The 288,358-nt window shown below is 41.2% G+C and overlaps 2 protein-coding genes, 2 long non-coding RNA genes and 2 pseudogenes across 4 annotated transcripts; 4 read left to right on the top strand and 2 right to left on the bottom strand.

Moving 5' to 3' along the window:
• Positions 1 to 56,006: 56,006 nt before the first annotated feature.
• On the bottom strand, positions 56,007 to 76,040 carry LOC109261065 (patched domain-containing protein 3-like). Its single transcript, XM_053902907.1, is given in 9 exon segments — positions 56,007 to 56,479; positions 56,718 to 56,756; positions 56,759 to 57,760; positions 60,565 to 60,710; positions 73,972 to 74,090; positions 74,973 to 75,025; positions 75,028 to 75,218; positions 75,220 to 75,734; positions 75,939 to 76,040. Coding segments are annotated over 9 exon segments (2,640 nt in total).
• Positions 76,041 to 78,688: 2,648 nt separating this feature from the next.
• On the top strand, positions 78,689 to 93,305 carry LOC109261069 (uncharacterized). The gene is made up of 2 exons (XR_002077247.2): positions 78,689 to 81,553; positions 92,773 to 93,305. It is a non-coding gene; the product is annotated as an uncharacterized LOC109261069 (long non-coding RNA).
• A 73,125-nt stretch (positions 93,306 to 166,430) lies between these two features.
• ANKRD30B (ankyrin repeat domain 30B) lies at positions 166,431 to 271,085 on the bottom strand. The gene is made up of 19 exons (XM_053902906.1): positions 270,827 to 271,085; positions 266,042 to 266,156; positions 265,708 to 265,881; positions 259,628 to 259,734; positions 246,823 to 246,876; positions 243,403 to 243,475; positions 236,151 to 236,280; positions 235,770 to 235,831; positions 229,708 to 229,874; positions 218,374 to 218,544; positions 216,409 to 216,442; positions 215,704 to 215,839; positions 197,648 to 197,861; positions 195,629 to 195,812; positions 192,966 to 193,556; positions 174,659 to 174,946; positions 173,910 to 174,127; positions 172,441 to 172,669; positions 166,431 to 166,514 (listed from the first exon to the last, which is right to left on the bottom strand). The coding sequence occupies exons 1-19, from the start codon at positions 271,075 to 271,077 to the stop codon at positions 166,431 to 166,433; spliced, it is 3,282 nt and encodes a 1,093-aa protein (XP_053758881.1). The 5' UTR covers positions 271,078 to 271,085.
• Positions 169,632 to 170,875, top strand: LOC109261068 (uncharacterized). The gene is made up of 3 exons (XR_008422203.1): positions 169,632 to 170,180; positions 170,291 to 170,421; positions 170,619 to 170,875. It is a non-coding gene; the product is annotated as an uncharacterized LOC109261068 (long non-coding RNA).
• On the top strand, positions 201,815 to 204,498 carry LOC109261066 (dnaJ homolog subfamily C member 10-like; annotated as a pseudogene).
• LOC109261067 (40S ribosomal protein S15a-like) lies at positions 212,984 to 214,357 on the top strand (annotated as a pseudogene).
• Positions 271,086 to 288,358: the final 17,273 nt, after the last annotated feature.

Genomic DNA, 288,358 nt, shown 5'->3' with positions numbered 1-288,358 from the left:
AGGGAAACGCGGAATCTGAAGCAGGCTCCAGGCTCTGAGCTGTCAGCACAGAGCCCGACGCAGAGCTCAAACTCATGAACTTCGATATCATGACCTGAGCAGAAGTGGTCAGCCAAGTGAGCCACCCAGGTGCCCCTATTTTATTTTATTTGGGAGAGAGAGAGAGAGAGAGCGAGCGCACACACAAGAGTGGGGGAGGGGGGCAGAGGGAGAGAGAGAGAGAATCTTAAGCAAGCTCCGGGCTCGATGCGGAGCCAGATGCAGGGCTCAATCCCATAACCCTGGACTCCTGACCTGAGCAGAAATCAAGAGTCGCATGCTTAACCCATTGAGACACCCAGGCGCCCCTCGGGGCCTACATTTTCATTTGGCACTGGGCCCCACAAATTCTGTCACTGCAAAGTCCCCACCAGGCCACGTCCCCCCTACCCTCAACCCCACCCGCACACTAGTCTCCCTCAGAATGAAATGCAAACTCCTCTCTGGGCCCACAGACCCCGCCAAGCTGGTCCTCGAATCTTTGCTGCCCTCGCCGCCCTCGTCCACTCAGCTCCAGTCACAGTCCCCACCTTTCAGTCGCAGGGTCCTCCCACTGGCTGCTCCTAGGCCTGGAATGTGGCTGCCTGCTCAGAGGGGCCCTCCTGGCCCTCCAGCTACAGCGGCTGTCCCCCACCCGGGTCTTCTGCTCCCCGGCACTCACAGCGGAAGCTAGCTGGCTCCTTATTTACCTGTTCGTGGTCTGTCTCCCCCACCCACACCCTGGCGCTCAGAATGTCAACAGGAGAGCAGGGTCATCTTAAGCCTGTAAGCCTCAGTCATCGGTCACAGGTCGCGGTGGCGCCCCAGCCCCTACCCCCTAGGACAAAGCCTGGCCCGGAGCAGCGCTCCCTAAACAACTGTGGCCTGACGAAGCACCTGGCCTGAGAAGTGATGACAGACTCTGAGTGACAAGTACCCTCTAGTGTGGGGCGGCAGGCCCGGCCAGTGCGAGCCCAACCTGGCAGGGTGTTCTCCCCTGATCCCAGGCCCAGAGAACACCCCCCCCCCCCGCACCCCGCACTCCCCACCTGGATCCTCAGTGCCCCTGAGATCAGCACAGGGTGTCGGGCAGTGCCAGCACCTCCCACCAGGCTCCCCCCTCCCCCAGGGGGACAATGTACAAAGGGCCACTTCAGCACGCAGCTTCAGCTCCATCTCTAGCCCACAGGCCTGAGGTGGGGGAGGGGAGGGGAGGGTGTGCCCCAGCCTTCGTCTGTCCTCATGGAGCCTGCTCTAGCACTGGGCCAGGAGGGTGACAGATTCAAGCTGTAGTGGGGAGAGGCTTTGTTCCAGGAGCTGCGCCTTGAGGCGTGGGGGAGATGCCCTTGCACAGTGAGGGGATGAGACACATCAAAGCACAGGGTCGGCGTGCCGGGACAGAGGGCGGTCCCCATGGACCCAGGCAGCAGGAGTGGAGTGGCGCTCCCCCATGTGGACAGGGCACAGTTGCGAGGTGCAGCCGTGGCACTCAAGAGGCTAAGGTGCCTGCAGGGTTAAGGGAGAGAGAGGAACAGACCCGGCGGGGTCTGGGCCAAGCAGGAGGGCAGAGGCCTGGGCTCAGAGTCCGCTCCCATCCTGCCTGGGACCCTCTGCTGCAAAACCAGCCACAAAGAACTCGCTCAAATAGTGCTTCCTGAAACCTGAGCTGATAACCCGAGATGTGACCATCCACCCAGTCTCCCAGGCCAGGAGCCCTGCAGTCATCCTGAATCTGGTTTCTCGCTGACCTCGCGCTCCCCATCACCAGGCACATCTCTTCCGTGCCCAGGTACTTGTCGTCCCACCTGGCCCCCTGTGCCACTGGCCCACACTGCCTGCGCCAGCATCCACGCTCACCTGGACAACAGCAGCAGCCTTGCCAGGGAAGGGGCTCCTGGCTTGAGCCCCACGAGCCAAGCAAAAGCCACATCTGATGCTGCCCCTCTCAGCTTGGAACACCTGCTCCCAGGATAAAGTCCAAATCCTTCTAGGAGGCTCCAAGTTTCTGTGTAATCTTTCACTCCCTGCCCAGGGAGGCTCAGCTGAACTGCACTTCCCCCAGGCTGAGGAAGGACTGAGCTGCCTCACCCCTGGCTTGCCCCCCAGGGCTCCTCACCCCACACTGGGTGGTGCTGCCCAACTCTCCTGGGCCCCAGCACAGAGCCTGATGCAAAGGAGGCGCTGACCTTGGCCTCTTGAATGAATAAACGACACCCCCTCTCCGCCCCCAAATCCACACACCTGCACCTGCAGTCAGTGCTGCTGGGCTCTCAGAACTGGTCTGGGGTTCGAAAACGTCTAGTCCTGCCTGGGCAAGGCACACCCCGATGAGGTGGCTCATGTACAGGAACTCGACGGGTCCCCCACAATGGGAGGGAAGTGGTGGAGAGTGGAGACACGGGGAAGGACTCCAGCCCTCCAAGCACTCTGAGCAGGATGGCTGATGGTCCGGAGGAGACCCGGCAAGGAAGGAGGGGAAACAGGAAGGGATCTCGGTTCCCCCCTGGGTGCTCAGTGCCTGGCACCATGCCAGGCTGCTGCTGCCTCAAAGGATGGGCTGGAACCCTGGCTCCAACGCCCCCCGCCCCCAACTCTGGAATCCTGCTCTCTTGGAGGCAGAAAAGCAGGGGCTGGTAGCGCCGCCTCACAGGGATCTGGGGAAGTGACCAGGCTGCTCCTGGCCCAGATCCTACAGCTCCAGCTCTCTGGGAGCCCGAGCAAGGTCATCCACCTCCTTCAGGAGAGGTGGCCTGGAGCAGGTGCACCTGGGGAGCCTCCGTGGAGCTGGAACAATGAGTCCTTTCTCTTTTCCCTTCCCAATCCACCTCTGCCCACCCCTGCCTTCGAGGGTCCGCGGCGCCCTCGGCTCAGGACCCGACCGTCTCCACCGGGGGACACTCAAGAAGCCCTCACCAAATGGCACAGGGCACCATGCAGGGCTGTAGGCACCCGGCCCCTGCTCCTTCCTATAGAGCCACCGGTCTGTTCTTGCTCCTCTGATTAGTCTTTTCCCTCTGCTAGATCCCGAGAGCATTCCGGAAAAGGGCCGCAAGTGCCCAAATGTCCCACTGAGTGTGAGAAAGAAGAGAAAGGAACAGCAGTGACCAGACCATCACCACAAGGGGACAGAGTCATTCAGGAGTCAGGTGGCCAGGGTCCAGGCCTTAGCCATGCCACTAGCTTGCCAGGAGAGCCTGAGCACCAGGTGAAGTGCTCCATCTTGTCTCACCGTCACGTGACCATTTCACAGAGGGGCAACCTGAGGTTTGGAGAGGGGACAGGACTTGCCCGAGGTCAGGCAGCAGCGAGCTGTGGGGAGGTCCTGGCTCAGCAGAGACCACGTGCGTGCCACTGCAGCTCACCAATGCTCAAGGCCTCCCCGTTCCTGCCGGACCTCAGTTTCCCCCACTGACCACCGGGGGCACAGACTGGATCTTCCAGCTTCTGGCCGACTTGAGTGTTCCAGGTTCTAGAAGGCCCACATTCTAGGTCTGCTGCTCCATCTTCCTCCTCTAAGTTCCATGATCCCGCTTCTCTGGTCTGGATCACGGGGTTCTACTTTCCAGGTGCTGTGTTCTGGTGCCTGGTCCCCAAGTTCGCCTCTCAGAAAGGTCTGCAGCCCAGGCAGGTTCTCCAGCCAACAAGCTTCATTTTCATTCCCTGTATTCTCTCCCAGCCCCCAGCAGTCGGGGCCCACGGGTCACCACCTGGAGCTCCGGTTCCGTCGGCCCTCGGGGGTGCTTTAGGGCATGAAAATGGCTGGGGAGGCCTGTCCCAGGCCCCAGATCACTGGGCTGAAGGGGATACTGGAGATCATCCTCATAGCTGGGCAGGAACACCCTTCCCCACTCTTCCCCGTGTCTCCAGGACCACGTTTCTGACCACCCCCAGCCCTGCCGGCCTCTGCCCCCACCAGTCCGCACTGCGACAGCCCCCAAGACGGCACTTCCCGAGGACAGAGACCTTGGGTCATTTTTCTTTGGGGTCAGAGCCTGGTACTTCCTTAGTGGGTGTCTGTTAAACACTTGCAGAATGAATTAACCAGGTGTGCCCAGAGTCCCGGCAGGATTACACACTGTCACAGCCTCAAAGACCAGAGTTCACATATGACAGAGATGCTCACGCTGTGTGTGCGTGCAGGTGATGCGCACAAAACACGTGCTCAAAAACACAGACACGTCACACCCTCAAGTCAGCAGATCTGTGCCCCTGGCACCTAGCTTGGGCCCTGGCACTTGGCTGAATAACAGCTGACCGAATGAATGCGTGCTCTGTACTAGGTATATGGGGGAGACGGAGATCGGATCCTCACCCAGGATCAAGGCTCAGCTGTGATTCCAAAGACCATTTGCACGAGGTCGAACTTGACTACATTGTAGGAGGACCCCCTGGAAAGGCACTTCGGGGCCGGAGTTGGTAAGGAAGGCAGTCAACAGTGCTACGCACCCACCTGGGCACCCGGATGGAGGTGAAGCAAATAGCCCTAGGGCCACCTCTGGCTGGGAGGGGCAGAGGACAGCCTGGGGTGGGGTGGGGTGGGGTGGCTTTCCAGGTGGAGGTGGGAAGGCGAGGGCCCTGAGGCCTAACCCACACGACAGGAAGGACAGCAGAGGTTTGAATGGCATTCTGGCTGTGCTACATCCCAGTAGCCCCAGGTCTGGACTCTCGCTGACCCAAATTCCGAGAAAGAGAGACACACGGGCTAAGCTGTCTGCCCCAGGCGCGCCTGTTCTGGGGGATGGGCCCGGGGCCAGGGTCCCTCTGGAAGCCACTCACACATGGTGACCCCAGAGTCTCATGAATGGGGAGCTGGCTGTTCTCAGGGCACCTTTTCTTAGACCTCTCTCCTTTCCATGGTAACTTCATTTTTCTGGTTATAAAGGTTTCACCTACAACCTAGGAAATATGAAAATCACAGCGTAAGAAGGCTAATATCGCCCACCATCCCCGGGGCTAACATTTTGGCCTAAGTTCTCACAGGCTTTTTTTCCCCCCGCGCACCTTCTTGCTGGAATGAGCTATCGATGTGCATTTCCTGCCAGCTTTTGGACAGCAAGCATTTTCTCTAAGGAGCTTTGTCCTCCCCATGGGAAGACCGAGTGCAGACCTGAGCCCTGGGGACTTTGCTCTCCTGGGCTTCTTCCCATCCCCCCCAGACCTGACCTGGATCCTGCAGACAAATGCTCCAGCTGGGGACCGGAGTGGGGGAGGGGTATGGCCACATAGCCTCCTCTTACAAGCCACAAAGGGACTACCAACCACTCCCCAGAGTGCTCTAGGTCAGTCCCAAGCACCTCGGGCCTTCCACGTTCCCTCCGTGAAATGGGCATGTTTGGCTAGCTATCTGGCCTCAAGGCTCCCCAGCCTGGTCTCCTCTGTGGGCTGCAGTGACAGTCGCCTGAACTGGGCTGCACCTTACAGCTGCTTTCCCTGTCCACTCCACTGGCATCTCAGACCAGGCCCTCAGGGTTCTCAGCATCCTGTGGAGCAGCCAGGTGGAAATCCTGGCAGGGCGGATCAGCCTGGCCCTTGGGGTGGGAGTCAGGCAGGGCTTCCTGGAGGGGTCTTAAAGGATGAGCCAGCACCTGCCAGGAGAGGAGGGGAAGGCCACTGCAGACAGAGGGATAGCATCTGCAAAGGCCCGGCGGCGGGGCGGGGCGGGGTGAGGGAGGTGTGTGTGGGGGAAGCCAGCACCTGGATTTCTAGTCTGGGTGCGGTGCTGGTGCATTTTGCCCTCCCCACATGCCAGTGCCTGGAGGCAGACCGCAGAGTCTGTTACATCCCCCACTGGTGGCTACAGGACCACTGCCCCTACTCAGGTGTGGCCCCGAACTTCTGTGACAGCAATAACACGCCAGGCCCCACAGCAGTCCTGGACACCCCCGAGAGGGGTTTGCCTGGGGACCCTTTGGGGCCAGGCTCTGTGGTTTATTGGCTCTGACAGAGGTCATCCCGCACAGACAGAATCCCCCTGACCCATTCCCTGGACCTCTCGGCCGTGGTGGAGGAGCCTCACACCCTCTGCTCTAGTCCTTATGGCAGGTATGACCTTGGACCCGTCACCCACACCCTGTGGGCCTTGGCTCAAAGACTGAAGACTGATCTGGGCTGTTCCAAGGTCCAGATGGGACCAGAGCTGGCTCTGCCTGAACTGACCACAGGGGTCCCCAAACACCTACTATGTGCCAGAGCCCCAACACTGCCTCTTTGTTTCTCTCTCCCGCCAGCGCGGAGGCAGGGATCTCTTCCCACCACCGCCCCTTACAGACACAGAAGGCCCCTGGATGCAGGTTTTCTGACCCTGGGATGTGGGCATAGGTGAAAACGTAGAGCCACACCTCCAAGCCACAGCTGGAATCAACTGAGATAATATGTTACTGCTTCATAAACTGTAGAGTGCAGACTCATTGATTTTTTTTTCACACAACGGGCAAGGCTCTGTTCTGCAGGACCCCCTCCCAGCTGTGTGACCCTACTAAGTCACCTGTGTAGGGCTCAGTTTCTGTTGAACGAAATAAGGATTACATCAGCACCCCCTCCCAGGGCTCCTGAGATACTGAAATGAAATCAAGCAAGAAAGCACCAGCCCCTCACTCCCATCCGAGCCATAAATGAGTTCGGACCATTAATATTCACGGTCCTCAGAGATGGCCCGGAAGGCACCTTCTCCATCTTTTGCCTGAACCGGCCAATCTGCACTGCTTCCGAAAGTGGCTCTCACCTGTCACACGACCCATCACCATTCATTAAGCAGTTAAGAAACAGTCATCAATTGCCTTTTGCATGCTAGGCAAGGTGCCGGCCCCCAGAGAGTGCCTGTGGGCCCAGCCTAGAAGCCCCACCTGTCATGGGCAGCCCTCCCTTGTTCTGCCTTCCCCGGCCACCATCGCTCACCCACCACGATTCCCCCAGGCTGTGTGCCAGGCCCTGGCTAGCAAGAGCGGGGCCACGATCGACCGGTCCAGAGTATTACACAAGCTCTGTGGGGTCTGTGGCCAGCTGGGACCTGTTTCCAGAAGGAAACAGTGGCAGCAGGTGCCTGTATAAAGGCAAATTGGGGCGTGGGGGGTCAGTGTGGTGTGGTGTGTGCAGAGCTGCGTTAGGGTAGCAGGGGGCAGAGGCTGAGAACACAAGTGGGGGCAGGGTCATAGGGATCTGGGTTAAGGGCAAGGGAGTCTCTTAAAGCAGCCTGAACTCCACTGGGCCGGGCAGTGGTTCTGGGAGTCTGCAGGCCTCTGTATCCCCAGGACAACATTTTAAAATCTGCGTTTCCAGCCCCCTCTCCCACAGTGGAATTCTGACTCAGCGGGGTGTGGCAGGGCCTGGGAAATCTGTATTTTCCCCAAGCCACCCAGGTGAGGCTACATGGGGCTTCCAGAGGCAGAGCCCCAGGAGTATGGGGAAGAAGGGAGTGGCAGTCAGGGCCACAAGGAGGGTGGCCTGGAGGCCGGGACACCAGTGACGTGGTTGTCTCGGGCGTCCAGGCTTCAGAGACCATTCCCTTTTGAGTGGCTGAGGGGCCTATCCAAGGGGCCCCTTCGGGCTCTGGGGGTCCTACAGGCTGGGCACAATCCCAGCCCCACCACTTCCCGGTCCTGAGCCCCAGCCCCCAGGCACCCTCAAACTGCCAAATGGGGAGAATAATAGTACCTGCTTCAAGGGAAGTTAGCAGGCATAGCTGGGATGATGCAGACAAAGTGCTTGGCCCAGCGCCCAGCACATAGTAAGTGCTCGATAAATAGCAGCAAATTATTATGACTCAGAGGTCCAGGTGGGGTAGAACAGCCTGGGAAGTCATCCATTATGGGTCTCGGTAAACCAGAATCCTGGAGACTGCCTCTGGCCACCCTCCCTCGCTCAGACCCCCATCTGGGCTGCTGCTTCTGGGAAGTTCCCAGCCTGCTAGGAGAGGGCAAGTGGAGGGCAGACCCCGAGGAGGCCCCAGTGTCAGCGCAGACTCTGGCCACCTGCCTTGGCCCTCACCCTGCCCCTCCCAGGGGATTCCTCCTTCAGCAGAAGCCAAAGTCTAGAGCCAAACCGGCTCTAAATTCAGAAAGCAACGGGGTAATTAGGGTGTGTGAATGATTATTTCCAACTTTGTTTCTCTAGATAAAATGAAAATAAGTGGGCCAACAGGGGAATTTCCACTTGGGTCGGTGCAAGAAAAAGTATTTTGGGACCTCGTTAACTTCCTGGGTTACAGGCAGGGCTGTGGGCCCATGTCTGCCCCGCTCTAGGCCACAGGAGGGTGGTCCACTACCCTTCTACCATGCCTGCTTTCGGCCCCGCCCAAAGCCTCACTTCCCCTGCCCTTCTGGCAGGTGTGGCCAAGCAGGGTCCCTGTGACCATCCCTCCATGGTGTGAGGCTGCCCTCTGGAGGGTCAGTCTCCTCCCACAGGGATGGAAAGGGAGGAGGAATGGGTAAAAGAACAGGGATGCTCCCTGGGGCTGAAAGTCAGTCACTCACTCATTCATTTTCATCCATTCATTCATTCATTCATTTGAGCTCCTATAGGATAGGGAACTCACGGCCTAGTGGAACACGCCACAGCAAACACACTGAAGAAAGAGAAGTGGTGCTCTGCCCAGCCCACAGCAAGGAGCCTCCCTGCACAACGAACAGATGCTCAAGCCGAGAGGCAAAGGATGGGTGGTCTTTAACAAGACAGAGCCTCCATTCCCCCATCTACAAAAGGGATTATCATGGTACCTCTATCACAGGTTGCTGTACAGATGCAATGTTAGCTACTAATATTTTTATGGGCAGGCAGGGTGCACACGAGAGGGGCTGTAAGGCCAGAGAAACAGCAGAAGGGGAGAAGGGTCTGTGGGATTTGGGGTGGAGGAGGCTTTTGAAGGGTGACAGAGTTTCAGGGCACATAGGAAGAGGTGGGTGGAACAGACATTCAGGCAGAGGGAACAGCATAAGCAAGGGAACAGAATCTGACGTTTGAGGCCCGTCTGGACCATTTCTCAGAGCTCTGTCAGGTTAATGCTTGGGATCCAGCTAGGTCATTCTGTGCAGACAGACAGCCCAAACCAGGCCAAGGTCAAGAGGATCCAGAGCAGAAGTGACGCAGGGTCAGAGGTGCAGAGGTTCCCAGGAAGGGAGGACATCGGTCCTCCTTCCCCTCTGCCCTCCATCTCACCACGGGTTACTTATTCAGAGTGGTCTCTTGTCCTGGCCTCAGCCTGTCTGATGCCTCCCTCTCTCAGCTACAGTATGGCCTGGCAGCTCTCCAAGTCTTTGGAGCCTTCTCTCCTTATTCAACCATCATTTATTAAGCACCTGCTGAATGCCTGGGTGCTAAAGCTGGCATGGACCAGCTCCCACTGCGAGATGGTGAAGCTGTTGGTAGCCTCAAATGGGCCTTGTTGGAAGATTTGCACCATGGAAACCTGCCAACGCTGTTGATCAGGTACCTTTTTCTCCCAGAGGGCCTGTTGCCAGCACACCATTGCCCCCTGCCCAAGCAACGGACACAGAAAGGCAGGCCCCCGCCTATAGGGACTCACACACAAAAGGAAGACGATAGCCTACTGGAGCAGGCTGTGTAGTCTTCCAGGAGGCAGGGGTGAACTGGGAGACCCATTCTGGAAAAGGGGGTGTAAATGCCCACTAGAAACTGAACCAAGCTGTTCAAATAGCACTAGTGTGCCTCGTTCCCATTCTAGAGGCAAGGAAACAGAGGCACAGAGAGGCGGAGTCACCAGTGCACGTTCACACAGTGAGAAGTGGCAGAGTTGAGATTTGAACCTGGGCCACTGGAACTGGAGTCCTTGCTTTTCACTTCTGCCCTTGACTGTCCCATGGTGCAATTATTGCAACTCCCAACCCCCCACCCCTCTACCCCCGCCCCCCCCCCCCACACACCCCTAAGCAGCCAGCACAGGGCTACGCAAGACCATGGAGACACGACTGGTTTTGCTGCCCAACTACATTCCATTCTCCTGGGGCTAAGGTCTGTGTCCTCTCCACCCAGCTGCCCATGACAGTGCCCCTCACAGGAAGATATTGTGTTTGTTGGTCTCAGTGTCTGAAGACCCTTCTGAAAGGGAGCCCTGGTCCCCCATGTGCAGGGCTAGGGCTGACTAGGAGGAAGGGGTGCATCGTGCAGCATGGAGAACAAAGAGGCTTTGGCCTTGGGGAACACAGCAGGGTCCGTTGAATGCCATGGCTAAGGTGCCCATGGGGGCACAAGGAGGACCACCCCGCCCCGGCCACCGCCCACTGCTTCTCTCTTCTTCCAGAATAGCATGAGCACACGGACTTGCAGTGCCCCCAGCCCCTGGCTTCCCCGGCTCACATCCAGCCCTCACGGGATCCTCATCGTCACCGGGTAAAGTGAGCCTGGCCCACCAGCTGACATCAACGCCCCCGTTTTCCAGGTACACAAACTGGCACAGCGGCCAAGGATTTCCCGAGGCCTTCTCAGGTGCTGGGCTCCCTACACTCATCACCTTATGCAGACCTCCCCACAACCCTGTGGAGGAGTCCCCCCATTTGACAGATGTGGACACTGAGACTCAGAAAGCGGACTTGCTTGGGGTGGTCCAGCCACCGGCAGATGTGGGCCAAGCAGTCCTGACCACAGCAGGGACCCTGGGCAGACTCCAGAGGGCCTGTTGAGCCAGATGCCAGCACTGCCTGCCCCATCAGTGCCTCGCTGTCCTTGGGAGCTTGCTTGTGCCAGCTCACTGGGATGGCCTGACACCTCACCTCCACCGGGCCCTCCTTCCCTTAGTTCACGTGGGTCACTCCCGTGCCTGACCAGCCCCCCCCACCTTCCACAACTCTCCACCCCGACCAGGCGCTCACATCTCACAGCCTCTGCTCCAGCCATTCCCTCTACCTAGAGTGCCCTTCCCTTCAGTGCTGAGCAAGCCAACTCTTCCAGCAACTTCTCTCTCCTCCCTGGGCTGCCAGAACCTCTTCCAAACTTTCCCAAGACCCTGTGCCTATCTCCTCAGCACCCGGAGGCCTGCATCTTCAGTACCTGTCCTGCCCGGGGAGGTGACCCGCCAGTATCCACAGCTCCCATCAAGGCAGGTCAGGACTGGTGTCCCAGGAGTGGCAAGGAGTGCTATGGGGATGGGGCAGTGCCAGTTCTGGGGGGCCATGGAGGGGTCTCTCTGGGGTAGTATTCCTGCCCACAGGCCTTCTAGGGAGTCTTCCAGAGCCAGGAGAGTCACCTGACCTCCCGCTACCAGGCTACCAGGGCTGGCTGAGACCCACCTCTGCTTCTCGTGGCACCCCAGCTCAGGCGCCACGGTTCCCACTTACACCCAAACACCCCTCCCCACCCCAGCTTCCAGAACTCACTATTTGCAGATATTGATAGCTCCCTCCCCCAGCCAGGTTCCCTTCCCCACCCTGGGCAGTGCAGTGAAAAGTGCCTGAGCCTTGAGACGCCAACCCCCCCCCCCCCCCCCGCCCCAACCCCAATGGAAGGACTAAGGGTGTTCTCCCCATGCCCCTCTGCCTGGTCCCCACAAGCAGCCACATTCCCAGCCTCCGCACCCGTCCTGTTCTGGAACCGCGCCTGAGGCTTGGGTGGTGGGGGGCACAGCGCATAAAGCGCCTTTTGAACCCAGCGCCTTGGGGACACCCCCTGCCCAGGCCGAGGGAGGGGATCCAAGGCATGAGGCTTTGCCCTCTGGGGCCTGGGAAAGGTCCTGGGGGCAACCGGGCTGGGGGAGAGCGCAGTCGGAGCCCAGTAGTCTCCCTGGCATCCCGCCCCCCTCCCTGTCTGGACGTCCCCAAACCCCCGGCCCGGAACTCCCGTCCCCGCCTCTATGGTCAAGCTCAGGGACGGAGGGGGCTGTGCGAGCGGTGACGGCGTGGTGGGGGGGCGGTTGGTGCGCCGCGAGCCCGGAGATGGAGGCGGAGGGCCAGGAGTGAGAGGATGCAGGGGCTGCGGCGCGGGCTCCCCAGGATGCCAGGGTCAACTCACCCATCTCCCACCGCGTCTCAGCAGCGCGGGGCAGCAGCGGCGGCGGCTGGGGCGGCGGCTGGGGCGGCGGCGGCGGCTCCGCGGCCCCCGGCGGTGAGATGCTGGCGTCCGCCGCAGCCTCTCGCCCCATCTCGGGGTCCCGCGGCGGCTTCGGCGGGCTCCCGGCAACGCGGGCGGCGCGGCCCGGCCCGGCCCCTACCTCCGCCCCACACCCCCACCTCCACCCCGTCCCGCGGTTCAGGCAAGGCCGCCTGGCTGCACCCCGGGGCCGCGGCGGGGGGCCGGCGAGCGGAGGGGCGCGGGGTAGGGGCCCCCCGGGAGGCGCGCGTGGGGGGAAAGGGGTGCCGAGGTGAGGCCCGAGCGCGGCGAGCAGAAGTGCAGGCTCCCGCTGGGCTTGGCGTCTCAGGCCCCTGCCCCATCCCCCACCGGATCCCCCTCCACTCCTTTCGCCGCGTTGCGCAGGTCCGGGGGGCGCCTCTGGCCGCAGTCTCTGGCCACAGCTCCGCGCCTCCCGCGTGTGCGATCAAATGTGTGTGTGTGTGTGTGTGTGTGTGTGTGTGTGTGTGTGTGTGTGTGGCGTGTGCCAGGGTCCGCGTGTCTGGTTCTGGTGTGTGCGTGGATGTGTGCGCCCCTGTTCTGCTGTGTGCATGGGACTGTGTGACCTACAGCTCCCGGGAGTGCATGGGCGTGTACATCTGTGGTATGGTGTGTGCCCGGTCTTGGAGGCCCTTCCTGCGTGTACCTGAGCCGGGATTGTGTGCACATGTACGTGACCGCGTGGAGAGGCCTCTGGGGCCTGTATGCGTGCGTGGCTCTGGGCAGCTGTGCTTACGTGTACACCCATCCATGATCGTGTGCAGAGGCCTGGGCTTCTATTGTGGTGCGTGCATGACGCTAGGCCTTTTACCGAGTCTACACACGTCTGTGTCTGTGCAGGTGGCCAGAGTATACCGCCACTGGTCCACGGGCTTTGTCCACCTGTATCCTTCTGACTCCCTCCATCGCTATATATGCCCAGAGTCATCGTGGCCCCGTGACTCCTGGCCCTGGAAGTCCAGGGCGTAAACCTCCCCTTCCCTCGCCCCCCTCAGCGGGCACTAAAACTCCCATGGTCGTCGCTCTACCCACCTCTTGAGTCTCCTCTCCTGCCACCTGGCCACCAGCGGTTCTCCAAGCGCCCACCACTTCACACTCTGGCCCCTCACGATCTTGCTTCGGCCTCCCAGGCGGCCCCCACGCGCTTCCCGCCCTTCTGGAAGTTCCTTCCGCCTCATTCGTTGATTTTATACATTGCTACTCTCCATATGCTAATATCTTGGTGAGGATTTTCTTGTCTCTATTTATGGATAATAATAATGCAAGGAATTTTGAACACTTTAACTTGACTTAACATCGCTCTGCACTTATGTGTGTTGTTGCTTTGTTTTAAATCTGTCTTGGGTCTTTAAAAAATACTCAACATTTTTGTAACTGATATGATACGTCCAATGTTCGTTTCAACTTACCTATATATTTAATTATTTTTTTCCTCTCCTTGCATCTTAGAATTTCTATCTGGGACCATTTTTCTTCTGTTGGTTTATGTACATACTTCAGAATTTTCATGAGTGAGAATGGCCTGGTAATGAATCTCTGTTTAAGAAATGTTTTTATTTCTTCTTACTGTCTATTCATTTTCACTGAATAGACAGTTCTAGGTGGGTAGTTATTTTCTTTGATCATATAGGAAGGGTCATTCCACTGTCCTTTGTCTTTCTCATGCTATTGAGAAAGTAGCTGTCTACCTGTTTCTCCTTTGAACATAATTTATTCCCCACCATGCCCCTTTCCTGCACAATCTTCGGTTACTTTTAGGATTTTAGTTGGGGTTTTTTTTGGTTTTTTTTTTTTTTAGTGTTTACATATTTTTGACAGAGTGAGAGAGAGAGAGAGAGAGCGCGCGCGCGCGCACACAAGTGGGGGAGGGGCAGAGAGAGAGGGAGACACAGAATCTGAAGCAGGCTCCAGGTCCAAGCTGTCAGCGCACAGCCCCGACGTGGGACTCAAACTCACGGATCGCGAGATCATGACCTGAGCCGAAGTCGGATGCTCAACTGACTGAGCCACACTTGTTTTGGGTTTACTGCAGTTATGTTATTATGTGTCTAGGTTTTGATGTCTTATCATTTATCTTAATAAACAATGAATATTTTGTAATTTGAATTCATTTGGCGTTTTGAATCTGTGATTTGGTGTCTCAGATTAAATATATTTAGGCTTTCTTATCTAGCTGCCCTGTTACTTAACGTCTCTCGTGTATCCATGGTTGGTTTTTGTTTTTTTTTTTTTGTCTCTTTCTTATATTCTCAATTATTTCTTCTATTTTCCTTGTTAATTGTCATTTATGCTGTATCCAATCTACTGTCTATGGAAATTTTGGTTGTTGCATCTTTAAAACAGTTTTCTTTGGGTCTTTAAACACATCTAAAGGGGTGCCTGGGTGGCTCACTCAGTTAGGCATCCAACTCTTGATTCCAGCTCAGGTCATGATCTCAGAGTTTGTGGGTTTGAGCCCTGGGTGGGACTCTGGGCTGACTGCATGGAGCCTGCTTGGGATTCTTTTTCTCACTCTCTTTCTGCCTCTCCCCTGCTCATGCTCCCTCTCTCAAAATAAATAAGTAAACTTTATTTAAAAATCTATTCAAATAATATAGTTTTTTACTCTGTGAAGAATATATCTTTTATATCATTTACTGAGGACGTGCTTTTAACAAGATGTAAAGGATAAGGGTAGGGATCACAAGTCAGAAAATGGGAATGACTACACTTTAGCTCCTTTTTTGTTTTTCAGTGTTAAAGTGTACAATGTGATGAATTGATATATGTATACATTCTGAAAGGATTTCCATGAGCTGAGCAATTAATATATTCAATCCATATATATATGTATATATATATATGTGTATATATATACGTATATATATACATATATATACGTATATATATACACATATATATGTATATATTGGTGAAAACACTTAAGTTTTAGTTTGCTAGCAAATTTCAATTATAGGACACAGAATTATCAAGTATAGCTCCCATGGCATACATTAGATCTTCAAACCTTGTTCATGTTATAACAAAAGCTTATCTGCTTCTATCAACCTCTACCCATTTTCCCCACTCTCTAATCCGTGGCAACCAGGGATGTGCATATATATACATACTATGTATGTGTGTGTGTGTGTGTGTGTGTGTGTGTGTGTGTAACATTTACTTTATCCCTCAGTCCATCAATGGAAGCAGGTTTTTTTCCCATACCTTGGCTATTGCAAATAGTGCTGTTGTGAACATGGGAGTGCAGGTATCTCTTTGAAATAATAATTTAATTTCTTTCGGATAAATATACTCAGAAATGGGGCTGATGGGTCATATAGTAGTTCTATATTTTTTTATGAGAGAGAGAGAGAGAGAGGGAGAGAGAGACAGAGAGAGAGAGAGGAGGGGCAGAAGGGGAGAAAGAGAATCTTTAAGCAGGCTCAATGCAAGGCTAGATCCCATGACCCTGAGATCATGTCCTGAGCTGAAATCAAGAGTCGGGTGCTCAAATGACTGAGCCACCCAGGCGCCCCAAGGTGGTTCTATTTTTAATTTCTTGAGGAACCTCCATAGTGTTTTTAGTGGTAGCAGGAGCACTTTACATTCCCACCAACAGCATATGAGTGTTTCCTTCTCTCCTCTTGTTTTTTGGATAATAGACATCCTAACAAGTATAAAGTTGTGTCTCATTCTCTGTTAATCAGCGATGTTGAATACCTTTTCCTGTATGTGTTGGCCATTTTTATGTCTTGGAAAAAGGTCTATTCAGGTCTTTTGACCATCTTTCAATTGAGTTTTCTAGGTAGCTATTGCATTGTATGAGTTCCGTATATGTTTTTAGGTATTAACCCCTTATTGGTTATGGTTTGGAAATATTTTCTCCCCATTTCATAAGTTGCCTTTTGAAAAACGTTTTTTTTGGGCTCAGTTGGTTGGGCATCCAACTTTGGCTCAGGTCATGGTCTCAAGGGTTCGTGGGTTTGAGCCCTGCACTGGGCTCTGCTGACAGCTCAGAGCCTGGAGTCTGCTTCAGATTCTGTCTCCTTCTCTCTCGGCCCCTCTCCTCTCCTGCTTGTGCTCTGCCTCTCTCTCTCTCTCTCTCTCCCTCTCTCTTCAAAAATAAACATTAAAAATAAAATAAAAAGTTTTTATTTTAATGAGCCAGAGTTCACCATAACAAGCGCCTTCCTTAATCCCCATCACCTATTTCACCAATCCCCTCCACCCACCTCTCTTCGGGTAACCATCAGCTCTCTGTAGTTAAGAGTCTGTTTCTTGGTGTCTCTCTCTTTTTTTCCCTTTGCTTATTTGGTTTGTTTCTTAAATTCCAAATATGAGTAAAATCAGAGTATTTGTCTTTCTCTCTTTTACTTAGCCTTATAGTCTCTAGTTTCATCCATGTAATGGCAAGATTTTGCTCTTTTTTGAATGTTTACTTCCCTTGCTCTAGGAGATACATCTCAACAAATGTTGATATGACTGATGTTAGAGAAATTACTGCCTATGTGGTCTTTTATGATTTTGATGGTTTCAGGTCTCACATTGGGCTCTTTAATCTATTTTGAGTTCATTTTTGTGTATAGTTTCAGTAAGTGGCTCAGTTTTATTGTTTTACAATTGGCTGTCCTGTTTTCCCATCACCATGTATTGAAGAGACTATCTTTTCCCCCATTTTATATTCTTGCCTCCTTTGTCATAGATGAGTTGACTTAATAAGTGTATACTTACTTCTGAGCTCTCCTCTGTTCCATTGATCTATTTTTCTTTTTTGTGCCGGCACCATACTGTTGTGTTTATTTCTTTTACTTTTTATATTCTCATTGTTATTTCTTTTTCTTCCTTTTAACTTTAGAGTCTGTCTGCTTTTATTTATTTTTCTTTTTTAGGACCATCTTGTTTTGATCACTACAGCTTTGTAGTATATCTTGAAATCTGGAATGGTGACACCTCCAGCTTTGTTTTTCTTTCTCAAGATTGCTTTAGTTATTTCAGATCCATTGTGATCAAGAAAAAAAGAGAAAGACCCAAATAAATAAAATCAGAAATCGAATAGGACAAGTCACAAAAGACACCACAGTAATACAAAGTAGTATAAGAGAATACCATGAACAATGATATGCCAACAAATTGGACAACCTTCAAGAAATGGATAAATCCCTAGAAACATGTAATCTTCCAAAACTGAATCAGGAAGAAATAGAAACTCATTTCTGATTTTGTTTGTTTGAGTCTTCTTTTGTTTTCTTTTCAGTGCAAAGTTTCCTCAACCCTTTCTTTTAAAAACCAGCTTTTAGTTTTGTTCATCTTTTCTATTGCTTTTCTGGCTTCTCTTTCTTTCTTTCTTTTTTTGTTTGCTGTTTATCTATCTAATCTATTGATCTATCTACCTACCTACCTACCTACCTATCTATCTATCTAAGTATCTAGGCTGAGAGAGAGGGAGAGAATCCCAAGTAGGCATCGCACTGTCAGAGCCCGACATAGGGCTCAGTCTCACGAACCACGAGGACATGATCTGAGATGACATCAAGAGTCAGATGCTTAACCAACTGATCCACCCAGGTGCCCCATCTGCTGTCTTTATTTCTGCTTTGATCTTTATTATTTCCCTTCTTTTCCAGTATTTACTCATTGATTTTATGTCTGGATGACCTATCCTCTGTGGAAAGTAGGGTATTAAAGTCTTCCATTATTGTATTGTTTGTTTTTCTCTTCAGGTCTATTAGTATTTGTTTAATATATGTAGGTGTTCTTCATGTTGGGTGTGTATATATTTGAGTGTTATATCTTCTTAATCAATTGACTCCTGTATCATTGTATAATGACCTTCTTTGCCCTTGTTACTATTTTTGGCTTAAAGTCTATTTTGTCTCATGTAAGTATAGCTACCCCTGCCTGCTTTCTTTTGGTTTCTGCTTGCGTGGAGTATCTTTTTCTATCCCTTCCCTTTTAGACTATGTACATTAAAGCTGAAGTAAATCTCCTGTAGGAAGCATACTTTGGGTCTTATATATACTTATCCATTCAGTCACTCTATGTCTTTTCATGGGAGAAGTTAATGCATTTCTTAAACAAGTTTTATTTGAGATGGGGGGAGAGGGGTAGAGGGAGAAAGAGAGAGACTCTCAAACAGGCTCCATGGCGAGCATGGAGCCCCTGACGTGGGGCTCAATCTCATGGCCCTGGGATCGTGAGCTGAGAGGAAGTCAAGAGTTGGGCATTTAGCCAACGGAGCTGCCCAGGAATCCTTTCAATACATTTTCGCTTAGAGTACTTACTGATACGTAAGGACTTGCTTAAGCCATCTTATTGTTTCCTGGTTGTTTTGTGGTTCCCTTCTACCTTTCTTCCTCTTTTGCTGCCTTCCTTTCTGAACTGATGTTTTTCTTCAGTGCTCTTCTGTTTATTGTGAACCTATTGTAGGTTTTTGCTTTCTGGTTACCATGAGACTTGCACGAAGCATCTTACATATATAACAGTCTATTTCATACTGATGACAATTAAATTTCAATCACATACAGAAACCCTACCCTTTTGCCTCCTCCTTTTATATTCTTGATGTCAAAGTTTACTTCTTTTTATGTTGTATATTCATTAATAAATTATTGTACCTATAGCTGTTTTTGTAAACACTTTGTCCTTTCACCTTTAAACTAGAATTAAGTAGTTAACACACCATCATATTGGAGTAGGAGTATTCTGAATCAGAGTATGTTTGTCTTTACCAGTGTGTTTTATATTTTCATGTGTTTTAATGTTAGTAATAAGCATCCTTTCATTCCAGCGTGAAGGACTCCTCTCAGCATTTCTTACAAGACAGGTCTAGCGGTGGTGAGCTCCCTCAGCTTTTCTTTGTGAGGGAAAGTTTTTATTCTGCCTTCATTTCTGAAGACAACCCTGCCAGTTAAGTCTTCCTGGTTGGCAGTTTCTTTCCTGTAGTACTTTGACTATATCACTGCATTCTCTCCTGGCCTGCAAGCTCTCTGCTCAGAAATCTGCTTTAGCTTTATGGGGTTTACCTGGTATGGGAGTTTTGTTTTGTTTTCTCTCCCATTGCTTTTTAACTTATTTCTTTGACTTTGATTTATTCAGTTTTATTATAATGTGTCTTGGAGAGGATTATTGTGAGTTGAAACTTCGTGGTGATTTATTAGCTTCATAAACTTGGATGTCCAAATCTCTCCCCTGGTTTGGAAAGTTCTTAGCCATTATTTCTCTGAATAAGCTTTTTTATCCCTTTTTCTCTCCTCCTTCTGGGACTCCAATGATACTTACATTGTTTGTTTGTTTGTTTTGGTTTTTTTGGTGGGGCCTTAAGTTTCATAGGTTTTCCTTATTCTTTGCCATTCTTTTTTCCTTTTACTCTCCTTATTTCGATAATTTCTAAAAAAAAAAATTTAATGTTTATATATTACAGAGTGAGACAGAGCACAAGCAGGAGAGGGGCAGGGACAGAGGGAGGCACAGAATCCAAAGCAGGCTCCAGGCTCTGAGTCGTCAGCACAGAGCCCGATGGGGGATCTCACAAACTGCGAGATCATGACCTGAGCCGAAGTGGGACATTTAACTGACTGAGCTACCCAGGCGTACGACGACCGGGTGCGGCTGCGGCGGCGGCGGCGTGCGGCGGCGGTGGCTTGCAGCGTCGAGCGGCGGCAGCGTGCGACGGAGGCGTGCTGCGGCGGAGGTGTGCGGCTGCGGTGTACGGCGGCGTTTGGCGGCGGCGTTTGGCGGCGGTGGCGACGGCTGGCCAGAGGGGCGGGGTGGCTGCGCGTGGCGGCTGCGTGGCGGGGGTCTGATGTCACCGGGCGCTCGCCCCGGCCCCCCGCGGCTGCGGCTGCGGAGCCGGAGAGCGGGCACCAACGCAGTCTGGGCTGAGAAGGCAGCCCGCGCGGCCATGGCCTCTGGAGCCTCGGCTAAGCCGGCGCAGGGCGCGGGAGCGGCGGCCGGGCAGCCCCAGGCCCCCGCCCCCAGCCCTTGGCTGCCCGGCTGCCCCCTCCTCTCGTCCCACAGAGGCGGACACTCCACAGAGGCTGCTGCGCACCGTCCAGAAGGAGGTGGGTGCCGGAGGGGGGGGCGGGGTCTCGATCCTGGGGGAGGGGGCTTTCAAGCCCCCAGGGAAGGGTCTCCGAAGGAGAGGTGGCCGGTGGCGGCGGCGGGGACGGCCATTGCCGGTTTGGGGCTCACCTAGCTGGGTATTTACCTCCCGCGGAACTGGAGGCGGGTGAGTTTGGGGGTTGGAGTATAGGGGGACTCTGGATGTTTTTATGCTGTGTGCAGGGGCGGGTGCAGCGGGAGGGCCCCCCCGGGTGTGGGGCACCCCTGGATATGTCTGGGTCGGACCTCCTCTTGTGGAGGAGCCGGTGGTTGGATCTCAGTAAGGTGAGGCAAGCGCCTGGCGCTGCTGACTGGGCGTATTGGGTGGTGGGGTCTGAATGGAGCTGCAGAAGGAAGACCAAACTTCGGAGGGGAAAGGTTCACTGTGGAAAAATGCCCCTCATCCCAGATCTCCCCTTTCCCGCAAATTCTCAGTGCTTGGAGCCACCCCCAGGAGCCAAGAGACTCCCCCCGCCCCCCATCCCTGAAAGCCCCTGGCAAGTGGGTTACTCCATTTGTGGGCTTGTCCCCTGCTGTTTTGGAGGTGGGTTACACATTCTCTCTCGTGATCTCATGGTTCGTGGTTTTGAGTCCCACATCAGGCTCTGCCCTGACAGCACAGAGCCTGCTTGGGATTCTGTCTCTCTCCCAATTTCTCTGTCCCTCCTCTGCCTCATACACATTCTCTCTCTGTCTCTGTCTCTGTCTCTGTCTCTCTCAATATTAAAATAACTATAAAAATATGTAAAAGGATCTAGTGATTAAAAATTGGGCAATGCATAAATACATGGGCAATATCCACAGAGAGCAGGAAATTATAAGAAACAAATAGAATTGTTAGAAATAAAAACATAACAGATATGAGACTCAGCAGACTTGACACAGCAGAGGAAAAGAAACCAGTGAGCTTGTAGTCAAGTCAATTGAAATTATTAAAATTAAACTAAACGGAAGTGAGGAGGGGTGGAAGGGGGTTAAAAACAAGAGAGAATCTGAGTTCTGTGGGGCAATAACAATAATGACTAAATGTTGTGCATGTAACTGAGTCCCAGAGGGAGAAAAGAGAGAGTAGAATTTGGGAAAAATCTGAAGAAATAATGGTTGAGAAATTTCTTGGATTGATGATACCAACCCACAGATCCAAGAATCTCAGGGGACTCCAAGCAGGATAAACACAAAGAAAATTGCTCCTGGACATATCAGAGTCAAACTGTTAAAAAACAAAGACAAGAGCAGATGTTATGAGTGTTCATGGGGGGGGGGGGGGAAGTTTACTGCTATTATTCATTGAAGTAAATTTTCTGCCCCCTTTTCTCTCTCTTCTGCTGGGAATCCTATAATATGAATGTTATGACTTTTGATGGAGTCACTGAATTTCCTAAGTCTATTGTTGTGTTGCATATTCGTCTTTCTTTCTTTTGTTCAGCATCATTTTTGCCCATTCTTTTATCTTCTTGGCCACTAATTCATTCTTCTGCTTTTTCCAGTCTGCTGTTCATTACATCAAGCTTGTTCCCAGTCTCATTTACTGCATTCTACATCTCTGATTGATTCTTTTTTCATAAAGGTTATTTTTGAGACAGATAGAGACAGCACAAGTTGAGGAGGGGTAGAGAGAGAGGGAGACAGAGAATCCTAAGCAGGCTCCATGCCATCAGCACAGATGGGGCCTGAAATCATGAAATTGTAAGATCATGACCTGAGCTGAAACCAAGAGTTGGACGCTTAACTGACTGAGCCAACAAGGCACCCCAATCTGATTGATTCTTTTTTAACTCTTTTATCTCTGTTGTAAGGGTCTCACTGATGTCTTCCATTCTTTTCTTAGGTTCAGTGAGTATCTTATGGTTGTTGCTTTACATTCTCCATTAGACATGTTAGTTATATGTTTTGCTTAGATCTCTGTCCATGTCCTTTATCTTGTTCTTTCATTTGGGATATATTCCTCTGTCTTGGCATTTTGGCTAACTCTCTACCTTTTTCTCTGGGTTAGCAGCCTTCCATTTTACTTTCTGATGAAATAATGGAAGCCATAACAATCATCACAGTTAATAAAGGTCTGTAGAGAGAAACGTATGAATATCATATACATTCAATACTGTTAGACTCTTTCTTAGGAATGACAGTTGTCATGGCCACAAGAGAGAAATATTGGAGGAAAACTGGTGTTTCATCAACGATAGACAAATTGACAGTTTTCAAAAATCTGGAAGGGGAAATGAATACATACATAAAGGTCACCGAATGTAAAGAAAACTATTTGGAAGGGTGTGGGTTCTTTATGGACAAATATGGTTACGTTTTAGCAAAACTAGAAGAGATGGGATTCATGTATAGTAAACAAAACACAATCTAATGATACTTTTCTTCTAGAAGCCATTGGAAACACGTATCGCACACTGAGATGCATGGGGCTGGTGAAGTGCTTCTATTACGAATTCTAGCTGACATATTTGCAATAGCTCAAGAGCTTACAAAATATTTGCCTTATGATTCTGAGTATGTTAGGTTTCAGGAACGGGAAGCAAGCCAAGATTCTGAGATGAGAGTAGGTGATAAGATAAAGACTGAAATAAAAGACTGTGTCATCTGTATTCATGTGAGGAATTAAACAACTAAGCGAAGAAATCCCAGGTATACGTCTTCAGTACCCACCAATGTGCTGTGAGGCATTTCAGCAACTTATTTTAGCCATAAAAGACCAAAGTGCTGATTATTTTGTGATAGTAATCTTTTCTTATAAAACAATGAGAAATGTGGATGACATTATTCCAGGATTTGTCCTCTCTAGCCTGACAAGTGTCTCTTTGATTGAAGTGCCAAGAATCACATTTCAGATGATACATATTGATGATACAAGCCCATAGGACATGGCAAGTATAGCAGAAGCTGTTATTAAATGTAAGGGGAAGGATTATCCAGAACTCTCTATTGATCAGAGTAGATTATTCACTCCTGAATCCAGGTGTACTCTCCTTGGAAAGGCTTATGATAGCAAACCTCACAAAGGCAAACAGAACTCAGATGTCTAGTCGCTACACCTTGGATCCCTACAGTGTAGTAGAGGTGACAGCTGAGACAGAAAGGCACAAACACATTGCTCAATGATCCGTTGTGGAAGCTGAGACTGATAAAATATGTGTCCACTCAGAAGATTATTTTCCTGTCAGCACCTCCAGCTAATATTTCAGCAATACTTTATATGGGGCTGATGACACAATGGAGAAACATAAATTACTGGTGCTGAACTTTAGTGGTACAGTTACAGCCATAAGCCAGGATGTTAGAGAAGTGAAGATTGGTGATCATATTGCCACCTCTTTTCCTGTTGTGGCATCATCAAAGGTCTAATTCCTGACATCGTGTGTTTTCACAGCAAAAAAGTTTCCAGTTAGAAATGTACCATGTACATCATACTTTATAGTAGCTGGGAAAATTCTCACCCAGATATTACCAAATGCCAACTGTCTCTCCATACTTTAGGTTATGTCCCCACAGCCAGGGTCAGTACTAGCTGATGTGCTGACCTTGGCTGCTAGGGAAGTAGGTTGGAGGTGGGGCGCTCTTCTCTCCCTCTTTGCTCTTCTATGGCAAAAGGTAGAATGCTACCAAGCACTTATTTTTCAGTCACCTCTAGAGAAACTCTAGAGTGTTTCTTCAAAGAAACACTCACTGGCCTTCCATGCTTCTAGATGCTGTCTTCCTATGTGACCAATACCAGTCTGCATTCTACAGCAATTACTGCATAATGGTAACAATCATGCCCAGGTCCACATTCTAAATCTTAGCCATCATGCTAAATAGGCTGCCCTGATAAAAGTCTGCCTGCAAGGATTTCATAAGAACTGAAAGAAAAATCCATGAAGGTCTTCAAGGATTCCATCAGAAACACACAAAAAGTGGCCTGCAATTCTGGACAGTCGTACTGGGAACAATTAGATTATAATATCCATGATTATAGGTTTTGGCAAAGCCAGGCTGGCCATATGGTAGTACCAGATAAATGTAAATGGCTATTTGCTAAGATTTTCCATTAGATAACCCATCATGGTAGGGACAAATTGGCTGTGATACAAAATAAACATTGATGGGGACACTTTTTTTGGTAACATTTATTTATTTTTGAGAGAGAGAGAGAGAGAGACATAGAATCTGACACAGGCTCCAGACTCTGAGCTGTCAGCACACAGCCAGATGCAGGGCTCAGACCCATGAACCATGAGATCAAAACCTGAGCCGAAGTCGGACACGACTGACTGAGCCACCAAGGTGCCCCATGATGGGGACACTTTGTAAGGAGGATAGAGGATATGGACCACTCATGTCACACCTGTAAACCGATACAATTCTGGAAAAGCAGAGAATTGTGAGTCATGGACTCGAACCATGTCTAAGAGACCCCTTGAGCATCTCCAAATGAATTTCCTACAATTTCCTCCTTTTATAGGTGTTGAATATCTGTTAGTAATGCAATATATATTTGGGGGTGGGGAGGAATGTATTGAAACATTCCCCTGTAAAAAGGCCACAGTACTCTCCAAGGGTAAAAAGTATCAGATTTTATGTCCCTTATCTTACATGGGTAATTCTGACTTATCTATCCATTGATAGGAACACATTTTACTGAGATAGTTATTTGCGAATTGTGCAAGGTTTTGCCTCTTACTTAGAAACTTCATTGGCCTTATCATCACTGATTGATTAGAAAAACAAAAGGAACAAATGGAATATTAAAGCCAAACTACCTAAACTTTCACATTTAGCCTCCTCCCCTCAGCAAGTCATGGATTGTTTCCCTATGAGACTGATAATAGTTCTATCCATACTTGGTTTCAATCCTTCACAAGCTGATCTAGGTAAGTATTGTAAAGGACTATACACTCAGTCCTTTCATCAACAGTGACAGATTTATTTTCCTTGCCAGTTATTTGATACATTGTGCATAACCTAAGACAGAGTGATTGGATGTTCTGCAAAAGACACCTGAGAAACACTTTCTATGAAACTTGCTGGAATGATTTCCAGGTACTCTTGGCTTCCATTACAGAAACTAAATCACAATCAATCGATCCTTGGAAACATATTTCTCAACTAAAACAACATCACTCGTCATCTTCAAATGCAATAATTGGAGAGTTATAGCCATTATGGATCCTAAACTTAGGTTCTTAAAAGCACCTCCAGAAGCACACAGTCCTTGGAAGTCAACTACTGACTGAAATATTCTTGGAAGCATATACCTTCCATTCAAGATCATTGCGAACAAGATTCTCCTAGATGAATGGAACCACTGATGGTCACACTCTCCTTGGCATACATTTGCTCTTGATTTTCTTGGCCACAATTTTCCTTTTAATAAGTGTATGATTATCCAAGTCTGTATTAGTTTATTTTTTCTGTTGCCAGTAACTAATTACTTACTTAAGTCTAGGCTTTATTAGAGACACCCTCCAACATAATCCGATCATTTGGCTCTCCCAAGCTATTGCTAGCACAGCACATTTGAAGAATTATTGGATATATCTCCCATGCCAAGTTTTGGAAAACCCAAACAATGGCCAAATCTGCTACTAAAATGATTTTCAATAACAATAACGTATAATCTTAAGAAACGATGGACTTGTATCTTTTGATAACATTAAAGACAGAGTTGCTACAATGATCTTAATGTAGACACCATGGCTCAAATTGATAAAGACTGGCTTAACCATTGTTGGCGGTTTTCTTGGTAGCAGTACTATAAATCAGACATTTGAGACCATGAGTCATTCAAACTAGATGAACAAAAGTTAAAAATATTCATGCCTAGAACTAACTGAGCATAGTATGAAGGTATATTACATCAAAATGACCAACACATAAGTGAAGAAAAATATTCTCACATTAGAAGAAATAGATATAAATATCCTTGTAATGTAACAATGACTTTGTCACAACACTGACACAAAAGATCAACTCCCTAGTGTGCTTCTAGGTTCTCTTTCCTGTGAGAAACCAGACTTGTCAATGCTAATCCAGGGCCAAAACTAGTTGTTCTATATGGAGCTAATAGTTAGACCATTCCAAGTGCATGGCTCCCAACCTCTTGGGAGGACTATCTCTCCTTACAAAGGATGTAAAGGGACAAAATCTTCCCTGGGGGTATAGGCGATAAAAGGAAAAACAGACTCCTGAGCACACTGATTCCATCCATGTAGCTGGGCAACTGGAGAAGTCATCAAATATTTGTCCTTCACGTCAGCAGATCTAATAGACAGTGCAGCTCATGCTCAGAGGCACACCGAATCCGGCTGTCGTCTTTCGCTAAAGATATTATAGATCCTAGTATCAGCTTTAGCGTTCTTTTAAACTGGAAGGTGTCTTTGCCATTGCCAGCACACTTTATCGTACCTGGGTTAACACCACCAGCAAGATGGAACAAGCCACATTTTAAGAAAAAAGAAAGAAAAGGGCAACTTGATACTAAGATAGACTCAGGTAAGTGTGGGATTTGTTTTATTGGCCAGTGCTGGAAAATATTGGGTCATGGTTCTGGAGTATCTTTCAGGTACTTTTTTTTAATACCTTTTTTTTTTTTTTTTCAAATAAAGGAGGCTCCAAGCCCCGCCCGGAGCCCAACGTTGGGCTTGAACTCAGATCAAGAACTGAGCTGAGATCAAGAGTTGGACACTTCACCTACTGAGCCACCCAGGTGCCCCAATACTTTTTTCTTTAATAACACTTTTATATGTCTCATAATCAATATCTGCTGTCCAGAATCTTAAATGTTCATGCACAGACACTATTCTGCCAATGGATCAACAGATGATACGAAGACAAAACAGGATAAAATCATGCTGATTGATTCTCGAACTGAGAACCAGCCCTCTACAAACAAAACCTCACTTCAAGGGGAATCAACAATAGTGATGCAATGTGGACAATTCCTGCAGCTTTGGCTGAGAGGATGTGGATAGGGGATACTAAGGATGAGTGGTTCCTATTCTTTGTTTTCGGCTACGGCAAGAACTAACCACCAGAACTGGTTTGAAACCTGTCTCACTTGATTAATGACAACTTTACATCAATAAGCACATATCTGAGAACTAGCCAATCAGTGGCAGCCCCAGGCTTCTGGAAGCCAGTAAACCCAAACAGATGCACTCCAGTAACTACACTATCACAGATAAAGACCAGCCAATCTCTAAATGCTCTCTCTACAGTCAGTAGATCTTTACACATCCAAAATCCCATTGAAGATCAGCTTTCTGCTTTGCTAAAAGAGACCATTCTTAACTAGGACAGCTCTTTCCCTTGCTTTGCAAGGGATAAATTCATTGGATGCAATGGGAGTGAACCTCTAGCCAAAGTATCTTCAACCTTAATGCTACTGCCTTGAAGAGTTGATGCCTATTATGAGAGATGAAAATACAATGATTAACAGCCTTCTTTGTCTTCCTCTTCTTTGTTCTCCTTTTCTTCCTTTAAAATTTTCTTCATAAGTTTTTTATGTTGATTTATTTTTGAGAGAGAGAGAGAGAGCATGAGGGGGGGAAAGGAAGAGAGAGAGAGAGAGAGAGAGAGAGAGAGAGAGAATCTGAAACAGGCCCCAGGCTATGAGCTGTCAGCACAGAGCCCTACGTGGGGTTAGAACCCATGAACCACACGATGGTGACCTGAGCCAAAGTCAGATGCTTAACTGACCGAGCCACCCCAAACACCCCTAAAATTTTCTTGTGTGTAAAAATTATACCTGCTATTACAAAAAATAAGTTGAGGAATGGAAAGAAGGAAACGAAGGTCAATTGCAAATCACATGCTCATAAAGAACTACTGTCAGTGTTTTGACATCTTTTTACTCTTTTGTATGCAACTGTCTTTATATATATATATATATATATTTATACATATATATATATAATTTATATTTATATAATGTATAAATATTGAATGTATATGATATATATTTTTCTAGCTTTATTGAGGTATAACAGACCAATTATCTACTTAGATTTTTATTGTGAACTTATTTTTTATTATAAATAACTTGTGATGTTTTATGGATGTGTATTAATTTCATTTAACAAATATGTATTGACAATTGGCTTTGTGACTTGTTATGTGAGGTATTGGAAACAGAGGCATGAAGAAGATCAACACGATAAAGGACCTCATGGGTAGAGAGTCTGGCAGGGTTGATATACAATACGTGAGGCACAGGCAACAGGATGATTGCGGATTATAATATCCACTGTGACAAATAAGAAAACAATGTAATGCAACAGAGTAATTAAGGTATGTATACATGCTACTTTCACTAGGAACAACCTGAAGGATGAGAAGAAGACAGCCAGCCTGAGAAAGGGCCAAAGAGCCTGAGAAGTAGTTTTTGAAGTAAATGGAGAAAGTGCAGAGATCTGAGGTAAGAAAGAAGCAGGAAAAAAAAAAATCAGGGGCGGAGCCCAATGTGGAGTTCGAAATCAGGAATCATGAGATCATGACCTGAGTCGAAACCAAGAGTTGGATGCTTAACCTACTGAACCACCCAGGTGCCCACTTTTTTTTTTTAACCCATACATTGAGAATCATTGCCAAGTGTTGGTTCCAGGGATGGGGGCTCTGTACTTGCATACACAGGCATGTTTTTCATCATGCTAGCAGTTGATTTAGTTTGGCCATGTGTTCTTTTTACTTTAAAATGTATCTTTACAGACTTTACCATTGCAGCTGTTTAATGCCTGCTTCAGATTTCTTCTCCTTGTACCACTAATGTTTTACATTGAAAATCATCACAACCCTACCTTGTGGACTTGTTTAGCTAGTGAAGGTGCAACCAGGGCGTGTTCTCTATTCTCTTAAGACTGTCTCTGGAAGACAGTCAAGGCTTTCCTGAACTTCCTGCCTATCTGGTACTTGGAGATAAAAACCAAATAATTGGCCACTTTGCTTTATTTTTGTTTTGCTTATAATTTCAGGGATTCTATGTTAAACTCCATAATTTTATGGGACAAATAGAGGCTGCTAGGCTAGCAGTGATACAGCTGTGAGATCCAGACTCATTCCAATATCTGGAGGCTGCATTTTCTAGACACTTTCTAGAACATGTCAGAATTATAACCATCTCTTTGCTTCTGGAGGTGAGAGCAGGAAGTGTGTCTCTCCCTTGGCTTTATAAAGGCAGTTAGTCAGTTTTCTGATTGTGTAAATAATTACAATTTTTATAGAAAAGTTTTGGAGGTTAAAAAGAAAATAAAAATCATTCATCATGCAATCACTTAAAGACAGGTGTTACCACCATTTTTGTATATTCTGTTTTGGATTGTAGGGTTTCGATGCATATTTTTAAAGCCATTGGGATCATTGTATATAGACAGCTTTGTGTTTAGTTAAGGTTTGAGGGCTTTGGGTTACATAGGAAGTTACAGATATTTCATCCATTTCTGTTTGTGTATCAGGAAGAAAATAATATTCAGACTTGGCTTTTGTAGAGCCAGGCATGAGGATTCATGTCTTTAGAAGTTTGCAGTGGCCTATTGTGTGCGATGTGATTGTGATAATTTTTTTTTCTTCTAACTTCTCATGACCCCTGGCAAACACTTAAAGTCTTGGGCAATGTGAGATTTTGACGCTGGTGAGTCACTGTAATTATGGCCACTTTGACCACAGGGAAGTGGCTATTTATATAGCCCGTGTTACAGATGTTGGTCTTAAGCTAATAGTGGTTGGTCCTGGTACCTAGCAGAGATTGGCTTTAGAATTTGGATTACTACAGTTTTATTCTGAATGATGCTGATGTTTAATAGCCTTACAGGGTCTCTGCAGACAGTGGGCCATTGGCGTCTCAGTAACAAGTGCTTCTGAAGCAAGGGATTCATTCAAAAGGACAAGAGCATCTTGACTGGGGATAATTATTTACTGTTTTTACAAGTTGACTTTCAACCAGGTCTCAAGGCCAAGAATTTAGCGCAACTAAGTTATGTGTGTGAGCCTAAGAACTAACATGTAAGTAAACTTTTTTTTTTATTTTTGAGAGAAGGAGGGAGGGAGGGAGGGAGGGAGAGAGAGAGAGATGGATGGGGAGGGGCAGAGAGAGAGAGGGAGAGAGAATCCCAAGCAAGCTCCATCCTGTCCGTTGTTAGTTCAGAGCCCAATGTAGGACTTGAACCCAACCCCCAAAACTTGAGATCTTGACCTGCGCTGACACCAAGAGCCAGATGCTTACCACCCAGGTGCCCTGAGTCTGCTGCTATTTCTATTTTCACTGTTCCCATCAATAATTGTACCAGGCAAGTAGTGCAAATTTGTATATTTACTTCCTAGTCCTATAAAGTTCAAATGTCTTTCCTATTGAAGTATATTATTAAATTTAAGCATAACTATTTAAATTACTATATCAACTTAGACTAGGAGGTCCTTTATGCTAGCACAAATGCATATCACCCAAATATTATCACTTACGAGGAGATTCCTTTAGAGTCTTCATGGACTGATGTGCCCATGGATGTACCAGATTGCATTTATAATGTGGAGGAAGGTCTGCTTCTGCTTCTCCTGGCACCATTTTGTATTCAAAGTAAGGATGCATATGAGTCAGCTCTTGGCATTTTCCTTCAGTCTGGTATATAAGATGTGGGGCATTTGGGATATTTTGGCTCATGCTCATCTTATCTCTTTGGTCAATCCAAATATTTCTGGGAAGAAGTATTTTAACGCTTCTTACGGCACTGTGTTTTCTGAAGTCAACCTGCACTTTCATGGACTCTTAAAAATCAAATCACATGCTGTTTCTGGTGTTTGGAAGCATCTCTCAAAGACATTTGCTGATTACCATGTTAATGCCTAAAAACTGTTTTAGAGCTTTTTTCTATGAGTGCATTACCTTAGCATTTGGGATTTAGATCTGTCTCCAATTCAAAGATCAAAGTATAATCATGGGAACTATTTTTTCAGGAAATTAGATTTTCCTGGCTGAGATAGCAATGAATCTGATTGTCAAGGAAAATTCTACACATTAACAATATTCTAAAGGAGGAATCAAGAGTCTTTATCTGGGTATTTCAGAACACTGAGGGAAATAATTGTTTAAGGTGGGCCTGATTTTGGCAATGATTGTTTAAAATATTGAAAAAAGGAAGATAAAATTTTTATTTTTACTCCTTTATAACCACAAGATGGCACCATTTTCCCATTTTTTTAAAGTTTGACACTGCTGTTTTTCATTTTTTACATTTTTTTCTAAGATTACAAGCTGTTGGGTGATGTTTGGTTATAACTTTCCCTCAAATATGGGCTCATAGATTATAAGACTTAGAGTTCCTGCATTAAATAAGAATTTGTAGGTAGAATAAGATTTGTAATTTTCATTGCTTGCAACAAAGCTTCAATGTGGAGGGAGTGACTAATGAATAAGGTGGAACACTGCAGTAATTTTGCTCACAAATGTTAAATTACAGAGTAAGTTTCAAACTTAAAGCCTCATATTGGCAATTTTATTAGCATTTTCTCATACAAACTCATATCTATGACTACAAACCAGCCACTAAAAAGCAATAAATACTAGAAATCTATTTACATGCTTCAGGATCTGGCTATATGTCTTGTCTTTGTTACCATAATTCTAATGCATTTAAGAGTTTGGATGGCCAAGACCAATAATCAAAGTATATTGCATCTAATTGCTTCCTGCTAGCTTTTGTAGATTATCCAATAAATAAAATTGGGATTTCTCAAAACACCTACAAAATAGATTTGGGCTAAACATTCCACAATCACATTTTCTATGATGTTGCTTTTAAAGCAACTTGGAAGTTGTGACATCCTTGTTAGACTCTAAGCCCTGGCGACCTTGGATAGGGCCCAGAAGATGGTGAGAAGGCATTGACAAAGCAGGTATGTTATAATTGTTTTCCACATTAGTTTACAAGTGTTAGAACTGTTCCAAAGGACATAAAGCAGAAATGAAATTTTCTCATTCAACTGAAAAGTCCACAGATAACCTGGCTTCCAGGACAGTTGGATTCTGGGCTCAATATCATTAGGGCTTGACATCCAGCCCCTCCATGCCTCTTCTCTGCCTTGCACTGGGCTGGCTTTATATGCGAGCTTCCCCGTCATGGCCACTGGGACTTAGAGTCTCCCTCTTCATGGCAAAATGACTACATCAGTTCTAGACTCAGATGAGTTCAAGATTTAAGCCTAGCGGGAACACAAGACCCTTTACTGAGAGATCTGGGAATCACACATATGCCCACCCAAGAACCAAGCTCCATGGGTAGGGGAATGTGGATCTGAGACATATGGTCCACCAGTGGAGCAGTGGTAGAACCCACCCAGAGTACGTGGACTAGATTGAGGGAGGAGTAATCCCCAGACTGAAATAGGGGGCTGTTATGAAAATGGGTGCGGTGACAGGATCTTACTCTTGAACCGTCTTACACGGCCCTGAGCCTAAGGTAAAGCAGTACTGGATGCAGAGGAGATCTCTATGCTTCTGAATATATTTTGTGGAGGTATCAGTTACCTAGACTTCTGCATACCTGTGTGTCCCCAAACTTGCTTACTTCCTGCCAAAAAAAACCCTCACCTTTCCAGAATACCATTCTGTGTTTGGTATAATTTAAGTGCTAGATATTACCTCCTGGACTTTTAATGCTTTAATTCAAAAAATGACCAATAATATTGAGTACTTCTGTGCATGCCTGTATGACTTATTATGTTGTAAACTTATTATGTGGAATGTGTTTTATCCATCTCTGTGACTGATGTTAGCTCTCAATATATGTCAGTAAAATGAATGAAGGAATAATAAAGATTTAAAACTTAAGGGAGATGGGACCAGCAATTTGTGCTTTTCAGAGCTTGGAAACATCTGCCTCTTCTGACAAAGAATCCCTAATCTTCCTGCCTAATTATAGATCTTCAAATATTATAGCGTGTGGTGGTTAAGGCCAATACTGTAGCCCATATGTAAAAGTCACTACTGAAGTATTGTTTTGGTGCTTGTCAAATTGTATTTCCTTATCTGGGCCATGTTAATCCTTCTTAGTTATTTTGTTCATTCTTTAGAGGTAGTTGAGGACCATATTAGCTATTTACTACACTCTCAAAATAATTTGGGGCAGAACAGTATGTGTTCTCTGAGTTTTCTTTTTTTTTCTGGATCAGAGGATGAACTAATAGCTTGTGCCAGAGAAAGAGAAAGGGCTGCATAGGTGAAATGTGACTACGTGCGATTACTGTCAATTGTGGGTATTGAATGGTCCAGTCCTGGTAAAGAGAGGAGAGGGAGTGAAGTGTGGTTGGTTCCATTTAAGTAAGGTTAGATTAGTGAGAAAGTGTCCGAACGTATCTAATTGAGAATAATAAATAATATCAGATATGGTCTATAATTTACTCAAAAGGTTTAGAGAGGAGATAATGTTGCCCAAATATATACAAGGGCCATGTCATTTTTAAATTATATTTTCCTTAGTATACAAATGCTATGATCCACTTAAGTGTGTGCATAATGAGAATTCACAAATGCTGTCAAGGCAAATGCTACGATGGTGTATGGAAGCCTCTTTGGTTATAGGGGTGGAATATACATGGCTGGAATTGCAGTGGGAGGGAAAGGAGTGTCTCTGGGCGTTTGCAAGTGAACGGGCATTGAGTAACCTAATTTGGGTTATGTGAGGAGAAGTCAGATACAAAGTGATCTTGGCCAGGGTTCCCTGTCTGGCCCAAGGGTACGAGTTGGCTGAGAATACAGGCAGGATGAGAAAGACAGTAAGAATGTCAGCTGTGCTTAGAGTTAAGCTCTTCTAGCAATGCTATTTGTAAGTGAGAGGCATACTGAAGGTGTTTGAGGAAGGAGAAGGAAGAGATCTCAGCTCCGACCTGACTCTGTTAACATATTCTGGTTTAGCATATCATCCTGGGCCTACAGAAGACAAAGGAAGGGATCCCAGTGGGGAACCAGCTATCTTCCCGTTCTAAATGCTGTTGTAAAGTTGTTGTCTAGCTCTAGTTCTGGGAACTTCCTCTCCTCTCCCTCCCTTTACCACGTGTTTTCCTCCTCTTCGTCAGTCTGATCCCTTTTTGTTGTAAGTAATAGAAGCCCAGTGCAAACTATCTTAAGCAAAAGTGAATGTTATCAACTCATGAGACTTAAAAGTTCAGGACTTGAATGACTTCAAACAGTTCCATATAGATGCTCCACTGTTGGCTCTGTTTTTCTTTGTATTGTCCTCATCCTCCTCCACATCTGTCCATGTTCCAGGAAAGCTTGCCCCAGCAGCACTAGATTTTCATGATATTCACAGCCCTCAAACCAGAAGCCATTAGTCTCTCTCCTGGTATTCCTATAAAGGACCCTCATTGATTGATCTGGGTTATGTGTCCACTTGACTGGCAGCTGTGTAAGAATTATATGGACCATATAAGGTGCAATTACCAACAGAAAAGGTTTATGGGCAGATTTTAAATGTAACCCGTGTCCACTAGATCTTCCTAGGAAAGTATCAAGACTATAGCATGGCCCCAGGCCAATGTTCCCAATGCAGTAGGAACTACATTACTAAATGCAGTGAAAATGCACAGCTTATAATTATGGTTGAGGACTAGATCTAAGTCTGGAGATCTTCATCTTAGGAGGAAAGTCTCATGGAGAGAATTACGTGACCTGTTATTACTCTCCAGTATTTCCTGTTCCTTTTAGCCGTTTACCTCTATGGGTGAGCCTAATGGTGGGCAGGTTGAATTCAGAAAAATTTCTGGACTCAGAGCCTCCTAACCTAAAATCGATAGCTCTCCCTCTCCTTCTCCCTTTCTCTGTCTCTCCCTCCATACCTCTTCCACCCAGTCACCAAATGTGACTGGATTTCCTTTGACCCACTGTATATGGTACTTGCTCAGAAGCCTGGAATGGAGGCATTCAACAGAAATCTTCAGTCTAAAATCTTTGTGCTCAAAGTGGGGCCTGGGGATGCTGCCTTGGACTGATGTGTGGTCATATAATTGTGCTGATAACAAAAGCTCTAGATATAGCTACTAGTGTTGACTTCCTTCAAGTTCCATCTCACAAAGTATAATGAGTGTTCTGTAGTGAGTGCCTGGGAGGATGGCTCTCACCATATCTGGAGATGAATATGTGAAGAGGAGAGTTCTTCTGGGTAAAAGATTCCTGGTGCCAGGTGTTGGAAGCTTCTGTAGAGCTCAACAGCATAATGCAAAGATTAATTATATACTCGTATATTTTAGGCTTTCCAAGTCTATTTTATAAAAGCTCAACCCACTATATTAACATAATGACTGTGCTTTTCTTGTGGAAATCTTGGAAACAGACTAATAATACATTTTTCCACCTACTATGAAAACTAGGTCGCTTTAGTTCTGAGAGAATCGAATCTGGGTTATTGCAAGTCTCACACTGACATTTTCTACGCTATTTTGGACAGCATCCTCAGAATATTTAACATCTACTTTGACAGCAAAACGGTGGAAAGAAAGGTTCCGATTGATTGGTTATGAACCAAAAAGCAGAAGAAGAAGCCTGGCTTTTAAACACAATTTTTTAGCCTGTAAATCCCCTTATGGGTCTTAAGGAAATGAGACAGAGCGTATTCCATTAACCTCACCTCCAGAGTCAGAAGGGATGGCATTTTACCCTCTGACCACAACCGCCCATTATTCCAGATCACATGGTCATCACTTTCCAGCACTTTGAACTTCACTGGCTCTGACAAGTTCCTCACGCTCTATTCCTCCCAGTGCACCAGCCTCTCCTTTTACCATTCCAAACTTCGATTTCTCTCTTGTCAGTGGCCAGTCCCCCCACTTGTATTTTGGATTCCATCTTCCTGTTTTTTTCTCCAGTTCTTTATGGTATTGATAACTCCTTCTCTATCTTGTAACGTCAGTCTCTACTCACTGAATCCTCCTGGTAGCATTTAAATATGTTAAAGACTCCCTCATTAAAATAACTATATTTGGTTCTCATACACCGTTCGAGCTATCCTTCTGTATCTCTCTCCTCCACACTCAAACTCCTTCAGAGATGATTTGAAGTCACGGCATCCATTTTCTCACCTTCCACGTACTGCCCAATCCATTCCCATTTAGCCTCTGTCTCAACAGAAGTATTCTCAACACTTGTTGCTGAAGTCACCAGTTTTTAGATTCCACATATAAGTGAGATCATGCAGTATTTGTCTTTCTCTGACTTATTTCACTTAGCATAGTGTCCTCAAGTCTCATCTGTCATGGCAGAGGGAAAGGTTTGTTCCTTTTTATGGCTGAATAATTTTCCATTTTATACTTATCCCACATTTTCTTCATCCACTCATCCATTAATGGGTAGTTAGGTTGTTTCCATATCTCAGCTGTTATAAATAATGCTTCAATGAACAAGGGGGTGCATCTATCTTTTCAAATTACTGTTCTTGTTTTCTTCAGATAAATACCCAGAAGTGGAATTACTGGGTCATATGGTAGTTCTATTTTTAATTTTTAATTTTATTTTAATGCGGAATGCCAAATGCATACTGTTTTCCACAGCGACTGCACCAATGTACATTCCCACCAACAGTACACAGGGGTTCCCTTTTCTCCACATCTTCCCCAACATTTGTTATCTTTTGTCTTCTTGTTCGTAGCCATTCTAACAGATGTGAGATGATAGGTTTCTCACTGTGGCTTTGACTTGCATTTCCCTAGTGATGAGTGGTGTTGAACTTCTTTTCATGTACCTGTTGGTCATCTGTATGTCTTCTTTGGAAAAATGTCTGTTCAGTGCCTCTGTTCATTTTAAAATCAGATTATTTCTTGTTTTGTTTTATTATTGAGTTATATGAGATGTTTACGTATTTTGGATGTCCCCCCTGACTGCCCCAAGTCCTATTTGTACGTTCTCTTTTCACTGACTGGTACCACCGATCATTGAATGTGCTAGCTTATCTCTCATCCTATGTATCACTGAATTCTGAAATTTTTACCTCCTGAAAATCTTTTGAATTCTTCTGTCAGTTTCTACCCTAATCTGAGGGAGTACCTTTTTTTTTTTATGTGGTGTATTACCTTGACCTTAAAAGTGGCCTTCTTGCATGCCATCTGACCTTTACCCTGGCAGAATAACCCTTTCAAATATAAATCTGATTATACCACTCCTTAGATAAGACATTTCAGAAATTCCCCTGCACAACCTCTCTAGCCAGTGTCTCTCTTGACACAGAGCCTTCTCACATGCTGTTCCTTCTTTCTGGGTCACTCTTCTACCCCAACACTGCTTACCAAGGTGGCTTCTCTCTACCCACAATACAGGCTTAAGCTTCACCTCCTTGAGTCTGCCTTCCTGGACCTCACTGCATCTCTCTTTCTTGGCCCTTATCACCGACAATTTGACATTTGTTTTTATTACTGTTGTTAGCCAGTAATGCCTGTCTTCCCTACTGGACTCCAGCTCCACGAGGTCGTGCTTTAGGTCTGTTTTTGCCAATTATTATTACTGTAGTCCCAAACAAGAGAATATAAAAGGAGCTCAGTATTTATTAGATGAAAGATGGCTTATGTTACTTTACAACATATTTTTTCTATCTAAAAGAAAGCTGCGTGTCATTATTGTTTAGTTTGGGCTGTTTTGAGTGTCATTGTGAAATGACCAACAGAAATTTTGATGGGCAAACATGAAAGGGAGTGTAGCCGGCTATTGTGAATGTTCTTTTAGAGGAGGTTGTGGATATAGTAGCACAATTTCTCAAGTATCGATTGTTGCTTCCACTTTCTTTCCTCTATAGCCAAAGGAAAAAACATACTAAATGGAATAAGTTTATTTAGGACACTTTCAGATGAAGTCTCACACTATTCCTGGGATGGGCTACCATTATGGGATAGTTAACATGATCTAAGATCGGCTATGGATACGAGCAGTTGGTTTTCTTCCCTACACATTAGGAAACATGTTGAAGTTTCAAGGAGTGTTACTGGAAAAAAATCTTGTTGTTTGCCTACCTAAAAGTCATTCCTACCTTTTCTCTTGATGTAGAGCCTTTATTGCATTGCAGTGTGTGGTCCTAACTCATGTGACTTGAGAAGGATCATACTATCCACGTCCCGGGGAATAAATTCTAATTGATCTAAGCCAGTTCTTGTGATCCAATTTTGCTGGCCAGTTATTGAATCGGATGTGGGCATGCCACTGCATTTGTGCCCAGTGAGATGTGAGAAGTCTTCGGTTCTTGGAGGAAAGGCTCTTCACTCGTTATAAGAGGCACACGGATAAGCAGTCGCTTTCCTTCTCAATGCAGTTGTGTCTGAATGTGTTCCTGAGAAGGCTGCAGCCAGCTTGTGACATGAGAACTAGTCTGCGGACGAGAGGCATACCAAGTATGGCAGAGAGGAAAGATAGAAACACTGGGCCGCAGGCTAGTCCTCCTCACAGGTGTGACTGGGTAGACACACATTTTGCTGGACATGCACACACATAAAATCACATGTTTGTATATGTAAAGCACCGAACTTGGTAAAGCAGCTTGTGCTTCAGTTTCCTTCTGCTGCGTGCGTATATGTACAAACTGTCCCCATCATGGAACAGAATCTAATAGTGCTGGGCTTCGGGAATAAAAGTGAAAATTAACCATTTTCATCAATTTCATTTACAGGTGAAAGAAAAATTGTGGAATGCCAAATGCTGAAACATTTCCCAGCCTGTCATGGTCTCTCCACTTTTAAGAACTTGGAGATGACATTGGTGGGGAGCCTGGGCGGTTCATTCGGTTAAGCATCTGACCCTTGATTGTGGCTCAGGTCATGATCTCACGGTTTTGTGAGATGGAGCTCCACGTCGGGCTCTGCGCTGGCAGTGCAGAGTCTGCTTGGAATTCTCTCTCTGCCTCTCTCTCTGTCCCTCCCTGCCCCTTAACCCCCTCCCCCGCAGCATGCCTGCTAGTTGTGCGTGCACTCTCTCCCTCCCTCTCTCTCAAAGTAAAGAAATAAACTTTAGAAAAAAATGAAGGAAAAAAAGAGAACTTTGAAGTTACATTGGGCCCACTTGGATAATCCAGGTTACTGTCCTTATTTTAAGGTCATCTGATTAGCAATCTTCATTCCATCTGCCACCTTAATTCCCTTTTTGTACATAACATAACAAACATATGGGCAAGTTCTGGGGATTAGGACATAGACCTATTTGGGTGTCACTCACATCCTTGCCATCTTAAAGATTTCTTCCGTTTTGAGTTTATTAAAAAATATATCCATTTGATTAACATTTGAGCACTTGTTATAGAAATGTAAACGAGACAGGGTCCCTGCATTTAAGGAGGTGATCATTTAGTGATTGCTTTCTCAGAAAATGTTATAATTCTTAGCATTGGATTTAATGATAAGAGAGGAATTATTCTAAAAAGCCTGGATGTTCTGTTCCAGATATTCTAGGTGTATGTATGTGTATGTATGGTTTTCATTTTATAGCAAAGTAACTGGAAGTGTACCGAGGTAAAGCTCCTCTTATCCAGGTGCACAGCTGGAGAGAAATGGAGACAGTATGTGAGCTGTGATTTTCTTGCTTGTCCAGTGGTTTTTCCTCTATATCAGTGAATGCTTTATGCATGAAGAATCCAGGTCTTGTTTTTGTTTTACAATCACTTACAGGCACGTAAAACAAAATAGGAGTGGGGCTTTTCCTGTTCTCACAGAATTTCAGCTGGGAACAGTAGGTGATTGAATCTTTACTGCATCCATAAAGTTCAGTGGCTGTCATTTCCAACAGTCTAAAGAGCATAAAGATTTCTCAAGTCTTCTTTGACATGCCTTGGAAATACATACATATGAGTGTATATGACTATGTGAGTGGCCTCTTCTTCTCTTGGTGGAGAGACTAGTGCATGACTTTTGTCTTAAGAATTTCTATAGCAGAAGAAAAAAGAATTCTAAAGGCAGGACTTTGCCAGGAGTTATCTGTTAAAAAGGTAAAGAGGAAGGGCAGCAGAAAAACATACCATTTGGGAAGGAAGGATATGCAATTTCATGGATCAGTAGCTATTGCACAGAGGAGCTACCCTTGAGTGTGCTAGACAGGTCCCTCTCTGGAGGGCAGGGGACCTCAGTAGGAGTTTGTGTGGAGTGAACCACAAAAGGGATTTTAAAAGAAGCCAGCTGGAAGAGTATCTGTGTTGGGGGATACAAACACCCCACCAATGAGATCTAAGGGAAAGCTGACAATTAATGTGATTTTGCCCCTTCTTGGAGCCAGCAGCAGGATGGGGGTGGGGGAGGAGCAGAGGAGAGAAGAAAGACCAGACACAACCCTCTACCCCACTGCCCTCCCCAATTTCAGTGCCAGCATTTTCTTTTGTCTTCATGACCAACTTTGTGCTAAATGGTCCTCTAAAGGACAACTTTGCATTTTAAATGCATTGTATTTCAAACTCAGGTCTGTGGGTTTCTAAGTCTAAATTAGGCTCAAATTGTACCTTAGAGGTCAGGCTCCTGCCTTAGAAACTTTGTTATTCACGTGATTCCTCACTTCTTCATGATATTACTTTCAGTATAATAATTTGTATTTAAAAGGCTATATCCATTAGCATTTAAAAAAAACACAAGATGTCACATCCATAGTTTGAAATAAATAACCCTGACTTGGGGAGGCTCGTACCTTGACACGAGTATGTCAAGATCTGTGTCTCATAATTGTGAATAGACATAGCATGATCCTACACTTTGGGTTTTGTCATTTTGCTTTGGGGATTTGTTGCAGAGCTGGTCTCTGATCTTTAGGAAATAAAACGAGGTGTCACAGTAGATAAAACAATTTCTTCTCTTAGTGATGGGCACTGTTTCTGTCTACAGTGGCATTGGTCTGTTGAGATCCATGGCTGGAAATGGCCAGGAGAGGGGGTGATAAAGGGAGGAAAGCCCTTACGATCACCCTTATGTAGGATGACTACCTCTGCTCTTTTCAAAAGGCACAGACAGGGCTATCATCTTTGCATTTCTGAACAGGTACATGCAAATCTGGGATCTCTAAACTTCATTTGTAAGAGTAGCTAGGCAACTGCTTTCCCAGCACAACAGATCCCAGAATGAATGTAAAGTAATATACAGTACAACATATCCTAAGTTGAGCTTGGATCTTACATACGCACACTTTTATGCTGCCAACCATCAGTGATTTGAAGATTCTTCCTTTGGTCAGATGAGGATGCCTTGGCCAAACTGAGGTAAGTAGCCATTGTTGATTAGAGACTTTCAAAATCACCTATTCCTTCTAATGAATGGCAATGAGGACAAAGTGAGGAAAACACAGCATGTGATAAGGAGAGATTTACCCCAGAAAACCAATCTGCTGAAAAGTTTTTGGTCTCAAAACGCTATTACAGGAGTGAATCAACTGGAAGCAGAATTCGTATGAAGAAATAATGAAGCCTTTTCTCAGGGAACGGACAAAGTATTTCTCAACATTCCTGAAGTCACCTGAAACTGTCTGCATTTCACCATGTTTCAGCAAGAAAATAAGAAAGAGCTGTGGGGACAGTGGCCTGTTTTGCACATATTTGTCTGTGTGAGGATGAGAGAAGCCATCAGTTGTGTGGAAAATCTGTAAATGTTATTACAAAGGGTATTGAAATTATAGATTATATTTATTCATTACTGGTGAAGGAACTGGGTGACGCACTAGCTTTTTATTCATTTTATTACTAACAAATTGTTGGCAAAAGGCATCAATAATGTATTTCCTTTTAAGCACCAGAGAGAGTATTGAAATAAAAGGAAGTTGTTTATTTTTAAAGGTACCAAATTTCCTTTCCAGAAATATTATGAGCTTCATTTGAAATAGTATTGATAATGGAGGAAATGAACTATATTTCTTGGTCAGCAGTCTGAAAAATTCCTAAAACCTTGTCCCGTCTTTGACTCTTGAACCCAGCAGCAGTAGTGTGCTCACAGAATTTCCATTAGAGTTGATGAAAGATACAGGTGCGCTTTTAGAGGGAACGATAACTGGTGGCCTGTTATATAAATAACATTGTAAAAGACTGCTTTAGAGATATAAGCAGTATGTGTAGAAGACAAAAACTGAGAAAAAAGTCTGTGTTTGTCTGTGTAGGTGTATATTTGTATGATTTCATTAGTTGTCTAGCTCAGAGATTACCTATTGAGAAAATAATCGTGGGGAAAATAGCTCAATACAAAGAGAAAAATGGAAAGTAAAACCTTAAAGGATTAATATATTTGGGAATCTGGTTTGCAATCCCGTGTGTGTGTGTGTGTGTGTGTGTGTGAAAGAGAGAGAGAGAGAGAGAGAAAATAATGCTGCTACCTCTCTTGGTAACATCTATTCAAAAACTACGCATACCTACTAAGGGTGTTTTAGGCTCAACCAGCTCTATGCCAAATATCTGTTTCTTCAATAAATGACCTAAAAAAAAACCTCAATAGCTCTATCATGGCTTGCAATTGATTCTTGGCTCAAGATTTTGTTGGCTTTAGGTTTTTATTGATGAGTTGTGTGTTTTTCCTATTAACATTTCTTTTATGATTTCCGTAGCAGTTTAACACCTGGAATATAGTTTTTATTTTGGAGGAGGAAAACTTATTTATTTCATTTTATTAATTTTTTTCAAGATCTTTTAACATCATGACCTTAATGATTTTCCCCATTATTTTCTTGATGACAGTTATTATTTGAATGAATTGACTGTCATATGGGCTCCACCGACCTGAAACTTTAAGTGTGTGTTTTATTTTGTTGGACCAACATTAGAACAGAGGATGAAAAAAAATTGTACCATTCTGAACCCCTTAAGAAAGGCTCTGGACATTTGACATGTCTGTACAAAACATAATCTCCTATTTTGCCTGAAAGCATATATCAGTGCTTTTTCGCTATATTTCTGTCTTGCTAGATACTGAATTTTGTATATCTCTGAAGTCAGTCTACCTCCACATGCTTTGTTGTGTCTGATATGCTGATTTTCCACAAAAGTTTAGGGGACAGATATTGCACTGGACTTGAGAAAAATGTACCTTTGTTTGGATTTTGTTGTGTCACATTATGGCATTCCCTTTTCTCTTCTACTTTCAAAAAGGTAGTCGTCCATAAAACAAATGTAACAATTCCTGCATTTACTAGAGTATTCTACACACCAGAGTGTGTTGAAGATCTTGAGGGCTTGGCTGGAGTGTCCAGTGAGTGAAGAATTTTGTTATGGCAAAATAATGAGGTGTGGGCTTTTTATTATGGAGTCCCCCTGGAATGTCAGTTCTATTTGATTGTTTTTCTACTTACTTAAAACCTTAGAGTGAACTCTTAAATCTAATAAATTCTGCTAAAATAAAGTACATACTTTATAATTCAAAATCAGTTTTCTTGTTGATATCCAGAAAGTTGATGCTGATCCCAAGCCATCTTAGAAAAAGGAATAAAACAATAATCATGATTGATACTATGTAGGAGTACTGCACTTACTTTACCTAAATTTACTTTCCAGGTTAATGTATGTTAATATACTTATAAGAATCAGCCTAGTTTGGTCATATACCACTGTGGCAATTTCCTGCCCCGCCCACCAACACATGTGTATGCATGCGTGGACACTAACTTGTGGGTGCAAGTACACACAAATTCTTCTTTAGTGATGAGGTCTCACGTTATTTTGCTGGACTTCATGGTAATTGCTGTGAGGTTTCTCCATGATGATGATCACCTCCTAACTTCCTATCTTGTGTGTTTTCTTCCTCAGCCACTAGTACGTAAATTCCATGGGGCTAGCGACTTCTGTTTATTTCGTACCTTGCTTACAGTCTGTGCCCAGAGGAGTGTGTGCCACAATGCAAATGCTCAAAAAGTACTTGTGAAGTGAGAGAACTGATGGCACACTTTTAACACCAGAATGGAGGCTTATTATTACTGTTGTCAAAAAGAAAGAAGTGTTAACATCCACCTCTTTTCTACCCTCCCTCTTTTCGTAGGGTAATCTGTGAGACTGTTCTTCCTATCAGGACCAAAATGGCTAACAAGAAATGTGGTTTTAATGGCTGTTCCTGGATTCTGACTCCATTTGCCAATCCGTGCCCTGCCTTTTGAAGAAATTCTGGGCTGAAGGATTGTGTCTCAAGGCATCATCCAGGAAGTGTGAAGATGATGAGACCTACAGTAATTCCAGTGTGTGATTCAGGTCAGATGCCCTCGAGAAAATCTTGAACTTTAGAATTCTTAAAGCCTTTTTGTTTTCATAGAACATCATATATCCTTTTCAATTATTTATGCAAAAGAGGAAAAGAATGCTAATATTCTCTATTGATATTAGAAAAACAGTAAAATCATTTTAAACCTACAATTTCCAGGAATATCAGCTCTTCTCTGCACAGCATCAGATAATAAGTATTTTATTACATGGTATTTTCAAGGTATGTGTATATATATATGTATATATATACACACACACACACACACACACACATAAAACAATAACAGATATCATTTATGAATTTAATATCAAATCAAAATAATTATAAATGCTTATATGTTCTTCATTATAAGTATAGCTGTGTTGTGATTTATTCTCTCTCTTTTTAGATACTCTCAGCTGATACCTAAATTTTTTTTAAAATTTTTTAAATGTTTATTTACTTTTGAGACAGAGAGAAAGAGAGAGAGAGAGTGCATGAGTGGCAGAGGAGCAAAGAGAGAGAGATACACAGAATCTGAGGCAGGCTCCAGGCTCTGAGCTGTCAGCACAGAGCTCAATGCGGGGCTCAAACCCATGAAATCATGACCTAACCTAAAGTCAAACGCTCAATGAACTGAGCCACCCAGGCGCCCCTATTTTTTTTTTTTTAATTTTTAAGTAACCTCTGCACCCAATTGGGACTTGAACTCACAACCTGAATCAACTGATCATATGCTTTACCAAGCATGGTAAAGTGCCAGTCAAGTGCCCCTGTAGTTTTTTTATATGGTCAACAAATTCTTTAACTTTAGGCGGTATGACCATGTACTTTGACGAACACTAACTAACAAAGTTATACTTATATCACCCCCAAGATCTTTCTCCATAAAGAAAAGGAAAAAAGTAGGGTGGGGGAGGCAAGAATAGAGGTTGAGAGTCATACTGTTTTGCAGATTTGCAGCATAAAAGGATATTATTTACAGTGGTGACTTATTCTTTGAAATTTGAAGACAAAAATGTTATATGGAAGAACTTTTCTGAACTTTCCAGGCAATTGGCATAGTATATACATCAGTCTCTCTTGCAATTTCCTTGGAAACCTATTTGTTAAAGCAGAGTCCTTCTGTTGTTATTTTAGAAGGTGTAAGAGCCAATCAAGGGGATTATAAGATCTTTTTTTAAAATATTACATTGTTATTAATTTATCAAGAGAGAGTAAAGGGATTTCCCAGATATGTTGAAGTCCTATATTACTTCAAAGCTTACTTCAAGGAGACGAACTAGAGTGAGCCCAAACTGGAAACTTTGATAGCAAAATGAATGACATAAATAGGAAAAAGAATAGGAGGCTTCTATTTCCAGCTCCAATGAGATAATTGAGAGAAAGATGGTCTTCTTATTCTAAATGGTGGGACAAAATGTGTTGAGCCACTGTTTTCAGAAATTGGACAACAAACAGTGGAGAACTGTGATCTCTGGAAAAAAAGAACAATGAGGTGAAGCATAGAACCATTCTGACCTTCTTCTTGGAGACATTTCCCAGACTGCAGCTCAGGAAGGAGAAACTAGGCAAAGCACAGCATTTTCTCTAAGCTGAGGAGACCAAGCTGAATTAAGGGGGAATGAGGTGGCCGGAAGATGTGAAGCTGAGTGCCAGAGAGGAGGAAACTATGGAAATAAAGTACTTCAGAAATGTGCACAGGGTTCCCTTCAGTTTGTCTTTAAATACTCAGTCATAGATTTGGAGGAGGAACTTCCATGCAGTCAGGCAAAGCCTGTCTGGAGTCCTTTATTAAATACTTAATCACACATGCATGGGATAAAACTCCATGAGCAAAACAGAATTAGAGAAATATATGCCAAAAAGTTGCCAGAGCTCATTCAGAGCTGGGAGATGTTTAAGTTTTGACCAGTCAGACTGCAGAGTCCCCATTGACCACTTGGGGCTTTCAGTAGGAATTCCAGAGAGTTTTGCCTAATACTATGGCACAACTAGCCCTGGACTAAAGACTACTCTAGACTTGCCGTAACAAGGCTTAAAAACAAGTCTTGAAAGGATCAACCTGGTATAAATTACTTCCTGTCAGATCAAAGTCCAGTAGTATTTAAAGGAAGCCAAAAAATCTAGTACTCAACATATATACACTCCCAAGGTCCAGCATCCAATAAAAAATTGCTAGGCATGCAAAGAAGGAAAATATGACCCATAGCTATGGTAAAAATCAACAAATAGTAAATAGTAGCCAGAATCAATGATGGCTCTCAAGTATCATCACCTCCTGATATTCACACTCTTTAGTCTCCTTGCACATTGAGTTAGAATTAGTTGTTACAGCCAGTAGGGTGCATTAGAGGTGCTCTTGTGTGACATTCTAGGCTAGCACAATTGGATCCCTTGTTCTGGGAGAAGCCAGATGCTACATCACAAGCAGCCCTGTGATGAGGGCCACATGTAGAGGAACTGAGGCCTCTCCCAAATAGGCAGCCCAACTTGCCAGCCACATGAGTTAGCCACCTTGAATTTCCAGTCAAGCCTTCAGATATACATGTCCCCAGATGACCTCTGACTAAATCTCATGAGAACTGCAAGATAGTATATCTAATCAAAGCCATTCCCCAATTCCTTAACCACAGAAAATATGAAAGACAATAAATGTGATTATGTTTTATGCCACTAAGTTTGGGGGTAATTTGTTAGGGGATAATAGGGGACTAGTATAGACATTGGTACTGCTAGTATAACAGAACCCAAACAATGTAGAGGTAACTTTGGGACTGAGCAAGTAGGGAAAAACTAGAACATCTTTTTTAAAAAAACTTTCATTAATATTACAAAAAAATTTTTTTAAGTTTATTTGTTTTGAGAGAGAAAGTGAGCAGGGGAGGGACAGAGAGAGAGAGAGGGAGGGAGAGAGAATCCCAAGCAGGTTCTGCACTGTCACCACAGAGCCCAATGTGGGGCTTTAACCCACAAACCATAAGATCATGACCTAAGCTGAAATCAAGAATTGGACACTTAACCGACTGAGCCACCCAGGCGCCTCATAAGCTAGAACGTGTTAAGGAGACTTTTAGTGAAAGGCAAAAGGCCTTGGAATTGCTATCATCAACCCTGTGGCCCTCAAGGAGGTTGCCACAGAGGCCATAAGGTAAGTGAGAAGAATATTATTGGAGACTGGTGAAAAGAAAATCCCTGCTCTGTGGTGGCAAAAAATTGAGAGGCACTGTTCCATGGGGTATCATGAAAACTAGAAAAGACACTGACTGGATGATTAAACTAAGAATCTTTTTTTTTTTTAACTTTTTAAAATGTTTTATTTTTGAGAGAGTGAGTGGGAGTGGGGGAGGGACAGAGAGAGACAGGGACAGAAGATCTGAAGCAGACTCTGTGCTGACAGCAGCAAGCCCATGCAGGGCTTGAGCTCACGAACTGAGAGATCATGACCTGAGCAGAAGTTGGACACTCAACTGACTAAGCCAGCCAGGTGCCCCAAACTAAGAATCCTCTTGAGCAGATTGTTGAAGGTGCGGTTTATTGCACAATGTAAAGTAAAGAGAGAGAGAGAGAGAAGTTGTTAAACACGAGAAACTGTAGGTTTGAAGGTTCTTCAAACAGCATCTTCAAATAGCTAACAATGCTAATATTAAGAAATGGCTCCAGGAAAAGATCAAATCCAAGGAACTGTTATGGAAGAATGGTCTAAAGATGAAACCAGGCATGCAGGGGAGGGATGTCATCAAGATGGCAACACAGATCGTTCCCAATTTCAGTCACCATTTGAAAATCCCACAGCATGGGGGTAGGGTTGAAGCACCCCCCTACAACACAGAGACTGAAAAGGATCACATTAGCAGGGTAAGAGGAGCAGCTATGCTCAGATTGCACAGGCTAGCACAGCACTGCACTGAGAGGCACCTCACCCCAACCCGGACCTACAGTTTTTCCACTGGGGAAAAAAGAACCCAAGCTGAACATCCAGCTCTCCCAGCACCGTGGAATGCTTTCTGGGAGGCCCACGTGGGTCTTAATCTCATAAGGATCATAGGGAAAATCTGTGAGGCTTGATCCCTGGGGATCATATTGAGATGGAGGAGTGGGGGTGGGGTTTACAGCAACCAGTGTTCAGAGCTTGGCTGACAGCATTCTTCCCTGGAGGAGCAACCAAGTAGAGATGGTAGCCAGGGGCTCTGACCATCTGCTGAGATGAGCTGGTGGCCCAGTCTGGTTGGGGATTTAGGTCCACAGCAAATAAGCCATACACATCTTGGAGCCTGTTCAATACTCATGCCTTGGCAGGGAATCCGGCTCAAAGCCCTGCCTAATATTCCCACCTGCCAGAACAGGAAGCCTAACCAGGTTACCGGGGAAGCTGCACAGACAATCCTACAGCCCCATATATACATAGTAGGAGTTGCACAGAGAGCCCAGCCAGTGGTTTTGCCAACCTACAGAGCTGAGTCACTTGTCTGTCGGGTCAGGAAACTTGGTGGGGAGTGCTTCCTGATTCCAATACCCATCCAGTCATACCAGTCTTGGAGAGCCTGTTCTACCACTACACCCAGGCAAGGAAGTTAATTCAAAGCCTGTGTACTGCAGATTATAGCCCAGTCCCACATCACTAGGACACCTAATCAGAGAACCTTGAGAAGCTGTGTAACCCCTCCTACATTGTGCTCCAGGCCAGGAGCCAGCTTAGCAAGGTGGAGAGGAGAAGGATATGTGGTTGGAGAGGCCTGGAAATTTTTTAAATGGTTTATCCTAGTAATTTTAACAGCTTTTTAAAAATATTTATTTATTTATTTATTTATTTATTTATTTATTTATTTTTAAATGTTTATTTTGAGAGAGAGTGAGCAGGGGAGGGGCAGAGAGAGAGAGAGAGAGAGAGAGGGTGAGAGAGAATCCTGAGCAGGCTTCACATGGAGCCCAACACAGGGCTTGATCCCACAACGGTGAGATCACCTGAGCAGAAATCAAGGGTTGGAAGCTTAAACAACTGAGCCACCCAGGCTACCCTGCTGGTTTTATTTTTAAATTATTGCTTAGAATCATCATATTTCCTCTTTGGGTGAACTATCATCTTTTATTTTTTAAAAAAGCATAGGCTTTGTTATTTATTTTTTTAAGTTTATTTATTTTGAGAGAGAGAGAGAGATAGAGAGCAGGCAGGGGAGGGGCAGAGAGAGAGGGAGACAGAGAATCCCAAGCAGGTTCCAGGCCATGAGTGCACTGGAGCTCACAAACTGTGAGATCATGACCCGAGTCGAAACCAAGAGTTGTAAGGTTAACTGACCGACCCACCTAGGTGCTCCTGGGTGAACTATCACCTTATGTGTTTTTCTGGTTTACCTTTGGGGCTGTTGGGTTTTCTTCTTCATTTATGGGAACCATTCATATATTAAAGAAGTGATCACTTTTACCTGTGGTTTGAGTCATGAGCTCTTCCCTCCACCTACTTACCCCTGCCAACTTGCTGGTTACCTTGGTGTATGTTTCTAGGTGAATTAATTAATGTTTTGGTTTCATGAGTTCTACATTTTGTGTCATAATACAAAGACTTTTCCCTTTGATTATAATTATCTACTTAAAAAAATTTTAATAACCATCTGGAATTTGTTTTAGTATAATGTAAGAGGTTAAGAATCAATGACATTGAGTGCTTGCTGTCAACCAAAACTTGTGCTATCTTTCTATGATAAGGAATGGCAGTTGAAACATGGCTGCCCAATTTAACGACTGCATTTTCTAGTCCCTTTGACCTACATGTGTAGACATGTAGTCTGTAATCAACTACAGAATATAAGTGGAGGTGATGTGTGTCACCTACAGGTCAAGACCTTTAAGAGGCTCTCTGTTCCATCTGCCATCTAGACACACAACAGAGGAGTCTATTTAAATTGTGACACCATATGTTGGCAGGAATCTGGGTCCCTGAACCACCATGATCAGGATAGCTACTCACTGATGAGGAACATCCACTGTGACTGGTACATGAGTGACAAATATACTTCCACTGGGATAAGCCACTAAAGTGTTGGAACCTATTATTAAAGTGGTTAGTATGGCTTTACCAATAAGGCATCCAATGAAGAGATAGCTGACCCTGACCGCTCATGTCTGAGCTCACTTTGTTTTATTCAGTGAGTACTCTGCCAACTTCCAGTGAAAGGGAAGTGTTAGTTACACAGCATTTGTAAAGGCTCTGGAAGGGAGGTAGTTTAACTTTCAGAGTTAACTACATGTTAAAGTGAGAATTCTATTTATTGCTCCTGTGTCATCCACATCACTAGACCATACGTGGCAGAATCTGAAAGCAAAAAGCAGAGGTATATCAAACCAATCCAGGCTTATTTTAATTGAACTGTTAGTGTTAATACTTCATTTAAAATAAGACATCCAAATTTAAATTAGGTGGCATACCAAGACAACAGTGGAAAACCAGTTTTTGGCTGCTGGAGATAGAGTTAACAATCACATAGGCAAATTAATAATGACCTATACTCAGCAAAATAGGTTTCATTTGTAAATGTGAATGGATAACCAAAGATTACATCTGAGGAATACATGCAGAAGGAACAAGGTGAGCTGATAAAATATGTAAAGTAAATGAACGACAAATAGTTGGTGATTAAGCTGAGGTTGAATTTAAAAATATTCAAGCATGACAGTATGTACTTTTTCCTCTCAGCTGTCCACCATCAGCCAGATGTTACAAATGTTTGACTCTTTGAAAAACTACTTTGAAAATCAATCTAGCGCCCTACAACGGTGTTGAACTAGTTTGTGAGTGAGTCCACCATTTGTTCTTGTTGCAATTTGTTCAAAATTCGTTGTGAATCTTTAATTAAATGTTCAATGAAGGGAACACCAAAGAAACTTAAAGTTTTGAAGCCTTTAGCAAACTGGAATTATTGGAAACGAAGTGTGTGAATAGGAAGCCATTGAATTTATCACTACAAAAATAAGGAAGGAAAGGAACAAATCAAACAAGGAGAGCTCAGACAGTGTACCTGATTTAATTTTGCAATTTTATAATTGTACATTGTAATTTCTTAAGTTGGGAAAAGAATTTTTTGATGATCTTCAATTTTGGAGAAAAATTTACATTCTGTAATGAATGGAATTAAATGGAAAAGACTTATTATTTTACAACATCTCCAACTGGTTTGCCAAACATTCAAGATAATCAGAAATAGAGACATCTTATTTGATGAATGTTTTGTAATAAAATATTTGTCAAAGAATGGCAATCTCAATGAAATAAAAAAGGACAGTAACGATGAACATATATTGACTGAAATATTCCAATATTTCCATACACAAAGGCATAATCAATAACCTTCACATAGCAGAATTTTTCTGAGCTTACCAGGAATCTCACCATATGTAGAAAGACTATTTTTTCAATACAATATGGGCTACAGAGAAAAGTCTGTTGAAGGTGTCAACAAATTTATTAGTGATGAAGTGCAAACTTGAAGAACATTACATTATTATGTACCAACTAAAAATAACAAGAACGTATTTGTAATTAGAGTCCCAGAAGGAGAAGGGACAATGTGACAGAGAAACATTTGAAGAAATAAAGGCTAAAGTATTTCCAAATATGGAAAACATCAAGCTACAGGTCTTAAAAACTCAAGATACCCAAGAAGGCTGAATAGGAAAAACATTACACACAACCACATCATAGTAAAATTGCTGAAAAACAACAATAAAGGAAAAATCTTAAAAACAGCTAGTGAAAAAAGACATATTCCATATGAACAATGTAACAATGGAAGCTGAATTCTAATCAAGAAGACAATACAATGACATTTTTTTAAATTTTTTTTTTTAACATTTATTTATTTTTGAGACAGAGAGAGACAGAGCATGAACAGGGGAGGGTCAGAGAGAGAGAGAGACACACACAGAATCTGAAACGGGCTCTGGGCTCTGAGCTGTCAGCACAGAGCCCGACTCGGGGCTCGAACTCACGGACCGCGAGATCATGACCTGAGCCGAAGTCGGACGCTTAACCGACTGAGCCACCCAGGTGCCTCTACAATGACATTTTTAAAGTGCTGAAGAAACCCTGAAATTCTATATCCAGTTAAAGAATTCTTAAAAAAAAAAAAAAAAAAAAAAACTAAAGAGAAAGCAAAGGCATTGTTTGTTCCATGACCAAAGAAGAAATCACAAAAGAAATGGAAACTTATCTTGAAAAGAAATGTTGAAAAACACCTATCCTATAAAAATTTGTGCATACAGTTAAAATGGTAGTTACAAAGAAATTTATAGTATTAAATGTTTTCTTAAATATTTCAAATCAGTGATTTAACTTACTACCTTTAAGAGCTGGAAAATTAAGAGAAAATTAAACTTAAAGTAGAAAACAAGGAGGAACATGGGGCTCCTGGCTGGCTCAGTTGGTAGAGCATGCAACTTTTGATCTTGGGATCAAGAATTCAAGTGCAGCATAGGGCAAGGAGCTTACTTTAAAATAAATAAATAAATAAGGAAACCAGAGGAGAACAAAAAGAAGAAGCCAATGAAGTAGCAAACAAAGATAAAGATAATAGAGGAAATCAATAAAGCCAAAAGATGGTTCTTGGAAAAATTTAATAAAATTGAGAATCCCTCTATCAAGAAACAGAAGGTGGGGGGCGCCCTGGGTGGCTTAGTTGGTTGAGCATCCTGATTTTGGCTCAGGTCATGATCCTGGGGTCGTGGAATGGAGCCCTACTTTGGGTTCCATGTTGAATGCGGAGTGTGGGGCCTGCTTAGGATTCTCTCTCTCTTTCCCTCTGCTCCTCTCCCCTGCTCACTCTCTCTCTCTCTCTCTAAATAAAAATAATTTAAAAAAAAGAAATAGAAGGGATATAATACAAATTAGCAGTATCAAGAGTTACACAGGGGACATCACTAGAGACATTAAAATGATAATAAGAAAATAATCATTTGGCCACTTAATAAAAAGTGGTCATTAAAACATACCAAAACTGATCCAAGAAGAAAACATCTGAATGCCCTTATATTTGTTAAAGAAAGTAAATTTTATTTTATTTACTTATTAGAAATTTTTTAAATGTTTTATTTATTTTTGAGAGAGAGAAAAAGAAAGAGAGAGATAGAGTGTGAGTGGGGGATGGGCAGGGAGAGAGGGAGACACAGAATCTGAAGCAGGCTTCAGGCTCCTAGCTGTCAACACAGAGTCCCACGTGGGGCTCGAACTCACAAACCATGAGATCATGACCTGAGGCCGAAGTCAGACCCTTAACAGACTGAGCCACCCAGCCACCCCCAAAAAAGTAAATTTTAAATAAGAAACTTTTCTAGGAAAACTCTGTGCCCAGATGATTTCACTGGTGAATTCTACCAAACATTTAAGTAAGAAATTGTACCAACCATATGTCATATATTTCAGAAAATAGAAGAGGAATATTTTCCAGCTCATTTCCTGAAGGCAGCATAACCCTGATATCAAAACCTGAGGAAGACATTACAAGAAAAGGGAATTGTAGACCAATATCCCTCATGATCATAGGAACAAATATCACTGACAACATATGAACAACACAAAGACAGCAACATATGAAAATAATAATATGCCATGACCAAATGTAAGTCAACTTAGGAATGCAAAATGGTGTAATATTAAAAATTCATTCAACATAAATTGCCACCTTCACAGATTAAAATTAAAAAATGACATGATAATCTTCACAGATGGACAAAAATTATTTGACAAAATTCAATACCTATTCATGGTAAAACATCTCAGCAAACTAGGACTAGAAAGGACCTTCCTCAAACTGATAGAAATAACTATGAAATATCTCCAGGTAGTCATCATATTTAGTGATGAAATGTTGAACATTTCCTGTAGAGTTGGGAACAAGGCAGTGAGATGTGGCCTTTAGAATGTTTTCCCACCTTTTACTGGATGTTTTAAGCAGTAAGCCAAGTAAGAGAGAAAGATTATATTGGAAGAAATAAAATGGCCTTTCTGTGACCTTTACATAATTGCACAGATAAAAACTACAGAAACTACAAAGATCCACACAAACTAATAAATGAACCTAAGGAGGTTACACATATAAGGTACAAAAATCCATTACATACAAAACTCCATTGTATTTTTATGTAGTAGTAAAAGCAAAATGGAAAAGGAATTTATTTACAATGCCATAAAGATAAAAATATTTGGAAGTAAATCTACCTAAATCTGTAAGATATTCCTGAGAGAAATTAAAGAAGACATAAATAAATGGAGAGATAACCATGTTCACAGATTAGAATATTGCAAATGGCTAAGATACCTGTTTTCCCCAAATTGATCTGTAGATTCACCATAACCCAATCATGAACCCAGAAGGCTTTCTGGTAAATTGACAAGTGATTCTAAAATGAGTATCTAAATGGGAAGAACCTAGAATAGCCAAAGCAATCTGGAAAAGAAAAATGCTGGATAAATTGTACAACCTGACTTCAAGAATTAATATAAAACTTCAGTAATCAAGGCACTGTGGCATTGGCTTTAGAACAGAGAAACAGATCAATGCACAGAAACAGAGCCACACACAAATTGTCAATTGATTCTTTGACAGAGGTCCCAAATTAATCCTGTGCTGAAAATGTAGTCTTTTTACTAATGATGCTGGGACAACTGGATGGATAATTATTATGGGAACATAATGAATTTTATCCACACTTCTCAACAAATATAGATCTATGGATCATAGACCCAAATGTAAAATTAAACTATTAGCCTTGAGAAGAAAACATGGATGGATTTTTTTGTGATCTTAGAATAGGCAAAGACTTCTTAGGGAGGACACAGAAAACACTAGCCAAAAAAAAATATAAATTTGATTTCAAAACTTCAAAAACTTCAGTTTGTCAAAATACACCATTAAGAAAAGGCATACAAAGCCCCACACTGGGAGGATTAATAATAAGTTGTACTTTTACATAATAATGATATAGGAAGTATAATGAAATTAATATTCCATTTATATTATAATATATAAAATACTTGAATTCCAGGCATAAACTTCTAACAATGAAACAAAAGGAAAAAATAACTGGAGAGTTATACCTTATGCTTGATTGTATAGACTATAATAAAGATGATAACACTTCCTAATTTAGTGAAGATATTTTATTTATTTTTTTTTTAATGTTTATTCATTTTTGAGAGAGAGAGAGAGACACAGCAGAGACAGAGCATGAGCAGGGGAGGGGCAGAGAGCGAGGGAGACACAGAATCTGAAACAGGCTCCAGGCTCTGAGCTGTCAGCACAGAGCCCAACGCGGGGCTTGAACTCATGGACCACGAGATCATGGCCTGAGCCAAAGTCGGATGCTTAATCGAATGAGCCACCCAGGGGCCCCTAGTAAAGATATTTTAATGTAAGACTAATTAATTTTTCTCAGGATATTTTAAGTAACATTTTTATTTATTTTTATTTTTTTCAATATATGGAGTTTATTGTCAAATTGGTTTCCATACAACACCCAGTGCTCATCCCAAAAGGTGCCCTCCTCAATACCCATCACCCACCCTCCCCTCCCTCCTACCCCCCATCAACCCTCAGTTTTAAGTACCATTTTTAAATGGGATTTCCAAGCCAAGGAAACATGCCTTTGTTTTTAGTTTATTGACTATTTCAAGTAGTGTGATTTTACCAGATTGGATTGTGGCAAGCAGGAATTCTATAATTGGTCTTTGATTTGTTAGTGGATATTCAAATAAACCTTCAAAAAAAGGTTAAGAATACTGGAATAAAAATTAGGCCATGAGCAGCCCCAAATACCATAACAAGAAACATAATCTTAAAAAATGTCCTGAAGATGTATGCTTTAGCTGAAGATAAAACACCCACCCCTATTACTGTTGAAACTGTACTTTGTAACACTGGGTAGCCTAGCAGATACAATGCCTCAATTATTTTTTGGTTTACTGAGGGCTTAGACCTGGAAAAAAATGCGTAAGAAATGTGTGCAGAAAAATCGAAAGAAAACCCTATACAAATGACAAGATTAATCATGGATATGGAATCAAGATTGACATTCCAGAATACCATGAACCCTATTACTCCCACAATCACAGAAGCAATAGCAAAAGTTACCCACAAGGAACACAGTGGATGAGGAATGAACAATAAGGAAACAATGAACATAGCTGAGGATGCAACAATGACATTTCGAACAGTGTTTTTTTTTAAATTTTTTTTAACATTTATTTATTTTTGAGACTGAGAGAGACAGAGCATGAACAGGGGAGGGTCAGAGAGAGGGAGACACAGAATCTGAAACAGGCTCCAGGCTCTGAGCTGTCAGCACAGAGCCCGATGCAGGGCTCGAACTCACATCCCTCACGGACCACGAGATCATGACCTGAGCTGAAGTCAGCCGCTTAACCGACTGAGCCACCCAGGCACCCCGAACAGTGTTTTCTAGTATTGCAGTGTAATGATCAAAATATGTGAATGCCGGCTGTACACCATTAGGGGAATTTCACACTTTTCGGCTATGCTTCGTAACTGGAATAACATCATCTTCTTATTGGTTGAAGAAGAAACGCTGATGGTCTGAATGAAGCCCCGGGAAGCAATGATTTCATGTGAAGATGAAATATTAATATCATACATAAAAAGTGTAAAATTTGTTTAAAAACTGGGCAAACTGTTTATGAAAGTATTCTTATCATTTACATCTTGCCCGCTATTTTCCATATATTGCACATACTCTCGTAACCAAAACTCTGTAACATTTTTATCTACATAGTCACTGTTTTCCAAATCTGCCAGACATTTTTCCAGTTTTTGCCTAGCATCTTTATCCCAGTAGTCAAGAGTTTCAGTAACAATAACCATAACCCTGGGGCCATAATCCGAAAAATAGTCTTCTTCTACGTTAAAAAATGGTGTGATGTAGGAATCGTCACTTGCCAAATTTTGAAGGTCTAACCCTTCCTGCACTTGGAAACACCCATATATACTACTAATGATGTACAAAATGTATAGAAGCACTACAAAAAACTTGGACTCAGTGCTTGTGAGAAAAGGGCCAAAATAGTCTCTGAAGAACAAATTCATTGGATGGACATCAGTTTCTTGTTCATCTGGGAGAGAATCACATGGGACACAGCAGGACTTTTTAAATGAAGAACACTTTTGGTCAGGAGTTTCTGGCTTTTTCAACCAGCGTGGACAGACTACTTCTCTTTTACCATCCAGGGCCATAAATGCTCCAAAACAGGTGATGTTATAAAAATAACAAAAGAGCAGGGTTGTTCCTGTATAAGTGCAAAAGTATTGTACGGACCCAAAAGAGGTCATAATCCCTGTATAGAAGGCCAGGACGTTGGTGATAGTGGTGGTTGTAATGGACACTGCCACTTTGGAATAGACACTGGACAGCCGCTGTTTGATGTTATCCATGAGGCTGGTCTTCTGCCAGGCAGAAATCATTATAAACATGTCATCAACCCCAACACGTGTTAAAAAAACAAAGAAACAATTTGCATACATATTAATATCTATGAAAAATTAAACACATAAACTCGAACCATCTTCTTTTTCCATCTCTTAGATCTTATTTGTCTTGCCTGATCTGTGCTTTGATACTACTGCTTTCTCTGTCACTTTTCTCTGGTTGCTTCTGAATCCACAACAGAATCCACCACTTCCTCTGTAATAACTCTGTGCTTTATTCATACTCTTATTATTTGTACATAGCACAGGATACTCTACTCCTACTCTTCATTTAGGGTGTTGTAATGATGAGTCAGGAAACATGTTGTAGGTGTTAGTCGAAGCAGGATTAGCATTGTATCTTTGATTCTACTGGATGACTTGAAAGACCATTTTCTCTCATAAACCATCTTAATGAATGCACAAACACACGAAGCCAACATTCTGTTGCTTAAAATATAAACTGGACTTATCTATTCTACAGTTAGCATCTAACCAGCAATGTTTGCACCTCTCTCAAGATTTCTACTAGAGTTGACACTACTTTCACTCATGTATACCTTTGTTCCCATGTATATTGATGCAAACTCAATAAAATAAATAAGGAAATAAACTGCAATAAAATGCTGATCTAATTTCAATTTGGGGGGATCTTGTGCATGGGTTACATGGGAGGGTACTGGGAATTGCAACTTTGCCTCTGATGTTTTACAGGTATGATCAAGAAGATAGAAGAATCTGTATTGACACAAGTCTAAACATTCTGTCATAAACTGCATCCTGACATCCCATGGCTTACCAGCTTTGAGGATTTCACTTGGGCTCAGCAGCACAAAAGGGAAGAATCAGAAGTACTAGGGACCAAGAATGAACTCTTGATATGTATTAGGTATTGAAAAACTAGTTTTATGATTTATAGAAACTTATTCAGAAATTTTCCTTGAACATTTCTTGCTTGAGTTGCTTAAATCTCACACACACACACACACACACACACTCCTATGTACACACGGACTATTCAGTGCTGGTTTATATTAAATCAATTATATACACTTTAACTATAGTTGTTTATGGCTGTGGGGAATACTGAGTGGCTAAGCGTGGGTGCGTACTAGGTAGGTGTGTCCTGAAGAGTTAGAGTAAATAAGTTTACATCCAGCAAACAGCTTTTCCACTGTCTCCCCATGGAAACCAAATACTATTCCTTCTAAGTTCCTTATTTTCTAAAATGTAGAATGGATAAAGAATATGTGGTTTATATATACAGTGGAATACTACTTGGCAATGAGAACAAATGAAATCTGGCCATTTGCAGCAACGTGGATGGAACTGGAGGGTATTATGCGAAGTGAAGTAAGTCACGCAGAGAAGGACAGATACCATATGTTTTCACTCATATGTGCATCCTGAGTAACTTCACAGAAGACCACGGGGGAGGGGGGAGGGGAAAAAAGTTACAGAGAGGGAGGGAGGCAAACCATAAGAGACTCTTAAATACTGAGAACAAACTGAAGTTTGATGGGGGGGTGGGGAGAGGGGAAAGCAGGTGATGAGCATTGAGGAGAGCACCTGTTGGAATGAGCACGGGGTGTTGTATGGAAACCAATTTGACAATAAATTATATTTAACAAAAAATAAATAATTCGTATCTCTTCAAATTAAAAAAAATATAATATAAACACCTTTGTTTTTCATGCTTATTGTCAAATAAATTCTGGAAGTACAAGAAAATGCAGACAAAAAGTGTAAACAACAGTAATTCCACCCTGCATTTTTATGTATATCCATCGAGAATTTGCTCGATACAAATATGCACATATAACTGTATCTCTCTATTTCAAACACCTGGTTTCAATACCAGCATTTTTCATTTAACATTATATATCTACCTCCTTTTGAAGACTGGATATGATTCAAAAGTATTAATATGCTGTGTTTGAGTTGACCAATCCCATGTTGATATGGAATTAAGTTTTCAAAACTTTTCCGTTCTAAATAATGCCGAAGTGAACATACTCGTTCTGCTCTTTGAGTACTTGTCTAATTGTTAAGACAAATTTCTAAAAATGGAATTGCTAAGCCAAAGATATTTGCTGTTTGATGTTTAAATCTTTTGATTTGCTGCAAAATTGGATTTAAAAAAGTGTGTAAGGGGCGCCTGGGTGGCTCAGTCGGTTGAGCACCGGCTTCAGCTCAGGTCACGATCTCATGGTCCATGAGTTCAAGCCCCGCGTCGGGCTCTGTGCTGACAGCTCAGAGCCTGGAGCCTGTTTCGGATTCTGTGTCTCCCTCTCTCTCTGACCCTCTGCCATTCATGCTCTGTCTCTCTCTGTCTCAAAAATAAATAAACGTTAAAGAAAATTTAATAATAAAAAAAAGTGTGTAACAATTTATAATTTTCTCCCAGCAGAATGAGTATTCATTTATATACAACCTTCCTCATATCTTCAATCTTGCTAGTATTTATTAATTTAATAAGAAGACAAGGTATCTCACTTTTGGTTTAATTTGCATCCATTCATTAATTGAGAAGTCAAATTATTTTTTCCCTCTACTTCCAGTGAGGGATGTGTGTGTGTGTGTTTGTGTGTATGTGTGAACTGCCCGTTCATGTCTCTTGTCTGTGTTTTTCCATTTGGGGTACTAGATTTTTCTGCCTCTAAACACACACACTTCAATTTGATTTTCTTCTCTCCTGTCACCTCATTTTGGATCTGTGGAGCCACCTGAATATAATTATTTTGCTTAATCTAACATAAATTCCTTCCCTTATCTACCCCATACCCCCATATATACAATGTGTAGCTTCACATTTGGTTTTACTCACCTAGAATAAGAAATGGTGAATTTGTAACTATGATCACAAATGGCACCCCAATGTACAACATCAGGCCAAAGCCGCTCACCACTGCCAAGGCAGCAGAAATCACTCCCAAGGTTGCAGCCCACATTTTGTTTCATACACGGTCACACCTGTACATTTGGAGGGAAAAATCATGGAATTTGTGGTGGTAGCTTCCACACTGAAATTCGATCAGGTTATAACATTCTCTACTTGGACATCTGTTCAGAAAGCTCTTGGGCAATAATTCCCATACCTGTCTGCTGAAGACCTTTAATTCCCAGGCACTGTCCCAGACCAAGTGGGAAGAAGGGCGGAGGGAACAGAAAAGCTGTGAATCAGTACTTTTACCAAACTTCCTGAGCAATTCTTCTGCAGCTGGGCAAGTACAAATTCACTCACCACCAGTTCAGAGCCATAAAGATATACCAAATACTTCAGATGGTTAATTACACCCTGATCTTCAAAGGGTGTAAATGGAATACAACAGCAAAGGGAGGGCAAGCTCTAGCAGAGAAAGTATCCATATTTAGTGCTCTTTTCACCCACCCTTGACTCCAAGTAGCCATAGATGCAATTCTAAACAGCTCTTGTATTTCAAAGCCAGTTCAATATGTATTGTGATTAACAAAATGTATGAAAGTCTCCTCCTAAAACGTTTTCAGGATTCTTGTCTACTGGTGAAGAGGGCTCTAGGAAAGTTGCTAGTAATTACAAAAGAATTAGAAATGTAGTCCATTAAAAAAAAAAGTTTACTTATGGGGCGCCTGGGTGGCTCAGTCAAACAACTGACTTTGGCTCAGGTCATGATCTCATGGTTTGTGGGTTTGAGCCCCATGTTCAGCTCTGTGCTGATGGTTTGGACCTGGGAGCCTGCTTTGGACTTGTCTCCTCTCTCTGTGCCCCTCCCCTGTTCATATTCTCTCTCTCTCTCTCTCTCTCTCTCAAATAAATAAATGTTTAAAAAATGTTGTTTACTTATTTATTTTTGAGAGAGAGCACAAGTGGGGGAGAGGCAGAGAGAGAGAGAGAGAGACTACCAAGCAGGCTCCACACTACCAGTGCAGAGCCTGATGTGGGGCTTGAACCCACAAACAATGAGATTATAACCTGAGCCAAAGTCAGACACTTAACCATCTGAGCCACCCAGGCGCCCCTCTAGTCCATTTTTAATAACACAGCCTGTGCCTTTTTCTTTGCTGGACCAAGAAAAATGGGAATATATAGGCAGCATTTTAAAGTATGGATTCAGCACTTTGCCTACCCAATAACCACAATATTACATTTGAAAATATTGACAACCACCTCTGGTTTTATATTTTGCTTTTTTGTTAACTGCTTCAAAACAAATGACTGATACTTGTCTCTAGATATTTTTAGGAGGAGAGAGAAACTAAGTTTGGATGGAAGACTAGGAGAGTCAACTATGGAAATAGAAGCACTGATTCTAATACAGCAACATGACCATGACCTTTAGGCAAGACAACAGTAAAATAGCTAAACTTTCTTATTTTGCAAAAAAATTTCTACACCATGGTTTTATTTATTTATTTTTTTCAACACACCAGCGCTATGAGTTAAACTCAGGGCCCCAAACCAACCACATGTGCAAAATTCCAGAGCAAAAGTAAAATTCCTTGTTAGGATAAAATTTGATTATAATGAATACTTTCTTAAAACAACAATGTTGGTTTATAGCAGTTTGAAATAAGAAAGTAACAAAGATGAACTTTGAAATCAGAAAGATGAATGAGTTACATATGACATTCCATCTTTCAAGTTTCTGGATTTTTTGGTATAAAATTTTCAGATGATGTAAGGGAGGGAGTGAAGTATATTATTGCCTATAGTGACTTTATTGACTACGTGCTGAGTTGACCTTGTCTAAATGATCTTTCCTTTAATGTGCAATAGACAATGGAAGGAAAGATCTTAAGATGGAACACTGTAGGAGTTTGGTGAATACATTTGCAGATATTCCGGTCTCCAAGAAAGTTATTTTTTTTTTTAAGTTCATTTCTCTTGAGAGAGAGAGAGGCTGACAGAGAGAAACAGAGAGAGAGAATGGCAAGCAGGCTCCACACTGTCAGTGCAGAACACGAAGTGGGGCTCAAACCCATGAACCACGAGATCATGACCTGAGCCGAAGCCTAGAGTCAAGATGCTTAGCTGACAGAGCCACCCAGGCACCCCTGAGGAGGATTTTGTTTTAAGCAGTTTATCAGAATGACCTAGGGAAGTCTTAGAACTTTAGATCTCCTGGAACCTGGCTATGCAGATCCTGATTCAGTAGGTTGGTAGGGAAGCTGTAGAATCTTTATGTCTAAAACTTTCCCCATATGACTCCAGTGCAGGCAGCAAGATGGCCAACCTTCTGAATTTTTTATTTACCTGACAGGGAAGGGCTAAATTAGAACTTATTGTTCTTAGACAACAATCTATATGTTTGGTAAGAGATCCACATCTTCCTTCAAAGGTAATGATTTTTCTCATAAGTAAACAACAGTTTACAGTGTATTTGAGAAGGGAAAGATTTTCAAGCTTGTTTCAGAAACGGATCTAATATTTGGTGTAAATGTTGTCATGTCCAAAATGTGAGACAATTTTGAAGGAGACAAGAAGATCAATATACCACTACTTGCTGTAGAATGAGGTTCAGGCCAGAGCATATACTTGAAAAAGTTTGTTCATATGACTTCACAATCAGACAATAAATACGGAACCCTAAAATAGGTGCAAATAAGGGTTCTGTGTGAGGTAAATGCATATGTGCAAGGATAACCTTCATATGTAAGTGTAAATGAGGCAGGATGGGCAATGTCTTAGGGACTGTCTAGGAGGCTGTTGTCCAGACCAGAGATAAGAGATTCTCAGTGATAACAGAGAGGTAGGAGTGGGAGATGTCCTAGGAATTCACAAACACACTCAAAGGAGAATTGGTTTTATTTTAAAGCCTAGAAAAGGCATGTATTGAAGCATCGTGGCAGCAGCTGTGCCTTAAGGATTTCCCTCCTCCCTTTCTTTTTCTCCTTGGACATGCTCCAACTAACTTAGCAAGATGGGAAGCAGGAAGAGAAGGGATAGAAGAGGGCTGGCGAACCAACAGAATGGGGGAAGATATTTGCAAATGACATATAACATAAAGGCTTATTATCCAAAATCTATAAAGAACTTACCAAACTCAACACCTGAAATAATCCAGTGAAGAAATAACCAGAAGACATGATTAGACCAAAGAAGGCATCCAGATGGCCAACAGACACATGAAAAGATACTCAACGTCACTCATCATCAGGGAAATACAAATCAAAATCACAGTGAGATACCACCTCACACCAGAGTGGCTAAAATTAACAACTCAGGAAACAACAGATGCTGGCAAGGATGTGGAGAAATGGGAACCCTCTTGCACTGTGGTGGGAATGCAAACCCTCTTGCACTGTGGGTGGGAATGCACAACTGGTGCAGCTGCTCTGGAAAACAATGTATCCAAAGGATACGGGAGTGCTGATTCATGGGGGCACATGAACCCCAATGTTTATAGCAGTGCTATCAACAATATCCAAAATACAGAAAGAGCCCAAATGTCCATCAACTGATGAATGGATAAAGAAGATGTGGTTTATGGGGCGCCTGTGTGGCTCAGTCGGTTAAGCGGCCGACTTCGGCTCAGGTCATGATCTCGCAGTCCGTGAGTCCGAGCCCCGCGTCGGGCTCTGTGCTGACAGCTCAGAGGCTGCAGCTTGTTTCAGATTCTCTGTCTCCCTCTCTCTCTGACCCTCCCCCATTCATGCTCTGTCTCTCTCTGTCTCAAAAATAAATAAATAAAAGGTTAAAAAATTACAAAAAAAACAAGAAGATGTGGTTTATATATACAATGGAACACTACTTCGAAATGAGAAAGAATGAAATATTGCCATTTGCAACTACATGGATGGAACTAGAGGGTATTATGCTAAGCAAAATTAGTCAGAGAAAGACAAATATCATGTGACTTCACTCATATGAGGACTTTAATATACAAAACAGATGAACATAAGGGAAGGGAAGCAAAAATAATACAAAAACAGGGAAAGGGACAAAACATAAGAGACTCTTAAATATGGAGAACAAACAGACGGTTACTGTTGTAGGAGGAGTTGTGGGAGGGGGGATGGGCTAAATGGGTAAGAGCATTAAAAAATCTACTTCTGAAATCACTGTTGCACTATATGCTAACTAACTTGGATGTAAATTTTCAAAAATAAATTAAATTTTAAAAATTTAAAAAAGAAGATGTGGTTTATATATACAATGAAATACTACTTGGCAATGAGAAAGAATGAAATCTTGCCATTTGCAACAACATGGATAGAACTGGAGGGTATTATGCTAAGTGAAATAAGTCAGTCAGAGAAAGACAGATATCATATGTTTTCACTCATATGTCGAATCTGAGAAACTTAACAGACGTCCATGAGGGAAGGGAAGGGTAAAAAATCATTTCAAACAGAGAGGGAGGCAAACCATAAGAGACTCTTAAGTACAGAGAACTGAGGCTTGATTTGGGGGGGTGAGGTGAGGTGAAAATTGGTAATGGGCATTGAGGAGGGCACTTGTTGGGATGAGCACTGGGTGTTATATGTCAGCGAAGAATCACAGGAATCTACCCTGAAACCAAGAGCACACTGTGTCCACTGTATGTTAGCTAACTTGACAATAAATTATATTCAGGAAAAAAAAAAGAAGAAGAGAACTGGTAAGCTCCTTTACCCCCATTAAGGGCTATCCCATGCAGCGTGCTCTAGCAAAGGGTGCTGAAGGGCACCTTAACTTTAAATCAAGTTACCAATTTTGTTTATTACATGGACATGGACATGGACATTTTAACTCTGACTGGAGGATTTTGTCCTACCTGCTAATGACCACAAAAGTCACATAGCCTGTCTGAGCTTTCATGGGGCAGAGGAAGATCTTGCTCTTACCCACAAAACTTAAAGGGAAAAAAGGGAGACAAAAATAAAGTTGCATTATCTTTATACCTCATGAGTCCTATATGTTTCATATGATGGTTACATAAACATAAAGTCTTCAAAGACAAATAAATATAAATAATTTTCTAGGGGTGTCTGGCTGGCTCAGTTGGTTAAGCATCCAACTCTTAGTTTTGGCTCAGGTCACGATCTCCTGGTTTGTGAGTTCAAGCCCTGTGTCGGGCTCTGCTCTGACAGCGCAGAGCCTGCTTGGGATTCTTTCTCTCCCTCTCTCTCTCTGCCTCTCCTCTGCTCACTGAACCATGCTCTCTCTTTCAAATTAAATATTTAAAAAATCATTTTCTAATTGCCTTCAGTATAAGATTTTCTGTACTACTGTCCATAATTATTAGTAAAGATAAGCAAGAATTGATATAAATGTGTATCTTCAGAACCAACTACCTAGTAGGAAAGTTTTGTCAAGCCAATTGTTGGTACCTTGGAGATTCCACACTAGGTTAACATTATTTTTATACTCTAATGACTTTAACAAGACTGAATTTGGTCTTTTTTTCCTTCCCATCCTTCCTCCCCTATTTTCTCCCTCCCTCCCTCTCACCCTTCCTTCTTAGTTTTTTGATTTTGTTTGTTTTCTAGGGAATGTGGTCTTTCTTTCCAAAATAACAAAGTTGCGAGGCAGTTTATTAACTCTAACGAGATACCCATCATGGTTAACTCCCTCTACCTACTGGGGCCTTATGTTTCTCTACCTTAAAATCTAGAGAGTTGAATTATATCATCTGTTCCCAAACCTACCTATAAAGGAGAATCAATTAAAGACATTTTTGAAATATAGATTTTCAGACTGAAACCCCAGAGACTTGATTCAATAGGTGGCTCCAGAATAAGTAGGTGTAGAGTCCTCTCTGGAACTCTGCTGTGAGAATCACTAAATTAATATATTCTATGGGGTTACTTCTACAACTAAATACTGGTGTTTGCTGATATGTTCAATATTTTAGCTTTCTGATTACAAGAGCTCAAACTAATCCTAATGCCTAGATAACAATTTTTAAGTGCTTAACAAGGTAAACCCCACATCCGAACAATGGGGACACCCAAGTCAATTAAATTAGAGATTAATTTTTTATATAGTTAAAAGTACTAGTTCAAATTTATACAGAAATAAGGACTTGTTTAATACTATCAGCATATCTGCTTCCAAATGGAACAATTACTCACAATTGGCTCAATATGTAAAGTAAAAAACATATGCCAAATCAAACAAAACTGGCCATAATTTCTTTATTTGTTTTTACTATTCCATCTGATTGCACACTATTGCTAATGGGGGGTGGGGAGAAAAGAAAGTTTAAAAAATAAGAGTTTAGTGCTGGATATCAGCAAAACATGGCATAGGAATTTCCCAAGTCTCATCCCGACAAAGAAATATAGAAAAACGGGCATATATTTTCAGAATTCTGTGAACTCTGGAAAGCAGTCAAAAGCTTACAGCAACTAAGCAAGCGCTAAATGAAAGAAAATCAGGGGAGTACTTCAAAATAGTAGGAATGTTTTGTAGTGATTTTACATGCCCTGTCTCCCTCTCCAGTGTGATAGTAGTCTTAAAGTGGCAGTGATCATAATGTGACAGATGTGTTAAAGTGGCCCCAGTCCCAAACTGTCCCTAAGACAGCAGGGATCTTAAAGTGGTAACAGCTCATGTTACCATGATGGAGCCATTTCCCTGTTTTTGGAGGAAGCAGAGCAGAGATTATTCCTAAAATATTTTATATGTCTGTTCTAACCTATTTGGGGGCTACCTGAAGGACTGATGCAAGGCACTCCTCTGTTTTGTCTAACTCAAAACTCAGGTTGAGAAAGCTGGAAACCCCACAAGTTGAATTAACAAACCTCATGTGCATAGAGCAAAAGATTATAGCTCAAAAATACAAAAGACTGCCTATGGAAAAAGATGAGGAGCATTTCTCTGGGAATTTAGGATATTAAAAAGCACTCAGTTATACTGGGGAATTTAGAAAATTACCCAGGGCAAGATGTATGCTCAGAAAAGACCTAAGAAGACCCTAAGCTTTCACCTAGGGCTGATCCCTACAGTGTAAGCCTTGGTAAGTGTTGGAGGTTCCAGGCACAGAACCATTTTGCAAACACTGGGAGAGCTCCTGGTATCCAAGGAAATCTATGTCAAAACACTAGCTAAGGTACAGAAACTTCAGTGACCACAAAAAACAATAATTACAGTCTTTCAATAATAGTTTCGGAAAATCACAAAGAAAATGGACCACTAATCTTAAATAAACACATAGGAAAACAACAGAAAACCCTGGGGAAGGTGGAATCTGATTTCCAGTTAGCCAAATGTCCAGTTTTCTACACAACCACCACCACCACCAATAACAAATCACAAGGTATATAAAGATAGAGGAGAGTGTGGTTCAAAATATGTGTGAAACAAAATAAATAGACAGAAATCATCCTTGAGGAAAGACAGAGCTAGGACTTACTAGACAAAGACTATAAACGCTTTTCTAAATATGCTTACAGAACTAAAGAAGAGCTCTGACAAGGAAATAAGAAAAACAATGTATGAGCAAAATAATATAAAGAGGTAGAAATTTTTTAAAGGAACCAAACAGAAATTCTGGAACTGAAAAATACAATAACTGAAATGACAGAACACAAACCCAAAAACACTAGATGCATTCAACAGCAGGTCTAATAGGCAGAAGAATCAGTGAACTGAAAATAGGACAATTGAAATGTATGGAGTCTAAGAGACACAAAGAAAAAAGGATGAAGAAAAGTGAGAAGAACCTCAGAGATCTGTGGGTCTACCAGCCAGTAGATCAACATACACATTATGGGAGTTCCAGGAGAGAGAGAAAAGGAGGCAGGAAGAATATTTAAAGAAATAATGGCTGAAAACTTCCCAAATTTGGTAGAAGATATGAAGCTTAATGAAGTTCAAATAGGATGAACTCAAAAAGACCCAGACTGAGAACATGATAATCAAATCATTGAAAGCCAAAGGCAAAGAGAGTCTTGGAAGCACTGAGAGAGGAGAAACTCACCAAATATAAGGGACCCTTAATAAGTGTAAAAGCTGATTGCTTATTAGAAACCATGGAGGCAAGGAGACAATGGGATATTTGTAGTGCTTAAAGAAAAAAAAACATCAACTAAAATTCTGTATTCATCAAAACTGTCCTTCAAAAATGAAGGAGAAATTAAGACGTTCCAGATAAACAAGAGCTAAGCGGGCTTGTTAATTAGACCTGCCCTATATGAGATGGTAAAAGGAATCCTTCTGGCTGAATAGAAAGAACAATAAAAAGTAATGCTAAGTCATATGAGGAAACATAGGTCTTGGTCAAGTATAACAGCAAGTATTATTATATTTTTGGTTTATAATCCTACATTTTATTACCTACAGAATTTAGAACATAAAAATAATTATAACTCTGTTATTGGGCATAGAGTGTACAAAGACATAATTTGTGACAACAACAACATAAAGAGTGGGGGACAGAGGTGTATAGAAGCAGCACATTTGTGTGTTTTTGAAGTTAAGTTGGTATCAGTTTAATGTAGATTGTTTTAAACTTAGAATTATATGAATCTCCATGGTAACCATAAAGAAAATCTCACAAAATCATTGTAAAAGGAAATGAGAAGAGAATCAAACAACTCATTAGAAAAATAGAAACTAAACATAGAAAAAGGGATAATGGATGAAGTGAGGGACAAAAAAACTGTATGATACACAGAATACAAATAGCAAAATAGCAGAAGTCCTTCCTTGTCAGAAGTTATTTTAAATGTAAATGGATTAAACTCTTGAATAAAAGGGTAGAAATTGACAGAATGGATAAAATAACATGATTCAACTATATGCTGTCTACAAGAGACTCATTATAGATCCAAAGACATAAATAGATTGAAAGCTAAAGGATGGAGAAAGATATTCCATATAAATATAACCAAAGGAGGGCAGGATTGAATATACTTCTATAAGACGAAATAGATTTTATTTTAAAAACTGTTAAAAGAGACAAAGAAGGGCATTTTATATTGATAAAAAGAACAATTCATCAAGAAGATTCATCTACAAACATACATGCACTGCCAATAGAGACCCAAAAATGAAACAAATATTAACAGACTTGTAGACAGAAATAGATGGAGAATTCAATATGCCACTTTCAATAATGTATAAGACATCTAGGCCAATAATCTATAAGGAAACAGAAGAAATGGACAACACTAAATAAATTAGACCTTACAGAGATATATACAACACTCAACCCAATGATAGAAGAATATACATTATTCTCAAGTGAACATGAAACATTCTCTGGAATAGATCATATGTTAGGTCACAAAACAAGTCTGAAAATGTAAAAATATTGAAATTACCCAATGTATCTTTTTAACCAACAATGGAATGAAGCTACAAATCAATAATAGAGGGAAAACTGGATAATTCAAAATGTATGGAAATTAAGCAACTCACTATCAAATAACCAATGGGTCAAAGAATAAATCACAAGGGAAATTAGAAAATACTTAGCAACAAATGAAAATAAAGACACAGCAAAATATAACTTACAGGATATAGCAACACCAGTGCTCATTGGTAAATTTATACTACATTAAAAAAGAAAAAAAAAGGTCTTCAATCACCTTACGGTACTAGACATATCGCAGAAATAGAAACAAAATAAAACAAAACAAAACCCAAAGCTAACAAGGAAGGAAATGAAAAGATTAGAATAGAGATATATGCAATTGAGACTAGAAAAACAATGGAGAGAACCAACAAAGCCAAAAATTGATTATTTAAAAAGATTAACAAATTGATAAACTCTTATCTAGAGTGACAAAGAAAAAAGAAGACAGAAATAACTAAATCAGATATGAAATTGAAGACATTACTACTAACCTTAGAGAAATATGAAGGATTATAAAAGAACACTATACGGTTGTCTGGGTGGCTCAGTTGGTTGAGCTCCGACTTTGTCTCAGGTCATGATCTCACGATTGATGGTTTTGAGCCCTGCATGGGGCTCACTGCTATCAGTGCAGAGCCCACTTTGGATCCTCTGCCCCCACTCCCTGCCACCTCTCTCCCTCTCGTGCACTCTCTCTCAAAAATAAATAAACATTAAAAAAATAAAGAATACTATAAACAACTTATGCCAACAAACTATATGAAATGCACAAATTTCTAGAAACACATAAATGACCTAAACTGACTCAAGATGAAATAGAAAATCTCAACAGACATTGAATAAGTAAAAAGACTGAATCAGTAATCAAAAACCACCCAAAAACAAAAGTCCAAGACCAGATGGCTTCACTGGTAAATTTTACTAAATATGTAAAGAAGAAGTAACACCGATCCTTCTCAAGTCCTTCCAAAAAGTTGAAAAGGAAGAAACACTCTCTAACTCATTCTATGAGACCAACATTACACTGATACCAATCCCAGACAAAGATTACAAGAAGAAAACTATAGATCAATATCTTATAAATGTAGATTCAAATGTCCTTAATAATATTCTGCAAACCCAATTCAATAGCACGTTAAAAAGATTATACATCATTACCAACTAGGATTTATCCCAGGAATGCAAGACTGGTTCAACATGGGAAAAATCAATCAAGTGACATATCACACTAATAGAACAAAGGATAAAATCTACATGATCATCTCAATATATGCAAAAAAGGCATTTGACAAAATCCAACACCCAATTATGATTAAAAAAAAACAAACCTCAAAAACAAGGAATAGAAAGGAACTTCCTCAAAATGATAGGGACCATTATAAGAACTGAATATCTAACAATATAATCCAAAGTGAAAGCTGAAAGATTTCCCTTCAAAATCAGGAACAAGATAAAGATGCCCACTTTCACCAATGACACTTGACATTGAAGTGGAAGTGCTTTCCAGAGGAATTAAATAAGAAATGGAAATAAAAGGAATCCAAATTGGAAATGAAGAAGTATAACTATCCCTTTTCACAGATTACATGATTCTATATATGAAAATTCCCAAGAAACCACAATAAAACTAATAGAGATAATAAACAAATTGAGCACAGCTGCAGGATACAAGATCAACACACAAATACCAGTTGTGTTTCTATATACGTGCAATGAACAATCCAAAAATGAAATGAAAAAAGCAATTCCATTTAGTGTCTAAAAGAATAAAATATTTAGAAATAAATTTAACCAAGGAGGTGAAAGACGGAAAGCTACAAAAATCTAGTGAAAGAAACTAAAGAAGACCTAAGTTAATGGAAATGCAACCTTAGTTCACAGGGAGGAAGACAGTATTGTTAAAATGTTAATCTCACTTAAAACAACCTACAGATTCAACACAATCTTTATCAAAATTTCAGTGACCTTCCCCCCACCCCAGAAATGGAAAAGTCAACCCTCAAATTCATATGGAATTGCAAGGAGTCCTAGATATCCAAAATAATCATGAAAAAGACGATAAAAATTGGAGGGCTGAGATTTCCAGATTTCAAAACTCATAACAAAGCCACAAGAATCAAAACATTGTGGTACTGGCACATCAACAGACATGTAGGCTCATGGCATATAATTTAGAGTCCAGAAATAAACCCACACATCTACAACCAATTGATTGTTTACAAGGATGCCAAGTCCAATCAACTGGGAAAGAATAGTCTGTTCATCACATGGGACTTGGAAAACTGGATTTCCAGCAATCAACATGGAAGCATGGATTTCCACATGGATTTCCATGCACAAGAATGAAGTTAAACCCCTACTCACCTACATATAAAGGGCTAAAACCATAAAACTCTTAGAAGGAAACACAGGGCAAATGTGCATGACATTGAACTTGTCAATGGATTCTTAGATATAAGTATAAGTAGCAAAAGAAAAAAATAAGATAAAGTGGATTTCATCAAAATTAAAAACTCTTGTGCATTAAAGACATTATCAAGAAAGTGAAGAGACAATACACAGAGTGGGAGAAAATATTTATAAATCATATATCTGATAAAGGTTTAATATTTAAAACATACAAAATACTGAGGTGTCTGGGTGGTTCAGTCAGTTGACTTCAGCTTCAGCTCAGGTCATGATCTCATGGTTTGTGGGTTCACGCCCCGCATCAGGCTCTGTGCTGGCAGCGTGGAGCCTGATTGGGATTCTCTCTCTCTCCTCTCTTTCTGACCCTCCCCCATTCATACTTCTTCTCTCTCGAAATAAAAAAAAATAAATAAACTTAAAACCAAATATACAAAGTACTCACCAACAATAGGACTCAAAAACAAAAAGACAACCAAATTAAAAAATGGGCAAAGGACTTGCATAGACATTTCTCCAAAGATGTACATATGGCCAATAAACACATGAAAAGATACTTAAGATCATTAGTAATTAGGGAAATGTAAATCAAACCACACTTTGTCACTATTAAGTTGACTATTATCAATAAAACAAAAAACAAGTGTTGGTGAGGATGCGGAGAAATTGGAACCTTTATACGTTGCTGGTAGGATTTGGCGGTTCTTCAAAGAACTAAACATAGAATTATCACTCCACCCACCAATTCCATTCCCAGGTATATACTGAAAATAATTGAAAACAGGAGCTCAAGAAAATATTTGTACATCAATGTTCATTGCAGCAGTATTCACAAAAGCCAAAAAGTGGAAACATTCCAAGTGCCCATCAACAGTTAAGTGTATAAAAAAACAGTGCTGTATGTATACGGTGAAATACCAGTCATAAAAATGAATGAAGTTTTGATACATGCTAGGATATAGAGGAACCTTGAAAACATTATGCCAAGTGAAATAAGCCAGTCACAAAAGTACAAATATTGTGTGATTCCACTTGTATGAAATCTCTAGAATAAGCAAATTCATAGAGATAGAAAGTAGATGAAGGTTAGCCGGGACAGGGGGGAGGCCATGGAGAGTTACTGCCTAAGTGTTATACAGTTTCTGTTTGGGGAGATGGAAAGATTTAGAAACAGACAGTTGTAGGGCGCCTGAGTGGCTCATTAAGCGTCCGACTTTGGCTCAGGTCATGATCTCCCGGTTTGTGGGTTTGAGCCCCGCGGCAGGCTATGTGCTGACAGCTCAGAGCCTGGAGCCTGCTTCCAATTCTGTCTCCTTCTCTCTCCGCCCCTCCCTCACTTGTGCTCTGTCTCTCTCTGTCTATCAAAAATAAATAAACGTAGAAACATAAAAATGAAAAAAAAAAGATAGTTGTGATGGTTGCACAACAGTGTGAATGTAATTAATGCCACTGAAATATACACTTAAAAATGATTAGAATGGCATATTTTATATCAGTTATATGTATTTGGCCACCCAAAAATATCTGTTAAAAAGAATTAAGAAACAATGAAACCATTTTACCTGTAGCATATGATTGCAAATAATATGATTAGAAGGTATGCCAAGTGAAACAAAGGGATCACTGTCATCAAAGTTGCTTCAAGTTCCAGTTGTGTAGAAATTGATGTAAAGTAGACCACCTGCCACAAAAGTTTAGTCAAGTAAATAACTTTTCATTCCAATATTTGTGTGAGTTACAAACACTATTGAAACACTATAGCTTACTGATTGAAACATGTTAAGATTAAGTAAAAGATCAAAATATGTGAATTGTGATTTTAGAATAAAGATTAACATAGGTGTGCTTCTTCCCACAAATCTGTGGCACGCTTTCCAAAGTTTCTTTCAGAAACCCAAGGTTTAAACCTCCTGAATACACAAAATCTGAGATCTACCTAAGATTGTGAAACAATTCATAATTACAGAAATTGTGGCTTTTTCTAACATTTTAGTAGGTCGTTGTCTTTTACTATTTTAATTTCATCGATATTTCAGAAGGATCTGGTATTTTTCCAATAGTTGTCTCACTTTGACCAGGCTTATTCACAACTATTAGTTACAGAATAGCTAGCATGTGCCTGGCACTAGGCTATATAACTTACTTGGTAAACAGTGAGCTAATTCTCTTTTCAATAATACCATGGAACTTCTTAAAAGTTTGTTGCTTTTATTCAAATGAACCCCAAACACATTTCAGAGGGTTCCCCCGAAGAGCAAAGACTTTAAGGATTTTAAAGTAATTTGACTGGAAAACCTGATGATCAATGTCTGCACTGAGCAGACCTACCTTAAGGATGTAGGATTTGTGTTTTCCACCAGAATATTATTAAGGATTTATGCTGTGTGGCATCCTTTGGTGTGTGAGATTAAGGAAGTTGGATTAAGTGCCAAACAGAGTAGAGCACTCCCAGCTGCAAGTCAAGGACTCCAACAAATAATCCAGGAGTGCTACTACTTGGAAAACGTGTTCTTACCCCTCCCACCTTCTCCTGGTCTCCCTATAAAACTCAGCCACCAGATACCTGGATCCTCTTTGAGGCCAGACTCTTTTCAATGTTGCTAAATTGGTTCAGAAATGGGTCAACCATTTCTTACCACGTTCGTTGTCCTCTCCATCCTCAGTTTTCAGGTAGTAGAGCAGCCTCACGGCTTTGGCTTCCAGGAGTAACTGGTTCATTCCCATCCTCTCACCTAAGAAGGTTCCTCCAATGGTGCCAGCCAGGTAGATGGGCTGACCGGTGTGGTTGTAGATTGGGAAAGTGACATTTCAGGTCGAGGTCCCTGTTCATCTGCCAGGCATACAGGAGTGGGTTGGAAGGCACGCAGAGACCCTGGTGCTTGGCACACACCTGATTGTAGTGGATCTGGGTTCCGTTTTCCCCCCTCGCATACAGATCCTGGATCACGTCATCCACTTTACTAACTTCTGATAAGATTGCTGGTTCTAGCAGGGAGGTGGTGTTGGAGACCGTTAGAATACAAGCGAAATTGACCTCGGTGCTCTTCCTGGAGATGGAGAAGCGGTAAGAGTTGTTGGCGGTGAAGCGTTCCTGCACAAAGCGCCGCTCAGCCTTGGCTGGGCTCCCTATTGGGGTGTACTCCTTGAGGTTTTCTTCTACATCCTTGGGCAGGTAAATCAAACCGGTGCCCAGAGTGGCCGTCAGCACCATGGGCACCAGCAGGAAGATCCAGGGGTGCGCGCCCACTTCGCATCCCAGCCTTCGGAAGAGGCAGGAGAGAGGCGCCTCCAGGCAGTCGGTGTGGCAACGGGGTCCCTCGGACACCTAGTTTTCCGACGGTGATGCGGGCAGCGAGGAATCCCCCCTCACTGACACCAGATGTGAATGGGGCGCCCCAGCGGGCTCTGGCAACTGCCCCGAAGCCCAGGTCATCTCGGGTTCCTGTCTTCCACCGAAGAACTGCTCTGACTCGTGCTTAGAGGCCGGGAGCGGCTCTGAGCCCGGCCCTGCCTTGGGTTGACCCCTCGCCTCCGACCTGGGCTCCGGCTCCTCCGCTGGGGGCTCCCACTCCGCCGGCGCCTCCGCCTCTGGCCAGGCCTCTGGCGCCACCTTGCAGGGATGAAGGCTCATTTCCGGGAAGGAAAGGCCAGGGTCTCAAACGTGACAGATTAGAAAGCAGCCAGTGGACCGAGCGCCTGTCTCCGCCCCACACGACGGTTTCCTGGAGAAATTCTGCGGAAGTCTGTTTGAGTTCTGGCGGCTCGCGCCCGGATCCCGGAGGCTTCCGTTGGGGAGCAGGTGTTTTGACTCATAGCCCATCCAGCCCCAAATTTGTCTGTGGTGTGCCTGATGCTCCCAGGAAGTTAGTACACAAACACTACTTAACGGTAAGATGCGTGCCTCTTCTACAAGACTTACACACACACACACACACACACACACACACACACACACACACACACGTGGTGTCACCTTTCCGGGGAGCATCCAGTAACACAGTTCTCGGGTAAGGTGAACCTCGTACCCCTGGTTTAGTGATTCTTTTTGCTAACTACAAACGTAACATATATTCTTCTTGTAAAAAGTTAGAAGTAAATAAGTGGGCTGAAAAGTGGGTATTTATCTTGGATCTATTCCACCCGCAGTTCCCAGGATGGAGGGACCCCTGTGTTCATGTCACCGTTTTTACTAAAACCTTTACCCACCTTTTAACATGCACGCAACTGAGAGGCAGGTCTTCAGCGGTTCTTAAGAATTATGAAAATTGCTTGCCATGTTTTTCATGGTTGGTAGTCACCTAATATTATTGTGATTGTGTTTTTATGTGGGTAGGTCTAGCGTTTTAATGGAATCTCCAGATTGTAAGCGTACCAAGTCCAAGAGTTTAAGAAAGATATCTTTAACAGTATTTTCAAGGAGAAAGAAATAGGAGATTTTGTTAAGTTGCCTCTCCAGAAAGTCATTGTTTAAGACCGACCTTATTAAAATAACCACAAGATGGCACCCGTTTTCTATTTTCAAAGTTATGGTAAAGGAAACTGAAGATTCCTTCTCTCTTTCGTCTGTGTTTCCAAGTCCTAATTATAGCTACATCTTGAGTTCATCGCTGGTGTGCTATAAAGCTAGTGGCTTCTGTATCACATTTAAAGTCTGTAGATAGAGGAACTGACCTGAGAATTCCATTTGTTGAACCATGTCTACATTATGGAGAGAATGGCTCAGCTGTTCTCCTAAACATTTAAGAGGAAATGGTAGGGTGAAGGTGTTCACAAGTACTCTATAATGTACACATCCAAACACAGGGCCTCTTCCTGCCCATCTTTATAAAGTATTTCTCTAGCACAACATCAGTGTGTGTTTTTCACCTCAAAACACAAGTACATTTCTACAATTTCTCCTAAATCAGGCACTGTGAAGTGCGAATAAATTCTATAGTAAAATATGTACCCTGGGATTTGATTTTATCTAGTTTCTTAATTATAGATTATTGATTCCAGATTATTTTATTAATCTCGTTATCTAGATTACTAATGTTTGTGCGGGTCTAGAATGTCAATCAAAAATACCACTGTTAGTTATTTTCCACCAGTTTTCCTGTATCATTTCATAAAAGGAATGTAGCATTTCCAAAATGAGCTCATTGCCTATTTTTGAGTTATAAAAGCCTGAAAGCTCTGAAAGATTGTTTTCAGAACTCTACATTTCTCCAGGTGAAGCTGTCACATGGCCTAGAAGTGACATGGCTTCTAATTAAGGAAGTCTCTAAAGGCTCTTCCTTTCAATTCAGGAAGACCCTCTGGCCTTCAATTTGAGAATGGTGTCTACTGTGTCAGGATAGGATTCTCCATACTTCAGAAAATGCCTTTTGTATGAGGAGAGGATGGGTATTGGGAATTCAAGAATATAGTTTAGAACTTAAAATTTTATCTAGTCTACTTCTTCTCCACCTTCAGTCTAGATAAAATGAAGCAGACAAAGCATTCCTTTTATCTTCTATCACCATGTAGATTCCATTTCCTTCTGTTCCCCAGTCCTTCTCAAGCAGCCCCTGTGCTCCATTTTTTTTCTCTTCTCCTCCCTTCTTTTTTGCTTCCCACCCCTTCTCCTTTTCTAACACCTATTCTCTCACATTAGCCAAACTGAGTTTGATATAAATAAAGGGAATTTTATTTTTTATTAAAAATTTTGCCCATTAATATTTATAAGATGTTTTTGTTTTAACTGTGTATTTTAGTTATATGATAATCTGTTTCCTACACTTGACCATGAGCTCCTCAGAGAAGCTCTGTCTCATTCATCCCTGCCTACTCAGAGGTACTCAGAGGACACTCAAATGTTAGTCATAACTTAGGTGGTCCTGTTTATCTTTCCATAGCTCTAGAAATTATCTAATTCAAATATGGCAGACATCATGGCTGAAATGTATTCTGTAGATCCCATAGGGTCTTCTCAGATGCCTGTGTTCTCACTGAGACATGAGGTATCTTTTTGCATTGTTTCCCCTGCCCTATCTTAAGCTTTTTGCCATTTCCTTTTTTCCTTGTTAAAATTAACACAGTATAGCTGTTTCTCCTAACTTGTATAATAATCTGTCACAGAGCATTATGGGGTCACTCAGTTTTCCTTTTCTAAACTGAAATGTAAAGATTTAATAAATTGATTGGTCATTGAGAAGAAGCTCTAAAACTGAAACACGAGTAATTAAGAAAGAAACTGAAGAAAAGGCAGCAGAAAGAACTGACCATGAATGTAGTGTTGCAGACAAAACATATTGTTAAGGTGCATGTACATATTATGGTAGGGTGGTAGGCTCTTATATTGATGGTCTCCAATGAATCATGGCTCCAAGAATTTATGATTTGTCATGGTTCCCTCCCACATTGACTCTGGGTTTGGCTATGTGACTTACTTGGTCCAATGGGACATTAGCAACTGTGACACAGCCGAAAGTTGATAAGTTCTTGTACATTGAAATTGGCTTGGAAGCAAGAGAGCTCAGGTTTTTATGGACTTGGGGTTCATAATGCTGATGGTAAAACTCTTTGAAGTAGTTACTTTATCATTGGCTTTCATTAAGTTTCTAAAAAAATTTTTAATTTTATTTTAGAGAGAAAGCTCAGGGGAGGGGGCAGAGGAAGAGAGAGAGGGAGAGAGAGAGAGAGAGAGAGAGAGAGAGAGAGAGAGAGAGAGAATCTTAAGCAGTCTCTTTGCTCAGTGTGGAGCCTGATGTGGGGCTCAATCCCACGACCCTGGGATCATGACCTGAGCGGAAATGAAGAGTTAGATGCTCACCGGACTGAGCCACTCAGGTGCCCTTAAATTCCTTTTTATATAATAAGATGAATTTCTCCTTTTCTGTAGTATAGCAATACCTAAAAAGATGGCTCAGGAAACAGCAGAAGACAAGTTGGAAAATGCTGGAGAAAAGAAAAATAGAGATTTCCTTAATGGAAGTGTTGGAATTTGGGAGAACACATTAAACAGAAGAGGAAAAAGGAGATCTTGAAGGTCACGCTAAACATATGGAAAGGATAAAACAGCAACAACAACCAGACTGGACAGCTTATGGAGTAGGACTTTATAAGGAGGGAAATAATTTAGTAACTAATTGGCTGGAGAGAGTGACTAGAGTCTTAAAAAGAATCTAACAGGTGGGGTGCCTGGGTGGCTCAGCTGGTTAAGCATCTGACTTCAGCTCAGGTCATGATAAACATAAAAAAAACATTAAACAGAAGTAAACATTAAAAGCATTTTTAAAGTCCCATTCAATGGTGAAAATATTTCTAATAATAATAGCCCTTATTGAATTTCATGTGTTTTAAATAATTTCACACATATTAAATAATTTAATCCTAAGAACTCCACGAGCGAAGTACTATCTTCTCCCTTTGACAAGTGGAAAATGTGACTGAGAGAAGCTAAGTAAACTTGCCCAAAATCACACAGGTAGTAAGAGGTAGAGCTGGGATAGGAACCCAGGCACAATGGCCTCAAAGTCCATACTTTTAACTAGCATGCCATAATGCCTTGAAAATTATCCAATACCGCTGAACTTCCATTGCCTGTGTAGACCATGTACTCCTGGATTGAGTGTGGATTCTGTCTAGTCCTATTTGAGCAGAATCTGTGTAGGCCCTAGAATCTATGTCCTAGGGACGCTTTACCCTGAGGTCCCCACATCCGTTTCAGTTGTAGAATCATCCTCAGCAGATTTCTGAACAGAATCTGTTATTCACACTACTGAAGTATTTACCCCTTGAGCCTAGTGAGGACTAATCCTACTGCCATGTTCTCTCTTGCAAAAAACTAACCCTTTTCAGCTTTTGGATTTTCTATACTCTAAGAACTTACTTCACATGAATGGGATGGAACTCTTTCCTCTGTCACACTGATTTCTGTGGTGGAGATCCATGGCAAAACTACCCACTCTTCCAGGCTACATTTCTTCTACTCTTTTCAGGAAGGTTCCCTTAGTTTTATAAATCCTATCCCGACCCTCACAGTGATTCCTTTCCTTCTCAAAAACCTGCAAGCAGCCCTGTTTGGTGGGACTGGCTGCTCTCTCTCTATTACTTCCCCTTGATTTAGGGCTCAGACATTGGTTTTTTCCCTAACAGATTCTATTTTTGTTTTGGGAAGGCTCCCACAGGCAGAAATATGAAGCCAAGGAGTTATTGAATTATCAAACCACCAACTGTTCACCTAACCTTGCCCACCTTCACCTCCATTGGATGAATTCATTCTCTCCCATTACCCCACATGGACTTAGGGTCAATCACTTTGGTCCTCCCTCATTCATTTTAGTGTTTCTCCTTTTTCTGTGCTTCTCTTCTGAGATTTAACTCTAGAAATTCTTGGTTCCCTAGGGCTCAGGAGATACAAAAATCTTTACCTGGACACTGACTTAATAATACGTGAAGGCATCTATTCTAATTGCCCAAGTTCTTGACTTAAAAGTCTATTCAGTTTTTCTGTAACCACTTTGACTAGCTTTCCTGTCCTTAAAGGGAATATCTCCAAGAGCACCTGCAGTTACTCAGTTATCTCCTGGGCTTGTGCTCCCTCTGGGAACATTACTCTAGTTTCCTCTGTTAGATTTAAAAAAAAAATTTTTTTTTCATGTTTATTTTTGAGAGAGAGAGAGAGACAGAGTACGAGTGGGTGAGAAGCAGAGGTGGGGTGGGGGGACACAGAATCTGAAGCAGGCTCCAGATTCTGAGCTGTCAGCAAAGAGCCCTATGTGGGGCTTAAACCCACGAACCATGAGATCATGACCTGAGTTGAAGTCAGACGCTTAACCGACTGAGCCACCCAGGCACCCCGAGTGGGATTTTTTATTTGTTTGTTTTAGTTTTATACCTTTTTGAAGGTAAGGAGAGTTTGCTATCAAGTGGGTCTTTTAAATTTTTATCATGAATGAGTTAAAATGTTTTTTTTTAACTTTCTTAATGTTTATTTATTTTTGAGAGAGACAGAGACAGAATGTGAGTGGGTTAGGGACAGAGAGAGAGGGAGACACAGAATCCGAAGCATGCTCCAGGCTCTGAGCTGTCAGCACAGAGCCCAACGTGGGGCTCGAACCCACGAGCTGGGAGATCATGACCTGAGCTGAACTTGGACTCTCAACCGACGGAGCCACCCAGGTGCCCCAATGAGTTAAACTTTTTATCAAATCATGTGTGTTAATCTATTGGGAAGATCATGTGGAGTCTCTCCTTCCTTTATGTATGTGGCAAATAGTATTACTATTCTTTAATCCTAGAAAATGCTTTAAAACCCTAAGTTTCAGAATATAATGTGGATTCATAATAGTAAGACTATCAGCACAGACATCATGTTGCCATTCTAATACAATCAGGCTTGAAATAAGAAGCAGTAAAGCATACATACACCAAATACAGAACTTTTTCATCTGAATTCTCTCCTGCTAGAGTGAGTTAGTGAAAGAAGTAATTAGATCTGTGGCAGAAGGTCAGCTTGCCCAAGAAGCCAGAATAAACCTCATTCAGGAAGAATATTGAGAATTTTGCCAAGCAAAGAAAGAGGCCCATACATACTTACAGAAAAAAAGAAGCCTCGCTCTCCTGGATGCTTCAAATAATTATGGAATATAAAATACTCTCTTCCTGAAAATGGCTTTGTCTCCTGCGAATATTTTACCTTCTTTTCAACATTAACATCTAATTGTCTATGTCACCCAGTGTTCTAGTTGATGAAGATTGTGTAGATATTTGGATAACAATGTTATACCAGCCTTATAAGGGTAGCTTTCTTTTTCTCTTCTCTGCAAGGGTTTATGTAAGATAGAAATGATCTGTTTCTTTTTTCTCCTTTTCTTTATTTTACTATATTTTCCCATCATGATAAGTGTACTCTTTGATTCCCATCACCCATTCCTGCCATCCCTCATCCAGCCACCTCCCCTTTAGTAACCTTATTAGTTTGTTCTCTCTAGTTAAGAGTCTGTTTCTTGGTTTCTCTCTCCCTTTTTTTCCTTTGGTGGTTTATTTTGTGTCTAAAATTCCACATATGAATGAAATCATATGGTATTTATCTTTCTCTGACTTACTTATTTTGCTTAGCATTATACTCTCTAGCTTCATCCATGTCATTGCAAATGGCAAGATTTCATTTTTTTTATAACTGAATAATATTTCATACACACACACCACATCTTCTTTACCCATTAATCTATTGATGGACACTTGGGCTGCTTCCATAGTTTGGCTATTGTAAATAATGCTACAATAAATATTTGGATGCATGTATCCCTTAGAATTAGTGTTTTATATTTTGGGGGTAAATACCCAGCAGTACAATTACTGGATCATATGGTAGTTCTATTTTTAATTTGTTGAGGAACCTCCATACTATTTTGCACAGTGGCTGCACCAGTTTGCATTCTCACCAGCCATACAAGAGTGTTCCTTTTTCTCCACATCATCACCAACACTTGTTGTTACTTGTGTTTTGGATTTTAGCCATTCTGACAGGTGCATGGTGATATCTCATTGTAGTTTTGATTTGCATTTCCCTGATAATGAGTGATACTGAGGATCTTTTCCTGTGTCTGTTGGCCATCTGGATGCCTTCTTTGGAGAAATGTCTGTTCATGTCTTCTGTCCATTTTTAAATTGGATTATTCATTTTTGGGGTATTGAGTTGTATCAGTTCCTTATACATTTTGGATACTAACCCTTTATCAGATATGTCATTTGCAAATATCTTCTCTCATTCCATAGGTTGCCTTTTAGTTTTGTTGATTGTTTCCTTCATTGTGCTGAAACTTTTTTATGTTGATGTAGTCCCAATAGTTTATTTTTACTTTTAGTTTCCTTGCCTCAGGAGACATACCTAGAAAAATGTTGCTACAGCCAATGTCAGAGAAAGTACTGCCTTTCAGATCTTTCCAAGGATTTTTATGATTTTGGGTCTCACATGTAGGTCTTATTTATTTATTTATTTATTTATATTTAATTTTGTTTCTAGGTTTAATTTATTAGAACCATTAGAGGTATTTTAAGTATTATGGAAAGCTTTTTTTTTTTTTTTATTTTACATCCAGGTTAGTTAGCATATAGTGCAACAATGATTTCAGGAGTAGATTCCTTAATGCCCCTTACCCTTTTAGCACATCCCCCCCTCCCACAACCCCTCCAGTAACCCTCTATTTGTTCTCCATATTTAAGAGTCTCTTCTGTATTGTCCCCCTCCCTGTTTTTATGTTACTTTGCTTCCCTTCCCTTGTGTTCATCTGTTTTGTCTCTTAAAGTCCTCATATGAGTGAAGTAATATGATTTTTGTCTTTCTCCAACTGACTAATTTCACTTAGCATAATACCCTCTAGTTCCATCCACATTGTTGCAAAAGGCAAGATTTCACTCTTTTTGATTGACAAGTAATACTCCATTGTACATATATATACCACATCTTCTTTATCCACTCATATGTTGATGGACATTTGGGCTCTTTCCATACTTTGGCTATTGTCAATAGTGCCGCTATAAACATTGGGGTGCATGTGCCCCTTTGAAACAGCATACCTGTATCCCTTGGATAAATACCTAATAGTGCAACTGCTGGGTCATAGGGTAGTTCTATTTTTAATTTTTTTTTTAATGTTTATTTATTTTTGGGGCAGAGAGAGACAGAGCATGAATGGGGGAGGGGCAGAGAGAGAGGGAAACACAGAATCAGAAGCAGGCTCCAGGCTCTGAGCCATCAGCCCAGAGCCCGACACGGGGCTCGAACTCACGGACCACGAGATCGTGACCTGAGCTGAAGTCGGACGCTTAACCGACTGAGCCACCCAGGCGCCCCTATTTTTAATTTTTTGAGGAACCTCCATACTGTTTTCCAGAGCGGCTGCACCAGTTTGCATTCGTCTGCAGTGCAAAAGAGATCCTCTCTCTCTGCATCCTCGTCAGCCTCTGTTGTTGCCTGAGTTGTTAATGTTAGTCATTCTGACAGGTGTGAGGTAGTATCTCATTGTGGGTTTGGTTTGTATTTCCCTGATAACGAATGATGTTGAGCATTTTTTCATCACATTTAGATCATTATTCCATTTTGGGTTTATTTTTGTGTATTAAATAGTCCAGTTTCATTTTTTTTGTATGTAGGTGTCCAGTTTCCCCAGCACTATTTATTGAAGATACTGTCTTTTCCCCATTATGTAGTCATTCCTCCTTTGTCGAAGATTGACCATATAACTGTGGATTTATTTTTGAATTTTCTACTCTACTCCACTGATCTCCATGTCTCTTTATATGACAGAACCATACTGTTTTAATTACTATCACTTTGGAATATAACTGGAAATCTTGAATTGTGATACCTCTAGTCTTGTTTTTCTTTTTCAAGATTGCTTTGACTATTCAAGGTCTTTGTGGTTCCTTACAAATTTTAGGATTGTTTGTTCTAGTTCTGTGAAAAGTGCTGTTGGTATTTTGATAGGGATTGCATTAAATCTGTAGATTTCTTTGGGTAGTTTAGACATTTTAAGAATATTTTTTTCTTCCAACACATAAGCATGGAATGTCTTTCCATTTCTTTGTGTCATCTTGAATTTCTTTCATCAGTGTTTTATAGTTTTCAGAATACAGGCTTTTCACCTGTTTGATTAGGTTTATTCTTAGGTATTATTTTTGGTACAAACGTAAATGGGATTTTTTTTTTAAATTTTTTTAATGTTTATTTATTTTTTAGAGAGACAGAGACAGGATGTGAGTGGGTTAGGGGCAGAGAGAGAGGGAGACACAGAGTCTGAAGCAGGCTCCAGGCTCTGAGCTGTCAGCACAGAGCCTGACGTGGGGCTCGAACTCACGGACTGTGAGATCATGACCTGAGCCGAAGTCGGACGCTCAACTGACTGAGCCACCCAGGCGACCCTAGGATTGTTTCTTAATTTCACTTTCTCCTGCTTCATTATTAGTGTATAGGATTTCTTTACATTGATTTTGAATCCTGCAAATTTACTGAATTCATTTATCAGTTCTAGTAAGTAGTTTTTTTGTGTAGTCTTTAGGGTTTTCTATATATATTATCATGTCATCTATAAATAGAGTTTTACTTCTTCCTTACCAGTTGGGATGCCTTTTATTTCTCCGTGTTGTTTAATTGCTATGCTTGAACTTCCAGTACTATTTTGAATAGAAGTAGTGAGAGTGGACTTCCTTGTCTTGTTCCTGACCTTAGGAGAAAAGCTTTCAGTGTTTGACCATTGAGTATGATTTTGGCTGTGGAGATTTCAGATCAGGGCTTTATTATGTTGAGGTATGTTCCCTGTAGACTTGCTTTGCAAAAGGTTTTTATCATGAATGGATACTATACTTTTTGAATGGTTTTTCTTCATATATTAAAATGATCATATGGTTTTTATCTTTTCTTTTGCTGATCTGACATACCACATTGATTGTTCTTCCTTTTATCCTGGGAATAAAATCTCCTTGATCATGGTGTATGATTTTTTTTAATGTATTGTTGGATTTGGTTTGCTAATATTTTGTTGAGGGCTTTTACATGCATATTCATGAGAGATATGGCCTGTAGTTCTCTTTTTCTGTAGTGTCTTTATCTTGTTTTGTATCAGAGTGATACTTGCCTCATCAGAATGAATTTGGAAGTTTTCCTTCCTTTTCTATTTTTTGGAATAGTTTGAGAAGAATAGGTATTGACCTTCTTTACATGTTTGATAGAATTCGCCTCTGAAGCTCTCTGGTCCTGGACTTTTGTTTTGGGGGATTTTTTTTTTTTTATTACTGATTCAGTTTCATTGCTGATAATTGGTCTGTTCAAATTATCTATTTCTTCTTGTTTCAGTTTTAGTAATTTATATGTTTCTAGGAATTTATCCATTTCTTCTAGGTTTTCCAATTTGTTAGCATATAGGTTTTCATAATATTTTGTTACAGTTATTTCTATTTCTGTGGTGTTGGTTGTTATTTCTCCTCTTTCATTAATGATTTTGTTTATTTGGGTCCTCACTTTTTTTAAATTTTATTTTATTCTTTTTTTATGAGTCTGGCTAGAGGTATATCGATTTTGTTGATCTATAAAAAAAAAAACAAACCAGCTCCTGGTTTCATTGATCACTTCTACTGTTTTGTTTTGTTTTGTTTTGTTTTGTTTTAGTTTCTTTGTCATTTATTTCTTAAAAATCTTTTTAAAGGATTTTATATTTTAATTAATCTCTATACCCATCTTGGGGCTTGAACTCACAACCCTGAGATCAAGAGTCACACACTTTTCTGACTCAGCCAGCCAGGCACCACTTTAATATTTATTTCTGCTCTAATCTTTATTATTCCCTTCCTTTACCTGGGTTTGGGTTTTGTTTGTTCTTCTTTTTCTAGCCACTTTAGGTGCAAGGTTAGGGTGTTTATTTGAGTTGTTTCTTGCTTCTTGATATAGACGTATATGGCTGTAAACTTCCCTTTTAGAGCCATTTTTGCTGTATCCCAAAGATATCGGACCATTGCATTTTGATTTTCATTTGTTTCTATGTCATGTTTTATTTTTTCTTTGATTTCTTGGTAGACCCATTTCTTACTTAGTAGCATGTTATTTAACCTCCATGTATTTTTGCTCTTTCCGGATTTTTTCTTGTGGTTGATTTCTAGTTTTGTAGTGTTGTGGTCAGAAAAGATGCCTGATGTTTTTGAATTTGTTGAGGCTTGTTTTGTGGCCTAATATGTGTTCTATTCTGGAGAATGTTCTGTGTGCACTTGAAAAGTACGTGTATTCTGCTGTTTTAGGATGTAATGTTCTGAATATATCTGTTAAATCCATCTGGTCCAGTGTGTCATTCAAAGCCACTGTTTCCTTGTTGATTTTCTGTTTGGATTATCCATCCATCGATGTAAGTGGGGGGTGTTAAAATTCCTTACAATTACTGTATTACTATCGATTATTTCCTTTATGTTTTTTATTAGCTGATTTATGTATTTGAATGCATAAATACTTACAATTGTTATATCCTCTTGTTGGATTGTCCCCTTTATTATACAATGTTTTTGTCTCTTGTTACAGTTTTTTTTTTTAAAGTCAATTTTGTCTGATGTAAGTATTACTACTCCAGGTTTCTTTTGACTTCCATTTGCATGACAAATGTTTCTCCATCCCCTCACTTTGGATCTGCAGATGTCTTTTGGTCTGAAATGAGTCTTGTAGGCAGCATATAGATGGATCTCTGTCACCCTATGTCGTTTGATTGGACCATTTAGTCCATTTACATTCAAAGTAATTATTGATAGTTATGTACTGATTGCCATTTTGTTAAGTGTTTTGTGGTTGTTTCCATAGATTTTCTCTGATTTTTTCTTCTCTTGCTCTCTTTCATGGTTTGTTGGCTTTCTTTAGTGATATATTTGGATTCCTACTCTTTATTTGCAGATCTATTACTGGGTTTTGATTCTTGGTTTGTATATAACATCTTCTGTATATAGCAGTCTATATTAAGTTGATGGTCACTTAAGTCTAAACCCATTTTTTTTTCCCCCAGGGGTAGAATTTAGTGATTCATCACTTACATACAATATCCAGTACTCATCACAAGTGCCCTCCTTAATACCCATCACCCATTTAGCCTATCTGCCACCCACCTCCCTCCATCAACCTTCAATTTTTTCTCTATAGTTGAGAGTCTCTTATGGTTTGCCTCTTTCCCCACCCTCTTCCCCTATGTTCAGCTTTTTTGTTTCTTAACTTCCACATACGAGTGAAATCATACAATATGTGTTTTTCTCTGATTTGATTTGCTTAGCATAATACACTCTAGCTTCATCCATGTATCCACATTGTTGCATATGGCAAGATTTCATTCTTTTTTAGAATTTTTTATTACATTTTTTTTACTGTTTATTTATGTTTAAATTTTTTTTAAGTTTACTTATTTTTCACAGAGAGAGAGAGAGAGAGAGAGAGAGCGCATGGGTGAGGGAGGGGCAGAGAGAGGGAGATACAGAATCTGAAGCAGGCTCCAGGCTCTGAGCTGTCAACACAGAGCCCAATATGGGGCTTCAACTCACAAACCATGAGATTATGACCTGAGCTGAAGTTAGATGCGTAACTGACTGAACCACCCAGGTCACCTAGATTGTTGACATTTTAATTACTATGTGTCTTGGTGTGGACATCCTTGGGTTGAATTTGTGGGGAGGATCTTTATGCCTTCTGAATCTGGATATCTATTTCCTTCCCCAGATTAGGGAAGTTTTCAGCTATTATTTCTTCAAATAAAATTCTGCCCCCTTTTCTTCTTCTGAGAACACGATAATGCAAATGTTTTTATGCTTAATGGAATTGCTGAGTTCCCTAAGACTGTCCTCAATTTGCATAATTTTCTTTCCTCTCCTTCGCTCATTACTTTCCATTACTTCTGCCTTCTAGGTCATTAATTAATTCCTATGCTTTACCTACCCTGTTATTTATTCTACCAAGTGTATTTTTATTTTCATTTATTGTGTTCTTGCCTTATGATTGGCTGTTTATCTCTGTGTTAAGGGGTCTTACTGATGTCCTATGCTCTTTTCTCAAGTCCAGGGAGTATCTTTATAATCATTAAATTCTCTATCAGACATATTATTTATATCCAGTTTGCTTAGATATCTTACTGTGGTTTTGTTCTGTCCTTTCATTTGGGAGATATTTATTTGCCTTCTCACTTTTTCCTCTTCATTGTGTCTGTTCTTCCATGTTAGGAAAATCAGCGACTTCTCTTACTCTTAACAATAATAGCCTTATGAAGAAGAGGTACTGAAGTGCCCTGCAGTGCAGTGTCCCTTCTTCCCTAGGGCCTGGGGCTTCAGGGAATGCCTCCTATGTGTGTTGCCTATGTGCTCTTCTGTTGGGTCTTGGCCTCTTTTTTTCTTCAGTCCAGTTGTCTGCAAAGTCTGTCTTTGCCTATTGTGGGCAGTATTTGGTCCCCAGCAGGAGTGGGATGCATTTTAACAAGGTGTGCAGTTGTCTTCTTGCAAAATGAAATGTGCCCCTGCTGCTGCAGGAACCGAGGCCCTGCAAGACCTGTGGGTCCAGAGATGGGGTAGACAGGGTTTGGGCCGATCTTCTAGGGGAGGGGCCCTGCATGACTGGGAAGGGAAGATCTGGAGAGCTGAGGGGTTGGGGGCTTGGTGCAGACAAGTTATGTCGTATAAGCATAGCACTGTTCCCCACAGATGGCCGTTGTTTATGCTGGGGGCAGGGGAGGGAAATGGCACCTGCCTGCTCCTTTGTTCTTGGAGGGGTCTTTCCATGATCCTTGTCTCTCTGGGCCACACTCTGATATAAGCAAATCACTCTGCCTCCTGTCCACACCCTGCGTTTTTCAAACTGCTGGTTCTATGTTATATCTGCATGGGCTGTTGATTGTGCTCTCTCTCCCTGAGCCCAAGGCTGGAGCCTGCTAATTTTTAAAATTACAGGTTTTAAGACCCTCCTGGTTGTAAGAGCTCATGAAATTCGGCCCCTCTCTCTTTCAAAGGCAATGTTATGGGGATTTGTCCCCCTTGTCGGTTGGCTCCGCAGTGTGAGAGTCTGTTTTACAGACTTGTCTGCACCACCAGCTCCCTCTCCACCAAGTATGGCTTTGGTATGTTTTGCTCCTAGACCATGTCTTCACTCTTCCAACCTTCTTCAATGTGGCCTCTTCTCTACCTGTAGTTGTGGAGTTTATTCCGCTAGTCTTCAGGTCATTATCTGGGTTAGTTGCACTGCTGTGAGTATTGTCTAGTTGTATCCAGGGGGGGAGGCAAGCTTAGGGTCCTCCTACTCCCTCTTCACAACCAACCAGAAATAACCTGTTTCATGAAAGATTGATGAATCTCTCCTGTGACTTATCTGGGTCCTAGTGCCTTTAAGAGATTGAAATGTTTAACAACCAGTTCAATTTTATTGATACTATTGGGTGAATCAGGTTTTAAATTTCTTCTTCAGCCAACTTGAAAATTTTTCTAAAAATATGTTTATATTATTAATTTTTAAAATGTCATAACATTTTCATGTGTTTTTTTTAATTAAAAAAATCTGTTCTTTATCTGTACTTATGGCCCTTTTCCATTCCTAATATTAATTTGTGCCTACTCTCTTTTTTCCTTAGGAAGGCTTTTAAATTTTTTTTTTAATGTTTATTAATTTTTGAGACAGAGAGAGACAGAGCATGAACAGGGGAGGGGCAGAGAGAGAGGGAGACACAGAATCTGAAACAGGCTCCAGGCTCTGAGCTGTCAGCTCAGAGCCCGACGCGGGGCTCGAACTCACGGACCGCGAGATCATGACCTGAGCCGAAGTCGGCCGCTTAACCGACTGAGCCACCCAGGCGCCCCTAGGAAGGCTTTTAAAGCTTTTTTCTATTTGCCACTCTTTTAAGAGAAGCAGGTTTTGATTTTGCAGCTTAACTCTATTTTAAAATTCTTTGATCATTGTTTATTTAATTTCTCCATTGCCTTTATTTCCTTCTTCCAACTTTTGAAATTCTTTTCTGACTTCTTAAGTCGACTGCTTTTTGTTTTATAATAAATGCATTTCAAACTATGAATTTTCACTTAAGTACTTGGTTAATGACTCTATAGGTTTTGATAGATAGTGTTCTAAAGATAAATTTTCGAAAGTTTACTAATTTCCTTAGAACTTATCCTATTTTATGTCATCTGTTTTTAAAAAATTTTTTATATACATTTATTTTTGATAGAGAGAGACAGAGCACAAGTGGGGGAGGGGCAGAGAGAGAAGGAGACACAGAATCCGAAGCAGGCTCCAGGCTCTGCACTGTCAGCTCAGAGCCCGATGTGGGGCTCCAGCCCACAAACCGCGAGATCATGACCTGAACCGAAGTCGGAGGCTTAACTGACTGAGCCACCCAGGTGCCCCTTACGTTATCTGTTTACCAGGCTTTTATCCCCACTTGCTTTTTCTACTTTTATTCTTTGCTCCTTTTGTTTTTCTTAATTCTCATGGTTTCCTTTAAAAGGTGCTCTTAAATTTTTAACATGTAACTTAGTTTTACATTTCTCCATCAAGTTCTAAGGTTAATTATTAATTCTGTTCTCTTCCAAAAGCAACAAAAATATTTACAATTTTTTAAAGTGTATTTATTTTGAGAGAGAGAGAGAGAGAGAGAGAGAGACAGAGAGTGCACACGAGTGAGCATGAGTTAGGGAGGGGCAGAGCGGGAGGGAGAGAGAGAATCCCAAGCAGGCTCCTCTCTGTCAACACAGAGCCCAACATGGGGTTGATCTCACAAATTGCAAGATCATGACCTGAGCCAAAACCCAGAGTCAGATGCTTAACAGACTGAGTCAACCAGTTGCCCCAAATAATTTTTTATTTCAAGTTGAAACACCTTGCCATCAGCTTTCCTCATTATCTAGAATTTTAATTCTGATTTTTCTAAATATATCCATGGAAATTATTGTGGTTATTTTTTTTCACACTCAGTACTTCATTTAGTTTAACTGTGTTTTTCAAATGTGAATTTCCTTCCCTCCTTCTTTGAATCAGTTTTATGGCTGATGTATATTCTTCAGTAGTGACATTTCTTCACAAATGTCAGTGAGGAGTAAACTCTTATTTTTTCAGAATTGAATACATGTTGAATTTTCTTTCTTCTTGAATGATACTTCATTATGTATAGAATTCTAGGTTATGAGTTCTTTAGGTACATAAGAGATATTTTCCCACTACCTTTTGGCATTTATTTTTGCTGATGATATCTCTGCTACTAAGCTGATTGCCGGTTGTTTTTTTTATTTTTTTGGTAGGTAATCTGACATTAAAAAAAAAAGTAGAGGGGCATCTGGCTGGCTCAGTCAGTGGAGCATGTGACTCATGATCTCAGGGCTGTAAGTTTGAGCCCAACGTGGGTATAGAGATTGCTTAAAAATAAAATCTTAAAAAAGAAAGAATAGAATTTATTTTTTAGAGTAATTTCGGGTCCACAGAAAAATTAAACAGAAGGTACAGCAATTTCTCATATGCCTCCTGCCCCTATACACATGTGTCTCCCTCATTATTAATACCCCCCCCCAAAGAACTATAAAGAGTAAAAAGTGAATCTCCTCTTTTCCCTACACCATTGCCCTTTTCAACTTGCCAGTTTTCACTCTGTTTCATTGTTATCAGTTTGGTGTGCATCCTTCCTGAACTCTCTTTCTACACACACACACACACACACACACACAGTGTAACAGTGCATCTATATAATAATACAAATGTAAATACACATTCATATATATGTGATTGTGATAGTCAGTTCTATGCATTAATTTGGCTAGGCTATATAGTTCCAAGTTATTCCATCAACACTTACCTAGGTGTTGCTTTGAGGGTGTTTTGTAGATGTGATTAAAGTCCATAACCAGTTGATTTTAAGGAAGGAAGATTATCCTAGATAATCTGGGTGGACCTGATTCAGTTATTTAAAAGGTCGTGAGAACAGAAGACCTGCATCTTCCCTGAAGAAGAAATTCTGTCTAGAGGAAGCAGTTTCAGTTTGTGCCTGACAGTTGCAGACAGTTCCCTTCCTGATGGCCTGCCCTATGATTTTCCGGCTTGCCTAGCCAGCACTGATAATTGCATAAGCCAAGTCCTTGCAATAAATCTCTTATTATGTATTTCTTACTGATTCTGTTTCTCCAGTTGAGCCATGATTGACATATATATTTCTGTAACTTGCTTTTTCACTAATAAAATGTCTTAGAGACGGCATTATATTTAACTGCTGAATAATAGCATGTAATATGACTATAATGTGTCTCATCTGATCATCCTATTATTGGTGGGTATTTTAGTTGTTTAGATTCAAATTTAAATCAGATTCAAACTTATTTTCATTGGCTACTTTGGAAATTTGCTTTATTGACTTCTTGTATCCAGTATTGCTATAATAAAATCTAATACAAATCAGGTTCTGCTCCTTTGCTGATAATTATTTTTCTCCTTTGAAGGCTTTTAAGATATTATTCTTCTCCTGTAATATTTCATAAGAACATATTATTGGGGAGGAAAAAAATTTCCTCTTCCCTTCAATATTATTTGGCTGGTCTAATAATTAAATTACCATATGACAGATAAGCAGGAAAAAACAAATTTAATTACATATGTATGAGGAGCACCATGAAAATATGATACTCAGGGGCAAGCTGAGGAGTGGCTGCGTATAGACCATCTTGAGCTAAGGAATGGGATAGGAGCCTGGGGCTTCAGAGGGGAGGAGGTGATTCACAGCACAATAAGGAGAGCAGATTTTTGGTAATTAGGTGTTTGCCCTACCATACAGATATAGCATTCAGATAAAAAAAAATATCTCTGATAACAGCTGTTTTTCTGGGCCAGATTCCCATCTAAATTCTTTTAGGTAGTCAAGGAAACACTAAAAGCTTTTCCTGAGTTTTCTGGGTCTTGACTGTTTTCAGCTTAAAATTGTTCATATGACAAAGTGACACTCTGGGGAGACTTGTTTGAACCCTTTTAATATCTATGGTCATTTTTCATCTTGCTTCATTTTTAATAGTTCCTTTAAATCTGGAGACTGACTTCTTTTGATGGTCTCCTGTCATTACTTTTATTGTCTGTGTGCAGCCCTCTTTCTCCATCTTCTCTCCTTGGAACTCCAATTCGATGGATGCAAGACTTTCTGGGACGTTCTTCCAAGCCTTAACTTTTATTTCATATTTTCTACCCATTCATTCTGTTGGACTGCATTTAGGGCCAGGTAATCAGTTTGATCTTCCAGCTCACTAACAGGTTCTTTAGTTGTGTCCATTCTATCATTCAGCTGACATACTTTTTATTTTAATAATAATATATTTATTTTTAAGATCTACAATTGCAGTTTTATAATACCTGTTATCTTTTCATAGTTATGATGTTCTTCCATGGATATTGATTTCATTTTTATTAAAGCCTCAATTTGTTTGCTCTATTAAGCATTTTTCCCCTCCAGTATTAGTTCCATTAATGAAGTTTGGTACATCTCTTTTATGATACTGATTTTCCTCCTATATCTGGCAATTTTTGGTTTGGGTACCGTATTTGTCAAGCTCTGTCTCCAATGATGGGGAGAAGGAACAGGATATGTTACTGGATGAGGAACACTAGGCATTCGTTCCATAACCTTAGAGAGGAACGCTTTGTTCTGCTTGAGTGACACCATTCACACAGGACACTTCCCTGCATTCCCCCACCCTCCACCCCCCAGCTTACCTGTCCACAGTCACTTCTCCAACCTGGAGCAGATGCCTCAGCTGCTTGCTCCTTGACAATGAGTAAGAAGGTCTTTGCAGTAGGAGGAAATGGGTCCATGCATCTAGCATCTGCATCCATCTTCTCTGAGTTTAGAAACTTACAGAGCATCCAGTTGCACAGCAGTTCTTTCCTGTGTATATTTTTGCCATGGCTTATCCCTCAGTCAGTCATCTCCTTTCTGTCTCTTAGAAATGCCTCAGAAATTTTTGTTCTCTCTTGCTCTCCAGCACTGTTATAGATTTTGGGTTTTTTCCCTGTCATTTCTAGGGATTTGGGGTAAGAGGGAAGATGGAAGAGTGTTTGTAGGGGTGCTGGGTGACTCAGTAGGTTAAGCTTTTGACTCTTGATTTCAGGTCGGGTCATGATCTTACAGTTGTGGGATCGAGCCTTGTGTTGGGCTCCACTCTGAATGGGAGATTCTCTCCCTCTCCCTTTGCCGCTCCCCTGCCTTGTAATCTTGATTTTATCTCTTCACTGTATTGCCATTAAATATTTGGGAAGATTTAAGTTAATTTGCCAATTACTTTGGGAAAAACCATACCTTTAAAAAAAATAATAGTAATTATTTGAGAGTTAAAAATAAATGATTGATTAGTAATCTAGCAATTAATTTTTTTAACAATACCCTATTCCCTTTTGTCAACCAAGTTCGCACATAGCACCATTAAATTTGCTGAAAGTTACAAAGGAAAGAATATCAGGTGTCTTGTTATGGACAATGTAATAAAAGAAAGCTCTAAGGAAATGGTTAAAAAATTGTAAGATCAGAGGCTAAGGGAAAAGCCAAGGAGGAATAAGATGTGTGTTCATGTATATGTGTTCACACACTTTTATTAGGATGCCTCATTAAGAGAAAGAGTTTCTGGAGAGGTGATTTGGAATGCAAAATCACCATCACAGAAAATGGAGTATAAAATTTCAAAGCATTAATCAATGAGGAAATCTATTTTGGGAGTATGAAAACAGCAGGTATATTTCTGCTGTGATTTCCATTGATAATAGGAGCTATATTTAAAGACTGCGTGTACCCACTGACCTTAAATTCTTAAAAGAAGATGCGTGCTTGTGTTTTCTTGGTCAGGAGAGCCCTAATTCAAATGAGTTTCTACAATAAGGAAAGGTAATTCTTTGGCTGCTTCATCATGAGCCTCAGTTGACTCTTGGCCCAAGATTTAATTGGCTCTGGGTTCGTATTGATGCTCTGCATGTTTTTCCTATCAACCACTTTTGTTTGTGGATTAGATTTCTTCTTTCCCCCCTCTCTTTGTCTTTGCTTTTGGTTTTGGATTAAGACTGATATTTCTACTGTATGTGATAACTGTAATAGTGGCTTGTTTGATTTGCTAGGCATTTGGCTTTGTACCTGAAGCTTTAAATTGTGAGCTTCGTGTTGTTGTGCTAACAGCATAGTAAAGACAAAGAGGTCTTGGATTGTTCATCAGTGTCATTTTGGTACCCTAAGAATGTTTCTGGACATGTGGAATAAGTGTCCAAAACAAGATCATCAATGATGTCTCAGGGATACATCATAAGTATTTCTATGTATAATTCTCTTTTTATGCTGATGTTTAACAAATATTAAATGTATATTCGGGACCAAATATTGTAGTCCAGCTTGGAAAAAAAAACCTTTCCTTGTATAGGCTGATGTAAAGTTTCTTTCTTTTCGTCTTCCATCCATTATTAAGATTAAAGCACACTTACAAAAGCAAGACCACAATGGACATCTCTCAACTTACTAGAGTATATTGATAGATTCAGACACTTCAACTGCATAGTGATAATATATAACAAGAATGTGAATTCTATTTTGTTTCTTGCATCTTGAAGGGTGAAATCCTTATATTTGTTAACAGGACAGATTGAATTCTTAACTCTCTGTAACACAAAATTTAATAAAGGCACATTTTGTATGGTTCAAAACCATTTTCCTTATTACACTATAGATGATGTGTACTCATTTGCTGCATAAAAGAGAAGAGATATCAGGATTGGGTAAGATTATTATCTTTCTTTGCTGTAACGTGTTTTTATACCAAGGAGAAATATGTGACATGTGAACTTTAGTTTTCTCTAATTGATCACATCTTACATCAGTTCACTTCTTTCTCACATTCCCTGCTCCATTCTGCAACATGGTATCGAGGAGTCAGGACATTTGTAGTTGAATTTCCAAAATACGATATTTGTCAGCAATAAATGCACATTAAGTGCTTTTTATCAAAGACTTCAAGTGATTGCATCATATTATCAATGTACAGTTGACATTTTTAATTCCTGTTGTAACAATGCATTTGAACTCAAATGTAGATGCTAAAGAAGAATAATCTCTAAGATTTCTTTTCCCTTCAGGAATGAGGGAAGGAAAGATTTCTCAGAGACTCTAGCCCACATATTATTAATGAAACAGTTAACACTGTATCAACTTAGCGTTGCTTCTTTTTTTTTAATTTCTTAAATGTTTTATTATTTATTTTTGAGAGAGAGAGAGAGAGAGCGCGCGCACACGTTCGCGCACACACACACACACACACACACACACACACACACAAGCGGGGGAGGGGCAGAGAGAGAGGGCGACACAGGATTAGAAACAGGTCCAGGCTCCGAGCTGTCAGTGAGGAGCCTGACATGGGGCTCAAACTCATGAAGCGTGAGATCGTGATCCGAGCTGAAGTCAGACGCTTAACCGACTGAGCTACCCAGGCACCCCAGCGTTGCTTCTTTTAACACAGTTGTATTTTAACGTAGTTGTTCGTTGTAAACCTTACCACAAAAATTTTCAATTTTTCTCTAACTTTGCTTTTGAATAAATTGCAATACCAATTTATTACTTTACCCTGGGAGTTATATAAAGCAGGCAAAGTTTTCTTTTGCGGACTAACCTTCTTCCTTTGTAATAACGTTATGTTGGAAGTCACAGTTTTACATTTTAAGAGATTTCAGTGCAGTGGTTCTTCATGTTTTGGGATGTGAATATCTGATGAAAGCCATGTGACCTCTTCACAGGGAAAATGTGCATGTGCACATATGTTCATGGTTTTGCCTGTTTTTAGGAGCTCATGACTCCCTGGGTTTCATTTTTGACTTAGTAGTTTCAGAGCAGAATAGATTCTTTGATGGTCACTTTGCCAGTACTGCAAATGGGACACCATTGTGATTAAACCCCTATTTTTAAATTTTTTTAATGTTTATTTATTTTTGAGAGAGAGACAGCATGAATGGGCAAGGAACAGAGAGAGAGAGAGGGAGACACAGAATCCAAAGCAGGCTCCAGGCTCTGAGCTGTCAGCACAGAGCCCAACGCGGGGCTTGAAACCACAAACCGTGAGATCATGCCTGAACCTAAGTCAGACACTCCACCAACTAAGCCACCCTGGTGCCCCAAACCCCTATTAAAAAAAATTTACTGTGTGGAATTTGCACATGTAATACTAATTGTGACAAACCAGAGTCTGTAAGCAGTAATGTCAGACTAAAAAAAAAAAAATGAGGCTGCTTAGTTCAATCCCTGTTAATATAACCTAGGACAAGAAGACAGGAAGTTGTGTTTGTGTCGTTGGTAGCAATACATCCAGCCCTTACATTCAGTTACCTGGGGGTAGCATCGTGCACCAGTTAGTGGCATGGGCTCTGTAGTCAGGCGCCTGTGTTCACCTCCCAGCTGGGCGACATCTTGCGTGTGTAACTTTGGGCAAGTTACGTGGGGACCAACCAGAGTCCTTGCTTCTAAGGAGTGTAAAACAGTGCTAGCACCTTGTACAAACTCAGTAAATGCACAGTGCACCACAGGATAACTATGCCAGTATTTATAATATATAGAAAGCAATTGTTTTGGTTATGCCTTTCTGATCTCTACTCTTGTGCCAGTTCAGTGAAAAGGACTCATCTAGAAAGAGTTTCTTAGACTTTCCTGTGGTGTCCTGACTGAGCTGTCTGCCTCCAGCACAATCCCTGGGAAAGATGGGGTACAGTAAGGACAGATGGGTCCCCACATGCAGCCATGCTGGCAAGCTCCTAGAACATGGGTAATCTGTGGTGCTTTTCAGGTCTTCAGACTAAGGGTATGAAGCATTCTGCCTTCCCTTTCTGCAGTTTGTAGTCTGAATTTGAATGTTTGGTGATCCTTATTCTAATTATATATATACACATATTGTACTAATGAAGAAAATATTCATGATAAAGTGAACCACTGGTGTGAAATGAAAAATAGACAAACTTTAAAATAAAAATAAATATGAATTAGATCTTGAGCTGTGTAGCACTTTTAAATTAAAAGCCATACAGAAGTGAAATGATAGGGATTTGATTTTGCTTTCTTTCTTGGATCTTTATGCAGTATTTCTATGTATTTTTAGTACCTAAAAAGCATAAACTACAACTTATACTTCACCAATCACATCTGAGAGCTAGTAAGAATCCGTCATTAACACAAATTGGTTAGCTAACCTGTAAAGAATATTTTGAAGCACTTGGTCTGATTTTGCCTTTGGAACTAAGTCAGCTAAGACCTCTATTTTTGACAGTTATGTTCAATATGGAAATAATATTTGCAGGACTTTCAAACATTTGTCAATTACCACTGATGTTTTTAACAGAGCTAAAAAATTTTAGAGCTAGTGAAGAGGTAGGGCGTTACCTGGTCTACCTCTTTTATTTTACATAAAATGAGAAGTTATACAAAGGAGAGTTTAAATGGTTTATTCCTACTAATTGGGATCCATTATTCCTACTTTTCTTCTCAATTTTTTTCTTTTCTTTTCTTTTCTTTTCTTTTTTTAAGCAAAGGAAGTTCTGAAACTCTGGTGACTTGACCTTTGTTTTTACATCATAACTAAATAGATTATACTTCTTGGTTTGCTAACTGTACTTTCCTTTGACTGTTGAGTAGAAATACTTGTCCTGGGTCTATAACCTATTACATTTTCAGTGGCCATCAAAGAAACAGTCCTCATTACCTCGATTGCTGTTTTGTAACTTTTACAGCACTAGCTGTCGATTCATTGACAAAGGAATTACATCTTTGTTAGGTATAAGTGAAAGAAACTTTTTTTTAAAAGTACTTAAAAAATAATTTGTTAAATATATACTGTGGACTCTTACAAAACAACTTAGCTTGTAAGGTCTGGGATGTAGCTTCGCCTTGGGAACATCTGGGACCAAGCCTTGAATGCCATCAAAACCGTGGTTTACCTGTTTTTCTGTCTGCCTTGGCTTCCTTCTAATGCAAATGAATTTTTGTTGAAAAATCTACTAGCAGGTCTAAGTTTAAATCTCCACAGATTCCCAATTCCAGTTCTAAGATTCTGGGAAAGGACACTAATTCGTTTAGCCTGAGTCATGTGCCTACTTATAGACTAATTGGCTGAGGTCAGGAAATGAGTGTTCACAGAAACAACGTCTTGGCTCAAGTAACCACTCTTGGCCCAACCAACTATGTCTCAAAATTGGGGTCACAGTGCCTCTCAGTATAACCATGAATTTTAGGAAAAGGGCAGTTCTTGGAAAAGGGTGCCAGATAAACAATTCTCATGGAGGCCACTATGTGACCAAACGAAATTTGCTCTTCATGGGTTCCTAAATCACCATTCCAATCTCTCCTTTCCCCAGCCATGTTGGAATAGATTAAAAACCTTGAACCAATCTAAAGAACTTGTCTTTAGATTTTATCCACACATCTTTATACTGGTACCAGTATTTTTTATTTTATTTTATTTTATTTTATTTATTTATTGGTTTGTTTGTTTATTTATTTATTTATTTTAGAGAGAGAATAAGCACACATGTGTCCACTTGCACACACAGGCCAGGAACGGGTAGAGGGAGAAGGAGAAAAAATCCCAAGCAGGCTCCATGCTCAGCGTTGAGCTCCCTGCAGGGCTAATCCTACAACCCTGGGATCATAACTTGAGCCAAAATCAAGAGTTGGGTGCTCAACTGCCTGAGCCACCCAAGTGCCCTGGTACCAGGATTTTTTTTATAGTTTTCGTTGTGCAATGGATGATACATATGAAAAAGCATATGCAACACCAATGTAAATTAAGAAGCACAAAAATAAACACCTATGAATCCATGACTTAAGCTGAGGAAATAGTATGTGACAAACATTACCAAAACCCCTGGTATGCACTCTCTGTAGCACCCCTCCAATATCTTACTTAATCTATTAAATAAAGGTTAACATATATTTCCCCTTTTTTGGTAGAAAGACAACAGAAGGTAGTAATCGACATAGGCTCTGGATTAGAATTCTGCCTTTTCCACATCCTACATGCATAAATAAGCTTAGCAAGTTATTTCATTTCCCTGTGCCTCTCTCCATTCTTCATCTGTTAAAAAAAAAAAGAGAAAAGTTCCCATCTCCCAGAATTTGAGGATTATATGAGAAATACAGGATTTTTTGTAATAATGAAAACCTGGAACTGGAAACAATATAATACAAATATTCATTAACAAAAGAAAACCAAATTGGTAGACTCAAACAATTAAGTATAGTGCAATAATTATCATATAGGTATACTATAGCTATAGGTGTAGATATTTCCCTAACAGAAGGCAGGGTTTCTTCTACAACTTATGTGGCTATTTCCCTGGCCCCTCTAATTTGCAGTGGTGGGGCTAGGGCCCAAAACTCAGAGCTTGGAGACTGAGACAGAGGGTCCATGCGTATTACTGAATTTTGCGTTTTTCCTATGGAAGAAAAATGGGCAAACAGGAAACTGGTGACATGAAAAGAGAAGACTCAGGAGAGCCTTGATATGCATGGTCACTGGCCTGGCAGAGTCAAGGTGTGAGTGAAGCAGCCAATAAGGAGATCCTGTGGTAGTGGGGAGGGGAGGGGAAGCAGAATGTTAGTAAACTGCAGCCCATAGTCCAAACCCAGCCCACCACCTAGTTTTGTATAGCTCAGGAGCTAAGAATGGTTTTTTACCTAAAAATGGCTGAGAAATACATTTTTAGAAATAATATTTCCTGACATGTGAAGATTACATGAAATTTCAATTTCAGTGTCCACAGATCACATTCTATTGGAACGTGTCATGTCCATTCATTTGCATAGTGCCTATGACTCCTTTCCCTCATGGCAGGGCTGGGTAGTTGTGACAGAGACCATATGGATCCCAAAGCCAAAAATATTCACTATGTAGCCTTTTACTGAAAAAGTTTGCTGATTCCTGCCTTATGGTATAAACTGTGGGTTTTAGGAAGAGATGCTAAAATTTAATACATGCTCAGCACTTTTGCCCAGTGTAGCTCACAGCTCTTCACATGTATTTAATATAATCCTGTGAATAACACTAAAGGTAGGTACTGTTATTATCCCCCTTTTACCAATGGGAAATTGAGACACTTAGGTAATTTGCCTCGTGTCATACCATTAGCAAGTAGAAAAGCTAGGATATGAACCTGGGCTGTCTAATCCCAGAGCAATAATGTGCAATATCTAGTTTAGTTTCATTTCCTGACTGTTAAGTAATTCCTGCCAGTTTCCCTTGGAACATCAGTACTGCTCTGTAAATAGTTGCCTCCTGGGTCTCTCAGTCTTACTGTAGATTAAGGACCTTTTGCTCCTAGCTGCTCTCAGAATTCTCTCTTTTTCTTTGTATTTTGCAACTTTCACTATGATATGTCCTGGTGTTGACCTGTTTTTGTTGAATTCTCCCCAAAAGAAAGGTCAAGAAGAAATCACAGCCGGGGACTTGCTCAAAATATATATAAGCAATATATTGGAACAAGAACTTAGAACAACAGTCATAAGACTACTGGCTGGGCTTGAGAAAAGTATAGAAGACCCTAGAGAAACCCTTGCTGCAGAGATAAAGGACCTAAAATCACTCTTACTATAGAGAATTGAAGGATTGCCTGTGCCTACCTTTGGGGCAAAGGGTCAGTAGGAAAGGACTGTAGCCTCAGGGAATGGTTCCAGTTTAGTCCTGGGTTTTACATTTGATGGCATCATAGAATGAAGGAAGTAATTGTGTGTGTGTGTGTGTGTGTGTGTGTAATATACATAGAAAATGTCCAGGATTCACCCCAAACTGCAGATAGTAGTTGCCCTTGAAGAATGAATGGATAATGTAGAATTGGCAAATTTCTACATTTTAATTCTTTGTAGTTTGAAATTTATAAGTGGAGTGTAGTCTGTGTATTGCTATTAAAAAACAAATGAACAAACCCTATAGAATATGGTTGAAAGAACCCTCTGAACTGCTTTTTCCTTTGGTGAGGTAAATTAGCTTGTCTCCTGAGATTATCTTAGATACTGAGAAGAGACAAATTGTTTAAAAATTCATTTCCCCAGGATACAGCCTAGATGGAAGACAGATTATCCAAGGACCAAAAAATGCCCTGCTCCTCTAATTGGGATATGCCCAATTTAATCAGGAGTTGAGGACACCCTTTCTTTCTTTCAGAGCTACACGATGGCACTGGGCTTCCTATTTTATTTTATTTTAAATTCAGTATAGTTAACATCCAGTGTGATATTAATTTCAGGTATTAAATATAGTGATTCAACAATTCTACACATTACTCAGTGCTCATCGTGATTAAGTGTTAATCTTAATCCCCTTCACCGATTTCACCCATCTTCCTACCCACCTGCCTTCTGGTAATGATCAGTTTGTTCTCTACAGTTTAATAGTTTGTTTTTTGGGGGGACACCTGGCTGGCTCAGTCGGTAGAGCACATGACTCTTGATCTTGGGTGTAAAGTTTACTTAATAAAAAAAAAGGATTAAAGAAAAGAGTCTATTTTTTTGGTTTGTCTCTTTTTTTCTCTTTGTTCATTTGTTTTGTTTCTTAAATTCCACATATAAGTGAAATCATGTGGTATTTGTCTTTTTACAACTGACTTATTTCACTTAGTATAATACTCCATCTTCTTCATTGCAAATATCAGGGTTTCATTCTTTTTTTATGGCTGAGTAATATGCCAGTGTGTGTGTGTGTGTGTGTGTGTGTGTGTGTGTGTATGACACATCTTCTTTATTGTTTCATCTGTTGATGGACACTTGGGCTGCTTCTATAGTTTGGCTATTGTAAATAATGCTGCAATAAACATAAAGGTGTATATATCTTTTTGAATTAGTGTTTTCATACTCTTTGGGTAAATACCCAGCGGTGTGATTCCTGGATCATATGGTAGTTCTATTTTTAATTTTTTGAGGAATCTCCATACTGTTTTCCACAGTGGCTGCACCAGTTTGCATTCTCACCATCAGTGCACTAGGATTCCTTTTTCTGCACATCCTTACCAACATTTGTTTTTTTGTGTTCTTGATTTTAGCCATTCTCATAGGTGTGAAGTGACATTTCATTGTGGTTCTGATTTGCCTTTCCCTGATGATGAGTGATATTAAGCATCTTTCTATGTATGTGTTGGCCATGTGTGTGTCCTCTTTGGAGAAATGTCTGTTCATGTCTTCTGTCTGGGCTTTCTCATGACATAAGATATTCACAGCTGTTAGAGGACGAAGCTCCATGCAAACAGCTTTACCTGTTCCACTTTCTGCTGGTGGGAGTAGAAGAGAAAGCTTCTTCCTTGCTGAAGACATTAATGGAAACCAGTACTAGGCTTTGCTCATATGTGATACTTGCTTCCCCTTTAAGATGGTGAGGAGTGTGCTTTTCTTCCTCGATAACTGTGTACTCAGAAGGATTACATCCATTTCTCTTGCCTCCTCCACTCCCCAAAATTCACACCCCTCCTCCCCCAGGACCAAGAGAAAGAATAGTCCCAGCTGTTTGACTGCTCAAGGCTTGAAAGATATGACAGAGCCCTCCAACACCCAGTCATCACTCATACCTGGCTCTAAGCCCTAAACTTTGGACAGTGAAGAGTGGGATCTATCTTTTGAGCTCCTCTTCATATCTTGGGAGACAGTCTCAAGCTTAGTAAACTAGTAGTGAGTGTTGCTTCCATTTTAGATACAGCAATAAAAATGAAGTAAACCAAGGACGCCTGGGTGATTCAGTCAGTTAAGCGTCTGACTTCATGGTTTCAGCTCAGGTCATGATCTCATGGTTCGTGGGCTTGAGCTCCAAGTCAGGCTCTGTGCTAATAGCACAGAGCCTGCTTGGGATTCTCTCTCCCTCTCTCTCTCTGCCCCTCCCCTGCTCATGCATGCACTCTTTCTCTCTCTCTCAAAATAAAGAAATAAACTTAAAAAAAAAAAAGTAACCGAACAAGCTGGACATTTCAGTTCTACTTCTCTTGCAATGTTGAATACAGACTCGCATATTAGAAACATTTAAAGGAAAATAATTACATGACACACAATGTAACATCACATTGTTTTTGAATTCAGAGTTAAAAAAAATTAGTATAAACTCAAACTTTCTTTCTTGGAAAGGACTATCTTTTTCTTTCTGAGATTACCTTCTTTCTGTTTTGGTGGAGGGGAATGCCCTTTTGTGAAAGTTTTGGGAAATTTTATGAAATTAATTAAGAGTTCTTATAATTTTCAAGAAACTGTTCTAGGTCTTAAGGTGTTAGCAATGAAGGAAACACAGGAAGTCTCTTAACACAAGAGCGAATTCCAGAAAGCAAACAAATGCATGTTCTGTTGATAGTAATAAGGGCTATGAAGAAAAATGAAGTAGGGTCAGGAGTTTAAGCAGTGGCGCTCAACCTTGGCTCAACACTGGAAACACCTGGCAGCTTAAAACATGCTGATGCCTTGGTCCCAGCTGAAGGGATTCTATTTTGGTTGCTCTGGAGTGCAGTTTGGTCATCTGGATTTTAAACTCCTCAGGTAGGTCTAATGTACAGCCAGACTTGAGAACCACTAGGTTGGAGAGTGACATAGATGCTACTTTAGGGAGGTGATGAGAGACTGCCTCTCTGACATAGTCACGGGGGAAGAGACCTGAAAACGGACAGATTGTGAGCCAAGAGCATATCCGAAGTGCAGTCCAAGTAGATGGACCACACAGGTCAAGTCCTGGAGTGAGTGTGTGCTGGGTGTGCTCTCAGGATGGGAAGGTTGTATGTTTGGGTGGAGCCGAGTGAGGCAGGGGGAGAGTGAGCATTAGGCTGGAGGGGTAAGCAGGAGCCAGATCATGTAGAGCCCTGTAGGCCACAGAAGGAACTTGGGGTTAGTCTAATGTGATGGGAAGCCAGGGGAATATTTGGGACAGGGAAGTGAAATAGTCGAATTCATTTTTGAAAAGGCTTATTCTGGCAGCTGTGTGGAGAATATCAGGTGCTAAATATCAGGTGCAAGAAGGGAAGTAGGGGACCAGTTAGGAACCTACTGCTGTAGATCAGGCTAGAAATAATGATGGCTTAGCCCCAGAGTGTTAGGAGATGAAGGAGCGAAGAAGTGTTTGGATTGGGGATAATTGGGAAAGGTAGAGTGAAAGGAATTTGCTGATAAATTGGATGTTGGGTATCAGAGAAATTAAAAAAGGAGTCAGGAATAACTTCCAAGCCTTTGGCTTAAGCAAACATTTTTGGGTGATTGGTGATGCCATTTGCAAAGCTGTATGACACTGGAGAAACAGATTTTTGTTGGCAGAAAGGGATCAAGAGTTTTGTTTTTGGACATGTTACATTTGAGATGAGATGATGTTGGGGTAATAAATGGTAGGGTTTTACTTGTTAATATTCTCAATTGACAGACAGTTGGTAACATCGGTCCTTGAATTTCAAAAGTTATACTATTCCATCAATATTTTAAGCTAGTGTATTCCTGTTGTAGAGCACGATTAGGAATTGTGTTCCTGTTTATAAATATCTCCTGGTAAAATATGTCTAAAAGAAATTGGAAGACTTCCAGTTTTAAGAAATTAGCAATCTTTTACTAATTAGACTGTTGAAATTCCTCCTGGTTTTATCATTTCTCTGAAGTATCTGCATTATGGCAAAATTAAAGCATTAATCTAATGTTAGATTGGGAGATTTATATAGAAATATATTCACAACAGTGGCTGGACTAAAGCCTTTAAATTTCATGCCCTGTCTGTGCGTAAAAATAAGACACCTGTGCTTTCCTGAGATCTCTGTATACATTGTAGCATCTCAGAAGCTGAAAATCAAGAACTTATATAAACGAGAAAAAAAATCTTTCCTTCCAGCACCATGGGTGATACCAGAATAGAATGTGTTATAAATGCTAAGAGATGTTGTTAATATTTAGTAGAGTCATCTTGAATGTCTGACTCTTTTCCCTGCTATTTGGCCAATGGAACAATAAAATAATTCCCTATGATATCAGAGCCACATTATGAATTTGAGTGTTTGTGAGCAGAGTTCCCTTGTGGCTCAGAATGTCTGAATACAAGTCAGCATCCAGAGTGTGAGATGACAACATCTTTCAAATGTGACTAAAATAGAGTCCTTCCGTGTTTCTCTGGCAACGAAAGGGAAAAACTAATTACATTTTTCTTTTAGAAAAAATAAACTATGAAAGAAAAAGCTAAAATTCCCAAGAATCTGAGTATCTTTCAATGTAGTTCATTTCCTAATATCCAGTGATTTTTATCACTAGGTATACGAGCCTCTACATTGAAAATGTACTTGGAAAAATTGATACAAAAAGAATAAAACCATCTCATGGGGACGGAAACTGTATTCTGTAATTTCATTTATCACGAATTTATTTGAAACTAAATTGTGGCCATCTGGACACTAGTGATATTAAAAACATGTTCATGTTGTGCCTATTTGGGTCACTTTCTTGGGTTTTAAGGGTCTCTTCATAAACATAAGAAGCATAAGTAACCTAGCATTAATGGAGTTCCTATGGAGATTTTTAGGGCCATAATGTTTCTACCAATTTCTTTCTGTGGATCTATGACATGTATCCCCAAAACAGAGCTTTGTGTATTTTCTGAAGAATAAAAACACATGCAGGCACAAAGCCTGCTTCATAGAGGCTCCCAAGAGTGCTTTCTCTTGGTCCCAAAAGGTAGCTTTCAGTGGTGATGGGAACCGGAAGGGATGTTGGGAGCAGCAATTCCAGGCGATCCCTATTCTCCCTCTGCCTCAGATATCACTCACTGCTTCTGTTTTTGTGATCTTTTCACAGTCGTGAAAAAAAATTGAAAACATGATATGTCTGACAAAAGCTGACGGTGAAATCCTACTGGCACAAAGTAAAAATTGGTCTTCATGCACTTCCATGAGTCACACACACACAGACCTCTGATAGCAATGCTAACATATGTTTAACATTTACTTCGTGCCCTCCATACATCATTAATCCTGAAAACAGTGCTATGATGTAGGCATTACTATTAGCCCCATTTTACAGATGAGGAAATGGGCCTTAGAGATTAAGTAACTTGTCTCCATCTATCCCGCCACCAAAGGGAGCAGCTGGAAACACTATCATAGTTCTCCAAACAGTCACATGGAGAAAATCTCCAAGAGCAACCGACACGGTCTTCTAGGCTTCTGGGCTCTTGACTAACCCCACATAAGGCATATACCACCTACTCCTCACCAATTTGTCAGGAGACCTACCACATCGCTAAGCCTTTGGGTAGAGAGTAAATATCTCTGTCCTAAATATCCTGGAGGCTTAAGAGTGCTAAAGATATTTGAAGCTAGAAAGACTCAGCCAACAGACACTGTTCACTCACCTGGCAAAATCCTGTCGATGGGAGAAAGAAAAGAACAATAATTATCTAATAAAACTCCCCTTCCTTTTCCTGCAAGTTAATTTGAACAAAGATTCTACTTGTGGTATATAAAAACATAGAGTCGAAAGGGATCTCTACAGGCAAAGAGCAGCTCAATTCTAGCTTCTTTTAATTTTAATATAATTCTTGAACATGAGTCTTTGTTTTAAAATTTTATATATTGTGAAGTTTCATAATATCAAAAGATGGCTGGTTTTCAGGTCTTAAGCTTCTCTGGAAGGAAAAGTCTTATCTTGAAAGCATTTCTAGCTGAAAAGCTTCAGCAAGTTCTGGCAAGAGTTTGGAATCACGAACAACCTTGTTCTTTCTCAAATTGTGTGACTCAAAAGTCATTTCTTCTTACTACTTGCCAAATGGTTGGGCTACCCTAAGCCCTGAGATGAATGCCTCCCAGAATTCATCTCCAGTCACATTTGCCTTGTCGCCTCTCCAGGTTAATCTGGTCCTGTGCACCTGAGCAGGGGACAGATCCAGAAGTTTGTAATGCACTTAGGCAGTATTTTCCCTTTGGACTTCCAGCCCGAGTCAAGCCCAGGTGGGTCGTGATTCAAGTTGAAAGGAACGTTGGCTCCATCCAAGCTTTTGGTTTTGATCTGTAGGAAAACTTCTTTGTAATGCATGCCAGGGGAATGTAATTAAAAAAAAAAAATACTATGTGGGGAATTGTTATATAAGAGTAAGAATGCTTTATGGTCCCTTGGCTGGGATGTTTAAAATGCCGTATTGCAGGGGTGGAAACGTAAAGTGGAAGAATATTGCAAGCAAAGTTTTGGTATAAAATATGCCCTTTTAAAAAAAATTGGAGTTTAAGTGCTCTTTTTAAAGGACTTTAAAAGTCACCCCATTGGCTGTTGCTGGTGTTTTCTCCCAATCTTGAAAGTGTTGGAAGGTGATGAATCACAAAGGCCAGGAAGAAGCTTCTCATTCTTGTCCTCATCACCTGGCATGAGACCATATGACCATATAATAACCTTTAAAAATCATCTGCAACAGGAGACCTCTTGAATTCTAAGACTGATTTGTATTTTAGGTAAATTTTTACTTGGAACAACATAGGCCCAAGGTTGACATCAAAGTCACTTATTTCTTCTTTCCCCTGATCCAGCTAATTTTTTATCTATGAAATGAGGTGGGTTATTACAAAAAATTATGCAAATAACTCTCACAAAAAAGATTTAAAACATTGGTAGTTGAAATGATTGCTTTATTTCTGCATTTATTAATGTAATGCAGACATATTATTTATAGCCTAATTATTTACACTCCAGTTTTTATTTCTCTGGTTAATTGTTTTTTATTATGAATATTTTAAAGCATACCTGATGTTCATAGGTTCTGAGAATATGCAGAACAACAATCTGCTTAAAGTAAAATCTATTGTAATATGTGTCTAAAACTTGGAATTTATCAATAATAAGGAAAAGCAATACTGTAGGTAGAATTTTCCCTGTAAAATTATTTCAACTTTCCTGTAAATATGAAAATTCAAATACTAAAAGTAAAAACAAAAACAGACTATACTTACCTGATGGGACCTCTGTAACTTTCCCATTAAAATACCCAAGAAGATACCCAAAAGGACAAAAAGTGGGAACAGTACGAGAAAGTAAGGGGCGGGGGGGAGACTGTTTGCAAAGTTGAAACACAACTGTGCTATTATATCACTGGGGGTGGGCTAAGCAACAAATTCTGGGGCTCTGTGTGCTGTGAATTCTAAACTAAAGCAGCAGGGATAACATCAGTAAAGAAAGAAAAAGGCTTTGATTTACCTCCAGTGCCTGCCCAGAACAAGGAGGTCTCTTGGACTAAAACACCAAAGAGGCATTCAGCCGTCTCCCTGCTGTACATGAACTCTGCTCTAAGCTGGTCAGTTATAGCCCTTCTTGACTTAGCCACCTCCAGCCCCACCACAAGCCTTTTTTTTTCCCTATATCTACTCAGACTCTAAAACTCCTGCCATACTGCTGGCAAGTAGAGTGATGAGTTTCAGTATAAAATGATTTTTACAAAATAACTATAGTCAAAAGGAAAGAATGGAAGAGCCCCAAGAACAGTGTCTGTTGGGGAAGCTATCAGAAATGTCACAAAGGGATAGAGATGGTGGTCAACTTTTGACCACCATTGGAGAGTTCACACTGTAGGGGGACAGGTCCCCACTACCATATCAATTCCATTACGGCAAAGTATTGGTGACCACGGCTTGGGTATCAAAGCCACGCTTTTATGCTGGGTTGGTCTAAAGCTACATATTTACTCTTTTGACTGCTCTTCATTTTGTCTGCAGATTTTCTTCCATTCAGTATAATTTCCCTTCGGCCTAAAAATGTTGTGTTAGCATTTCTTGCGGTGACAGTCTATTGGCAATGAATTCTCTTAGTTTCAGTGTTTGAAACTGTCTTTACCTTGCCTTCATTTTTGAAGGGAATTTTTGCTGGATACAGAATTTTAGTGTGTTAGTTTTCCCCTTTCAGGACTTTAAAGATGTGGTTCTGGTGATTTCTGCTTTTCATTGTTTCTGGGAGAATTCAGCCATCATTTTCTTCATTATTTCTCCTAAAGTAACTCCCGCCCCCCCATCCCCCCACCCCCCCACCCTCACACCCATACCCCCACCCCCCCACCACCCTCCCCCCGCCCCCATCCGGTGAACACTCATAAGATCTGCTCTTGTCTTTGTTTTTTAACAGTTTGACTCTGATGTGTTCAGGAGCAATTTTCTTTGTGTTTATCCTGCTTGGAGTCCCCTGAGATTCTTGGATCTGTGGATTGGTATCATCAATCCAAGAAATTTCTCAACCATTATTTCTTCAGATTTTCCCCATGTTCTACTCTCTCTCTTCTCCCTCTGGGACTCAGTTACATGCATAACATTCAGTCATTATTGTTATTGTCCCACAGAACTCAGATTCTCTCTTGTTTTTAACCCCCTTCCACCCCTCCTCACCTCCGTTTAGTTTAACTTTAATAATTTCAATTGACTTGACTACAAGCTCACTGATTTCTTTTCCTCTGTTTTGTCTAGTCTGCTGAGTCTTATATCTGTTAGGTTTTTATTTCTAACATTTCTATTTGTTTCTTATAATTTCCTGCTCTCTGTGGATATTGCCCATGTATTTATGCATTGCCCAATTTTTGATCACTAGACCCTTTTACATATTTTTATAGTTATTTTAATTTTGAGAGAGAGAGAGAGAGAGAGAGAGAGAATGTGTATGAGGCAGAGGAGGAGCAGAGAAATTGGGAGAGAGACAGAATCCCAAGCAGGCTCTGTGCTGTCAGGGCAGAGCCTGATGTGGGACTCAAAACCACGAACCATGAGATCATGACCTGAGCTGAAATCAAGAGCTGCATGCTTAACCGACTCAGCCACCCAGGCACCCCTATTATAGTTATTTTAAAGTCTCTTTCTGATAAGCCCACCATCCGGGCTGTCTCTAGGTTCATTTTTATTGATCGCTTCTTTTTTCAACAATAGCTCACATTTTCTTGCTTCTTTGAATGTGTCATAGTTTTTAATATTGGATCAGGCAATTATGTGTGAAAGAACAATGAAAAGGAAAATAATATTTACTCCCAGAAAGTAAATGTAGGGGCCTGAGTTGATCTAATGTTTAAAAAAAATTTTTTTTATGTTTATTTTTTGAGGATAGAGACAGAGCATGAGCAGGGGAGAAGTAGAGAGAGAGGAAGGCACAGAATCCAAAGCAGACTTCAGACTCTGAGCTGTTAGTACATAGCCCCATTTGGGGCTCAAACTCATGAATGGTGAGATCATGACCTGAGCCAAAGTCAAATGCTCAACCAACTGAGCCACCCAGGCGCCCTTGATTTAATCTTTAGTTGAACTGAGTGTGGACTTCATTGCTGAATTGGTAGATTCAAGTCATCACCAGCTTCAGCTGTTTTGAAGGCAGGACCAGCACTTTCCCTTTAGCAGGGCTTGGGACCCTATAGATGTCTCTTTGCTTTATAATCAAGTCACTGGCTTTCTAAACCATGGAAGATCCCTTTCTGCTTTACAGGCTAGCTACCAACTCTTTGGGTCAGCGGGAAGTTCTTTTTGATTGTCAATTATGATCCCTACTCTGAGGGCCTCAGGGGATCTCTCAGTGTCTTACCCCAGCCTATGTAGCACACTCAGAGAAGACCCATGGGGTCTTAGTCTCAGCATTCTGCCCTCCCCTAGCTATAGGAAGCTGCCAGTCAGTGCCTTGTACTGAGTGAAATACTCAAAGAGCTTTCTCTCATTCCTCCTTACCTGCTCTGAGGCTTTGGCTTACCACTTCTCTCTATTCAGTGGAAGCCCATGGGATAGAGTTGACAGGTGGGTGCAGGACTGATCTGTGGATAAGACTCCTTGGGATTCTAAACTGTTGCAACAATTCACATGGGGCATTGGGATTATGGGACTCAACTAAAGTCATCTTATAAGGAAATACAGAGCCTTAAAGAATATAATAGAGAAGAAGAAATGTTGAAAATCAATAAGATAAAAACAGAGAGGGAGGCAAACCATAAGAGACTCTTAAATACAGAGAACAAACTGAGGGTTGATGGGGGAGAGTTGGTGGGTGGGTTAAATGAGTGACAGGCATTGAGGAGGGCACTTTTCAGGATGAGCACTGAGTGTCATATGTAAGAGATGAATCACTGGATTCTACTCCTGAAGCCAAGATTATACTGTCAACTAACTTGAAAATCAATTAAAAATAAAAGAAAGAAAGAAAAAAAAAGAAAATCAATGAGATAAGTCTCCATCTAAAGAAGATAGAAAAATAACATAAAAATAAACCCAAACAAGGAGAAATAAGGAAATAAAAAAATTAAATGGATAATCAGCAGATCATAGAGAGGATGGAAAAAGACCAAATTTGAGTCTTTAAAAAGAGTTATAAATTTAATACATTTGGAGGAACACAATAGAAGAAAAAAAGGAAAGGCTTCAATACTCCAAAATGGAAATAAGACACACCTCAGATGTTACAGATATGAAATAGATAAAAGAATATTATAAAACAAAACAAAATACTTAACCCCCCAAAAAATGGGAAAACTTGAAGAGGACGAATTCTTTTTCTTTTTCTTTTTCTCTTTTTTTTTTTTTTTTGAGAGAGATCACAAGCAGTGGAGAGAGGTGTAGGGAGAGAGAATTTTAAGCAGGTTCCACGCTCAGTGCAGAGTCTGATGTGAGACTCAGTCCCACGATCACAAGATCTTGAGCCCAAATCAAGAGTTGGACCCTCAACTGACTGAACCACCCAGGTGTGCCAAAGGGACGAATTCTTTAAAAAAAAAACAAAAACAATCAAAATCTTAAACTAAAAAAAACCAGCTTTAATAATTATCAAATAAATAATAAACAAAATTAAAGAAATTTTATCAGTAGTCAAATAGCTATAAAAACCAAAACTTCAGGCCCATGTGACTTCACTGGCAAGATCTACCAAGCATTAAAGGAAAGAATAACACTGCTCTCACATAAAGTCTTTCAGATAATAGGAATAAGAAAGGGGAAGACTTATTTTGGAGACTAGCATAACCTTGACACTAAGTCTAACAGAGACAACACAGGAAAGACAATGACAAGCCAACTAAATTGGGTAATATATATTAAAAAAAGATAACCATCACTGCCAAGTAGAGTTTATATGAAAAATGTAAATTTAACATTAGAAAAATCAATAATTTTTAACTATATATGGTGACAGATGTTAAGAAGATTTATTTTAGTGATCATTTCACAAGTTATATGGATATTGCATCATTATTTTGTACACCTGAAACTGTACCTTATGTTATGTCATTTACACTTCAATTTAAAAAAAAAGGAAAATCAATAAATGCAATTGACTGACAAAGGAAATAAGTCCTCTAATAATCTAAATGGATTCAGAAAAAGTACTTGATAAAATTCATGACCATTTATGATTGAAAACTCCTAGCTATTATGGAATAAAAACAAAATTATTTGTAGATTACCAAAAATCCTTCCATAAACTTCATATGTAATGGTGAAATTTCCCTTGGAGTTCCAGAAGAGACAAGAATGTTCATTATCCCATCTCCAATTAAGCATTTTACTAGTGCTCCTAGGCAGATCAATAAGGCAAATGAGAGGCATAAAGGAAAGGAAGAAATGAAATAGGTATAAATCACATATGACACAGTTGTGTTTTTGGTAAAACAATATAATATACAGGTAAAATATTAGAGTTAACAACGTTTAATGAGGTAGGTCTATATAAAATCAATATACAAATTTCAATTGTGTCTACATAAACCAGCAAATTCTTTTTAAAAAAATTTGTTTATTTATTTTGAGACAAGAGAGTGAGAGGTGGGGGAGGGCAGACGGAGAGGGAGAGAGAGAGAATTCCAAGCAGACTCCATACTGTCAGCATGGAGCCCGACGTGAGGCTGGAACCCACGAACTGCAAGATCATAACCTGAGCCAAAGCCGAGAGCTGGACACCCAATCAACTGAGCCATCCAGGCAGCCTGAAACCAGCAAATTCTTTTTTTTTTTTTTAATTTTTTTTTTAACGTTTATTTACTTTTGAGACAGAGAGACAGAGCATGAACGGGGGAGGGTCAGAGAGAGAGAGGGAGACACAGAATCCGAAACAGGCTCCAGGCTCTGAGCTGTCAGCACAGAGCCCGACGCGGGGCTCGAACTCACGAACTGTGAGATCATGACCTGAGCCGAAGTCGGACGCTCAACCGACTGAGCCACCCAGGCGCCCCCCAGCAAATTCTTAACACACATGATTTATAATAGCATCAGACAAAGCCAATTATCTAGCAGCAAATCTGACTAAGGACACAGAAAGGATATATTTATAGGAAAAATAGCAAACTTAAGAGACATTTACAGATTTAAATGAGCAGAAACTACACTCACAAAGACTCAATAGTATGAAAATGAAAATTTTCACGAATTGATTTACAGAGTTAAAAGAATCAATAACTTTTTTTTCGAGTGAAATCTCCAGAAAAGTTTCTACAGCTTTGTGTATCTGTGTCTGTGAAACTTGACAAATTAATTCTAAAATTTATACAAAAAGAAAAAAAATCCTAAATTTAAAATTTATAGGAAATTTTAAAGGACCAAAAGTAGCCAAGGTATTCTGAAGAAGTACAGGACAGCAGGATTTCCTCTCCTAGATATTAACATAATTTCTAAAGCTGTAGCAGTGAATACAGCCTGATATTAGTGAGGCAGTGGACAAATGGATCAGAATAGAGAGCTCATATATGATTGTATGCATACATAGACTTCGCTATACCAAAGTGGTTGACAGGCTACTGAGAAAGTTCTTACAATAAAGGTGCTCAGAGAATTGGATTTCCATATGGAATAAAATGAAACTGCATCTCTAACCTCATATCATATACAAAAGTTGAATCCACTCAGATTAAGGCCGAAATGGAAAGGCAAAACTGTAAAGTTTTAGAAAACAATGAAGGAGACTATCTTTACTGTTTCACCAAAGGGGAGAATTTCTTAAACATGACCCTAAAAAAGCACAGAAAACATTTATAAGCTGCATTTCATTGCAATTAAGAATTTTATTTAAAAACCCCATGAAATAGGGGCGCGTGGGTGGCTCAGTCGGTTAAGCGTCCAACTTTGGCCCAGGTCACGATGTCGCGGTTTGTGAGTTTGAGCCCTGCTTTGGGCTCTGTACTGACAGCTGCGAGCCTGGAGCCTGCTTGGGATTCTGTGTCTCCCCCTCTCTCTCTGCCCCTCCCCCACTCGTGCTCTTTCTCTGTCAAAAATAAATAAAATGTAATAAAATTTTTTCTTTCTAAATAAAAACACCATAAAATTAGTGAAAGCCCAAGCCCTCGCGTGGGAGAAGACATATTTCAACTATATCACTGACAGAGGACTAGTATTCAGAGCATTTTGAGAACTTCCATGATGTGAAAAAGGTAGAGAATCCTAAAAATGGGCAAAAGACTCCAAACAGGCACTTCACAAAAGGGGAAATCCAAGTATGCATTGACATGGAAAGGTGCTCAATCTCATTAGTGATCAAGGAAATGTAAATGAAAATCACAACATACAACTTCAGCGTGGCCAAACTGGTGACTTTTTGATTTCACTGTTTATTAGCTTGACTCTTTTAAATATCTAGACCTGTAATATGTGGAGCTCCACTTGTTGGAAATGTTAGCTGAGATTAAGTGATGCGGACTTTTTGGTAAATTTTATATTATTTTTGTATTTACAGAAAAGTTGCAAGAATGGTACCCCCTAAAACTTTGTTTTTTTTCCTTGAAAAAAAACCGTGTGGTTGCAACATGTAAGTTGCTACATGATTGAAAAGCTTTTCTGGCCTCACAATACCAAGAGTAGGCAAAGATGTGAAACTGTAAGAACTCACATGTAGAATAAATGCATGTCTAAATTGGTAGAACTGCATTGGCAGACGGTGACACTATAGGATGACGTTCATGATACACAAGTCAGAGATTCCTAGTTGTACCCGGGATATACATATAAGAATATTCACAGCAGTGTTGTTGACAATATTACCCCAAACTGGAAACACCAAAAGAGTCATCATTGGCAGAAAGAATAAATAAATTGTGGTATTTTTATAAAGTAGAATCGTATATAGCAATGGAATTGGATGAATTACAGCTTCATACAAAATAGATGCAGGCTATCAACAAATTAAGAAAATAAGCAGGGAAAAACAGAGCATTCCACTTAAGAAATTAAGAAACGGGCAACACTAAACATATTATTTATGGATGCATGCATATATGGTAAAAGTATAAAGGAGAACAGGAAATGATTAGCATAAAAGTCTAGTAGGAAGTGATTAGCATAACAATTGGGATAAACAGTGCTCTCAGGGGGAGCAGGGTTTTGGGAGTAGGAAGGACTGCTCCTGAGGCTGTTGCTGTGCTAGGAAATTTCTATTTTGTGACTATGTGATGGCTATGCTGGCATACGGTTTTTTAACTACTTGTTAAACTATACATGCACTTTGACATGTGGGTAATATTTCACAATAAATTGTGTGTGTGTGTGAGAGAGAGAGAGAGAGAGAGAGAACAGGAGAGGGAGAGAGGGAGAGGGAGAGGGAGGGAGATACTGATTGATTCTTGGTGTGATTTATGTGGTCCCAATAAACTTACTGTTCAATGAAGCAGGCATTTGCCAACAAGAATATCATTTTTGCTATCTTAAAGAAATGGATTGATGATGAGAAGATAACCATTCAGTTACAAGAAAAGTAGTCATTATTGTATGGTTCAAAGATAGGGAGGATTGACATGTTACAGCGCTGGTGAGCTAAAGCAAATTGGTTTCATCCAGTGACATTTTTGCCAGTCTTGATCTGCACTGAGGTTTTGTAAGTTCACAGTGACTCCTGGAATAGCCATCTCTCTGTTTTCTCCTAGAAGTAAATGATACCAAGACAGAGTAGTTTTCTTTTGTCAAGCCTCCTTCATTTGGAGGAAGTGAGTGAATCACATCTACTCATTCAGAGTTTTTCTATGTCTTTGAAGTTATGAATTTTCAAGTATACTAGCAAAAAACAATAACAGTATAACTGAATTGTGTTTGTAGAGGTTAAAAGATGTATTTCTTTTTTTAATTTAATTTATTTATTTTTAAAAAATTTAATGTTTATTTTTAAGAGAGAGAGAGAGAGAGCATGCACGTGTGAGCAGGGGAGAGAGAGAGAGAGAATCCAAAGCAAGTTCCAGGCTCTGAGCTGTCAGCACAGAGCCTGATGCAGGGCTTGAACTCACAAACCATGAGATCTTGACCTGAGCCCAAGTTGGACACTTTAATCAACTGAGCCACTCAGGCTCCCTGCTTTGTTTTTATTTTAGAGACAGAGAGAGAGAAATAGAGAGAGAGAGAGAGAGAGAGAGTAGGGGAGCAGAGAGAGAGAGAGAGAGAAAGAGAGAGAAAGAGGGAAAAGGAGAGAATCTTAAGCAGGCTCCCTGCTCAGTGTGGAACCCAATGAGGGGTTTGATCCCAAGACCCTGGGATAATGACCTTAGCTGAAATCTAGAGTCAGACACTTAACCGACTGAGCCACTCAGGTGTCCCTAAAAGGTATATATTCCTTTTTTTTTAAGTTTATTTATTTATTTTTGAGAGAGAGAGAGAGAGACAGAGACAGAGACAGAAGGGGAGGGGCAGAGAAAGAGGGAGAGAGGGAGAATCCCAAGCAGGCTTTGTGCCATCAGCACAGACCCTGACATGGGGCTCGAACCCATGAACCATGAGATCATGACCTGAGCTGCATGAAGTCAAGAGTCTGATGCTTAACTGACTGAGCCACCCAGGTGTCCCAAAAAGGTATATATTCTTAGTTCGGGGCCTACATACTGCTGCAGGAACACTACATTCTTGATTTTATCCTTCATAGTTAGAAAGACAAGCCATAATTTTGTAGCTATATATAAAAAAATTTCTAACTTTAAATAGGACTGAGTTAGTTGTGAAACTTTCAGCTTCTGTGAAAACAAACAAAAATGAAACTAGAATTACCTCTGTACACACACACACAGACAACCCTCACTGAAATTGCTTCCTATGACTGGAATAAGTGGGGCTCCACATTCTCAGAAAGAAAAAAAGGTCTGTATGTTCTGTATGAAAACAATTACATTGAGCATTCAAGTAACAGGAAGTTAAGGGAACTAAAAGATCCTTTCAAGGGAGAATGAATTGTTAAGAGAATTAATGCAGGGAATTAGTATATGCATTTAGGTCATGACATCGCTCATTTGGAACAAGCTGTTTTAAAATAATCATCCTGAAGAAAAGAACATTAAGTCATAGTAATATGGTTTAAATCACAGTGTGGGAGTAAAATTAGGCAAGAACAAAAATTGTTTATTATTTTATTTAAAGACTCATTTTGAAAAATCCTCCCAGGATGATTGATTGTGGTATGAAATTGACTTTTTAGGAAACAAAGGATTTCACCATTTTTTGTAGGGCTGCTCCTATTTGGTATGGGGAGTACCAGCGAGCTCAGATCTCATTCTGCTGAAAGATTTCTGCCCCCTTTCCGCAGTCTTCAGGCCCTGCTATCCCCAGTTCTCCTTTGCACTTATTGCAACTAGATAAGAGAATCAAATCAAGGTAACTGGAAGGAAAGGACCACAAAGTAGGGTTTATGTTTTTTTGTGTACTATGGCATACAGAACACTGGATTAAGAGCTGGAAGATCCTGGGTCCCAGACACTTAATAGTTGAGAGCAAGGCATTCAAACTTTATCAGTCTGGGCTTGTTTTGGTTAGGGATATAATTACTTACTTTGCGTACATTACTGGGTTGTTAAAAAGATCAAATAACATGTTGTGAAAAATACAAGTGAATTATAAAATCATTGTTACTGCACTCTAGAACAATTCTGCGCTGCTTGCTTCACCCCTCTGTCCCAGCATGCTTTGCCCTTGCCCCAGCTCTGACCTTGCTGTTGAACTTCCAGATCCTGTCATGGGGTCAGGATAGGATGGCAGGTGGAGTGGCACAGACAAGGGGGGATGAGGATACTGAACAGAGCAGGAGCCACAGCCCAGTTACTCAAGGTTATTAGCTACGCTCTTTTTATTTATTTATTTATTTATTTATTTTAAATTTTTTAATGTTTATTTTTCAGAGACAGAGAGAGACAGAGTGTGAGCAGGGTGGGGCAGAGAGATAGAGAGACAGAGAGAGAGAGAGACAAAATCTGAAGCAGGCTTCATGCTCTGAGCTGTCAGCACAGAGTCTGATGTGGGGCTCAAACTGGTGAACCTCGAGATCATGACCTGACCTGAAGTGGGACGTTCAACCGACTGAGCCACCTAGGTGGTTCCCCGGGGTTATCAGCTACACTGTTTGTGAGAGTCATAGGCAGGAAGAACACTCCTGAAAACTATAACACAATATCAGAAAGGTTTCTGAACCATTGCCTTTCCTAGTTCTTTCAATCTGATCCCTAAAATTAAGATTTAGCATTGGTATGGAGGAGGGCTCTTACTCTGAGGCAATCACCTTCTCCAACAGAAAGAGTTCCCTCCTCATTATTGAATCGTGAAATAAGTTGAGTATGGTGGAATTTGATTTACTACGTTTTGCTTGGGAGAGGTGGGACTGTACAGCTTTCAAAATGGTGACACTTTACAAAATGTAGTACGTCTGGGGTGTCTGGGTGGCTCTGTCAGTTAAGCCTCTGACTCCTGATTTTGGCTCAGGTCATGATTTCATGGTTTGTGAGTTCGAGCCCTGCATTGGGCTCTGTGCTGGTGGCAGGAAGCCTGCTTGGGATTTTCTCTCCCTCCCTCTCTGCCCCTCCCCCCGCTCATGCATGTGCTTTTTCTCTCAGAAAACAAACAAGCAAACAAACGAAAACCCAAAAAACAAAATATATACATCTTTTAATGGGGTACGGGGAATAATGTGTAATGACAGTGTTTTCTAGACTTTTCGGGGGCAGATCATAAGATTTGCTTTAATACTACAAATAAGTGGGTTATATGCCTGAGCATATAATCATAGGGGTCACTTTAGAAGGGAATTTTCTCATTCTTTATGAGTACTCACAGGCTAAGGAAGGAATACTCTAAGGTTAAAGAATGTTAATATGTGCGTAGGCATCAGCAAAGTTGAAACCAAGACCAACCAGAATAACTTGCCTTACCATCAAAATGGGATTTCTCAACAATGGTGCTATTGACATTTTGAGCTGGATAGTTCTTTGTTGTAGGAAGCTGTCTTGTGATGGTAGGATATTTTGCAAGATACTTGGCTTCTACTTACTAGATGTTGATAGCACTCTCCAGACATTGCCAAATGACCTGTGGGGGTGCGGGGGGGCAAAGTCATCCCAGGTGAAAATCACTACACTAAAACCATTGATTTAATTTACTGCACAAAAATATTATTTTTGCTTTCAGAAATTTGCTCTTATGAAGGAACACACTTTTCAATTTATCAACAAATTTTAGTTCTCACTAATTTTACTAATAGTTTTTATGGCTTTACAATTTACAAACACTTACTTAAAAATTTTTTTTAATGTTTATATATTTTTGAGAGACAGAGAGACAGAGCATGAATGAGGGAGGGGCAGGGAGAGAGGGAAACACAGAATCAAAAACAGGCTCCAGGCTCTGAGCTCTCCGCACAGAGCCTGACACGGGGCTTGAACTGACAAGCCGTGAGATATGACCTGAGCTGAAGTCGGGTGCTTAACCAACTGAGCCACCCAGATGTCCCTACAATAATTCCTATATGCAATAGTAGGGAAGTGAAAGAAGGACAGGAGTCAATATTTATTATTTACTATATGCTATCCACCAAAGGACTTACTTCAAATACATTCTTCCATTTAGATCTTGGAGCATTTCTGCATGCGAGTTATTTCCTCCATTTTACAGATGATCAAACAAGCTTAGAGGTGGTAAGTGGCTTTCCCAAGAAATGCAGCCAGTCTTATGACTTCAAGTTTTACTACTCTATATCCCACATCACAGCTGCTAGAGAGGCACTGATCTTTTACACTTGAAAGTGAAATAACAATTATAATCTGTGTGTCAGAATTAGCTATCTCGTAAGGGGCCCAAGTCATTTTTTACAGGAGCGTTACATCTTTCTGTTTTGAGTTTGAAGGCCCAAATCCACCATGTATCACTATGAAAAGAAAACTCAGTTCTGTGTTTTGCAATAACCAAATAACTCACACTGTCTCTGGGCCGATTAACTTACGTTACCCATCCATCTGGCTGGTTTGGATTATTATAGGCCGGATGGGTAGCAGGAGAGGTAGGGTAACATGTTACTGGGGATTCAGAGTAGTGAAGGACAATTTCCTTGCAGCTGATGAACAATTTGAAATTAAGTATTAAAATGCTCAACATCACTCCATCACTCATCATCAGGGAAATACAAACCAAAACCACGATGAGATACTACCTCATACCTGTCAGAATTACTAACATTAACAACTCAGGGAACAACAGATGTGCAGAGAGGGAAGATCTCTTTTGCACTGCTGGTGGGAATGCAAACTGGTGCAGCCACTCTGGAAAACGGTATGAAGGTTCCTCAAAAAATCAACAATAGAACTACCCGGCAATTGCACTACTAGGTATTTATCCAAGGGAGACAGTTATGCTGTTTCGAAGGGTCACATGCACCCCAATGTTTATAGCAACACTATCAACAATAGCCAAAGTATGGAAAGAGGCCAAACGTCCATCGATGGATGAATGGATAAAGAAGATGTGTTACACACACACACACACACACACACACACACACACACACTGGAGTATTACTCAACAATCAAAAAGAATGAAATATTACCATTTGTAACTATGTGGATGGAGCTAGAGGGTATTATGCTAAGAGAAATTAGAGAAAGACAAATACCATATGACTTCACTCATATGAGGACTTTAAGATACAAAACAGATGAACATAAGGGAAGGGAAGCAAAAATAATACAAAAACAGGAAGGGGGACAAAACATAAGAGACTCTTAAATATGGAGAACAAACAGAGGGTTACTGGAGGGGTTGAGGGAGGGGGGATGGTAAAGCTCACTGAGGAATCTACTCCTGAAATCATTGTTGCAGTATATGCCAACTAACTTGGATGTAAATTAAAAAAATAAACTCTTTAAAGAGAAAAAAAATGTTTATTTTTGAGAGAGAGAGAGAGAGAAAAGAGAGAACGAGTGGGGGAGGGGCAGAGAGCAAGGGAGACACAGAATCCAGGCTCTGAGCTGTCAGCACAGAGCCCGACACAGGGCTCAAACTCACCAGCCGTGAGATCATGACCTGAGCCGAAGTCTGTCACCCAACCAAGTGAGCCACCCAGGAGCCCCTAGATACCCCTTTTCTTAAAAGTCCTTCAGCCACTGCATTTCCGGAATGCACCCCATTCTTTCTGGCTACTTTTTTCCCTGGCACCAATAATCCATCACACAGATTAATCAGTCTTTTCCCTCAAGTTTCCCCTCCTATTCCTGAACTCTCTAACACCTTCATCTTTATCTCTCCTCTAAATTAACTTCCTTTCATTTACAGGGCAAAGCCCTTAGCTCTCCACCCCCTCCTCGGGTCGGGGTCCACCTCTGCACATTGAAAGATGCATTCATCACTTTGCTAAACAAAAGGCCATGTCCTCAGATGCTCACCCTGTGCATCACTGAAGAAGTGGTAGGCTTTACAATTTCTGCCTTTCCTTAGTCCCCACCCCACCTCCTTTTCCCTCCTCCCAAGCTCTATAAGTGGAAGAGTTCAACATAACATTTCTTTTCCAATTGATAAGAACTGTCTAGCCAGCCCCCTACACATCTTAAAAAGATGCAGTAGTCAGTTTTCAATTTTTAAAAACGTTTTCTATTGAAGAATCAAGTACATACTGAAAAGTACACAGTTCCTAAGTGTACCTTCTATTAATTTTTATAAACTGAACATACACGTGTAACCAGCGTCTTGAACAAGACGCAGAACATTACAAGCATTCCAGAAGCCTCTTTGTTCCCTATAGCTGTCTTTTCTAATGACAAAGAGTCTGAACATGCCAGCATATGCTCTCTAACCAAGAGCACTGCAGTGCGTAACTGAGTTTTATTACTGTGTTGGCCTACAATCAGAAATTCACCACATGAGGCACAATTACTTATGTTATTTGTACCCAAGTCATTGAACAGGTAGTGATTGTTTTAACACTGTGGTTTAGGGCCTCAAGAAGGGGGAGAAATCTACTTTCTGTTCCTGGGATTTCTCAGAGGTGTCGTCTCTTAGTCACCCATGAAGCCCCCATTTTCTTTGGGTTCTACACGTGTTACTTTCTCTGATGAGTGATTACTGCTCTCCCAGCAGACGTCACACTACTGCACGTGGAATTATTGCTCCCAGAATCACCAACGGCATCACTTCATACTGTACTGTATAGGAGACCCTGAAAGGGTAGAATTCTCTACCCCCAGTGAATCTCAGCCCTGGCAGCACATTAGAATTATTTGAAGAATTACAAAAACAAAACCCAAAAACCCCACAAAACCCAAACAAACAAAAAAATAACCCCACCAACCAGCCAAAACCACAACCCCCTCCCCCCCCCCCACACACACAGACACAACTCATATCCAACAATTACCTGAGAACCTGTTGAGGGGTAGGGTCCAGCACTGATACTTGTAAAGTTCTAGGTGTTTCTGAAGGACCGAAGAGCATTGCAACTTCTCAGCCTCTCCTTGCAGCTCCCCTCCATTGTAATTTTAGGCATATCAGTAACTCTAATTACATTCTCAAGGTGATTGAAAATTTACTCCAGACTTAATTCCTTAACTACCTTTCAAACATAGGGTAGGGCAGTTTTCTTTTTTTTCCAGCCAAGGGACTATCCTTAAGTTATCAGAAACTGGCAAAACATCTCCATTATATCCCAGTTTCTTTCCACTGAGCACAGCGCAGGAATGGCCAGATCCCCTGGGATCGCTGTGAGGAAGGTCTGACCACCAGAATGCCCTGCCAGGGAAGAGGACGCTACTCCAGCGTGGAAGCGAGACTTTTTCTGGTTGCTTTCAATTCAGAACACAAGGTCTCCTTTAACAGAGCCACGCAAACAAGTGGCTTCTATGTCTCTGAAAGCAGTTTTACTCTCAACTGTCATTGGTCACTCACCAGCTACCTTTTGATGGCCCGTGAGCTGCACTGGTGATGTGAGGGGGGCAGTGAGTTGAGACGACAATCTGGTAGAGAGTATCCCAGAGGTTTAGCTCAGAAGAGGTCTAGAGAGAGAGAGGAGTAGGCGTTGGCCCGGCTGTGGAGGAGTTTTCTTTTTTTTCTTTTCTTTTCTTTTCTTTTCTTTTAAAATTTTTATTTAGTTTTGAGAAAGAGAGAGAACATGAGCAATGGGAAGGGAAGAGAGAGAGGGAGACACAGAATCCGAGGCAGGCTCCAGGCTCTGAGCTGTCAGCACAGAGCCTGACGCGGGGCTCGAACCCACGGAACGCAAGATCATGACCTGAGCTGAAGTCAGACCTTTAACTGACTGAGCCACCCAGGCGCCCTCATAGAGGCCTTTTTTATAGAAAAAAAATCAGGCCTTGCTTCCTTTCATGTCATCATGTGCCTGCTTTTTCTGGCGGTTTCTCTATCCCTGGGATGTATTGTGTCCAGACGATCTTCCTTGGAACTGTATCCTGCCTCCACCACCTGAAAGATGTAGCACCTAAAGGGTGGGCAGTGACTTGAGAAGGAATCCCACAGGTGACCTGTCACTGGGCATGGGGGTCATACACAGATATGAAATTAGCCCCAAACATCTCTGACTCCTCTTACACCCTTCTCCACAAGTTTCAAGTATTTGGAAATCCCACCTTTTCTTTCTGCCCCCTTCTCTTCATACTGGCCTAAAAAATTTTTTTTTAAATGTATCCTTCCTTTCAGGGGTGCCTGGGTGGCTCAGTCAGTTAAGCATCTGACTCTTGGTTTCAACTCAGGTCGCAATCTCATGGTTTGGTTTGTGAGTTCCAGCCTGGAGTCTTGCTCTGTGCTGACAGTGCAGAGCCTGCTTGGGATCCTCTCTCTCTCTCTCTCTCTCTCTCTCTCTGCCCCTCCCCTACTCATGCTCTCTCTCTCTTTCAAAATAAATAAATAAACTTAAAACAATTTTAAATGTATCTCTCCTTTCAGTTGTTTTTCATGTTCCTTCTAACCTAGTCTTTTCTGTGTTAAAGGCTAAAAGAATGGATGTTATACTGGATAATTTGCTCCAGACTTCCAAGAGGTGTCTTTGCTGGAAAACAAAGTGTACTCCCTGATAAACTTGAAGCCCCAGCTTTGAAACTGGGCCCCAGGAAAAGAGTCCTTAACTTGTCCTTTTATAGTAAAACCCCTGGGGAGTCACCAGCTCTGATGGCATTCCTGACTGATGGGACTGGCTGAATTAATAATAATAAGAATAGCCATCATTATTGAGGATCTGCTATTCACCAACCACTGTATATTCATTATGCTGTATGATTAGCCCTTTAAAAAAATGTTTATTTAGGGGCACATGGGTGGCTTAGTAGGTTGAGCATCTGACTTCAGCTCAGGTCATGATCTCACAGTTTGTGAGTTCAAGCCCACATGGGGCTCTGTGCTGATAGCTCGGAGCCTGGAGCCTGCTTCGGATTCTGTGTCTCCCCCTCTCTCTCTGCCCCTCCCCAACTCATGCTCTGTCTCTCTCTCTCCCTCTCTCTCAAAAATAAATACATATTAAAAAAATGTTTATGTATTTATTTTGAGAGAGAGAGAGAGAGACAGAGAGCAGAAGGGAGGGGCAGACAGAGAGCGAGAAAGAGAATCCAAGCAGGTTCTACACATCAGTCCAGAGCCTGACATGGGGCTTGAAATCACGAACCATGAGATAGATCATGACCTGAGTTAAAATCAGGAGTCATATGCTTAACCAACTGAGCCACCCAGACACCCCTATATGATTAACCCCTAAGGTAGGTATATCTCATGTCACTTTACAAATGAAGAAATCAGGGCTTAAAAATGTGAATGGCTTGCCTCTGGTCACACAGATGGTCAGTGACTGAATGAAGCTTTGAAACCAGGTCTGTCTGACCAGACCCTGCAGCCTTTCATAGACAACATTGATCTTCCACATTTCCCCTGTAAGGCAAAGCTACTAAACCTTCTCAAGTTCCTGGTGCTCTTATGCCAAACCTGAATTCAGAGTTTCCACCAATTACAGCCCAGTTCAGGCCCGTTCTCTTCCTTCAAAGTCCCACATGAAGAGAGCTGTGTACTTTTCTCCACCTAAAGCTCTTTTTTTTTTTTTTTAAGAGATTGCTACCAAAGCAGCAACAGTTCATGTTCTATGCAAAATGTCATGAGCTCATCTTTGGTTCTTCCTGGAAAATATACTTAGTGTATGAGAGCCTTCCAAGAACAATGCCTTAACCAAGATTGGTGCTGATAGTTGGGATATTAGACACCTTTCAGAGAGAGCTATATATGGGGTATTTGTAGAGGTTTCTTGAATGGGTCAGTTAGGACTCTCTGGTTGGACAAATAAGGGAAATGCAAACTCAACCTGGCTTAAGGGAAAAGAAGGTATACTAGCCAAATATTGGCAACATTAGAGAGAGAGAGAGAATGGTGAGAATACATAGTTGTATGAAATTTAGAATACACCACTTTATTTTTTTATATGAAATTTATTGTCAAATTGGTTCCCAGTGCTCATCCCAACAGGTGCTCTCTTCAATGCCCATCATCCACTTTCCCCTCCCTCCCACTCCCCATCAACTCTCAGTTTATTCTCAGTTTTTAAGAATCTCTTATGGTTTGCCTCCCTCCCTCTTTTTTTTTCCCTTCCCCTCCCCCATGGTCTTCTGTTAAGTTTCTCAGGATCCACATAAGAGTGAAAACATATGGTATCTGTCTTTCTCTAGAATACAGCACTTTAGATGAAAAGCTACATCTCCCAACAAAGTTAAATCTCTAAAACAACCCTGAATGAAAATGTCAAGTTGATGCAAGCACCTGCGTAATTTGCTAAAAGTATAAAGTTTAAAAATCTATAAAACGGGTTTAAGGATTCACAACTAGGAAGTAAAAATATAATGTCATGCATGGGTGTGATAAATACTGAATTTATCTCTGGGGTTGGAGTTTGAATCAGGTAAGAGTACACAGGTTGTCTCAAATCTGCAATATTTAATGCTTTACATGGAAAACATCTAAATTATGCTTAACATATTTGGTAAAACTGGATGTTCATCATATCGTTCTCTACTCTGATCTGCGTATTTAAAATAATTCATAATTATCTTTGAAAAGGGAATCTGCTGACTCATATAAGAGAAAGATCTGTGAGCATCTGGCTATGGGTTTGGCTTGATCTTGAGGATCAAGTGGTGGTGTTAGGAGCTCTCTGTCCTCATATTGGGGCTCTCCCTTCTTTTCTCTGGGTTCTGTTCAGGTTCTTATTCATGCTAGAGGCGGCTTCAGGTCCATGCCCTAAACTTTCAGCATCTCTTATAAAATGGATTTCTCTCTCCTGACAGTTTCAGTAAGAGTCCTGGAATTTCATTCCATTGAATCATGTGCCACCCGTGAATTAAATCATTTTGATTAGGGGAGTGAGCTGGGTAGCCAGGACTCAGTTATGGGCCAACTGCTAGAACTGGTGAGAGAGGAGATCAACCTCTCTCAAATGACATTGAAGGAGGAGTTTCCCAAGGAAATTCGGAGAATGTCTAAACAAGCAGAAGGGGAAGTAGGTTTGGGGTAAAAAGAAACATATGCCACGATAAACCCTTCCACAAAGAATGATTATCTTAGTCCGATGCCAGCTGTGCTCACCTGTCTCTAAGTGAAAGTGACTTACAGGAAAATATATCTCAGTCTTACTGAGGAGTACATTTATATATGCAAACTCATACATAAAATGTCAGAAAGTATACTTGAACAGTATAGAAAGGAATAATTTGCCAAAATCAATTAAGATTTATCCTAGCATAGAATAATATAAGAAAATTCTTTAATATAATACATTGCATTAGTAAGTTATGAGAATAACAAACAATAGGTGAAACGATAGATATTCTCATTAAAACTAGGAACAAGAAAATGGCGCTCATCATGATTTAATTTTTTTTAATGAAATAATAGTGCATTAAGGAAGAAAGTAGATACAAAAAGTACCATAAATAGAAAGCAGGAGAAATGTTCTATGTGCAAAAGACCAAAACTAACAAAAGTGGACAGATTCAGTCCAGTTTATCAACAAAGAGAACCTGATCTAAAGGACAAGGGCACAAGCTTGCTTTGGAATGGGGACAGTGGGAGTATTAGATAGGGAGCCAGGTCGTTCTGGGAATTGTCTCAGAACTAGAGAAAAAGGAAGAACAAGATCCAGGCCCCAGGAAATGAGGCTGGTGGGAATGAAGCCGGAAACAGGTTCCCACCAGCTGGCTTGATACCCATAGAGCACTGACACTGTAGCACCTAGAATAGGGAAGCCCCAAGTCCTCCAGGTAGAAGAGAGTCACATAGGGGCCCAGACTTGCCATGTTGTGTATCTGTCAACACTTCTTTTTTTCAGGAACTATAGACACACTTAGCATAAGCACACTTAGGTGAGAGCAGCAGGGCAAGAGATTTTGAGTTGGTGCTGGGCTGGCTCATCATTAGTGGGCGAGGGCAGGCAACCTATTCCTAAATGGAGACTCCTTCTACAGACGATATAACTGGGCTGAGAATACTATGGGACAAGCCCTGACAGTGCTCTCCATGTGTATCAAGGATTATGAATGGTATATCATAAAATAAATCATTATGTTGTAAATACACTAATGAAAGACATCCGTGGAAGTTTGAGCTTTTGACGTGGTAGATTATCCTTTGTTACTCAACAGATCTAGCCCTCTGAGTAGACTAGAGGGCCAGAAATTCCAAAACTCAGAAGGCATTTGGTCAGAGGGTCTGTTTTCAGGTAAGAGGTAATAAGTATACTCTGCCTCTCCTCTCCCACTGAATGAAGCTATAAAACCTGGAGGGAAAAAAAAAAATGTGTGGAGTAGCTATTTAAGGAATCTGAAAAGTAAATAGCATATGGCTTGGGAAAGAAGATTAGAGTTTGAAATATCATTAAACCAGGATTTTTTACCATTCTTTTTCTTTCTAATATCTCCTGGCGTTAGCTCAATGCACTGGAATTGGGCAATGAGGCACAGAAAGAGAGTTTTAGGAGACATCCTCTGGTGGACCAGAGCAGTGGAAAACACAACTTCTACGCTCAGAGAGAGTATGGAAATATATCTCCCTTCTCCTCTTTTCAGGGAGGAAAAAAAAAGAGGGAAAAACATGACATACACTGGATACATTAAAAGGATAATAACCCTACTCACGTAAATTCAATAGCTTAGGTGAAACTGACTCATTTAAGTCTTCAAAAAACACAAACTACCTGAACTGGCTCAAGATGAAATAGATAACCTGAGGGGCACCGGGGTGGCTCAGTTGGTTAAACATCCAACTCTTGATCTCAGCTCAGGTCTTGATCTCAGGGTTGTGAGTTCAAGCCCTGAGTTCAAGTCCACTGGCTGTGGAGCCTACTTAAAAAAAAAATAATCTGAATATATAACTATTTATATATACAAAAATATGTAACTATAATCTAATCATTTAAAATAATTAATTCTCAGTTAAAATTGATTTGAAAATCTCCAACCTCAAATAGTTTTACTGGTAAATTCCACCAAATAAGTAATGACAAAGTAACACTTATAATACTACCCAATTTCTAAATAAATTATCAATAATAAATAACCTTCCTCCAAATAAAACACCAGGCCTAGATGGTTTCACTGGTGAATTCTAACAAATATTTAAGGAAGAGTTAAGTTAAAAAAAATTGTTTTAATGCTTATTCATTTTTGAGAGAAAGAATGAGACAGAGTGCAAATGGGGGAGTGGTAGAGAGAGAGGGAGACACAGAATCTGAAGCAGGGTCCTGGCTCTGAACTGTCAGCACAGAGCCCAGTGCAGGGCTTGAACCCATGAACTGTGAGATCATGACCTGAGCTGAAGTTGGACGCTTAACCAAAGGAGCCACCCAGGCACCCCAGGAAGACTTAAGTTTAAATTGAATTTAGGTCAATTCTCCACAATCTCTTCCAGGTAACAGAACAGAAAACAGACCATACTCTAACTCATTTTATGAAGCCAGCAAATTCAAATTTGACAAAGACAGTACAAAGAAAACTATTCCAGGCTTATTCCGTACCAGGCTTATCTCAGTTTTAGATTCTCGTTGATTAACAACTCATAACCAACTTCATAATAAAAGAAAAAAAATACTTACCTCTAACACTATATTTTCTTTTGAGGTCCTTTGTTAGCTTATCTCCTCCTGGTTTTTGCTAATTTAAATTGTTGGCTATTGACAACACTCTAGATATTAGCTATCCACTTAATATGTCTTCAAGAAAATCTACAGCCTACCCTGAATTGTTGTTCTATCTACTCCACCCCATGTTCAAATAGAATGCTCACTTGGAATTTTGAACTGAAATTGAAATATGAAATATCATCATCAATATGAAATATCTAACAAATTTTAGTCGGTAGTGAAAATGAGCCTAATGCAAATATTTGAATAGCACAGAACTTGTATCCATGAGTTTCAGAACCACAGCTCTGAAAGAGTTTGGAAAAAGTTTGTGTCCAAGGCCCATCTTTGTATAAAATTCAACATAGCTGAAATCTAATTCATTTTCCCCCCCTTCCCTGTCAGGACTTTTCCTTCTTATCAGTGGCACCTAGGCTTAAAATATTAGAAAAATGTTTGATATTTTTCACTCCCTTTTCTTCTCCTTGTCCTTCACCAATTGCCCCATGCAATTATTCCTTATATCTTTTGGATACATCCTTCCATTTCTAGGCCCCCTGCCACCACCATATTCTCGCCCTTTCCTGAATAATTCCTATGCAAAGCCAAATTTATCCATCTAAAGGACTGTATCTTACATATCATCCTAATACCTTTGTTTATACTGAATTCATTCTGCCTGAAGTGTGGTTACCTTTCTTGTACCGGTCTAAACTGTACCTTTTGTTGAGTCCTGCTTTCCTTGTGACTCCATTTCTGGTTGTCCTAAGCTTCAACCACTCTTGTCTGAATTTCTGGAGCATGTATTGTGTGTGTCACTTATTTAGCACACAAAATACTACTTTGTTGTATCTGTGCACGAATGCTTGCTTCCTTTCTAGCAGTGCCTGTAATGGTTATGCGTTAAGAGGTATTGGAGATTCTTTTCCCCTCTAATATTCAAGATAGAGATTCAAGAGACATCTCAACTTATATGTATATAAAAAAACAAACAAACAAGTAGAATACATTGTTCCAGTTTCCTGAGGTTGACTTGGGGTTTTTATATTAATATTTTTTTGGAGCAACTACTCTTTGTCTCTATGCTAGACATTATACTAGATGTTGGAGACAGAACAAAACAGGACAGCAGTCAGTTCTGCTTTCAAGAAGCACATATTCTGACAGGGGAACAAATAAACACAATGACAATACTGTGGAGTATATATCACAATAGATGCATAGGGAATATCAGAACACATAAGAACACGTAATACTGATGTGGGAGGCCATGGCAGTCATCCCAGAGAAAGGGACCCCCAAAACTGGAACACAGAGGAGGAGTAGAAGTTGCTCAGGCAAAAGTGTGTGTGAGTACATGCAGGGGTGGGGTGGGGGGTGGGGAACAGAAGACTACTCCAGGCAAAAGGACCTTATGTGCAAGGTCCTGGGGACAAGCAAAACATGGATCGTTGAACATGGGAAAGGAGTTTAATTTGGCTGGAACAGAGTGCAAGGCATGGGAAAGCAAGAGATGAGGTTGGAGGGGTAATCAGGGCTTATGATAAGATAGGAAACACTTGGCAGGACAGTGAGCAGCATGTGGGAGGCAGGATGACTAAATGAGATGCATTTTAGGGGGGCCATTTTGCCTGCAGTGTAGAGAATAGTCTGAGTGGGGAGGGGAGTGGAGGCAGGAAGGCCAGTTGGGTTGCTGCTATGGTAGGTAATCCAGCATAAAATTGATGATGAGCTAGCCATATCAGTGGTAGTAGGGATGAAAAAAACTGGATAAGTTTCAGGGATGCTGAAGGTAGAACTGTGAGGACTAAGTGTGGGCGTGGGAAGAGAGAGAGAGTTAAATAGGTGTTCATGCCATTCCATAAGAAGAAAATCAGGAGAAAAATCTGGTAAGGAGGAGAAGATAATGTGTTCGGTGTCAGCCATGTTTACCTTGGGATCCTCCACCTGGGAATACCCATGTGGAGATGTCATGGCAGCCGTGTATGTTGGCCTAAACCTCAGGAGAGAAATCTTGGTCGGAGATGTAACTTTGGGACTCCAAAGTAAATTACTCCAAGTATATGTGATAAGGAAGCCATGTAAGTCCAAGAAGACAATGTGTGTGTAAAGTGTAGAATAAGAAGTGTGTGTGAAGTAAGAAGATAAAGCCAGCCGAAAATCCTAAACCACAAAGAACAAAAATGTTTAAAAGATGAGCAAGAGGATTTTACACACACACACACAAACAAACGGAAAAGTGGTCTAGAGGTAGGAGGATATCTAAGAAACTATGGTGTTGCCTAAGTAGGTCCACAATGTTACAGACAATATCAATAAATCTGGGCCTATTATTTATGAGAAAGGTTTTTTTTTTTTTAATCTTGGTGTGACTAGTACAGTGCAGCAATTCTCAAACGTTTAGTTGTACAAATTATTGTATACTCTTATAAATTACTGAGGACTCAAAAGAGCTGATTATGGCAGGTGATTATGTAGATTATGGCTACATCTACTAATATTAATAGAAATTAAAATAGAAAAATTTGAATGTATTAATTCATTAACAAATAATAAACCTATTTGTTATTAGTTAAGATGTTTGTAAAAGTCACTATTTTAAAACAAAAATCTTAGTGAAGAGAGTGGCATTATTTTACATTTTGGCAAATCTAATGTCAGGCTTTCTGGAAAACAGCTGGAGTCTCATTTCTGGTTCTGCCTTCAATCTGTTTTGCTGTCACGCATTATGAGTAGCCTCTGGAAAATTCCACTGTATTATCATGAAAGAACAAGAGTGAAAAAAGTAGATAACACCTTAAATAATGATGAAAATAGTTTGTTTTGCAGACTTCCTCAGAGGGAACTGTAGAGATCTGGAGACTACACTTGTAAAATTAATGCCCCAGAGTGGGAGAACTCCATGCCTTGAGCCTCACAAACAAGCTCTTGATACTATACTCAAAAGTATGCTGGATAGAGGCAGCTAAGGCTTCAAGGGTTATTTTATGAGAGGTTGAGGTGGCCTGGTTGATACTACCTTCCAAAGTTAGGAATGGACTTTAGAATGTTCATTCAACTGATTCATTCAATGTGTATTTATTTAGTACATATTCTATGCCAGGAACTGTTTTAGAGGCAGAAGATATACCAATAAACAAAATAGACAAAAGCCTTGCCTTCATGAAGCCTCCCTTCTGCTGAAGAAGATTACACAATGAACAAAATAGTAAAATATATAGTATATAGGAGCATGGTAAGTACTGTGCAGAAGAATAACGCAAAGAGGTATAGGGATTGTTGGAAGGATTTGCAAATTTCAGTAGAAGGGACAGAGAAGGACTCATCTGAGCAAAGGCAGCATTTGAGCAAAGACCTGAAGGAGGCGAGAGAGCCATTTGGTTATCTGGTGGAAGAGCTTTTCTAGGTATTTGAAAAATTAGTTTTTAAAATTTATTCTCACTTTAATTAATATGTATTCTTTAATCCGGCATCGATTATATCTGGCAGTAGCTGCAAGCATAGAAAATAAGATCTGAGAACTAATGTTCATTCAGGGTCTGTCATGGACCAGGTATTCTGCTAGGTATTATAGGTATTATATATGAAGCTTGGTACCTTCATTAATGTTTACAGTTTAGTGAAGACAAAGTATGCACGTACAATTCCTGCAGTTGTGGTGTAGCAGTTCTTAGGAGGAACAGTAGTCGGTTTGAAGTTGCACCAGCAGAGGCTTCTATGCACCTGATCTACCTGAAGTTTACACCTCTTACAGTGAACTGATGTGTGAAAGGTACTATTCTTTAATGTAGCAGAAAGTAAGCCAGGAAGTTAGTAACACCTAATCGCACCTTTTACAGAGCACTTGAGTTTACAAAGCGTGTTCGCTAATTAATCCATTTAATCTTCATAACCATTTTCAGAAGTGGGTATTCTTCTTAGAAGTATTATTGCCTTTGTGCCATGGAAAACAGGCTCGGAAGGCTAGATAAAGTGGTTATACGGTATATTGCGGGGTCTTTGAGCACAATGGAAGCTCTGTGGTACAACTTAATACGTTTATTTAAAGTAGCACTGGGACGGACCTGTGGGCAGAAAGGGCTGTACTTTTGCTGTATGAGCCTCCTGGTTATATCCTTAGTGCTCAGGGAGGAGGAAACGCGCAGGGAGTATTCCATCATAAACGTTTTTCTCTGAATTTCTACTCATAAAACCACTTTCACAAGATTTCTCTGGTGATTATCATTCAGTTGCATATTTAAAAAAAATTTTTTACAACATTTATTTATTTTCAAGAGACAGAGTGTGAGCGGGGGAGGGGCAGAAAGAGAGAGGGAGACACAGAATCTGAAGCAGGCTCCAGGTTCCCAGCTGTCAGCGCAGAGCCCCGCGGGGCTCAAACCCACCGACCTTGAGATCATAACCTGAGCTGAAGTCTGACGCTTAACCGGCTGAGCCACCCAGGCGCCTCGCACTCCCTTCTATATTAACAATTTGTAAGACAGGCAGCCATGAAACCCTTTAAGAATGTAGCAACCAGCACATATTTGAACCTTATCAAAACTATGCTGGCTATACGTCACCCTTGTGGGCTAAAGTTGAACATATTTTTCCTTCTATCCCTCATCAGGTGGAGTTGGGGACTTAAGATAATCTGCCTTCAAACACAAAGCTTTTCCTACTGCAATGCAGCTGTTGTGAGCAGCTGCTGAAATTAAACAGCGTTGTGCTCTGCAACTCAGCCCTTTCCCAAGTATACCACTGAAGGGCGGTCAGGTTAGGACCGGGGAATACTAACAGGCGGCAAAGCAGGGCGAAATCACCCATGGCTCTTCCACTCTGCGCTTGCGCAGAGGAGGAATTAAACTCCCCGGAAAGACGCCTGGGACTCTGAGTTTGCGCCGGCGCAGAGCGTCCTCAAGGCGGAATTGGGGCGACCCGGGCTCCTGCAACTTAAACACCGGGGAGAAAGGAAGGTGGCAGACGTGCAGCGGTGCGCAGGCGCGGGCACTTCTCTCGGGTGAAGGGTTGAGAGCCGACCTGGGCGGCCAGCAGGGCTGAGAGCGGAGTAGGGTCAGGATGGACGAGGACGTGCTGACCACCCTGAAGATCCTCATCATCGGCGAGAGTGGTGTGGGCAAGTCCAGGTGAGGCGAGCCCGCGGGCCGTGACGAGCGCAGCGGGTCTCTTGCTGCCTCCGTGGCCTCTGTCTGCTGGGCCGCGACGGGAACGGTAAAGGCGGCGGGCCAGGCTGGGGGCGGGCTCCGCGGGTTCTTCCCGGCCTCTGGGCCGCGCGGTCCTGCGGCCCCTGTCCTCCCAGCGCCCGCCCGGTTCTCGGCCTGTGCCAGGCCCGACTTGTCTGGATCGCTTCTCCTCACGTCGCGCCGAATAAACAATTCCGAGGGCCGCCGCTCCGCCAGCAGGTTTGCTGCCGACGAGCCTAGGGCGTGGCAGGCGGGTTTGGCCCGAGTGAGGCCGAGTGCGAAGCCGGGTCTCAGCCCCTGGGGTTCGTGCGGCGGCGTGCAGCGGCGGCATGCGACGGAAGCGTGCTGTGGCGGCGGCGTGCAGCGGAATGCGCGTCGGCGGCTGCCTGCGGCATAGTGCGAAGGAGGCGTGCGGCAGCGGCGGCGTGCGGCGGCGTGCGACGGAGGCGTGCTGCGGTGGCGTTCGGAGGCGGCAGCGGCTGCTGGCCGGAGGTGCGGGTCGGCTGCGCAGCGGGGCCTGACGTCACCGGGCGCTCGCCCCCGCCCTCCCGAGGTGCAGCTGCGGAGCCTGAGAGCGGGCATCTACGCAGTCTGGGCTGAGAACGCAGCGCGCGCGGCCATGGTCTCCGGAGCCTCCGCTAAGCGGGCGCAGGGCGCGGGAGTGGTGGGAGGGCAGCCCCGGTCCCCCGTCCCCAGCGCTTGGCTGACCGGCTGTCCCCTCCTCTCGTCCCACAGAGGCGGACACTAGACGGAGGCTGCTGCGAACCGTCCAGAAGGAGGTGGGTGCCGGAGGCGGGGGCGGGGTCGCGATCCTGGGGGAAGGGTCTCCGAAGGAGAGGTGGCCGGTGGTGGCGGCGGCGGGAACGGCCATTTCCGGTTTGGGGCTCACTTGGCTGGGTATTTATCTGCCGCGGAACTGGAGGTGGGTGAGTTTGGGGGTTGGAGTATAGGGGGACTCTGGATGTTTTTATGCTGTGTGCAGGGGCGGGTGCAGCGGGAGGTTCCCCCGGGTGTGGGGCACCCTTGGATATGTCTGCCTAGGTCCTCCTCTTGTGGAGGAGCCGGTGGTTGGATCTCAGTAAGGTGAGGCAAGCGCCTGGGGGTGCTGACTGGGTGTATTGGGTGGTGGGGGGCTGAATGGAGCTGCAGAAGGAAGACCAGACTTCGGAAGGGGGGAAAGGTTCACTGTGGAAAAATGCCCCTCATCCCAGATCTGCCCTTTCCCACAAATTCTCAGTGCTTGGAGCCACCCCCAGGACAAGAGACTCCCCCCATCCCCCATCCCTGAAAGCCCCTGGCAAGTGGGTTACTCCATTTGTGGGCTTGTCCCCTGCTGTTTTGGCAGGTGGGTTTCCCTTACCCCCTACCCCACCCCCACATGCAGTCAAGTGAGAAGCAAGCAAGGTTCAGCTGTCCCTCTGCCCCTTCCCTCTCCTTGGGGCCAACTGGGAACCCAGTCCAGCCTTTAGTTTGTAGCCTGGACTGCCCGCAGAGGGGAGAATCCATACTGGTTGGTTCCTGGGAAGCGTTTAGATGCTTGGACTGTGTGTGTGCGTGTGTGTAAAGCATGCACACGCCTATGTGGGTGAGGACATGTGGCTGTGAGTGTGTGCCTCTGAGCATGTCTGTGCATTGGTCTGGAGATATCCAAGTATATCTTCTTTTTGCGTGTACATGGGTCTGTGTGTTTATGTGTTTTCGTGAGTATGAGGTGTATCTGTGTGATGCATGAGTCTCTGTGTACATGGGTGAGGCCGTGACCACGTATGTGTGATTATATGTGTGTCTATCGCCTTCCTTATGTCACTTCACATCCTGGGACCCCGTCATTGCTGACCTGACTCACCCCTGTATCTTGAGTCTTCAGCCTGAGACCACAAATGCCCTCAGACCTTGGGGGCTGGCCTCATATCTGTGCCTGTGTATGTGTGTTGAGGGTGTCCGCATCTGGTGTCAGCACTGAGCACCAAGAAGCCCCTCCCCGCCTGGTGGCAGACAGCCACCAAAGGACAGGCTTGAAGCCTGGACCTGTTGTTGCCCCTCCCTGCTCAGAAAGCTCAGGCATATGTCTGCATATAGGTCTCTAGGTGTGGCATGTCCCGCGTTGTTGAAAGAATCAGCTCCAGGGCTGGCTGTACATTCTAGCATTTCTTTTTTTTTTTTTTTAACGTTTATTTAGTTTTGAGACAGAGAGGGAAAGAACATGAATGGGTGAGGGTCAGAGAGAGAGGGAGACATAGAATCTGAAGCAGGCTCCAGGCTCTGAGACGTCAGCACAGAACCCAACGCGAGGCTGGAACTCACAGACTATGAGATCACGACCTGAGCCACAGACGCTTAACCGACTGAGCCACCCAGGCACCCCTCATTCTAGCATTTCTGAATAAGGTGGGATGTGTGGAATTCCTCAGAAAGGCCCAGATGTTTTCAGTTTAGCCCTCTTAGAGGCCCTGTGGGGACCTGAAGAAAGCTCTATGTAGATAGACCACCTTCCAACAAAACATACAGACCTACAGTATTCTGATGACTGTGTTAGGGGAGGGTGTCTCTAGCACCTCCCCCAAAAGCCTTCAGGTTAAAATCCTGCAGACTCTTTGTTCATTGTTTAACCAAAGCTAGCTGTAATATGTGCTCTGCAGATGTTTGCAACTGGAATGGCTGTGTTTTCAAGGAAATGGTTGGCTGTTCAACTGGGAGTGGGGGCCACAGGCAGAAGAATGTGTGAACAAGGCATCTGCCTCTGGGCAGGGCTCCAGCTGGGACCCTGGTCCCAGCTCTCCCAGCAGCTCCCTCGATGCCCTGGACAAGTCCTTTCCCCTCTCAAGGACTCAGTTTCCACATGTGGAGAAGGAGCGTCCTTGGAGGTCCCACCCATGTCAGTCTAGTTTGGATTATTGGCCGAGGGGTGGGGGGGGGGTGGGGTGGGTATATTTGCCCCTGGTGACCAGAGGTGTGGGCCTGCATCCTCTCTCCTGGAAGCAGCCGAGTTTGGGGCATGGAATGAGCTTTCTGCCAGACATGAGGCCAAGGCCATCGCCTGATCAGAGGGACCTGTGTGGCATCCCCCTTGGTGCCTCGGGGGGGCAGGGACAGAACCTTGCAAATTTGAGCAAAAGGCCTCTAGCGCCCATTGACTCCAGATCTGCAGTCTTAAGGCACGGCTTACAGTAGTGAGTTGGTGGCTGATTCTGAATTCTGAATTTCTTGGGGTACATCGTTTCAGGAATCAGAACTTCCATTTCCTGGGGGCTACTCTGTGCCGTACCCTGTGTGTACAGGTAACTTTCTGAGGTGAGTGCGATTGTCCCCACTTTACAGACAGAGAACCCGAGCTTTGAGGGGAGGCGTGAGTTGCTCAAGAGCACACAGCCGACAGGGTGCGGAGCCAGGGACTTCACCCCCAGGTCTGTCTGACATCAGAGCCAGGCTTTTACCTGTCATAACCCAAGCGTGTCCATCCACATCTACGCAGCACTGCAGTGTCAGCATGTGTGGTGCCATGATTTTGATCGCACGGATCGCCTCCACTGTTGTCAACATCTTGCACGACAGTGGTCCATTTTTAGTAGTATATATTTTTCAGTTCCTTTCTTTAGTTTTGAGCGAGAAAGCATGCATGTGTGTGAGCAGCAAAGGGGCAGAGAGGGGAGAACGGATCCTGTGCTGTCAGCACAGAGCCTGATGTAGGACTTGATCCCATGAAATGTGAGGTCATGACCTGAGCTCAGATCCAGATGTGGACGCTGAACCAACTGAGCCACCCAGGCACCCTGACAACAGTGGTGCATTTTATATGGACACTAACTCATCATTTTCAGGCAAAGTCTCTAATTTGCATTAGTGTTCAGCCTTGGTGTTATATGTTCTATGAGTTTTAACAAATGTGTAATGATGTGAATCCACCTTTGTGGTATCGTGTGAAAGAGTTTCACTGCCTCAAAAGTCCTCTGTGCTGTGCCCCTTTATCCCTACATTCACCCCAACCCTTACCTCCATAGTCTTGCTCTTTCCAGAGTGTCATATAGTTAGAATCATACAGTGGATATCTTTGAATGTTTAGAAAATTAAATTCCCCGGTAATTGAATGTAGGCATTCAAGATATTCTTTGCCCTTTGTTTTGTTTTGTTGCTCATCAGTAGAGGATCTGATGATATATGCCTTCCATGAAAAACATGATTTCTCTAGATGTGTGTCACCTAATGGGGACATCATGAACCACTACATAGCACTCACATTGGGATCATCCTCCTGTGTGATGTGCGGTGGGTCTAGATAGACTCTCTAGCAATGGAAGGAGACAGTCTCAAGAGGTTAGAACTTTATCAAACTGAAATGCCAAATCCTTCTTCCTTAACTTCCCATTGGAAATAAGGCCAGGGAGAGTCTGTTTGCTATGGTTTGGCCATGCTGCAAAGTACAATAGCTATAGAGCACACTTTGTGAGGGGGTGTTTTGTCCTAAAACTGAACAGTCTGTACTGAAGGGCTGGGGAAGTTGTGCCGTGTTAGAGCAAAATGAAGATACTCTCTTTTAACTCCTCTAGTAGTGGAAGTCCAGAAAAATCATGCTAGTTTCAGTTTGACATTGTCAGCTTAGGATAAACATTCACCTAACGATACCATTTTCCTCCAACGTCATAGAGTCGGTCAGTGATGGTGATTGTAAACATCAGTTCACCTGTAGGTGTCAAATTCTGATAAAACCCATTCTTGCTTTTGGTCAATATAGAGGAGAAGGTAAGATTTCTCAGTGCTTTAAGCCTACCAATGGTATAATTACCATTCAGTGTAGTGTGGTTTCCAGGTGCGGTCCCAAAGGAATACGTTTGAACAAATCATTAGCCATACACTTGTAATTTCCTGTATTTTTCGATTGTTGATTTAACATGTATTTTGCTTTCTTCTTTAGGAGCAGATAAGAATGCTGAGGAAGACTCTATAACCAGGTAGGATTTTTATGGATTTGTAAAAATGACATTTGCTGGGGCACCTGGGTGGCTCAGTCGGTTAAGGGTGTGACTCTTGATTTCAACTCAGGTTTGTGAGTTCAAGCCCCATGTCGGGTTTTGCGCTGACAGCCTCCTTGGGATATCTTTCCCTCTTTCTGTGTGCACTCACTCTCAAAGTATAAAGGAATGAAATGAAATGAAACAGAAAATGAAATGAAAGGAAATGAAATGTATGAAATGAAAATTATGTGTTTCCTAAGGGAACGCAGAGAACAAAAGCAGTTGTTGAGTGTTCTACCCTGGACGAGACAGTATACCCTATGCATAACATCTGTTAAGTTATATAGTCATCGCATAGCTTTGCAAAGTAGCTGCATTATTGTAGCCTACTTTTTATTACTTTGGCAAAAGTGGTTCAGGGCAGTTGATTACTCGCCCCATGATTCCATAGTTAATGAGTAGCTGAGGGGGTTGCCCGTCAGCTTATGTAGCTTCCACATCCATTCTCTGGTTCCTCAGCAGCACTGAGATGAAGACACAGATCCTAGGGCAGATCACCTCAGAATGTCAAAAGTAATGATGTCGGAACTCTAATTTAGGTTTTCTTAAGAAACCAGGTTAGTGCAAGTATTTGTCCTTATATGTTTGACCACTAGTGCTAACAAAAGTAATTAGTGCAGTGGTAACTAGTCCCTTGTTTTTACCATCAGAGATTGTAGGGTGGATGTCAGCTATGGCCATGGTGTCACGGCTTTTACATAATAAGCAAGATCTAGTCAGGCAGCTCCTTAGATGTGGTGATATCCCCTCTTCTTGAGACAAATGAGTTTTCTGTAAGGAAAGGATATCTAGTTGTAGACCATGTTTCGTTAATTAAATTCAGCCTTTATTTGGAGGATATTGCTTTATGATTCTCTGTTGCCTAAGTTCCCAGTCTGGTTTCCCTTTGGGCCAGTACCCTTGACTTGTTCTAGGAAGCTTTTTCTTTTTTTGGAGATGTTTTTTCCCATGACTTTTCTGTACTGTGTTTTTGCCTTTTTACTTTCTTCTCTGGTTTTCTTGGTATTTCTCTTTTTTCCATTAATTTTTCCACTTCTGCCATCTAAGGACTCTCCATTTTTCCAGAAGCCAAATCAAAAGCAGTTAGAATCTCAAGATTTAGGGAACCTCAAAGATTAATTCATCAAAATACCCTCTTGTACTTCAGCCTATGTTTAACCTCCTTGCCCAATGGTTGTTTCCATGGAGAATTTGAAACTCAAAAGAGATTGAAGTGACCTATTTGGATATGATAAGTGACAGAAATGAGATTTAAATTTGGGTTCTTTTCTTTCTTTCTTTCTTTCTTTCTTTCTTTCTTTCTTTCTTTCTTTCTTTCTTTCATTTGTTTCTTTGTTTCTGTCTTCACCTTGCAGGCAAATGTTTCAATAATAGAAAGCTGGGGAGCGGGTCTAATGAATACAATGAAGGAGAGTAAGAATCGAATTAGCAGAGGAGACCAGGTTTCAAGAAGAACAACACTGAATTGGATAGGAATAAGAGTTTTAGAAAAGATGTCAGAATATGGGGGTTTATGCCAAGTGAGATAAAGGTGAATGACGGGAATGAAGGACCCAGGATTAGGGGAGTTGCTTAGAAAGGCATATTCAAATAGAGAGTTCAAGAGGGTCCTGACCAGGTTTCTGCTTTTGTGTCTGTTGGTTTCATTGAAGGTGCGAGCATACTTCAGATTTTCTGTTGAGAGAGATTAAAAATCATTTGAGCTGCTGGGAAGAGTCTGTTTACAGCAAAGAGAAGTATGATATCATCTACTTCCACCCCCACTTAGGGAGGATGGCTTAGATCCTCTCAAGGAATTGGGGTTTGGATGTGGAGATTCTGAACAACAGAGATGTATGGCCCAAGGCAAGCTGTCTCCTCACTCCATCTCTATTCCTAAATCTGTGATGCCCTTCCCATGTATCTGTAGGGCTGGGCAGGGGTAGGACTGACTTGTCAAATCAGTAAGGGAGCTTCATCTGGATAGGTGATAACATGCCTATGTTGAGGTGACTGTGTGGATGACTGAGACTCCCAATTAGCTCCTGTTCTCCAGGAGCAGGATATGGCTCCTACCCTTGGTCATTTGAGCCCATCCTTGTTGTAGGAGTCTATGCCTTCATAGGCTAAAGATTGAAAGTTTGGAGAATGCCACTGAACCTTGCCGAAGAGGGATGTAGGAGTGGGAGCTCATAGGGAAGAAAATATTCAGGCCATGTATAGAGAAATAGAGGCACAACTACCGGGACCATTTTGATCACAGTCTCTCTCCTTGGGTAGCTGAATGCCCCTGAAGGGTTGGAAGGTCTTGCTAGTTATTATGGACCTCAATAAGGCAAGACCACTGTAGGAACAAAGTTGGCCTTGGGAACTTTTAATCTTTTAATCTCTAGTTAGTACTTCCACTCATAACATAGAAACCTGAACTTTGGTATATTTACTTAAACATAGGTCTACCTGACACACAATGTAATGTGTGATGCAACAACTCTGGATGTTCCTCCATGCTCGCCATAACTGTAGCTCCCGTCTGTTAATGTATAATGCTATTATGATATCACTGACTAGATTCCCTATGCTATACCTTTGAGCCTTGTGATTTATTCATTCTATGACTGGAACCCTGAACTTCCCTCTCCCCTTCACCAATTTTGTCCATCCCCCCACCTCCCCTCCCTTCTGGCAACAGTCAGTTCTCTGCATTTATGGGTCTGTTTCTGGTTTTTCTTTGTTTGTTCATTTGTTCCCTTTTTTAGATTCTACATAGAAGTGAAATCATATAGGATTTGTGTTTCTCTGTCTGACTTATTTCACTTAGCCTCATACCGTCTAGGTATATCCATGATGTTGCAGATGGCAAGATCTCATTCTGGTTTATAGCTGCATAATATTCCATTGTGTGTGTCTGTGTGTGTGTCTGTGTGTGTGTGTGTGTGTGTTTGTGTGTGTGTGGTCTGTTCATGTATTGGTGGACACTTGGGTTGCTTCCATATCTTGTCTATTGTAAATAATGCTATAATAAAGATAGGGGTGCATATATCTTTTCAAATTAGTATTTCCATTTCCCTTGGGTAAATAAATACCCAGTAGTGGAATTACTGGATCCTATGGTATTTGTATTTTTAATTTGTTGAGGCCCCTCCATACTGGCTTTCACTGTGGCGATACCAATTTACATCCCATGAGCAGTGCACAAGGGTTTTTTTTCTCCACACTCTGAGCAACGCTTGTTGTTTCCTGTGTGTTGAAACTGAGCCATTCTGACAGATGTGAGGTGAGAAGTCATTGTGGTAACTTTTATACATTTAATTTTCAACCATTTCAGAGAATTCCCTGCCTGTCACACTGGGTTGTGGAAACTCAGACTGGGTCTTCCCTGGAGATTTCACAGGTTAGGAGAGATGGAGGCAAAATAGAGAACTGAAAGATTTTTTAAAACAGGGTCCAAATTTTGAGACCTGTACTCTGGAAACCCTAAAACACTGATGAAAGAAATTAAAGATAATGGAAAAGAAGAGAGAGAGACATCTGATACTCACAGATGGGAAGAATGTATATTTTTAAAGTGTGTACACTACCGAAAGCAATCTACAGATGTAATGCAATCCCTGTCAACATACCAACAGCATTTGTCACAGAGCTAGACAAGCAATCCTAAACGTTGTACAGAACCACAAAGACCTTGAATGGCCAAGCAGTATTGCAAAAGTGGAAAACTGGAGGAATCACAATCTCAGATTTCAAGTTTTATTCCAAAGCTGTAGTAATCCCAACAGTATGGTGGGTACTGGCGTGAAAAATAGCCACATAGCTCAGTGGAATAGAACCAAAAACCCAGAAAGAAATCCACAACTGTATGGGCAGTTAATCTTCCACAAACAGGAAAGATTATCCAGTGGGGAAAAGGTAGTCTCTTCACCAAATGGTGTTGGAAAAACTGGACAAGCCACATGCCAAAGAATGAACCTGGACCAATTTCTTTACCATAGACAGAAATAAAATCAAAATGAATTAAAGGCCTAAGAATTAAAAGCAAAAATGAATTACTGGGACCTTATGAAGATAAAAAGCTTCTGCACAGCAAAGGAAACAACCAACAAAACTAAAAGGCAACCAACGGAATGGGAAAAGATATTTGCAAATGACATATCAGACAAAGGGCTAGTATCCAAAATCTATAAAGAACTCACCAAACTCCACACCCGAAAAACAAATAACCCGGTGAAGAAATGGGTAGAAAACATGAATAGACACTTCTCTAAAGAAGACATCCGGATGGCCAACAGGCACATGAAAAGATGCTCAACGTCGCTCCTTATCAGGGAAATACAAATCAAAACCACACTCAGATATCACCTCACACCAGTCAGAGTGGCCAAAATGAACAAATCAGGAGACTATAGATGCTGGAGAGGATGTGGAGAAACGGGAACCCTCTTGCACTGTTGGTGGGAATGCAAATGGGTGCAGCCATTCTGGAAACCAGTGTGGAGGTTCCTCAGAAAATTAAAAATAGACCTACCCTATGACCCAGCAATAGCACTGCTAGGAATTTACCCAAGGGATACAGGAGTACTGATGTATAGGGGCACTGTACCCCCCAATGTTTATAGCAGCACTCTCAACAATAGCCAAATTACGGAAAGAGCCTAAATGTCCATCAACTGATGAATGGATAAAGAAATTGTGGTTTATATACACAATGGAGTACTACATGGCAATAAGAAAGAACGAAATATGGCCCTTTGTAGCAACGTGGATGGAACTGGAGAGTGTGATGCTAAGTGAAATAAGCCGTACAGAGAAAGACAGATACCATATGGTTCCACTCTTATGTGGATCCTGAGAAACTTAACAGAAACCCATGGGTGAGGGGAAGGAAAAAAAAAAAGGTCAAACGGTGATTTTTCTAATCCCATCATTCCATCTACATTTCTTATTTACAATTCTGTAAGGAGGAGGTATCTTTTTTTGTTTCTTTCTATCAATATGTACTCACAGTGCCTCTAAATGTTTAGTCAGTTATACCAAGCATTACTTAGCTTTTGTGTGGCATATTAACATTTACCGATTTACTTTTATGTGTGTGAAAAGGAGTCATTTAAAACACTAGTAATTTAGGGACACCTGGGTGGCTTAGTCGGTTAAGCATCGAGCCTTCGCTCAGGTCATGACCTCATGGATCGTGAGTTCGAGCCCCGCGTCGGGCTCTGTGCTGACATCTCAGAGCCTGGAGCCTGCTTCAGATTCTGTGTCTCCCTCTCTCTGTGCCCCTCCCTGGCTCACACTCTCTCACTCACTCTCAAAAATAAAATAAAAACATTAAAAAAACATTTAAAACACTAGTAACTTAAAATCCATTTTAATTTGGCTTTTATATATTACTTGTTCCTTTAAAAAATTGGTAGTAAAACTTCATTTCACTCAGAACATGCCTAACGATGGATAGTGAGGAGAAGGGTAGTAACTGGCAGGAAAATAAATTTGCCTAGAGTTAAAGTTTTACTAAGGGAATGATCCATATATAATATAAAGCCATCTGTCCTCATTTCAAACCCAATTGGAATCTGGGGACTATGATAAATTATGTGTTGTCCTTCCTATTAAAAAGACTTTTTCTGTTTTAAAAACAAATACTGAGATTGTGGCATACTGATGAGTATATACATAATTTTTCCCCAGAGGGCCCTAGGTCTTGAAAAGTATCTTTTACATTTAGGCATCAGATTATTTTCTGCCTTAGGTTATAACTAACATACACATGAGTTTTTAAAATAAAAGCAATTAGCCCATTTGCTATAATGACCTGGTAAAAATTAGTGCATTGTGGAAAATTAGTATCTTACCAATAAAATAGTAAGGAAAGCATACTTTCATCTTTCAGTAATATGGTGAGACACTCAAGTTTTTGTCTTGTATAAAATATCCTGTTAACATATTTGTTAGATTTTGAGTCTGAGGATGGTACAATAAAGTTGGCGTTTTCTTTTTTTCCTTTCTGGCAGTTGGCCAGAGTAACAACAAAGAGAGGGAAAAACTAAAACACATACGCTGTATTCCACTAAACTAGAAGAGGGCTAAAAACCCTAGGCCACAAAATAGGCGGAATGTCTGCCAAAAGCAGCGAGAATAAGCAGGCTGCATGTGGGAAGTGGAGCGAGGATACCACACCTATAGAGCTTGGAACCAGCAAGAGATGCTTCATGAAACCGAGAGGCCCACCCTGAGATGCAAAACCAAAATCCCTTGTTTGCAAAAACAACGTGGGCTTTTAAAGCTGATGGCAGGAGTTTTCCTGTACCTGGTTTGATTCTAAGAAATTGGGGCGATGAAGCCAAACAGCCTTTTTTTGTTTTTGGCATTTTTCTGTCTCTGTAGCAGTGGGGAAGAGATGTCTTTGCATCCTGAAAACCTCAGGGCTGCTTGTCTCCAGTGGCTGTTGAGAATTAAAAAAAAAAAAAAGATTCTCATGGAAAACCCTGAATCAAGACAAAGTTTTTCTGGTCAGGAACTGGAGTCACTATGGCCTTCTTCATGAACCTCTTACCAATAGCTTATCCAAAAAACCCCCAACCTCCTTTAAAGATGAATTAACAAAAAGATTTCAGCTGAAGGCCACTCCTACCTTTCCAGAATCAAAAAGGAAGAAAGTAGCAGAAAAACCAAGGACAGATAAAGCATACTCAACAGAAAAAATACTTCTATAAGGGAGTTGAAAATCATGTCCGACCATTTTGTTAATTTAAAACACTTTTTGGAAGTATTTAGCACTGAGAGCACAAAGCAGTGATAGAAGAGGTCAGGGAGGAGATAGTGTAGCCACATGAGAAAATTCAATGTAAGCTGATTGAGCAGAAAGAAAAATAAGGTAAGAAAATAAAACCATCGCTGAAATGAAGGTGAAATTAGAAGGATCACAAGGGACAGTAGAGACTGGAAAACAAAATAAAGGACAGGGAAGCTAGAAATGGAAAAAGTGGGTGGCATTTATCAAAGTGAATACAAATCTTAAAACACATTAGAGAAAATGATGTGGAAATCAGAAAAGGAGATTCAGCATATGTGTATTTGAATCTTAAAAGAAGAAATAGAATGAGGCAACAGATACAAAGGTATAACCCAAGGTAATTATTTCTGACATAAAAATAAATACACACACACACAAAATTGTAAGAATATATTGAACAGGTTTTTTGTTTGCTACGTAGGGGTGTTTGAAAGAAAAAGGCATAAAGTTTCTTTTTCTGCTGTGGTGAGGCCATATGATGGTACTTAATTGGCTGCATAAATAGAACTAATTGAAATGTAAGCATCGGTTAGATCTTGTAGAAATTAGTTACACTAATTTCATATAATTTGATTACATGGGCAAAATTTGCTTCATGTTAAAGTTTTTATTTTTATTTTTAATTTATTTTAAGTTTTTGTTTTTTAATTTACTGTTTTAGGTAACTTACCCTTGAGTAGAAAAAGTGCTTTAAGTAAAACTTTTTTTCAAATGAAAAAATTAGAAAATTTAAAACAAGTTGTCTACTTAAGATAGCTCACAAACTGTTCCTTAATCTGGTTGTAAGACATAATTGCTAAAATATATGAAAATGGTTTGAGGTTTGATACATTTCAATGTAGACAAATTTTGGTTGTGATTGGTTGCTTTAGGTCAATGATTCTTATTACTCCCTTGTTAAGCTTTTAAAAATATTAATGAGTGTGCCCTCATATTACCTGTGTTTGGCTTCTAAGGACAAGCGGTCAAATCTGTTCCATCCACAAGTTACCTTATGGTTTGGGCTTACTTAACAAAATGACAATTTATTTAAAATAGTGACTTTATATATCTTGTTTAATGCCATAACACAAACTTGTTAAATTATTTGGAAATATTAGGTAGTTAGAAGAAAAATGTAACTATTCTGTTTCATGTAATTTCATTCAGTTAAACATTTTAATTGGAGTAAAGCAATAAAGAGGGCTCTAGTATTTTTGTATTTAGAATAATGACAAATGGTCTTCATCATATGTAAATAATTTCTTTTTTCCTCTTTTACTAAGGGTTTTATTGGGAGAGAGTATGACTTTTTTCATATGCCTTGTCAGCACTGATTAATGGTTGATAGACTTTTTAATACGGAAGGGTTCTTGCTTTCCTAGATAGGTCTTCGCTCATATTTTTGACATATTTCTGGATTATGTTGACTAATAGTTTAGGATTTTTACATCTGTTTTTGTACACAAGATAGTCTTTATTTTTTTAAAAAACAGGATTTTATATTAAAGTTGTACTGGTTTATAAAATGAAAGTTTTCTATTTTTTAAAATTGTCGTTGTTAGCTTCAATATTGGAACTATCTGTTCTGTAGAGGTTACATTTTAACTGTGAATCATTCTGATCCTTCTCCCTTCTTTACCACTTTAACCACTTCCGGTTTTCTATTTCTTAGGACAGCCTTGGGAGTGGAACTGGGAAAGCCTCCCAACTTATCTCTTAATTGTTTATGTTTTTCCTTCATTTCTAAACTTGGATGTTTTTGTAGTCTGTCTTTTCTTAGGAACATATTTATTTAATTGTTTGAGAAATTGCTTCATTTTTTTTCCTTCTTCCTACTTATCTTTTGGTTTATTTTGTTAGTTTCTTATGATGAGTATTAAGTTGCCTTCTTTTTAGTTCTTATTTAATAAAGATATTCTGGAAGAATAAGTTTGCTGTGCCCCATAGGTTTTAGTAGGGTGTCTAGTACTTTTTCATTGCACACTAGATAGTTTGAATTTTCAGTTTAGCTTTCTTTGAACATTTGAATTTTTTTATTTTTATTTTTATTTTTTAAGTAGGCTTCATGCCCAGTACAGAGCCTAATGCATTGTTTGAACTCACGACCCGGAGATCAGGACCTGAGCTAAGATCAAGAGTCGGATGCTTAACTGATTGAGCCACCCAGGTGCCCCAAACATTTGAAATCTTTGATTTAGTTGATTTAGGGATGTGTTTCCTAAATTCCAGGCTATTTTGTTGTCACTACACAGACCTGTGTAGACTCGGTAAAAGGCCTAGCGCCATGCACGCACCACAATAGAAGCCCAGGCCTCTGCACACGATCATAGATGGGTGTACGTGTAAGCAAAGCTGCCCAGAGCCACGCACGCATACAGGCCCCAGAGGCCTCTCCACACGGTCACGTACATGTGTACACAATCCCGGCTCAGGTACACGCAGGAAGGGCAACCAGGACCGGGCACACACCATAACAGATGTACACGCCCATGCACTCCCGGGAGCTGTAGGTCACACAGTCCCATGCACACAGCAGAACATGGGCGCAAACATCCACGCACACACCAGAACCGGACACGCGGACCCTGGCACACGCCAGACACACACACACACACACACACACACACACACACACACACACAAACACACTGACCCGCCCCACATGCCATCGCACACACAGCAGCTCAGGACTAGCCTGGCCATGGGCCAGCGCATGCACGGTCACAGGCAGGGGGGCGCATGTGCCCAAGCACGCACGCACGCACACACACACACACACACACACACATTTGATTGCACACGCAGGAGGCACAGAGCAGTGGCCAGAGACTGCGGCCTGAGGCGCCCAACGGCCCAGCCCAGCACGGCTAAGGGAGGGGAGGAGGACCCGGTGGGGGGTGGGGAGCTCCTATAGGAGCTTGAATGAATGAATGAATGAGTGAGTGAATGACTTTCAGCCCCAAGGAGCATCCCTGTTCTTTTACCCATTCCTCCTCCCTTTCCATCCCTGTGGGAGGAGACGGACCCTCCAGAGGGTAGCCTCACACCATGGAGGGATGGTCCCAGGGAACCTGCTTGGCCACACCTGCCAGAAGGGCAGGGGAAGTGAGGCTTTGGGCGGGGCTAAAGGAGGCATGGTAGAAGAGTAGTGGACCACCCACCTGTGGTCTAGAGTGGGACTGACATGGGCCCACAGCCCTGCCTGTAACCCAGGAAGTTAACGGGGTCCCAAAATACTTTTTCTTGCACCGCCCCAAAATACTTTTTCATGCCTGGATGCCCAAGACAACCACGTCACTGGTGTCCTGGCCTCCAGGGCACGCTCCTTGTGGCCCACTTATTTTCGTTTTATCTAGAAAAATGAAGTTGGAAATAATCATTCACACACCCTAATTACTCCATTGCTTTCTGAATTTAGAGCTGGTTTGGCTCTAGACTTTGGCTCCTGCTGAAGGAGGAATCCTCTGGGAGGGGCAGGGTGAGGGCCAAGGCAGGAAGCCAGAGTCTGCACTGACACTGGGGCCTCCTCGGGGTCTGCCCTCCACTTGCCCTCTCCTAGCAGGCTGGGAACTTCCCAGAAGCAGCAGCCCAGATGGGGGTCTGAGCGAGGGAGGGTGGCCAGAGGCAGTCTCCAGGATTCTGGTTTACCGAGACCCATAATGGATGACTTCCCAGGCTGTTCTACCCCACCTGGACCTCTGAGTCATAATAATTTGCTGCTATTTATCGAGCACTTACTATGTGCTGGGCGCTGGGCCAAGCACTTTGTCTGCATCATCCCAGCTATGCCTGCTAACTTCCCTTGAAGCAGGTACTATTATTCTCCCCATTTGGCAGTTTGAGGGTGGCTGGGGGCCGGGGCTCAGGACCGGGAAGTGGTGGGGCTGGGATTGTGCCCAGCCTGTAGGACCCCCAGAGCCCAATGGGGCCCCCTGGATGGGCGCCTCGGTCACTCAAAAGGGAACGGTCTCTGAAGCCTGGACGCCCAAGACAACCACGTCACTGGTGTCCTGGCTTCCAGGCCACCCTCCTTGTGGCCCTGATTGCCACTCCCTTCTCCCTCATAGTCCTGGGGCTCTGTCTCTGGAAGCCCCGTGTAGTCTCACCTGGGCGGCTTGGGGAAAATACAGATTTCCCAGGTCCTGCCACACCCTGATGACTCATAATCCCACTGCGGGAGAGGGGGCTGGAAACCCAGATTTTAAAATGTCGTCCTGGGGATACAGAGGCCTGTGGACTCCCAGAACCACTGCCCGACCCAGTGGGGTTCAGGCAGCTTTAAGAGACTCCCTTGCACTTAACCCAGATCCCTATGACCCTGCCCCCGCTTGTGTTCTCAGCCTCTGCCCCCTGCTACCCTAACCCAGCTCTGCACACACCACACCACACTGACCCCCCCACGCCCCAATTTGCCTTTATCCAGGCACCTGCTGCTGCTGTTTCCTTTTGGAAACAGGTCCCAGCTGGCCACAGACCCCACAGAGCTTGTGTAATACTCTGGACTGGTCGATCGCGGCCCCGCTCTTGCTAGCCCGGGACTGGCACGCAGCCTGGGGGAATCATGGTGGGTGAGTGATGGTGGCCGGGGAAGGCAGAACAAGGGAGGGCTGCCCATGACAGGTGGGGCTTCTAGGCTGGGCGCACAGGCACTCTCTGGGGGCCGGCACCAGCCCTAACATGCAAAAGGCATTTGATGACTCTTTCTTAACTGCTTAATGAATGGTGATGAGTCGTGTGACAGGTGAGGGCCACGTCCGGAAGCAATGCAGATTGGCCGGTTGAAGTGAAAGATGGAGAAGGTGCCTTCCAGGCCATCTCAGAGGACTGTGAATATTAATGGTCCTAACTCATTTATGTCTCGGATGGGAGTGAGGGGCTGGTGTTTTCTTGCTTGATTTTATTTCAGTATCTCAGGAGCTCTGGGAGGGGGTGTTGATGTAATCCTTATTTTGTTCAACAGAAACTGAGCCCTAGACAGGTGACTTAGTAGGGTCACACAGCTGGGAGGGGGTCCTGCAGAATGGAGCCTTGCCCGTTGTGCGAAAAAAAATCAGTGAGTCTGCACTCTACAGTTTATGAAGCAGTAACACATTATCTCAGTTGGTTCTAGCTGTGGCTTGGAGGTGTGGCTCTACGTTTTCACCTATGCCCACATCCCAGGGTCAGAAAACCTGCATCCAGGGGCCTTCTGTGTCTGTAAGGGGCGGTGGTGGGAAGAGATCCCCGCCTCTGCACTGGCGGGAGAGAGAAAAAAAGAGGCAGTGTTGGGGCTCTGGCACATAGTAGGTGTTTGGGGACCCCTGTGGTCAGTTCAGGCAGAGCCAGCTCTGGTCCCATCTGGACCTTGGAACAGCCCAGATCAGTCTTCAGTCTTTGAGCCAAGGCCCACAGGGTGTAGGTGACGGGTCCAAGGTCATACCTGCCATAAGAACTAGAGCAGAGGGTGTGAGGCTCCTCCACCACAGTGGGGAGGTCCAGGGAATGGGTCAGGGGGATTCTGTCTGTGCGGGATGACCTCTGTCGGAGTCAATAAACCACAGAGCCTGGCCCCAAAGGGTCCCCAGGCAAACCCCTCTCGGGAGTGTCCAGGACTGCTGTGGGGCCTGGCGTGTTATTGCTGTCACAGAAGTTCGGGGCCATACCTGAGTAGGGGCAGTGGTCCTGCAGCCACCAGTGGGGGATGTAACAGACTCTGTGGTCTGCCTCCAGGCACTGGCATGTGGGGAGGGCGAAATGCACCAGCACCCCACCCAGACTAGAAATCCAGGTGCTGGCTTCCCCCACACACACCTCCCTCACCCCGCCCCGCCCCGCCGCCGGGCCTTTGCAGATGCTATCCCTCTGTCTGCAGTGGCCTTCCCCTCCTCTCCTGGCAGGTGCTGGCTCATCCTTTAAGACCCCTCCAGGAAGCCCTGCCTGACTCCCACCCCAAGGGCCAGGCTGATCCACCCTGCCAGGATTTCCATTTGGCTGCTCCACAGGATGCTGAGAACCTTGAGGGCCTGGTCTGAGATGCCAGTGGAGTGGACAGGGAAAGCAGCTGTAAGGTGCAGCCCAGTTCAGGCGACTGTCCCTGCAGCCCACAGAAGAGACCAGGCTGGGGAGCCTTGAGGCCAGATAGCTAGCCAAACATGCCCATTTCACAGAGGGAACGTTGAAGGCCTGAGGTGCTTGGGACTGACCTAGAGCACCCTGGGGAGTGGGTGGTAGTCCCTTTGTGGCTTGTAAGAGGAGAGCCCAGTGCTGTGTGGCCGTACTCCCCCCCCACTCCGGTCCCCAGCTGGAGCATTTGTCTACAGGATCCAGGCCAGGTCTGGGGGGGATGGGAGAAGCCCAGGAGAGCAAAGTCCCCAGGACTCAGGTCTGCCCTCGGTCTTCCCATGTGGAGGACAAAGCTTCTTAGAGAAAATGCTTGCTGTCCTAAAGCTGGCAGGAAATGCACATCGATAGCTCATTCCAGCAAGAAGATGCGCGGGGGGAAAAAAAGCCTGTGAGAACTTAGGCCAAAATGTTAGCCCCGGGGATGGTGGGCGGTATTAGCCTTCTTACGCTGTGATTTTCACATTTCCTAGGTTGTAGGTGAAACCTTTATAACCAGAGAAATGAAGTTACCATGGAAAGGAGAGAGGTCTAAGAAAAGGTGCCCTGAGAATAGCCAGCTCCCCATTCATGAGATTCTGGGGTCACCATGTGTGAGTGGCTTCCAGAGGGACCCTGGCCCCGGGCCCATCCCCCAGAACAGGCGCGCCTGGGGCAGACAGCTTAGCCCGTGTGTCTCTCTTTCTCGGAATTTGGGTCAGCGAGAGTCCAGACCTGGGGCTACTGGGATGTAGCACACCCAGAATTCCATTCGAACCTCTGTTGTCCTTCCTGTCGTGTGGGTTAGGCCTCAGGGCCCTCGCCTTCCCACTTCCACCTGGAAAGCCAGCCCACCCCACCCCAGGCTGTCCTCTGCCCCTCTCAGCCAGAGGTGGCCCTAGGGCTATTTGCTTCACCTCCATCCGGGTGCCCAGGTGGGTGCGTAGCACTGTTGACTGCCTTCCTTACCAACTCCGGCCCCGAAGTGCCTTTCCAGGGGGTCCTCCTACAATGTAGTCAAGTTCGACCTCGTGCAAATGGTCTTTGGAATCACAGCTGAGCCTTGATCCTGGGTGAGGATCCGATCTCCGTCTCCCCCATATACCTAGTACAGAGCACGCATTCATTCGGTCAGCTGTTATTCAGCCAAGTGCCAGGGCCCAAGCTAGGTGCCAGGGGCACAGATCTGCTGACTTGAGGGTGTGACGTGTCTGTGTTTTTGAGCACGTGTTTTGTGCGCATCACCTGCACGCACACACAGCGTGAGCATCTCTGTCATATGTGAACTCTGGTCTTTGAGGCTGTGACAGTGTGTAATCCTGCCGGGACTCTGGGCACACCTGGTTAATTCATTCTGCAAGTGTTTAACAGACACCCACTAAGGAAGTACCAGGCTCTGACCCCAAAGAAAAATGACCCAAGGTCTCTGTCCTCGGGAAGTGCCGTCTTGGGGGCTGTCGCAGTGCGGACTGGTGGGGGCAGAGGCCGGCAGGGCTGGGGGTGGTCAGAAACGTGGTCCTGGAGACACGGGGAAGAGTGGGGAAGGGTGTTCCTGCCCAGCTATGAGGATGATCTCCAGTATCCCCTTCAGCCCAGTGATCTGGGGCCTGGGACAGGCCTCCCCAGCCATTTTCATGCCCTAAAGCACCCCCCGAGGGCCGACGGAACCGGAGCTCCAGGTGGTGACCCGTGGGCCCCGACTGCTGGGGGCTGGGAGAGAATACAGGGAATGAAAATGAAGCATGTTAGCTGGAGAACCTGCCTGGGCTGCAGACCTTTCTGAGAGGCGAACTTGGGGACCAGGCACCAGAACACAGCACCTGGAAAGTAGAACCCCGTGATCCAGACCAGAGAAGTGGGATCACGGAACTTAGAGGAGGAAGATGGAGCAGCAGAACTAGAATGTGGGCCTTCTAGAACCTGGAACACTCAAGTCAGCCAGAAGCTGGAAGATCCAGTCTGTGCCCCCGGTAGTCAGTGGGGGAAACTGAGGTCCGGCAGGAACGGGGAGGCCTTGAGCATTGGGTGAGCTTCAGTGGCACACACGCAGTCTCTGCTGAGCCAGGACCTCCCTACAGCTGGCTGCTGCCTGACCTCGGGCGAGTCCTGTCTCCTCTCCAAGCCTTTCCCCCTCTGTGAAATGGTCACGTGACGGTGAGACAAGATGGAGTACTTCACCTGGTGCTCAGGCTCTCCCGGCAAGCTAGTGGCATGGCTAAGGCCTGGACCCTGGCCACCTGACTCCTGAATGACTCTGTCCCCTTGTGGTGATGGTCTGGTCACTGCTGTTCCTTTCTCTTCTTTCTCACACTCAGTGGGACATTTGGGCACTTGCGGCCCTTTTCCGGAATGCTCTCGGGATCTAACAGAGGGAAAAGACTAATCAGAGGAGCAAGTACAGACTGGCGGCTCGATATGAAGGAGCAGGGGCCTGGTGCCTACAACCCTGCGTGGTGGCCTGTGCCATTTGGTGAGGGCTTCTTGAGTGTCCCCCGGTGGAGACGGTCGGGTCCTGAGCCAAGGGTGCCGCGGCCCCTCGAAGGCAGGGGTGGGCAGAGGTGGATTGGGAAGGGAAAAGAGAAAGGGCTCATTGTTCCAGCTCCATGGAGGCTCTCCAGGTGCACCTGCTCCAGGCCACCTCTCCTGAAGGAGGTGGACGACCTTGCTCGGGCTCCCAGAGAGCTGGAGCAGTGGGATCTGGGCCAGGAGCAGCCTGGTCACTTCCCCAGATCCCTGTGAGGCGGTGCTACCAGCCACCGCTTTTCTGCCTCCAAGAGAGCAGGATTCCAGAGTTGGGGGCAGGGGGCGTTGGAGCCAGGGTTCCAGCCCATCCTTTGAGGCAGCAGCAGCCTGGCATGGTGCCAGGCACTGAGCACCCAGGGGGGAACTGAGATCCCTTCCTGTTTCCCCTCCTTCCTTGCCGGGTCTCCTCCGGACCATCAGCCATCCTGCTCAGAGAGCTTGGAAGGCTGGAGTCCTTCCCCGTGTCTCTGCTCTCCACCACTTCCCTCCCGTTGTGGGGGACCCGTCGAGTTCCTGTACATGAGCCACCTCATCGGGGTGTGCATTGCCCAGGCAGGACTAGATGTTTTCCAACCCCAGACCAGTTCTGAGAGCCCAGCAGCACTGACTGCAGGTGCAGGTGTGTGGATTTGGGGACGGAGGGGCGGGGTGTCGTTTATTCATTCAACAGGCCAAGGTCAGCGCCTCCTTTGCATCAGGCTCTGTGCTGGGGCCCCAGGAGAGTTGGGCAGCACCACCCAGTGTGGGGTGAGGAGCCCTGGGGGGAAGGCCAGGGGTGAGGCAGCTCAGTCCTTCCTCAGTCCGGGGGAAGTGCAGTTCAGTTGAGCCTCCCTGGGCGAGAGTGAAAGATTACATGGAAACTTGGAGCCTCCTAGAGGATTTGGACTTTATCCTGGGAGCAGGTGTTCCAAGCTGAGAGGGGCAGCATCAGATGTGGCTTTTTGCTTGGCTCAAGCCAGGAGCCCCTTCCCTGGCAAGGCTGCTGTTGTCCAGGTGAGCGTGGATGGTGGCGCAGGCAGCGTGGGCCAGTGGCACAGGGGGCCGGGTGGGCCTCTTTGGGGTTTTCCATATAGAGTATCATGTCATCTGCGAAGAGGGAAAGTTTGACCTCCTCCTGGCCGATGTGGATGCCTTTTATTTCTTTGTGTTGTCTGATTGCAGAGGCTAAGACTTCCAATGCTATGTTGAGTGACAGTGGCTAGAGTGGACATCCCTGTCTTGTTCCTGACCTTAGGGGAGAAACTCTCCCATTTTTCCCCACTTAGGATGATATTAGCGTCGGGTTGTTCATATATGGGTTTTAGGATCTCGAGGTATGCTCCTTCTCTCCCTACTTTCTTGAGGGTTTTTGTCAAGAAAGGATGCTGTGTTTTGTCAAATGCTTTCTCTGCGTCTACTGAGAGGGTCCTATGGTTCTTGCCCTTTCTTTTCTTGATGTGATGAATCACGTTAATTGTTTGGCGGATATTGAACCAGCCCCGCATCCCAGGTATAAATCCCGCTTGGTCGTGGTGAGTAATACTTTTCATGTATTGTTGGATCCGGTTGGCTAATATCTTGTTGAGAATTTTTGCATCCACGTTCCTCAGGGAAAGTGGTCTATAGTTCTCCTTTCTAGTGGGGTCTCTGCCTGGTTTTGGAATCAAGGTAATGCTGGCTTCATAGAAAGAGTTTGCAAGTTTTCCTTCCATTTCTATGTTTTGGAACAGTTTCAAGAGAATAGGTGCTAACTCTTCCTTAAATGTTTGGGAGAATTCCCCCTGGAAAGCCATCTGGCCCTGGACTCTTGTTTTGTGGCAGAGTTTTGATTACTAATTCGATTTCCTGACTGGTTATGGGTCTGTTCAAATGTTCTATTTCTTCCTGTTTCAGTGTTGGTAGTGTATATGTTTCTAAGAATTTGTCCATTTCTTTCAGATTACCCATTTGATTGGCATGTAATTGCTCATACTATTCTCTTATTATTGTTTTTATTTCTGCTGTGCTGGTTGTGATCTCTCCTCTTTCATTCTTGATTTTATTTATTTTGGTCCTTTCCTTTTTTTCTTTTTTGACCAGACTGACTAGTGGTTTATCAATTTTGTTAATTCTTCCAAGGCACCAGATTCTGGCTTGATTGATCTGTTCAACTGGTATTTTTGTGGGGTTTTTTGTTTGTTTGTTTGTTTGTTTCGATAGCATTAATTTCTGCTGTAATCCTTATTATTTCCTGTCTTCTGCTGGTTTGGGGTTTTATTTGCTGTTCTTTTTCCAGCTCCTTAAGGCATAAGGTTAGGTTGTGTATCTGAGATCTCTCTTCCTTCTTTAGGAAGGCCTGGATTGCTATCTATTTTCCTCTTATAACCACCTTTGCTGCGTCCCAGAGGTTTTGGGTTGTGGTGTTATCCCTTTCATTGACTTCCATATACTTTTCAATTTCCCCTTTAACTGCTTGGTTGGCCCATTCGTTCTTTAGTAGGATGTTCTTCAGTCTCCAAGTATGTGTTACCTTTCCCAATTGTTTCTTGTGGTTGACTTCGAGTTTCATAGTGTTGTGGTCTGAAAATATGCACGGTATGGTCTCGATCTTTTTGCACTTACTTAGGGCTGATTTATGTGCCAGTATATGGTCTATTCTTGAGAACGTTCCGTGTGCACTGGAGAAGAATGTATATTCTGCTGGTTTAGGATGAAATGTTCTGAATATATCTGTTAAGTCCATCTGGTCCAGTGTGTCATTCAAAGCCATTGTTTCCTTGTTGATTGTTTTGATCAGATTATCTGTCCATTGCTGTGAGTGGGCTGTTGAAGTCTCCTACTATTATGGTATTACTATCGATGAGTTTCTTTATGTTTGTGATTAATGGATTTACATATTTGGGTGCTGTCACATTTGGCCCATAAATGTTTACAATTGTTAGGTCTTCTTGGTGGATAGACCCCTTGATTATGCCATAATGCCCTTCTGCATCTCTTGATACAGTCTTTATTTTAAAGTCTAGATTGTCTGATATAAGTGTGGCTACTCTAGCTTTCTTTTGTTGACCATTAGCATGATAGATGGTTCTCCATCCCCTTATTTTCAATCTGAAGGTGTCTTTAGGTCTCAACTAGGTCTCCTGTAAATAGCATATACATGGACCTTGTTTTTTTATCCGTTCTGTTACCCTATGCCTTTTGATTGGAACATCGAGACCATTGACATTTAGAGTCAGTACTGAAAGATATGAATTTATTGCCATTATGATGCTTGTAGACGTGGAGTTTCTGGTGGTGTTCTTTGGTCCTTTATGATCTTTGTTGCTTTTGATATGTATACATATACATATGTATACATATACATATATGTATATGTATATGTATACATATGTATATGTATATATATGTATGTATGTATATGTAATTTTTTTTCATCTTCCCTCAGAAAGTCCCCCTTAAAATTTCTTGCAGGGCTGGTTTAGTGGTCACAAATTCCCTTAATTTTGGTTTGTCTGGGAAACTTTTTCTCTCTCCTATTTTGAGTGACAGCCTTGCTGGATAAAGAATTCTTGGCTGCATTTATTTTTTATTTGATTTGTGTAATGTTTATTTTTGACAGAGAGAGAGAGAGAGAGAGAGAGAGCATGAGCAGAGGAGGGGCAGAGAGAGAGGGAGACACAGAATCCGAAGCAGGCTCCAGGCTCTGAGCTGTCAGCACAGAGCTGATGGGGGGCTCGAACTCACAGACCGGGAGATCACGACTAGAGCTGAAATCGGACGCCTAACCGACTGAGCCACCCAGGCGCCCCCACACATTTTTCTGCTTCAGCACACTGAATATATCCCGCCACTGCTTTCTGGCCTGCCAAGTTCTTGTGGGTAGGTCTGCTGCAAACCTGATCTGTCTTCCCCTTTAGGTTAGGGAACTTTTTTTTTCCCCTTGCTGTGTTCATGATTCTCTCCTTGCCTGAGTATTTTGTGAATTTGACTATGATATGCCTTGTTGATGGTCGGTTTTTGTTGAATCTAATGGGGGTCCTCTGTGCGTCCTGGATTTTGACGTCTGTGTCTTTCCCCAGGTTTCGTACATGTTTTCCGCTATGATTTGCTCACATTACCCTAATACCCCTATTTCTCTCTCTTCCGTTTCTAGGACCCCTATGATTCTGATGTTGTTCCTTTTTAATGAGTCACTGGTCTCTCTAATGCTTAAATGGTGCTCTTTTGCCTTAATCTCCCTCTTTTTTTCTCTGCTTCGTTATTCCTTCTAAGTTTGTCCTCTATATCGCGGATTCTCTGTTCTGCCTTGTCCATCCTTGCCGCCACTGCATCCATCCGTGATTGCAGCTCAGTTATAGTATTTTTAATTTCATTCTGGCTATTTTTTACGTCTTTTATCTCTGCAGAAAGGGATTCTAATCTATTTTGGACCCCAGCTAATATTCTTATTATCGTGATTCTAAATTCTGGGTCAGACATCTTGCTTCTATCTGTGTGGGTTAAATCCCTGGCTGTCGTTTCTTCATGCTCTTTCTTTTGGGGTAAATTCCTACTGAATTCTGTGGTTCAGGTTGTGCAGATTGTTGTGTTAGTCCTCCAATCAGTGTTCTAGGTGTGTAGGATGGTTTCGTGTTGGCCTGGCTGTATTTCATGGATGGAAGACACACACAAAACTTCCATTGTCTTCTGCCATTGGCCCCTCCCCCATTCACAAATATTTTAAAAACTTATCTCAGGGTGCCTGGGTAGCTCCCTCGGTTAAGCATCCAACTTAGGCTCAGGTCATGATCTCACAGTGTGTGAGTTTCAGCCCCACGTGGGGCTCGCATTGGGCTCGCCACTGTCAGCGCAGAGCTGGCTTCAGATCCTGTCTCTCTCTCTCTCTGCCCCTCCCCTGCTGGCTTGCTTGGTCTCTCTCAAAAATAAACAGTTAAAAAACCTATCTCAATAGACGTGAAATAAACATCTGTTAACATTCAATATTCATTCATGACAGAACTTAGAAAACTAGTATTATGAGGGAACTTCCTCAATATACTTGTAGCAGAAAGACCCTAAGTGACTCCATAATATCTGCCCTTTAGTGTTGTCACCTTTTGTTTATAATTCTTTTCTCTTAAGATCTGTGACTTGACTCTAGCTATTAGAATATGGCAAATGTAAAGGAATGTTGCAGACATAATTAATTCAGTTAATTCAGAGTCAATCAAAAGGAGGATTATGCTAGGCCAACCTGATCTGATCACGTGAACACCCTTCAAGGAGGACTGAGCCTTCTCTGAAGTGACATTCTCCTTGCTGGCCTCCTAAACTAAGCGGCCACATCGAGGAAGTCTACGTGGCCACGAACAAGGAACAGCCTTGCTCTAGGCTGAATATTGTGTCCCCACTCACCGAAACTCATGTGTTAAATCTTAATGTTCAACGTGATAGTATTTAGAAGTGGGGGATTTGGGAAGTGATTAAGTCATGAAGGTGGAGCCCTCATGAATGGGATTAGTGCCCTTATAGGGCTGGGAGAGCTCCCTTGGCCCTGCGCCAAGCAGGAAGACCAGTGTCCATGAACCAGGAAGCAGGCCGTCGCTGGACACTGAATCTGCCAGTGCCTTCATTTTGGACTCCCCATCCTCCAGAACTGTGAAAAATAAAACTTTTTTTCACAAGCCTATGGTATTTTGTTAGAGCAGCCCAAAAGGACTAAGACAAGTGTCTGGGAACGCTTAGGACCTAAGCCTCCAACTAGCCGACAACTAGCAAAGAGCTGTGGAAATGAGTCCAGTCATACAGTCACAAGGAAATTCTCTTAAAAACAAACGCAATGGGCTTGGAAGCAGATTCTTTCCCATCGAAGCACCCAAATGGGGAAGCGCCGTCTAGCAGACACCTTGGGAACAGCCTTGTGAGAACCTGAACAAAGGACCCAGCTAAGCCATTGCTCAGCTTCTGACCCATAAAAATGTGAGATACATGTGTGTGGCTATAAGACACTGTGTTGATGGTGCTCTGTTGTAAACGGCAAGAGCAAACCAAGAGACTGATAAAAGATATACACTTTTAAAAACCCCACTATCTACATAGTTGTAGAAAACTAGTTTTACATGTTGCAATTTCAAGAAGACATGAACACTCACTATCCTCACATTTACTCGTCATTCTTGTAGTAGGAAAGGAAAAAAAAATGAAAGCTCTAGGAATTGGAAAGAAACGAAAATGCCACTATTTATAGATTATATGTCACTACATGCCCCAAATCCAAAGGAATCTGCAGATAAAACACTCAAGTAAGAAACAATATATTGTGGGGAATAAGCTTAGACAATTAAAAGACTAGTTGTTTGGAAAAATCAGTATAAGAAATGTCTTTCCTTACAAACTATTGGCAGATTCAATGCAATTCCAATGAGAAATGGCTTTGGAGAGCTTGCCAAGTTGATTAAAGAAGACCTGTGGAGCCCTTCCTTCCTTTCTTCTTTCTCATCCCCAACAGTTTAGTTCCCAGTCCTAGAAACAGAGGCATGGAGTTGTGGGGGTCCAGAGTGAGGTGCTGGAGCTTAGACAGAATGGGGAAGGCATTACGTGTGGGACAGTCACCCTGCACAGTGTTGGAGCTCAAGTGAGAGCATGCCTGAAAAGTGAATGATACAGAATAATGAAGTATCACAGACTGGACAGGGTGGGGAGGCATCTGCACAGGGGAAGAATAGCCCAGCGTGGGTTTTCAGAACCTGCAGGGGGGCAAACCATCTGCAGAAGAGGTGGCCTGGCACAGGGTCTGAGAAAGGAGATATGTACATGTCTCAAAGTACTTCCCCACAAAATACTAAATAATTGGAAAGCGGAAAGTTAACATTCCAGGTGAGAAACCTGGCAGATACTACCTCCGCTGGCCAACATTAACATCACCAGTATTGGGACAAATCAAAATTGTAGGTCACATGATAGGATGCAATGAAAAGAGTAGGTTGTAGCGATACTCTTGCTAAAAATGTATGATCTGAATTTTACCGTAAGGAAACCTAAGAAAAATCCACATTGAAAGACATTCCACATTACTGGAATTTACTCGTCAAAAGGTTAAAAGTCATGAAAGTCAAGGAAAGACAAAGGAACTGTTCTAGAGTGAAAGAGACTAAGACACACAACTGAATTCAATACATGGCTCTGAACAGGACCTTCCTTGGTATTGCGTATACTACAGATAAGTGAGCAAACTTAAAAAGAATTATGAGGAATAAATGATAGAATTATACTGAACCCTTGAACAAAAGAGTTTTAATGGGTGCACTGACTACATACAGATTTTTTTTCAGTACTGGAAATGTATTTTCTTTTATAAATTTCTTCATGGTATTTTTTTTCTGTAGCTTTATTTTAAGATTATAGTACGATACATATCATATACAAAAGATCATTGGTAGTAGCAGTGGTTAAGTCTTTGGGGGTCAAAAGTTGTTCATGGCTTTTTGACTGTGGGGGGCAGGGGTCAGAGCCCTTAACCCCATTGTTCAAGGGACAAGTGTATTAGAGTTAATGTTCTGATTGTGAAGGTTGTATGGTAGTTATGTGGAATGTACTGACTTGTAGGATTTAAATGCTACAGGAATCAGGCATCCCATTAGCAATTTACTTGCAAATGGCTCTGGGGCTGGGAGGGGGGGAAGTTCTTTTTTTGTTTGTTTGTTTCTCTATTTTTTCTTTTCTCTAACTTTGTTTCCAAAAAGCAAATCAAAAATAACTAAATAAATAAATAAATGAAAAGGTGAAAAGCCTTAGGCAAATCTTACTTCTGCATGTGGAAAGAGCTATGAATCAGTGTTGACAAGTAAAATTATAAATAGGTTTTATGGCAATATAAAAAATTGTAATATGTACAAACATTGGCAATAGCCATAGCAGGAATACATCAAACTAACGTCTAAATCTTTAGGCCCACATATAGTGATAAAAATTGGAAAATACAAAAAAGCCATCCATGAACACTACTGAAGTATTAATGACAACTTCGTTGTTTGGGTGCTGTTCAAACAGCAGGGAGTGGAACAGTCTGATGTATGTCAAACCCTCTAGTGCTGGTTTCCACGTACAAAATGTGCTTAAAAGTTAATGAGATGCCAAGAAACATAGTTTAAAATATTATACAGATTTTCATTACACACATGTAACACAAAAACATTTTCCTTTAATCAAGATTTTGCCATATAGTGTGTTCAATTGGGAAACAATGAAAATGTTTTGTAAGCATCCAGTAAATTTTTTCTATTTATTTTTCAAATCATATAATTTTTGTTCAAAATCTGTACATATTCTCGTGACGCTTTCCATACTGGATCTTGATTTAGAATTGAATCATCAGTAGATACTAAAGGAGTTCTACAGGATCCTCGTTCAACTTCGGTAGCAGCTGAAAAGGAAAAGAAAGAATTATCTTCTTTCTCCAAAATGCTTTTCACTACAAGTCCTTAAAAAAATAAAGGAAAGGAAAGGAAAGAAAAAGAAAAAAAGAAAGTTGGGGCCTTTATGAAAAGGTGTTAAGAAAATTGAAAAATAACTACGTACAACGGCAATATGAAACCCAAGATTAGTATTAAATATATTTTGCTCAGGGTTGCACACTGAATTAATTGCTATTGTGGATAAATATCAGAGTTTCTGGTTTTTTCATTACAAGGTGAAATCACAAGATGAGGACACAGTCCACCCTGAACAATCATAAACTATAAACTGAAAAATCAAACAGGCATTTCCCAACATTTCTGAACAGGACCTTCCTTGATATACAGATGTAAGTGGCAGGTATAAAACACAGCACTACTGGAACATACAGAAGGGACATCCCAGTTTTGCGTCAATATTGTCTGCTTTTTGGTGAAGGTGATATGTAAGCTGACACCTGAAGGACAAGGAAATAGTATGCTAGGTAGAGGGAAGAAGCACATACAAAGAGCTAGATGTGAGGAAGAACACTTGTGCAATTATGAGTAGTTTAGTTTGAGAAGGTGCTAGAGCAAAGCAGCAGAGTAGGGCAAATAGTGAGACAAGGCTGAATAATCTGGCAAGAAGCAAACTGATTTGGCTGTTTTCATTCCATGCTAAGGAATTTGAAGTTTTACGCAAGGGCAAAAGCAACGACAAAGTCAATGAGTGAAGATTGAAACCTGTTACCTGTCAAGTGACAGCTATATGACCTCTAATTACTTAATCAAGCATTACTAAGACGACTTTGGCTTTTTGGGTCTTCTATCACTAGGGGAAACAACAATTTGATAAAGCACACCTTTTCTGAGACTTGTGCAGGTTGACAGTTCCATAGGGATGGCACCAGTGAAGGAAGATTATCGCCAGAAATAATAACAGATATATAGACTTAGGGAGATTGAAAAAACTTCTTTAACGTTTATTTATTTTTGAGAGAGAGGCAAACCACAAGCGGGAAGGGGCACAGAGAGAGGGAGACACAGAATCTGAAGCAGGCTCCAGGCTCCGAGCTTTCAGCACAGAGCCCTCTGTAGGGTCTGAACCCACCTGAGCTGAAATCAGTCGCCCAACCGACTGAGCCACCTGGGTGCCCCTAGACTTTTGGGAGACTTTAAAAGAGCTATGAAACATGAGGACTAAATGAGGAAGAAGTGTGTTCTTCATTATGCTCATGCTTTTACATTTTTTATTAGATATGTACAAAAAAAAATGTGAATGCGGTATCCATTATCCAAACAATGGAAAGGGATGCCATTTACTATTTATAGTTTATTTCAGAAATCAATGATATCTAACTTCATACATTTTTGGAAACATACCTTCTTCTAGTGCTCTGGTTACTCCTTCCTCCAACTCCTGCTGCATCTGAAATAAGTCAAATATTATTTTTTTTTCAACGTTTTTATTTATTTTTGGGACAGAGAGAGACAGAGCATGAACGGGGGAGGGACAGAGAGAAAGGGAGACACAGAATCAGAAACAGGCTCCAGGCTCCGAGCCATCAGCCCAGAGCCTGACGCGGGGCTCGAACTCACGGACCGCGAGATCGTGACCTGGCTGAAGTCGGACGCTCAACCGACTGCGCCACCCAGGCGCCCCTGAAATAAGTCAAATATTATTTAGAATGTGTAAGGTAAACAAAAGACATTGTACGAATTATATATAGCTTACGACATGTGGTCTTGAAACAATACTTGTAGAGATTAAACCAAAGTTAGGGATTGCTTACATAGAAAGACAATCACGTGAATAAAATAAATTCCTACCTATTTTATGTTAGTTTTAGATAATTGAGAACAGATACATACATACATACACACACACACACACACACGTATATATGTGTATATATATATATATGTGTGTGTGTGTGTGTGTGTATATATATACGTATATATAATATGTGTATATTATATATACATATATAATGCTATTTAAGTGAATCTGATAAAAAGCACAATTAATATTGATCTATTGAATGTGTATAATCTCTGAAAGGTGATGTTTGATCTTACTGGTACAAAAAAGTTTAAACAAGAATCATATTGTATACTGAATTATTACTTGGAAATGATTAGAAAATCTGCCATTTATGAAAGTTGAATCAGTTTTTTACCTTAATGAATTGTTCCTTAAAATGGGCTTTCCATTCTTTCACTTTTAGAAAAACAAAATTTGAAGGAATGCTTTTGCTATTAATTTTTCAGGACTGACTCTTAAATACATATAAAATGAAGAAAGTGGGACTGTCATACTGTCATGTGGAAATTCTGGCAAAAAATTGAGTAATAATATTTTGCTATCTGTATTATGACTAAAACACTTATTTCTTTTCATATGCACACAAAGATTTCAGAAAATCTCTTTGAAGAAAGGAAAAATAGAGGGTTACAACAGTTTTCAAACTTAGCATCTGATTTATAACTTTCTCAATTAGAGATAAGGAAAACAGTACACAATTTTCAATTGTAACTTTGTTTCCTTTCTCCAAATTAGGACCAAGTTTGGAAACACTTGACTTATTAAAGTTATGGTTATCTACTTATGAAATGTGTACGAATATTTCCAACTACCGGTGACCCTTGAATAACACAGGGGTTGGGGTACGGTCAAAAACCTGCATATAATTTTTCATCCCCCCGAAACTTAATTACTAATAGCCTACTGTTGACTGGAAGCCTTACCGGTAACATAAACAGTCGATCCGTACATGTTTTGTACAGTAGAATAAGCCAGGGCACAAAAATGACATTGAGAAAAACAGAAGGAAGAGGAAATACACTTACAGTACTATACAGTATCCAAAAATAATCCATGTGTAAGTAAAGTAGACCCGCACAGTTCGAAACCATGTTGGTCAAGGGTCAACTGTATATTACAACTGTTCCTATCTAGAATGTTCTTATTTAGATCTTTCTTATGCAAGGTAGCCTCTCCCTGAATGCCCCAAACGGGCTCCAAAATAGTGTACTGAACAGAATCAACACTGGTGATAAGGATTCCAATGTCTTTACAAATTTAGGTGTGAGGACAAATGTTTTGGCTGACATGTTTCCCAATATTTTCAGAGACTGTTTTCCCTAATACCTTTTTTTAATTGAAGTATAGTTGACAGACAATGTTACACTAGTTTCAGTATACAAATTCAGATTGGACAATTGTAGACACTATGCTATGCTCACTACCGTACGTGTAGTTACCCTCTGTCACCATACAACATTAATACGCTATTATTGACGATACTTCATATGCTGTATTCTTCATTCCTATGACTTATCTATTTTATAACTGGAATTTATACCTCTTCCTCCTCTTCACCTATTTTGTCCTTACACTCTACCCACCTCCCCTCTACCAACCACCAGTGTGTCCTCTGTAGTTATGATTCTGTTCGTTGACTTGTTTGGTTTTTTTATATTCCACATGTAAGTGAAATCGGATGGTATTTATTTGTCTTTCTCCGATTTATTTCACCTAGCATAATATCCTCTAGGTCTATCAGTGTTGTCACAAATGGCAAGATCTCATTCTTTTTGATAGCTGAGGTATATTTCATTGTATACATATTACACATCTTCTTTATCCATTCATCTATCGATGGACACTTAGGTTGCTTCCATATTTTGGTTATTGCAAACAATGTTTCAATAAACGTAGGGATGCACACAACTTTTCAAATTAGTGTTTTCATTTTCTTTGGGTAAATACGCAGTAGTGGAATTAATGAATATCTATTTTTAAGTTTTTGAGGAACCATAACATCTTTGACAATAGCATTATATTCAGGCCTTATAAAATGAATGGGACAACATTACTATACCAGACTTATAAAATTAATAACTCAATACCAGATGATGGGGGTAGGCTTTATTCAAACAATTTTATATTACCATTAATAAATACGATATAAAATATAAACCACGTTTTTTACATGACATGACTTAAGGAACTACCAAGGTAATGTTGCATCTTTTCCCCAAAAGTTCTTTTCCTAAATGGGTACCTCTGTGACCTTTATGCTTATTTCTAGGTAAAAACTGTGTTTCGATGGTGAAAATAGCTTTCAAGTCCATGAATAAGGACACATGTGTACTTTTATGTATACCTTTCCATTTATCAGAAATATAAGAGGGTGAGAAAATTATACACAGAAAAACTATATATCAGCAAATTTTAATTCAAAGAACATTTTTAAAGAATTTTTAATTAGAAGGATTTTCTCATTAACTGTTAGCATTCAAATATGGCCCTTAGAAATCTAAGGTTCGGTTGGAGACACCGCAGGATTGAGGGACAAGGAAGTCACAGCCATAGTCTCCATCTCCTTTAGTTAGACAGCTCTACTTCTCTCTCTTTTACACAATACAGTTTAATGCAAAAAATAAAATTGTTCTATTCTTTGAAAAAAAATTATTTTGAAGGTATAAAAGTCACTAATTTAGTCAAAATCCCGAATTTTGCGTAATAGACAAAAAGGGCTCAGAGAGAGTGTACTTTGCCTGAGGTCATGAAACCAACTAGATGCAGATCAGAAATACACTTCTGGTCTTATCAAGCCTAGAGTTCTATGCCAGTTACTTCCTCATAGTCAGGAAAAATACGTATATTTTAAGTATAACTCAGAGAAAATGAATACATAAAACTTTGTCATGTGGCTCAATAATGTTTAGGTATGAGGCACAGAATAGTAGCTCTCTAACTAAATTACAAATTTTAAAGTCATGAATAAAAATAAAGGAACAGAAATTATGTTAACTCCTTTTAGTAGCAGTCAATTTTTAAGCACAACTTTTTTAAACCACAGGACAGAGAACTTGAGAGAGAAAATCTTTAGGTGAAGCAAGCAAGCTGAAACTGAGGAAATTCTTCCTGAAAGAATGATGTATTTCTTCCAAAGAAAATTTGGTTTATCAAAATCAGTCAACAAATGAGTGAACCCATTGTGTGGTTATTTATAGCAAAATTTAAAACCCAACACAGATTTCTCTTTCCCATCTAGCATGCTTCTGTCTAACCTCTCATCATTAGTTGGTATGTACAAAAGACACAATTCACTTTATTTATAATTTAAATCCAGTCAGAAATAATAGGTGAACCTTCACTTCTCACATTTGGACTTATCTCTCTCTCCCTCCCGACAGGAAGGGAGACTTACCTAATGGGTGAATTTGGGAGAAGGAGCTAAGCAGTGCTTATGTGTTTCTGAATCTCCTCTTTGAAAAGATGTGCCTGCCCACAGTAACATGAATTTGGGTCAGCTCTCAGCTCTGTGGTAAGCACCCTGCCCCCAGGGTGGGTGTCAAGCATTTGTTTCCTCAATTTACAACTGTGTGGGGAAGTGCCTAATTTGGGAGGAAGCCCAATGCGGCTAACATAACCTAAATCATATCCTCCAATTTGTTAGTGTGTATTAGTAATAAAGCTACTAAGTTTCTCTCCATCTCCCTGTCTCCTGTGTTCTGAATTTAGAAAGAGAAGAGCAGTGTTACTTGTCGCCTACCCAGTGTCACCTGTCACAGCTCCACCAAGAAAAATGACTAGACAACACTTACAGAAACATTCTCTTCTTCCTTGGCTTCATAACCAATGTACGTTGTTCAAAAGCAACGCCCACTCAAAAGAGAGAAAAAATTGAAAGAAACCATTTTAGAAACAAACATAGAAAGTCAGACAAACTGAGGACACAGAGGAATACCTTCCAAATGAAAGAACATGACAAAACCTACGAAAAAAAAAACACTAAGTGAAACAGAGATAGGTGATGTACCTCATAAAGAGTTCAAGGGAAAGGTCATAAAGATGCTCAGTGAACTTGGGAGGAGAATGAATAGATCCAGTGATAACATCAACAAAGAGATAGAAAATATAAAAAAGAACCAATCAGAGCTGAAGGATACAATAACAGAAATGACAAATACACTAGAGGGAATCAACAGCAGATAAGAAGATGCAGAAGAACAGATCAACAATTTGCAAGACAGGGTAGTAGAAATCATCCAAGCTGGAAAACAAAAGGAAAAAAGAACTTTAAAAATGAGGCTGGGTTAAAGGACCTGTGGGACAACATCCAGTGTAATAATACTTGCATTCAAGGGGTTCCAGAAAAAGAAAAGAGAAAGGGGCAAAGAACTCATTTGAAGAAATAAAAGCTTCATTTTAAAAATTCAAATATTTGCTTGATTTAGCTATTTATAAAATGCTCTACAATCGCTCAGCAAGATATTTTATAAAAATTGAAACAAAGGTGCTATAAGTCAAAAAAAAAAAGGAAAAAGAAAAAAGAGTGCCATAAGTAAGAAAGCAATTAAAGATGCATTCTCATGTTAGAAAATAGCAAAAATTTAACTTAAAAGAGAAATTAACCTTTTTAGTGTTACAAGTTGATTTAATTCATAAAAAGGACTTACTGTGGATTCTTTTTTTTTTTTTTTTTAAAGTAGCCTCCATGCTCAGTGTAGAACCCAATGCAGGACTTGAACTCATGACCCTGAGATCAAAACCTGAGCTGAGATCAAGAGTTAGACGCTGAAATGACTGAGCCACCCAGGCACCCCCTTGGATTCTTTTAAATAGTAAACATTCATATGTCGTTAAGTGTTTGGAGGACGATCATTCACTGACATACAGGGGTGCAAAAACTGGATGATAGCAAAACCTTCAAATGTTTATGAACCACTGCCAACTGAAAATAAGTTCAAGCATCTAAGTGTACCTGTGGTCGGCAGGCAATAACATTTACTTTCTAAAATCAAATGTAAATGAAAGCTTTTCAAGAAACTTAACATGGGTCAGTTTGGTTATATTTATTGAATACAGTTAATACAAGGTGTCTCTTGTGGCGCACCTAGGTGGCTCAGTTGTTTTCAGTGTCCAAATCTTGATTTTGATTCAGGTCATGATCTCATGGTTTTGAGACTGAGCCCCACATTGGGCTCTGTGCTGAGCATGAAACCTGCTTGGGATTCTCTTTCTCCCTCTCCTTTTGCCCCTCCCCTGCATGCACTCACTCATTCTCTCGCTAAAATAAAATAAAAATAAGTATCTCTTGGAAATGAGAGATCAAGGGACTAACATATATATATATATATATATATGTGTGTGTGTGTGTGTGTGTGTGTGTGTGTGTATAGATATAGATATAAAATTTACCTCAGTTCTTTCTTAGCACAGATAATTATGACTTTTACTTCGTATGTATTAGTTACTTAAACAACTCAGAATTTCACCAAATTAAAAGCAACAATTATATCAGATACCTGAAACCCAAAGTAAAACAGATAATATAACTAACCTTCCACAAGGAAGTCTCCCAGTAATCATGGGACGGCCGTGGGTTTAAGGTAGGAATCACTAAGTTTCCTCTTGGAGTAAGGTTTCCATTGAGCACTGAATTATTTTCAAAATGTCCACAATAAGGTGTTTCCAGGCCTGAGCTCATAGTAAGAGTCCTGAGTAAAGTTTGATGCTGCTGTCTCTCCGCAAGAAGTTTTGTATTGCTCTCTGACAGTCTCTCGTTAGTCCTGCAAAGATTAAAAAACACAAATACATTTTCTTTTTCCCTAAATCATTCCTAAATGACTTACATCTTTTTAAGTTTCCATAATAGTAAATAGCATTTGCCATTGAACAGTGTTTTAACACTGAACATGTGACAGAGCACACCTACTATCTAAAATTATACTTTTAAAATTGTTCTAAAGAAATATTTGTGTTTCCAGGGGGATCTCTAACTAACAATTCAAATTAGGGAAGGGAGAGAAGTGGCTATCAGTGATGTACATGGCTTAACGAATAATACTTGCTGTCTTCTGGAATGGCTGTACTGACAGGATCCTTCAGGATGCCAGTAAATATACATACTTATATTTAGTAAGCCTGTTTACAGATATAAAAATAAACCATCCCTCAAAGACATTTTCAAGCGTTTGCTTTCACCACTCTTGTACATTTCACTTACTATCTCAAAGAAACTGAGCATTTGACACCGAGGAATCAGTGAGACCAACAAGCTCTAGGGGAGATAGTAGATGGCAGAGGTGTGATCAGAAAGAACTAAAACAGCTACAGAGGCAGTTAGCTTATAACAGTTACCAAGGCACTGGAGGCAGAATCTGCCCTTTCTGTCTTCAGCCTTCCACATACCTCCCTCCCACCATGGTGTTCTTTTTAGCCACTTTGGGAACTATACTCTTCAGCCCTGTGTGAGTCTTTCTGAATTTCGCATGTGTGCCATTATGTAAAGTAGAAAAACCATAAAGGATAGTTTGTCTCAAGGCCCACTCTAGTAATAATACCAAAGTTCACAATCAAGAGAATAAATGTACCAAGCTGCCAGGATGAGTAGTAGTAGTACTTGACCTTTTAGGTTAAGGATGTCATCTTCCAAAAATGAACTCATCGACATTTCTATTTAGGGTACTTCTGACAAGCAATTTTATAATAATATGCTTCTAAATGAGAAAGCTTCAAACAATGCACTTAAAGACTAGCAGATCCGATCATTGGAAAATATACAGGGCAGGGGGTGCAGGGGTGGGTGGGAGAAGAGGTCCTGTAAAACCAAAAAGAAGAGGAGGGATGCAAACTGTCCTGGACTAACATTTCAAAGGTAAGTTCACTTAGAAACATCATTTTCTAAAATTACACGATCTAGTTGGCTTTCACTTCCTACTCATCTCATGAACTTAGCTCCACAGAAATTATGCTTTAGAGGTAAATTAATAAGCTAAATTTCTTGTCTGTGATTCTGTTTTGGCTTACCTGTTCAGCTTATTTCTCAAGGACTTTCTAACTTTTAATTCTTCTAGGTAGAGTTGCCTGTAGGTTTCCAACTCTGTTTTAGTAGAATCTTCTTGAGACGTCTTCATTGTAGAGACCTGAGATTCCAGATCTTTAATTCTAAGTTCCATTTGACTTCTCGTTGAAGCATGAGCATTTTCTCTTAACTGGTCCAAGTTTTCTTGAGCTGCTGCTTGTGCCTAAAGCAAATTCACGGGATAGTTTTAAAATAGCTATAATCTGAATAATTAATTATACCTGTTTCCTTTAGTTCTGAGTCAATGATTCAGAGAGCAATTTTAAATGAAAAAAAAAGCTCAAGTGTAAAATATTTATCATCAATGTCAACTGAATTAAATGATTTATAAAATTAAAGTTCAATCATTCTTGTATTAGTATTCACGCAATCTGATAATTCAAATAATAGAATCAATGACAAAATTTTAAAAGTCAACAATAAACTTAAGAATAATCCAAGTACAGTGCAATTTTTAAATCATAATTTTTCTTTTCCTCTTAATAGTGAGACTAGTTGTTTAAATCATTTTTTCTTTTCCTCTCGATTTAGTAGGATCAGTGATGAAAACTGAAATCTTTAAAGGGAGGAACAAATGCCTCCAGAAATCTACAAATTACCATAAAGCAAGTAGAGGAAACCCATACAGTACATCTATCCAAGATGTAATTTGCAGTGAAATGAATGAAAGCACATTACAGATCAATTAATTAACCTGTAAAAACAGGTTGACTTCGTGTAATTTTTCTATGTCCAGTCGTGCTCTTTCTTCAATCTCCCATTTATACTGTTCCACTTGACTGCGTTCTACCATATTCATTTCCATAAATTGTTTCAATTTTACTACTTCTTGTTTTAACTTCTTGTTATTGCTCTCTAGTTTTTCACGTTCTTCTTTGAAAGCTTTCATTGATAATAACTCTTGTTGAAGAATTTGATTTTTTGCATCCAGGTGTAGACATTTTGAAGATGTAGTTTCCAGTTCTGTTGTAAGGACATCAGCCTGCATGAATAAAACACTATAGTTTGGAAGTGGAGTGAAAAGAGTCTAACTCAAAACTACTATCAATTTTTTTTTTCAGATTTTAAGTAATCTCTAAGCCCAGTGTGAGGCTTGAACTCACAATCTCAAGATCAAGAGTAACTGAGCCAGCCAGGCACTCAAAATTTTAAATAAACTCATTTGCAATAAAATGTTATCTGTCTTAGAATGTGGAACCTTAAACAACTCAGAAAATCAAGAGCAAAGTTAAAGCCATCAGGTGTTACTGAAATAGATCTTTGCTATCGTTGTCTTTACTACACGACATTTGCACTTGATTCTATACTTTTATTTTTCTATCATTCTTTCATATCTTTCTTTCATAAAATAAGTCCCCTCTTAGGAGAAAGTCTCTTAGCCCTTCCCCCATCTTAACACTCCATATTTTTTAAAGAAGTTTTAGCAATATCATATTGACTTATGTATGCCCGAGTCCAAAAATACGTCCCAAGATAAGACTCTGAAAATAAGACTCTAATTCATGAATCTATAAGTAATGATTCTAATGCCACGGCCTTTTTCGGAGCTGCAAATGTTTTAATGCTAATTTGAACTTGAGAGGCCTAGGCGAACTGAAACTTAACCAGTTTGTTCCGCTTCTGTACAGAGCTTGAGTTACGGGAAACTAAAACCTAACCAGTCTAACCAGCTTGTTCCACTTCTGTACAATTGCTTGGTGCGCCCACGTATTCCTGACCAATCATTAAGATGCCCGTACCCCCACTTGTGGTTAGACCTAAAGGCGGGAACCAATCAAATTCTGCTAAGTGTTCAAATTTAAATATCAACCAATTACGGCCCTGTAACTGTGGAAAATTCCTAATTTCCCCATGACTTGTTTGTACCTGTCTATAAAAGGGCTGTAAAAACCTCACTCGGGGCCTCTTAGCGTCACCAGCAACGAGTGCACAGAGGACCGGGTTCGAACCTGCAATAAAAACGACCCTTGCTGCTTGGCTTTGACTCTGGACTCTGGTGGTTCATTTTTGGGGTCTCTTGAACTTTGGGTGTTACAAACTGCATTCCCAGGAGAAATGATTCTCCAGGTTAAGAAATCACATCTCCCAGTATAAAACTTTAATTGGATAATCCACATATTTTTTTGAGGCAAAAAAAATTTTAATTCAATACTGTTGTCTTGTAATCCTTTGTTACTTTCTAGAAAATAAGAGATCATACTAAACAACAACAACCACAACAACAAAACTGGCTGGAGTTTCAGTGATGCTGAGTTGGGAAGGTCTTCCATCCATTATATATGATTTTGGTAAGACAAGGTGAGTGGATGTGGTCATTTTATAAATTTGTTGATACTTCTGTGAAAATCCCGCCCCTTAAATATATGCTGGCTTCAGTAACTGGTTTCTAGTGAACAGAATATGCAGAACTGCTGTGATTTTTAAGGCCAGCTTCGAAAATGTGATACAGCTTCCATCTGACTTTCTTTCTCTAGGGAAGCTCACCCTTAGAACCCAGCCACCACGTTGTGAGGAATCCCAGGCTACCTAGTGAGTCTTCATGTAGATACTCCAGCTGAGACTAGCCAACGTCCTAGCCAAAGGCCAGCCTCAACAGCCAAACACGTGCATGAACAAGCCTTTAGATGATTCTAGTCTCCAGCTTCCAGTTATGCCAGCTGATGCCAAATGAAGAAGAAATGAGTTGCCCTACTCTGCTTTGCCTAAACTAAAGATTGGCGAACAAGATAAATGCTGTTTTGAACTACTAGGCTTTGAGGTGGCTTATTATGCAGCAGTAAATTACTACCACAGATACTGATACTAAAAACGGTGTGCTGCTATTGAAAAAAACCTAAAACTAAACTTCCTTTGAACCAGGAGGTAGGTGGAACCTGGAAAGATGTAGAAAAGCATAAGAGTGAGACCCAAAAAGGGCCTCCACGAGACTCTTAGTGGAAGCCTGATGGCCTGTGAAGAGGCTGACCGCAAGGGTTTCTAAGCAAGTGAAGGAAATGACACTGGAGGAAAGGGAAGTCATGCTACAAAATACCTGAAAGTAAAACGGATAGGAAAGAGAAACTAAAGAAAGACTATGCAACTGAAAGGAACCAGGACTTACTGGGTTCAAGTATCTGTTTCTCATTTACAGCCTCTCTACATGTGGAACTGTCAAATAATGCTAACATGAAGAAATGGTTTTTGGGTTATGAGAAAATACAGGGTGCTACCAGAAAAACAGAAAGATGTAAGGTATGCCTCCAATTTCTTTAGGGATCTTAAGAGTATAAGATTTTTTTTTTAAATTAGGTTCCACACCCGACATGGGGCTTAAACTCAGCACCCAGAGATCAAGTGTCACATGCTCTACCAACTGAGCCAGCCAGGAGCCCCAAGAGTAGACGAATTTTAAAGGCATTGTCATATAAGAGCTTCACAGGAAACCTGAAGCGAAAAGCTGATCTCAAAAGGACTTGGGAGGGTCGCTTTGCTACAACACGGCATGAAATCCAGTAATATTTATAGAAAACTAAAAAAGGTAAGAGATTTATAGTAGCAAACATACTATTTGCTAGCTTGGACCAAAAGAGACCAAATCGTGCAAAATGAAAAGAGGCCTTTGGGTCTTAGAAGTCCCACAGGGAGGAAGCAGGATGAAAAAACAGCTGCAAATACAGGTCATTCCTTATGAAAAGGAAGGAACCAAGAGCTCAAAGAGTAAAGAAAGGGAAGAGACATGGAGAAAGTATTCCCGTGGTTAGGACTAAGTCTTAACTTAAGAACTGACAGCATGCATCAGGCTATATTTCAAAACTCTTATGGACTAGGGTGCTTCCCATCTTCTTTTTCTGAATGGGAGAGTCTTCAGCAGTTGACTAGAATGTTGCATTTGTGAGTGGTAAATAACTGTCTCTTTCGTTCTCAAGTCCTCATATTGAGAACCCTTGCACTCAAGGGGCTATACTTTAGATACCATAACCCAGGCAGCTTATCCCCAGTGCACCTGATTAAGATGGTAAGATCTTGGACTCAAGCCCTGAACCTGATGCCATGATAACTGAGACTTGCAGGAGGTCTTGTAGGGGGAGGGGAGTGAATGTATTTTTCAGGTGGGAGGAATACAAACATTTGTGGCCAGTGGGTAAATTATACTGCTTTTTAAAGGTGTCCATAGGTTTCAAATATTAATTCCATAAAAAAAAAAAGACCATGGAACAACCTTAGTGACTTGCTCCTAATGAACAGAATATGTGACTATGATGCTGTGTGTATTCCAAGCCTAGGTGACAAAAGGCGATACAGCTTCTGCCTTGCTCTGTATCTCAGGCTGCTTATTTGGAATCTAGCTCCCCATCTAGTGAGGAAGTCTAGGCCACAAAGAGGGTCTAGGTGTGTCAGTTTAAGTGTTTCTGCTGCCTCCTGAACTGAAGTCCCAGGCAACAGCCAGCATCAACAACCAGACGTTAGTGAACAAGTCTTCAAATGGATCCAGCCCCAAACCTTTCAGTTGCCCCACCTGAAGCTGAGCGGGGCAGACACTAGCTGTCCTGGCCACACTTTTCCTAACAGATTTGTGAACAAAAGAAATCTAACCTTTGGGGAGTTTGTTAAGAAAGAAACAAAAATGATAAATGGAACAGTGGATGAAAAAAAAAGAGATAAGACACATAAAGACACATAGGAGAAGTTGGTCTCCATTAAAGTAGGATGTAATAAATGTTAAGATTAATTTATTAACAACCAACAGTGCTAATGAGAAGAAGCAGATAACTAGAAGCAAGATCTAAGAAGTTTTTCTCTCAGTTTTTCCCCAGTTAGGATCATATTAGCTGTTCATTTTCCATATGTGGCCTTTATTATGTCGAGGTATGGTTCCTCTAAGCCTACTTTGTTGAGGTGTGCTGCTATCCAAAACATCCATCATGACCATATGATCCTGTCAATCGATGCAGAAAAGGCCTTTGACAAAATTCAGCACCGTTTCTTAATAAAAACCCTTGAGAAAGTCGGGATAGAAGGAACATACTTAAAGATCATAAAAGCGATTTATGAAAAGCCCACAGCTAACATCATCCTCAATGGGGAAAAACTGAGAGCTTTTTCCCTTAAATCAGGAACACGACAGGGATGCCCACTCTCACCGCTGTTGTTTAACATAGTGTTGGAAGTTCTAGCATCAGCAGCCAGACAACAAAAGGAAATCAAAGGCATCAAAATTGGCAAAGATGAAGTCAAGCTTTCACTTTTTGCAGATGACATGATACTATACGTGGAAAATCCGAGAGACTCCACCAGAAGTCTGCTAGAACTGATACATGAATTCAGCAAAGTTGCAGGATACAAAATCAATGTACAGAAATCAGTTGCATTCTTATACACTAACAATGAAGCAACAGAAAAGCAAATAAAGAAACTGATCCCATTCACAATTGCACCAAGAAGCATAAAATACCTAGGAATAAATCTAACCAAAGATGTAAAAGATCTGTATGCTGAAAACTATAGAAAGCTTATGAAGGTAATTGAAGATATAAAGAAATGGAAAGACATTCCCTGCTCATGGATTGGAAGAATAAATATTGTCAAAATGTCAATACTACCCAAAGCTATCTACACATTCAATGCGATCCCAATCAAAATTGCACCAGCATTCTTCTCGAAACTAGAACAAGCAATCCTAAAATTCATATGGAACCACAAAAGGCCCCGAATAGCCAAAGTAATTTTGAAGAAGAAGACCAAAGCAGGAGGCATCACAATCCCAGACTTTAGCCTCTACTACAAAGCTGTCATCATCAAGACAGCATGGTATTGGCACAAAAACAGACACATAGACCAAAGGAATAGAATAGAAACCCCAGAACTAGACCCACAAACGTATGGCCAACTCATCTTTGACAAAGGAGGAAAGAACATCCAATGGAAAAAAGACAGTCTCTTTAACAAATGGTGCTGGGAGAACTGGACAGCAACATGCAGAAGGTTGAAACTAGACCACTTTCTCACACCATTCACAAAAATAAACTCAAAATGGATAAAGGACCTGAATGTGAGACAGGAAACCATCCAAACCCTAGAGGAGAAAGCAGAAAAAGACCTCTCTGACCTCAGCCGTAGCAATCTCTTACTCGACACATCCCCAAAGGCAAGGGAATTAAAAGCAAAAATGAACTACTGGGACCTTATGAAGATAAAAAGCTTCTGCACAGCAAAGGAAACAACCAACAAAACTAGAAGGCAACCAACGGAATGGGAAAAGATATTTGCAAATGACATATGGACAAAGGGCTAGTATCCAAAATCTATAAATCTATAAAGAGCTCACCAAACTCCACACCCGAAAAACAAATAACCCAGTGAAGAAATGGGCAGAAAACATGACTAGACACTTCTCTAAAGAAGACATCCGGATGGCCAACAGGCACATGAAAAGATGCTCAACGTCGCTCCTTATCAGGGAAATACAAATCAAAACCACACTCAGATATCACCTCACACCAGTCAGAGTGGCCAAAATGAACAAATCAGGACACTATAGATGCTGGCGAGGATGTGGAGAAATGGGAACCCTCTTGCACTGTTGGTGGGAATGCAAACTGGTGCAGCCACTCTGGAAAACACTGTGGAGGTTCCTCAGAAAATTAAAAATAGACCTACCCTATGACCCAGCAATAGCACTGCTAGGAATTTACCCAAGGGATACAGGAGTACTGATGCATAGGGGCACTTGTACCCCAATGTTTATAGCAGCACTCTCAACAATAGCCAAATTATGGAAAGAGCCTAAATGTCCATCAACTGATGAATGGATAAAGAAATTGTGGTTTGTATACACAATGGAGTACTACAGGGCAATGAGAAAGAACAAAATATGGCCCTTTGTAGCAATGTGGATGGAACTGGAGAGTGTTATGCTAAGTGAAATAAGCCATACAGAGAAAGACAGACATCATATGTTTTCACTCTTCTGTGGATCCTGAGAAACTTGACAGAAACCCATGGGGGAGGCGAAGGAAAAAAAAAAAGAGGTTAGAGTGGGAGAGAGCCAAAGCATGAGAGACTTTTAAAAACTGAGAACAAACTGAGGGTTGATGGGGGGTGGGAGGGAGGGGAGAGTGGGTGATGGGTATTGGGGAGGCCACCTTTTGGGATGAGCACTGGGTGTTGTATGGAAACCAATTTGACAAAAAATTTCATACATTGAAGAAAAATAAAATAAAAATAAATGAAATGAAAAAAAAACATCCATCATGAATGGATGTTATAGTTTGTTATAGTTTGTCAAATTCTTTTTCTGCATCTATTGCAATGATACGGTTTTATGCTTTTTTGAAAATTAATATGAGGTATCACATTCATTGATTTGCAAATATTGAACCACCCTGCAAACCAGGGATAAATCCCATTTGGTTATAGTGAATGATTTTTTTAAATGTTTATTTATTTTTGAGAAAGAGCACAAGCAGGGGAGGGACAGAGAGAGAGGGAAACACAGAATCTGAAATAAGCTCCAGGGTCCAAGCTGTCAACAGAGCCTGACACTGGGCTCAAACCGACGGACCATGAGATCGTAACCTGAGTTGAAGTTGGATGCTTACCTGACTAAGCCACCCAGCTGTCCCTGCCCCTGGTGAATGATTTTTTAATGTATTGTTGGGTTCAGTTTGCTTATTTTCTTGAAGATTTTTGCCTGTTCATCAGAGATGCTGGCCTGTAATTCTCTTTGTGGTGTCTTTATCTGGTTTTGGTATCAGGGTAAAGCTGGCATAGAATGAATTTGGAAATTTCCCTTCCTTTTATGTTTTTCTGGAACAATTTGAAAAGGACAGGTTAAGCTTTTTCTTTTTTCTTTCTTTCTTCTTTCTTTCTTTCTTTCTTTCTTTCTTTCTTTCTTTCTTTCTTTCTTTTTTGGTATTAGCTCTTCTTTACATGTTAAAATTTACATCTGAAGTCATCTGGTCCTAGACTTGTGTTGGTTGAGAGTTTTTTGATTCTTGATTCAGTTTCCTTGCTGGTTATTGATTTTTTTTTTCAAATTTTCTATTTCTTCCTGTTTTTGTTTGGTAAGTTATATGTTTCTAGGAATTTATTCATTTCTTCTAAGTTGTCCAATTTGTTGGCATATATTTTTTCACAATATTCTCTCATAAATGTTTGTATCTCTGTGGTGTTGGTTCTTATTTCTACTCTCACATTTGTGGTTTTATTTATTTCGGTCTTTTCTATTTTCTTGTTGATTACTCTGGCTAACGCCTTACCAGTTTTATTAATTTTTACAAAGAACCAGCTCTAGGTTTCATTGATCTGTTCTAGTTTTATCTGGTTTTTGTTTGTGTATCATTCATTTCTGCTTTAATCTCTTTTTTTAATTTTATTTTGAGAGAGACCACACATGAGTGGGGGATGGGCAGAGAGAGAGAGGGAGGGAGAGAGAGAATCCCAGACAGGTTCCATGCTGCCAGCAGAGAGCCTAACACGGGGCTCGATCTCACTACTGTGAGATCATGACCTGAGCCAAAATCGAGAGTCAGACACTTAACCAGTGAAGCCACCCAAGGGCCCCCTGCTCTGATCATTATTACTTGCTTTCTTCTGCTGGCTTCAGGCTTCATTTGTTGTTCTTTTTCTAGCTCCTTTAGGTGTAAGGTTAGGTTGTTTGAAATTTTTCTTGCTTCTTGAAGTAGGCTTATATTGCCTTGTACTTCCCTCTTAGGACTACTTTTGCAGCATCTCAAAGGTTTCAGACCATTGTTTTCTCATTTCCATTTGTATACATGTATTTTTTTTAATTTCTTCTTGTATTTCCTGCTTAACCCATTCCAGTGTAGTAGCACGTTATTTAACCTGCATGTATTGTTTTTTAATAATTAAGGCCTGTTTTTTGTTTGTGATCCATTCTTGAGAATGTTCCATGTACACTTGAAAACAACGGGTATTCTGTTTTAGGATGGAACGTTCTGAAAAAATCTCTTAAGTCCAATCTGGTCCGCTCTGCCATTCAAAGCCATTGTTTCTTTCTTTCTTTTTTTTTTTTTTTTCAATATATGAAATTTATTGTCACATTTGTTTCCATACAACACCCAGTGCCCATCCCAACAGGTGCCCTCCTCAATACCCATCACCCACCCTCCGCTCCCTCCCACCCCCCATCAGCCCTCAGTTTGTTCTCAGTTTTTAAGAGTGTCTTATGCTTTGGCTCTCTCCCACTCTAACCTCTTTTTTTTTTTTTCCTTCCCCTCCCCCATGGGTTCCTGTTAAGTTTCTCAGGATCCACATAAGAATGAACACATATGGTATCTGTCTTTCTCTGTATGGTTCCAAGCCACTGTTTCTTTGGGGATTTTCTGTTAAGATGTATTTTTTGGTGATTTTTTTAATTAAGATCTATGGATGTAAATGGGGTGTTAAATTACCCTATTACTGTATTATTATCTATTAGTTCTTTTATGTTGGTTATTGTTTTATGTACTTGAGTTCTCTCATGGTGGGGGCATAAATATTTACAATTGTTAGATCTTCCTATTGGATTGTACCCTTTATTATGATATAGTAGCATTCTTTGGCTCTTGCTACAGTCTTTGTTTTTGGTTAAGTTTATTTATTTTGAGAGAGACAGAGTTGGGGAGGGACATAGAAAGGGGGAGAGAAAATTTCAAGCAGCCTCCATGCTGTCAGCCTGGAGCCCACCATGGGGCTCAAAGCTACCAGCCATAAGATCATGACCTGAGCCAAGACCTAGTCGGTCGCTCAAATGACTGAGGCACCCAGGTGCCCCACAGTGTTTGTTTTAAGGACTCTTTTGTCTAACAAATGTATCGCTACTTTTTCTTTTAACGTGATAAATTTTTCTCCATCCCCTCGTTTTCATTTTTTTTAATAGAATTTATTGTCAACTTGGCTAACATACAGCGTGTACAGTGTGCTCTTGGTTTTGGGGGTAGATTCCTGTGGTTCATCACTTATAGACAACACCCAGGGCTCATCCCAACAAGTGCCCTCCTCAATGCCCACCATCCACTTTCCTTTCTCACCCCCCCCCCATCAACCCTCTATTTGTTCTCTGCATTCAAGAGTCTCCTATGGGTTGCCCCTCTCCTTCTCTGTTTCTAACTATTTTTCCCCTTCCCTCCCCCACGGTCTTGTGTTAAGTTTCTCAAGTTCCACATATGAACGAAAACATATGACATCTGTCTTTCTGTGACTTATTTCATGTAGCATAATATCTTCCAGTTCCATCCACATTGCAACAGATAGCACGATTTCACTCTTTCTCCTTGCCAGGTAGTATTCCAGTGTATATATAAACCACATCTCTTTATCCATTCATCAGTTGATGGGCATTTAGGCTCTTTCCACAATTTGGCTATTGTTGAAAGCACTGCTATAGACATTGGAGTACATGTGCCCCTATGAATCAGCACTCCTGTATCCTTTGCATAAATTCCCAGTAGTGCTATTGAGGGGTCATAGGGTAGTTCTATTTTCAATTGTTTTGAGGAACCTCCGCACTGTTTTCCAGAGCGGCTGCACCAGTTTGCATTACCACCAATAGTGCAAGCATCTCCTCACTTTTAATCTGCAGGTATCTTTATGTCTAAAATGAAGTTTTTATAGGCAGCATACAGATGGGTTGTGTTTTTTAATCCATCCTGTCACCCTAGGTCTTTTGGTTGGAGTGTTTATTCCATTTATATACAAAGTAATTATTGACAGGTATGTATTTATTGTCATTTTACTACTTGTTTTGTGGTTGTTTCTGGAGATTTTCTCAAATCCTTTATTGTTTTTCTCTCTTTGATGTCTTTCTAATTTGCTTTAATGATATATTTGGATTTATTTCTCTTTATTCTTTGCATGTTTATTAGTGGGTTTTGGTATATGATAAGCATTAATCTGTATATCGCCTCCTCTGCGTGTAGCAGTCTCTATTAAGTTGATGGTCAATTAAGTTAGAACTCATTTTTTTTTCTCCTCCCCATGGTTTGGATAAGCTATTATATTGTATGTCCTTTTTGGGGGCATTCCTTGACTGATTTTTTTACAGAAATATACATTTTTACTGCTTTTACATTTTCTGCCTTTATACTGTCACTTTTGATCTCTCCTTTCCACTCAGAGTCCCCGATAATATTTCTTACAGGCTGATTTAGTGGTCAGAAACTCCTTCCATTTTTGTCTGAGAAATTCTTTATCTCTCCTTCTATTATGAATGATAGCCTTACTGGATAGAGTATATTTGGCTGCAGATTTTTCTCATTCAGCACTTTGAATATATCATGCCTTTTCCTTATGCCTTGCAAAGTTTCTGTTGAAAAATCTCCTGCTAGCCTTGTGGGTTTCTCCTTGGAAGTTAATGACTTGTTTTGCTGCTTTTAAGATTTGTAGCAGTGGGGCGCCTGCGTGGCTCAGTCGGTTAAGCATGACTTGATCTTAGCTCAAGTCGTGACCTCGCAGTTCGTGGGTTCAAGCCTCCAGTGGGCTTTGCACTGACAGCACAGAGAGTGCTTGGGATCCTCTCTCTCTCTGTCTCTCTCTCTCTCTCTCTCTCTCTGCCCCTCCCCTGCTTGTGTCTGCGTTCTGTCACAGAAAAATCAAAAGCAAATCAAAACAAAAAAAAAGAACAAAACACTAAAAAAAAAAAGATGTTAGCAGTATATTTTGCAAATTTAATTACAACATATCTTGGGTGTTGATTTTGATGGAAGTTCTCTGTGTCTCCTGGATCTGGATGTCTGTTTTCTTCTCCACATTAGGGAATTTTTCAGTGATTGTGTCTTCAAATCAATTATCTGTCCCCTTCTCTCTGTCTTCTTCTTCTTCTGGGACTCCTATCATATGAATGTTTTTACATTTGACGGAGTCACCGAGTTCTTTAAGTCTATTAATGCATTGGATAATTCTTCTTTGTCTTCTTCAGCTTCATTGTTTTCCATTACTTTGTCTTCTAGGTCATTAATTTGTTCCTCTGCTTCTTCCAGCTTGCTGTTCATTTTACTGCACTCTTCATCTCTGATCCTTGAACTTTTTTATGTCTGTGGTAAGGGTCTCACTGATGTCTTCCATTCTTTTCTCAAGTCCACTGAATATCCTTATGATCATGGTTTTAAATTCTCCATTAGGCGTGTTATTTACATCTGTCCCATTTCGGTCTCTGGCCATGGCTTTATCCTGTTCTTTCATTTGGGATAAATGCCTCTGTCTTTTCATTTTGTCTAAGTATCTGCCAGCTTCTGTGTGTTAGAGAAGCCAGTTATGTCACCTGCTCCCGAAAGTAATGGACTTAGGAAAAAGACGTCATGTAATGCCTAGGGTCTAGCACTTCAGGGAGTGTCACCAGTGTGTGCTGCCTGTGTCCTGCTGTTGTGTTCTGGCTATGCTAACCTTCAGGCCAGTCGTCTGCAGAGGCTCTCCTTGCCTGGTCTGGTGTGTGTTTGGTCCCTGGCCTGAATGTAGCGAGTTTTAACTAGGTGTGCTCTGGTCTGCTTATGAAATGAGACCTGTCACCACCTCTACTGGAACTGAGGCCAAGGGAAACTCTCTGGTTGGGAGATGTGGTGTGGGCAGGCGTTTGTCCTGGTCTTCTGGGGGAGGGGTCTGCTGTGCTGGAACTCAAGCAAGAGTGATTGAGAAGGGTAGTTCCACCAGAGTGCAAGGGGGTGGTGCTTGGTGTAAGCAAGTTAGGTAGCCAGTGATAGCAATGCACTGCTTCCTGCAGGTGGCTTTATGTTTGTGGTGAGGGGCAGGAGAAGGAGATGGTGTCAGCCAGCGGCTTTGTTCCTACAGACAGGTCTCTCTGAACTTTGCCTCTGAGGGACGTGCTCTGAGAACAGCAAATAATCTCCCCACTGTGTGCCCCAGGCACTCTTCAGATCACTGTATCCATGCTGTATGCTCCCACGTTGTTTGCCTGCCCTCTGTCCAAGAGCAGTGCAGTACCTCAGGGCTGTAACCCAGCTAAACCGGATGCCCTTTAAAACTCCAGACTTTAAGCACTACTGGTGGCAATGACTCACGCAATGCAGCCCCTCTTGTTTTCCAAGCCAGTGGGTATGGGGAAATGTTCTCTTTGTGCGTTCCCCTGTGCGTTCCTCTCTCTCACCCTTATCCACAACCTTGACTCCCTCCCCTCTGCAGCAGCCAGGATCTGTTTCTCTTCTAGACGACATTTCTGCATCAAGGACCTTCTTTGATGTGGCCTCTTCTCTCCCTTTTGTTGTGGAGTTTGTTCTGTCAGTCTTCAGGTCGATTTCTGGGGTATTTAGGGTGAGCTGATTGTTATCTAGTTGTATTCGTGGGATGAGGCAAGCCTAGAGTCCTCCTACTCCTCTGCCATCTTCCTGTGTCTAAGATAGTTTCCTAAGATTCCCTTCACTTACAACAATTCTTACAAGTAGGCAGGAATGCCTCTTTAGAATTTCCCCTCAGGTGAAGGTAGAAGCACAGAGACATATGATTTGAAGCACAATAGTTGAAAAACTAGAAAGAGTCAATCTGATAACCAAAATTGGGCCTTTGATCTGATTTCAATTAAAGGAAATAGGCAGCTTTGAGTATTTTTTAATCCATTGAATACTCAATCTTCATTCTCCTTCCCTCAGTGAGGAAATAAAGAGAATGTTATGAAATCATTTTTCATCTTCTCAGTAGCACAACAAATGTACTGTCCTTTAGCACTACTTCAATTAACTGCACATTCTCCTTTACCTTACTCCAACCTTGTTTGTGGGGGGAGGTAAGACCATTTCATCTTTGTGTTGTCCCACAATGTTTCTCCGTATCATACAAGTTGGCTTCAAAAATTTTTTGTCATTCAAATTACCAATCTACTATTTGTCTCTGATAAATCAACTTAATACTACCTCACTTTGTACAACTGTATTATTTGAATGATGTAATGTTTATTCCATTAATTATACGCTGAGCTATAACGCATAGCTATGCATATCTTTCTATTTAAGTGAAAGAAAGCGATACAGGCTACTGTGTTTTCCAAGAATGTAGGATCTGTGCCAAGAACAGGATTAACACCAGTGTTACACACAAGAACCAGGTCAGAAGAGGATCTCATTGTGAATTGCAAGATGATGGATTAGCAAGATTGCTTAACAGGAAAGAGGAATACCCCAGAGTTAATCTTTTCCTTCCTAGATGGTGAAAAGTATGGGTGAGTCTATGCATTATAATGAGAGAATAAAATATAATGAAGTAAACGGTAGACTGAGTCAAGACATCCTATGGCCAAGATTTGATGGAAATGAAAGTGGGCAGCACTGACTGAGAGACTAAAAGTTTGCACAGGCGGGGAACATGGGTGGCTCAGTCAGTTGAGCCTCAACCTCTCAGGTCATGATCCCAGGGTCATGGGATCAAGACCCCTGTCAGTCTCCACACTGAGTGTGAAGCCTGCTAAAAATTCTCTCTCTTTCTCTCTCTCTGTCTCTCTTTTTCTCTCCGGCACAAACACACCCCCACATCCTGCTTGTGTATGCTCTAAAAATAAAATAAATAAAAATATAAATAAAGTCTGAACACACTAAAGAAAGAGCATTTTATCTTTTTGAGCCTGACTTCACATCAAGTCATGGGGTCAGCAAGGCATAGGCTGGTGAAAGGTTCCTTCAGGAAGCAAAAATCTCTATAGGAGCAAAGTTAAGTTCTACTACATTGGCTTTTTATTATTACATAAGTGACTGGTCATTTGCAAGATAACTAGGAAAAAGTTTTCATAAAATTTGATATGGTACTGGCATAAGGACAGACAGATCAATGTATTAACATTGAGAATCTAAAAATAAACTCTCACATTATAGTGAACTGATTTTCCACAAGGGTGCCAGACAATTAAATGGAATGAGAATAGTCTTTGTAACAAACGGTACTGGGACAAATGGATATCCACATGCAAAGTAATAAAATCAGACCTCTACCCCATAGCATATTTACAAAATTAACTTAAAATCTAAGAGCTAAATGATAAAACTCTTCGACAAAAGCTGACGTGTATATGTTTGTGACTGGATTTGGCAATGATTTCTTAGACATGACACCAAAAGACAAAAGCAGATTAAGTTTACTTCATCAAAATTAAAAACTTCTATGCTTCAAATATCACCATCAAGAAAGTGAAAAGGCAAGTGACTAAATAGAAAATACCTGAAAATCCCATATCTGCTAAGGGATTTGTATGTAGGCTATTTATATAACCCTTCCAATAATGAAAAAACAATCCAATATAAAAACGGGCAAAAGAATGGATTAGTTCTTTAAAGACGATATAGAAATGGATAATAATCACGTTCAAAGGGAGATGTTCGGGGTGCCTGGGTGGCTCAGTCAGTTAAGGTTCTGACTTGGGCTCAGGTCATGATCTCACTGTTCGTGGGTTCGAGTCCCGCATCGGGCTCTGTGCTGACAGCTCGGAGCCTGGAGCCTGTTTCAGATTCTGTGTCTCCCTCTCTCTCTGCCCCTCCCCTGCTCACACTGTCTCTCTCAGAAATAAAAGAGACATGTTCAACATCATTAGTTATAAGAAAACGCAAACCAAAAACCACAAGATGCCATTTCATACCCACTAGAATTGCTATCATAAAAGCAACAGATAATGACAAACATTGGCAAGAATCAGGAAAATGGGAACTCTCAAAAATTGCTGATGAAAATGTAATGTTGCTGCCACTTTGGAAACAGTCTGGCAGTTCCTCAAAAGGTTAAAGTAGAAAAACAATTTTTCTAAACATATTTGAGAGAGAGTGCACAAGTGGGGTAGAGGGACAGAGGAGAGGGAGGGAGAGAATCCCAAGCAGGCTCCATGCTCAGAGCAGAGCCCAATGTAGGGCTTGATTCCACAAACCCTGAGATCATGACATGAGCTGAAATCAAGAGCTGGCCACTCAACCGGCTGAGCCACCCAGGTGCCTGCCCCTCCTCAAAAGGTTGAAAAAACAAAACAAAAACAAACAAAAAAGGTTTATTGAACAGAGCTACCATATGAACCAGCAACTGTATTTATAGGTATATACCCAAGAGAAATCAAAACATGTTCACATAAAAAGTTGTTCATTACACAAAAAATAACCTCAAAATGGATGAAAGACCTCAATGGAAGACAGGAAGCCATCAAAATCCTCGAGGAGAAAGCAGGCAAAACCCTCTTTGGTCTTGCCTGCAGCAACTTCTTATTCAAAACATCTCCGGAGGCAAGGGAAACAAAGGCAAAAATGAACTACTGGGACCTCATCAGACTAAAAGGCTTCTGCACAGCGAAGGAAACAATCAGCAAAACGAAAAGGCAACTGACAGAATGGGAGAAGGTATTTGCAAATGACATATCAGATAAAGGGTTAGTATCCAAAATCTACAAAGAATTTCTCAAACTCAACACCCAAAACACAAGTAATCCAGTGAAGTGACGGGCAAAAGACATGAATAGACATTGCTCGAAAGAAGACATCCAGATGGTCATACAAATCAAAACCACACTGAGATACCACCTTGCGCCTGTCAGAATGGCTCACATTAACAACTCAGGCAACAGCAGATGTTGGCGAGGATACAGAGAAGAGGATCTCTTTTCCATTGTTGGTGGTAATGCAAGTTGGTGCAGCCACTCTGGAAAACAGTATGGAGTTTCCTCCAAAAACTAAAAATAGACCTACCCTACAACCCAGCAATTGCACTACTAGGCATTTATGCAAGGGATACAGGTGTGCTGTTTCGAAGGGACACATGCACCGCCATGTTTATAGCAGCACTCTCAACAATAGCCACAGTATGCAAAGAGCCCAACTGTCCACCGATGGATGAATGGATAAAGAAGATGTGGTATGGGGTGCCTGGGTGGCTCAGTCAGTTAAGCGGCCGACTTCGGCTCAGGTCATGATCTCGCGGTCCATGAGCTCGAGCCCCGCATCGGGCTCTGTGCTGACAGCTCAGAGCCTGGAGCCTGTTTCCGATTCTGTGTCTCCCTCTCTCTGACCCTCCCCTGTTCATGCTCTGTCTCTCCCTGTCTCAAAAATGAATAAAACGTTAAAAAAAATTACAAAAAAAGAGAAGATGTGGTATATAGATTCCATGGAGTATTTCTCGGCAATCAAAAAGAATGAAATCTTGCCATTTGCAACTACGTGGATGGAACTGGAGGGATTATGCTAAGTGAAATTAGTCGGAGAAAGACAAAATTCATATGACTTCCCTCGTATGAGGACTTAAGAGTCAAAACAGATGAACAAAAGGGAAGGGAAACAAAAATAATATAAAAACAGGGAGGAGGACAGAGGAGACTCATAAATATGGAGAACAAACTGAGGGTTGCTGGAGGGGTTGTGGGAGAGGGGATGTGCTAAGCGGGCAAGGGGCACTAAGGAATCTACTCCTGAAATCATTGCTTCACTAAATGCTAACTAATTTGGATGCAAATTAAAAAAAAAAAAACTAAAGATACAACAAAAAGAATAAGGCCCCCCACCCACCAAAAGTTTCTCAACCCAGGAAGCCTCTGGTTTGGGGATTCAGGAGATAAGGACCTTCTAGAGAAGTCAGAGCTATGGAATGAGTTGGCTGAACGCTAAGTTTTTGTTTCACAGGGAAGACTTTAAAGTGGCAGATAATTTCATGCCATAACCCTAATTCCTTTCTATAGGCATCTACAGAAAATCCCTCATTATTCTTTACTAAGCTTCATCAGTATCGGATATTCTTACAAATTTTAGTTTTAGAGACCTTAAAGATTTCTTTAGGACACAGTAGCAGGACGTCTAGCACTCTCATTCATAGAAGACTGATCAACGGAGTGTCATGTTACTCGCATGAAAAGTTCCCTAATACAATGTGACTCATTGATAAGAGGTCTAGAAAAGAAAATAATTTTCAATGTCTCTTCAGCCAAAAAAAGGACCAGTCAACAGAATGTTCTAGTTCCCCTGACGGGTATAGCTGTCTAATGAAACTTGCATGTATATTATATAGCTTTTGTGACTGACAGAAATGAGTTGGTCAGTGTATCTACCTCATTGCTCCCACTTAGGATTTACAATGTGAGTCCTACAAAGGAGGGTGAGAGTGGGATGACATTAACTGTTCTGCTTGGAAAATATTTGGGGTTTCACTACATATCGATAAATTAGAATCCTGAATGGCACATTAGTCTTTTCTGAGATTGAATTGTGAAATCTCTGAAAGTCTGATTAACTCAAGTGAATGGAAAAAAAAAAAAGAGTTTCTGAACTTGCAATGGTAGGAGCCCTATGTTTCTAGGTAAGGCCCTGACTGAGCAGCCATTTGTACTTTTTCACTGGCATTTCTTTTCCTTTACAAAATCCAACAAGGAGAAAAGTCCATTCCTTTGAGAAGGACGTTTGCGTAATGACCTCTAGTCATTGTTGATGAAGAGAATAAATTGCAGATTTGTAATTACAAATTACAACAAATCATCATTAAAATAACCCAACTCAAACTCTCACTGAAGGGATGAGATTACAAGAGGAAGTCAGAATTCAAGATGAAATGATCAATCAAAGATTGGGGACGTTTGAAACACGCAGAGAAATATTACCAGGGACTCGCACACCTGTATGCCAACGTTCACAGCAGCATTATTAACAGTAGCCAAAGGTGGACTAAACCAAACGCTCACTATGGTATATATAAAATGTTGGTTTTTTTAGACTCTCACAATGTTTTTTATGAAAATCTCACTATAAACATCATTACTTTATGAATTCAATCAACTTCATCTATATAGAAGAATTACATCACTAGTAGCAAGTAGGAACAATACGAACCTACTATTTTGATCTGTGAGATTTTTCATATGATCCAAAACATTCTTTTTTTAAAAAAAATTTTTTAACGTTTTTATTTATTTTTGAGACAGAGACAGAGCATGAAGGGGGGAGGGGCAGAGAGAGAAGGAGACACAGAATCGGAAGCAGGCTCCAGGCTCTGAGCCATCAGCCCAGAGCCCGACACGGGGCTCGAACTCACGGACCGTGAGATCGTGACCTGAGCTGATTTCGGACGCTTACACATTCCAAAAGTAAAGTCTTTTCTCTGAGAGCATCTCTTATGTGATGGAGCTCAATTTCCAGGGCATTGAATTTACTTTCATCTTGAGAAAGTTGCCGAGAAAGAACTTCATTGTTATCTTGTAGTTTAGACACATCAAAATTCATCTTGTCCTGTAAGTGAAACCATTCATCTCTTGCTCTCTGAAAAGCAAGTTCTAGGTCTCTTCTTGATGTCTGACTCTGATCATGATCGTGTACAGCAGTAGCCAGTCTAGCACGGTATGATTCAACTTCTGCTTCCAGGCTCTCTTTATTTTGTTTTTCATTCTCCAGTTTAGACTTTAGCATCGTAATCTCAGCAGTCAGAACATTAAGCTGTCCACTATATCGGAATATTGTTTTTGATAATGTTTCCTCATTCTGTTTTATGGTCTTTTGAAGATTGTCATTCTTTTCCTTTACACTTTCAATGTCTTCACAATATTTCGTTTCCTTTCTCTGGTTCTGATTTTTTATGGTGTCTCTTTCCAGTCTTAGCATGGCGATTTCATCCTGCAACATGTGGTTTTTATGCAATAGATTTTGTATTTTCTCACGACTATCAGAAAGCTAAGTAAAACAAAGGACATTTTCATATCACATTCAATAAAATGACATTATCATCCTTTTCTTTGAAATTAAAGCATAATCTATGTTTAAACAATGAAAGGTTACAGGAGGTGCCAGGGTGGCTCAGTTGGTTAAGTGTCTGACTCTTGATTTTGGCTCAGGGAATGATCTCACATTCTGTGGGTTCAAGCCCCACATCAGGCTCTGTGCTGACAGTCAGGAGCCTGCTCAGGATTCTCGCTCTCCCTCTCCCTGCCCCTCCTCTGCTTGCGTTCTCTCTCTCTCTAATGAATAAAGAAACATGGAAAGAAAGAAAGAAAGAAAGAAAGAAAGAAAGAAAGAAAGAAAGATTACAGTAAGTGAATATCCAACTGGAAAAAAATGAAGTTGGCTCCAAATCTCAAATTTTATACAAGCATAAGTTCCCAAAAGTTCAGAACTTTAACTGAAGATAATGAAGGCATGAAAGTAAAAAAGAATTCGTGAGAAGTTTTCAGAATCTCAGAATTAGAAAAGCCTTTCTCTGATTTACAACAAACCAGAAGGCCTGAAATAAAAGATTAATAACTCTGACTACACTTAAAAATTGAGTTTACAGTAGATATAAAAAACACAGCTACCCCACAGTAAAATCGTTAGCTCTGCATCTACTTGGACAGATTAAATTTCCTAAAATTCTTTTTTTTCCTGAGAATATTTCATAGATGTCTACTTTGCTAACATTTCTATAGTCAGTTATAAGAATAGATCTATTGATAACTGACAAATCTAGGCAATGTATAATATAAACACTTCTCCATATATCAAAGAACTCATTTGGTTATCACAATTCTAGAATGGAGAGATTAAAACGGTGAGCTGCAGGACTCTCCCCAGGTCTTCTCACTCCACAACTAGTGCTCTTGCACCAACCACTGCTACTTCTCTAGTGTAAATACACAAATATGAAAGAAGTCTTGAATTTCAAACTACTGATAGGAAATAAGGTGAAATTTATACATCTCTTAGAAAATCATGAAATTATTTACTGCTGCAATAACTTGTATTTCCTCTTCATGTTGAAAATAGTAATAAATATAAAAGAGGGGAAAGACACTCCACTATTTTATTAGGAATAAAATACCTATCAATAAATTGTCATTAAGTGTATACCATAGCGTACCATTGTTTTCAAAAGTTCCTTGTAATGAAAGAGGATGCTACTTGAAGTAAACTGTTACTTCTCTCAAAAGTAGGAGACTTGATACCGAAAATATGATCTGGGAACTGGCTATACTCGTCCTCCTGTCCATTAGCAGAAGTGTTCAACTGATCTATTAATATATCAAGGCAGTGAAGTAACTGTTCAAAACCAAAACACATGTTGCTAGTAGCAATAGTTTTGAGATTAGGGAAAGCTCATCGATTCCTACAGAAAGTAATAAAAGCCTCTCCTTTGGATGAGGACATTATGAATGTCACTAGTTGTTGCAGACAAATGCATTTAATCAAGAATATTATTTTATCCGATGAAACAAAAAATGCCGCCGTCCCCCATGCCCCTCCCCAAAAATATATGTGCTTTTAAAACCCTCTATAGTTTCCATGATGTACAGTGTTGGGTTTTTAAAATTTATATATACATACATGGAGAGAAAGTAATAATAATTAAAAAATAGAATGTATACAAATACATACACACATGTACTTCAAAATGACTAAAGAAGATATTTCAGAATTCGTTTTCTTATGAGCCATTTCTAGCACCTTTTGCTTGTAAAAGTGATTGTTTAGACTTCCATCTTGTAATACTCTGGCCTTCTGTTCTGGAGAAAGTTGCCACTGTCACTGCGCTTTTCTACAACCTGGAGATACGTTTCATCACGATTTTGGTCTCATACCGTTAAAAAAAAAAAGTCAAAAGCTGAAGAGGAAAACTTTAAAAAAATGTTCCAAGGAACATGATCCCATGTTTTAATTTATTTTAAACCTAAATAATATATATTGAATCAAAGGGATACCACAGAATATATGTATAATACACTATATAATATTGATGGAAATAAACAATTTTTTATCAAAAAGTAATTTACCTGATTCAAATTATCTTTTGCGGCCTTCAATTCCATGTTTACTGTTCTAAGAGCGAGTTCAAATCCTTGTTTTGTTTCAACTTCTTTCTTATATTGGTCTTCTATTCTTCTTAACTTCTCCCTAATTTTTTCATACAACATATCAGCATTTCTTCTTTTTTCTTCCTCTTGTTTTAAAGTAAATCTGCAATTAAATGTGCTTATTTTAAAATTGGTTTTGTTAGAAATAAAAAGTTCCTCTTATGATCTGGCTCCACATATATTGGCTTACTGTCCAAATGAAATTTCTATGTTCTCAAGTTTTTTTTTTTTCCTTTCTAGGGCTCATGTTTTTAATTTGTCACTTTAATCTCTTCCAAAACATATATACCGTTGAAAAGAAGAAAGGAAAAAGCATTATGCAACTTAGTTACTTTTAGTCAGTAATAACTCTGGTAGATGTTGTAGGAAAGAAGTTTGAAATTATTCAAGAAAGTGAGAGTTGAAAATTACCCCTTTTCCCACAGGTATAATTATTCCTCCACAGGACAGATAATTCAGTTACTCATTAAAAAGAGAAGTTGCTGTTTATAAACAAGTTTATCAATTCACTGGAAATACATTTACCACTTGACAAAACATTACAGGTACCTCCAAAAATGATGTGCAGTGTAAGAGAGCATCTGCGGATGTTGTTTACACAACATACACATGCAGATTACTGTCATCCAAGTCTAGGCTAGCAAGTCTAATATCTGTTGCCCTATACATTTGTTTCTTCTTCCACAACACTTGCAACTTACCTTGTTGAAGATTACCTACTATATGAATCACTTAAAAATCCCTTCTAGAACAACACAGGATACATATCAATTAAGTAAACAATAGAGAGTAATATGAGCTTTCAGCATACACTTTTGAATTAATTTTATCTACCTATGACAGAGATGTTGGAAAAACTTATCAGTAATCACTTTCCGTATTACTTTTTTTAAAAATGTTTATTCATTTTTGAGAGAGAAAGGGAGAGCCCATGCAAACAAAGGAGGGGCAGAGAGAGAGAGAGAGGGAGACAGAAAATCCGAAGTGGGCTCTGCACTGACAGCAGAGAGCTCAATGCGGGGCTCGAACTCACAAACCCTGAGATCATGACCTGAGCCAAAGTCAGACGCTTGAATGACTGAGCCACCCAGGCACCCCCATTTTCCTTTGTTTAAATTTTTTCTTGAGGGAGAAATGACACAAGTGAACGAGGGCAGAGAGAGAGAAAGAGAGACAGAATCCCACGAGGGGCAGAGAGCGAGGGAGAGACAGAGAGAGAGAGAGAGAAGAGGGGCTCACCCGAAGTGGGGCTCGTGCTCACCCCAAGCAGGGCTTGAGCCCACCCAAAGCTGGGCTCAAACTCACGAGATCATCACTTGAGCCGAAGCCAGATGCTTAACCAACTGAGCCACCCAGGCACCCCCACTTTACCTTTTAACCCCTGCATGTTAAGAATCAAATGGAATCAATTTGGGGGAATTTTACTGTCTTAAGAAAAATGACCATTTTATACTCTGTTGGTAGGTACAGAAATTAATATAAGCTTTCCTGAGAACAATTTAAAAATATGGATCAAAGACCTTTATTAAAATTTTTATACTTTAACCAAATTATATTGTATTGAAGACTTTATTCCAAGTAACCAGAAATGTAGAAACAGATTTATATAAAAGACATTCTTGACAGCACTAATTAAAATACAGAAAGATGAAAAACAAGCAGAATTCAATCGGTTAAATAATGATGTTTCTTGGACTATGGTGGACTTTTACATGGCCATTAAAATTGTGATTTGGAATAGACATTAAATTATTAGAAGTATTCACTGTTAAGAACGTGCTGTGTTATTTCCAAGAATCTCACACTTCACAACACTAAAGAAGGTTTCTTTCCTGGAAAATCCTATAAGGTTAAGTTTGCAGTTACAAAACTGCCCCTACACTTCTGTCGTGCAAAAGTAAAGAGTTCAAATATTTATTTAAAACCGAGATGCTATACCTCAAACTGCATACTTCATGTTCCCATTCCACTTTTTGATGCTCTAACCGTGATATCACGTCTTTGGCTTCTCGTAGCTCGTTTTGTAGTGCACTAACCGTTTTTTCCATTTTTTTAATTTTTCCCGTAAGTAGTTTACAGTGATTTTTGTTACTTTTCCTTAATCTTTCATGGGAAACAAGTATATTTTGGATTTTTAAGAAGCCAGCAGAATCTGCATCAGAGAAGAAACAGAAACAGAAATAAAATATATGAGTACTTCTTGCATATACAGGACTGTGCATCTTCAATTCACTCATTCACAGATTGAATAAATATATACCTTCATGGAAGACATTATACTCAGCTCTACAGATACACTAGAGAAGACCCCTGGTTCTCGATTAGCTTAAAGTTTAGTGAAGGAGAAAGACAACTCAAATGATAAGTCTAAATTCAGATAGTTCCTATTAGGAAACAGAGTTCTGTGATCATAACTTGATCCAGATTGGGCCCAAGAAAGATAGATTTCCCTGAGGAAGAGGTAACTATACTGAGGAATGAAGGATGAGAAGGAGTCAATTAAGCAAAGGAGGAAGACAAGCACTCTCGACAGTCTAGAGCATGTGCCGAAGTTCCACTGTAACCTGCTTCTGGCCAACATGGAGTAACACGTACTGATTGATCTTCCTACCTGAAGCAGGCAAAAACAAAACAGACAAATTAGAATCTTAACATGATTTTCAAGACACAGAACTTCAGACAATGAAGGACAATGATCCCTGAAAACAAAACACGTTAGCCTAACACATGCCCAAGCTCACTGCCTTGAGAGAGTTTTCAGGCTACGACCCAGGAGACATAAATAATTTAAATAGATTCCACCAGACTCCTTGAGTCGAGGTGACGAAACTGAGAGTCTGGTGAATTCAAGGCACATAGAGATGACAGGTCAGCATCCAGGAGAGGAGAAAGCAGAACACAGAAAGAACCCTGGACATCTGCAGAGGGTCCCCTTTGGCTACTCAGCAGAGTAACAACCAATGCATACATGGAAGGAAGTCATCAAGGGAAAAAAATCTGAAAATATAGAGGAAACACTGCCTGGTGCTCCCACAGCACGAGGGACAGTATCTATTCACATTAGCTAGGATAGAAAAACTCATAATTTGCTTTAGGCTGATCACCTCTCTGGATTCATCCAATAATTCCTAATAGCAACACTAAAGGATCCATCTGTTTGTAAGCAACCTAACTATATCTCCAAACAAAGCATGAAAAGATAACTAGAGGCATAGAAAATATTCTTTTAAAAACCAAATAGCACTTACAGAGATGTAAATTATGTTAGACATGAACAATACGATGGACAGGAATAAACACATTTTAGACATCACAAAACAAAAGACTGAAGTTTAACATTGGAAACCCGGGAGAAAACTTCAAGGGGGAAATACACAATTGCCCAAAGAGGCAGGGGAAAGGGACAGGAAAAAAAAATGGCTCAAATCTTCCTAAACTTCATGAAAACTATAATCCCACAGACCCAGGAAGGATCTGTCTAGGAAAGAAGAAATGGAAGTAAACTATTGTAATTTTCCTAAACTATATACGATGTGGTATAACATTAATGGAAGCTAGACTGTGATGTTTAACCCACAGACTATAAAACCTAAACCAACCACCACAATAGCAAAACTGAAAAGTTCTAGCTAGGAAGCCTAAATCAATAAGTGAATAAGTGAATAAATAAATAAATCATAAATGGATAAAACTGAATCATAAAAATGACTCGATTAAAAGAAAGCGGAAAAAGAAGAGAACAGGAACAAGGAGCAGATAGGACAAATGCAAATACATTCAAACAGCATGATGACAGATTCAAATCAACTATATCAATAATCACAGCAAATGAAAACGGTCTAAAAGCCTCAACTAAGATGCAGAGTGTCAGAATGGATAAAAAAGGAAGACTCAGCTATATGCTACCTATACAAAATGCACTTAAAATGTCAAGACAGAAATTTGTTCAAAAGACAGAAATATGATATAGCACACTAACACTTGACTAAAGAAGGCTGAGCTAGTGTGGCTATATGAATACTAGACAAAACAGTTTCAAAACAAAAAATTATTACCAGCAATAAACAACAGGTCATTGTATAATCATAAAAGGGTCAATGAATAGCAATCTTAAATGTTCATGGATCTGTTAATAGCTTCAAAGTACCTGGAGCAAAAATTGATAGAACTGAAAAGCGAAATAGGCAAATTCACAATTATAGTCTGATATTTCAATAGGCACAACATCAGCAAGGACACAGTAGATTTGACCACCACTCTTCTTTCCAAGGATCCATGGAACACTTACCAAAAAAGACTATACTCTGGGTCATAAAATAAATCTTAATAAAAGGAAGAAGTCAAGAGGCCTGAAGTCATAAAAGTAACCCTAACCCTAACCCTGACCACAAAGCAATCAAATCAGAAATCAAGAACAAAAATATCTCTGGAAAATACTCAACTGTTTGCGAACTACAGAACACATTGAAATATCCCCTGGGTCAAAGAAGTAATGAAAAGAGAAAAAAACTAGAAAGGATTCTGAACTGAATGAAAATGAAACCACAGTAGAATTTGTAGAGTCCTGCTTTAGTAGCACTCACATGAAGACTGATGGCACTGAATGTATACATTAAAAAAGAAGAGGGAAGTGCAATGCTCCTTGCTGCCTTTGTGGCTCCTCTGCTGCTTCCCAGGCGCCTCTCCCCACCCTGCCCCTGTGGCAGTTGGAGAGCTAGAACTTTCTTCACCTGCCCACAGAGCTGGCTTTCAGCCTGGTGGGGGCGGGATGCGCCACCTGCCCGGAATTGAAGGTGGGGGAGTAGCTGCAGGAGGTGACCACCCTACCCTGAGGTGGGCAGGGGCTGGACCACCCCGCCCCCCGCTGCCCCAGCCCCCGCCCCCCACACCCACGCCCCCCGACGCCACTCCCCACCCCCGCCATCCCACCCGCACCGACCCCCGCCCCCGCCAACCCTCGACCCTGCCCCCGCACCCCCAGCCACCAGGCCCCTGCTGCCCCCCCACCGACCCTCCCGCCACCCCCCACCCCCCGCCCGCACCAACCCCTGACCTTGCCACCGCTTGCCTCCGCCCCCGCCACACCCCCTCCCCCCATGCCCCCCCCGCCCCCCCACCACCCCACCCGCGCCAACCCCCGCCACTGCCAACCCCCCCCACCCCGCCCCTGCCGCCCCCACCCCCATACCCACCCTCCCCCCCCCCCCCGCCCCTGCCACCCTCCCCCCCTCTGCTGGAGCCGGAGGCCGCGACAGTGGCAGAGGCATGGGCCCTTCTGGAAGGGAGAGCCCAATGTCTGTGAGCCTGTCTCCCCTCCCTTCCTCTCCACCCCTGCCATGGGTTTTGTGTTCTAGCTCCCCATCTTTTTCTGATTACCTACATCATCACCCTTCTTCCGGCCGGCCTCATTTCCCAGCTTCTTGCCACAGTTTCTCTCACTTAAGACTCGGTTACTCAGGCTCTTTTTACCCTAGTCCTGCCAGACACTTCGCACAACCAGCAGCACTTAATAGTCTCTTTCATGGGATGTCCCCGTCCTTCCCCTGTCCTCACATCCTATTCGGGGCTGATGGCAGCCAGGAACCCTTCCTATTGCATTTACCGGCAGTTTCCACCTGGCCCTGAGGCTTGGCCCAGATCAAGTCCACCACGTCCATGCTGCGAAGGACCCCTAGGAGAACCACTTGTCCCATGGTGGTATTGGACAAGATGTTCTCTGTTTTCCTGGGGTTGTTTATTTTAGTCTGAATATTTGTTACTCTCCACCGCTATACTTTACAAAGGTATGTTCTGGTTGCATGACAAGGAGTTAGAAATGAGCCAGAGACCATTTGCAGGTAAGGAGAAGACTTCGACATTTAGGATTAAAGGAAGAAAGGAGAAACAGAATGTTAAGAAAGTTAGATTTCTCAGAGTATTTTGATATCTTTTGTGATCTGAGGAAGTGCAGATTACTGACCCTACACAGATTGACACTTTGGGAGAAAATTTCATGATGCTTGATTCGCTCTTGGAGTAACGTAAACACAAGTTCTCAAACCTGCATATTCTCTCATCTGGTATATCTGAATGTTCACTTCCATCAGAACTTGTATAAGAGAAAGAATGGGAGTCTGGTTCAACAAAAATGACTACATCCGGGACCTGAAAAGGGTCATTCTGTTTCCTAATAGTGTATACGGCCATTTTAGTGGGGACAGATCGGGATTTTTACAGTTTACTTGGAGTATCCAGCACTGCAAGCAGTAGAGAAATAAGACAAGCTTTCATGAAATTGGCATTGAAGCTACATCCTGATTAAAAAAAAAAACAAAAAAAAAAAAACCACGAATAACCCGGGGCGCCTGGGTGGCTCAATCAGTTGAGCGTCCACCTTCCGCTCGCTTGGGTCATGATCTCACAGGTCGTGGGTTGGAGCCCCGCATCGGGCTCTGTGCTGATGCCTTGGAGCCAGGGGCCTGCTTTGGATTCTGTGTCTCCCTCTCTCTCTGCCCCAACCCACTTGCATTCCGTCTCTGCCTCTCTCAAAAGTAAATGAACATTAAAAAAATAATAAATAAATAAATAAATAAATAAATAAACCAAACAAACAAATGAATAACCCTAAAGTACAGAGTGATTTTTCAAAAATAAATAGAGCATATGAGGTACTCAAAGATGAAGATCTGTGGGAAAAGTATGACAAATATGGAGAAAAGGGACTTGCAGATAATCCGGCAAATGGCCCGTATGAAAGCTGGGATTATGGTTGTTATGATTTTGGTATTTATGACGATGATCCTGAAAGCAGAACACTGGATAGAAGAGAACTGGATGCTGCTGTTAATTCTGGAGAACTGTGGTTTGTGAACTTTACTCCCCAGGATGTTCACACTGCCATGAATTCGCTCCCACATGGAGAGACTGTGCGAAAGAAGTAGATGGATTACTTCGAACTGGTGCTGTTAACTGTGGTGATGATAGAATGCTTTGCCGAATGAAAGGAGTCAACGGATCTCCCAGCCTCTTCCTTTTCAGGTCTGGAACGGCCACAGTGAAATATCATGGTGACAGATCAAAGGAAAGTTTGGTGAGTTTAGCCATGCAGCGTGTTAGAAGCACAGTGACGGAATTATGGACAGAAAATTTTGTTCACTCCATAGAAACTGCTTTTGCTGCTGGCGTTGGCCGGCTGATCATTTTTTGTTGCAAAGGAGGAGATTGTTTAACTTCATAGACACGACTCAGGGTCAGGGGCATGTTGCATAGTGTTGTTAATGTAGGATGGATGGACTGTACCACCCAGGGCAAACTTTGTAAAAGTTTGGTATTATGACAAGTACTACTGCCTATTTTCCTCCTGGCGCCACATTAAATAACAGAGAGAAAAGCAGGGTTTTGTTCCTTAATTCATTGGATGCTAGAGAAATATATTTGGAAATCGTGCATAGTCTTCCAGATTTTGAACTGCTTTTGGCAAATACACTAATGGGTCGATTGGCTCGTCATTGGTGGCTCTTATTGTTTAGTTTTGGAAAACATGAAAATTCAAATGATCCTGAGTTGAAGAAACTCAAAACTCTACTCCAAAGTGAACATATTCAAGTTGGCAAGGCTGACTGTGCCTCTGCACCAGACATCTGTAGTAATCGCTCTATATTTCAGCCATGTCTAGCAGTATTTAATGGACAAGGAACCAAAGAATATGAAATTCATCACGGAAAGAAGATTCTATATGATATACTGGCCTTTGCCAAAGAAAGTGGTAATTCTCATGTTGCCACGCCTGGACCTCAAAATTTTCCTGCTGATGACAAGGAACCGTGGCTTGTTGATTTGTTTGTGCCATGTTGTCCACCATGTCGAGCTTTATTGCCAGAGTTACGAAAAGCCTCAAAGCATCTGTGTGGTCAGCTTACGTTTGGTACACTAGATTGTACGGTTCACGAGGGACCCTGTAACACATAAAGCATTCAGGCGGATCCAACAACAGTGGTATTGAACCAATCCAAGGTTCATGAGTATGAAAGACATCACTCTGCTGAACAACAGATCTTGGAATTCATAGAGGATCTTAGGACTCCTTCAGTGATCTCCCTGATGCCCACCACTTCCAATGAACTAGTTAAACAAAGAAAACATGATGAAGTCTGGATGGTTGACTTCTACTCCCCGTGGTGTCATCCATGTCAAGGCCTAATGCCAGAATGGAAAAGAATGGCCCAGAACACTAACTGGACAGTTACTGTGGGCAGTATAGACTGCCAACAGTATCGTTCTTTTTTGTGCCCAAGAAAATGTTCAGGGATACCCTGAGATAAGATTTTTCCCCCAAAACCAAATAAAGCTTTTAAGTATCACAGTTACAATGGTTAGAAGAGAGATTTGGGGTCTAGGATTTCTACCTCAAGCATCCACAGATCTAATGCCTCAGACTTTCGATGAAAAAGTTATGCAAGGGAAAAATCACTGGGGGATTGAATTCTATGCTCCTTGGTGTGGACCTTGCCAAAATTTTGCTCTCGAGTTTGAGCTCTTGGCTAGGATGATGAAAGGAAAAGTGAAAGCTAGAAAAGTCGACTGTCAGGCTTATGCTCAAGCATGCCAGAAAGCTGGCATCAGAGCCTATCTGACTGTTAAATGTTATCCCTACGAAAAAGCAAAGAGAAACATTTGGGGAGAGCAAATAGATGCCAGAGATGCAAAAGCGATCGCTGCCTTAATATATGAAAAACTGAAAAATCTCCACACTCATGGAAAGAGAGAGAAGGATGAACTTTAATGATGTGAAGATGAAGAAAAAAGAGAAAAGGAATTCTAACACATGACATCAGAGGATCATCTTTGTAGGATGTTGCTACATTCTGGGTCAGAATAAAGGAACACTATCTCAGAAATGGAATCGCACCGTCTGAATTCTGTACAACATTGGTATAAATGAAGGGTCTGCAAGCTTTTTCTGTAAAAGGCCAAACTGTAAATATTTAAAGCTTTGTAGACCATGTACATTTGTCACATAGTCCTTTGTTTTTGCTTTGTTTACAACCCTTTAAAAAGTCTGAAAACTTTTCTTAGCTCAGGGCCATACCCAAACAGGCCAAGCCACATTCAGTCCATGGGCCATAGATTGCTAAGCCCTGGAAATGATACTAAAACTGCCTGGCTCAAACAGGAGCCTGCTCTGTCACGTACAGACACGTCTAGGGTCTATTCCTTAAAGTTTTGTGGCTGGCCTGAAAGGAAATAACTTGGTATTTAGTTACCTGTCTTAAAAATTGTGTGAAATGGCCACAATGTGGCCAGCAGATACCCGATTTTCTGCTGTATTTTAGTGAAAAGATTTTCTTCTTTTTTCTTTCTAAAGGTTGAAGAACTGAATTTAATTTTTCACAATTGAGAAAAATTTTGGTAAAATAACTCCAATAGATTTCTACAGCATCTGGAAGAAGAAGAAGGAAGAGGAAGAAGAAGAAGAAGAACAAGAAGAAGGAGGAGGAGGAGGAGGAGGAGGAGGAGAATGGGAGGGGGACGAAGAAGGAGAGGAGGAAGAAGGAGAGGAAGAAGAGGAAGAAGAAGATGAGGAAGAAGAGAGGTCTGTTGGTTCCACCTTTAGAAACTAGAACAAGAAAACAAATTAAAGCCAAACCAAGCAGACAAAAGGAACTAATAAAACTCAAAGTCAAAATCACATGAAAGAAAGCAGAAAAATGATAGAGAATAATTGATGAAACTAAATGCTTTCAGGAGGTGAAAAAAAGGGATAAATTTCTACCAAGACTGATCCTGAAATGAAGAGAAACAAAGGAAATATTAACAATATATCAGAAATTAGTAATATACCATTACTAGACATTCACAGATACTAAAAAAATAACAAAGTAATATTATGAACTTTATATAATTAATTTGACAATTCAGATGCAGTGGGTAAATCCCGTGGAAGACAGAAATTAGCAAGCTCAATCAAGAATAAGGGGTACCTGGCTGGCTCAGTTGGTAGAGCATGTGACTCTTGATCTCTGGATTGTGAGTTCAAGCCCCATGTTGCGTGTAAAGATTGCTTAAAAATAAAATAAAGTAAAATGAAATGAAATGAAATAAAATAAATAAAATAAAGGAAAAAAAAAGAATAGATTAGCTAACTAACTCTATATCTATAAAAGAAACTAAAGTCTTAGTTAAAGATCTTTCCACACAAAACAATTCCAGGGCCAAGTGGCTACTCTGGTAAATTCAACCAACATTTTAGGAACAGATGTCATCTAGTCTACACAAAGTCTCCCCAAAAAATGGAGAGGAGAAATATTTCTCCCCTCATTCTATAGTGCTAGCATTACCTGAAACCAAAACTAGACAAAGATACTATAAGAAAGAAAATTCTGTCATAAGCATGGGAATAAAATTTCTGAAGAAACCATCCACAAATCAAATCTAACACCACATTAAAGAGGGGGTGAGTCAACATGACAGAGAAGCAGGGGGACGTGAAATCACCGAGTCCCTCAAACAGCAGTGAGGCAAGAAGATGTGGAAATCTAGGAATCCGGGCTACAGAGTGACATAAACATCTCCAGGGGCCCAGGGGGACAACTTGCCAGGTCATGGAGACTTTTAATCTATTTTTTCTGCACCTCTTCTGTATCTCCTTCTTCTTTATTTTCCTCTCTCTCTCTCTCTCTCTGTCTCTGTCTCTCTCTCTCTCTCTCTTCCCTCCTTAGATTAAGTTGTATAGTTTCTCTGATTCTCTGCCTGGTCAATTTTTTGTCTTCTTCTCTTTTCCCTTGCCCCTGTCATTTCTCCCTTTGTATGGGATAAGACATCTTCCATCACCGCCTCCCCAACTCTTTAAATTCTTTTCCAAGGTTACATTATGAACAAATCTAAGCACACCTAGTGGAATGGCCAACCCACCAATAGGAGTAGGGAAATAAAGCAACCAGAATCACAACAACAGAGAGCATGAAACACACTCCAAAAATACCTGTTGAAGGGCCAGGCCCTGGACAGTGTATGACCCCTTTTTAAAATAGTAGTAGGGGCGCCTGGGTGGCTCAGTCGGTTAAGCGTCCAACTTCAGCTCAGGTCATGATCTCGCGGTCCGTGAGTTCGAGCCCCGTGTCGGGCTCTGTGCTGACAGCTCAGAGCCTGGAGCCTGTTTCAGATTCTGTGTGTCCCTCTCTCTCTGACCCTCCCCCGTTCATGCTCTGTCTCTCTCTGTCTCAAAAATAAATAAACGTTAAAAAAAATTAAAAAAAAAATAGTAGTGCTCTCAGGTGCAGGACACATGACAACTAGGAAAACACATAAAATACTGAACACTGATGAAATGGAAGAATTCTCCTCAAAAGAAACTCCAGGAAGAAATGACAGCTAAAGAACTGCTCAAAACAGATATAAACAATAAATATATCGGTTCAAGAATTTAGAATAATAGTTGTAAGATTAACAGCTGAGCTTACAAAAAAGCATAGAAGACAGCATAGAATCTATTGCTGCAGGGATCAAGGAACTAAGAAATAGTCACAATTAAGAAATATTGTAAATAAGATGCAAAATAAACTAGATGCAGTAATAGCAAGGATGGAGGAAACAGAGGGGAGAATAAGTGACATAGAAGATGAAATTATGGAAAATGATGAAGCCAAGAAAAAGGGTGATAAGAAAATATTAGACCATGAGGGGAGTATTAGAAAACTAAGTGATTCAATGAAATGCAGTAATATCGATATCATCAACGTTCCAGCATAAGAGAGAGAGAAAAGGGCAGAAGGTTTACCTGAACAAATTATAGGTGACAACTTCCTTAATCTGGAGAAGGAAGCAGACAACTCCCTTCAGATTCAACAGGAATAGGTCTGTGTCCAGCAGGCACAGACAACTCCCTTCAGATTCAACAGGAATAGGTCTTCTCCACAGCATATCATAGTGAAACTGGCAAGTTACAAAGAGAAAGAGAGAATTCTGAAAGCAGCAAGGGACAAACGGGCCTTAACCTACAAGGGTAGACACATATGGGTAGTAACAGACCTGTCCACTGAAACTTGGCAGGCCAGGAGGGGATGGTAGGAGAAAGTCCATGTGCTGAACAGGAAAATATGCAGCTAAGAATCCTTTCTCCAGCAAGGCTGTCATTCAGAATAGGAGAGATAAGCTTTCCCAGAAAAACAAAAACTAAAAGGGCTCATGACCACTAAACCAGCCCTGCAGGAGATCCTCAGGAAGACAATGTGAATGGAATGTTGCCAAGTCTACAAAGGACCAGAAACATCACCACAAGCATGGAACCTACAGACAACACAATGACACTAAACCCATATCTTTAAATAATCACTCTGAATGTGAATGGACTAAATGCCCCTATCAAAACACACAGGATATCAGAATGGATTAAAAACAACAACAACAAAGTCCATCTATATGCTGTCTACAAGAGACTTATTTTAGACATGAGGACACCATTAGATTGAAGGTTAGGGGATGGAGTACCATGTATTATGCTACTGGAAGTCAAAAGAAAGCTGGAGTAGCCATAATTAGATGAGATTTCAAACTACACACTCTAACAAGAGATGAAGAAGGGCAATATGTCATAGTTAAGGGATCTATCCATCAAGAAGAGCTAACAATTGTAAATGTTGGTGGCCCCAACGTGAGACCCCACAAATATATAAATCGATTAATCACAAACATAAGCAATCTTCTTGATAATCATATGGAAATTGTAGGTGACTTTAATACTCCCTTACAACAATGGACAGATCATCTAGGCAGAAAATCAATAAAGAAACAAAGGTTTTGAATGATACACTGGACCAGATGGATTTGACAGACCTATTCAGAACTTTTCATCCAACAGCAGCAGAATACACATTCTTCTCGAGTACACGTGGAACATTCTCCAAAACAGATCACACAGTGGGTCACAAAACAGCCCTCAATAAATATAAAAGAACTGAGATCATACCATGCATATTTTCAGATCACAACACTATGAAACTTGAAATCAAACAAAAGAAAAAGTTTGGAAAGCCTCTGAACGCATGGAGGTTAAAGAACATCCTATTGGAGAAAGAATGGGTCAACCAGACGATGAAAAGAGAAATTTAAAAAATATGGAGGCAAATGAAAATGAAAACATGACAGTCCAAACCCTTTGGGATGCAGCAAAGGCATCCCTAAAAGGAAAACACATTGCAATCCAGGCATTTCTCAAGAAATAAGAACAATCCAAAATACAAAATCGAACCTCACACCTAAAGAAACTAGAAGAAGAAGAGCAAAGAAACCCTACAGCCAATAGAAGAAATAATAAAGATTAGAGCAGAAATAAACACTATAGAATCCAAAAAAACCCCCAAAAAACAAAACACAAAACACAAAAGGGTAGAACAGATCAGTGAATCTAAGAGCTGCTTTTTTTTTTTAACAAAGCTAGCATTACCTTGATTCCCAAAACAGATAGAGACCCCACTAAAAAGGAGAATGCCAGGCCAATGTTCCTGATGAACATGGATGCCAAAATTCTTAACAAGATACTAGCAAATCCAATACAGCAGTGTATGAAAGAATTCTTCACCATGATCAAGTGGGATTCATTCCTGGGCTACAGGGCTGGTTCAATATTCGCAAATCAATCAAAATGATACATCACATTAACAGAAGAAAGGATACGATCATCCATATGATCCCGTCAATAAATGCAGAAAAAAACATTTGACAAACTACGGCATCCTTTGTTAAGAAAAACCTTCAAGAAAGTTGGGATAGAAGGAACATACCTTAACATCATAAATGCCATATATGAGAAGCTCGCTGCTAATAGCATCCTCAATGGGGAGAAACAGAACTTCCTGCCCCCCCACACACACACACCGGAGATAAGGAACATGAAAGGGATGTCCACTCTCACCAGTGTTGTTTACCATGGTGTTGGAAGTCCTAGCCTCAGCAATCACAACAAAATGAAATAAAACTCATCCAAATTGGCAAAGAAGTTAAACTTTCACTTTTCACAGATGACATGATACTCTACATGGAAAACCCGAAAGACTCCACCAAAAAGCTGCTCGAACTGATACATGAATTCAGCAAAGTCACAGGATACAAAAATCAACACACAAAAATTGATTGCACTTCTATATACCAATAATGAAGCCACAGAAAGAGAAATCAAGAAACTGAGCTCATTTACAATTACACCAAGAACCATAAAATACCTAGGGATCAACCTAACCAAAGATATAAGAGATTTGTATCCTGAAAACTATAGAAAAAATATCAAAGAAATTGAAGAAGACACAAAGAAATGGAAAAACATTCCATGCTCATGGACTGGAAGAAGAAATATCATGAAAATGTCGATACGACCCAAAGCAATCTACACATTCAATGCAATCCCAATCAACATTGCACTGGCACTCTTCTCAGAGCTAGAACAAACAATCCTAACATTTGTATGGAACCACAAAAGATCCCAGATAGCCAAAGTAATGTTGAAAAAGAAAACCAAAGCTGGAGGCGTCACAATCGCAGACTTTAGCCTCTACTACAAAGCTGCAATCATCAAGAGAGTATACTATCGGCACAAAAAGAGACACAAAGGTGAATGGAATAGAATAGAGGATCCAGAAATGGACCCACAAATGTATGGCCAACTAAACCTTGGCAAAGCAGGAAAGAGTATTCAATGGAAAAAAGATAGCCTCTTTAGCAAATGGTGCTGGGAGAACTGGACAGCACCATGCAGAAGAATGAAACTGGACCAGTTTCTTACACCATACATAAACTCAAAATGGATGAAAGACCTCAATGTGAGAGAGGAAACCATCAAAACCCTAGAGGAAAACACGGGCCACAACCTCTTTGACCTTGGCCACAGCAACTTCTACTCAACACATCTCTGAAGGCAAGGGACATAAAAGCAAAATTGGACTATTGGGACCTCATCAAGGTAAAAACTTCTGCACTGCAAAGGAAACAATCCACAAAATTAAAAGGCACCAATGGAACGGGAGAAGATATTTGCAAATGACATAAAGGATTAGTATCCATACTCTATAAAGAATTTACCAAACTCAACACCTGAAAAACAAATAATCCAGGGAAAGAATGGGCAGAAGACATGAAGAGACACTTTTCCAAAGACAAAGACACTTTGTCTTCCAAAGAAGACATCCAGATGGCCAACAGGCACATGAAAGGATGTTCAACGTCACTCATCATCAGGGAAATACAAATCAAAACCACAGTGAGATACCACCTCACACCGGTCAGAGTCGATAAAATTAACAACTCAGGAAACAACAGATGCTGGTGAGGATGTACAGAAGTGGGAACTCTCTTGCACTGTCGGTGGGAATGCACGGTTGGTGCAGCTGCTCTGGAAAACAGTGTGGAGGTTGGTTCCTCAAAAAATTAAAATAGAATTACCCTACAACCCAGGAATTGCACTACTAGGCATTTATCCAAGGGATACAGGAGTGCTGATTCATAGGGGCACATGTACCCCAACGTGTATAGCAGCACTATCAACAATTGCCATATTATGGAAAGAGCCCAAATGTCCATCAACTGATGAATGGGTAAAGAAGATATGGTTTATCTATACGATGGATATTACTTGGCAGTGAGAAAGAATGAAACCGTGCCATTTGCAACAACATGGATGGAATTGGAGGGTAGTATATGAAGTGAAATAAGGCAGTCAGAGAAAAACAGATATCCTGTTTTCACTCATATGTGGATTTTGAGAAACGTAACAGAAGAACATGGGGGAACAGAAGAGGGAAAAATCATTTCAGACAGGGAGGCAAACCATGAGAAACTCTTAAATGTAGAGAACAAACTGAAGGTTCATGGAGGGGTGGGGGAAAGGGGAGAATGGGTGATGGGCATTGAGGAGGGCACTTGTTGGGATGAGCACTGGGTGTTGTATGTAAGTAATGAATCTTGGGAATATACTCCCAAAGCCAAGAGCACAATATATACACTGCATGTTAGCTAACGACAATAAATGATAATTAATTAATTAATTAATTAAACTATAGCCATGTGGGGGGGGGGTGGAATCTAACAATACACTAAGGGATAATTTGTTATGACCAAATGGTGTTTATCCAAGAAATGCAGAGTTGGTTTAAGATTCGAAAACCAATTAGTGTTATTCACCATATTAACAAACTTTTAAAAAAGGAAAATTATATGATCATCTCCATAGGTAAAATAAGTCCCTTGTCAAAATTCAACATCCCATTCCAGATAAAAACTTTCAGCAATCCTGGAATACAAGGGAACTTCAATATGATTTAAAACAAAACAAAACAAAACAAGTCATGATAACTCTACATCTAACGTTACATGTAATGGTAAAAAACTGAATGCACTTCCTAGAAGATCAGGAAGAAGACAAGTAGGACATGCACTGAATGACTTTTTCTCTTCAGCACTATACTAGCAGTTCTAGCCAATGCAATCAAACAAGAAAAAGCAACAAAGGACATCCAAATAGAAAATGAACTGCAAGTGTCTCTATAGCAATGCCATGGTCACAAAATAGAAGTTGGCAAACTCCCACCAGTGGGCCACGTTACTTGTTTTGGTACATTAAATTTTATCAAAATACAGCCATGTCCATTAATGTATGCAGTATCTATTGACTGCCCTTATAGTACAATGGCAAAGCTGTTTAGTTGCGACAGAGAATGTATTGGCTACAAGTCTACAATATTTACCATTGTTAGTAAAATAGTAATTAAAAGTGAATTTTAATGAACTTTGCTTATGTAGAAAATCTGACAGAATTAAGAAAAATGCTACTAGAATTAATGAATTTATAGCGGCACATGGATGACTCAGTCGGTTGAGTGTCTCTTGATTTCAGCTCAGGCTATGATCCCAGAGTCATGGGATGGAGCCCTATGTCAGGCTCGCACTGAGCATGGAGACTGCTTAAGATTCTCTCTCTCTCTCTCTCTCTCTCTCTCTCTCTCTCTGTCCCTCTCCCCTACTCATGTACTCTCTCTAAAATTAAATATATGTATACATATAAATTTATCAAGGTTGGAAGATACAGAATCATTACACAAAAATCAACTGTATTTCTATATACTAGCTATAAAGAATCAAAAATAAAATTTCAGGGCACCTGGGTGCCTCAGTTGGTTAAGCGCTGGGCTCTGGCTCTGGTCATGATCTCACCGTTGGTGAGTTCAAGCCCCACGTCGGCTCTGTACTGACAGCTTGGAGCCTGGGGCCTGCTTCAGATTCTGTATCCCTCTCTCTCTGCCCCTCCCCAACTCATGCTCTGTCTCTCTCTCAAGGGTAAACATTACAAAAAAAAATTTAATTTAAGATATATTATTTACAACTGCACTGAAAATAAAAAATAATCACAGTTAATATCATAAAAGACAGAAAGACCTATACATTAAAAACTACAAAATATTACTGAGAAAATTTTAAAAGACCTATATCAAGGGAGAGATATATCCTCTGTTCAGGGGTTAAAAAATTCAATATTGTCAAGAAGTCAATTCTCCCCAAATAAATCTGTAGATTCAACATAATCTAAACTTCATTTCCAGAAGACCACCAGAGTTGGGGTTTTGTTTGTTTGTTTGTTTTAAGAAACTGACAAACTGATTCTAAAATTCACGTGGAAATGCAAAGGATCCAGTGTAGCAAAAGAACACTGAAAAGAACCAAGCAGGACGACTAACACTACCTGATTTCAAAAATTCTTATAGACTGGCAGTGATTAAAACAGCATAATATTGGTGCAAAGATGGCCGAAGAGATCAATGAGACAGAATAGAGCCCATAAATAAACCCACACATATATGGCCAACTGATTATGACCAGGGAGCAATGGCATAAAGTGGAGAAAACACAGCCTTTTCAATAAATGGTGCTGGAACAACTGGATATCCATATGCAAAAGAATGAACTTGTATCCATACTTTATATCATAAAAAAGAATATAAAATGGGTCATAGATCTAAATGTGAGACCTAAAACTATAACACTTCTAAAAGAAAGCATGAGAGAAAAACTTTGTGACCTTGTGCTAGGCAAAGATTTCTTAGATATGAAAACCAAAAGCAACAGTCATACAAGAACAAATGAATGCATAAACTGGACTTCACCAAAAAGAAAAACTGCTCTTCAAAAACACTGTTGAGAGAAGGAAAAGTCACAGACTGGGAGAAGAAAAACCTTGCAAAAAAAAAAAAGAGAGGTGATAAAGGAACTGTATCTAGCTCTTTCCACCATCTTTCTGTGCCACCATCATGATGCATGTGAATGTCGTGGCAGATGCTCCCCAAAGCATAACAATACTGAAAAGAGAAGCAGACGCCAGGTTCTTACGAGGCCGTGCTCCAAAGACATTGTCCACTTTCTAACTGTGATGATGAAGCATGGTTACACTGGTGAATTTAAAACCATTGATGATCACAGAGTTGGGAAAATTGTTGTGAACCTCACAGGCAGGTTAAGCAAGCATGGAGTGACTGGCCCCAGAACTGATGGACAATGCAAAGATCTAGAAAAATGGCAGAATAATCTGCTCGGTTTGGTTTCATTATACTGACCACCTCAGCTACAGTCATGGACCATGAAGAAGCAAGATGAAAACACACAGAAGGGGAAATCCTGGGATTCTTTTTCTAGGGATGTAATACGTATGTGCAAATAAAATGCCTCAGTGGAAAACAAAAACAAAAACAACCACAAAAAAAAAACAAAAAGAAAACAAAATAAGAAGGAACTGTGTCTAGGGGCACCTGGGTGGCTCAGTCGGTTAAGCGTCCGACTTCAGCTCAGGTCACGATCTCGCGGTCCGTGAGTTCGAGCCCCGCGTCGGGCTCTGGGCTGATGGCTCAGAGCCTGGAGCCTGCTTCCGATTCTGTGTCTCCCTCTCTCTGACCCTCCCCCGTTCATGCTCTGTCTCTCTCTGTCTCAAAAATAAATAAACATTAAAAAAAATTTTAAAAAAAAAGAAGGAACTGTGTCTAGAATATACAAAGAATTCTGAAAACTCAACAAGTAAGAAAACAAACAAATTTTTAAAATAAAAAACGATTTGGACAATTCAAAGAAGATATACAGATGGCAAGCAAGCATGTGAAAATATGGTCAACATCGTCAGTTATTAGGAAAATGTATATTCAAACCATAATGATATATAAAATATCCATCTGAATGGCTAGGATTTAAAAAGCTGACAATACTAAGTGTTCATGAATATGTATGCAGGAATTGGTGCTCTCACAGACTGCTGGTGGGAATGGAAAACGGTACAACTCCTTTAGAAAACGATTTGGCAGCTTCATAATAAGGGAATATAAAGGGACATGAGATTTTTAAGGGTGATGAATATGTTAACTGTCTGGATTGCGGTTATCGTTTCATACGTGTAAACATATGTCAGAACTATCAAATGACTTCATATATGTGCAGTTTACCTAACTAAAGCTGTTGGAAACGAAAAGCTCTTTCACAGGAAGAAACGTCTAAAACAGTGGATAAGACACAGATGGAAAGAAGGATGTCAAACAATACAAGATGAAGCCAGAGGACTGTGGCCTTTTAACCTAATAGCAATGAGAAGTAACAGCTAAGCTTTAAGCAAGGAGGTAACATGATGAAATACACATTTTTTTGAATATGTAATATTTATGGTTGCAGTGCAGACCAAGGTCCTGGGAGGTTGAACGGCAGGGAAAACGGTCCTGAGGTTATTTCAGTCATCTAGGAGAAAAATAATGACCTGACCTGGGTGAAGGCACAGAAGAGAAGCAGAGTTAACAGACACGTTAGATGTGCCATTCTCACTAAGAAAGGTACAGTAGAAATGATGACTCTTTGGCTGAGAGGATACAATAGTTCTCCTTTTATTTTAATATAAAGCATATTTCTGAGTTGAACAGCTCTACAATACAGCAGTGTTCTATGGTGCAGTACTAGGCAAGGTGTGCACATATTACTACAGCCATATACGTAAAAAGGCTTCCTACCTTTACAATCCATGCCAAGTTGTTCAATCAGCAACATGAAATTCTTAGAGTAAGGCAACTCACAATCCTCTGAGGCTGTTTCAGATGACTGAATGAAGTCGACAAGGTCATCCATAGAAGTAATTTGCTTTTTGACCTACAAATAAAGAATACCATTTCAAAATGTCCCCCAAATATTTATAAAATATACAAGGTGTAGAGAAGCGATAAATACCCATCTTTTTATAAAAGCAAACACAGGGGCACCTGAGTGGCTCAGTCGGTTGAGCATCTGACTCCATTGTGGCTCAGGTCATGACCTCAGGGTTCCTGAGTTTGAGTCCCATGTTGACCTCCACAATGTCAGCATGGAGCCTGCTTGGGATTCTCTCTCCCCCTCTCCCCCTGCCCCTCCCCCACTTGTGCGTGCTCTCTCTCAATATACATTTTAAAAATAAGTGAATAAACATTTAAAAGAGACTTTTTAAAAGAACGGATTTTTATCAAAAAGATACCGTTATCAATAGCTAGTATTTCTAAGTAACTTTTTCACAGCAAATGTCTCTACAACAAAGGAAGATTTTCTATTTTTTCACTACATCTTTCATAAAGTATTTTTTTTTTGGCCACTGAACAATATCTCTAATAAATATTTATCAAAATAATATAATAAAATAAAAATAAAATAAATAAATAAAATAAAATTACATTGTCTATTTTTCTTACCTTGTTCTTTTTCTTAGAAATTTTCTTTGCAGGTCTGAAAAAACCCAACAACTCTTTTCAGGCAAATCTTAAATACTTAAAATACAAAGAATATTTAAATCTATTGTTTCTGATATAAAATCTCTGCATTTGAAACTAATTTTCTACAAAGGGGATTAAACAATAGAGTAACATTAAACAGCATAGAAAATATACTGCTACTAATATTAACAAAGGATTAGACGTATCCAGGTGTAATACATGTGCTGCTGAAGCGAGAACAACAAAGTACTAAATTTAGATAAAAACTAACAAAAGCAAAGGAAAATCCTAATGCTACTTGCATTATTTGATAGGCATGATACCATTGTTTTTGTTGTTGTCATTTTTACTAAAAATAAGCTTTCACTAGCACTAAAACCTACTTGGAAAGTGCAAGTTAAGTCCCTATATGAAAGGACCCCTTTTGAACAATCGTGATATTAACGTGTTGAAGACTCACTGTGCAACTACTCTCTAGGCATTACTATGAGCACTTTACATGTCTTCAAGGCATTTGAAGCCCCACAACAATCTTATGAAGTAGGTTAGTATAGTAGGTATTTTACACAGGAAGAAAATGAGGCACAGAAAGTCGAAGTGACTTGCCCAAGAGGCCCTAATCGCTGGCCAAGAACAGACCCTGAATTCAAACCCAGGAATGTGCCTTCAAAGCATGTGTTTGATAACATGTGGTTAAAGTAATACTTAAGTGTTTCTAACTAATATAATAGCAAATGAATCTACATTATTATTCTATTTCTAGCTATAGCTGTACATAACAATTTCTGAATCTTACACATTCTTTTAAGAGACTTTATACCTAGGCAATATTGGAAATCTACTTTCAATAAACTACAGATTTGCTTCTTCTAGAGAAGTTCATCAACAGGCATTCATTCGTTCATTCAACTGTTTATTCCCACATTCAACACATACTTATTGAACATATAATCTGTGTCAATGACACTGCTGGTACAGGAAGCATGGTTTTTGTAATTTAGAGCTTTCCAGTCCAAAAGGAATAATCTGTGATGGGTTACTAGTTTATTTTCCAATTGTAAATAAACAAAATCTTCCCCTTTCCCCAGAACGTAAATAAATATTAACTTGATATAACCAGATACTTTCAAGTCCCTAACAAAATCATAGCTATTCGTGATGCTATCAAAGGCACTGAATATCTAAAATCATCAAGGAAGGATTAGTTCTATTCAGAATGGCCTCAGTGTTTGCATACATTTATTATAAGTGTGAGTGTATATATATACACACACATATACTTATATATTCATATAGAATTCATACAGAGGTATATATATATATATATATATATATATATATATATATATATATACCTGCATACATGCATATATATATTTTTAAATCTGCACATTCAATTATAGGAGAATACCCCATTGTGGAACCAATTCTGAATAAACCAACTTCTTCCACAAAATTACATGAATAGGAGTACTAAAGACAATTACTATAATCTTTAAAAGATACTGTAATACACTCAACAAAGTTCCTAATGTTTGGAAACGCAAACAAAATTAAATTAACTAACCATGTCTATCTCTATTGATCATTTCCAACAGCATACATACTCTAAAATCTCCCATCTTAAAATAAGAAGAGCAAGACAATGCCTTTGCAACTCACATTCTTTTTCAGTTATCATCCATTTCTCTATTACCTTTCCCAATTAAAATGCTCTAAGGAGTTGTTTACACTTACTCATCTTCCATGCTTCCATGGTGACTACTGAAACTGCTCCTTGACAAAGTCACTTACCCTCATCATAACTTTTCAAGCAGTGTGTTTGATATGTTGAGTATTTCTTGCTTTAGCTTGGACCTACCTACACTACAGCATCGTATTTCCACAAAAGGTAATCACGGCTAAAATTCCTTCACAGGCACATAAAGAATTTATAGATTTTACCTGCTTTCATGCTGATCCTTTACACTGAAATGGCTGCCATCATTCTTTTGTAGTGGACCACCAGTTAGGGAATCGGCCTTCTTCAACACTGGTGTGATCACAGCTCCTTTTGATGTCCCTGTTTCATTTTCACCTTCATTTAACTTCTTCATATGTAAACCAGGTTCACTCCTTAAAAAAAAAAAGCCATAAAAAAGCCAATGTTTTCTAATAATTTTACTGATAAAGAATAAAAAGACAATTTTCATTAAGTTCTGAATTTTACCCATCTGACTTAATTTATTAATTCAGAGAACAGTGCTGAAATACCAACCATACACAAGGAAATACTCATCTGTTGCTTCAAACACAGATAAGTATACAATTATAATACAATGTGATTTGTAAGAATTGACATGTGAAAAGCTGTAAGTGAGGACAAGAAAGGCTTTATTGAAGAGGGAAAATAAACAGGAGAGGTCACCAGGAAAAGAAATGGGAGAAAACCATTTTCTTAGAGATTAGAATGTAAGCACAAAGATTACATAGATGGCATCTAGGTGCCTTGAAAGGAAAAGTATACTTTTAGGAACTTGGAAAAAAAGCATAAGATACATGGAACCAAGTAGTAAGAGTCAGGAAAGAAATTCTGACTCAGACATGGGGAGTAATAACTAGATTTGTGCTATATTTTCGGCTTTTCTTTTAAATATAAAAATGCTTCATTTCAACAAAGTTTTAAAATAGCACGAGGTCCATATAACATGAAAGAAGAAATCAGGGAAATATCTTAGAGGCAAAACTACTTTTAAAATACCCATATGTCAGAGCGATATCAGTATCATAGCTGAGTAAGATGTACCTTGTTGTGTCTCCCCACCTACAACAAACTGGCATCTTATCCACCCAAGGGCAAAACTACCTTTGCAGGAGCTGTGGGAATCTAGCACCATATCCCAAGGGACCGAGGAAAAGTCTTGCCTACCCGTGCATCAGGTAACAGGCATACATACTACAGTCTAATCTGTGGACCTAGCAATAGCCCATAAAGTGCCTCCAGTCCCTCCCTCTCAGCTACATCTGGGAGTCCCTCCCTAGAAAACACTGTCTAGGATAATCACCCGGGGATGAGAGAGCCTATTTGGAAAACCAGGTGTCCTGCAGAGAATTTCCAGCATACCACTGGAGCAAAAAATCAGGGTTGGACACACTGAAGAGGTAGTCATTAAACACTGGAGGAGGTGACCGCTACTTCAAATGCAAAGACAGCAATGCAAAATTGCAAAGAATATGAAATATCAAGGAAATATGATACCATCAAAGGATCACAATAATCTTCCAGTAATCAATCAGAAACACATGGAGATCTGTAATTTATTCAAAAGAGAATTCAAAAACAGCAGTTTTAAGGAAACTCAGTGAGTTACAAGAAAAACACAAAAAGCCAACTCACTAAAATCAGAAAAAACACTCTATGAATAAAATGAGAAGCTTAACAAAGAGCTGGAAATAGTAAAAACTGACTAAACAAAAATCCTGGAGCTGAAGTGTATAATGAAGGAGATGAAAAAAGCAAGAGTGATCACTGACAGGAAATGGATCAAGCAAAAACAAAAACAAATGTGAATTTAAAGACAGGAACTATCAAATTATCCAGTCAGCAGAGAACAAAGTAAAAAGAATGAAAAAGAGTGAGGAAAGACTATGTGACTACAAGTGAACCCTCATAAGGGTATTGGCAATTTCTCAGCAGAAACCTTACATACCAGGAGGCAGTGGGATTATACATATTCAAAGTGCTAAGAGAAAAAAGACTACCAATCAAGAATACTTTACTCAGCAAAATTACCCTTTGGAAATCAAGTCAAATAAATACATTTGATACACCGCATTAACAGGATAAAAAAAAAATCATATGATCATCCCAGCATGTGAGGAAAAAGCATTTGACAAAATTCAACATCTTTTCAGGATAAAAACTCTCAATAAAGTGGGTACTGAATTATCACACCTGGACATAGTGAAGTCCAATATGATAAGCCCATGGCCAACATCATATGCAGTGGTAAAAAACTGAAAGCTTTTACTCTAAGTTCAAGAACAAGGCAAAGTTGCCCACTTGACCACTCCTATTCAACAGGATATGGGAAGTCCTAGCCAAAGCAGTCAGGCAAGAAAAGGAAATGAAAGGCATCCAAATCAGAAAAGACATAAAACCGTCTTTGTTGGCAGATGATATGTTCTTATATATAGAATATCCTGAAGATACCACCAAAAAGCTGTTCAAAGGATGAAGGATATAAAATGAACATAAAGATGCAGGGGTGCCTGGGTGGCTCAGTCAGTTAAGCTTCTGACTTCGGCTAAGGTCATGATCTCGTGGTTTGCGGTTCAAGCCCTCTATTGGGCTCTGTGCTGACAGCTCAGAGCCTGGAGCCTGCTTTGGATTCTCCCTCTCTCTCTCTCTGCCCCTCCCCTGTCCACACTCTGTCTCTTTAGCCTCTACTACAAAGCTGTGATCATCAAGACAGTATGGTATTGGCACAAAAACAGACACACAGACCAATGGAATAGAATAGAGACCCCAGAAGTAGACCCACAAATGTATGGCTAACTAAGCACTGACAAAGCAGGAAAGAGTATCCAATGGAAAAAAAAAAAAGACAGTCTCTTTCTCCTGGGAGAACTGGACAGCAACATGCAGAAGAATGGAACTAGACCACTTTCTTACACCATACACACAAATAAACTCAAAATGGATGAAGGACCTGAATGTGAGACAGGAAACCATCAAAACCCTAGAGGAGAAAGCAGGAAAAAACCTGTTTGACCTCCGCCGCAGCAATTTCTTACTCGACACATCTCCAAAGGCAAGGGAATTAAAAGCAAAAATGAACTATTGGGGCCTCGTCAAGATAAAAAGCTTCTGCACTGCAAAGGAATCAATCAAGAAAACCAAAAGGCAACCGACAGAATGGGAGAAGATATTTGCAAATGACATATCGGATAAAAGAAGGGCTAATGTCCAGAATCTGTAAAGAACTCACCAAACTCCACACCCACAAAACAAATAATCCAGGGAAGAAATGGGCAGAAGACATGAATAGACACTTTTCCAAAGAAGACATCCAGATGGACAACAGACACATGGAAAGATGCTCAATGTCACTCCTCATCAGGGAAATACAAATCAAAACCACACTGAGATACCACCTCACACTGGTCAGAGCGGCTAAAATGAACAAATCAGGAGACTATAGATGCTGGCGAAGATGTGGAGAAACAGGAACCCTCTTGCACTGTTGGTGGCAATGCAAACTGGTGCAGCAATCTAGAAAACAATGTGGAGGTTCCTCAAATAATTAAAAATAGAACTACCCTATGACCCAGCAATAGCACTGCTGGGAATTTACCCAAGGGATAAGGAGTGCTGATGCATAGGAGCACATGTACCCCAATGTTTACAGCAGCACTTTCAACAATCGCCAAATTATGGAAAGAGCCTAAATGTCCTCACCCGACGAATGGAGAAAGAAGATGTGGTTTATATATACAGTGGACTACTACTTGGCAATGAGAAAGAGTGAAATCTGACCATTTACAACAACGTGGATGGAACTGGAGGGTATTATGCGAAGTGAAATAAGTCAGGCAGAGAAAGACAGATACCATATGTTTTCACTTATATCTGGATCCTGAGAAACTTAACAGGAGACCATGGGGGGAGCGGGGGGAAAAAAGTTACAGAGAGGGAGGGAGGCAAACGATAAGAGACTTGTAAACACTGAGAATCAACTAAGGGTTGATAGGAGATGGGGGAGAGGGGAAAGTGGGTGATGGGCATTGAGAAGGGCACCTGTTGGGATGAGCAGTGGGTGTTGTATGGAAACCAATTTGACAATAGATTATATTTAGTAAAAAAAAATTACAAAATCAACATCAAGAAATCAGTTGCATTTCTACACAATAACAATGAAATAGCTGAAAAAGAAATATAAGGAGGGGCGCCTGGGTGGCTCAGTCGGTTGAGTGTCCGACTTCAGCTCAGGTCACGATCTCACGGACCGTGAGTTCGAGCCCCGCGTCGGGCTCTGGGCTGATGGCTCAGAGCCTGGAGCCTGCTTCCGATTCTGTGTCTCCCTCTCTCTCTGCCCCTCCCCCGTTCATGCTCTGTCTCTCTCTGTCTCAAAAATAAATAAACGTTAAAAAAAAAAAAAGAAATATAAGGAAAAAATCCCCTTCCCCAAAACATCAAAAAGACCAAAATACTTTGGAATGAATTTAATCAAGGACTTTCTGAAAGATAGGTACAGTAAAGACTACAAGACATTGTAAAAGAAACAGCAGAGACACAAACGAATGGGAAGATACCCCGTTGTTTATGGATTAGAAAAATTAGTATCATTAAATATCCGCATTACCTGAAACCACCTACAGAGTCAATGCAATCCTTGTCAAAATTCCAATGACCTTTTTCACAGAAATAGGAAAAGCATTCCTCAAATGTGTAAGGAACAAAAAAGACCCCAAATAGCCAAAGCAATCCTAAGAAAGAAGAACAAAGCTGGAAGCATCACACTTGCTGGTGTCAAACTATTACAAAGTTATGGTAATAAAAACCGTATGAAGTTGCACAAAAACAAACACAAACATGAATGAAACAGAATCAAGAACCCAGAAATAAACCCATGCATAAAGTCAACTAAAAACCCATGCATAAAGTCTCTTTGTTAAGCGACCCGAGAAAACTCAAAAGAGAAAAGGTAATCTCTTCAATACATGATGCTGAGAAAAGTGGATATGAACATGCAACAGAATAAAACTGTGCCTCTACCTTACACCACTCACAAAAGTTACCCCAAACACAAATAACGACTTCCATATAAAATCTTAAATCATAAAACTCCTAGAAGAAAACACAGGATAAAAGCTCCTTGGCATAGCTCTTACGAATGATTTAGGATAGGACATCCAAAGTACAAGCAATAAAAGCAAAACAACCAATGCAATCAACAATGTTTCCGCACAGCAAATGAAACAAGCAACATGACGGAAAGGCAACCTATGGAAAGGATGAAAACATTCACAAGCTACAAATATGAAAAACGTCAATATCTAAAATGTGTAAGGAATTCGTACAACTGAACACCTAAAAACAAATATAATTAAAAACTGGGCAAGGCACCTTCATAGACGTCTCTCCTCAGAACATATTCAGATGGCCAAGGGTACACAAGAAGGTGCTCGATATCACTATTCATCAGGGCAATGCAAATCAAAACTGCAGTATATAGATATCACTTTGACCTATTAAAATGGCTATTGTCAAAACGACAAGAGATATCGTTGGCAAGGATGTACAGGAAAGGAATTCCTTGTACTGCTGTAGGACTGTAAATTGGGACAGCCACTATGTAAAACAGTATGGTGGCACCTCAACACACTAAAAATGGAACCTCCATATGAGCCAATAATCCCATTTCTGGGTATATATCTTAAAGACATGACATCCTTACCTTGGAGAGATAGCTGCAGCCCTCTGTTTATTGCAGCATTATTTACAATAGTCAAGAAACAACCTAAGCATCCATCAATGGATCCATGGATTAAAAAATATGGTATATATTTACAATGGAATATTTTCAGCCACAAGCAAGAAGGAAATCCTGCCATTTGTGACAACGTGAGTGAAACTTGAGGGCTTTATGCTTAGTGAAAAGAAGTCAGACACAGGAAGACAAATACTGTATGATCTGACTTATATGTGGAATTAAAAAAAAATTGCACGGAAAACAGAACAGATTGGTGTTGCCAGGGTTAGGAAGCTGTGAGAAATGGGTAGATATTGGTCAAAGGGTACAAACTACCTGTTACAAGATTAATAAATTCTGGGGATTTAATGTGCAGGATGGTGATTACAGTGGACAATAGTGTATCATATCATTTGAAAGTTGCTACAAGAGTAGATCATCACAAACAAGAAAGGATAATTATGTGAGGTGATGGAAGTATTAACACTATTGTGGTAATCATTTGACAATATAAAAGTGTATCATATTAATACAGGTATACCTTACAGTTACACAGATGTATGTTACTTATATCTCATAAATCTGGAAAAACTTCAAAAATTCAAAAGTACTCATATGTCATTATCTATCGCTCAAAAATAGCAATCATCTGATTAGTTATCCTTTTGTTTAAAAAAAAAATGGTTTGCGGTGCCTGGATGGCTCAGTCCGTTAAGTGTATGACTTTGGCTCAGTTTGTGATCTAAGGGTTTGTGGCTTTGAGCCCCACATCGGGCTGTGTGCTGACAGCCCAGAGCCTGGAGCCTGCTTCGGAATCTTTGTCTCCCCCTCTCTCTGCCCCTCCCCCACTCTCACTTTGTCTCTCTCCAAATGAATAAACGTTTAAAAAAATTTTAAAAAAATGATTTGGTAACTTTTGTATACTTTTAGCCTAATATCTAGTCCTGATAGAAAATACTGGGAGATTCACCAAAAAGAAAATTATAATTCTTTTTTCATGGACTAAATGCATGCAACAGAATATTATTACCATACAGCTACGTACATTTCCAAAAAGAATGAAATTTCCCACAGATTATTTAGGACTTAAACATGAGCCCCGAAGAGCACCAAAAACAAAAACAAAACTAGCAATTGTGTTTTTTTCAAAAAAACTGTTATACAGATAACTTTTCTTGTTGAAATAACATCCAAGAAAAGAAGAATCTTTCTGAAAGCAATTATCAAACAATTCCTCTCGACCCAAACTTCAAAAATGAATCTGTAATTACAGAATTTAAAATAGCTTTCATTTTGAACCCAGTCAATAGAAGCAATTTTTAAGTAGAAAACATCTGTGAAAGCCACCTCAAACTTAGAAAAAACAAAACAAAACAAAACAAAACAAAACAAAACAAAACAAAAACCCCCTAACACGTAGCCATGGTAACAAGAAGCCACCAGAATCAGTTTTAAACGTGTTAATCAATGCCCACCAGCCCTACTCACCAACCAATCCATTTCAGCTCCTTCCTTCTGAAAGACAGCCAATAAAGGACAAAAATCACTCCAAAGCACATGCTTCAGCGTGCCAACCAATCCACACCAGTCTCCAAGCACCCGAATAAGCATGGTGCTTCAAATGATGACAAACCATTTAATTTTCTGAAAGTCCCCCAATCCTTAAACTCCACTCTTCCCCAAACCCTGTATAAGAATAGCAGACTCCTCTGTTAGAAAAGACTATACCTAACCAGCATAGCTCGCTCTTATTTGTAAGCGATAAATGCCAACTTCATCTTTTTATTTCAGATCTTGAGGGCTCAGAATCCTTTGGCAAGAATCTTTAAAGTCGTATAATAATTTGCCACCATATTTTAGTTTCCTTCATAAATATAAAGGAAGTTTGCTATTCCTTTGATACATTTCACCATAATTAAAACTAACATAAATACAACTAAAAGAATAAGTAGCAAGTAAACACAATATTGGGCCCCCCAAAATCCAAAAAATGTATATAACTGGCAGGTTTAGTTGTCAGAATGAACACACGCCAAACTTTGTAAAAGTGAGGACTAGTATTATGTTAAAAACAATACACACAGGTTAAACTCCATTCACTCAATAAACATTACTGAATAAGTGCTGTATAGACTAGAACATTTTCTAGGCACTGAGGACATAGCAATGAACACATAACAATCCTACTCATGAGTGAAGTAAACCTACAATAACAATAAGCTACACAGGCCAAACATACAGTATTAGAGGAGAAAAACTAAAGCAGAGAAATCACAGTTTGAGGTGTTATAGGGAAAAGGGGAGTTGAAGTACTAGTCAGGATGGCCAAGAAAGGCCTTGCTGAGAAAGTGACTTTTAAGCAAAAACCTGAAAGAAAAAACAAACAAAAAAGGAAAAAGCAAGCCATGAGGTATCTGAGGGAAAGCATTCCAGATAGAGTCAACAGCAAGTACAGAAGTATGTCCAAAGTACTGAAAGAGTAGTGAGAAATTCAGTATGGCTGGACAGAATGAAAGGGGTAGAAAAGAGTTCAAATCAGAGAGAGAGAGGAGGAGACACCTGATCATATATACGCCTTGTCGGCATTAGGAAGAGTTTTGGCATGTACTCTGAGTGAAATGGGAGGCAATTAGGCTTTGAGCGGAGGAAGGACACAATCTGACTTACGTTTTACTAGATCCAAAGTGTTTAGAATTAACGGAAACAGAGGAAAAACAAAAGAAGAAACAAACAAACAAGAAGACCAGTTAGTTACCTAGTACTCCAATATAAACAACAGATGATAGTCTCTTGGTCATGGAAGATGTGTTTGGATTCTGGATATATTTGAAGGAAGACTGGACAAGATTCGCTGACAGATGAGATGTGATGTGTATGAAAAAGAAAAAGAAAAGAGAAAGAAAAAGAAAAAGAAAAAAAGAAAAAAAAAAGACAGGACTCAAAGATGATACCAAGTTTTTTAGCAGAGCAAATCATAGAACTGTTATTAACCCAATTAGGAAAGACATGAAAAGCAAATATTAAGAAAGAATATCAGGAGTTCAATTTGGGACATGTTAAGTTTGCAACAGCTATCCAGAAAGAGGTATCAAGTAGGCAGTTTGATATGCGGGCCTGGAATTATGGAGAGAGATCCGGGCTGGAGATATAAACTTGAGGATCATTAGAATATACAAGATAGTAAAAGTCAAGAGAAGGAAAATCCAAGGACAATTCCTGGAAGACATCAATGGGTTAAAAGGTGGGGGACGAGGAGAAACAAGCAAATCAGGCTGAGGTGTACAGACTAGAAAGGCAGCGGCAAAATCAGGTGAGTGAGTGATCTCCTACAAGCAACATGGAGACAGAATTTGGGAGGAGAGAGTTTTCCATTGGGTCAAATATTGCTGAAAGCTTAAGTCAAATGAGATGTATGAAATTATGTTTAGATTTAGTAAAGTGAAAATCGGTGGCAACCTTGAAAAAACAATTCTGGAGGAGTGAGAGGGAAAATTGCTACAATGAATTCAAGAATGGATGGGAGGGAGGGAAATCAGGATCAAAGAGTGAAGAAGGCTCTTGAAGGATTTCATAGCTAAGTGAAATGGTCATGGTTGATCTAATTTTCTATTATTGCTGTAGTTTTCAATTGTTACATAATGATTAGGTAGTATTTTTGTAATATTTGGAAGTCTTAAAAATTGCATATATGTAACACTAGTTTTTTTTTTTTTGCTTTTTTTAAATGCCACACCAAGGTACCAAATAACTCACAAAATTATACAATGAGAAGACTCCTTAAAATTTTTCTAGATATATAACATTATATAAGCTGATTACCATTTTTCTCATGCTTAGAAAGACCACAGAAAAACTAAGTTTCAAGGGCAGTATTTTGTGCTTGATAAAAATTATTGAACTCTAAGGGCACCTGGGTGGCCCAGTCCATGAAGCATCCAGCTCTTGATTTTGGCTCAGGTCATGATCTCTAGGATCTCTAGCATCGAGCTCTGCACTGACAGCATGGAGCCTCCTTGGGATTCTCTCTCTCCCTCTCTCTTTGCCCCTCCCCCACTCATGTGTGCATGCTCGCTCGCTCTCTCTCTCAAAATAAACAAACACTTTTAAAAAGTCACCTAACTCCAGGCTATTATATACTATCCAAAGTAATTAGTCACATTAAAATTTTATACACAGAAGTAAAAGGGGGTGGGAATGCAGAAAATAGTCCTACTTTGTAAACTGAATTGTCATCAATTGTAGAACATGAAGGCACTGTTGAAAAATTTGGTGTGGTGCATGATGAAATATATTCTCTAAAAAGGCAGGATAATGGCATGCAAGCAAGGTACCTTTATGAAAACGATTCACTGCATTATCAGCATCTTGGTTTATAGCACACGGGTCATGAAATGTTTATATAGAATATGAGACATGTTACCACGTGAAACCTCTTGGCAATATTCAGATTAAGCTGAGGGTCCAACATTGGAGCACTCATGCACTGGGAAACAAAGCCAAAAATCTAATAACTAGCAATTTTGTTGGTAATGAAGTAGACTGCCAGTGTAGTAAGGAACTTCCTTTTGCAATTCAGTAGATATTAAAAGTATTCTAACAAAATGTGCATAAGACATGACATCAAACCAAACCAAATGCTTTAAATATACTTTGTTAAACCATCAGGACACATAGACCTAAATTCATTTTTTAAAATGGTCACATATTCCATTACTTTATAGAAGTGAAACTTAACTTCCTTATTAATGAATGGATATTTAGCCTATCTCTGGGGCACCTAGGTGGCTCAGTCTGGTGAGCATCCGACTGTTGATGGTGGCTCAGGTCATGATCTTGTGGTCATGAGATCGAGCCCTGTGTTGGCCTCTGCACTGTTAACGTGGAGTCTGCTTGGGATTCTCTCTCTCTCCCTCTCAGTCTCTGCACCCCCCTCGATGCCTGGGCTCCTGAGTGTGCACATTCTCTGTGTGTCTCTCAAAATAAGTAAATAAGCATTTAGACTATCTCCAAATGTTTGATATGGGAATGCTATAATAAATATCCTTCACATATACATGTAACATATTTATATAAGTAACCTTAATATATCTGTCCTATTTTGTATATGTAATAATATATAATAAATGCCCTTACAGTGTGTGTGTGTGCGTGCGTGTGTGTGTGTGTGTGTGCGTGTGTGTGTGTGTTTGCATGCACAGGCGCACGTGCTTGCTTATAGAAGTCACGTATTTCAGAAGGACCCAGTCCTGGCAACAAAACCATTGGAATAAAGGGATGACCTACCTGAAATATTTTTCTCATGTTATATTATTTATTTTTGACAGTGACAGAGACAGAGCACAAGCAGGGAAGGGCCAGAGAGAGAGGGAGACACAGAATCGGAAGCAGGCTCCAGGGTCTGAGCTGTTAGCACAGAGCCTGACGCAAGGCTCGAGCTCGTGAAGTGCAAGATCATGACCTGTGCCGAAGTTGGACACTTAACCAACTGAGCCACCCAGGTGCCCCGACATATTTCAAAATTTGAAATACACCGTTAAATCACCTTTCAAAAAGGAGTTACCAATTTCATCCAGCCACAGTGTCTAACAATGTCATTTTCCTCACATTTCCTAACTTTGGTTATTTTTTTAATAAAATATTTATCACTATGACTGCAAAAAATGGTATCTCGTTGGTATTTACATTTTTCTCATTAGCACGTAGGATGCAATATCTCCACGAAAAATACGAAATTTGTTCATCGTGAACATTAGCTCAAACTAGAAAAGTTTGTTGCATAGGAAAATAACAATGACCTACTATTTAAATATTGCTATAGGCTTACCTATCAGAATCTTTTTTTTCTGTAATAGGCAATTGATGGTTATCAGTTTTTCCATTCTGTCTTTGTGGAATTAATCCAGCAGCCGCAGCATCATGTATGTTTTCTGATACTTCCATGTCACTTCCTCTGTGCTTCTTTTTTTCTTCAACCTTTAATGGAACTTGATACTAAAGGTAATTGTTACTTTAGTCAATAAAAAGAAGTTTTTTCATTAATTTTATCAGCTGACACTTAGTTTGTCATAAATTCAATGGAGGAAAATATTTTGTGTTTACTTTATCATTACAAGTAACTGTAATTTTTATAAACTCTGCTTCATTTCTGTTGAAATTAAAAAAAAGCAGAAGTTACCAATATTTCTAAAAGGGCTTTCTTAATTTTGTACTCTTATTCATATCCACACTTTGCTACCGAGAATTCCCCACCCACCCCCACCCCATCTGACCAAGAGATACAAAGAAATAAAAAGACAAAAGACAAAATTTGTCCTTTTCTATCCTTACCACCTGGGTTTTACACAACAGCCAGATTTAAAACATGTGACATGGAGGTGCTAGAGTAACAAAAACAGGGAACTTTCCTCTTTCTGCACGGAGCTTTTCTTTCCCTTTTTCTTTTGGATCCTAAGGTTCTCAAAAAAAGTGACAGTGTCCCCTAAAATTTATGAACCAAAGTTTGCCACAACACAAAAGGAACAAAGTGAAACGGACGTTAGGGTGGAATTCTGGGAAATTAGTAATGCTCTCCGAATCTCACATTCAATAACCATAACATTTTATAGGGAGAGGGTATAAACGTAATGATCACCTTTAATTCCATTTGCTACTGATAACGCGAGTAAAACTCGAAAAGGTTAAATGATTTGTCCCAAGTTCCTAAAGTGGCATTACCTAGCATTTTATGGCACCAAAAGAGATGATACAATTCTTGAATGCTGACTCAGAGAAATGACCACAAATTCATTAAATTAATGAGATGCATGAAAAGTGTGCCTTTGGCACAGTAAATTAATACCTTGATAGGGGACGAGGGGATTAGCTACTTATTCTTCTAAAGGAGGGTATCTCTAGGTTTTGTCTATTTCTTAACTCCACACATCTCAAAACTCAGTTTTCTCCCTTGGCGTTACATACTGAAGCTTTGCTGAAGGTTTATGCTACCTACATGCTAAAAATCATACAGGCCAAAAGGTATCATACTTTATTGAACATAAAGTGAAGGTTTGACTCAACAGAAACATCTGAGAATGATGATTTTAAAAATGTGGGGAAAAAAGCGGTGATAATACAAATAGCTGTTATTAAGCCTATCTCAAAGGGGTCATGTTGAAATTCTAAGTTCCAAGATTGTGAGTAAAGCAGACAAGACTGCATATATTTGTGGGCAATAAGCTTAGGAATTCCCTGAGCCTGCACTGATGAGTTAACCAGGCATAAAATATTACAAAGCCATAGGATGCTCACACCCAAGTTTGGGTAAACAAGATTAGGTAACTAAGTAGAGAGAGGGCGGGGAAAAGGCTCCAAGACAAAGGTGTGTGAGGGAAACCAGATTAGATATGCAGGAGGACACACTCCCCAATTTAGTACTATGGCAGGAAGCTGCTTTCACAGGAAGGAAGGACCAAATTAGGTAAACAGGTAAATAGGGCTATAGGCTGTAGGCTGCAGGGTGAAGATGCCCAGAGGGGAGCTAATTAGCAAAAGAAACGTGCCTTGTGGATCCTGAGGTAGCATCCCTCTTCTCCCCTAGACTAGCTAAGATAAACAGAGAAGCTGCCTCAGGTCTGCTGTTAACAACCATCTGCCAGGCACAAGGATTTTGTTTTATATTGACCCAAACCCCTAAAACCCTATATCTTCAAAGCCCCTTTCCCTCATGCCCATGAGTTCATGTTCACAGATTGATTGTCTCTTTGTGCACGTCCATCACCATGTTTGGAAGCCTTCTGATCCTAATAAAAACAGCGCAAGGACCCTTAATCCGGGCTCCTGTGTTCTCCCTGACATTAGCCGTCTCTCCTATTGTAATCCTGCATCCCGCTGCTGTCTTGCTAGACAAGCAAGAACCCTAGACCCAGAGTCTACAGACACGTACTGAAGCAATAAATAGATTGCTTTAGCTGGGAACATTTCTGTATATTCCTTCTCTTAGTTATTGCTCCTTTCCCATTTTATTGTTTATGGAAATGCAATTTATATTTAAGCCAATATTTTTTTTAAAAAAACCTGGAGATTATTATGTTTTTTAAGCAGTTTCTTTATGGTTATTCTGGTTCATGAGGTCACATGGTACTTACATAGCTAAGTTAGTTTCCCAGTTCATATACTACTTGGAAGACTGACACAGAAACTTTAAGGAAAACAAATCATAAGAATGTTTTCCTGAACTCTTATTTGTTAGATAGCAGAAATAATCTATTTCCAGACACAATTACTTATTTAGACGATTCCATTGTATGCACACTCTTGTTCTCTTGAGTGGAAAATCAGAATGGATCAGATAATTGCTAAAGAGAAAAAACAAGAGTAACAGCAAGGCGGACCTCTATCTCTTTTGGAGGTTGAACTTTCTCTCTTTCCAAAGACAGGAACTCTACTTGTGACATGTCTATCGCATTCTTAAACCTTTGCATATCTTGATGTAATTCTTCACTTAGATATACTTCAGATGCTGGAAAACTAGATGCTGAAGAAGAACTCACAATTTCTAATTCAGAATCAATACTTTTATAGTTATGAGTACTGGCATTATCTGCATATAATGGCTTCTGGAAAAAAGTCTTGTACTGGTTAGTTTTCTCGTGTTTGTGACAACAGAAATATCATCCCTTTTTGTTTGAACCGTGTGTTTCATCACATCGCAGCAGGCAAGCCACAAATCAAAAAGGCTCTCTGAATCACTAGACTGAGGTCTAATTTACAATCGGTGGTATTTTGGTCCATATTTTTTGCGATTTGCATGTCAAACTCTTGGCCTTCTTTTACTTTAAATGTAACTAGTGGGTTCCTTGCTTTTTTTATTTTCTATATAATTTTAAAAATCCTCATTGTTGTTAAAAAGATGCTCAATGTCTGGTTTGTTCTCATTTTCATAGTCTGTTTTACTTTCTTTTTTTTAATATGAAATTTATTGTCAAATTGGTTTCCATACAACACCCAGTGTTCATCCCAACAGGTGCCCTCCTCAGTGCCCATCACCCACCCTTCCCTCCCTCCCATCCCCCATCAATCCTCAGTTTATTCTCAGTTTGTAAGAGTCTCTTATGGTTTGGCTCTCTCCCTCTCTAAGGTTGTTTTTGTTGTTTTTTTCACTTCCCCTCCCCCATGGTCTTCTGTTAAGTTTCTCAGGAACCACAAAAGAGTGAAAACGTATGGTATCTGTCTTTCTCTGTATGACTTATTTCACTTAGCATCATACTCTCCAGTTCCATCCACGTTGCTACAAAAGACCATATTTCATTCTTTCTCATGGCCAAGTAGTATTCCATTGTGTATATAAACCACAATTTCTTTATCCATTCGTCGGGTGATGGACATTTAGACTCTTTCCATAATTTGGCGATTGCTGAAAGTGCTGCTATAGGGGCACCTGGGTGGCTCAGTCGGTTAAACGTCCAACTTCAGCTCAGGTCATGATCTCACAGTCTGTGGGTTCGAGCCTCACGTCAGGCTCTGTGCTGACAGCTCAGAGCCTGGAGCCTGCTTCGGATTCTGTGTCTCCCTCTCTCTCTGCCCCTCCCCTGCTCATGCTCTGTCTCTCTCTGTCTCAAAAATAAATAAAAACGTTAAAAAAAGAAAAAAAAAAAGAAAGTGCTGCTATAAACATAGGGTTACAAGTGCCCCTATGCATCAGCACTCCTGTATCCCTTGGGCAAATTCCTAGCAGTGCTATTGCTGGGTCATAGGGTAGATCTATTTCTCATTTTTTGAGGAACCTCCACACTGTTTTCCAGAGTGGCTGCACCAGTTTGCATTCCCACCAACAGTGCAAGAGGGTTCTTGTTTCTCCACATCCTCGCCAGCATCCATAGTCTCCCGATTTGTTCATTTAGCCACTCTGGACCGGTGTGAGGTGATATCTCAGTGTGGTTTTGATTTATATGTCCCTGATGATTTGCTTTCATTTAAAGAATGCTTAGAAGATGACTGACAAGCATATTCTGGGGACCCAGAGTATGAATGAGAGAGAATGACATTTTCAAGACTAGGCTCTTTTTGTTCAGGAAATGCCTGAAATACTACCGAGACAGACACTCCAAATGCATCTTCTTCCGTATTTGTCCAATTCGAAGGTATTTCCTTTCAGTTCGTTCCTTGTTAGAGTGACCCTGTGGTGGTTCTTCTTCAAGATGAGTAGGAATGCTGTATTGTTAACAAATTTCACCAAACTTCTGCTTTCACTCACTGCTGATGAGTTTTAAGCTCTTTTTCCAGTCTAATTTGCCTTATTTGATCCACATTTCCTCAAAGATTTGCATAGAAGCATGTCTTAAATATACAGATATATCATGCTCCCTAACACATTCCTTATCCATTGCTGGTTCTTGAGTCACTTTTTGCAGTTGCAAAAACAGATGGTTAATTTCCTTGTTTTGATTTTCACATGAATTTTCTGCCAGGATACATGTTTGTAAAAACACCTTATCCTTAAGTAATCAAGTACGGACAAAGAAAAATGAGAAAATAATTACAATTTTACTGTTAAATTTCTTAATCTATGTTTAGTTGTTCCCAAGTCACTGGATTGTAACTTCCTGTAAGAAGTGAAAACTAACTTGCCTTAGCCTAAGACAGAAGAAAAATATGAACTCATGAACTTAAGCTTGTCAGTTTTTGGAACTAAACAATTCATTACATGTTAAATCGACCAAAAAATTAAGTTAGATGTTTTTTAATGTTACAAACCTTAAAAACTATTTAGCTTACCATCCCTTATAACGAGCACTAAAGTGCATTTGAGCACTTTTTAAAGGTTAATAACTAGAGAATTGGAAAACTTCAAATTATTAGCAGCCAAATCAATTAATATCAAAGAGAAAGAAATGCGCTGGCAGAGTGAATCGGCTTAAGATTCTCTCTCTCACCCTGCCCTCACCTACCCACGTGCTCTGTCCTCACTCTCTCTCTCAAAAGAAATAATGAAAAGAAAAAGAAATCATAAGGAACAGAAAATACATTTACAGGATGGTACTCTATTTACTGAAAAATATCTGTGTGTAAGTGGACTCCCACAGTCCAAACCCATCTGGTTCAAGGGTCAACTGTATACCTATATGCTGTCTCCACTAAGAGCTTACAGGAACTTCACATAGCCCCAGATTAGAAAATCAAACACCCATTCCTACTTTCCCATTCTTTTCTGGACACTACTGCCATTTTATTGGCCTTCAGACATCTTCACATTTAAAACAAGTATTCTTGGGGGGCCTGGGTGACTTAGTCAATCAGGCGCCCAACTTTGGCTCAGCTCATGTTCTCACAGTTCATGAGTTCGAGTCCTGCATTGGGCTCCTTGCTCTCAGTGCAGAGCCTGCTTCGGATCTTCTGTCCCCCCACCCCCCTCTCAACAATAAACAAACATTCACCAAAAAAAAGTATCCTCAATATTTACTAAGTCAATACATGCCACTGTGATCATTTTGTCTTCTATTTCTATAGCACCCTTTACAGGTTACAAAACGTTGCCACATTTGTTCATTACACATAACCAAGAGGTGGGTATTAGTGCCATTTTTAGGAACGAGGTCATTGGCATTCAAGCAAGTTTTTCCAAGATCCCACAGCTAGGAAGTGACGGAACCAAGATGCTAGCATGTCTTTTGATTTCAAATACAGTGCTTGCAGCATTATGCAGCAGCTGCCTGGGCCTAAGACATCAGGACCTTTTTACCTCCTTCCCTAGTTGTCACCTTAGAATAGGTCATCATTACTTTACTTATATTACTACAAGTATGACTGCGATATTATTTTAATTATCCAAAAGTCAAAGTCAAAGCACCTCGTGGACGTTTTACCATCACTCCTCCATGCTTATACTTAAAAATAAGAAGAAGACAGTACCTCAGGAAGAGAAGGTGATTCTACATCTTCCTCTTCTCCCAATTCTAATGCTGACATCATATCTATAGGATATGGTCACAGATAAATTAATGTGTTACAGATAAAACATGTGTTACTATGAATTTTAAACACATACACAAGTCTATCTCCATTCATGACTATTTCAATAAAATAAAAGCAATAGCAGAAAAGATGTTCAGGGGGTTCAAGATTTTCCGGAAGCACAAGGGGGCAGTACTTGGGATACTTATAAAGAAAGATAGCTACAGAAAAATATCTTCATGAAAAAAGGATAATATATTTGGATCTACATACTTCCAGATTTTTCTCATACTAGCATTTAATCATAGGAAAACAACTCACAGAGATTCACTAGCTTACCACTTCTGTAATTTTTATGCACTCCAGCAGCAGAAGTCAAACTGTCATTAACTGTTTGCTCTGGTGGCACATTTTCAATAATACCAACACCATCTTCCTTTGCTTCCATTGCTGACTTTGCTGTTCCTTCCTAGAAAAACAGCACAAAACAAAAACCCAACTTCATAAAAACATCACATTAATTCCTTTGGTCACGCACTCACCCACTCAGAAAAACAAGCACATACTGTATCTGTCAAGTCATAGCCACGATCCGGGGACGAGCTGGAAATATAAATAAAAGACAGAGTCTGTTCTATACGCTAGTAGCGGTAGAGATGCATGAAAACAGGTAAGGACAGAACAATACCATCCACTAGTTCTGCAAGGGAAGTGAATCACGTACAGTGAACGCACAAAGGAGAAAACACTTACATTTGGGAAGCTCAGCAAACTTCCCAGCTCAGCTGGAAAGATAGGGCTGTATCTTAAAAGACAGACAAAGTGCATGGGGAGGGTGTGAAGGGCATTCTAGAATGAGCAAAAGGATCAACTATGAAGTAATATAGTAAGTGACAACACCTATGCAATATGGCAAAACTGGAACAGAGTTATTGGGAATGGGTAGATAGAGAGATATTACTGGAACATCAGGACGAAACCAAAAAAATAAATAAATAAAGAGCAGTCTTATGCTAGAACATGAATTTTCTCCTTCAGGTAATGGGGATCCATTGAATAAGCAGAGGAGTGACATCGTCACAAGTATATTTTAGAAAGGTCACTCTGGCAGCAATGTAGGATGAACGTAAAGGAAGCAAAACCAGAAGAGTACTGCAAAATTATAGGTGAGCGAGTGAATTACAGGAATAACATATGAAAAATGGTAAGCAGGTACAAAATATCGAATGTGGTGAGTGACTGGATGTGGTCATTTCAGGGAAGTTCAGAGTCCAGGACTTTTCCTGTTTCAGGGCTGCTATTTTTTAGGCTAGGGAACACAAAGGACAGAGCACATTACAGTCAGGAAAGAGGAAAGGGAAAGAGTCAGAAACAATGTCTTGAAACCAGGGCATATTACATTTAAAGTGCCCAGGGGACTTCCAAAGAAAATGTTAGGGCCGCCTGAATGCCTCATTCAGTTAGCACCTGACTGTCGATTTTGGCTCCAGTCATGATCTCACAGTTCAAGGGTTCAAGCCCCCTGTCTGGTTCTGCGCTGACAGTGCAGGGTCTGCTTGGGATTTTCTCTCTCACCCTCTGTCTCCCTACCCCTCCCCACGTGTGCTCTCTCTGTCTCTCTCTCCAATTAATAAATGAATAAACTTTAAAAAAACAAAAAGAAAATTCAGATCAATGAAGTTCAAGTAAGAAAAGGCCATCATAAATATCTATAAAACATATTAAACTGATAGAATAATGCAATCCTACACAGAACTGTGAAATTGTGAAAAGGAAAGTAAAAGGAGGCGGGAGGAGTTAAGATGGCAGAGGAGGGGGATCAGAATTTCCCTTGTCCCTCAAACACAGCAGTATTGAGGTCACAACACTTGGAATACCAGCAACACAGGCTGCAGAGGGACAGGAAAATCTCCACAGGTGCAAAGAGACAGCTTGGCGGGACAGAAGGGTGTGTATGTGAATTGGGAGAAAGAAAATGGGCAGCGCAGGCATGGAGTGGGGGAAGCCCTTTGGTGCAGAAACGAAAGGAAGAGAGAGAGAGGCTGTGGGAAGTGTATTTGGATATGAGAAAACCTGTCCGGACCACAGACCAAGGAGATGTCCAGAGAGCCAGTTTCTCCTTTGCAAAACAGCCTTAGAAGCTAAAAAACAGAATTTTCAAGGTTGCCAGGCTTTCTCTAGACCAGAGCTGCCACCTCCCATCCCTGGTGGGGAGGGAGCCGCCCCTAGGCTCTCAGGGCAACACTGGGAGAGAACATCTTGAGTATGGTGGAAAGAGGAGGTATTGCCCTCCCCAAGGGAGAAAGAACCTGCAGGCACGAGCCAGAGGCCCTTTGTCCACTGTGCAGAGTGGCGCTACTCCAGAACCAGGTCTGAGCAAAGCGGGATCCTACAGGGTTTTGAATCCCAGCTCAGCGCTCAGGGAGCACAGGAGACTGTGCAGCAAGGCAAGCTGGCCTCCCAGGCTATTCTGTGAGGACGGCCTAAACAGTGAGTTTTGAGACACCTCGTGTGGGCAGGAGAGATTGGGGTGTTGCCATTTCTCTCCCCATGACCAACATCGTGGGGCTTCAGGGAACGGACAGTGAGCCTCAGTGGAGGCAGGCCCATGACACCAAACCTTGCCTCTCTGTGCCTGGTAACTGCTTCTCTATGGGAGTGAGACTGACACTAATGGGACCAGACAGCCCCTCCCCTAGACCAGCACAGCCACCAGTCCCAGGCACCAATAGACAACGCTCCTCTGGTTTTCTATCTTAGTTCGTTTGTTTGTTTTCATTTGAATTATTATTCTTTTTTTCTTTTCGTTTTCAATGTTTATTTCTTTATTTTGAGAGAGAGAGAAAAAGTGATCAAGCAGGAGAGGTGCCGACAGAGGGAGAGAGAAAGAATCCGAGCAGGATCCATGCTCTCACTGCAGAGCCTGATGGGGGTTTCGAACCCACCTACAGCGACAACATGACCTGAGCCAAATTCAAGAGTCAGACGCTTCACCAACTGAGACACCCAGGTGCCCATCTTTTCTTTCCTTTTCTTTCCCTTTCTTCTCTTTTCCCTTTTTTCTCTTTCTACTCTCCTCTTTCCTCTCCTCCCTTGGGAATCAGCCTAGTAGTCTCGGGTTGACTTTGGGTCAAAGCTATTTATATGTATTTATATTTCCCCTCTGTTCTTCTGTTCTGGTTCTTTGTTTGTTGGTTTCATCGGGGACGTTCTCTATACTTTTCCAGATCTCCTTCTTCATTTTCCTCCCTCTCTTTCTGGATTAAGCCCTATAGCTCCTTTGAGTCACTGCCTGGTCTTTTCTTCCACTCCTGTCATTTCTCTCTTGTTTGGGCTAAGGATTCTTCACCACCCTCTTCTCCTTTTTTCCAAGATTACTTCAACAAACAAATCAAAGCACACCTGGTGGAAGGCCCAAACCACCACTCCAAGTAGCGAGAAAAGCAGCCAAAGACGCACCAACAGAGTGCACACGACACACTCCAAAAACACGTGTTCAACTGTCAGGCCCTGGAGAGTGTAGGACCCCTTTGTAATATAGTAGTACTCACAGGTGTGGGACACAGAACAAGCTAGTAAAACACATAAAGGACAGGAAACTAGCCAAAACGACAAATCAGAAGAATTCTCCCCCCCAAAAAAAAAAAAAATTCCAGGAAGAAAGACAGCCAGAGAAGTGCTCGAAAGAGACAGAAACAATATATCTCATCAAGGTTTTGGAATAACACTCAGAAGACTCATAGCTGGGCTTGAAACCAAGCTGCTTCAGAGATCAAGGACCTAACGAATCATCACGATGAATGCTGAAAATGAAATGTTGTAAAGGAGATACAAAATAAGCTAGATGCAGTGACAGCAAGGATGGGAGAAGCAGCAGACAGAATAGGTGAAATAGAAGATACAATTATGGACAAAGATGAAGCAGAGAAAGGAAAGAAAGGAAATTACTAGACTACGAGGCAGGTACCAGAGACCTAAGTGATTCGGTGAGATGAAATAATAGCCACATCACAGGAGTCCCAGAAGAAGAAGAGTGAGAGAAAGGGGCAGAAGGTTTATTTGAACAACTTATAGCTGAGAACATCCCTCATCTGGGGAAGGAAACAGGCATCCAAGTCCTGGCGGCACAGAGAATTCCCTTCCAAATCAACAAAACCAGGTCAACACCATGGCATGTCATAGCGAAACTGGAAAACTACAAAGATAAAGAGAGAATTCTGAAAGCAGCTAGGGACAAACAGGTCTTAATCTACAAGGGAAGACACATAAGGGTAGCAGCAGACCTGTCCCATGAAACTTGGCAGGGCAGAAGGGAGGGGTAGGAAACGGTCAATGTGCTGAATGGGAACATATGCAGTGAAGAATCCTTTCCCCAGCAAGGCTGTCATTTAGAATCGAAAGAAAGAGAAAGGCTTTCCCAGACAGACAAAACCTAATGGAGTTCATGACCACTAAACCAGCCCTGCAGGAGATCTTAAGGGGCGACTCTGTGAGTGGAAAGCAGCAGAGACTAAGAAGGACTAGAGGCCTCACCTAAAGCATGAAACCTTCAGATAACATAATGTCGCTAAATCCGTATCTTTCACTAATCACTCTGAATGTGAATGCACTCAATGCCCCAATCAAAAGACACAGGGAATCAGAATGGATAAAACACAAAACAAAACCAAAGAACAAGATCCATCTACATGCTGTCAACAAGACACTGATTTTAGACCCCAGGACACCTCCAGATTCAAAGTGAAGGTAATGGGAGCCACCTATCATGCTACTAGAAGTCAAAAGAAAGCTGGAGTCACCATACTTCCACCAGACAGACTAGATTTTAAACCAAAGACTGTAGTAACAGATTCAGAAGGGCATTTAATCATAATTAAGGGGTCTATCCATCAAGAGGAGCTAACAATTGCAAATGTTTATGTCCCCAAAGTGAAAGGCCTACATAGATGAATCCATTAATCACAAACATGAATAAATGTATACATACAAATACCATGGTTGTAGCCGACTTTAAGACTCCACGCATGGCAATAGGCGGATCATCAAGGTAGAAAATCAGTAAGGAAACACAGATCCAATGTGTCATTGGACCAGATGTATTCAGATATACATAGATATATATTGGACTTAACATATGCATTTAGATACATGGATATCAATACAGATGTAGTGAGATCTTTTCATTTAACAGCAGTAGAATGCACATTCTTCTTAAGTGTACATAGAACATTCTCCAATATCAATGACATCCTGGGTCACAAAACAGCCCTCCACAAATATAAAAGGACTGAGATCATACCTTGCATATTTTCAGATCACAACAACGAGCACTTGCTCATTCTTTCCCTCTCTCCCTCCCTTTCCAAGAGAAATACAAACATTACAAAAACATTTAGCTCAGCTCCTTCCAACAAAGAGGAAAAAAGAATAATAAACCTTGTGGGGCAATGAGTCATGGACGAAAACCACACACAGACCGTAGAATTCCATAACCAATATGTTGACAATGGAGTTGACAGAAAGTGATGTACTAAAAGAACAGACACTAAAGAAATGGTTTCTGCAAGGAAATATTAGGCTACGGGTAAACGATTAAAAAAAGAGCATGGTGGGGGAAACACATAGGTGGCTCAGTCAGTTCAACGTCCACCTTCAGCTCATGAGTCATGATCTCACGGACTGTGGGTTTGAGCCCCACATTGAGCTCTGTGTTGACAGCTCAGAGCCTGGAGCCTGCTTTGGATTCTGTGTCTCCCTTTGTCTCTGCCCCTACCCCGCTAGCTCTCTCTCTCTCTCTTTCTCTCTCTCTCTCCAAAAAAATAAACTTGAAAAAATTAAAAAATACCTTAAAAAGCATGGGGGGAGAAGAGGAAAAAAGGAAAAAAAATAAGACATGACCAATCAATCAAGCATGAGCTTAAGACAAGGAAGAAAAGGAAAAATGTGAGCAAAATAAGGTAAGTGGAAACAACATACACTTTTCAACAGGTACATAGGTAGGATTGGGAATATGCTATGAACAATAGTGTCTTTTAACCCTTTTAAAGATATATGTGTGTATATATATGCATATATGTATATGTGTGTGTGTGTGTGTGTGTGTATATATATATATATATAGTGTATACATAAAACAGAGTCTTTGATTCACAGAATACCCCTGATAATACTGACTTTTATCACTCTACAATTATCTGCTTATAAATACTGTAATAAAGAATTTAATTTTTTTTTACTCTAAAAGAAATTGTTCAATTACTGGCATCTATCACTTCCTAAGAGCTATAAATTATTACTACACTAACAAAAGAACAGAACAAGAAAGGTTCCTAACACATCAACTTTCACTATGGAGAAAGAATTGGGAATGAGAATTCTAGGAAGAAATGTGAACCTTCAAAGGATGTATGTAATGGGACACAGATGGGGTTAACAAAACAAAGGCTGAGGAGTTTTTCTCTGCAATTCTAAGCTCACAATGGGAGGATACTAAAAATATACTGTAACCTTCTTTCTTATGTAACTGCTGATTTCCTCAATAGAATTCATTTGCGTTTTTACATATAAAACACCAAAACGGAATATAAACTGAAGCCTTACTTTTTAAATTCACATATTTAATTGTGATATATCATGTGTATTTCGTTACTCTTCAAATTCCATTCTACGGAATTCCATTTCCCTACTCATTTATTCACATTCAAAAACTATGACATTGCTTCTTCCAAGCAAGACTTTATTCTAGGAGCTCCACGAGTCAAACAAGTATGTTTCCTAACCTGCAGTAGCTTCTAATGATTTAGGGGCTTTGGAATGAATATTTAAATAAATATCAGATGTCTGAAACTTTAAATTTTAGAATCTGACACAAGGACTAGGAGGAGATCGTTTTAAAAGCTAGAATAGGAAAGATTTCTGAAATTAGAAATTTGACAACTTGGCTATGAAGAGCCTCTGCTCATAGAGCTACTCTTTTCAGCAAAATACGTATTCTTCAGGGAGATGCACAATTGTAACTTACTCTTCGTGGAGTTATTTCAAAAATACAGGGGAACACTTTTGTAAGGTAAATGTTGAGAAATAATGTAAACATCTAAATTTCTACATTTTCTAATATTATTTTAGGCTAAATGTAGAACAAAGGATAGAGACAAAGGAAAATCCTGTATCTCACCAAAATAAAAATTGCCTGGGGCAGAGGGCAACCTACAATAGATACTTGGATCTAATAAGATTTCATTTAGGCATGAGTATTATCAGTCATGTTAGTATCACAGTAAGAATCCTTATCCTTAACCAAATGTCATATTTCCTCCATTATGGGAAAGCTTTTCCCAATATAATTTCACGGTCATTATATATTTTCCAGCCCATTCTTTGATCAGCCTCCACCTCTAGGATTTACCAAAGGAAAACAAAACAAAACAAAACATTCAACGCGTCATGTATCTGTAAAGTGGTTTGTTCTTGCTAACTTTCCGTTACACACGTAAAATGATGATACACAGGCTACTGTGTAAATTTTCAGAGTAAATAAGGGAGAAAACTAAATTCAGAGCAGGAAAGTGAGTTTCACAGGAGGGTACTTTACCTTGGTACCAAAACCAAAGTCTTGGCTAGCTGATGTAGGCCATGAATCATCAGGACCAGGTTTGTCGGAAAGCCTTTAGAGCAAAAATATACAACAAAAACATGTTCATTTATTGAAAAACAAAATTTCAAAAATTAAGGGAAAGGTCAGGTATCTGTTTCTTCAACGAAGTTTCTTGGTATAAACGTTGGCCTCTGTTGTTTTCATTAAGTTTTACTTTAATTCCAGTAATAGTAACATCCAGTGTTATATTACTTTATGAATATAGTGATTCACCAACTCCATACTCACCCTGTGCTCATCATGACAAGGGCGCTCCTTCATCCCCATCACCTCTTTCACCCCTCCCACCACTCACCTCCTCTCTGGGAACCATCTGTTTGTTCTCTGCAGTTAAAAGCCTATTTCTTGGTTTGTCTCTCCCTTTTTTTTCTCCCTTTGCTCATTTGCTGTTTCTTAAGTGCTACATGAGTAAAATCATATGGTATTTTTCTTTCCCTAACTTTGCTTACCATACTACTCTCGGGCTCCAACCAGGTCATTGCAAATGACAAGATTTCATTGTTTTATGGTTGAGTAATATTCCAGTGTGTGTGTGTGTGTGTGTGTGTGTGTGTGTATGGATATACATATACACACACATACATACATATAGGACTTCTTCGTTCACTCGTTTGTCCATGGACGCTTGCGCTGCCTATTGGAAATAATGCTGCAATAAACACGGGTGCATGTGTCCCATGGAATTCGAGTTTTTGTATTCTTTTGGGTAGTATCCAGTAGTGCAATTACTGGATCATAGGATAGTTCTGTTTTTAATTTCTTGAGGAACCTCCATACTGTTTTCCACAGGGGCCGCACCCATTTGCATTTCCACCCACAGTGCAAAAGGTTTCCTTTGTCTCCACATCCTCGCAAACACTTGCTTCTTGTGTCTTGGAGTTTAGCCATTCTGACAGGTGTGAACGTAGTATCTCGATGTAGATTTGGGGAGCATCTTTTCATGTGTCTGCTGACCATCTGCATGTTGTCTTTGGAAAAATGTCTGGTTATGTCTTCTGCTCATTTTTAAACTGGGCTTTTTTGGAGGGGGGGATGTTGACTTGTCTCAATTTTTTATACATTGTGGATACTAACCCTTTACAGGATTTGCAAAACATTTGCAAATATGTTCTCCCATCCCAGAGTTTGCCTTTTAGTTTTGACGGTTTCCTTCACTGTGCAAAAACTTTGTAGTTTGATGTAGTCCCCATAGTTTATTCTTGCTCTATTTCCCTTGGCTCAGGAGACATAACTAGTAAAATGTTGCTACAGCCAAACGTCAGAGAAATGACGGCCTGTGCTCTCTTCAAGGATTTTTCATGGTTTCAGGTCTCACACTTAGGTCTTTAATTCATTTTGAGTTTATTTCTGTGTATGGTAAAGAAATTGGTCCAGGTTCATTCTTTGGCATGTGGCTTGTCCAGTTTTCCCAACACCGTTTGGTGAAGAGACTGCCTTTTCCCCACTGGATAGTCTTTCCTGTTTGTGGAAGATTAACTGACCATACAGTTGTGGAGTTCTTTCTGGGTTTTCGGTTCTATTCCATTGAGCTGTGTGGCTATTTTTTACACCAGTACCCACCATACTGTTTGGATTACTACAGCTTTGGAATAAAACTTGAAATCTGAGATTGCGATACCTCCAGTTTTCCTCTTTTGCAATATTGCTTTGGCCATTCAAGTTTTTTTGTGGTTGTATACAACGTTTAGGATTGTTTGTCTAGCTCTGTGGCAAATGCTGTTGGTATGTTGACCGGGATTGCATTACATCGGTAGACCGCTTTGGGTAGTGTCGACACTTTAAAAATATGTATTCTTCCCATCTGTGAGCACTGGATGTCTTTCTCTTTCTTTCAATCATCTTCAATTTCTTTCATCAGTGTTTTACGGTTTCCAGGGTACAGGTCTTTCATACTTTGGGCCCCTGCTCAGCCCTACAGGTACTTGGGAAGGGCATCACAGATTTAGGAAAAGAGGTGGAGTGAGGAGACAGCTATCCTTGGGCCATACATCTCTGTAGTTCAGAATCTCCACCCCCCACCCCCAATTCCTTGAGAGGATCTAAGCCTTCCTCCCTAAGTGGGGGTGGAAGTAGATGATATCATATTTCTCTTTGCTGTAAACAGACTCTTCCCAGCAGCTCAAATGATTTTTAATCTCTCTCATCAGAAAATCTGAGGTATGCTCGCACCTTCAATAAAACCAACACACACAAAAGCAGAAACCTGGTCAAGACCCTCTTGAACTCTCTATTTGAATATGCCTTTCTAAACAATTCCCCTGATCCTGGGTCCTTCATTCCTGTCATTCACCTTTATCTCACTTGGAATAAACCCCCATATTCTGACATCTTTTCTAAAACTCTTATTCCTATCCAATTCAGTGTTGTTCTTCTTGAAACCTGGTCTCCTCTGCTAATTCAATTCTTACCCTCCTTCATTGTATTCATTAGACCCACTCCCCAGCTTTCTCTTATTAAGACATTTGCTTGCAAGATGAAGACAAAAAAGAAAGAAAGGAAAGAAAGAAAGAAAGAAAGAAAGAAAGAAAGAAAGAAAGAAAGAAAGAGAAAGAAAGAAAGAAAGAAAGAAAGGGAAAGAGAGAAAGAAAGAAACAAAGAAAGAAAACCCGAATTTAAATCTCATTTCTGTCACTTATCATATCCAAATAGGTCACTTCAATCTCTTTCAAGTTTCAAATTCTCCATGTAAACAACCATTGGGCAAGGAGGTTGAACATAGGTTGAAGTACCAGAGGGTATTTTGATGAATTAATCTCTGAGGTTCCCTACATCTTGAGATTCTAAGTACTTCTGATTTGGCCTAGAAAAATGGAGAGTCCTTAGCTGGCAGAAGTGGAAAAGTTAATGGAAAAAAAAAAAAGAAATACCAAGAAAACCAGAGAAGAAAGTAAAAAGGCAAAAACACAGTACAGAAAAGTCATGGGGAAAGAAATCTCGAAAAAAAGAAAAAGTTTCCTAGAACTAGTCAAGGGTACTAGCCCAAAAGGAAACCAGACTGGGAACTTAGGCAACAGAGAATCATAGAGCAATATCCTCGAAATAGAGGCTGAATTTAATTAATGTAACATGGTCTACAACTAGATATCCTTCCCTTACAGAAAACTCATTTGTCTCAAGAAGAGGGGATATCACCACATGTAAGGAGCTGCCTGACTAGATCTTGCTTATTATGTATAAAGCGTGACACCATGGCCATAGCTGACATCCACCCTACAATCTCTGATGGTAAAAACAAGGGACTAGTTACCACTGCACTAATTACTTTTGTTAGCACTAGTGGTCAAACATATAAGGGCAAATGCTTGGACTAACCTGGTTTCTTAAGAAAACCCTAAATTAGACTTCCGACATCATTACCTTTGACATTCTGAGTTGATCTGTCCTAGGATCTGTATCTTCATCTCAGTGCTGCTGAGGAACCAGAGAATAGATGTGGAAGCTACACAGGCTGATGGCCAAACCCCCTCAGCTACTCATTAACTATGGAATCATGGGGCGAGTAATCAACCTCCCTGAACCACAGTTGCCAGAGTAATTAAAAGTAGGCTACAATAACACAGCTACTTTGCAAAGCTATGCGATGACTATATAACTTAACAGATGTTATGCATATGATATAATGTCCAGTCAAGGGTAGAACACTCAACAACTGCTTTTGTTCTCTGCGTTCCCTTAGGAAACACATAATTTTCAGTTCATTCATTTCATTTCTTTTCCTTTCATTTTCTATTTCATTTCATTTCATTCCTTTATATTTTGAGAGTGAGTGCACACAGAAAGAGGGAAAGATATCCCAAGGAGGCTGTCAGCGCAAAACCCCACGTGGGGCTTGAACTCACAAACCTGAGTTGAAATCAAGAGTCACACCCTTAACCGACTGAGCCACCCAGGTGCCCCAACAAATGTCATGATTACAAATCCATAAAAATCCTTCCTGGTTATAGAGTCTTCCTCAGCACTCTTATCTGCTCCTAAAGAATAAAGCAAAATACATGTTTAATCAACAATCGAAAAATATAGGAAATTACAAGTGTATGGCTAATGATTTGTTAAAAAGTATTCCTTTGGGACCACACCTGGAAACCACACTGCAATGAATGGTAATTATACCATTGGTAGGCTTAAAGCACTAAGAAATCTTACTTTCTCCTCTATATTGACCAAAAGCAAGAATGGGTTTTATCGGACTTTGACACCTCCAGGTGAACTGATGTTTACAATGACCATCGCTGACCGACTCTATGACACTGAAGGAAAATGACATCGTTAGGAGAATGATTATCCTAAGCTGACAATGTCAAACTGAAACTAGCATGATTTTTCTGGACTTCCACTACTAGAGGAGTTAAAAGAGAGTATCTTCATTTTGCTCTAACACGGCACAACTTCCCCAGCCCTTCAGTACAGACTGTTCAGTTTTAGGATGAAACACCCCCTCACAAAGTGTGCTCTATAGCTATTGCACTTTGCAGCATGGCCAAACCATAGCAAACAGACTCTCCCTGGCCTTACTTCCAATGGCAAGGTAAGTAAGAAGGATTTGGCATTTCAGTTTGATAAAGTTCTAACCTCTTGAGACTGTCTCCTTCCATTGCTAGAGAGTCTATCTAGTCCCACCGCACATCACAGAGGAGGATGATCCCATGTGAATGCTATGTAGTGGTTCATGATGTCATTTTTCTCAACCCTCCCCATTAGGTGACACACATCTAGAAAAATCATGCTTTTTTTTTTTCATGGAAGGCATATATTACCAGATCCTCTACTGATGAGCAACAAAATAAAACCAAGGGCAAAGAATATCTGGAATGCCTACATTCAAGTACGGGGGAATTTTAATTTTCTAAACATTCAAGATGTCCACTGTATGATTCTTACTATATGACACTCTGGAAAGAGCAAGACTATGGAGGTAAGGGTTGGGGTGAATGTAGGGATAAAGGGGCACAGCACAGAGGACCTTGAAGGCAGTGAAACTCTTTCACACGATACCACAAAGGTGGATTCACATCATTACACATTTGTTAAAACTCATAGAATGTATAACACCAAGGCTGAACACTAATGCAAATGAGAGACTTTGCCTGAAAATGATGAGTTAGGGTCCGTATAAAATGCACCACTGTTGTCAGGGTGCCTGGGTGGCTCAGTTGGTTCAGCGTCCAAGTCTGGATCTGAGCTCAGGTCATGATCTCACAGTTCATGGGATCCAGTCCTGCATCAGGCTCTGTGCTGACGGCACAGGATTCTTTCTCCTCTCTCCCTCTGCCCCTTTGCTGCTCACACGCTGCATGCTCTGTCACTCAAAACTAAACAAAGGAACTGAAAACAAGATACTACTCAAAATGGACCACTGTCGTGCAAGATGTTGACAACAGGGGAGGCTAGGCGTGTACGGGAGCATGGTATGGTATATGGAGACTCTCTGCACTTTCTGTTATATTTTGCTGTGAACTTAAAACTGCTGTAACAATAAGGCTCATTAAATGTAAAAAACAACAACAAAACACGGTATCCATTGAAGCTACTCTTACCATATATTAACGCATGATACAGTCACCTTGAAAATTAAGATAGATATGAAAGTAACACAGTAGGGGTACTGTCTCCCATATGGAATTATATGAAAATACATAAGGCAACATACAAAAATACAAAAGATATTTGTATACTTAGGAAAGAAAACAATTGGTGAATAGGATCAAATATCTTATAACTATAAACAGGAATTCAGCACTATATGAATCAAACCTGGGTTTTGCATATAATTAAGAGATTTTATTCTAATTTTAAATAAAAAATCATTATGTTGATCGTATCTAAGAATCATAAGGAAAGCTTAATCACATCAAAGAAGATTATAATGACCTAATATTGCCCTAGTCTTTTTTGTACAAATACCTACTTCATATGGATGATGAAACTGAAACCAGTACCATGGTAACCATCATATTACTTGCTAGTAAAATAAAATTTTAAGACGCCACCAAAAATTAAGTCAGGGCTATAATTCCTATGCAGAACAGATTTCATCCAGCAGGCCAAAGATGGCTACCCTCAGAACATCCTCCTTGAATGACTGGCCCTTGGTTGTTCCCTGGGATCTTGGACTTAAGGAGGGTTCCCACCATTTCCTAGCTGGTTAAGAGTGGCTCACTGTGCCTAAGTGCTGGTACAATCAATGTGCTTAAGGCCGTACACTTGATTTCCTTCTGGAAACCTGGAATTTTGGCACATGCTAAGGAGAAGATGCCTATGTGATTAGTGTTTGGTGAAAACCTTGGGCACTGAGTATCCATAAGCCTCGTACTGGCAGACATTTCACTTGTGCTGTCCTAATTTCATGCTGGAGGAATTAAGCACATCCTGCTAACTCCATAGAGAAAGGATTCCTGGAAGCCTGCGCTTGGTCTCCTCTGGACTTCACCCCATGCACCTTTTCTCTGGGCTGATTGGCCTTTCTAGCCTGTCCCCATACCAAACCACAGGCATGAGTACAACTATATGCTGAGTCCTGTGAGCTCTTCTAGTGAATAATCAAATCGGGGTGTCGTTGGGGTGCCTCTAACACAACTGCGTTATATGAAATTTTTATTATTTGGGTTGATGACACGTGGTTACAGTCAGAAGGTTATGCCACAGAATACCTGTCCTGGAATCTCTTTTTCTTGGTGTTTGCCTAGAAAATTCCTACATTCCTATATATCCATTTGAAGAAAGGTTTCAAAGGAATAGGTGAAAGCATGATGTCAGAAAGTGTGAAACAAGCAACAATCCTATTTTACTCAGAAAAACAAAAGAGAGAGAATCCTGGTGGTTGCCACTATGTTCTACCATATACAAGTTCCTCTCAAAGATGAAAAATCAGTTCATTTTCTCCAACTCACTAGGACTTAGTTCATTTTTCTGGCAGATAGGAATCAAAGAAGTAACAGGGATCGTTCTAGAAAAAACAGAACTATCAGACCCAGTATAAAAACATACTACCGATTATATAATTTTTTTTGTTTCTTTTCCTTAATTTCTTAGAAAATTAAAAATATAGTTCACCTATTAAAGGCAATTATTGCCAAAATAATCAAAAAGTCATAATTACTGTGTCCAAATTGTCAGGGGAATTATCCACCCCACCCTGAAAACAGCAGATTTGAGCATTAAAGATCAATAGGACCCATTTGGGGGAAGGCAAAGTGAGTTATCTTCTATATAATTGGTTCAAAACTTGGTATTCCATTTGGCCATATATTCTTGTTAAGTCACAGCTTACCAATTTCTGAAAAAAAATATTAAAGCAGTTCACTTTAAAACTGTACCCTACAAAAATTTCTACCTGACAATCCAGAAAATGCTTTCAATCTTGACAGGACATCATCACGGACAGTATCACTATCAGTGTGTGTACAGGTAGAAAGTCGTTTTGCCTAAGAAACTCATAAATATGACACAACTTTGAGATTAGGTAGCCCAATGCCTTAGAAGGAAATATACATATATGTTCAACATGCATATGGTGGAAATGTATTCTAATAGTAGTAGATTCCAAGATAATTTTCCTTAGAGCTTTCTTTAGGGATGAAATTCAGAAAGGCAGACTAAAAGGAGAGATATCAGAAGAAGGACAATCAAAAGAAAATAAAGAGAGACAGCACTAACAACATACAGTCAGGTATTCAAACATAACAAAAAAGACACAAGCAAAAATAATCCCGTATTGACTTTGTTACTGACATTACTAGAATTCCCAAACTACTGAGAACTAGTAGATTCAGCGCATCACCTGACATTTTCTCCTTGTTATGGTATTAGTTTTCTGCAATAACATAAGGACACGAGGTCAGTTTCTCCACTCTGCTGCTCTGGAAAGTATTTCTGATCAAAACTTAAAACTATTAAAAATACAGCTGTCTCGGGATTCCATTCCAGAGACAGGGCCTGACAGTGGCTTCCAGCTGTTGCTGCCAGATTTTTGTCTCAGTATTCATCCAGAAGAGTTCATCAAGGACTTGAGGAAAACCTCAAGTACTCCCACAAGAAGCAGGTAAGAACGACAACACTTTTCCTCACACTTGACTCCTAGGTTTTGACAGTTATGGAAAAATGCTGGGCAAGTATACTCACCAGGCTAGACCATTTTCCCTTGACCCTGCCTGGGTAGGTGTTGCATTTGCAAAAAGTTAGATAGGACCTTGGTGGATATGTTATTTTTCCACATTTGGACACCGAAAGCACCAACCACGTAAATAAAAGGCCTTACAACTCACAAATTGTTCTTTTGAAAAGGTTACCACCAGAGAACTTTTAAAAGTTAAATCCAACTTTCTTTGTAGTAATTTGATAAAATACTCCTGCTTGAAATTTTTAAAAATTTTCTCAACATCACTTCCTCTAATTCCTTGCCTACTTTTTCCCTAGCACTCCTCAGTCTTCTTTACTAACTGCCACTCTTCCATCCATCCTCTCTAAATTGGTATTCCCAGGGTTTGTTCACTGGCCTTCACATTCTCCATGTTCTCCATCATGAACAAGCTCAATCTTTATCCAAGCTATGACTCTGCCTAATAATTCTCAGCAGATTATTTCAAATCTGCACCTCCAATCTTGAAGGTCTATCTCCAGCTGGAAACTCCTATTATTCAATTATCTAAATACTGAGAATATCCTACATGGATATTCCATCAAAGTCAACATATACAGAAAACTACTGGTCTTCCTCATTCCTGCTGCTCTCCTCTGTTCATCTGATAAAGTCCTACTCATTCTTCCTGTCCAATTTAAATGCTGGCGCACAACCTGGAAACCTCTGAATCTTCTGAGAGTTCTCTCTCACCCCCTAACTTTTTATGTTCAGGAATCACAAACTCATATTAACTGTACTGTTTCTGTCTCTGCTTTATCTTTCCCCTGCCACTGCCCTAGTCAAACATGAGTTCTTAACTGATGATTTTCACAGGGAAAAAAAAAGCCACCAAATATTATTGTTATTTCTTAACGATTAAAAAAAATTTCAGCAAAACAAATGAGAAAGACACAAGGCCCAGAAAAAAAAATTAATGGAATAAACTGAACCCCCTTACGTTTTCAATCTACACAGCTGAAAGTTTCACAATGGACTAATACCAGGCTAAGAAAACAAGAGCTTCCTTTGCCTCCCAGTCTCTTTATGTGGTTTCCTATAACCTATCTTCCATACGAGGGTTCAGCAAACTACGGCCACAGGCCAAATCCAACCTGCCATCTGGTTCTGTAAATAATGTTTTATTGGGGCCTAGTCCCAGGTGTTCACTTACATATTGCTACGGCTGCTTTCACACTACAAGGGCAGAGCTGAGAGACCACATCACCTAAAATATTCACTGGCTCTTTAGGAAAAAGGCTTGGTGATCTGTATTTTATGCCATAACCAGAGTGTCCTAACTCAAATCTAATCTTCTTAGTCTTCTGCTTCAAATTCTCCAAAATCCCTATATCAAATACTGCTGCCTCCCTCCCTAAGAGCCATTCCATATTCTTCATTCTTGCTAGAGAATCACAACTTTATTTGGATATTACTGTCTCCATACACAAAGAAGGTGGCCTCACCCTGGCCTCAAAAAGAGAAAGGATTATTCTAAGCTAATCACAGTACCTGGTTTACCAGGGACCAATTTAGGAATGAGTATGTGATGTAACCTAGTCTTTAAAATGCTAGAGGAAGGCTACTGCAAGACTCTTCCTAGTGAAAAGAAACACCTAAAGAAAAGCAGTCCTTCCCACCCACTGGATGTTGCCATGTGAGAATATGATACCTGGAGCAGTTGCTAATTAGCCATCCCGGAAAGGAGAAATAAAAACACCACCAACTCCAAAACTGAACAAGAGACGACTGGGATCCTGATGACATCACCGAACCATCAAAACATTTCTGGTTCCTACTGTTTTCGTCACTGTTAGAAGTCACCTATTATTTGCCGCTAAAAGCAGTCTACCGAAGAAACTTCCCAAGGCCTATCGGGTAAGATCTACTCCTCTCTATAGCACTGACAAACTTCCATAAGCTTGTCTTACCTAGGTATTCACCTCATTCCCAACCATTCCCATAGCACACGTTTTCTACAAGCAAAACCCAACTGCTCATAAATCCTGCTAAGTTCACTCATACACCTTCGCCTCTGCACTGCTGTGTACTCCGCCAAACACGTAATCGTGACAGTTTACAAACATTGTCAAACATACAAATGTTGGTCCTGCCAAACATTGTCATTCTGCCTCTCTACCTGGCAAACTGAACTACTCACCCTGCATGCTTACCGTAGATTCTACCCAGTCTTTGAAAACTCAGATTCCTCACCGTGAACATACGGTAACTGGAACAAATGCCAATACAAAATAACAATGATATTTATAAACTCTACGAGACTCTGGCACCTAGTAAGCACTAAAGAGAGTAAATAATACAAATGACAGGGATAACAACAAACTCCTGGGGTTCAGAGACTGGTTTTTGAATGTTTGTATTCTACAAAAACAGGATAACACTTAGTAGCTAAAAGGCACTTAAGAGTGACTTGTGAAGTGAACAAATGGACATGAATAAAAATGATTCCTTTGAAAATTATTTTTAAAAACCACAGAAAATTTTCTGTTTCAAAAACCGCAGGGACAGCTCTATTCTGTTATGAGCACCTTTATGATCCAAACGCTGTCTGCTCGATCTTTGCCTTTCCTGTAACTTCCAAAACTAGCCTACAGAAGGTCTTTGGTAACAGTCTACCAAGTTAAAGCTTTCTTCCTACTTTTCAGATTGTACAGTGCACTAGGTGCCACAACTAGGGAGCAACAGTAGCTCTTTTTTGTGATTGTGAAACATCTTTGTGCTGTTATAATTTATGGAGCCCAAGTTGCCCTATTTGAATACTTATGAATATAAAATTTTGACTAATGGCAACAGACTATCTTATTCTAACAAAATTATAGTGTCATGACAGTTCTCCAAGAAACAGAAGAAAACATTGTTCTAATGAAATCAACATTTCTCATTCTGAATTTCTTGTTATTTTTAAATGTTTATTTATTTGGAGAGAGACAGAGCATGCATGTACAGGGGAGGGGAAGAGAGAGAAGGAAAAGGGAAAATGCCACACAGGCTCTGAGCTGTCAGCAGAGCCCAACAGAGAAGTCTCACACAGGACTCCAACTCACCAACTGTGAGATGATGATGACCTGAGATGAAGTCAAGAGTTGGACACTTAACCGACACAGCCACCCAAGCGCCCCTCTCTTTCTGTTTTGATTTATGAGGAGTGAAGTTGATAATGGTGAGACCTTGTTGATACAATATGTGAAATAACCTACGCCTCTCAACAAGGCATTGCTCTTCTTCAGTACTACTGGCAGCTATCTGTAAAAAACAATCTCATTGGCATTGCTGCACACTAGCTAAGTTTTGCAGTTCTTATTTTTTGCCATTTGTTTATGGTACCAGGAAAGTACTGTAGAATTCCCAGTTTTAGGGCTGGTTCATTTTTTAATGAGACAAATCACTAGGTAACAATATTTACTAAATATAATCCACTTGTAAACATTTTATAAAAGATCCATTTTTATAGCAAGTGCAATTTGGTATAATATGTTTATGGAGGAAACATAAAACATACTAACTTAAAAATCTTTTTTCCTCTGGGCACCTGGATGGCTCAGTTGGTGAAGCATCTGACCTTGGCTCAGGTCATGATTTCGCAGCTCACGAGTTCGAGCCTCACTTTGGGGTCTCTGCTGTCAGTGGTGGAGCTGTTTTGGATACTCTGTCTACCTCCCTTTGTCCCTCTCCTGCTGACTCTCTCTCTCTCTTTCTCTCTATCTCACTTTCTCTCTCAAAATTAAATAAACAGTTAACAAAGCATTTTCGTATTTATTACACAAAGACGTCACATGGTATTTTAGGGGTCATGACTAAAATAATGAATTTCTTTTCAGATAATACTGCCTCATATTTTCAATTACCTAAAGTTAACTTCTTAAATCATTCTGATCATTACACTCTAAAGAAAGAAATTAAGAAAGAAAATACACATGCAATTTACACATTGGTGTTCTTTTCTTCATTGTTCTTTCATTATCAAAACACCCTTACTCTGACTTTACCTATGTTAGGACCACCAAGAGCAATTCACTATGTAAAGTCTTACCTGGATTGCTATTTTGCAAAGAATTTTTAAGCATGATTTCTTCTTTATGGTGGCAAATTATTTTGTAACTGCTATGTATAAAAAAGGGTCATAAGTAATATTACTATTTAATGCTCATATGAAAAACATTTACCAAATACATCAAATTCTTAGAGTATTTCAAATAATATCAGAGCAAATATCAAAACTTGAATTACCCCATATACTTCAAATTTGTATGTTCTAGAAGCTTTTCATTAAGTCTGTACTTAAAGAAGAAAAAAACAGGAAGATGAACCAGTCATGAATTGAGGGCATTCTAGCTTAGTAAATTAGAACTAGCTTGCCCAGGGCACCTGGGTAGGTAAGCGCCCAACTTTAGCTCAGGTCACGATCTCACGGTTTATGGCTTTGAGCCCCACGTCGGGCTCTGTGCTGATAGCGCAGAGCCTGGAGCTGGCTTCGGATTCTGTGTCTCCCTCTCTCTCTGCAACCACCCCCCACCCCAGCTCGTACTCCGTCTCCCTCTATCAAAAGTAAATACACATCAAATAGTAATGAGAATAATTAGAATTCACTTGCCAGAATGGAAAGTGTTTGGAACTCAGAAGTCCTAGCTCTATAACCTATAGCTATTTGTTCTTGGAGAAGCCACTTCTCTTTGGCTCAAAATCCTCCTCTATAAAACAAGGGAAATTACTGCCTTAGTTTACAAGGTTGATAAGAGGATTTAATGAGATATTATACCCAAAACATGGCCTCTCAGGCCATGGTCTCTTAGGTGATGCTCATTACTCTGGGAAGGGCAAGATGAGACCTTCCATGACCTCAGAAAAGATGCTCCACAGAATTTAAAGCGGTGGTCCAGGGGCACCTGGGTGGCTCAATCTGTTGGGCATCCAACTCTTGATCTCAGCTTGGGTCTTGATCTCAGTCTCGTGAGCTCGAGCCCCATGGTGGACTCCACGCTGGGCATGGAGCCTACTTAAAAAAAAAGGCAGGGGTACAGATCTACTAACAAAGGAGAAAGGGAAGTCCGATCTCTTCCTGCAGCATCATTTGAACCTCTCTGACAGCTTAGAATGGTACCAACTAACATCTTCTGGCCAAAAAAAGACAAACAAGATCCTCAAAGAGTAACTCATAAGGAAAGTCTAGGCTAAGATATGGGTTCCACATAAGGTCTCTGAGCGTGGAGGGACAGGGGTGTATGGCGAAAGCCAGGAGGCCCAGCTGCCCCAACAGGATGCTGGTGCTTTGGGATAGCTGCTGAGCATATGTGCATGTGCAGTGAACAAAAGAAACTTTGAAACTTTGAAATCTAAGTGTGGATCACCATGAAGACTGAAAAATCTGGATCAGCCAGGGAATCCTGGGAGCAAAGGTCAATCACGACCAGACTGCAGCACCAGTTTCAACAGCAATGTCGCAGAAACAGAATCAAAGGAAACCATAGAATGATCAGGATGTCCTTTTGTCCCCTCCAAATGACTTGTGAAAGAGGACTGTCTCTTTGGTCTTAGGGTGCTCCTTAGGTTCTTGGAAAATTCAAGGGACAGAGTACAGGAGTTAACCCTCAAAGGAAAGTATAGGGTCTTCTACAAAACTGAACATTTCAAGACCCAAGTTACTAGTTCGAAAACACAGAGATGTAACATTATTTGTGCCCCATGGAAAGGGGTTATACCTGAAATGAAATGCATAGGGTTAGGATCCTGGAGGATAAAGGTCTCAAAAGTCCTGAGATAAAGAATCCTGCACACATTCCTACTTCCAACTAGTCTAGTCCTTTGCTTGATTTCTGGCTCATGTTGTGGACTAATCGACTGCCATTCCAAAACTGCCTGACCAAACTACGAAATCCCATCTGTTACATACGAAGTTAACAGTTAAATTATTTTAAACCTCAGTTTAGTAATAACTAGCATTTTAATACAAACACTTACAGATTAAAACCCTTAATATAAGCATATTCATCTGCAGTGCATCCATATACATCTTGAGGAAAGGGTTCAATACCTTGCTGAAGAAGTAGCCTGACTAAATTTGTTGAGTCATAATTTACAGCAAGCACGAAGGCTGTTATAACAGAGATAACTTCACTCTTAGGAATTTAGAGTTATTTAAACAGCTAATTTGATATACGTTATCAGGTTAATATCTTGCCTATGTGTTCAGAATCGACCATTTACATGTTTCAGTGTTCATATTTGTAAATGATCTCCAAGACTAAAATGAAGGAACAAAAAGGAAGCTTCTTGTCCCACTTGGGTAACGTATTATAGAGTTGCTAATTTAAAGTCCTTTGATAAACAAGAAACTATGCTGAGGTCACTTATCTGAATAGGTAAAGATTTTAAAAAAGAATTCCCCATGTCTTCCTTAATCTGATACAGTGCACTTCAAAGGCATCTAGAGAGGTCAAGTAAGTATAGAAACTATCTGCAGGCTTAAAATGATAATATTTTAATGCGAATGCTAACAAAATAGGCATAATTGTAGTTAACGATGCTGATAAGCATATGGTAGGCACTAAATTAAATGCTATGTATATAAAATATTATTTACGCACAACCACCCTTGCAGGATATATTATCATCCTCCTTTTCATATCAGGAAACATATTTAGGGATGATACGTAACGCTCCCAAGGTCACAACACCTAGCCAGTAGGAAAGCTATGAATCAACCTAGTCTTGCGTGAATCTAAAGCACATCTCTTCCTTCTTTATCACCCATCTATAACTTATCCTCGTTAAAGGAAAAGTCTATTCAGTTAAAGTTATCTTTCATCTTTCTACTCCTACCAATTAAAAATAAAATCAAAAATACATATACTGGACATGAAAAAGGGTAAAACCTGATGAGACCTGGTAATAGTAATTAATCATCACTTAGAGATCACCTAACGACATCAGTATTCCTCAAAAAAGAAAAAAAAGCAATTTAAAGAAAAGTGTCATCCAAAAGACAAAACAACTCCTATTTATGTTTAATATGCATCTTTTTTTTTTAACATTTATTGGCTTTTGAGAGACAGAGCTCAAGCAAGGGAGAGGGAGAGAGAGAGGGATACACAGAATCCAAAGCAACTCCAGGCTCTGAGCTGTCAGCACAGAGCCCAACGTGGGGCTCGAACCCACGAACCGTGACATCATGACCACAGCCAAAGTCATAGACTTAACCAACTGAGCCACCCAGGCACCCCAATTTACATCTTTGAAGGACAAATGTATATGAAGTAGAATTTCTTTTTTAAGTTTACTTACGATTTATTTTGAGAAAGAGAGACAGTGCACCCGAGAGTGTGGGCAAGGGGCAGAGACAGAGAGAGAGAGAGACAGAGAAAGAGAGAGAGAGAGAGAGAGAGTTTGAGAATCCGAGCAGGTTCTGCACTGTCAGCACAGAGCCTTATGTGGGGTTCAATCCACAAACCATGAGATGATCACCTGAGCCAAAGTCGGTTGCTTAACCAACTGAGCCACCCAGGTGCCTCTATGAAGTAGAAGTATAAAAAAATATCATAAAAGGGTTAAGAAGGCCAATATTGTGTCATAAAGTAAATTAAGAGCTGAGAGTCCACCCTTTATAAAACTGATATGAAATCCCTTTAGTTAACACAAAATCATGTGCAGAAAAAACAAACAAATAAAAACCATTGCAGGAGCAACTGGGTGACTCAGTTGGTTAAGCATCAGACTCTTGACCTCAGCTCGGGTCTTGATCTCAGAGTCATGAGTTCAGGCCCAGCGTTGGACTCCACGCCGAGCATGGAACCTACTTAAAAATAAACACTGCAAATGACACGAGTCAACATCATCAAGGAATATGAATTCTGCTATACCCTGTTCTTCATGTGGCCCAGTCAGAATAATTGCTTTCTGTCTAACTGGTGATGTGTTGACAGTTTTCACTATATAATTATAAATTAATCTTCTTCTTCTGAAGTTAATCTTCCTGACTTGAATAATTATTACCACTCTAGAACCATACTAAGGTTTAAAAGAAAACTACTGCACCTTTTTGATTTATCCTCTGCATGTATATTTGCTGCCTTTTCTACTAAAACTTCCACTATTTGCTGTTTGTTTTCATTTACAGCAACTAGAAGTGGTGTGAAGTTATCCTGTAAAAGAGCAAAAACAATTTAGAATTTACAAAATTACACCTTTCCATACAGAATTTTAAAACATACAAAAGATCCTCTAAACTTAAACATATAATACAAAAAGTAAATAAAAAATGGCCTCTTCCTTCCCACCCCTGTGCTTTCACCTGCTGCTGCTCCTCTTTAAAATAGCCCTCCTCCACTGGGGCACCTGGGTGGCTCAGTTGGTTAAGTGACCAACTGCAGCTCAGGTCATGATCTCAGGGTTTGTGAGTTCGATCCCTGCATTGTGCTCTATGCTGACAGCGCACGGCCTGGAGCCTGTTCCAGATTCTGTGTCTCACTCTCTCTCTCTCTCCCCTCGCTCTCTCTCTCTCTCTCTCTCAAAAAGAAATACACATTAAAAATTGTTTTTGATAAAATAGCCCTCCTCCACCTTCTTCAACAGATTATATGCAGTCATTCTCCCAAATTCACTTCAAACACTGACTGGTTCCAAGATCGTTGCCTGTATCACATTACTTATGATGGTATACTGTAGTTATTGTTCCCTGTCTAAACCAAGAGCTTCTTGAGAGCAGGGGCTATTTCTTATCTCTATATCTCCAAACTCCAAAACGCAGCAGTAAATGCTTTACGTACTTTTACTGAATTAATAACCTAAATGATGATCTCTGGAGTAGTGTTTCTTAAATTATCTTCCAAAGAATACATACTTTGCCAGAAGGTAAGTACTATGTCCCAATGGAAAGATTTCATGATCACCTATGTTTGAGAAATATTATAAAACTGCATTATATGTCTGGCATTACAGAAATCCATTTAAATCTGCTCAATCCCCATTTTACAATCCTTTTTGTGGCAAACATTCACATTTGAGGAATCAGAGTTTCAGGGATATAGTTTGGAGAACTTTCTGATAAAAGGTGAAGCTTTTTCCAAAGTTATACAAACTTGCTTGTCTTCTGTCAGTGGTATCAGGATCCACTGACATCCGAGATGTCAACATAAGGCATTCCTGCTCCAAATGGGTCACTAAGGAGATGAGCTCAGAACTCCAAGAGATAAGCTTCAAATGAACTTTGATTCCTTAATATTAAATAGCCCATGGCCTTTCTCCTATGATAAAATGCTAAAGTTTTATCTTAACTGTTAGGAAGCTCAATATGAAATTTTATTCTCAATTATAATAATCCTGGGACCCTAATGCATATCTACTTCTAAAAAAATCTGTTTGTATTCTAGTTGCATTCCAGTTTCCACTGGAATAGCTACTTACTTTATATTTTAGGCAAAATATGAATCGGAAATAAAAATATAATGGTTTATCAATAAAAATTCAAACACTGGTTTCTACAGATCATTTTTAGTATAATGAAAGTGACTACATTATTTGCATTTTTAGGGAACAATGCTGACGAGAAAGAGAATATTGTCTGCAATAGGCATAACCTATTCAACTGTAACCATGATTAACGTAATACGGTTTGCAAATATTCCAATAGGAATACGATTATTCAAATTTTGTTTCTTTTAAAGTTTATTTATTTTTGACAGAGAGAGAGAGACAGAGCATGAGCGGGCAAGGGGCAGAGAGAGAGGGAGACACAGAACCCAAAGCAGGCTACAGGCTCTGAGCTGTCAGCACAGAGCCCCACACGGGGCTCGAACTCACAGACCGCGAGATCATGACCTGAGCCGAAGTCGGACGCTCAACCGACTGAGCCACCCAGGTGCCCCAGGAATACGATGATTTATAGTACACAGAAGGAAAAAGTGTCTTCTTTTCAAACTAACTTATGGGGCACCTGGGTGGCTCAGTCAGTTAAAAGGCCGACTTTGGCTCAGGTCATGATGTCATGGTTTGTGAGTTCAAGCCCTGCATCGGGCTCTATGCTGACAGCTCAGCCTGGAGCCTGCTTGGGATTCTGTGTCTCCTTTTCTCTCTGCCCCTCCCCCACTCATGCACGTGCTCTCTCTCCTTCAAAAATCAATAAACATTAAAAAAATAAATACAATACAAAAACAACTTAGAAAGTCGAACTTGGAAAATTCAATCCTATTCCGAAGACATTAACATAAAATACAAAATATATATTTTAAATCAATATGGATTCCCTTGAAAACCTTGAATCTTTATCAAAATAGACCATAAAACAGAGGTGCCTGGGTAGCTCAGTCAGTTAAGCATCTGACTCTTGACTTTGGCTCAAGTCATGGTCTCATGATTCATGAGTTCAAACCCAGTGCCTCCTAGGGATTCTCTCTCTCTCTTTCTCAAAATTAACTTTAAAAAAAAATTACCAAGGTTTCTTTGTGTCCCAAAAGAGATCTGATTAGCACAGTCTAAACATATGTATATATATATACATATATATGTATATATGTTTATACGTATATACCTATGTATATGTATATGTGTGTGTGTGTATATATATGTATATGTATATGTATAGATAGATCATAAAACAGTAATTGCAAATGTAATGCTTATGGAGGCAAAGTAGGTGACTCGAGTAAGTGAAGGCCTAAGTGGGGACAGTAGCAAACTGGAGACACACACGCCTCATATAAAAAGGGCAGCCGCTGGAATGCATACCAAACAGTAGTATGGGCTCAAAGTACCAGGTATGATTCTGTACGAAAAGTCTGAAATCCAGATTTCTGCATGAGTGTCATAATTTTTAACGTTGATTCAATTTATGGAGGAAACTAAACACATCCAGGGGCCAAATTTAGTCAATAGCCCACGGGTATTTTGGTTGTGCATAAAGCAAATATTTGTATGTAAATCTTTCCTGAAGTATGAGTATCACGTTTTACCAAACACTTAGGCCCCAACAGGTAATAAAAATTGCTATTAAGACTCATAAGAGGGGAGCCTGGGTGGCTTAGTCAGTTGAGTATCTGACGCTTGACTTCAGCTCAGGTCATGATCCCAGGGTTGTGGGACTGAGTCCTGCATCAGGCTTGGCACTGAGCTTGGAGCCTTCTTGAGGTTCTCCCTCTCTCCCTCTGCCCTTCTCCCCCACTCGCACTCTCTCTGTCTAAAAGAATCACAACAAAAAGACTCGTAACACCCACTTTAAGATTTTTCCCGACGCTTATTAAAACTGCAATCTATCTGTGTTTAATTCTCCCTGACTGCTAATCAAATAGACCAATTAGTTCACAACTATGCTGAAACTAAATTATTAAAACAATTCCCAACTGTATTGTCACTAACTACATTTCCATGTTTAAAACTACCATTTGGATTATGCCAGGGCTATATGAACTTAACAGACATCATAAGACAGTCTGTCACATAGCTTCAACTAATAAAAAAGATTCAAGATTTTCTCCTATTGCAATCAGGAAAACACTGCTTGTAATAACCAAATGGCTATGAATAGGAGAGAGAGAGAGAGAAAGAGAGAGCAAGCGTGAGCGAGGGGGGGGGGGCAGGGAGAGAGACTCTCATGTGTCTCTGCACCATCAGTGCAGAGCCCAATGTGGGGTTCGAACTCACAAACCATGAGATCACAACCTGAGTGGAAGTCGGACGCTTAATCAACCGAACAACCCGGGTACCCCTCCCTTCAGTAGTTAGCTTTTTTTTTTTCTTTTTTAAATGTCCACTTATTTGTGAAAGAGAGAGAAAGAGCACGAGCAGGGGAGGGGCAAAAAGAGAGGGAGACTACAGAATATGAAGCAGGCTCCAGGCTCTGTCTAAGCTGTCAGCACAGAGCCCAACACGGGGCTAGAACTTGTGAACCGTGAGATGATGACCTGAGCCTGAAGTCAGACGCTTAAGCGACTGAGCCACCCACACACTCCAGTAGTTCTTAACCAAGAGTTGTAGCACAGTCTCAAAAAAAATATTTCTAAATATCCATGTCTGTGTATACATGTTACGAGATTTACTCAAACTCTTCAGGGGAGAGTTTAGGCTTGTAAAAAAAAATTGCAACTTCCCCAGGGCACTGGGATTCACCACCACGATTCTAGCTGAGAGCTGGTGCAGCAATCACATCAGTCTCATCTATGTGGCCAACTCCCTCTATCATTTGAAGATTTAGCCAAAAGAATGACTTCAAAACTGCATTTAATTTCCCTGAGCAGAGGTAGAACAGGGACTAAATGTAAAGTCAAAATGCAGCTTGATTTCATTACTTTTAAGCTTCTTACTTCCTATCAAGATATTCTAGATTTCAGAACGGAGTTTAGACTCTTATCTAAGTGGCTGTTTCTGCCAGAATAGGATTGTATGACAGTTAATTATTTGTTCTTTCCTCTCCTTGCCCACTTCATCAACCACCTGTTCACTGCCAATCTGATTTCCTCTGAGTCCTCCTACACTTGGTCTCTAGGCAGGTTTACAACTCACTCTTTCCCTAAGTAACAATTATTCCCCTCGAAAATTGAAGACTCCTTGACTAAACATATAAACTGAAGGGAAAAAATAATAAAACAAACAGCCTCTTCTTGTTATTTTCTCTCATTTGCCAAATTTCCAAATTGGCCCACGTAGTTCAGACTGCTCCCTCCTTTCCCCTTTTTCCTCTTAAGCCTTGGCCAATAAAAGATAAATCCCATTTTTATAAATCACTTTTTTATCAAATGTGAACTTGTCAACAGCAGCAACATTTTTTATTGTAAAATACATTTGTTTTCTTTGAGTTTTAAGACAAAGCCAAGGGCAAATTTTGCTTTCCTGTGTTGTTTTTCACTAATAAAAAAAATTGGATGGGAAAAAATATTTGAAAACAAAATAAGTTTTACCTTTAACAAATATATTGTTTTCATAAATATTTGCCATAAATACATAAACCAAAGCAGTATTCTCTAATGTTTCTTTAGAAGTATGCTTATTTAAAATGAAATCTTAGGGGTGCCTAGGTGGCTCAGTTGGTAGAGCATCCAACTTCGACTCAGGTCTTGATCTCATGGCTCATGAGTTCACGCCCTGCATTGGGCTCTGTGCTGACAGCTGGGAGCCTGGAGCTTGCTTCAGATTCTGTGTCTCCTTCTCTCTCTCTGCCCCCTCCCACTCTTGTTCTGTCTCTGTCTCTGTCTCTCTCTCTCTCAAAAATAAATAAAAAATAATAAGAAGGAAGAAAGAAAGAAAGAAAAAACAAAAGAAAGAAAGAAAGAAACGAAAGAAAGAAAGAAGAAATCTTAGATAAATAAGTTGTTTCCAAATATTTTCATTCAGGGAATACTTGAACTTCCAAATACATAAAATTGACCCAACCTATGTCAACCAAGGGTGTTCCTTTAGGGGCTTCAGCAGTGAGAGGTAATGCATGTCAAAGAAAAGGCAGGTGGGCCAGCAAGTGTGGCCATCATCTACTCCCCATGTACAGCTACAACCCTGCTGAGGAGCTACACAAGGTTGAGCGGGAGCTACTCTCTGAAGTGGGACACCCCAACATGGTACATGGCTGGCCGAGTGGCTACCAACACAAGTAGATGCCTTTGCTGGATGTCAAGACATGACCTGACCCCAATGCCCTCATCTTCAGAGCACCGGGGCCTGCAGTGCCCAGCATTTACAACCTGCTGCTTTCTCCTCCCGCATGCACACATCCAAGCTCTCCCTGCTGGGTCTGGGTCTCCATTCCTCCTCCCACCTATCCCCAGCAGCACCCCTTGCCTAAGCCCCTGCATAGCACCCAGCCTCCATCATCAACTCACTCCCCTCACTAGACCTTTAGTCCTTTATGGGCTCTGAGACTACCATCCACTTATAGGCACTAATGGAAACATTTTCTTGCTGGGGTGGAAGGGTGGCTGGGAGATACAACTTTGCCCTTTCTGTGGGCACTACCTTTTTCTAGATCTCCCTGACTTGGCATTGGAGTTATTTCCATGATGACAGGGCCTGATGGATAGAATTCAGTGAGTGAGTGTGTGTGTGTGTGTGTGTGTGTGAAATAAAACATTTTGAGGCTAAAATATTCATGTATATATATAAAATTTCAAATAATGTATAAATTAGTTCTTTACCTTATTTCTTGCTTCAGTAATCGCATTGTATAGCAGCAGCTTCTCTATTATGGATATATTATCACCAAAGGCCGCATAGTGGAGAGCAGTATTGCCACTCACATCCCTAATATTTGGATCGGCACCATTTTCCAATAGTAGGTTTACACATTTCTCTTCTTGGCACTGTACGGCCTGTCAGTGATATGCCAAGAAACAGAGTGTAAATTCTGAGAATTTAAAGTAAGCATGCCACAGGTTTCACCGATTCGTTTTGTTTCAAGGCAATAACTTCATTTCATTCTAAGTAATGACATCAAATCCATCTCAGGCAGACTTAGCTGCTACTACACACCTTCATGAGAGCTGTCCTGTTTTCATGATCACAGAGGTTAAGATGGCATTTCCTCTCTACTAGGAGGGTCACCACTTCTGGATGGCCATTGGCACAGGCCAAATGGAGAGCAGTCCTAAAAAAGTGAGAGGACTTTTTAGGATATGATAGTGCACTCTCTCAAAACATGCAGTTAATTCAGGAAATTGTAAACATTAAGTAGCATGTTATTCCTATGCCTCCAAAACAAAGATTCAGTTTTCCTCTGGAGAAAGTACAATATTTGGTAGTGATGACTCCTCACACTAATAAAAGAGCAGCCTGTTTGAAGAGAAAGAGCATGACCTCGGGACTCAGCTCCACTTGGGTTTCAATCCTAGTTTAACTCTGCCACTCACTAGTTATTGCTTAGACTTATCCTCAATGTCCTCAACAAAAGGGGATAAAAATAGTAGTTGTCTCGGGTCCCCTGGCTAGCTCAGTCTGAAGAGCATGTAACTCTTGATCTCAGGGTCGTGAGTTTGAAGCCCTACAGTAGATGTAGAGATTACAAAAATAAAAAATAAAAAAATAATAATAATAACAAAATGAAATGAAATGAAATGAAATGAAATACATAGTAGTTATCTCACAAGACCTCTTTGTGATGCTTAAATGAGGATCTATGCAAGTATTTAGAACACTTCCTAGCACAAACAACATCTCAATAGTTGTTGGATAATATAACTTTTACCATTACTACCACTTTAAATAGACAACACTTCAATTAGGTACCTTGATACAGTTACACCTACTTTGCAGACACGTTTTAAGGATTAGCAAGAATACTGCAACCAATGATTCTAAGATGCTCATTTTGTCACATTTTAATATCTCTGACATTGGAATGCAATTTATAACTCAAAATGTCTTACAAATGTAACTGGCAGGACTTTAAAAAAAATTTATTGGTACATAAAATAGTGGGACACCATAGAATCTTGGTGCCTTCCATTATGTGAAATGATGGTATATACAATAGGTCTATTGGAGTTCTAGTCATATGATTGGCATTTACATAAATTTTAGTTCTGAAAAGCATTATAGGAAAAGAGGACTAAATTAACAAAAGGAAAACATTTTTAAGGACTTCTTACTTTGCCTCTCAAGAAAGTTTAAGCCAAAGGAAACTCAGGATTCCAATGACCAGGAACAGCTCATTTTATTAAATATTGAGGTCTACAGATTGTACGAAAATCAAGTATTTCCAATGATCAATATTAGTACTTACTCCTCTCATAAATTTCAAAAGGGCAGGTAAAGGTTATCTTTTACAATTTCCTATCTTCAGAAACTTTGAAAGGAAGGAGGAAAACTTCCATTGAGATTAAGTCCTAATACTTCAATGTAAAATTTCTCATCTTAGGGGTGCCTTGCCGGTTCAGTCAGTAGAGCATAGGACCTTGATCTCAGGGTTGTAAATTTGCCCCACGATGGGTGTAGAGATTACTTAAAAATAAAATCTGGTGCAGAGCCTGCTTTCGATGCTCTGTCCCTCCTCTCCCTGTCCCCCTCCCCCTGCTCATGCTTTCACCCTCAACAATAAACAACACTTAAAACATAAAGTAAACAAGATAAAAGCTGGGGCACCTGGGTGGCTCAGTCTGTTAAGCGTGCAGCTCTTAATTTGGGCTCAAGTCACGATCTCATGTTCACTGGCTCAAGCCCCGTGCTGGGACTCTTTGAAAAGTGTATTGGAAAAGTTCCTGCTTTCAGCACGGGGTCTGCTTGGCATTCTCTCTCTGTCCCTCCATTCCCCCCACCCCCACCCCCACCCCACCCCTCTCAAAAAATAAATAAACTTAAAAAATAAAATCTTTAGAAAATAAATCAATAAAATTTCTCATCCTGCTCATACTGTGCAAAATGAAGTCTTTGAGAACAAAAGGATATTGGGTAGAGTATGTCCACTATATAATATATGTGCAGGTTCTAGTTGATAAATAAATGGATGGAAAGAGTGGATAAATACAGTTGGAGAGTTCAATAGTTTTAAAGAAAAGGTATATAAAGGAAAGCATACTTCTGAAACAGTAAATAATCACTTATATTTGCTAGGTCTTATTTTTTCATAAGCACACAACTAATATATTTTACTTTCATGATTAATATAAATCATTTACCTATTACATGTAATAAAGCTACCTATAACAGAAAACATATGTATATGCTTAATATATGCATAATAAAATCTACAAGTGCAAATAAAAATTCTCCCTTTACTTCTGAAGAGCCAAAAGTTGTCCAGATATGCCAATCCTCAAAAAACATTTTAATTAACTCATTTTTCTTATTTTACATCCAAAAATATTTTTAACACAAAGTGAGAAATTATTTTTATGTATATAAGATTCATATTCTTGCTCTTCTCCAGGATTACTTCAACGATAATAAACCTTTCTGCTGATAATAAACTTTTAATAGGACCTTTATACACCTTTTCCTGTAGAAAGCACAGATTTTCTTTGAAGGAAAAGAAAAATGCATGTAAATACAAAGGCTCATAAATCACAAATGTCATCACATTTTGTGCATTTTTGGGCTTAACATAAAACCATAGTCGGCTTGTGTGTACCTATGATCACACTGATTTTTGTTCTCAATGATCAACTAAAGCACAGCTCTGCATCTCTGTGTATGTCTATTATCTATGCCACCTTCAATGATCACATATCCATCTTATGGATGTAATGCCAATTACTTATAAAAGCCATTATATGAGTTCTTCTTAATACATTGCTATTTTAAATAGTGCTGAGAAAAACAAAATGTATGTTATTTATCCCTAGTGATTTCCTAAAGATATTTTAGTAGAAATAAAATTGATGGGTAAAAGGAATACATATTTTTTAAATGTGGTACTTACACCAAATTGTCTATTGGAAAGTCGAAAACAACTTAAACTTTAAGCGGCAGTATAAGCCCCATCACTCTATTTTCACAAAGGTTGTAGATGGAAAACGGTATTTCAGTCCCTTTTTAACTTAAATTTCTTTTTTCCCAGGGACACTATATTTCCCTATGTCCACTGGTCCCTTGTAAATGTGCAAAGAAGTACTTTGCACGATTTCAAATTACAGATTTTTGTTTGTTTTGATTTCAAAGACTTCCCTGTAAAACGAAGATATGTTTTGTTGTCTGATACAAATATGTTGTAAATATTTGCAAGTGCATTGTCTTTTATTTTAATAATATTATTTTCTGATAGAGGCTTTTAGGTTTTTATGTTGCTAAACCAATCTCCAGAATTCTTGATTTAAAATTTTTTTAATATTTGTTTATTTTTGGGAGACAGAGACACAGCGTGCAAGCAAGGGAGGGGCAGAGAGAGAGGGAGACACAGAATCTGAGCTGTCAGCACAGAGCCTGAAGCGGGGCTCGAACCCACAAAGCATAGGATCACGACATGGGCCAAAGTCAGACCGCTTAACCTACTGAGCCACCGAGGGGCCCCAATTTTTTTTGAGAGAGAGACAGAGAGAGAAAGAGAGAGAGAGAGAGAGAGAGAGAGACAAGACAGAATCCCAAGCATGCTCCACATGGACAGCAGGGAGCCTGGGGAAGGGCTTGAACCCACGAACCCCTGAGATTATGACCTGAGCCGAAATCAAGAGTCAGAGGCTTAACTGACTGAGCCACCCAGGCACCCCCAAAAGTCTTGCTTTTCAAGTCATTCTTAAGATGGGTAAATAGGCATTTGTGGGTTTTTTTTCTGTTACTTTTCTTATTTTGCATATTATAATTTTTAAATTTATATCCCATCTGGAACTTACTTTAGGGAGATAAAAGTCTAACAAGTTTTCTCCAAATCGGCTGTTCCTCCACTACTTACGAATAATTCACCTTTTCCTACTAATATGAAAGGTCACCAGTATCAAATTCTAAAGTCTTATGTATATTTGAGCGTTGGTCATGTTCTACTCTGTACCACTCCTTTATCTGTCTTTTCAGCTGTTTGTAAATGAATAATTTGTGGAAATTTCAGGTACATTTTGATATCTGGGAGGGAAAATCTACCTCCTATATAAAAACATAAGTTCTTAGGTTAATTCCAGTTCATTAACATACAGTGTTCTATCAGTTTCAGATGTACAAGACAGTGAGTCCAAAAATTTCCTTAATGACATCACAAGAAGAGCATGTGTAGCTCAAAATTCTTAAAACCAGGATGCTTTCATTTGCTTTATCTAAAACTGACAGATACAGGAAGGGTACACATTTTGAGAAAAAGGAGTCCTCTTATTCAGAGCCATCTTCCACTTCAAAATGTCCTTCCAAGGTCCCTCAGTAAATAGCACACATACCTAAGTGTACACAGACATAAACTGGATACTGGATTCTGTCCCAAGAATTTCTAGCCCAGAAGTTGATTACAGGAATTATTTCTCCCATTACGCACTTTTCTATGTATGACATTATGGTATGAAAATGAGTCCATTAAAAACAACATGTTGTCAACACTTAATTTTGTGTGTATTACTATTGAAATTTGGGTAAATCACGTCAAACTTGAGAATCAAGTGGTCTATTCAGGAATTAACATGTACGTGCCAGGGCAGCTGAAGATTTTGTTTTTGCCGCTCACGCTGTCGGCCTGGGTGCTAGACCACGTAGGGTTCCCACAACCGGGGGGCAGCGGGACCTCAGGAGGGAAGAGAACCCAGCTCCCCCAGAGAGGGCTCGGATGCACAGGTAGAGCTAGGCCAGGTGTGCTTTTGTCCCAGGTCCGTCCCGCCTCCTCCCTGCCAGCCTCCAAGCCCCTATTACCTGTTCATCTTGTCTCTATCATCCACGCCATTTTCCCCCAAGAACAGAATCTGGTGCACTTGCACTACGTTGCCCACGCAGGCAGCCTTGTGGATCTTTCTGAGATCTCTGTCTCGGATGTGGTAACCCAGCAGCAAGTTGTCAATTCTATTATTCTTCTGCCCAACGCCCCTGCCCTGCCTCTGCAAGCCAGAAGCGAAGCCCAAGGGCGACACGCCCTTCTCCCTCCCGAACCCCCAAACCCTCTTCATTGCGAAGCCTGCGGGCTCCACAGAGACTTCACCCCGCCCTCCCTTTCCACTACCTCCCGAGCCCAGCACTAGCTCCGGAGATAGGCCAAACCCGCCTGGCCACAACACCCCAGCAGTGAGGATCTGTGTTTGGGTGTCTGCCACTTCTCAGTAACCGGAGGCAAGCAATACCGCCAAACACAAGCGCGCTTGCGCACTTCAGAAGAGGCAATCACTGCGCAAGCGCACAGAGGCCTGACTGTCAAGGGTACCCACAGCTCCGACGCTCCCCCCAGGCCCAGCGCAAAGCAACGAACGGAGGGGAGAGGACTCCGGTGGGGGGTGGGGCGGGGGCCCAAGCCGGAACCCAGCACACTTCTTGCCCCACAGCGCCTCCCGGGGGACCCCTCCCCCGCGCCGCGGCCCGGGGTGCAGCCAGGCGGCTGTTCCCGGACCGCGGGAAGGGGTGGAGGTGGGGGTGTGAGGCGGGGATAGGGACCGGGACCGGGGCCGCAACGCCCGCTAAGCTGGGAGCCCACTGCAGCCGCTACCGGATCCCGGGATGGGGCGAGAGGCTGCGGCGGAAGCCAGCATCTCCCAGCCTGGGGCCCCGGTGGCCGCGGAGCCAACGCCGCCGCCGCTGCCTCCGCTGCTGAGACCAGGCTGGAGATGAGTGAGTTAACCCTGACGTCACGGGGGACCCGCGCCACAGCCCCTCCATCCCCGCACTCCTGGCCTTTCTCCTCCATCTCCTCGCTTCCAGCGCAACCCCTCCCCCCCACGCCGTCAGGGCTCCCACAGCCCCCTCCCTCCATGAGCGTGACCTTAGGGGCGGGAGCAGGAGATATGGGCCAGGGGGTTGGGGACATGGAGACAGGGAGATGGGGGCGGGATGCCAGGGAGACTACTCAGCTCAGACGCACCCCCCAGGCCCAGCGCGGCGCAGCGAACGGAGGGGAGGGGGCTCCGGTGGGCGGTGGGGCGGGGGCCCAAGCCGCGGAACCCAGGGGGAGCCAGCACCTTTGCTCGCCGCGCTCGGGTCTGGCCTCGGCACCCTTCTTGTCCCACGCGCGCCTCCCGGGGGGCCCCTCCCCCGCGCCGCGGCCCTGGGTGCAGCCAGTTGGCTGTGCCTGAACCGCGGGAAGGGTCTTCATTTATCACCGATACTCATAGCAGCACATAAGCAAGACCTCTGCTTCATTGTGACTGATCCCCCAAAGCAGGAACGTGGCCTGTTCTTCATTATTGTCCTTTGAATGTTTCTCCACTGAGCCACTGAGATAATTACACTTTCTTTTCTTTAATGTTTATTTATTTAGGAGAGAGAGAGAGAGAGGGAGAGAGAGATGGACAGGGTGCAAACAGGGGAGGAGAGAGAAAGGGAGACACAGAATCTGAAGCCAGCTCCAGGCTCTGAGCTGTCAGCACAGAGCCCAAGGCAGGGCTCGAACTCATGAACCGTGAGATCACGACCTGAGCTGAAGTCAGACACTTAACCGAGTGAGCCACCCACGCACCCCATAATTACACTTTCTTAATGTGTTTGTAAGTTCCTTTTCATTTTCTTCCCCAAGTCCACACACACGCACACACACACACACACACACACTCACATGCTTTTTATCTGGGTAAAAGCCATTAAAATACCCTTCTTCCCTCATTTACCTTTTTAAGACATTTATAAAGAATTTCAAAAAAAAAAACACAAAAGAATTTCAAATAGTCCTCATAAATTTTCTAGCAGTATGAATCATATAGTAGGTGCAGAGTATATATTCCTTGAGTTAACTAACTGGACGTTTGCTCAAAGGTAGGAAGATAATAATAGGTCAGATGGTATGTGGGAACCTTGTGTTTGCTCCTGTGTCCCCCTGCTTCCCTTTGCCCTTCACTCATCTCTCACTGCCTGACTGAACCAACACCTGCTTATCCTTAGGGGCTACCTACCAATGTCAGCTGATACCATGGAGACTTGCACAGATTCCCTCTGCATAATAAAAAATGCTCTCTTCTCACCTACCACTTATACCAGCCACAATTGACTTTACCAACAACACTGTCTTGTTTAAGGACTCTGATTTCACTCAGCCCGGTGAACACCTGAGAACATACTAGAAAGATCAGGGCAATGCTATATTACCCACAGAAAACTCAACTGCATTAGGACAATGAGTGAGACCCTCTCTCAAATAACAGGATTGCTCATGTTTGTGTTTCCACAGAAATTATCATGGGGGAAAAGGAGACCAGTAAACCAAGAAACATACTCTTAACTACAGAGAACAAACTGATGGTTACCAGAGGGGAGATGGGTGGCGGAATTGGGTTCTATAGGGGATGGAGATTAAAGAGTGCACTTTGTGATGTGCACCGGGCATTGTATGTAAGGGTGGAATTACTGAATTCTACACCTGAAACCAACATTACACTGTATTTTAGCTAACTGGAGTTTAAATAAAACTTTAAAAAATATTCTATATTAGCCATAAGGAAAGGCCCTGTGCTTAAGTGTCCAAAGCATCACTGTGCTTCAAATGACATTCTTGTCCTTCATACACAATAGAGTAACACTTTCCCCACATTTCTGTGTCCACACTTGTGCTTTACTGCTGAAAAGTACCCTTTGCTCAAAGAGGGTTTTAGAAAGCTCCTTGGGGATCTGTAGTCAGAAGTGTTTTTAGCCCTTGAGAAGCACTAGGAAATGGCCTAGAATTAGGTGCCTAAAAGTACACTGTGGTAATACATTCTTCATGTAGCTTTCAGTGTATATCTAGTAGAAAGTTTTGTTTAAACACTCTCTATTCATATAAGGGAATGTCCATACTCTTAACTCCCAGAAAAGCGCTTTTCTGAAAGCATTTGTGAATTAGCTTCTCATAAACATCCAGTAAGAAGTGAGCTTACAGCCATCTGTATAAGCACTGTATAAGCACCCATCTGTATAAGCCCAGGTGCTGAACTGACTGAAATAGTTGTGTTCTAAATGAGGATTTCAAATTCCTTTTACATACACTGAATTACAAGTGTTAAACTTCTCTGTGTAAAAGCTATGGAAGGGACTTTTATCTGACTGCATAACTACTCTGTGCTTCATAGTCTTCCTTTGGTTTTTAACGCATCTAGTTGGGTAGTTTGTTTAAAATCTCTATTATGAAAAGGGATTGGCCATACACTTTATTGCCACAAATGCCATTGTGGCTTAAGGCATATTTGCGTTAGCTTCTTAGAGTCATCCAATGAGAAGTGTGCTTGAATTATTCTAAATAATCTCTAGGGAATGTACAGGTGCTAAGCTGCCTGAAACAGTCATGCACTGAGCAAAATCCCCAAATATTTTTTAAATATAGGAAGTAACAAGTGTTCTTAAATTATTTTGTATAAACACACTAACAGCTTCGAACTACCGTTTTGCAAGACTGACTGATGACTTTCAACATATGCAAATAAACTCATGCAAACACTATATGAGGAATAAGAAATAGCCAAGTGTTTAACTGCTTAAAACTACAGTGTTCTTCAAAGGTCTTTCATGTAGCATTTCATGCACAGGTAATAGGACCATTTGTTTAAATACTCCATATTTGCAAGAGGGTAATGGCCATGTGTTTATCTTCCTAAAATTAAAGGTTGTGTTTCAAGTGCCTTGCATAAGCCTCTTACACCGAAAAAAAAGTGCTTAAAGCACTAGAGAATGGACATGGCCTTAACTCCCTGAATGTGCCATGTGCTTAAATGCAGTTTGCATTTTAGTTCAATGTAGGAAGAAGTGCTCTTAACTCCTGTGTATACAAACAGGGAAGGGCCTACTGCCTGTATAAAACTACTTACTTCTGAAAGTGTCTTACATATAGCTTTTCACATACGTCTCATCAGAACTTTTGTTGAAACACTGTATGTTGGCAATAGGAATGGCCATGTGCCTCACTGCCTAAAACCACACTGTGCTTCAAGAGGCTTTCTTTTACCTCTTTAAAGTCTTTTTTTTTTTCATTTTTGTATTATTCCTTCAATTCCATTTAGTTAAAATACAGTGTTCTATTAGTTTCAAGTGTACAATAGAGTGACTCAACAATTCCATATACACCGTCCAGTGCTCATCACGACAAGTGCACTACTTACTCTCCAACAACTATTTAAGCCATCCCACCATCTCTCCCCCTCTGGTAACCATTAGTGTGTTCAGTATAATTTAGAGTCTATTTCTTGATTTGTCTCTCACTGCCTTTCCCTTTTGGGGGTTATGTATGTTTGATTCACATCCAATATATGTATCTGCTATAGCCTTGTCCTGTTCTTTCATTTGGGATAAATATCTCTGCCTTCTTTCTCTAACTCTCTGTGCTTGTTTCTGTGCAATATAAATATGTTAGCAATACAGAAAAGCCATATACTTAACTGCTAGAAACAACACTGTACCTAAAGCATCTTTGAGTCAGCTTCTTTGATTTTACCATTGTTTAGGGTGCTTACATAATTCTGTATAAGAAGTAGGAAATGTCTGTGTGCTTCACTGCCTGAAAAAGCTGTGTGTGCAATGAGGATTGCATTAGCTTTTAAGTTCATGCAGTAGCAAGTCTTCCTAAACTTCTCTGTATACATAAAATGGAAGTGTCTTATGCTTTACCGCTTAAAACTAAAGTTTTTAAGGGTGTCAAGGGATCACTTAGACATTGTTCCAATGGCCGTGATCACAAAAGCCTGAATTTGCAATGTGCTTAAAGCAGATTTCAATTAGTGTTTCAGATAAATGTAGTAAGAAGTGTTCTTAATCTCTCTCTGTAAACTCTAGGGAGGGGTCTTGGGCTTGTCTGAAACTCCATTGTGCTTATAGCATCACTCATGTAGTCCTTACATACATATCATTGGATCTCTTGTTGAAACACTATTATGGGTAGAAAATGACTATGTTCTTAACTGCCTAAAAACTACCTGGTGTTCTTCATGTAGTCTTTTACATAAGTGTGATAGGAGCTTTTGTTGAAACACTGTATGTGCAAAGGGAATGGCCATGTGCTTCTCTGGCCAATGATGCTGTGCTTCAAACTTAGTTCAAAAAGAATTTTAAATACAGAGTCATAACTATTCTGACTCTCATGTAGAAGCACTGGAAATGCCTTTGCTCTTCAGTGTCTAAAACTACACAGTGGTTAAGGCATCTTTCATGTCACTTATAATGGACATCTAGTAAAAATTTGGTTTAAACTTTAATACTCTTGTGTTTAACCGAAGACAAAAGACTGCTTAAAGTAATTTTGTGTTAGCTTCTTGGATTTATCTTGTCACTAGTGTGTTTAAATCCTGGCAAGCGCTAAGGAATGCCCATGTGTTTGTTTACCTGAAATTCCTGTGTTCTCAAGGAAGTTTCCAAATGTCTCCTAAATACAAATGTTATTAAACTTCATTAGCTCAGGAATAAGGAAGGGCCTTCTGTTGAAGTGCCTAACACTACACTGTACTTCAAACATTTTTTAACAGTCTTCATATTTATCTCATAGGCAACTTTGTCGAGATGCTATATATTAGCAATAAACAATGGCCCTTTACTGAAGTGCCTAAAACTATGCTTTTTCAGGCCGCTTGCATGGAACCCTTTCCATGTAATAAAACTCCTCCTTAAATGTACTACAGAAACAGAGGAATTCCTTGTCTTTACTTTAAGTACATTTATTTATTTTGGGAGAGGGAGAGAGAGGAGAGAGTGCACAAGTGGGCAGGGGCAGAGAGAAAGAGAGAATCCCAAGCAGGCTCCACACTATCAGCACAGAACCCAATGCCATCAGCATAGAGCCAGATGTGGGGAATGAATGCTCAAATTGTGAGATCATGAATTGAAATGAGATCAAGAGTTAGATGCTAAGCCGACTAAGGCACCCAGGCACCTGAGAAATGCATTGTCTTAACTGTCTTGAACTCCACTGTGCTTAAAGCAGCTGTCAATGAGCATTTTAGATGAATGTAGTAAAAAGTATTCTTAAACCCTCTGTATAAACCCTAAGAAAGAGCTTTGTCCTTAACTGTCTAAAATGACACTGCATATTAAGCATCTTTCACACAAGTCCTGAGACAGCCAGATTGCTAGCAGAGTCCCTTCCTTCTCAACAATCTCCAATTCTCATCTGTCATAAAAGATGCTGGTCGTCCATGTATCTATTTTTACCACTTTGCTCAATTTTCGAGGGAGGTTATCCTTAGGGTCCATTCAGGTTCAGGCTTTCTGAGGAATATCCTCTGCTTGGAAGTGGGGAGTCTGGTGAGGTCCCTATAACTGTGGGGTAGGTGTTACACAGGACTCCATTTGAAATCTTTTTCAGAACAGTATGTTCATCCAGAAGCCTAGGCCATGTGAAGGTGCCCAGCAGAGAATGTTTGGTAGGGTGAGCCAGAGGTTTTGGAAGGGAGATGGTCTCTTTTCTGGGGTGAGTGGAAGTGAAGGCAGATATCTTTCCAGATTAATTCAATTCCATTGGAAATGTAGAACATTGGCCCTCCTTGGAGCCATTCCCTTCCCATCACTGACTTTTCTAACTAGGTCTTTGTTCGCACTTAGGAGCCATGGAGCTCTCACACACTCAACCAGCAACCAGGAAGAGACAGGGAGTTCCCATTTTAGTTCTGTGTTCAACGAAAGAGACCAGTGTCAAAATATCCAAAGGGAGGATGGCCCGTTGGTCCCTAAGCACTTGGTGCTTGACAAGTTGTGCTATGGAAGGTGAAGGAGAGCCAGTTGATACATTCCCCTGGCTGATTGAGATATCCTCATTTTGACTGGCAGACAGTTTACACATGGGAATTAGGCTCCAGGAGCTGGTGAGTGCAAGAGTCCTTTCCAGGAAGACAATACCAGGTTCTGGTTCCAGATGCCCGAGCCACAACAGCCAGGAGTACCCAACAACTACAGCTCAACCACTGCCATTTCTATCCACTGATGGGAAGAATAGGGAAGACAGAGCCAGGGATTTCAGGCTCTGACTGCAGGAAGAATGCAGACCAGTTGCTAACAGGGCTCCCTTGTATAGCTTGTAGAGGGCTCCATTTGCTTAAGTTCACAGGCTTTTCTTATTCATGAGATAGTCATCATGCTAGGAGACTGTGCTGGGTACTTCATTCTCAACATTCTCCCATTAACATCTCTAGAGAAGAACTCTGGCCACCCGTAGTTTCCCTTCACACACTGTTGTCTTTTTTGAGAAACAATTCTGCATGGAGTCCATTCAGAGTCAGTGTCTCAGTGTAATAATCTCTGCTTCCAACTCGGGAGTCTGGTGATATAGGTTTTGCATTGGGCCCTTCTCAATTTGGTTTTAGACCTATGTGAACATACAGAAGCCTAGGGCATTTGAAGGTGCCCAAAGGAGAATGTTAGGATGTAGGCTAGTTCAGGGGTCTGGGGAGGGAGCCGGCATACTGCATGGGGTAAGAAGAAGTGAAGATAGTTCTTTCCTGGATTTAGCCCATGCCAAAGAGGCAGACAAAACCTTGACCCTCCATATACTCCTTCCACTACTGTTATTGTTTTCCTATGTCACGTTCACCTTCCAAGATCATGGGGCTGTCATTTACACAGCCAGGGTCCATGAATCAGATGCAACTTACTAGTCAGCACATGAGTTTATTGGGAGCTCTCAATGTCTGATATTCCTAAGAAAATCCCACCTCCTGGTACTCAGCCATAGTAATCTTAGTGAATGGAAGCCATTTTGCTTCCTCCCATAGCTGATTTGTGAAGCATTTGCCCTGAAGTTCATAAGGTTTCCTATAGGAACTGTTCTCTACACTATACCAGCCTTTCGAGTGAAGACCACACCAAGGCTGCCTACCAAACAAGTGACCATCAGCCAGGAGCACATACCTGCTACTGCTACATTTCTGCTGCCCTATCTGTGGATGAGATGGCAGGAAAGACATCCAAAGCCAGAGATTTCCTTCTATATTTGAAGGAAGGCCTAATGGAGGCCTCATGATGACAGTGCTTCAGGTGTGGCCTGGAGGAGAGAGGTCCCTTTACCAAAGCCCATGGCTGTTTCTAATTTCTGAGACAATCAACTTGCTAAAAGATTGTGCTAGTCAATTCATTCACAACAGTCTCCCATTCCCACCTCTAATGAAGAACTTTAGCACACTATCATCTTGAACCCCTTTGCTCTATTTTCAAAGGAGTTTCTCCCTGGGTTCATTCCAAGTGAGTCTCTCAGAGGAATAGCCTCTGTTTTCAAGTGAAGAGTGTGGTGAAGTCCTGGTGAGTGTGCAATGTGTTTTGTAACAAGACCACCCCCTCATTTGCTTTCAGAAGTATAAGGACATCAAGAGGCCTGGGTCACTGGAAGATGCCCAGTGAAGAATGTTTGTATGTATGCTGGGCCAGAGGTTGCAGGAGAGAGCTGGCCTGCTTTATGGGCTGCAAAGAAATGAAGTGAGACACTCCTTCCCAGATTGATCCAATTCCTATTTGGAATGTTGAGCTTTGGTCCACCTCCTAGTCATTTTCTGACCATGGCTATGTCTCTAAATAAATTTTTGTTCACACATAGGTGCCATAGAATTGCCACACACTCAGCTGACACCCTGGGGTAGGCCACAAACTCCCACTCTGGTCCTGTGCTCAGTGAGAGCTTTCAGGCTTGGCTATACCAAAGGAACGATGGCCTCTGAGTAGGTGGTGCTTGGCCTGCTCTGGTATAGAAGGTCAAGGGGAGCGACTTTGCTTCACTCACTTGCTTGATTGAGTTCCTTCATTCTGAGAAGCAGACAGTTTGCATATGGGCAGTATGAACCAGGAGAAGGTCAGCACAGGAAGAGCCCATTCCAAGAAGAGGGAATGAAGTCCTTGTTCCCGACTTGTGAGCAAGAGCCAGAAAAACTCAGCTACAGCTCAAACACTGCTGCCTCTGACAACTGATGAAAATCCTGGAAGGGACAAAGCCAGAAATCTCTGGCTCCTGAAGAAAGGCTTCAGGCTTCTTGATGATAAAGCTCCTGTGTGTAGTCCTTCAGAGGGCTCCCTTTGCCTAAGCCCATAGGTATTTCTTATTCCTGATAACAACCACGTTGATAGGAGATTGTGATATTTCAATCTCAACATTCCCCATGTCAGCTCTAATGAAGAACGCTGGCACTGTGTCCCCATTTACACAGCGTGACTCTCTTTTTGGGAAAAAAAAAAGGTTCTACATAGAATCTGTTTAAACCCAGTGTCTGAGAGATATACTTCCTTCAAGTTGGAGTCTGCTCGTGTCCATGTTATTGTGATACAGGTTTTGCCTGGGCCCCTCTCAATTTGCTATCAGAAATGTGTGGCTGACCAAAACCCTAGGTATTTGAAGGTGCCCAGGGAGAATACTTGTGGGCAGTCTAAGCCACCAGTCAGGGGCAGATCCTGCCTCCCATGTGGGACAAGAGAAAAGAAAGGCAGATATCTATTTCCTAGATTTGACCAATGCCCATTTGAAATGCAGGACCATGACTCACCTTGTAGTGATTCTGATCCCATTGCTGCTTTTCAAACTTGTTCTCAGTTCACACACCAAGGCCAAGAGGCTCCCCCATACCAACCAAGGTCCAAGGACTGGAATTGAGGTTTCAGGCCATTTGTGATACAATGCAGAGCTCTCAGAGTCGGATACATGAGAGGACAGCTAGCATACCTGTTTGTGAAGAGGCTGGGCCAAAAGCATCAGGGAGGTCTGGCCTCCATGCTGGGCCTTGGGGAAAATGATGTTTAACGTGTCCATCCCACATTGATCATATTCCTATTGGATGGAAAGATTGGACACACTTTGGTCCTGACTGGTGCCATTCCCTTTCCCTTACTGTCTTTCTGACTCAGTCTTTGTTCACTCTTACTAGCCATGGAGCTGGCACTCACTCATTGGCCCCAAGGGGTGGGCATGGGCTACACAGTCAGTTCCATGCTCAGTTACAGCCACGAGCATGGGATATCCCAAGGATAATAGCCCTCTTCTCCATGCTCTTGATGATTGGCTGTTTGTAGCAAGGTATGGGCAGAGGGGAGCCAGATTGCCTCATTGCTCTGTCTGATGCAAGTGCCTCCCTTCTGAAAAGCAGATAGTTCACATGCGGCAGGAAGTTCAAGAAGCTGGTCAGCCCAGAAAGAGCCCTTTACAGGAAGAGGGCTCCAGTGCCCCTTTCCATACTTTGGAACAACAGCTGGAGGCTCATCATAGCTACAGCACTGTCACTGTTCACAATGATGGGAATATCAAGAAAAGTAGACAGTGTCCAAGGCTCTCTAGGTCCTTCTGAAGGAAGAAGACAGGCTTCTTGCTGACAGGGCTCCCAGATATGGATGCTAGAAGGCGCTTTTGCCTAAGTCCTTTGGTGTTTCTTCGTCTTCCCATAGCCAGGTTGCCTGGAGCTGGTGCCTGGCACTTCCTTCTCCACATAATTCCCCTTTCGATCTCAGAAGAGCTCTGGCCCTCCTTATCCACCTTTACACATCTTTGTTCTTTTGTAGAAACAGGGTTCTTCCCACAATCAATTCAGAGTCAGTGTCTCAGAGTCATATCCTCTGCCTTCCATCTGGGAGTCTGGTACAGTCCTTGTGAGGTGGGAGAGATGTTGCGACAGGGCTTCTTCTCATTAATTCATCAGTTTCAGAATTACGTGGTCATTCAGAGGTCCAGGGAATTTGAAGGGTCGTATTAGAGAATGTATGTGTGCAGGTTGGGCAAGAGATTTGGGCAGGGACCTGACCTCCTTCTGGGACAAGGTCAAATGAAGTAAAGCATCTTATTTCCAAGTGGGTCCCAATGTCCACTGGGTATGTTGAGCTCCATCCCTCCTTGCACCATTTCTTTCCCCTTGCTGCATTTATATTTTGTTTATCCATTAGGCCCCATGGAGCCATCAGTCACTCAGCTGGCACCCCTGGGTAGGCCACAAACTCCCACTCTGGGGCTGTGCTCAGTGAGAGCAATCAGGCTCTGAACTAACAAAGGAAAAATGGCCTGACTCTGAATGCTTGGTGATTGCCCTGCTGTGGTGTGGATGGTGAAGAGGAGCCAGCTTGCTTCACTGACCTTCACATGTCCTTTTTAGATTGATCACATTCTCATTGGATGGAAATATCAAACTCACTTAGGTCCTGGTTTCAACCATTCCCTTTCACTTACTGTCTTTCTGACTCAGTCTTTGTTCACCCTTACGAACCATGTAGCTGGCACTCATGCAGAGGACACCAAGGGACGGGCATTAGGTGCCCACTCAGTCCAGCACTCAGTGACAGCCATGAACATGGGATATCCCAAAGGAAAATAGCCCTCCAATCCTTGAGCTTGGTGATTAGCAAGGAGTTGGGGGAGGGGAACCAGCTTGCCTCATTGCTCTTCCCGATGGAGGTGCCTTCCTTCTGAAAAGCAAACTGTTCACACATGAAAGAGGCTCCAGAATCTGGTCAGCAGAGAAACATCCCTTTAGGGAAAGATGGCATCAATGCCCCTTTCTACACTTTGGGGCAACATCTGGGGGCACCTCATGGCTACAGCACTGTCACTGCTCACTCCATTCAGTATTGGGAAAAACAAGAAAAGCAGATAAAGTCCCAGGGCTGTCTAGGTCCTTCTGAAGGAATAAGGCAGGCCTGTTGCTCACAGGGCTCCCAGAGGCAGATTCTAGAGGCCTCGTTTGCCAAAGTCTTCAGGGGTTTCTTCTTATTCCCATAACAAGTTTGCCAGGAGCTGGTGCCAGACACTGCTTTCACCCTGGAAATCCCCTTCCTATCTTTGAAGAGATATGGTCCTCCTTATCACCTTCACACATCTTTGCTGTTTTGTAGAAACAGGGTTCTTCCCACAATCCATTCAGAGTCAGTGTCTCAGAGTCCTATCATCTGCCTTCCCCCTGGGAGTCTGACCCAGTCCCTGTGACTGGGGGAGAGATTTTGCCATAGGGATGCTTCCTCATTAATTCATTGGGTTTCAGAATTATGTCGCTGTCAATAGGCCCAGAGATTTTTAGTTTCCCAAAAAAGGATATTTGTGTGAAGGCTGGGCCAGAGATTTGTGCAGGGAGCTGGCCTCCTTTTGGCCAAGGGCAAATCTTCTTTCCAAGTGAGTCCCAATGCCCACTGGAAATGTCATACTTTGGCCCTGCTTGGGCCCATATTCTTCTCCTTGTTTTATTTCTGACTTCTTTCCCCCCTTAGGAGCCATGGATCCATTACTCATTCAGCTGGCACCCCTGGGTAGGCATCAAACTCCTACTTGTGCTCAGAGCTATCAGGCTCTGATCTAACAAAGGAAAGATGGCCTTTAGTCCATGAGTGCTTGTTGCTTGGCTTGCTGTGGTATTGGAGGTGAAGGTGAAGCTTCCCTCACTGATCTGGATGATTGAGTTGCCTTCATTTTGGGAAGCACACAGTGTGCACATAGGCAGTATGGACCAGGCCGTGGTCAGTATAGGAAGTGTGTTTTCCAGGAATAGGGAATGAAGACCTTGTTCCAGACTCCAGAGCAAGAGGCAGTAGAACCTAACAGCGACACCCCCAATACTGCTGCCTTTATCAACTGCAACAAAAAATGTGAGGGACAGACATAGCCAGAAGTCACTGACTCCTAAAGAAAGAATGCAGGCTTCTCGCTGACAGGACTTTCACATGTACTCTCTTAGAGAGCTCCCTTTCCCTAATCCCGTGTGCTACTTCCAGATACAACCAGCTTGACAGGAGACTGTGCTGGGTATTTCATTCTCAACATCTCCAAGTCTCATGTGTGATGAATAGCTCTGAGAGTCTGTATCTCCATTTCTGCCACTTAGCTTTTTTTGTCAAAAGACTTTCTGCATGGAATTTATCTAGAGCCAGTGTCTTAGAGTAATATCCTTTTCTTTCAGCTTGGAAGTGTGGCGGTATTCTGTTGATGGTGATATAGGTTTTCCTTTGGGTCCTTCTCAAGTTTGTTTTAGAATTTGTGGCCAACCCCACACCTAGGGTGTGTAAAGATACCCAGGGAGAATGCTTGAGGGTAGTTTAAGCCAGCGGTTATGAGGAGGATCCTGCCCCCCTGTGTGGGAGAAAATGAAGGGATGATAGAGATATCTCCTTCTTTGATTTCATTCATGCCCATTGGAACTCAACTCCTAACCTGTTGCTGCTTTTCTCACTTGGTCACGGTCACCCACCAAGACCATGGGGCTGCCCTCTACACAACAAAATCCCAAGGATTGGAGGTGAGTTTCCAGTCATTTTCTGAGTCAATAGAGGGCTCTCAGAGTCTGTCCCAGAGGTCAGCTGATCCTCTGTCCTGTAGCTCTTGTTGCTTAGCGGGGTATAAGAGCAATAATAAATAATTGCTCTTCTTTGGAAACAAACGTTCTCCCTGGAATCCTTTCAGAGTCAGTGTCTCAGAGTCATATCCTTTCTTATTCAGTGAGGAGTCTGTTACAATCCCGGTGAGTGTACAAGAGGTTTGGCCACAGGGGTCCTGGGAATTGGGTTTCAGAATTTGTGGACGTCACCAGGCCTAGGGTATCTGCAGGTGCCCGGTGGAGAATGCTGGTGTGTAGGCAAGCCAGAGATTTTAGCAAGGGAGCCGGCCTTCTGCCTGGATGGAGATTTAATTAAGACAGATATCTCTTTTCTAGATGGGTACCATTCTCTCTGTAGATGCAGAACTTTGGCACTGCTCATACCCATCCCCATGCCATTGCTGCTTTTCTAGCTAGGTCTCAGTTCATTTTCCAGGAGCATGGGGCCGTCACTTATCCAGCCATGGCTGTATGAATGGTGCCAGTTTCCCAGTCAGTTGATGAGGAAATTGAAGGCTCTCTGGGTCTAATATCCAGAGGAAACCTGGCCCTTCTGTTCTGGAGCACAGGCTGTTGCTTAGCTGGCTCGGGTATGCATGAGCATTGGTAGCCAGTTGGCCTCCCTCCCCTCACTAATGGAGACCCCTTCATTTGGAAGAACAACAGGTTTTCACGCAGGCAGGATGCTCCAGGATCTGGTCAGCACAGAAAATACCTTTGGAAGGATTACTGCACCAAGTCCCACTTGCAAATACTTGCTCATCAGCCAGGAGCACATCTCTGCTACAGCTGTATCACTGCTGCCCCTATGGACTGTTGGAAAGTGCAGGACACATACCCAGAGCCAGGTCATTACTTCTGTTTCTGAAGGAGAACAATCTGGGCAGACTTCTTGTGGACAGAGCTTTCAGGTGGAACTCACAGATGGCACCATTTGGCAAAGCTCACAGGGGTTTCTAATTCCTGAGTCATCAGTCAGCAAGCTAGGGAAGACTGTGCTAGTCACGTCACTCTCCACAGGATCTCATGCTTATCCCTGATGCAGAACTCTGAGCCTCCCTCTATCCATTTTCACCCTTTTGCTCTATTTGAACCCTGAGCCCTTCCTGGGCTCCATTCCATGTGAGTGTCTTAGACTCATACCCTGAGCCCTCAACTGGGGATTCTGGTCCATTCCCTGTGACTGTGGCATATGTTTGGCCAAAGGGTCCCTGACTCTTCAGCAGGATAACTTCCCCTGACTGATGGTTCCTCTCTGCGTGAGTCTCACAGTACTTGGATTAGTAGCCAAGTCGGCCTGTATTTTTTGTTTTTGTTTTGCACAGGACATATACTCAGATCCTCTCAGGTTTTCAAGTATATTGAATGGACAAGAATAACTGAAAAATGGGAAGTTGTTACAATATCTGAATGATGCTCAGGGCAAGATCTATTTATTTTAAACCAGTTCAAACTTGATGATATATGAGCAGGCAAGGCAACCCTGCTCTAGTACCTCCCTCTGCACTTCTTCCAGGCATATTGCACACTGGCCAGCATCTTTACTCAGTTCATTCTCATTATAGGTTATTCCTGGCTTTTTTCAATGCATCACATCATGCATATCCATTTCATGTGAGGATACACATGTGAGAGTACGTTAATACTACAAACATGGGCTGGGAGAAGTGAACTCGTAAGGAGGCAAAGACCAGGAGCTGCTGCCCTCAGGGGTTCCATCCTATCTACCAGTCCCTGCCTTCTGTCACTGATCTTGGGGCTCTTGTAAACATAGTCCTGCCAGCCAGAACCATCACCATGGCTACTGTTGAGTATGCTGAAGGGGGACAGCGCTGCACCATGGCCAATGCCAAGGTTGCCACACCATGTTCACAGTGGGGCCTTGTTTGGCCACTGAGGCTGCTATGGCATTGACTAATGTACAGGGCTGTTCATGCCTTGGCACTTGACCCAAAAAAATCCTTGTAGCCATGCCCTGCACCAAGTACTGATGACTGTGATCCCACTGGCCCCCTGCCCTAGCTAGAAGGTAAATCTAAGTCTGAGTAAGTGCAACTACTGCCATTAGCAGTCGCTGGGCTGCCTTGCTTGGTGCCCACCTCCCACATGCGCAGGCTTGTGTGAAAATCTATCCCTGGGTATTGGTCGAGTGAGTCACAGCACTGTGGCTCCTAAGTCTGAATGGGACATAGTTAGATCTTAAGCCGAGGGAAGAGAATGGCCATAAGGTTCCATGTGGAACCTTTTCATGCTATTTCTTCCTCTGGGCCACTACCTAAGTTGCTGCTGGAGACTGTGGGCCCTGTTGGCTCACTTTCTCTGAGGTCCCCTGGAGCATCTGGAACATCTGGGATATGGTCACAATGTCCTCCTGTGCAGCTACGGGAAACATCAGGTGGAACTGTATGAGATCGTGTGACATGTTGTTTGGGGAAAATCTTACAAGAAGTCTAGGGTTTATTATTGGACATGTCTTCTGAGGTCTTGGGGTGGAAGTTTCCCTGGATGACCCAAGTTAGTCACAAAGGAAGAGAACTTTCTATGGACTTCCCAGGGCCGAATGAAGGCTACATTCCCAATGTCATTAGGGCCCCTTCCCTGATCATCCTACTTCTGTGACTGCTGGGTCCTAATCTTGCTTAGCTGTCCTTTTCCCAGTCTCTCTGAGAGCCCTCAACATGCCCTGCTCTGTGGAGGAGCCCTGGCACATGTCAGTGTTGTGGAGGACATAGTGGTGTTACGTGCTCCTGTGTCACATGGGAAGTTACTTTGCAAAGTACACACACTGACTGCAGGACATGGGTGAGTTGGGAACAGAAAATGCGGCCTTCCCTTTACAGGGAAGCTTGAACAGAGTATATAGAATCTCAAACTCACATGGTGAAATTGTGCCCTGAGGTGACTCTCTCTCTCTCCCATAAGGTTTCATGGAGGGTCAGGGAACCTGAGGAGATGGACAGTTCCCAATCAGGTGGGGATCCTACGTGCGCCTCCTTGATATTGGGGCTTACTAAGTGCCCCCAGGGATCTACAGTGGGTGAGGTAAGCTTTCCTGCTTGCAGGAGCCCGGGTCCCTGTGCCTTTTTCACTCATATCCCAGATACCTAAAGTGGGATATCAGATCACTCCACAATATCTCATCCCAATTGATGTTCTGATGTGCTGCAGAAGCTCTTTGTTGACTAGAACAGGGGGGGAGGGCAGCACTGGGTCCTGCAGAGTGAAGGGATGATCAACTCCAGGAGTGCTCTTCCCAAAAAGCATAGTGAAGAGTGTGTGTTTGTGTGGTGTGCCTTTGGTATGTATGTATATGTCAAGTGTGTGCTGTTATGGTCAAAATGTGCTGTGAGTATGGTGTATGCGTGGAGTTAGTGGGTTGACTTTCCTGTGTGTAAGTGTGTGTGTCATGAGTGCTATGTACTTGGTATAAGTGTGGGGTGTGTGTGTCATTTTCCTTTGGTTTTACTTGTGGTGTTGGTGGAAGTGTTATGAAAGTCTGTGGAGTATCTGTTTTGTGTATGTCAGTGGTATATTGTGGCATGCTCTGTGTGTGTGTCTGTGTGTGGTATATGTGGTTTGTGTCTTTGGTGTGTGTGTTGCATTTATGGTTTGATTGTGAGAGATGTGTGTGTGGTTGTGTGTGGTATATGTTATGTGTGTGTGGTATATATTTGGTGTGTATGCTTGGTATTGTGATGGGAGTGGTGTTTATGTGGTGTGTGGATTTGGAGTGTGTGTAATGTATGTGTGTTATATATGTCATTAGTGTTTGTGTATCTGTGGTACGCATTATGTGGGGGTGATGTGTGTGGTGTGTCCATTATTTCCACGTGCTGTATGGGTTGTGTGGTGTGTGTGTGTTTTTGTGTGTGTAATATAGGTGTGGTGCATGTGTTATGTGTGTGTGATGTGTGTGTGCAGTGAGTGTGGTATGTGTGAGATACATGTGTGGTTTCCATGTCATGTATGTCATGTGCCAAATGCATTGTGGTGTGTGGGGGGGCATACTATAGGTGTTGTGCATGTGTTATGTGTGTGTGAT

Source organism: Panthera pardus, unplaced genomic scaffold (assembly GCF_024362965.1).
Source record: "Panthera pardus isolate Hobbes unplaced genomic scaffold, ASM2436296v1 HiC_scaffold_15, whole genome shotgun sequence".
NCBI classification, from domain to species: domain Eukaryota; kingdom Metazoa; phylum Chordata; class Mammalia; order Carnivora; family Felidae; genus Panthera; species Panthera pardus.
The sequence above is the reverse complement of the archived record's forward strand: the minus strand, read 5'-3'. Positions and strand labels throughout refer to the sequence as shown.

Bases quoted from the DNA above. Each gene is read 5' to 3' on its own strand.
- ANKRD30B (XM_053902906.1), bottom strand. From the start codon at position 271,077: ATGAAGAGGGTTTGGGGGTTCGGGAGGGAGAAGGGCGTGTCGCCCTTG. The intron at 266,157-270,826 runs GTAATAGGGGCT...TCACTTTTTTAG, and splicing joins GATAGAGACAAGATGAACAG to GACTGCTCTCCATTTGGCCT. The intron at 265,882-266,041 runs GTGTGTAGTAGC...TATCACTGACAG, and splicing joins ACAGGACAGCTCTCATGAAG to GCCGTACAGTGCCAAGAAGA.